This window comes from Chiloscyllium plagiosum, unplaced genomic scaffold, assembly GCF_037043375.1.
Source record: "Chiloscyllium plagiosum isolate Xiang-an unplaced genomic scaffold, Cpla_swu_hap1 HiC_scaffold_26, whole genome shotgun sequence".
Taxonomy (NCBI): domain Eukaryota; kingdom Metazoa; phylum Chordata; class Chondrichthyes; order Orectolobiformes; family Hemiscylliidae; genus Chiloscyllium; species Chiloscyllium plagiosum.
In genome coordinates this window covers 12,729,829-12,987,998 of record NW_028270164.1, presented here as the reverse complement: position 1 = coordinate 12,987,998, position 258,170 = coordinate 12,729,829, and the positions used below count along the sequence as shown (strand labels likewise).

Below are 258,170 nucleotides of genomic sequence, written 5' to 3'. Positions count from 1 at the left end.
AGTCTCAGAGGGCTGGTGCACACTTGATGGGGGAAATAATGAACCTCACCTCTTGTGGTACCAACCTCTCTCTGAAGATAATAGACAGATGGTTTTTTTTGTCACCATCAAATCACCTGTGATTTTAGTTAAGAGAACAATTTACAAGCATAGCCTGTCAGGAGCAGTGCAACAAAAAAAATGAGAGTGAGAGAGAGTGAGTGTGAGAGAGAGGGAAAGGCCCACATTAAAATGGAGTTGGACGAGGAATGAATAACTGTTGGGTCCTGGATATTTTTACTCAATCTGTTTAGACATGCTATAATACAGTTCTGGAGCAGGTGAGATTTGACTCCAGATGGACACTGCCACTGAACATAAGTTTCAAAACATTTCTTCTAATCAAGCTATTTATGATGCTATGACACACCTCTGGAGCAGGTGGGCCTTATTGCTCAGAGGTAATGACACTACCACTGCACCAAAGGAAGCCAGCTCTTGACCTTTTTAAAACACAGAATCCCTACGGTGTGGAGAGAGGCCCTTCGACTCAACAAGTCCACACTGACCCATTCCCTTACCCTATATTTACCCCTGACTAATGCATGTAACCTGCACATCTCTGAACACTATAGACAATTTAGCTTGGCCAATTCACTTAACCTGCGCATCTTTGGATTGTGGGAGGAAACCAGAGCACTCAGAGGAAACCTACACAGACATGGGGAGAATATGCAAACTCCACACAGACAGTCATCCGAGGTTGGAATCGAGTCTGGGTCCCTGGCATTGTGAGGCAGCAGTGCTAACCACTGAGTCACCGTGCCGCCCCAAATCAGCCAATACATTATGAGAGTCCAATCAGCATCACTTGCATTCAATCAAAGGTTACAGGGAGAAGCAGGAGAATGAGGTTGTGGAACATGTGGACATGATCAAATGGTGAGCAGATTCAATGGGTCAAATGGCCTAATTTTGATCCTATATCTTATGGTATTACGGTCAAAGTCTAGAGCTGTTCTCTGACACAGTGGTATAACTAACCTTTAATTGGCTAAGATGACAGTAGCAAAATTCCTAAGGAGTTCCTCCCTTCAACAAAAAACTACAAGTTACCACTGGATTCGCTGCATTATGAATTATAGTAGACAGTGGTCCTCGGTATAATGTCATTCCAGTGATTCAGGCTAATGTTAGGGATATGTGAGTTCAAGTCTAAGCACAACTGTTGGCAAAATTTGAAGCTAGTCTCAAAAGTAATACTGCGAAATTATTGTCGATTGTAATAAAAACCTACATGGATCACTCAAGTCCTTTATGAAAGAAAATCTGCCATCATTATTTGGTTTGGCCTCCATGTGATTACAGAGATATATCAACGTGGTTGACTTTTAACTGTTCTCTCAAATGGCATAGCAAGCCAAGAGGTTGAACAGTTCATCAACTTCACCAACACATTCCGCCCTGACCTTAACTGCACCTGGACCATCTCTGACACCTCCCTCCTCTTCCTGGACCTCTCCATCTCCATCTCCATCAATGACAACCAACTTGAGCCTTCCACATTCATCAAAGTTTCACCTGCACATCCACCAATGTTATTTATTGTATCCGTTGCTCCCGATGTGGTCTCCTTTACACTGGGGAGACTGGATGCCTCCTAGCAGAGCGCTTTAAGGATCATCTCCAGGACACCCGCACCAATCAACCACACCGCCCCGTGGCCCAACATTTCAACTTCCCCCTCCCACTCTGCCGAGGACATGCAGGTCCTGGACCTCCTCCACCACCACTCATTCACTACCCGACGCCTGGAGGAAGAATGCCTCATCTTCCACATTGGAACACTTCAACCCCAGGGCATCAATGTCGACTTCACCAGTTTCCCCATTTCCCCTCCCCCCACCTTACCCCAGCTCCAATCTGCCAGCTCAGCACCATCCTCATGACCTGTCCTACCTGCCAATCTCCCTTCCCACCTATCCGCTCCAACCTCCTCTCTGACCTATCATCTTCATCCCCACCCCCATTCGCCTATTGTACTCTTGGCTACCTTCTCCCCAGCCCCAACCCCCTCCCATTTATCTCTCCACCCCAGAGGCTCCCTGCCTTCATTCCTGATGAAGGGCTTTTGCCCGAAACGTCGATTTTCCTTCTCCTCGGATGCTGCCTGACCTGCTGTGCTTTTCCAGCCCCACTCTAATCTAGACTCTGATCTCAAGCATCTGCAGTCCTCACTTATGCCTAGTAGTTAAGGAGCAACAGATGTTTGCATGGCCAAGTGACACACATATCACATGAAAGAATAGAGAAACTAAATTTAACTTTGTTTCTATTCTGCTGTCTTAGATTAATAATGATTTTCATTTTTTTAAAATGCTCAGAAATAATCACAAATCTATTGTTCTTACGTTAATTTTTCTCTGTCCAATGTGTGACTTAAATGGTACAAATCAGGAGAATTGCGAAATGTATTCACCTAGTCAAATCCAGATAATGAAACTGGATAAAATCCATAAATATTCAGTCAATCCATGGAAGGGAAGTAATACAAAATAGTGTTGGGATTTCTGGTGGCAAATAAATTATCACTCCAGAAACTGTTATTTCTACTAGCTCCAGGACTTTTCACTGAAAACTGCAGTACTCACATTCCACATGCTTTCAAAGTATCTGTGAAAATTTATATAATTTCTAATGTCACACAGTGCCAAAACAATCTTTCTGGTAAGAGATAAGGGGTGCTGTTCCATTAAGGATAGTATTTGTAAGTACGTATGTGGAATATATTGATAAAAGAGCAGTAGAAAAAGAAATTATAATCCTGAGAGTGAACTTGCAAAACGTGTTGGCTATAAAGCAAATACAAAACTTTAAGTGCTATTTTTAATGCGTGATTTTTATATAGCGCCAGGTTGCACAAGAACGCAACAATCATGTTATAGAAGAAATGGCTATTAAAGTGAGTGGGGGAGAAGCCAATCAGTGTCCAAGTAGATATAAAGGAATATTAGGAATAAAGCCAGGCCAGTCAGCCAGACAGATCATGGTAATTCTGTACCTCAACTCTAACAAGAAGCAGCTGGCATTACAACTACTTTCTTAGCTATCATGACAGAATCATAAAACCAGCAAAATGTTCCTGCTCAGCACATGAAAAAGGGGATGAGTTTAAGGTGGATGCGAGGGATCCCCAAATACTTTCCAATCCAATTTTGCCTTCATACATTTATGTAAATCAGTAATTATTCAGGTGTAGGATATATTGCTCTAAAATTGGAAAGGTGAGATCTATTTGTAGCTGTTGTGTTGGCTTCAAGAATTGTCACATGTTGAAGTTCCCCATTGGCCATGTGCTCTTATGCTTCAGAAAATGGTTGCAGATGTGGCATGTTAGCAACTAGGGTCATAAATTAAAAATTGTCAGCCTCAGGTTGAGGAGAAACATCTTTCCTCAAAGAATTGTTAGGATTTGGAATGCCCTGCCTGGGAGAGTGGAGGAGACAGATTCCATAGGAGGTTCCAAAGGAGAGTTGGATATATATTTGAAAGTGATTAACTCAGAGGGTTAAGGAAAGACAACAATCTCCCCATCAATGTCAGCAAAATGAAGGAGCTGATCATGGACCTGAGGAAGCAGAGTAGAGAGTTTGCATCAATGGTGCTGAGGTGGAGATGGTCGAGAGTTTCAAGTTCCTGGGAGTGATGATCACCAATAATCTGTGCTGGTCCACCCATATTGTCACTTTCAAGAAAGCACAACAACGCCTCTACTTCCTCAGGTGGCTAAGGAAATTTGACATGTGCTCAAAGACTCTAATCAAAGTTTATAGATGCACCATAGAAAGCATTCTATCTGGATACATCCCAGCATGGTTTGGCAACTGCTCTTCCCAAGATGGAAGAAACTACAGAGACTTGTGAACACAGCCCAGTCCATCATGCAAACCAGCCTCCCATCCATCTACTCTATCTACGCTTCCCGCTGCTTTGGGAAACCAGTCAACATAATCAAAGACCCCTCCCACAATGGTTATAGTCTCTTCCATCGGGCATAATATATAAAAGTTTGAATGCACATACAAATAGATTCTTCCCTGCTGTTATCAAACTTTTGAACAGACCTCTCAAATGCTAATTCAGATGTCTCTCTCTCTCTTTCTGGCACCTTCTCTGTGGTTGTAACACTGTATTCTGCACTCTGTTCTGCTCCCCTGGTGCACTTTGTTTGGTACAATCTGCCTGTATAGCATGTAAGACAATATTTTTCACTCTATCTCAGTACATGTGACAATACATCAAACACAAACTCAAATACGTTTGGTGAATGGAACCAGCTAGGTAGCTCTTTCAGAAGCTGGCACAGACACAATGTGTCAAATAGCCTCCTTCTGTACAGTAAAATTCTATGATTCTATTCCCTGGATTTTCCTCAATTCTCTCTATGCGGGAATGAGAAATAAGATCAGAGATCTTTGGTTCTTCTGCTATTAGATTAGATTAGATTCCCTACAGTGTGAAACAGGCCCTTTGGCCCAACAAGTCCACACTGACCCTCCGATGAGTAACCCACCTAGACCCATTCACCTGCTCCCTACTAATGCACCTCTCACTACGGGCAATTTAGCATGGCCAATTCACCTGACCCGCACATCTTTGGACTGTGGGAGGAAACTGGAGCACCCAGAGGAAACCCACGCAGACAGTCGCCTGAGGCTGGAATTGAACCCGGGTCCCTAGCACTGCAAGGCAGCAGTGATAACCACTGAGCCACTGTGCCGCCACTGTGATAATTTTGCCTTGTCAGATCCCTCGAGAATATCTCATTGCACTTTGGAAAATTTTGGACAGAAGGAGGAAAACATGTGTTAATATTGTACAAATATTCCCCATGAGTTCAGCCACATGCATGGATTTAAAACAATTATAAAACAACATTTTTAAACTTTTATGGATTGATTATAATATCATTGGAACCCATCTGAGATTATTAATTATTCAATGAATCATAATTTAAGAAACCAGCTTTCAGCTCACCAACCTTGTCACGGTAGACGCTGCAAGATATGTCAGAGTGTTGACACGGATACCACCATTATGCATGGGGACACTTCCCACCATGTACATGGCAGGTACTCATGTGACTCAGCCAGCATTGTCTATCTCATAGGCTGCAGGCAAGGATGCCCTGAGGAATGGTACATTGGTGAGACCGAGCAGAGGCTATGGCAATGGATGAATGGACACTGCACAACAATCAACAGACGGCGTGTTCCCTCCCAGTTGGAGAACACGTCAGCAGTCCGGGACATTCGACCTCGGACCTTTGGGTGACTGTCCTCCAAGGCAGACTTTGGGAGAGGCAACAATGAAAAGTGGCTGACCAGAGGCTGATTGCCAAGTTCAGTACCCATGTGGATTGCCTCAACCGGGACCTTGGGTTCACGTCATACTACAGGTGACCCCATTGCACTATAAACACACACAGACAGACGGACACACACAGACAGATACACAGACACTCCAACACACACACACCCCTACACAAACACACACACACTCCTACAGACACTTACACACTCCTAAAGACCCGCACACTGATGCATACCCTCTCTCATACGCTCACACATACACTCCCACACTCACACACGCACCCTCTCACAGACTTATACCCTCTTAAACTCAAACTCACACATACTAACACTATCTCACAGACAATCATAACGCCCCCTCCCCACACACACACATATAGGTTTATGGGGTGAATTTTACCAAAACTGCTGAAATCCATGTTGGATTCTGTAAATCTGTTTTTTAGATTAGAATCAGTCTGAACATGTTGGCACAGGGCACCTCACACCTTAAATGCATTATCTGGGCTGACATGACACCAATTGTTAAAGTTCACTTGAGAATGCAACTTTAAAAAAGTTCTGTGACTTACGTATGAAAGAACTTAAACCAACATGTTCATTCCAAAAGATGAGAGACTTAACAAACAATCCAGGTCTTTTTCAATATAGAATTTCAGTTACATCACACTGTAAACATTTGCTATAAATATTGTCTTACGATTTTATACTCCACAACCACCTGATGAAGGAGCAGTGCTCCGAAAGCCAGTGCTTCCAATTAAACCTGTTGGACTATAACCTGGTGTTGTGTGATTTTTAACTTTGTACACCCCAGTCCAACACCAGTATCTCCAAACCAGTTTCTGTTCTGGAATCTAGAAGATTTTCTGACTGCGATACTTACATCATTTAATAGGGGGAGCCATTGGATTAAAGTACAGCAAACTTGATTAACTGGCAAAAACTATATCCCTCAAATACCGGAAAGTTTACTGTATTGTTCTGTCCAATTTATTTATAATTTTAATTCATTTATTTATGTAAATATACTTGTTGTTCATTCGAATGAGCACACAAAACATTAACAGATAATTCAATTTTGATTCAATTTCTGCCACGATGTTTGAGTAGTCAGTTGAGGGTGCAAATGAGAAGGCTGTCTGCCAGTAAGTTTTATCGAAGGCAAGATTTGGAGATGCCGGTGTTGGACTGGGGTGTACAAAGTTAAAAATCACACAACACTAGGTCATAGTCCAACAGGTTTAATTGGAAGCACACTAGCTTTCGGAGCGACGCTCCTTCATCAGGTGGTTGTGACAGGCGGCGCTCCGAAAGCTAGTGTGCTTCCAATTAAACCTGTTGGACTATAACCTGGTGTTGTGTGATTTTTAACTTTATCTAAGGCAAGGTTGCATTATTATTTAAATGATTACTGCTGTAAATAAAGTATGACAGTGATGTGTATACCTCTTGCATTGCGTTTCTATTATTCACTGTGTGTGTTTACATTGATTATGTGGACCTCTTGATCAACCAGCACACTCCTGGTCCCATAGGTGCCAGTTAATAAAATGTTTGCTGTACAGGGCGACCCCGGTATCCACAGAATCATTTGCCATGTTTCAGTTATCCGCGGTTTACTGCGACCCGAATATATTGTAAGTAATCTACACTGTAAGTAATCTAATCTAATTATCTAATCTAATCTAATTTAATCTAATATTATAGGGAACCTTCCAGAACCAAGTACAAGGAGGTTGGGGGGGGTGCCAGGAAGATAAATTTCCCATTTAAATGAATGGGTTTGATCCTATGCGTGGTAGGTTCCACGGTAGGTCTTGGAATGTATCCCCCCATGTACTGTATAATCATTTTAAGTTTGTGCTGTCACTACTCTCTCAAATCTTCTTCACTCAAACGCTGAATCTCAAGTTACTCGACAGTGCTCACAAATTTAGGACTTCCTTGTGAAGCATAAATTCTTTTTGTCACAATACATATCAGGTAAGAATTCCTCCAGGTCTTCAACACTCTCTGCATATGCAACTCCTGAAGTTCTGCAAGCTGACACAAATCATGAATTCCTTCAGTTGGGGTCTTTCTACTTGTTCATTGGTGACCACATGTTCAGTTCTCAAAGCCCCTAAGTTTTGGAATTCTCTTACTCAATGGTTCTACCTCCCTCTCTTCCTAAAGGATCAGCCTCTTTGACAACGATATTGGTCGTGTAACCTAATAAATCCTTCTTCAACTTAGTGTCAACTTAATTTGATTACACTCTTAGAAGAGCCTTGCAACTATATTAAAAGAATTGTACAAATGCAAGTTGCTGATGTGTAAATTCTCAATCTTACAATTTAAATTCAAATCTCAATATTAATTTGTTCATTTTATACTTTAACCAACAAGGCACCAGGTAGCAATCTCATACAAGAGATCAGAAAGATATTATGACTAGTGCATTCTTGATTGTGTCACCTCTGTTGATCAGAGTTCACTTGCAAACACTCCGTGTTCTTTCCCAACATATAGATTAATTTTGCTTTCCTGTTACATTGACAATTCTTGCTAATTGTCCTGATGAGTGCAAATGCAAAAGCTGCACATCAATGTATTTTTAACAATACTCAAATTCTGTACTACAAAATGACTATTTATAAACTTTGTTTGAGTTGATGGTCAATAAAGTTGCTGAGGAATCCTCAATAGGTAGGTTTTAAACCTATTTGGCTTACTTTGTTAAAGGGGCACTTTAACATGCATTAATCCCTTAATGATAGGCATCTGCCTAGGCACCTTTAGCGAACCTATCAGCTCAGGCCATATTACTCCCACATTGGTCCTTTAGATGTATAAAGCATGATGCATGATGGTTAAACCAAATTTTGTCAGTCTCATGAAGAGAGCTGTTGAATACAAAGTGTTGCAGATTGGTACACTCTAAGATCATAAATTATTGTCAAGGGTCATACTGAAACTGGAAGATAACCATCTAGCATCCCAAGTGGAAAAAGCCACGATCTACAGCCACGATCCCTAGAATATTTTTCAAACCCCTCAGCCTTCTGCATGACAGAATGTTTGACATAAAATGTAAATATGTATTGAAACTTACAAGCTGTTCTGACAAATGAAGTGAGGCACCTCGTGCTGTAGTGAAAGAAACTAATATGTGTTACACATTATATAACACGTCAGATTTGATATTACGTAGTATAAATTCACAACTTTTCTGAAGAAGGTTTGCTTTATGGGAAAAATGTGCTTAATTGATGTCTTCTTTTACTTATTTCAAGAGAATTTGAAAACAATGATCTTTTTGACTCCATTTTCTCAGTCGGCTATTCACCTGGCATTAAGAGAAACCAATTGGAAAATTCAGAATTCATTCTAAACTGTAAAATTAATCTCATTTATACGGTTAATCAATCAGGTGTGTAGCTGTTTCTTCAAGCTGAGATACTGTTGAGATGCAATCAGGACTGACTTTCTTTCAATGACAGCCACAGAGGGAAGCTCTCTGTTGCTCTGACTTCTGGGGAGAGAAAAATGTGTTGACAGCAGATGCCACCACTGCTGGCTGTCTTTTTCCACTGACACTGATAATAGTGCCTCAGCACTCATATCAGCAAGGCACTAATACTAAACAACAGAAAACCCAAGGACAAACATGAGCTACAACATAGATTTTACTGCTGCATGCTGGTTGTGTCTGTCTTTACATGCGCAATCATATGAAAATTCACCGAAAATAATACATTTCTTCAGTTTGAACATTAAATTGAAATCGCAAACTCCACATTATTTTGTTTAAATTTTCCATTCATGGGATGTTGTCATTGTTGAATGGGTCAGCATTTAGTGCCCTTCCCAAGTTGTTCTTGAGAGGATGGTGGTTAGCTGCTTTCTTAAACAGCTGCAGCTAATTGCTGCAGATAGACCCACAATGTCATTATGATGGGAGTTGCAGGAGTTCGACCTACCGACACTGAAGGAACAGCATTGTATTTCCAAATCAGAATGGTGAGTGGCATGGAGGGAACTTGCTGGTGGTGATTTTCCTATGACTTTGTACTTTGCAGAATAAATAATTTAATAATTAAGTGCAGCTTTTCAATAAAAACAGAACATGATTCATGCTTTTTACTACCTCTTGTTAACATTAAGTGAAAAGTGGGACAGTAAAACATAACATGCCAAGACTTCAAAAAGAGATTTAACAAAATTTTACATCAAAAGACATGGACATTCATTTAATGTAAAAACTCTTAATTTATTAATATTATTCAAAGAATGTTTTAGATATATATCCAATTTTAAATGTCGTTAAGGTGCTTTTACTGTCCTTGATAGTCCTTGTTTTTCAAGTTTCATTGCATAACAAAACTACTGTCAAACTATTAAAGGCTACAGCAATGCCATAAGCTTTTAGACGCAACTGTTTTTCCTCCATTTCTCTGCACCTTCGTAGCACTGCAGCAACAGTGTCAATAAAACCTCCTGTGACTAGGCCTATGGGACACACTTTTACAACCCTCTTTGGAAAATATAAGAAACAGAATGTGTCCTTAGTAATGTGAGCATTCAGCATTCACATCATTCACAAAGTGTGGTTTAGTTTAATCCTCCATGCAGTGGAACATGGAGAACTCTGATAAGGAGGGTCATGGAATGCCTCCACTGATGGCATAGGGAAATTTTACTGAAAAGAGCAGCACAAGCCTTGGCATGCAAATAGAGTACACACAGACACATGCAGGCTGGTGAATACTTACCGTTTCAGGTGAGAGGAAATCAGTTCCATGCCCATGTGGAGCCTATAAGATCTTGATTTATCTTAAGGATTGCTGACTTCAGGTGCTACTTTTAAGTTTGAAACATAGAAACATAGAAGTTGCCTCGATTACTCCTGCTTCCAAAGGTGGCTATCTTCAATCCACGATGATGTGATCAAGATTGCTTGTGACTAGCATTTGCATCCCACCCAGTCAGATAGTGCATGCATCTCACGTGCATAATGATATGAATACAGCTGAGTTCAACCTGTTCTGTGAAAGCACCTGATCAATGTAAGGCACCTTAAAGAGTCTCATGTCACTCATAAATAGGCTCCCCCATCCCCCATTCTTACCATGCTCAGACGGAAAAAATACACTATGGGTGTAGTCACAACCATTTTGGATTTCCAGTGTACATTTTAAGTTGCATGCATATGGAAGACAACATAGTTCTGGCTTGACATAGTACCCTGCAGGCTTACTGTGATAATCAAGAGACAGGCCCCCAAACCTCTCTGCTCCTTTCTCCCTGGCATGCCTTATCGAGCCAGTCAACACTGATACTCCAAACATTTCAATGGTCCACTTTAAATTACTATTTTATCTCTCAACATTACCCTGAAGCCCATCATTGAATATTTTCAGGGCAGTGACAGACTCTTGTTGGTCATGATTGTCAGGGCAGGTGGAATTCGAGACATAAACAGATCAGCCAGAATCGTTTTGAATGGTGGAGGAAGCTTAAAGAGCCATATGGCCTCTTTCTGCTCCAAATTCATACCTTAACAGAGCCATGAACATATTTCATTCAAAACTGCAAACAATCTATTCTACATTATCAATAACAGGGAGCTTTATTTTCCAAATGGTTAAATAGCGGACATATACAAAAAATGAAGACCTTGATGAATAGAAATCAGTACCAAATTAACCAGGAAAGTCTGAGGAAATGCTTGCAAATTTAAAAGCTGATTCAGCTTCCCTATATTTTGTTTGCATATTTGATATAATGTTCATTTGTGTATGTTTTAACTCCACTATAAAAAACTTCAAATTTTAGGGGTTAAAAAGAATTGGGAGAGACTATATTTCAATGAAATCTTTATTCACTACATTCATACAATTTATTCTCTGACCTAGACGTTACCAGAGAGCAGTGGCATGTCACGTATTTTACTTATGCCACTCAGAGATCAGTTCTTAGAATGGAATGCCTACAATGTGAAAGCAGGCTATTCAGCCCACGGTGACCCTCCAAAGAGCTTCCCATCCTATCTCTGCATTTCCCATGGCTAATCCACATAGCCTGGACACCACAGGCAATTTAGCATGGCCAATCCAGCTAACCTGCACATCTTTGGACTGTGGGAGGAAACCAGATAACCCGGAGGGGATGCATGCTGACTCAGGGAGAATACACAAGCTCCACACAGTCACCCAACGGTGGAATCAAACCCTCGTCCCTGCTGCTGCGAGGCAGCAATGCTAACCACTGAAGCCACCATGCCGCCCCAATCATTAGGATAGAAACTCAGAATTTTGTTCCCTTTTTTTTTACAATGTTGACACCTTTTTCAATTGCACTATCCCTTTTCTTGGGTCTGCTGGAAAGAAAAAAAGATACAATTCAATAAGAGGTCATCAAAATGTCAGCATTTCTCAAAGTGCTTTCAAAATTAGGCGTCACTTTTTGCAGTGTTGTCACCACTTCACATAGAGTTTTAGAACACAAAGTTCTACAAATATGCATGGAAAAAAGGCTTGTATTAATAATTCACAACTTCAAGCACTTGTCAATAAGAATTTTTGTAGAGTTATCACAATTGCAATGTGGTAGTCAATTTGTGCACTGCAAGACACACAAACAGCAATTTGATAATGTCCAGATTATCTACTTTGATAATGATTTTAGTTGAGGGATAAATATCGGCAAAAGCAATTGTTTGATATCTTAATATAAGAAAATAGAAGGTTTGCTGCTTAGCCTGTTGCCTAGTAGGTGCTAAGCATGATGATTTTTCTGAAACAGGTGTAGGAAGTTAATTTGGAGACTGTGATTGCAGTACTGCTGCAGAGCTAATTATGTCCTTTTTGGGATCTGTTGCTTTTATTCAAACTGAGGCAGAAATTTGAGTCATTTCAGCAGATGTTAATTAAAATGATGTGCAAAACTAATGGTTGCAGTTAGAACTAATAATGGGGGCAAACATAGAAAATAGAATGCCAAATGACACAGGAGGTTATATACAAATAATTAATAGAGAAAAGGAGAGTATATTTTCCATGCAGAAAGCCCACTCGGTTATAATGAGTCAGAGCTCAATGTCATGGGAAGTGTAAATGCAAATTCCTCAAGTATGCAGTGACTTTTTAATAACTGTCACAAGAGGATCAATAACCTTAAACTTCATTGTACATATGACATCATAACTACAGTATCTGCCACTCTGGGCATTGATGACCCATAACTATTCCTCATTTGAAATCTGACAAGTGACAACAGTTTTCTAAACATTTGCAATTCTTAATAAAGCAGAAGTTGCAAAATCTACACATTAAATGTTTGTAAGCTTATATAGTTTACTATTTGAATATTTCAAATCAATAATTTGCACAATTGTTTTCCATCCCTTTTAATTTTGTGACTATATATGCAGAGATTCGACAGTGTTAAGAGTTAATACTATAATCCAAATTTAAATCTTCAAAGATTAATCCACCACTGGATTCAATTTCAGAGACTAATTCCATTGTTTGAAGATAATGAAGGGAAGCTCATTAATGCAGTGATTTAAGCATTAGACTCTTATATCTAGGTTCAAATCCAAACAAGATTGATGGAATGATAATTTATCATATAGACATTTCAATCCAGTGTTTAAACAGCAACTTGCATTTATATAGTACCTTTAACATTAAAGATATATGCCCCAAACATTTCACTTGTCACGAGACAACCATCCGCTTCAGGCCAAACAAGGGGAGATTAGAAGAAACTGAAACCTTAGTCTGAGAGATGGATTTTAAAGAAAATATTAAAGGAAGAATGTTGGTGTGATGAAATATGCCTTTAAGAGTAATTTGTTCTGTCCTGTTTCTCTTGAAGAGGAGGGTTGTAATCCTGGTGTAGAACCATCTGCTCCGTGGAAAGCAAAGTCAATAACTTTAGATGCTTTTTTTAGAAGTTAGACAGAAGAAGCATGAGAGGGTGGAGTCTGGCTCACACAGATCCAGGGTTTTACTTTTGTTTTTTAGTTGCTGAAGTTGAAGTTGTTAGATACAGCTCTCTCTCGCTGCTGCTGGAAAAAAGCTTGAGTGCTCATCTCTGCTGCTAGACTCATTCTGTTGCTGTTGGAGGAGAGAGAACAAGTGAGGGAAATCAGTTTTGCTGAATTTGCCTTTGTCAAAGGTGTGTTCATGGGATGCTGCTAACATTTGGAACAGCTGATGAGTAGTAGTTTAATAATACATTATTTTGTTCAGTATTTTTAAAGAATTAAAGTTATACTAATTTTTCTTTTTTTTTGTTTGTGCTTCAACTGTGGTGTAAGAATAAAGTGTTTCTTTGCTTAAAGCCTAGTAGTTTGACCAATTGAATCTCATCTGGAACACAGTGCCTTACACTTGCCTTTAAATAAGATAAATTTGGGGCCTCGGTTATCTCCTTAATATGTTTTGAGCGGATTTGTTCAAGTCCATAATAGATTTCGGGTGAGAATTTCAAGCTCAGGGCATAGACCAATGCTTCACAAACTTTTACTCACATTGATTTAATCTTGAGGTTTGAAAATTATCGCAACTCTCCTCTGGCAGAACTTTGAGAGTTGGTGGGTGGAGGGGGGGGAAGTGGGAGTGCCGTTAGAGTGTCAATGCAGCTGATGGGACTTGCATAGGATAAGAACTGAAAGTAGCATCTGTGAACCAGCACAAACCAGGAGCTGTCTTGAGTGGCCTGATTCAGGAATCAACAATGCTGTATTTAAGAGGTATACGTATTAATGACAGCACTGTCATCTCAACTGTTTTAATGTAGTTCGAGGTGAACATTGCTGCCTCAGAGCATGCAACACCAAAATAGCAGCTGACAACCTCACCTGGGGTCCTAAACCTCATTTTGGGAAACCATGAACTATACAGCAAAAGGCATGGCCAGCAATGATGGGCCAAAGGTAGAAGAACAAAGATTTCTTTGAGAGTGATATAGTTAAAGAATATTAGAGATAAAGGTAAGGCCATGAAGGAACTTGAACAGAAGGATGAAAATTCACAATTTGAGCTGCTGGGTGACTAGTACTTAGTAGGCAGCACAATGAGTGATGGGAGGTAATGGGTACAGTCAGTTCTTCCATAATGCAATGGTTGCATTCTTGTGCAAAGCTGCGTTATAAAAAAATCACACTTTAGAAACAGCACTTAAAGTGTTGACAATGTAATCACCTTACAGCCAACACGCACTTTAAAAGTTCATGCTCTAGAAATAGTGTCCCGATTTATCTATCACGTTACAGCGAATTCGCGTTGATGAACTGCACGTTATAACAGAATGACCTGGATGTGGAATTTGAGGTTGGATAAATACAGGGATCGGAGTCAGAGTGAGCTGAGGTTAACAGAGGTTGAAGGATGGAGAATGTGAAACTGACCAGGAGAACTTGAAAATAGTTCAAGAAAGCTTTCCTAACCTCAGCTTGCATATAATTCTGAATGCTTTCTGAGATGTCAGCAGCAAAACCAGCACTGGTTTCCCATCTTCAGAAAGATTTTGTGAAACTTGAAAAAGTTCAGAAAAGATTTACAAGGATGTTGCCAAGGTTGGAGGATTGAATAGGCTAGGGTTGTTTTCCCAGGAGCGTTGGAGATTGAGGGGTGACCTTATATAGCGTTATAAGATCATGAGGGGCATGGATAAGATAAATAGACAAAGTATTTTCCCTGGGGTGGTGGAGTCCAGAACTAAAGGGCATAGGTTTAGGGTGAGAGGGGAAAGATACAAGAGAGCTAAGGGGCAACTTTTTCACGCAGAAGGTGGTATATGTATGGAATGAGCTGCCAGAGGAAGTGATGGAGGATGGTACAATTGCAACATTTAAAAGGCATCTGGATGGGTATATGAATAGGAAGGGTTTGGAGAGACATGGGCCAGGTGCTGGCAGGTGGGACTAGATTGGGTTGGAATATCTAGTCGGCATGGATCGAAGGGTCTGTTTCCATTCTGTACATCTTGATGACTCTATAATTGTCCTTGAGAAAGTGATGGTGAACTGACTTCTTGAGCCATTGTCATCCATTAGGTGTATATAGAGCTACAGGGAGTTCTAGGAATTTGACTCAGCAACAGTGAAGGATAGATATTTACAAGTCAAAATGGAATTAAAACAGAAGTTGGAGCAGTACACTGTTATTCTAGCCCCATTATTGCACAGGTCACAAAATAATAATACTTTTTTCAGCTACCAAAATGCCAATTTCGTAATTGTCGGTATCAGATTTCAAACAACAAGGTTTCTTAATAGACAGTTATTGCACTGTTGTCAAAAGAAAACTTATTCAATAAAGATACAATGAATGACTAGCGTACACAGTCATAGAATCATAGAGATTTACAGCACAGAAACAGACCCTACGCTCCAGCTCATTCATGCCAACCAGATATCCTAAATTAATCAGTCCCATTTGCCAGCACTTGGCCCATGTCCTTCTAAACCCTTCTTATTCATATACCAGATGCCTTTTAAGTGTTGTAATCGTGTCAGCCTCCACCACTTCCTCTGGCAGCACATTCCATAATCGCACCACCTTTTGTGTGAAAAACGTCCCCCCAGATACATTTTAAATCTTTCCCATCTCACCCTAAACCTATGCCCTTTATTTTTGGACTCCCACAACCCAGGAAAATGACACAATCTATTTACCATATCTATGCCCCGCATGATCTTATAAACCTTTATAAGGTCACCCTCCAGCCACCAATGCTCCAGTAATACAGAAATACAAATACATGAAATGTCCAAAAAATCCATGTTTGGGGGCAATGCCAGTGTAATATTGTTACACTGTTAATCCAGCGATCCCAGTAATTTTATGGAGATCTGAGGTTTGAATCCAGCCATGGCAGTTGTGAAACATGAATTTATTAAAATCTGAAATTAAGAGTCTAATGTTGACCATGAAACCATTGTTGATTGTCAGTAAAAACCTATGTGATTCACTAATGTCCTTTGTGGGGGGGGAACTGCCATTCTCAACTGGTCAAGCCAACGTTTGAATCCAGACCCACAACAATGTAATAAACTTTCAACTATTCTCTGAGCAGTTATGGATGGGCAATAAATGCTGACCTGGCTAGCGACACCATCCTGTGAATGAATTTTTAAAAATGGAAACACACATACACTTTCTTGCTCTTCAGGAAGAGACTTTTAAAAAGATTTCTGTGCAGCGTTTCTGAACAAAAAATGCTTTGGTCATTTCTTGAAAGCAAAAACGTAAACCATGCAATGCTCCATAGCGTCTGATATTCTGACACATGTGGCCAAGTTATTAATGATGCACAATTGTCTCTGGAGTCTTACAGACAGAGTTGCTCATTAAATCCAACCTTGAGATGTTCTTTCAATTACTCTTTCAAAAGAAAAATAAGTTTAACCTTGAACTCAACAGGTGGTTTTCTTTTAAAGATTGGAATATCTGCCACCAACAGGATATTGATGGTGTAAAGATCAACAATAATAATGTTATTAAATATCAAGGTGAGTTTGTTAAATTCTCAATTTGTTAAATTGATGGCAAAGTACATTGTGTGGTGAGAATGCTATTTGCTACATTTCTGTCCAAATTGTAATTGTATAATGTTGGACAGATCTTGCTGCATATGAGCAGATACTGCTTCAATGTCTGTCGAATCATGAATAGTACTAAACTGTGCAATCATCAGCAGTTCTAGCCTTATGCTAGACTGAAGTTCATCAATTAAGCAAATTAATATAGTACGATCTAAGTCATTACACTGAGGAACTTTTGCAATTAGTACGGTCACTACAAGAGACTGACTAAGACAAACACAACTAAGGGAAAATATTTTTACTTTGCTAAGTGTTTGTCTTTACTCCCTGGGGTGCTAATTAGGCAGAATGAATCATCCATCCATTATATAACATATAATTTCAATTTCATTGATTTCATTTCTCTCTCTAAAAGTGCTCTTTCAGATGGCAGTGACAAAATAAATAGCGACACAAATCTCAATGGATACCAGGTGTGCTTGGTCTGAAATTCTGCAACTGAGTTGCTATGCTTCTAGTTGATGTTATTACTGGAAAAGTCAAATCCAAGATAAGAACATGGCTTGATGGATCATATTTGTATTTGATTCAATTTTAACAAAGTGGTTTTTCACTTAAACATAAGCCCATAAGCCCATAATGCTACAGATTTTGATTTAAAAACGGATGGAAGTTTATTTTAAAAGGAACGTTCTCATATAATACACATGGAAGAATGCCTGTAACTAACACTTTGGTGGGTTTAAAGCAATTGCAACTTCAATGGAAGATAACTTCTTCCTGGAAGTGGCACACACCTGAGTGGCACTGAACTCAGTGTAACCTTTTCAGGGCTTTTATCACAATATTTCTGGTCTGAGACTAATGACAACTCTTCATTCCAAGATAATCTAATTCACAGTCTACCATTGTCTTCCCAGGATCTTGGCTCTATACAGCGATCATGTTCCAACATCTTCACTGGACTAACACAACCTAAAATTAAAAGTGAAACTAAAAGTCTCTTTGCCTCAGCTATGGGCATTTGTTTCCATTAAGGTTAACTTACATCACTAACAAACTTTTGGCTCCCCATTATTTAACATGCTACATTATGAACAAGCTAAAATAAACACAAGTCCATTCGTGCACAAAATTCATTCACTCCGTAGCCAGATTTCAAAAACTCTCTTTCAAGGAAAGTGCCATGACTATAAAAATACCAACAAGTGAATTATTATTCAGATGCAAAAAAACCACACTGATGGGTATATGAATAGGAAGGGTTTGGAGGGATATGGGCCGGGTGCTGGCAGGTGGGACTAGATTGGGTTGGGATATCTGGTCGGCATGGACAGGTTGGACCGAAGGGTCTGTTTCCATGCTGTACATCTCTATGACTCTATGACTCTAATATCAGCTCAAAACCAGAAATCTAAACTTACAGCAACTAACATTTAAAATTATTCAATTATACAGCACAGAATGAGTATACATAGCAATATGGCTTCTAAGCTTGCACAGGCATGGCCTAAACTGGCTATCATAGGAGATAGGGTGCAGTAAGTGCCTGTGCATGTGCCAATGATGGCCCTGTGTTCCATATACAGTGGCATCCTTATCAATGTTCGCACTGCTGATGAGGGATTGGAGAGGCTAGAGAAGGGGTGGGTGAGAGACAGAACATTGTGAGGGGTTGGGAGTTGTGCCCTTCTAAGGGGCAATATGGGGTGGCTCAGTGATTAGCACCGCTGCCTCACAGCACCAGGGACACAGGTTCAATTCCACCCTCAGGCAACTGTCTGTGTTGAGTTTGCACATTCTCCCTATGTCTGTGTGGGTTTCCTCGGGGTGCTCCGGTTTCCTCCTACAGTCCAAAAATGTGCAGATTAGGTGAATTGGCCATGCTAAATTGCCCAAAGCGTTCAGGAATGTGTGGGTTAGATGCCTTAGTCAGGGGAAATGTAGGCGATTTGGATTGGGTGGGATACTCTTCCAAGGGTCCGTATGGACTTGTTGGATCAAATGGCCTGTTTCCACACTGTAGGGATTCTATGATTCTCTAGCCACTGCAGCCTTTTCAATCACCTAGGTGGGTGGGGTGTTTGATTTGTGCCTATTCACATTGAGTATGACCTTCTCTCCCTCCCTACTCCCCCTCCATTATTCACATTTCTGGCAACATCATTTTCTTCCAATGCTTCAATGACTTTGAGTCTCGATAGAGTGGCATTCACAACAAATGAAGCCATTCTGTAAACACTTAGCAGGTCTTATGAGAAGAAAAAAAATGTTTAATTTCCTCAAATGCTGCTTTTATTTCAGATTTCTAGCATTTTATTTTTATTTTTCTTGATATGTGCATGGTTGTGTGTGTATATTTATATTAGTACCTGCATGTTGACTTAAACCTTTAATGGTGGCATGACAGGTTGAGAGAGTGGTTAATAAAAAATACAGTCCTCTAGACTGTTTTAATGGGGGCATAGAGTACAAGATTAAGGTGAACTTGTATAAGATACTGATTCTCTCTCAGCTGGAATACTGCACACATGTTGCATTGTGCTAGGCAATGGGGTTAGCACTGCTGCCTCACAGCACTAGGGAGTCAGGTTCAATTCCTGCCTCAGATGACTGTCTATGTAGAGTTTACACATTTTCCCTATGTCTGCGTGGTCCAAAACTAGAGGGCATAGGTTTAAGGTAAGAGGGGAAAGGTTTAAAAGGAACCTAAGGGATAACATTTTCGTGCCAAGGGTTGGGCATGTATAGAATGAACGCCAGAGGAAATGGTAGAGGCTGGTACACTTACAACATTTAAAAGACATCTGGATGAGTATATGAATAGGAAGGGTTTGGAGGGATATAGGTGAGTAGATAAATTTAGGATATCTGGTCAGCATGGATGAGTTAGATCAAAGGCTGTACAGCTCCATGATAAGCGAGTTTTTTGATTTGTAGCTCAGGTTGAAGATCCAAGACATAAATACCAAACACCACCAACTTCATCAGCAAGGACAGTATCGTCAAGCTACTGGACCTATGCCTTACTACCGACTTCACCTTCAACAAGAAAACCTACAGACAAACCAACGGAACACCCGTGGGATGTCCGATATCAGGGTTCTCAGCTGAGACAGTAATGCAGAGACTCAAGCAAACAGCTCTGCCAACCAACCTTTGGGTCCGCCACATTGTTAACACATTTGTCATCATTAAATGAAACAAATTAGAGGAAACCTTCAAGACCATCAATAATACCCTTACTGGCGTAAAATTCACTAAAAAAGGAGGAAAACAGCAACAAACTGCCGTTCCTAGATGTCATAGTAGAGTGAACAGCCAACCGGGAACTTCAACAGGAAAACAACACATACGGACTAAATATTGAACTACAGAAGCAATTATCCTAACATTCACAAACGAAGCTGCATCAGAACATTATTTCAATGAGCCACCACACACTGCAGCACAGAGGAACTACGCAGAGCAGAGGAAAATCACCTAGGTAGCATATTCAAAAAGAATGGGTACCCAATGAACACAGACAGCCGATTTCTCAGCAACAAACCCAAACAAGCAGACAAAACGCATCCAGACACCCTAGCCACTCTCTCCTACATCAAAGACATTTCGGACGTGACTACCAGACTACTCAGACCCCTTGGCATCATGGTAGCCCACAAACCCACCCAACACACTAAAACAGCAGGTAATGAACTTGAAAGACCCTATACCAACAACAAGCATAACTAATGTCATTTACAAAACACCTCACAAGAACTGTAACAACACTACATTGGACAAACAGGCAGAAAACTACCCACCAGGATACATGAACATTAACTAGCCACAAAACGACATGACCCTCTCTCACTAGTATCCTTACATACAGATAAGGAAGGACACCACTTCGACTGGGATAACACATCCACCATAGGTCAAGCCAAACAGAGACATGCATGAGAATTCCTCGAAGCATAGCATGCCAAATGAAACTCTATCAACAAACACATTGACCTGGATCCCATTTACCACCCTCTGAGAAAAATAACAGGAAATTACATCACCATAGGAAATGATGCCACCACAGGAAATGACAACACCAACCAAAGGAAACCCAAACATATAAATAGAAAGCAGAAAACACCAGCAGTGCTTCATCCAGAGGTTCATGAAAGATGTTACCTAGTATGGTGATGAAATGTCTGTAAATGAACCTTCTAGCTCAGTGAGCAAACCTACATCCAGCTCTATGATTCTAAAACTCATGTTTCTTCTCCGCAATGTCCCGAACTCCCGGCCTCAGAGTGGACCTGGCAATGTGTCCTCTTAGCCTGGTGTGGTGATCTACTGGCTGGCGTGGAGGTCTCCCAGCCTGGTGTGGTGGTCTTTCAGCAGCCTGTGGATATCATTTGACCCAGTGTGGCCTCAGCATGGACTTCCAGCCTTGAGGTGATTCTAGAGTGGTTTCCCATCTTCAAGGTGAAGCCCAGTGCAGACTGGAGTCAATGGTCAGTGCAGACTGCACGCTAGGTGGCAGTGTGGACTGGGTTGGAAGGACAGTTGTTCTGAATGTTTTATTTCTCTATTTTCTAATTACTCTTACAATGTATAATGCTGAAGATTTTATTTCTTTATTTTTCTAATTTTTTTTTCTGAGAACTTATACTGAAGAATCTTTACCTAGGTACCTTGTACCTAAGATGGCCCTGTAAATGACGACTTGTAAGCTTTTCATTATACTCATCTGAGTACATGTGACAACAAAGCTAATTCTTCATTCATTCATTCAAGTTAGAGAAGCTGGGCTGGTTTTCCTGGAGGAGAAGGCTGAAAGGAGATTTGAAAGCCAAATTCAAAATTATGAAGGGTCTGAACAGAGGAAATGTGGGTAAACGTTCCCACTTGTGAAAAGATCAAGAAGGAGGCACTGATTTAAGATAATTGATAAAAGAAGCTAAATATTTTTCATAGAGGGGGTGTTAAAGGTCTGGAATACACTGCCAAGAATTGTGATGGAGGCAGACTCAAACATGACACTCAGAAGGGAACTAGACTATTATTTGAAACTGAATGATGTGCAGGGTTACAGGGAGGAGGCTGGAATAGTATTAGGTGAGATGCTGACTCCGAGAGCTTTCACAATGGACCAAATAATCTCCTTCTGTACTATAATAATTGTGATTTTGAAAGAATTAGTGCAATTATCAAGGATTAAGAGCTCTGATGTGAATGAGCATGTAATACTCTTAAATGTAATATGTTAGGGCGAGGGTTTCCTTTTCTTTTCGTTTGTGTGTCAACTTTGGGAGAAGAATACAAACTAATAATTAAATGTCATTTTTCAGATATTGATATTTCAGGTATTGATATCTTTATATAAGTCCATTTGAATTCAGGTATCTAAGAAAAGGCAGTTATTATCTTGACGATGAGGATCGGTGTCGGTTGAGAAATGAATTGTTATCAATGAGTGGAACACCGTTCCAGGCTGCTTTAATTGGAAGATGTTGCAAAATACAGTTTGGTTGAGCTGGAACTAACATTAATAGCTTTTGTTTTTGCCCACTCCAACTTATCCAAACATTTGGTCACTTGTCTAGCACCTTTCCCACCTTGGCACCCTGACCTCACAGTCACCTTATGTTATAACCCTTTCACAGGAGCAGTCAAAGTGGCTGTGTTGCTCCACAGTTAAGTTACAGAATACAAAAAGGTTTGCTTTCCCCGATCAATTTTGTGTTATTCTGTTGGATTTAGAACATGCACATTTTCAGGAATCATAACCCCTGCCAACAAAATGGAGCTCTTCCTCGACATGAAAAGTTAGGAGCTGAAAAGGGTCACACTGGAAAAGCACAACAGGTCAGGCAGCATCTGAAAAGCAGGAGAGTCGCCATTTTGGGTAAAAGCCCACAGTTAGGAGTGAAGTGGCAATCAAACTCAGATAATCTGATAATAATAAGAGAATCTGTTTTAGTGGTATTGGTATCGAGATAAAAATTGGTCAGGGCACATGGACCCTACCCCGCTTTTCTTCAAAATACTGCCACGGGATCGTTCATGCCCACCTAAAAGTGGTTAACATCCAAAAGTGCTCCCTCAATGTTGCAATGAAGTGTCAGCATGGGTTACATGCTCACATGTTGGGTGTTCTGCTTGAATACATGACTTGGAGTATTGTGTATAGTTTTGGTCTGCTCACATAAAGAAGGATACACCTTCAATAGAGAGGGCAACAGAGGTTCACCAAACTAATCCCCGGATAGTGCAATTCCCTTATGAGGAAAATTGATGAATTCTCCAGAGTTTTGAAGATTTTTTTTTAAATGTAATCATTCATGGGATGATGTCATCACTGGCCAGCATTATTGCCCATCCTTAATTGTTGTGGGCCTAGAGTCACATGTAAGCCAGACCAGGTAAGGATGGTAGTTTCCTTCTCTAAAAGACATGTGTGAACTAGGTGGGTTTTTACAACGATTGCAATGGATTCATGGCTATCATTAGACTAATTGAATTCAATGGCAAGATTTGAACCCAAGTCCCCAGGACATTAATTGTGTCTCTGGATTAATTGAGGAGAAAGTGAGGTCTGCAGATGCTGGAGATCAAAGTTGAAACTTTATTGCTGGAACAGCACAGCAGGTCAGGCAGCATCCAGGGAACAGGAGATTCGACGTTTCGGGCACAGGCCCTTCTTCAGGAATGAGCAGAGAGTGTTCAGCAGGAGAAGATAAAAGGTAGGGAGGAGGGACTTGGAGGAGGGGCGTTGGAAATGTGATAGGTGGAAAGAGGTCAAGGTGAGGGTGATAGGTCGGAGTAGGATGGAGGTGGAGAGGTCAAGAAGAAGACTGCAGGTCAGGAAGGCGGTGCCGGGCTGGAGGGATTCGGCTGAGACAAGGTGGGGGGAGGGGGGATGAAGAAACTGGTGAAGTCCAAGTTCATCCCCTGTGGTTGGAGGGTTACTACAAACAAACCAACCAAACCATCTACTACAAACCAACCGACTCCCACAGCTACCTGGACTACACCTCCTCCCATCCTGCCCCCTGTAAAAACGCCATCCCATTCTCCCAATTCCTTCGTCTCCGCCGCATCTGCTCCCAGGAGGACCAGTTCAAAATACGTACAACACAGATGGCCTCCTTCTTCAAGGACCGCAATTTCCCCCCCGACGTGGTCGACGGTGCCCTCCACCGCATCTCCTCCACTTCCCGCTCCTCCGCCCTTGAGCCCCGCCCCTCCAACCGCCACCAGGACAGAACCCCACTGGTCCTCACCTACCACCCCACCAATCTCCATGTACAGCGCATCATCCGCCGTCACTTCCGCCACCTCCAAACAGACCCCAGCACCAAGGATATATTTCCCTCCCCTCCCCTATCAGCTTTCCGTAGAGACCACTCCCTCCGCGACTCCCTTGTCAGATCCACACCCCCCACCGATCCAACCTCCACTCCCGGCACCTTCCCTTGCAACCGCAGGAGGTGCAACACTTGCGCCCACACCTCCCCCCTCACTTCTCTCCAAGGCCCCAAAGGAAACTTCCATATCCGCCACAGATTCACCTGCACCTCCACCCACATCATCTACTGCATCCGCTGCAGCCGGTGTGGCCTCCTCTATATCGGGGAGACAGGCCGCCTACTTGCGGAGCGATTCAGAGAGCACCTCTGGGCCACCCGGACGAACCAACCCAACCACCCTGTAGCACAGCATTTCAACTCCCCCTCCCACTCCACCGAGGATATGCAGGTCATTGGACTCATCCACCGCCAAACCACAACAACGCGACGGTCGGAGGAGGAGCGTTTTATCTTCCGACTGGGAACCCTCCAACCACAGGGGATGAACTTGGACTTCACCAGTTTCTTCATCCCCCCTCCCCCCACCTTGTCTCAGCCGAATCCCTCCAGCCCGGCACCGCCTTCCTGACCTGCAGTCTTCTTCTTGACCTCTCCACCTCCATCCTACTCCGACCTATCACCCTCACCTTGACCTCTTTCCACCTATCACATTTCCAACGCCCCTCCTCCAAGTCCCTCCTCCCTACCTTTTATCTTCTCCTGCTGAACACTCTCTGCTCATTCCTGAAGAAGGGCCTGTGCCCGAAACGTCGAATCTCCTGTTCCCTGGATGCTGCCTGACCTGCTGTGCTGTTCCAGCAATAAAGTTTCATCTCTGGATTAATTGTCTAGGCCATTGCTTCCCTATGATGAGGTGATCTCATTCAAATTTTCAAAATTCGTACAGGTCCATCAGGGTCAAATAATCACCAAAAGAACTGTGGATGCTGTAAATGAGAAACAAACACAGAGGTTGCTGGAAAAGCTCTGCAGGTATGGCAGCATCTGCGAAGAGAAATCAGAGTTGACATTTCAGGTCCATTGACCATTCCTCAGAATGTGTTCTGAGGACGGGTCACTGGACCCGAAACATCAACTCTGATTTTTCTTCACAAATGCTGCCAGACCTGCTGAGCTTTTCCAGCAACCTCTGTGTTTGTTAGGGTCAAATAATAATCCAACTTACTTGTGAGCCTAGAACCAGGGGATGTAATCTCAGAACGAAGGTAAGTTATTTAAAACTGAGATAAGAAGGAATTTCTTCATTCAGAGGGTTGTACTTCTTTGGAATCTTCTGCCCAACAGGTCTGTAGGAGCTCAATCATTGTATGTTCAAGACTAAAATAATTAGATTTCTGGAGATTAATGAAATCAGAGTGTATGGAGATAGTGTAAGGAAGTGGCATTGAGGTAGATGAGCAGCCATAATAAAAACAGCTGAGTGCCAGAGAAACTCAGCAGGTCTGGCAGCATCTGTGGACAGAGAAAGAGTTAATATTTCGTCCAAATAATCATATTGGACTCAAAATATTATCTTTGTTTCTTTTTCCACAGATGGAGCCAGATTGCTGAGTTTCTCCTGCATTCGCTGTTTTTATTATGATTGCTCATCTACCTCAATGCCACTTTCTTCCACTAACTCATATACTCTGATGACATCAACTTTACTTCAGATTTTAATTTTATTTCAGATCCCCGGCATCAACAGTACTTTGCTTTAATTAGATGACCAGCCATGATCTGTTAGAACCTGGATGGGTTGAAAGGCCATTTTTCTTCCTATATTCTGTCTCAGAGGAGTATTACCACTCAAACTGACATTTAATCTGCATCAGCATTTTAACCGAAAAGTCACAAGTTTCATTTATCCTCCTACCACCTCTACCTCACAGAACAACAGTGAAATACAATGAAACAAAACAAATAACTGGATGCTGGAGATAGGAAATAAAAATAAAATCAAAAATTGCTATAGAAACTCAGCATCTCTAACAGCATCTGGGGAAAGAAAAACAGAATTAACATTTTGAGTCCAGTGACCTTTCAACACAACTGAAAGCAACTGAGAAATGATCATTTTTACAGGAGAGTGGGGAGGACAGGGAGAAAGGAACAAGTCAAAAGGTTGCCCAGAGAAAGAAAGATAGAGGGGGAAAAAAAGAAAGCCAGACAAAGAAGATAACTAAATGCTAAATGGGTACTAATGGGAAGTGTGAACAGTTGAAAATATGTTGGCTGTGCTGGGTGCAGCCCATGCAGAACAGTGTCTTGGAGTAGCTCACAAACATGGACGAATTCTATTCATTTTAAAATAGTGATGGAAAAGGATAGACCAGATCTAAAAGTTGAAGTTCTAAATTGGAGAAAGGCCAATTTTGACGGTATTAGGCAAGAACTTTCAAAAGCTGATTGGAGGCAGATGTTCGCAGGTAAAAGGACAGCTGGAAAATGGGAAGCCTTCAGAAATGAGATAACAAGAATCCAGAGAAAGTATGTTCCTGTCAGGGTGAAAGGGAAGGCTGGTAGGTTTAGGGAATGCTGGGTAATTAAAGAAATTGAGGGTTTGGTTAAGAAAAAGAAGGAAACATATGTGAGGTACAGACAGGATAGATTGAGTGAATACTAAGGAGAGTATAAAGGCAGTAGGAGTATACTTAAGAGGGAAATCAGGAGGCCAAAAAGGGGACATGAGATAGCTTTGGCAAATAAAGGAGAATCCAAAGAGTTTTTACAAATATAATAAGGACAAAACGGTAACTAGAGAGAGAATAGGGCCCCTCAAAGATCAGCAAGGCGGCCTTTGTGTGGAGCCACAGAAAATGGGGGAGATACTAAATGAATATTTTGCATCAGTATTTACTGTGGAAAAGGATATGGAATATATAGACTGTAGGGAAATAGATGGTGACATCTTGCAAATTGTCCAGATTACAAAGGAGGAAGTACTGGATGTCTTGAAACGGTTAAAGGTGGATAAATCCCCAGGACCTGATCAGGTGTACCTGAGAACTCTGTGGGAAGCTAGAGAAGTGATTGCTGGGCCTCTTGCTGAGATATTTGTATCTTCGATAGTCACAGGTGAGGTGCCAGAAGACTGGAGGTTGGCAAATGTGGTGCCAATGTTTAAGAAGGGTGGTAAAGACAAGCCAGGGAACTGTAGACCGGTGAGCCTGACCTCAGTGGTGGGCAAGTTGTTGGAGGGAATCTTGAGGGACAGGATGTACATGTATTTGGAAAGGCAAGGTCTGATTAGGGATTGTCAACATGGCTTTGTGCGTGAGAAATCATGTCTCACAGACTTGATTGAGTTTTTTGAAGAAGTAACAAAGAAGATTGATGAGAGCAGAGCAGTAGATGTGATCTATATGGACTTCAGTAAGGCGTTGGACAAGGTTCCCCATGGGAGACTGATTAGCAAGGTTAGATCTCATGAAATACAGGGAGAACTAGCCATTTGGATACAGAACTGGCTGAAAGGTAGAAGTCATAGGGTGGTGGTGGAGGATTGTTTTTCAGACTGGAGGCCTGTGACCAGTGGAGTGCCACAAGGATATGTGCTGGGTCCTCTACTTTTTGTCATTTACATAAATGATTTGGGTGCAAGCATAAGCGGTACTGTTAGTAAGTTTGCAGATGACACCAAAATTGGAGGTGTAGTGGACAGTGAAGAGGGTTACCTCAGATTACAACAGGATCCTGACCAGATGGGCCAATGGGCTGAGAAGGGGCAGATGGAGTTTAATTCAGATAAATGCGAGGTGCTGCATTTTGAGAAAGCAAATCTTAGCAGAACCTATACACTTAATGGTAAGGTCATAGGGAGTGTTGCTGAACAAAGAGACCTTGGAGTGCAGGTTCATAGTTCCTTGAAAGTGGAGTCGCAGGTAGATAGGATAGTGAAGAAGGCATTTGGTATGCTTTCCTTTATTGGCCAGAGTATTGAGTACAGGAGTTGGGAGGTCATCTTGCGGCTATACAGGACATTGATTAGGCCACAGTTGGAATATTGCGTGCAATTCTGGTCTCCTTCAAATTGGAAAGGTGTTGTGAAACTTGAAAGGGTTCAGAAAAGATTTACAAGGATGTTGCCAGGGTTGGAGGATCTGAGCTATAGGGAGAGGCTGAACAGGCTGGCGCTGTTTTCCCTGGAGTGTCGGAGGCTGAGGGGTGACCTTATAGAAGTTTACAAAATTATGAGGGGTATGGTTAGGATAAATAGACAAAGTCTTTTCCCTGGTGTCGGAGAGTCCAGAACTAGAGGGCATAGGTTTAGGGTGAGAGGGGAAAGATATAAAAGAGACCTAAGGGGCAACTTTTTCACACAGAGGGTGGTACGTGTATGGAATGAGCTGCCAGAGGATGTGGTGGAGGCTGGTACAATTGCAACATTTAAGAGGCTTTTGGATGGGTATATGAATAGGAAGGGTTTGGAGGGATATGTCCCGGTGCTGGCATATGGGACTAGATTGGGTTGGGATATCTGGTCGACATGGACAGGTTGGACCGAAGGGTCTGTTTCCATGCTGTACATCTCTATGACTCTAAGATAGTCACATTCTGACACTGTTAAACTCAAAGTCAGGTACCTAGGCAGAAGATGAGGTGTTAACCCTCCAGTTTGCATTGAGCTTCACCAGTGTACTGCCACCAATCCGAGGGAGAAATGCTAGCATGGGAACACGGTTGTGTTTTGAAGTGGCATGCAACTGGAAGTTCAAGATCATTTTTACAGATAGAAGGTAGGTATCCCTCAAAGCAGTCACCCAGTCTGTGTTGCATCATTCCAGTGTAGAAGAGACCATATTATAAGCAGCGAGTACAGTAAACTAGAATGAATGATTTACACAGGAACCTCAAGAATCCAAAAGACAGGGCCGGCAGTATTTCATTCGATTAATTGAATTCCAGACAATTAAATGCTGGGTAACATAGTTTAGCCAAGAATAGGGAACTTGCGTTCTTGCTGCATAATCCGATATTTGGATAATCGAATGCGGATAATCGAGGTTCCTCTGTACATTTGGATTGACACTTCGCTTGGAAAGTATGGAGGTATGAGGTAAATAGGTGAGTGTTGCACCTTCTGCAACTGCATGGAAAGGTGCTGTGGTGTGTGGGGAGCTGTTGGGAGCTGATGAGGAATGAACAGAGTGCCCCAAAGGGAATGTTCCCTATAGAAGGCTGACAAGGGAGGGGAAAGGAATATGCATCTGGTAATAGCATATATGGTGGTTTCTGATCCTTTGGTGTTTGAGGTGCATGGGATGGAAAGTGAGGAAAAGGGAACCTTCTTGCTTTTTTGGGAAGGAGATGAGAGCAGAAGTGTGGAAAATGGGTTGAACAATGTTGAGGGCCCTGTAACCCACGGTAATGGGGAATCCTCGGTTGAGGAATAAAGGTGGCCAAGTCTGAGCCTCCCCTGTGAAAGGTGGCATTGTCAGAATGGATTCAATGGGGACAGAGGAACTGGGAGAATGGAATGGAGTTCTTACAGGAAGCAGCATGAAATGCTATATTGTTGAAGTAATTGTGGGAGTCAGTGTGGGTTTGCTGTGGATATCAGTGGCCAGTTTATCCCCAGTAATGAAAATAGCAATGTCAAAGAAGGGAAGGGAGAAGTCAGAGATGGACCAGGTGAAGGTGAGATGTGAAGTATGCCTGAGAAGAAGCTGTCAATCAGTCTCCACACCCAGAAACTCCAAAAACACCACCACCCCCTCAATAGGCTGGGGTTATTTGAGGTCAAGAAACTCTTCCAAGATTATGGTCAAGGCAGCAAAGATTAAAATTTATAATACTACCGAGTTAATTTCTTCACAGCTAAGCTAATTTATCTCATTTAGTAATTAGACTTGATATGTGGCAGCCACAACAATATGTGCCTGAACTGCTCAAACCTAAAGTGGCACAGACTGAACAAGCAGGGAGTTGAAGTGGTTACTTATAATTGCCCACCATGACAAAAGACAGATTGTTTGCCAATGGCAGTTCTAGCTACAAATTAGCAACGGGGATTCTGTAGAAGCATACAAGACCCACAGTAAAAAAAGACAAGACTGACTAATCACAGCTCAATGCATATCAATATGTATACTTTTCTTATCTTGTGAATTGTGATAGAATGCCTAATTCTCACATGGTGTCTTTATTAGCTGATTCATGCTTCCAACATAACTGAACATCTGCTGGCTGTTCAGCAGTTGAAAATGTAGTAATAAATTGGGGAGGAAGGAAATAGCCTAGTAGTATTATTTACCGAATTGTTACTCCTGAGACCCCGGTAATGTTCCAGCGTTCTGGACTCAATAAAAATCTGGAATTAAGAGTCCAATGATGACCATGAATCTATTGCTGATCATTGTAAAAACCCATCTCATTTGTTAATGTCCTTTAGAGAGGGGAAACTGCCATCCTTACCTGGTTTGGCCTACATGTAACTCCAGTCCCACAGCAATGTATGCAATCAGGGATGGGCAACAAATGCTGGTCTGGCCAGCAATGCCCACATTCTGTGAATGAATAAGAAAAAAACATTGAGATCAAGTGAAAAGAGGTTCAAGGGTTCCCTTTCTTTAAACCCTGCAGCTTTGTTTGAAACGGAAGCCTTAAATTCATAAAGGATGCATTTGCCAATTCAGTGAATTGTTATCTGTTTATGTGTGAATGATAAAGAACTAACCAGGTAGAATTTCTTGACTTAAACAGTAATATTTAGTTTTATCATGCTACATTCCATGAGTTCTATAGAAAAGTCATTCCTGACTCAGTGATTAGTACTGCTGCCTCATAACGATGGGACTGGGTTTAATTCTATCCTCTGACAACTGTCTGTCTAGAGTTTGTACATTCTCCCTGCGTCTGCATGAGTTTCCGCCAGGTTCTTTGGCTCCTCCCATAATCTAAAGGTATGTAAATTAGCTGGATTGGCATGTTAAATTGCCCATAGTGTTCAGAGACGTGTAGGTTAGGTGCATTAGCCATGGTAAATGCAGGGTTACAGGGAAAGGGTAGGGGAATGGGTCTGGGAGGGATACTCTTCAGAGGGTTGGTTTGGACTCGTTGGGCTGAATGGCTGTAGAGATTCTATATTTTAAAAATGTTAACTTTGCTTTTCTCTATCCACGGAAACTGCCAAGCTGAGTTTCTCCAACACTCTGGTTTTATTTCAGATTTCTAGCATCTCCAATTGTTTGTTTTTACATAAGCAAGAGTGTACTGGATGTAATTGTCTGTCTGGCCTTACTGCAACCAGCTTTGGTCAACAGGTGACGGTTGTAAAGTTATATTTTTTCCTTAGAGTTCTGGCTGGATATATTCCAGGAGACATTGATGACAGTGTGAGCAGTCTCGAAGGTGAAACAGGGCTTCATTATTCACCGGGTCGGAAGTCTGCTTCAACACTTTGAAGTCTCTGCCACATCTTGCCCATGCTCCCATCCAGCACCCAGTTCCCACCTCCACCTTGCTACTGCACCACCACCCCCACCAACATCCAAATTTCTGCAATGAGAATCACTAATGCAGCCTATCATAGCCAAAGTGTTCACATAGAACTTTTAACTGACATTGAAAAGCATAAAGGATTATTCATTTGCTAAGTTTATGCATTATATTGGAAAAGCTTATTTAAAATTTTGATTGACCTCTTGATGGAGGAATTTTGAAAGTTGAGTGCTTGACACATAGTAGGCATAGAAAATGTGAAAGCTTTTTTCGAAAGCAATTTGAAAGAATTATTGGAACGTGGCAGTCAGATGTCACAATCAGAGTGAAACAGTACATACGCACTTCCCATGATAAATGCATACTTAAAAGTTTAGAATGGAAACTGTTGACACACAATATGATAAAAAGTCACATGATGCAGACAAAATATGCACATCGCAGTTACATTTTATTTTTCACATTACATAGAGATTCCATTAGGAAAATATGTAAATTGCAATTTATTTTAATTGCTACAGCTCAACATCTGCGCCCCAACCTACTCCTGACTGGTAAAGAAATTGATCGCTGTGTTTCTTTGTCACTTTGAAGTGACAAAACTTCAAAAGTGCTTAAGTGACAATAAAATATTTGAAGACATCCTGGTTACATGAAAGATATTACATAAATGCAAGCCTCTCATTTTATGATGTTTTATATATTCAAGTTGTTAACTCTGCAAGTCAATGTAGTGGTAATACTATGATCTGTGGTGGTTTGGGTTTCAAAAGTGCCTTTTTTCAAACTTCTTAAAATAATGTTGAAGTGTGACTAAAATGGAGTTTGGAGAAGTTTGCTAAAAGATGTGTTTTTTGTTGGTTTTCATTTGCTGACCAATGTGGAAATAAACATTACAACCAGAAAGTTTCCCAAACTAGTGGAATATAAATGCAATTAATGATTCTGGAGTTGAAAGTTAGTTGCTACCATTAATTGTCATAAAATCCCATCGGGTCACTAACACCCTTTAGAGAAGGAAATCTGCCATCCTTACAGGTGACTCCAAACTCGCAGCAATATAGTTAATGCTTAACTGCCCCCTGAACTGACCTAGAAAGCCACACAGTTCACGGGCTATCAGGGATGGACAACAAATGCTGGCCTTGTCGGTGACATCCAGATCACATGAAAAATTGAACAAAAGAAATGAAAATTCACTCATGTTGGAAAACTGCTTATGGTTTGATATTGGCTAAGGTTAGGGTTGAACGTTATTTGTGACTTTCTCCATGGTTACCACTCAAGTTTTTAAGTTTATACCTGATTAGAGGCTCTTTCATGAAGTGCCTTTAAAAATAAATCCCGAGTACGTTTTTGTGACTATTAAAAAATAAATTAGACATCCAATGAACAACAAAGTCTAAAGGCTTTTAACGTAAAATAAAGAAGCATCTTCCTAACAGTATGTAAACTGATATATTAAATTATGTCCATCATAAAGCAATATTAGAATTGGTGATTCAACACCACTTGTTCCAGGGAAATGGGCAGTGAATTGCCTTGTCCCTGACCCTCACATCCCAGGAACAAACAAAATCTTGGTGAATGCCAAAGTTTTCCAACTTGCATCAGGACAAAAGCAGGAAAGCCAAATGCATAGTCCAAACTGTTGGGTCATTTGAAATTTGGCTTTCTTACAATCGTCCCGCTAAGTGTAAGAAGCAACACTTCAGCAACATTTCTTTCTTTTGAACAAAGTTCTACACCTCCTCAAACAAATATAGAAGGGAAGGGGGTAATATGTCTCTATAGAAAGATGATTTGGAGGTGCTGGTGTTGGACTGGGGGTGTACAAAGTTAAAAATCATACAACACCAGGTTATAGTCCAACAGGCTTATTTGGAAGCACTACTTCTTCATCAGCTGGTTGTCCACCTAAGGAAGGAGCAGAGCTCCAAAAGCTAGTGCTTCCAAGTAAACCTGTTGGACTATAACCTGGTGTTGCATGACTTTTAACTATATATAGAAAGATGGACATAAAATGTTTGAAGAGAAAATGAGGTCTGCAGATGCTGGAGATCAGAGATGGAAATGTGTTGCTGGAGAAGCGCAGCAGGTCAGGCAGCATCTAGGGAACAGGAGAATCGACGTTTCGGGCATTAGCCCTTCTTCAGGAATGTTTGCCCTCAGATGACTCTTTGTGGGGGTAGGAGAACTTTAAATTCTCTCATACCTCACTGTTGGCAATCACTCACTATTGAATATGATTTTCGACCTTCGAAATTCCATATCACTTGTCATGAGTTCTGTTGATCCTTCTGTAATGATGAGACTGATGCTAAAGTCACTTTTCCAACCATACATTTGGCAGGTAGGTGAAAATGGTCCCAGGCCTTAGAATGTGAGTAATCCTTTCTCCAGTTCATTTTCTGCACGTCCTCTTGATAACAGGTGTTCTCAAACATTGTACACCTCCACACAGGACATCCCTCCAGGTCAGTTTCTTCTGAAATCTATGTTGCATTTCTTGAGTTAAAAATCACACAACACCAGGTTATAGTCCAACAGGTTTAATTGGAAGCACACTAGCTTTTGGAGCGACGCTCCTTCATCAGGTGATAGTGGAAGGCTCAATCCTAACACAGAACTTACATCACACTGTAAATTTTTGCTATAACTGAAATTATACATTGAAAAATTGATTATCTGTTAAGCCTTTCATCTGTTAGAATACAGTGATAGTTTCACTTCTTTCATGTGTAAATCACAAAACCCTTTTTTTAAAAAGTTGCATTCTCGGGTTAGCTGTTAACAATGGTGATAGCTAGACATTTCTTGAGGGAAGCCTTCAGGGAGGCTTTGCAAGGCTCCCTTTGTTCTCCTTTCGTTCAAGTATCCTCCTTGAGCAGCAGGGAGAATAGGAACTAAAGAAAGGCACGAGCTGTTCTTCTAATACTGCCAACCACATCTCTACCCTCCCACTGCTTGTACCTAGGAGTGTCAGCAGCTGAACTACAACTCCCATGATGCCTTAAGTGGCGGCGGTCTTCCTGTGGCTTGCGCCCAGGTGTACCGGCAAGCGAACTACAACTCCCGCCGTGCTTGGTGCGGCGACGGTTTCCGGTTGGGCGGGTTTCCGGTTTCTCAGTCTAACCGTCGCGGCTCGCGCCGGCCGCCCTCGAGCGATCGTGGCTTTTGAATTGTTAACGGTCCCTGGTTAAAACTTTACTTTCATTTGATCTTCTCCCTTTTCGGAGCGTTTACGCACACATTTCTTTCCGTCTCTGTGAACGAATTAACCTTTGTCAAAGAAGAAAGGAAATATATAAATTCCCTCACCGTCTGCGAAGGGAGTTTGTGCTTTTTTTTCCGCGGCCTTCCCCCCCCCCCCCGGTGTTGAGGAGATTTTCCTAAAGTCTCCTCCTCCTCCTTCTTCCCTCCTTTCGGCCCCGGATTCCGGGTCCCCTGTCCGGCTGCCGAGATGGGCTGCACCATGAGCGCCGAGGACAAGGCGGCGATGGCCAGGAGCAAAATGATCGACCGCAACCTGAAGGAAGACGGCGAGAAGTCATCCCGGGAGGTCAAACTTCTGCTGCTGGGTAATCAATCATTGTCAAAGAACGGCACTGACGGCAACAGCAAAGCGATTTTTAACAATTGTATAGCTGTAGGTTTCACTGGGGTCACCAGGGGCTGGCTTTGACTCTTTAAACCTCAGCCCAACAGCCAACCCTGGCAAAAGAAAGGATTGGAGTTTTTAGAAGAAGGGCAAGGCATATATGGTTTGGCTTTGGGCTTTGAGATTTGATTTGGATGTGAACCCGTAGCTGCGAGGGTCTGCAGGGGGTTTTGCCCACCCTCCTGAGGCGAGGGTCTGCAGGGGGTTTTGCCCACCCTCCTGAGGCGAGGGTCTACAGGGGGTTTTGCCCACCCTCCTGAGGCGAGGGTCTGCAGGGGGTTTTGCCCACCCTCCTGAGGTGAGGGTCTGCAGGGAGTGGGATTATTTATTCCTTGCCCACTGAGATGGGGTTGAGATAATTCACCAACCTTGATGTATGGTTGGGGATGGCTGATATTACTCATCCACTATCTGTGGTCAGGTCATTTACCCACCCGCTGTCTTGGGATGGTACTTCCACCCTGGTGTGGGAGATTGGCTGGTGAGGAAGTTTTAATGGTTGCTGATTGGGGAAGTGCCAATATGTTGCAGACTTGTGATTTCAGGGATGTGAGCTGGCAACGACTATAAAATGTGGTTAGGCAATGCTGTGGCTGGAATATGTTTCAAGGGCATTTGGGTGGATGTTAGTGTGTTTGTTTAATATCACAAGCAAGAATTCTAAGATTTAACTTAACCCTTGTAAGCCCACTGAATACATAAGCTTCCATCCCACCGTACTGAGACAAATGGAATGTTGTCCTTCATTGCTAGAGGATGGAGTTTAAAAATAGGGAGGTTATGCTGCAGTTGTATAGGGTATTGGTGAGGCCACGCCTGGAGTACAGGGTACAGTTTTGGTCGTCTTACTTGAGAAAGGATGTACTGGCACTGGAGGGGGTGCAGAGAAAAGTTCACTGCGTTGATTCCAGAATTAAAAAGGTTGGCTTATGAGGAAAGATTGAGTAGACTGGGGCTATACTCCTTGGAATTTAGAAGAGTGAGGGGAGATGTTACAGAAGCATATTATCAAGGAAATCGATAAAATAGAAGCAGAGACTTTGTTTCCACTGTTGGATGAAACTAGAACTGGAGGTATGGTCCAAAATCTGGTGCCTCCTTATTTTGAGGCTGAGTTAGGAAGAACTTCACCTAAAGGGTTGTGAATCTGTGGAATTCCATGCTTAGTGAAGCAGTTGAGGCTACCTCATTGAATGTTTTAAGGCAAAGATGGTTTTTGAACAGCAAAGGAATTAAGGGTTACAGTGAGTGAAGGGGGCTGGAGCTGTGTCCACAAAAAACTCAGCCATGATTTTACTGAATGGTAGAATAGGTTAGATGAGCCTGATGGTTTACTCCTCCAGTTGTTATGCTCTTTGAGACCAGGAGAAAGTGAGGTCTGCAGATGCTGGAGATCAGAGCTGAAAATGTGTTGCTGGAACAGCGCAGCAAGTCAGGCAGCATCCAGGGGACAGGAGAATTGACGTTTCGGGCATGAGCCCTTCTTCAGGAATGAGGAAAGTGTCCAGCAGGCTAAGATAAAAGGTAGGGAGGAGGGACTTAGGGGAGGGGCGTTGGAAATGCGATAGGTGGAAAAAGGTCGAGGTGAGGGTGATAGGTCAGACTGGGGTGGGGGCGGAGAGGTCAGGAAGAAGATTGCAGATTAGGAAGGCGGTGCTGAGTTCGATGGATTTGACTGAGACAAGGTGGGTGGAGGGGAAATGAGGCAACTGGTGAAATCCGAGTTCATCCCTTGTGATTGGAGGGCTCCTAGGCAGAAGATGAGGCGCTCTTCCTCCAACCGTCGTGTTGTTGTGGTCTGGCGATGGAGGAGTCCAAAGACCTGCATATCCTTGGTGGAGTGGGAGTGGGAGGGGGAGTTGAAGTGTTGAGCCATAGGATGGTTGGGTTGGATGGTCCGGGTGTCCCAGAGGTGTTCTCTGAAACGCTCCGCAAGTAGGCCAGGTCCAGGTCCAGCTGCAAATTATAGGTGCCACTGTTACCTACCCAACTTGGCAGTCTTTGCCAGTTAACATTAGAAGTATAGATGAAATTTTAAAAACTGGATAAAATTAGTAAGTTTCAGTAACAAGGAAATTCATGGGTCAGGGCACTGACTTAAGTGGATGTCTTGCTGAGAAAATTTTAAATTAGGAGTTGGAGTAACAGAGCTATTTTAAAAACTGGAAGCAGCAACTAGCGTTGGTTTTTGTGTGACATGTTTGAACCAGTCCTAATGTATGATGCTTTGTGACTAAAATAAAAATTGCCTAACCATTTCTGTTTCTAGAACCATTTATAGATAGCTCTTAATTTTTGATTTTGATATGCATCGTAACTTGAGGGGTAAGGAGGCAAAACAGTTGAAGTTCCATCTGATCATCCAGATGACAAGTCTAGAAGATTTTTGTCCTTGGCCTCAATTGAATACCACAGAATTGATTCCCACCCAAAGTTAGTTGAAATTACATCACTGTTAGTGGGTGGGGGTGAAACATTGTCTTGGGATATTTTCTCATTGCTGAGGACCCACTGAAATGGTGTCTAGCAAAGTAGGTGAAAGTAAAAATCTTTTGCTGTGGTAGAAGCTGGGGATGTTAAAATCTAACTATCCTTTTAACAGAGAATGGCCACTCTTCTTGACCAATAAGGATTCTACATAAAAGTTTTATTTTCAAATTTGTTGTTATGGGCTACTCAAATGCAAAAGTTAAAATACCTCAGTAGCCTTCACGACATCAGTCCGTGACTTCAAGATTTGAAATGGCCGTCTGGTGGTAGCAAGAATCTTTCAAATTAATATTTGTTGTAGGTGAGTGTCACAGGTTGTGGAGGATGATCTCATGTCAGTATGTGGATTTGGATAATTTTTCACCTAATGCACTCTGCTGTTCCAAGTGCAAGTACAGTAGATTTGATCTCAACTAAGCACTCCTTAGTGTACAATGTGAACGTTAACACTGTGTGACATAGGGTCCACTACCATCTAGACAGTGTGTGTTAAACTCATGAAGTCAAGTTTGCAATTGTTTGAGTAATTTTGTTGCAAGATTTGCTCAAAAGCTAATTGTGCATAATTGCATACGAACTAATTTTTCTAAAAAGAATTTTCAAGTGGCACCTGAGCAGTAAAGAAGATATGTTATAGCAAAACCACAAGTTCTAAAATATTTTAGAAATATGCAGATCTGCTGGCATGAAAAAGAGGACAATTTATGTTTTGACTAGAGACTGGAGGAAGAATACCTCTTCCGTCTCGGGAGCTTACAACCATATGCCCTTAGTTGAGAATACATCAGCTTACAAATCTCCCCAAACCCCATGTCACCCCAGGCCCAGCCCTCCCTCTCCACCCTACTCCCTTAACCTGACCCTAGCTGTCTCTCTTCCTTCCCACCTATCCACACCAACCCTTCCTACTAACCAATCGCAGGACCTCCTATCGACATCCACCTTTCGCCATCCCACCCCTCCCTCTATTTATTTTTCAGACCCCTGCCCTGTTCAGATGAAAGATTCCAACCCAAAACGTCGAGTTCCCTTCTACTCTGCTGCTTGACCTGCTGTGCTTTTTCCAGCTCCGCTCTTTATCTACTCTGACTCTTCAGCACCTACAGTTCTTAGTAGCTCTTACTACAGACTCTCTTCATGATTGGGCTATGCCTGCCTCAAGTTATTTATCATCTTTAGGTTTGGCTGAGCAGATGTTTATTTCTCCTATCTACCCATATGTTTTTCATGTAATGGGTCCCATTATGTATTGTAGAGTTGCAGACAACGGTTGGATTATGTGGATTTGAATGAATGCAATACACTTAGGACTCAGCATGGGGTCTGACATTTTGGATCCTTGTGTACATCTATGTAGTCTTAATGCTTATAATGATAGTCGCAGATATAAAAATTGCCCATGCGTTTAATAGTGAAAGAGGCAAAGAATTACATTCTCCAGGAGGATATCACTTGGCTGCACACAACTGGAAGAAAGTTGCAATTTTAAATCAATTTGGTCAAATTTGAAGTCTGTATTTGGAGAAGTAAACTAAGACAAGGCAATACACAAGAAGTAAATGGCACAATAAGGGGAATTGTAGAGGAGCAGAGGAATCAGTATATCCACAGATTCATTCCAATTAAACCTGTTGGACTATCACCTGGTGGTGTGATTTTTAACTTTGTACACCTCAGTCCAACACTGGCATCTCCAATTCAGATTCATGTTAGCTTTAGTTCAAAAAGATAAGAAAGCACTTTATTAGCTGCGGCATTCCAACCTCTGGCAACTGTCTGTGTGGAGTTTGCACGCTGTCGCTGTGTCTGCATGGATTTCCTCTGGGTGCTCCGGTTTCCTCAAACAATCCAAAATTGTGCAGGCTAGGTGAATTGGCCATGCTAAACTGCCCACAGTGTTCGGAGATGTGTGGGTGAGGTGCATTAGTCAGGGGGAAATATAGGATAATAGGGTAGGGGAATCCATCTCTGTGGGCTACTCTTCAGAGGGTCGGTGTAGATTTGTGGGGCCAGTGGGCCTGTTTCCACAGTATAAGGAGTCTATGATTCATAAAGTGGGGGCGCTACTGTCGAACGGTCTAAAACACAACTTGGGCTAAAGCTTGACTACTGCAGCTCTGCTCACTGCATTACTGGAGAGGTATGATCATACTAGAGAGGATACAGTAGGATATTTATGAGCATATTTCTAGAAGTGGCACAGAAAAGCTTGGATGAGCTGGTCCTTTGGAGCAGAAGTGTCAGAAGGGAAAATTAATTTGAGGCGTATAATACTTTGGACATGCATGGAGTGAAAAGAAAGAGCATATTTTGCTTAGTAACTAGGAGACAGATTTAAATTAATTGACAAGAATTTAAATTCATTGTCAGAAGGATCAGACGGAGCAGGGTGGGGAGAGAAGGAGTTAAGTAATATTTTCACCCAGAAGTTAACAGATGTCTGGAGTTCACTGCCTGAAAACATGGGAGCACTGGAAAAAATGTTTCGAAATGTACTTAGAAAGATGTGATCAAGAGGGCTATAGACCAAGAGTCAGAAAGTGAGGTTTGCTCAGACATGATGGCCAAATAGTCACCATCTGTACTGTCATTTTCTGATTTTCAAGGTGCCACGGTGTAAATATTTGTTATTAGTCCCCTCTGTTTAGAAATGTTGTAGGAGTCTGACTGGTTTATCACTAAGGGCACACTGGTTACTTGAAACTTTTGAATATTGCTGAAAGAGAGAGACATCACTGAAATTTTTCATCAAATTTCAAATTATCACAATATTCTACATGAAGAAAGATTGCTAATGAAGGATTAAGCCCAAAACATCAACTCTCTTTCTCCTCCTGCTCTCTTGCTTGATCTGCTGTGCTTTTTCCAGCGCCACATTTTATCAACTCTGTTGGTAAATTGATTCTGGCTAGGACATTACCATAGAAAAAGCAGTTGGAAATTCTGTGCTTCCCAGGATACACAAGGTTGGCAGCAACTCTCTCTTTCCAACAATATTTAAATTTTTGATTAAAATAACTAGCTTCCGTTGATTTAATCTTTGTAACATGTTGACCTTTTGAATAAAATTAAACTTTGCCAAAGATGTCATTAATGCCTGAGAATTCTAGTGCTACTACTGTATTCTGAAACCTAGCTTGTCTTACTATTTTGAATTGGCAAAGGAAATTAATTATGTAGGTTTTACCTTTCTTTCAGGTTAAGTACTGATTATGAAGGTTTAGGATAGAATGCTGAGTGTTGCACCAATACTTTTTGTGACCAAATTTCCTTACTGAAATGGCCTTGCTGAAAGATTAAATTGCAGAGACTGTTATAAATAGACTCTGCTGTCCAATGTAATATCGTCTCTGCTTAATCATATTTATTTTGCATTCTTTGTTCACTTTTTGTTATTGGTATGTTGAAAACAGCATCAGCTTACTGATCCTACTTTTTAGATCATAGCAAAAAGCTAGTGTTTCAATGTAAAAATATGTTACAACCTGTTTCACTGTTTACAACCATTTTAAGCCACTGTATATACAAGGCTTCCATTCGGTGATTGCAACATGTTTAGATTGTTCTCCTTTCTACTGTCCGAAAGTGCAATGATCAATCACACAGGCAAGTTCATATGCTGAGGAATAAATTTCCCAATAGAAACAAAGTATTTATTTATTTATTTATTTTTTCATGTCCCCTTGCCCAACATAAACAGGTGGAAATTAATTCTTTGTAAGCTGTCTGATTTTTGACTGACACATCAATGTGTCTCTGCTCCATATTCTATGTAAAAAAACTTAAATATGTGACGCATTGTGAAAGTGCTTACATCTATGTAACCACCCACTTTTGAGGCTAGCACTTTTGGTTCTCTAGTTACACAACACTATTCCGGTGAGCTATAATATGGGCTGGACTTGAAGTAACAATATAAAAGTTCAGTTTGGGCAGCCCTAAATGCAAAATGAAATACTTTAAGGAGTGTATTTTACCAGATAATAGTCAGGAGAATAGGCTTTTGTAAAAATGTATCAAACATGTTTAGTGGAAAATTACACATACCTGTATTTTTACCTAGTTGCTTTTTAATATGGTTTGCTGATTAATGATGGGAATGGTTTTGTCTCTGTATGAGAGTTGATTGAGAGTAGATGTTTACTCTAAATATCAAGTTTGATTCCCCTAATATGTTGCATATTATTGTGATTAGTTGTCTGATGATAAGCTCATGAGGGAAAACTAATTTCATTCGGCAGTATATCCAATCAGTGAATTTTATTCTGTCTGTGTTGAATTAGCTTGCCTCAGCCAGGATAGTGTTTGGCAGTATCATGGTTAGAATCCAAGTCATAAATACTTAAGTTATTTGTGAAATGTACGTTTAACCGCGTAACTGCTGATTTCCTGCAAGAAAACTGAAAGTGTACAGAAACATGCAGTTCACTCCCTAACAAGCAACTTTTGGGGTACCTTCACAATCTGCAATAGTACAAGAGGCATACTTTTTGAAGTGCAATGGATGGATAGTGAGTGAATAGATAAAAATGTTCCGTGAGTGAATAGATAAAAATGGGTGCTATTAGGACTAATTGGATGTGGTTTCATCACAACGGTCAGTTGGAGAGACCACATCACAGGTGGGAAAATGTTGCTCATCTGCGCTAAAGCTTCCAGGCTGGGAAACATCTTAGCAAAGGATTCACATGTAAATGTTACTTTATAATTGCCATTGGTAGGTATCTTAGAGAGGGTGACTACCTCCATATCAGCTGATACTTATCAAATAGTTGGAAGCTTATTATGTTATTGCAGGGCATGATTTTTAAATTCTGAAGTCATCTTTCTAGCCTTCCCTCCAGTTTTTGTGGAATTAAAGCTCCAAAATTGTATGACATGAGGCAGCCTTCCAATGATTACTTTCTATATTATTGGTTTAACTTTCCAACTTTGGACACTGAAATACATTTTTGTTATGTGGTATCACTGCTGGTAACTAAAACTCCCTTCAGATATTTAATAATCTGGATTCAAAACTTAAGTATATCCGCATTGAAATGCAAATCATATTAGAAAGTTATACTGACCCCTCAACAATTGTTAATTTGGTATTGCATTCCAAATATTAATGGGGAAGCTCTGGGACCCGCAGCGCCCAATTATCCATTACCTTTAGAGATGAATGAATTTGTCTGCTCAGCAAGTTACTGAGGAAGGTAATGAGTGAAATGCTGAATGTCATAATATTTTTACAGGCTCAATGTGCTAATAATCTATGTGGTAATAAACCAAATTCTTTTCCAAACTTATAAGTTAAACTGACTGATGGATGAACAACTATACAGTTCATGAGCTGTAGAGTCATATAGCATGGAAGCAGACCCTCTGGCTCAAGCAGTCCACACTGACTATAACCCCAAACTAATCTAGTCCCACCTGCCTGCACTTGGCCCACATCCCTCTAAACATTTCTTATTCATGTACTTACTCGATGTCTTTTAACTATTGCAACTGTATCCACCACCTCTTCAGGAAGTTCATTCCATGCATGAAACACTGTCAAAAAGAGTTGCCCCTCCTGTTTTTTTAATCTTTCTCTTACTTTAAAAATGTGCCCCCTACTCTTTAAATCCCCTACCTGAGGAAAAGACTCCTGCCATCCAACTTATCTATACCCTTCATGATTTAATAAACCTCTATAAGCTCACCCCTCAACCTCCTACACTGCTCCCAGCCTCTTTATAACTCAAATCTTATATTCCTGGCAACATCCAGTAAGTCTTTTCTGATCCTTTTCCAGCTTAATAATATCCTTCCTATAACAGGGCAGCCAGAACTGGGTTCAGTACTCCAGAACAGGCTTCACCAATATCCTGTACAATCTCAACATGTCATCCCAACTCCTGTACTCATAGGTCTGAACAATGTAGACAAGCATGTTAAATGCTGCCTTAACCATCCTGTCTGTATGCAAACTTTAAAGAATTATGTACCTGTACCCCTAGGTCTCTCCGTTCTATAATGCTGCCCAGGACTCTACTTTTTAAATGTATAGGTCCTGCCCTGCTTTGTTTTACCAAAATGCAATGCCTTGCATTTATCCAAATTAAACTTTGTCTGTCACTGTTCAGTCCATTGACCTATTTGATCAAGATCCTTTGATAATCTTAGATAACCTTCACAGACTACTATACCATCAATTTTGGTGTCATTTGCAAACCTATATGCCTTCTATATTCTTATCTAAATCATTTATATAAATGACAAACAAAAGTAGAACTAGCATCAATCCCCGTGGAATGTGGCTGGTAACAGGTCTCCCGTACAAAAAACAACCTTCCGTCATTACACTGTCTCCTGCCTTTAAAGTCAATTCCAGTTGGAAGCCATTTTTATAGAGCTTGTTACAAGTCATATGTGATAGTATCTGTGACAGTAATATTAACTCCTGAGTTCTGTCTCATTCTGCCAGCTATAGTCTGAAAATAATTTAGTATGATCTACTAATACCCAATTAAAATTTTTTCCTGTTATTTAAGATTTAAGACTGACTGTGTGGAGTTTGCACTTTCTCCCTGTGTCTGCGTGGGTTTCCTCCGGGTGCTCCGGTTTCCTCCCACAGTCCAAAGATGTGCAAGTCAGGTGAATTGGCTATGCTAAATTGCCCGTAGTGTTAGGTAAGGGGTAAATGTAGGGGTATGGCTGGGTTACGCTTCGGCGGGTCGGTGTGGACTTGTTGGGCCGAAGGGTCTGTTTCCACACTGTAATGTAATCTAATCTAATTTACGTTCATGTTACAGCTAGCTTTGCAAGACCAAAGTATCAGGAGTCAGCACTACTAAATCAGGTCTTACTGCAATGTAAAAGTAGCTTCAGACAGTTGCAAAATAACTGTTAAAATGTTTTGATAAATCTTGATAACAAGGAGTTGTGCTTTATTATTTGTTCGTTGTGACTTCATCTGTGGGAGATATCAGTGATTTGGCCTGAGTGAAGATGGTGGTGGTGGTGTGGCGGCAACGTTTACTGTGTTCACAGCTAGCATTTGTCCGACAAAGTTTTGAGATTTGCTAAATCTCTTGGGTGCAGTATGACTAACTTGACCAGCTTCTAACCCTTGGAACATATAAATTATTTAACTTATAACAGAGTACTGCAACTGTCCTCCAGACATTCCTGTCCACTAGTCAACGTGCACCTATCTACTCTCATTCTATTTTATGGCAAAAAACAAAGAACCATGGATGATGGGAATCTAAAAAATAATTAGAAATTGCTGGAGAAGCTCAGGTCTGGTATCATCTGCAGGGAGAAAGCAGAGTCAATTTTTTGCATCCCTTAAGTAAAGAAGGGTCACTGGACCCAAAATGTTGAATCTGCTTCCCCTTCATTTCCCAGCACTCATCCCACAGCTTTGTATGCTATGGCATTTGAAGTATACATCTAACAACTTCTGACATTTTATAATGGTTCCTGCCTCTACAACTCTATCAGGCAGTTGAATTCTAAATACCCACAACATCTATGGTAATAAAAAGTTCTCCTTAATTCCTCGAGACCATCTGCATGTTAGCTTAAATCTATATCCCTGCTAATTGACCCTTCTACTAAAAGGAAAAGTTTATTCCCAAAAACCCTGTCTAGCCCTTGATTATTTATTGACCTCTCTATTGTAACGTAAACCCTCACCTATCTAGTGTCTCTTCATAAGCGAAATGCTGTCTGGGCAACATTTATGGAAATCTCCAGTGCAATCATGTCCTTCCAATAGTGTGACTAGAATTGCATCCAGTATTCAATGTGGCCTTTACAGCTCCATTATAACTCTACAAATTTTAAATTGCCTAGACTAGTAAAAGATAAGTATCTAGTATGCCACCACAAATATCCTGTCCACCTGTACTGTTGCCTTCAAGAATCTAGGTATGTGAAAACTGAGGGTCCCCTAATCCTCATTGCTTTTATTATTGCCTAGTTAGTCTTACCAAATGCATTATTTCATACTTTTCAGGATTAAGCTCCATCTGCCATCGTTCTGCCTATCTGACCAGATTTTCTCTAACTTCCTGTATTCTACAACTTTCCTTCTTGCTATTTACCATATGACCACTTTTTTGTCATCTGCAAACTTACCAATCAAGCCCCCTATATTTGTGTTCAAATTATTAACGTATGCTGCAAACAGCAAGGGACCCAGTACCAAATCCTGTGTTTTGCCACAGTACACCAGTTTCTAGTAACGCAAGCAACTTATAACCAGCACCCTCACCTAAGCCAATTTTGGATCCAATTTACAAAATAACCCTGGATCAAAAGGTATTTTACTTTCTTGACCACCCTCCCATGTGACTCCTTGTCAAAAATCTTGAAGTCTATGTCAACTGCAGTACCTTCAACCACATACTCAGTCACCACCTAATGAAAATTCAATGAAATTTAAGCGTGATCTCCTCTGACAAAACCATGCTGATTTTCCTTGTCTCTCCAAGTGACGATAAATTCTGTCCCTCAAGTGTTTCAAGAAAATTCCTTACTACTGATATTAGACTTGCTGACCTATAGTTTCCTTCTTTGTCCCTATTTTCCTTGAATACTATACCACATGACTCTTCCAATCCTTAACACCTCTCCAGTGTTCAGAGTGGATTTTAAATGATGGTTTAGGCCTCTGTAATTTCTAATGTTACCCTCTCACAACAGCCCAGGATACATCCTCATCTGAGACTGAGGATTTATCCAATTTTAAGCTCACTAATGAGTCGTCCCTTCAATGTTAATTTGTTCTGCTTTATCACAGTTGCCCTCCCTGATTTTTATACCTAAATAATTCTTGTCAATAGTGAATTCAGGCACATGATAATCATTTAAAAGCTCACTTGTGTTTTCCAGTTTCACTCACACACAGAACTAATGGACTGTACTGTCCCTGATTATCATCTTGCCTCTGACATACTTGTTAGAGTCCTTTAGATTATTCTTTATTTTACCACCAATGTTCCTTTATTCATAACCCCTCATTACTCTGCTAACTTTTTAAAAAGGTAACCCCCTGTATTCTTTCTTCTATTCCGTGGCTATTGTTGTTTTTAGTCTTTGGTGTTGCTCATAAGCTTTTTTCTCCATTTCCTCCCCATTACCTATACAGGAATGTGTACTTTTTGAATGACTCCCAGTGCCCTGTAGATTTTCTTGCAAGTAGCTGCTCCCACTCCATTTGGGCCAGATTCTGTTAACGTAGTGAAATAAGTTGTTTGTTTTTGTCTAAACTTGAAATGAGATCGCGTGTTGCTTACCATGGATTTATGGTGCAGTTGCAATTTCATTAACCAGATAAATAAGATTATCATCATGGAAAGAATTTTGAACTCTACCTAGATTCAAGGCTAATGAAAAGAACTTTTGGAAGATTGAGATTTAGGTCTCATATATGGAAATGGTCTAAAATATGGTAACATAATCAGTTGGGAATGAAACAAACAAGGTAATTGTTTATTATGAAAACTGAGACAAATGTTTGTTTTGGATCCAATTCTGTTTCGATTTTGCAAAACAGCTTTGCAATTTGTTAACAGGCAGCATTGTGAGCTGTGGAAGTGGGTTGGTGACAATTTTTATTTCATGCATTAATCTTCAGAAACTGCCCATAGGAACATGAATTCTATGCCTGGAGTATAACAACAAAAATAAATACATACATGGGCTGGTCAGTGAGTTCTGAAAATTAATGTTTACAGCCCCAAGTTTTGAAGGTGAAAAAGTTACAGTACACAGAATGTAGTTATAGACTTTGGGATTTGACATAGTAATAGAGCAGGTTACAGGCTCAGTAGGACTGGTAAGGCTGTGATTGTTTTCCAGTTTTGCCAACAATGTCGGGACAGCCTAGATATTCTGCCTATTAGATGTCATTTTGCAATTAACAATAGCTGAAATGTGTAACAAACTGGTAATGTAAATGATGCAGCATTGACTAGCAATTGTTGGTTCTGACTATACCTCAAGAAAGTACAACAATGTAGTGCTTTTGTAGCAATAACATGTCCCAACATACTTCTGAGCATTATCAAACAAAATTTGACAGCCAACTGTGTAAAGAGATATTGAAGTATTGGCCAAATGTTTGGTCAAGGTTGTATATTTTAAGAGAAAGGCAACTTCATCAATCAGCTGTTCCTAAAGCCAAAGCAATACTTTAGATGTTTACTGACTGTATAAATTTTGCTGCTATATTTGCATGACAAAGCAAAGTTCCACAAACAGCACAAAAATATCCTGATAATATTTTTAAGGAGTTTTGAAGGAGGGGATAATTGTGATGTCGGTCACTAGGATGAACTCTCCTTTTTTAAAATCAAATAATGTCTTGGGACCTCTTGTGTCCTGAGAGAGTAGTCTAGGATAAAACCAGAAAATTCTGAAAAAATGCAGATGTGAACCAAAATAAGCAATTCATTTGTATATCTCTGAACTCTTTCCATAATCTGTCTTATTACTTGTTTTGGGATCTTTAAAAACCTCTGCTGAGTCCTCCCCACCTTTTTCATTATTTTCCATGCAACTAAATTTGTTCCCCCATTATTTAGTTTAAAGCCCTTTGCTGTTTGTCAGGACTCTGGTCTCAGCATGATTCAGGTGAAGTCTATCCCATCAGAACAGCTTCCTCCTTCCCCAGTACTTGTGCCAAGGTCCCCTGAATTTGTGCCCTTTTCTCTCACGCCAGTCTTTGAGCTACTTATAACTCCTCAGTTATGGCCAAGTTACTACATTTCTCTGTCGCTGAAAGCTAACTGAAGTGTTGAGTGCATTCCTTTATATTATAATTGGAGCTTTTGATATGTCATTCGTTGCTCTTTATCCAGCCTTCCTTTTCGATCATGATTTAGCTTTCTTTACCTTATTTGATATTGTATGATTTAATTTAAATGACAGTTCCAGTTTGATACTCATGCTACTCATTAATGTCCGTCATTGTAGTTGAGGTGTACTTGCCTTGTCCAAGCATCCCAAATGTCCTGTTAGCTGAAACACTTCCCAAAGCACAAGCCTGTAAGAAATAACCGGTGCCCTTTATTCTGTTTTCTATATTAGTTACAACAATATACTATGTATCACAGGCTACAACAGCTTTGAGGCAAAGTATGACTTTTCATTGACAGTTACATGTCTTTGATCAACCAACATTCAAATACATGTCAAATGCTATGTATTTAAATATTGTTTCTTGATTTTGCATGTTGCGTGCACCACTAATGTTATATTGATATTTGATTTTTTTAAACTGTTAATTGCTTCCACTGTTTCTGCTTTTGATAGATTCCCAGCATGTTCATAGAACCAGTAGGAATACAATATTTGGAAATAGTTTTCACATTTGTGGTTAATATTGCACAATAGTCAGGGTTGTATGTTTAGTTGTGACTATTAAGTATGTTTGTTGCAATGTAAGGTTATGTGGAGGTGCTTAGATGTGACAGTTATATTTTTCTTTTGCAGGTGCAGGAGAATCTGGGAAAAGTACGATTGTAAAACAAATGAAGTGAGTCTGAAACAGTTTATACATCTTTGATAATTTATTGAATTTTATGTTTCAAAAGTTTTAAAATCAAGTGCACACTTCAGTGTAGATCTTTGAAATACCAGTATGAATAGTACAGTGTATATTTAGATTAAGTAGAACTGTAGTAACTTCAGTCAGCTATGCCTAATGCTTTCCTTCATGTTATATTAGGAAGCTTCGTGTTCTCTACATTTTTTCATATCTCAAACTGGAAGAGAGTGGTATTGAATCTAGTTACACAATGTGCACAGATGCATTATTCTCAATGCGTAAACTTAACAGAATACAGTAACATCTGTTTATTATTTGTAACGTTTCATGCTACTAATCAATTTTTAATAGTTGTAATTGTAAGTTGCTCATTGTGTATAAAGGGTAAGGGACACTGATTGCAGTGTTAATGTATTGCCTTTTGGCCTCACAGACGTCATCAGACATCAATACAAGGTGACCCTTAACAAAATTTGAAATTAGCTTTTTACTTATCACTGTTGATAAGCTGAAAAAAAATTACTCCTCCAAGCTTCAAGAAGACTTTCAGATTTGATGACCAGTGTAGTTACTATCAACAAAGATACACAATAATCCATAAAATCTTATTTGTTTCTGATCCTGTTAACTGGTTTTGCCTGCTTTTGTGTGTGTAATTAGATTTCTGGACCAACATCTTGGCCATTTCTCTTGGTTTAAAAGGCATTGATAAGTAACTAGATTTGATTGAGCAAAGTGCATCTTTCCGTTGTAAATGCTGTCCCCTAAAGTTGCAACAAGTTTGATATTTGAAAACCTAGTTTGGTACTTGAAAGAAACTTTGGGTTTAACTATTGAATGACAATGTCAACCTCTTCAACTTTGATCAAAAAGCTGCTCCTTGAGAGAGGGAGGTTACTTTGATTGGGATTAGGATCTTTTCAGAGACCAGCTACTTCATAATTTCTAGCTACAGATGAAATCCTTGTAGATATTATTGATTTTACATGAAAGATCCAATAGAATTTCATTTACTCTCACCAGTGCAGTGCATGTTTATACCTGTCACTACTGAGTTGTCAAGGAAGTCAATTCAGTGCTTTGTTTGGTGGAAATATTTGCTGATATTGTTGGAGCCGACATTATTGAGTGAGGAGACTCAAGATAGCTGCTCATTGTGGAAAGTAACCATGTTTTCACATTACTCACTAGAAATAGTTCTTGATATTGAAAGCACTTTTTTGCTTCTGATAAACTTAAAAGAACCTTCAATAATGATGAGCTAATTCTTTTTTTAAAAAAAATGAAAGTTTAACAGTACATTTTCTTTTGAGTTTCTCATTTGACAGTTTTTATATGGTGGTAGTTCATGGTTTCACATTAATTGCGTTGTCTTTAGTCCTAAACTTGCGTTTATTTCAAATTTGCGTTCTGCAAATCAACTTTAATTTTTTTTGCATTTACCCTTGTAGAATCATTCATGAGGATGGGTACTCTGAGGAGGAGTGCAAACAATATAAAGCAGTGGTTTATAGCAATACAATTCAGTCTATCATTGCTATAATCAGGGCCATGGGACGTTTGAAGGTTGATTTTGGAGACCCAACAAGAGCAGTGAGTACACATCATTGATATTTAAATATACAGATGCAATCCTTTGGTTACGGTTGAGCTGAAATCTTACAGAAGAGGGTTGAGTAGAAGAGACTCTTAGGAAACAGCAGATAATATTTATTTCTATTCATTAGCAGTTCAGAGTTGAGTTGGAAAATCTATTTTCTGATTGGCCATTATTTTAAAGAGCAATTAATTTGTTTAATTTTAAGTTTGCATTATGATTTGAGATTTCTCTTCAGACATTTTAAAGAAATGACAAGATTTTTTAAAAATGTCTGTGTTGAGGGTACGGGGGAGAATGAGACCCCAATTAATCTGCTTTGTTCTTGTACTTATAATTGCTAGAAATGTTCTACTGCCTAATGTTGGGTATCACTGACTTTAGAAAACAAAATTAATTTTGTGGTTGAGGTCATAGCAAAATTAAAGGCCTTTTTTTTCCTTTTTGAAGTTTTGATCAGATTTAAATTTTGAAGTTGAATATTAAAAATGAATGAAAGTTAAAAGTAATGGAATTAACAGGCACATTAAAATATTGGAGCAATGTTGTATTGGATTATGTTTATTGTAGTTTCTGTTGCTGAATTTTTAATTTCAAATCTATTTTTTAATTCTTGACTTGTAGCTATTCTTCATTTCAATTTAGAAACAATATTTTTCTAGGCAGTTGTAATATATGAAACATTTGTGTTAATTGTGCAAAGTAAAGCCTCTTCTTCACTCGTTTAAATGCACAGTACCATACTGTTTAAGGTAGTTTATGACCTTTAAAGTACTCTGTTTGTATGTAGGATGATGCCCGCCAGTTGTTTGTCCTAGCAGGAACTACAGAGGAAGGGATCATGACAACAGAACTTGCAGGAGTTATCAAACGATTGTGGCAAGATGGTGGTGTTCAGGCTTGTTTTGGTAGATCCAGAGAATATCAGCTGAATGACTCTGCATCATAGTAAGTATTTTTTTTAGTACCAAAGTTATTTTATTAATGCAAATAAAGAACACCTGTTTATGCCAGGAAGTTTCATGGTCATAGTGTATCTGACTAAGGTCCATGCAACGAACGGTAGTAAACAACAAAAGTGAATTCACCATATCTAAATGCAAAAAGTTTCCTCAAAACAATTAATGAACTGATGCACAAATAGTTACATGGTTTATATCTAATTTCCTTCACAGAGACATGTTCGCTAGGTTTTGAAATAAATAGTCTATGGTTACATAACATTTCTAAAAGAAAGGCAAATAAGGGGTATCGCCATGATAAAAGCTGACATAAGGATGTTTGTGAGGAAGGATCTTGGTTTGGAAAATCAGAATTTTAAAATCATGAGATAGAGATTAGGAATACCAAGGGTATATAAGTGTTGGTGGGGAATACTTTGTTGTTCCCCCTAATGACACTTATAACATTGAACAAGACATTATTATAGCTTGTAACAAAGACAATTTAACAATGTGTCTTCATATAGATAGGACCAATAAAATTAGCAGAGGTGATCTAGCAGGTGAGTTTTATTTGTGCCAAGTACTTAACCTTTATTGATTATCTTCAACCCTAAAGGAAGATAGTCAGCCACAGAGGTGGACATGATCATAATTTTAATTATAAAAGTTCTGATATTTATTTACTGTCGTATAAGTAGAACAGACACAGCCAGGACAGATCTATTTTTATCAAAAATAGCTTTACGTAAAACACTGTCATTGTGAGTCTTTTGTTTTCATGGATTGATGATACTTTGACAAAGATGGTATGGCATCATGCATTTTGTTTTCTTTTCCTGATCAACATGGTGATTGCTTACCAGATAATCATTAGCTTACCAGACTATCATTATCATTAACTGCATAAAATGTTATCCAAACTAGATGTTGACTAACACGGTTTCTCCTGTAACCCAGCCCCCCCGCCTGCATTTTTACATTGACTGTACCAAACAACTGAGCATTCTCCCCAAAATGGAAAATTAATAGCATGCACCTACTTTTGTGTAGAAATGCACTGGTGCTCAAATATTAGAAACTGTCACTACACCAAAAAACTAGGGTAAAGCTTGCAAGATATTATGCATGAAATTGTTTTATGACCGAAATGTAAAATCACTTCCTAAAAGTTGAAGTACATGAATAGCCTAGAGATGCACAATAGTAGCATAGCGGTACCAGATGGATAATTTGCATCTTGAGGTGTCGGATCTCTAATCAAAGACGTGTGTACCTTAAGTGATTTATGTAATTTTCACAAAAACTAACACATTGATTTGCTCTGACAAGTCAGTGTGAAATTGGAGCTTGAGCTCTAGCTCATCTAACCCATTCTCATTAGATTCTATCAGTTACTCTTCAGTCAACAATACTTAAATTATTACATGTAGTGATTAAAAGTAGTGACCATTGGCCTATCTCTTGGAAAATTAATTGGGTTAGATTTAATAGTATATTTTCACTAAATTTGTCAATTGTAAATCATTTTCTTTAGTTATTTGAATGATTTGGATAGAATTTCCTTACAAGGCTACATCCCAACTCAACAAGATGTTTTGAGGACCAGAGTGAAAACTACAGGCATAGTGGAGACGCACTTCACCTTCAAAGATTTGTATTTTAAGTAAGTAGTAATTCTGTTTCACCCAAGTATGTACTGTTTGTAATTTATCATTTCATAATATAAATAAACATCTCTGCCAGAAACACAAGTTCTGGAAAATTGTGATCATTTTTGGATTAAATGTCAGTTTTGAAAAACTTTAATCTCTATAATGTAAAATGATCATAAATTGTTGCAATGACATAACTCAAGCAAATGAGATTAATCAGTTGCATGTATTTGTTGTGTATGTTGCTGAAGTGGTCATCTGACTCCATACATGAATGCACAATGACCCATCTTAACTAATTAAGGCAATGGGTTGACAGAAAAAAAATCTTGATTTGATACAGAAGGAAATAAGCTGAATTTATTAGAAACATATTAAAGGGCAGAAAGATAGCATTTAAGGAAAAGTAAATAAAAATGAAGTACTGGGGAAAAGCCAGCAGGTCTAGAGGCACCAATGGAGAGAGAGGTGATATTGGATTCAAATCTGTTTTTTTTTCAGTTCAATATTTTGTCTGTTTCAGGTTCCCCAACATCTGCAGTATTTTTGTTTGTTAAAGGAAAAGCTTAAAAGAAGTATTGGTGAAAACAATGAGCATCAGGAGGGAAGTCAGTGACATAATGTCACTTGACGAGTAATCTAGAAACCCAAGCTAATATTCTGGGTCATAGGATCAAGCTCCACTATGGCAGATGTTGAATCGAAATTTCACTAAAATCTGGAGAGAAAAAAATCAACCTCATGGTGCGCATGTAACCATAGTCTATTATCCTAAAAAAGCAAACTGCTTCAGTAATGTCCTTTGAGGGAAGGAGACCTGTCATTTTTATCTGTTTTCGTCTAAATATGAATCGACCCACAGCAGTTGAGACAGCCAAGCGAGCCATTCAGTTGTATCAAACCACTACAAAGCCTAAAAATGGAAAGAAATGAAATGGGATAAGTCAACTGTCATCGACTAGGCACTGGAAATTACCATGGAAAACTCAGTCCTATTAACCTTCCAAAATTCTCCATGCTAAAATGAAGAACTGTCCCACAGCTTAGCCAACAGCCTGAAATAGTCATACGTTCAATATTTTGTTACAATGTGCCACACACTACCATCACCTGGCTATATACTACCACCTTGGCAAGAAGACCACTGAAGGTGTTGCCACAGTTGAAGACCAGATCCTGCAAAATGTCATGGCATTAGAGAATAAGAAAACCTACTGATTGTCACCTATTGTTCCCCATTACCTCCATCTTGGCTGCTGACTCAGTCCTGCATGTTGAATCCCACTTAAAGGAAACACTGAAGATGGCAGGGCACAAAATGTATCTCCATTGAAGGACTTCAGTTTCATCAACAGTGTGACTCGGTAGCACCTATATGATTGAGTCTTAAAGGACATAGTTGCTATGCTCTAATTGTATTGCAAGTGAACCAATAGAAGAGAAAAATCTACTTGACTTCATTCTTGCCAGTGCACCTGCTGCAGTTGTCCAGCCATGATGATTCTGGTAGAAGTCTTTGTGAAACTGAAATTGTGTCATGTACATTGAGGATATCATCCAATATGTGGTGTATTACCATTGGGCTAAATGGGGCACAGAACAAATCTAGCAACCCAAAACTGGGCATCTGTGAGGTGATGTGGGCAACCAGCAATAACAGGATTGTCTTTGTCACAATCAGTAACCTAATGATCCACTCTTGCCATCATGTTTGGGCAGTTAACTCCAGTTTAATACAGTGCCAGAAGGCATGCCAGAACAGAAATAAGCCTAACTAAAAGTTAGCTGTCAACTTGGGAAAACGACAACATAATGCTTTTGTGTCAAACAGCAAAAGCAACGTGCTATAGATGAGGCTAAGTGATCTCATAGTTAATGGATCAGATCTAAGCTGTACAGTATACCCACATAGTGGTGAATGGTAGTTGATAATTAAACAACTGAAGATGAAACTCCATAAGTATTCCCATCCTCAATGGGCAAAGCCAGTAGATCAATGTAAAAGACCCGGCTGAAATTCTTATTTCCACCTTCAACCAGAAGTGCCAAGTGAATGATCAGTGTCTGCTGCCTCCTTCATCACCAGCATTTCAGGTGCCAGTCTTCACCAATTCAAAGTCACTGCAAAGCCTCTGAACCCTGACATACAACCTGGCCAGAAAAAAAAAACTGTAGACTTGTGCTGCAACACACTAGTTGCATTTTGACCAAGTTATTTCAGTACAGCTGCAATACGGGAATCTCTGGACAAGTTGGGAAATTGCCCAACTGGGTCCTGTGCACGTAGAAGGTAAATCCAACCTGACCAGTCGCCACCTTAGCTGCGTTGCCTCAATTGTCAGCAAAGTAATGGCTGGAGTTGCTGACCTTGACTTTGAAGAGGTACTTGCAAAGGAATAACCTGCTCTTGCTGTTCAGTTTGGCTTCCATCAGAATCAGTCAACTCCTGAGTTCATTCTGTCCCCTTTCACATAGTCACTGCCTGGCATTAACTTTATTTGGCATTAACTTTACCTGTGATTTATCAACCCAAGCCTAGATGTTGTCCAAGTCTTGCTGCAAATGGCACTTATATTGCTTCAGTCAATGGAGTGTTGCAATGATACTGGGAATTGTGCAATTATCAGTGGTGATTGTCTAAAGCTGATGAAAAATGCTGAACTCAAAGGGAGATAAGAATGATTGCCTCCAAGGTGGCATTCAACCACATAGAGCATCAATGAGCCCCAACAAAATGAAAGGATGGGAATAAGGAAAAATTCTATGTTGGTTGGAGTCCTACCTTTTCTAAGAAAGATGGTTGAGACTGTTGAGGGTCAACCATGTTAGCCGCAGTCCATCGCTTAAGGAGTTCCTCTGGATAGTGTCCTAGGCCTGTCCATGTTCAGCGCCATTTGCAACATTTTAATCACTGAGGCAATCTGTGCCGTTTGTAGCAAGACTTGGACAACATCCAGGCTCAGGCTGATAAGTTGCAAATAAAAGTCATGCTAAATAATTACCAGATGATACCACATACAACCGGACAGAATCTAACCGTAGCCCCTTGATATTTAATGACAATAACATAATGTTAATAGTGTGGAGAATTCAATTATGGAATCCGTATTAACCAGAAACTGAACTGGACCAACCATTTAAATGCTACGGTTATGTCAGCAAGTTGCATACTAGGAATTCTCCGTGATTAACCTATCTCCTGTCTCCCCAATTACCTGTTCACCACCATCTACAAGACAAAACTCAGCAGTGTGATGGAATCTGCTCCAGTTGCCTGGATAAGTATAATTCCAACAACATTGAAGCTCCACGCTATTCAGACCAAAGGATCTTCTATTGATCCTTCAAAATGTACTTCCCTCACCACTACACAGTGACAGCTATGTGTTCCATCTATATAATGTGCTGTAGTTATTCACCAAGGCTTCTGTGAAGGCATCTACCAAACTTAGGACCTCTTGCACTCAGAAGGATGGGAGCAGCATTTGAATGGGCGCACTGCCACCTGCAACAATTTCTTCTGGTCTCTCACTATCCATTCAGAGTGATAGAGATGTACAGCATCTCGGTTCAACCCATCTATGCCGACTAGATATCCCAACCCAATCTAGTCCCACCTGCCAGCACCCAGCCCATATCCCTCCAAACCCTTCTTATTCACATACCATTCCAAATGCCTCTTAAATGTTGCAATTGTACCAGCCTCCAGCACATTCTCTGGCAGCTCATTCCATATCCGTACCACCCTCTGTGCCCCTTAGGTCTCTTTTATATCTTCCCCTCTCACTCTAAATCTATGCCCTCTAATTCTGGACTCCCTGGCCCCAGGGAAAAAGACTTTGTCTCTTTACCCTATCCATGCCCCTCATAATTTTGTAAACCTCTATAAGGTCACCCCTCAGGCTCCGTCGCTCCAGCGAAAACAGCCCCAGCCTGTTTAGCCTCTCCGTATAGCTCAAATCCTAACCTTAGCAACATCCTTGTAAATCTTGTCTGAACCCTTTCAAGTTTCACAACACCTTTCCGATAAGGAGGAGACCAGAATTGTATGCAATATTCCAACAGTGGCGTAGCCAATGTCCTGTACAGCCGCAACATAACCTCCCAACTCCTGTATTCAATACTCTGACCAATAAAGGAAAGCATACCAAACGCCGCCTTCACTATCTACCTGCGACTCCACTTTCAAGGAGCTATGAACTGCACTCCAAGGTCTCTTTGTTCAGCAACATTCCCTAGGACCTTACCATTAAGTGAATAAGTCCTGATAAGATTTGCTTCCCAAAATGCAGCACCTCGCATTTATCTGAATTAAACTCCATATGCCACTTCTCAGCCCATTGGCCCATCTGGTTGTAATCTGAGGTAACCCTCTTCACTGTCCACTACACCTCCAGTTTTGGTGTCACCTGCAAACTTAGTAACTGTACCTCTTATGCTTGCATCCAAATCATTTATGTAAATGACAAAAAGTAGAGGACCCAGCACCAATCCTTGTGGCACTCCACTGGTCACAGGCCTCTGATCACTGGTCAGGTAGTAAATACTGGCCTAACCTGTGTTGCTCATATCCTAGACAATTTTACAAGGGTATTGTAACCATGTTGCCTTTCGTAGTAGTTCTCCGTTCTCAAGCTAAATGACTGAATGGTAAGGCACCTCCTTGTGGACTATCAAAGCAGCTGCCATATCTGTCATTCTAAGGAACAGTAGAACCACTTTCATTGAAGCAAAAGAATTGTAATGCAGCACAAAACCAGAACTGTTCTCACTTCCTGCCACCTAGTTTAAAAAAACGATACAGTGATAATAGTTATTATTCATAGCAGCATCTCAACTAGTCTACAGCATACATGAGGAAAAAACCCAATACCTGGAGAGCTACAGAAACCATAAGTCACCCCTTTTTTTATAAATATTGAGTATAATTTTAAATCTACCAAATCTAAAGTCGCGCAATCTCAGAATAATTTTCTGAATTAAATCTGATTTGCATTTATATCGAAACAGTTTTTGCTATCTGAAAACTGTTGATTTCCAGCACTAACCAGATTGAGCCTGTTCAGGTTTATTTGGAATTCACAATGGAGAACAGCTGTTTTCATTCTTAAATGTTGCTTCATATGTTTACATCCAGTTTTAAGGCTTTATGTCAACTTTGAAACATTTTCATGTTTAGTAAACTTTTTATGTATAGAAAGCCGAGTTGGCACCTGGCATACTTGTGTATAAATTGAGAAGAAAGGTGTGTTAATTAAGGACTAGGATCTGCTTTGAATTCTGTCTGCCAGCATTTTGTCTGTGAAGTTGCATTTATAACTCTGAACAGCAAGATGGATGGCTGAGTCATTCCCTGATAATGTACTTGGATTTGGATGAATGTGGAAAGAAGTGTAATATTGCTTTTGCACCAAGCAATATGAAATCATTTCATTATTCTCCAGGTTAGTTCATTAATTATTTAATTTTTACAGGTATACAATTTGAAATATTAACTCTTTCTCTTTCTCTTTTGGGCGGCAAGGTGGCACAGTGGTTAGCACTACTGCCTCATAGCGCCAGAGACCCGGGTTCAATTCCCGCCTCAGGCGACTGACTCTGTGGAGTTTGCACGTTCTCCCCGTGTCTGCGTGGGTTTCCTCCGGGTGCTCCGGTTTCCTCCCACAGTCCAAAGATGTGCGGATTAGGTGAATTGGCTATGCTAAATTGCCCGTAGTGTTAGGTAAGGGGTAAATGTAGGGGTATGGGTGGGTTACGCTTCGGCGGGTCGGTGTGGACTTGTTGGGCCGAAGGGCCTGTTTCCACACTGTAATGTAATCTAATCTAATCTGCATATCCTGGCAGATTGGCTGAGTATTTTTAGCGTCTTTGTTTGGTTTGGAAAGTATTCCCTTTGTCTAATATTTTAGAGTTCTCTTTTTAAAACCAAATTTATTTGATGTGTTGAAAAAAGTCTAATTATACTATACAATATGTTGAGATGAAAGATGTGCGATTTTTATGTTAAAAGTTTAGGATTTAAATTTTAAAATGGTGGCATATGGGTGTTGGTTACTTCCAATGACTCATTCCTTAAAAATGTTCCTTAGTTCATTCAATTCTGAATGCATCAGACAACAAGGAGCCCCTTGAGTGTTATGAATATATTTATACTAAGGTAGCATAAAACACATAAAGATAAGATGGTTGATGCACAGCTTATTTGTTTTTTTTTCAGAATAGTCAAAGATTGGTTTTAGGTAATCTAGAGACTGAAAGTTTGTTATGACTGTAAAAACTGAGTTCAGAAGCAAGTAGTCTCATACAGAAAGCAGTTAAAGAAATTTTCCAGCTCAGTTAAATAGCTTAATTATCTCGGCATGCAGTTTGTGTATCCTCCAGACTAGGAGTGTTTAGTTAGAAATCTGCTGGTCAGTAGAAACTGAGAAAGTCTAGGTATTCAGTTTGTGAATATTTGCATAAGACTTTAGTTCGTAGGACAAAAAACTGGGGGAGTCAGTTTATTCTAATTAACACGTTTGATAGAGGTGTAATTTCTCTGCATTTGTCACTGAGAAGTGGTGTCATTGGAGGTCAATTGAAACTTTGTTTTGCTGGGTGTTTTAAGATTTTCTTAAAGTGTTCTATATTTAGCTTGTTTGGTTTGCCTTTGTCTTTGGTGTACTAAACTTGTATTTTGTTGTTGAAGAATCTCTGAAGCTACTTGTGGCTCTGTTTCTACGAACGACCATCGCATTAACTATATTTTTTTTAATGATATGTCAAGCCGGGTTTCATTGGAGATTTGATTTATCCAGTAGTACCACCAGTTGGAATCGTCATAATATGCCAGATATACTTTAATACCATTTTAATACAAATGATAAATGTACACTTCCATTATGTAAGTAGTTACAGTAAAAAAGATTTCAAAAGTTGATCAATGAGCCCGACCCATAAAACATGCTCTTGGAATCCTACCAGAAATCTTTAGGCTATATTCCTTTGTGGCTGTATTGCATTCAATATTACTGTAACTTGTCGATAGTATGTTGGATAGAAATTTGATTATCTGTAGAAGCTTGTGTATAGAACTTTAAAAATTCAGTGCACAGATTCTACATGATAATACATATATCTGTATAAAATAATTTATCGTGAAATCTATGCAGGATGTTACTGTATCACACTTTGCATGTATCTAATTATGCAGAAGACTGTTAATGGTTTGCAATTAATTTATTTGGCTTTAAGTGTTGTTTTTTAAATTTTAGGATGTTTGATGTAGGCGGTCAGAGATCAGAGCGGAAGAAGTGGATACATTGCTTTGAAGGTGTAACTGCAATAATTTTCTGTGTGGCTCTGAGTGATTACGATCTTGTGCTTGCTGAAGATGAGGAAATGGTGTGTACATTTCATCATACAGTCCACATTCATCTGGCGAGTAAATGGGCCAATTGATGACTTTACAGCATTTCATAAACTGCCTGTTGAAATGATGATCATTGTTGCAGTTTCACAATTTGTTTTGCAAGAGTTGTCATATTTCAAGAGGAATAAAATTGATCATAATTTATAAATAATGAGATTTAAAACCACAGTGTCAAAAAAGTTTATATTTTATTTTTGTATTTACTCCAGCTGATGAGTAGGAGTAAATGCAAAAATAGTAAATATAAAACAGCCAAACTGGAACAGTTACCAACTCAATACTAAACGTAAAACGTAATTTATATCAGCGACCAATGGAACTATACCTTGTTTAAAAATGTATTTTAAAGATCAATTGTGTAATGTTGCAAAACTTTGAAAACATTTTATTGGAACTGTACATAATATAACTGGAAAATCTAGATTAAACTGGAATACAACTTTGTAGGTCAGGAAAGAAAATGTTTAATTTCTTCTAAGGCATAGACCGATTCAACCAACAATAAATTGAGTTGAAAGATTCTGTAAGGAGCTATTCTATTTGCAGGCTGTTTCTGTGTCTCAAATCAGCAATATATATGGAAGAGAAATGTTCTTTGGTTGAAGGAGAAGTTCAAATGTGAGGGGTACAGTCAGGATTTAGTAGGATTACTTCAGCTTTTACACAAGTGTTGTAAGTAAATTTCTGATGTAGTTAACAGGATAGGTATGCTTGAGTTTCACTCTGATCCAAACTGCAAACTAAGTGAATTTTTCATATGTTACATTACTAGTTTAGCCATTATACTTTATTTGCAAGTGTTTACATGAGCAACATGTAATTAGGAGCAGAAATAGGCTACTCAGCCCTTTTGAGCCTGCTCTTCCATTTAATACCATATGCGGGGTTTGTGTTTTGAATACTACATTCCCATCTACCCAATAACCTCTGCAACTGCCTAACAAAAATCTACATCTACAAGAGAAACATCTTGATCCCTCTTCCATTGTCTTCTATAAAAAAAAGAGAAATTCAAAATAAATATTCTGCAGAAAACATTTATAGGAAACACACATTTAGGATTTGTTGTTTCTTATAAATACTGCATGTAGTTACGGGGAAATTATCAATATGTACATATTGGTTTTAAGAGCATTTCATACTAGGTGAAGTGTGCAGAATTAAATTATAATAATTTTGGAATTATTTAAATTGTCTGCTCAGTCAGTGGTAAGAACTGAACTCGCAATAAACATGGTGATTTGTGTTTTGACAATTGTATTTAAAAGAAGAAAATAATCTTTTTAGATCATCTTTTATAATTTTGTTTCAGGCTTGGAGATGCATGTCATTAATGGCATTGTGGCTGAATAATTTAATCAAGCATTTATGGCAACTCTTTAGATAATGTATATGTTTTCTTCTTTCTCCCCCTCTCCACCCTTTCTCTGGCCCGTCTTCCTTCTGGGACCTTAGCCCTGCCCTCTTTCTGCCCACTCTCTGCCCACCTCTTTGACCCCACTCCCCCTCGCGTTCTCACTCACTTGCTCGCTCTCTCATGTGCTGTCTTTCTGCCCCCCAATATCTATCTGGCCCCACCCACATCTTCTTTCTCTGTATCACCTCTTCTCAGACCCCTCTGCCATCTCCTCCCATTGGTGCATAACCTTAGATTTATAAGAAGACCTCTCTAATCTTGAGCTAGAATTCAGATTTAAAAAGTTAAAAATCACACAACGCCAGGTTGTGGTCCAACAGGCTTATTTGGAAGCACTAGCTTTTTGAGCCCTGCTCTTTCATCAGGTGGTTGAATCTGCACAACCATCTGATGAAGGCGAAGCGCTTCAACAGCTAGTGCTTCCAAATAAACTTGCTGGCCTGCAACCTGATGTTGTAATTTTTAAATTTGTCCACCCAAGTCCAACACTGCCACCTCCAAATGGTGATTTTAAAAAACTCCCTAAAGTTATAGAGTATGATGGTCATGACACATGCAATGTGAAATAGCACTTGCTGTAGCTTTACAATGTGACTTTTTATGTAAAGTCTTCTGACGAGGTGGCAGAGGGGGTCAGAGAAGGGGGATTGCAGAGAGAGAAGTGGGTCGGACCAGAGAGCTGGTCAGAAAGAGAGTGGGGCTAAGGCCCCAGATGGAAGATGGGCCAAAGAGCAGGGTGGCACCAAAAAGATCTAAACGTTGAAGTTCTAAATTGGAGGAAGGTCAATTTTGACAGTATTAGGGAAATGATTGGTGGGCCTCTTACTGAGATATTTGTATCATCAATAGTCACAGGTGAGGTGCCGCAAGACTTGAGGTTGGCTAACGTGGTGGCACTGTTTAAGAAAGGTGGTAAGGACAAGCCAGGGAACTATAGAACAGTGATACTGACATCTGTGGTGGGCAAGTTGTTGGACGGAATCCTGAGGGACAATGTACATGTATTTGGAAAGGCAAGGATTGATTAGGGATCGTCAACATGGCTTTGTGCTTGGGAAATCATGTCTCACAAACTTGATTCAGTTTTTTGAAGAAGTAACAAAGAGCATTGATGAGGGCAATGTGGTGGGCGTGATCTATGTGGACTTCAGTAAGTCATTCAACAAGGTTTGCCATCGGAGACTGGTTAGTAAGTTTAGATCTAATGGGATAGAGGGAGAACTAGCCATTTGGATACAGAACTGGCTCAAAGGCAGAAGACAGAAGGTGGTGGCGGACAATTTGTTTTTTAGACTGGGGGCCTGTGACCAGTGGTGTGCCACAAGGATCTGTGCTGGTCCACTATTTTTCATCATTTATATAAATGATTTGGATGTGAACATAATAGTTAGTAAGTTTGCAGATGACACCAAAATTGGAAGTGTAGTGGACAGCGAAGAAGATTACCTCGGATTGCAACAGGATCTTGATCAGATAGGCCAATGGACTGAGGAGTCACAGATGGAGTTTAATTTAGATAAATGTGAGGTGTTAGCAAATCTTAGCAGGACTTATACACTTAATGGTAAGGTCCTAGCGAGTGTTGCTGAACAAAGAGACTTTGGAGTGCAGGTTCATAGCTCCTTGAAAGTGGAGTCGCAGGTAGATAGGATAGTGAAGAAGGCGTTTGGTATGCTTTCCTTTATTGGTCAGAGTATTGATTACAGGAGTTGGGAAGTCATGTTGTGGACATTGGTTCGGCCACTGTTGGAATATTGCGTGCAGTTCTGGTCTCCTTCCTATCGGAATGATGTTGTGAAACTTGAAAGGGTTCAGAAAAGATTTACAAGGATGTTGCCAGGGTTGGAGGATTTGTACTGTAGGGCGAGGTTGAATAGGTTGGGGCTGTTTTCCCTGGAGTGTCGGAGGCTGAGGGTGACCTTATGGAGGTTTATAAAATCATGAGGGGCATGGATAGGATAAATAGACAAAGTATTTTCCCTGGTGTGGGGGAGTCCATAACTAGAGGGCATAGCTTTAGGGTGAGAAGGGAAAAATATAAAAGAGACCTAAGGGGCAACTTTTTCACGGAGAGGGTGGTGCATGTCTGGACTGAGCTGCCACAGGAAGTAGTGGAGGCTAGTATAATTGCAGGATTTAAAAGGCATCTGGATAGGTATATGAATAGGAAGGGTTTGGAGGAATATGGGCCTAGGTACTGACAGGTGGGACTAGATTGGGTTAGGATATCTGGTCGGAATGGACGAGTTGGCCCAAAGGGTCTGTTTCCACCTCTATGGCTTTATGTATTAACATTTCCTAATAGTTGTTTGGTGATTTTCCTTTGCTGCACAAGCAGGTTGCGTGGTTATTTGAGACAAGAATTAAGCTGGTAATCTTGTTTCACAAGTATGGTCAAATCTTGTCTTCCCAGAACCGAATGCATGAAAGTATGAAACTTTTTGATAGCATTTGCAACAACAAGTGGTTTACAGACACATCCATTATTCTGTTCCTAAATAAAAAAGATCTGTTTGAAGAGAAGATTAAGAGAAGTCCTCTAACAATTTGTTACCCAGAATATACAGGTAATGATTTGCTCCATGTCGTGGAATTTTTGCACTTTTAACATGAAATCATTTAACAATAATTGGATTTAGTGATCTGCGTTCTTAATTTTTCAGAAGTATCAAATAGCAGTGAATGTATTACATTACTAATTCAAGCAATTGTATTGCACCTAAGCTGCATAAAATGGTGAGAGATGTATTACAGACTTGAAGCACTCAAAACAGCAATGCTATAAATACAGCTTCTTTTAACATTGTAGACCTTCAGAAATTTTGGAATTTTGAATTCATTATATCTAGTAGTACTGTAGTTCCATATATTCTATAGAAATGTTTACCACTTTGTCAAGTCAGTTGCAGAACTAAGTTCTGTTGTCAGTATTTGCTAATGCTGTCACCTTTGTAAAATGATACAGGATTTTATGTGCAGTATGGTTCCTTGTCCCATCTTGTCTTATCCAAATTAATTTTGCTTTTGACCAGGATCCAACACATATGAGGAAGCCGCAGCATATATTCAGTGTCACTTTGAAGATCTGAATAGACGAAAAGAAACCAAAGAAATCTACACTCATTTCACGTGTGCCACAGATACCAAGAATGTGCAGTTTGTTTTTGATGCAGTGACAGATGTCATCATCAAAAATAACTTGAAGGAATGTGGATTATACTGAGGCTTGTTATCGAGAGCAGACCCAGGTGAGGGATTGCAAGCTAACTACAGACTTGTTATAGTACATATTATATGTTTTCTTCGCACCCTGTAATACTGTGCTGTCTTTGCAGAGGTTGTGGGGATGTAAAGAATTGAAAGTTACTAGATGTTAATAAAACTTCCACTAACAAAGCAGACATTAAGCATGGAATTTTTAGGATTATTGTAACTTGCTGAATTGAAACTTGCTTTTTTATAAGCTGTATTTTCCTTAATGCAGTTTTTGAAAACATCTAAATTTACTTTTCTTTTAGGTTTGATTTTGTGAATAAAAAGAAGCCTGTAGGTGGACCATTGTATTCCCTGGTTATGCTGCCTGGCAGAAGTTAGAAACAAAATGACTGACGTCATGAGGGAGGCTGCATGCAAGATATTCAATACTAACTATGTATTATGAACACATTTTTTAAAATTGTGCTTTAGTGTGAAATGAGTAATGTACATAATGTACTGTTACTGATTCAGCATTGTGTTTGAAAAAAACATTTTGCTGCTTTTGTTTCCAGTTCTTTTTGTCTTTGATATGTTAATATGCAATTGTATTGAATGGTCAAAAGGTGACACAATCTATGATCGAGGTTACTTTTTGGATGGTGTTTCATTTGTTTTTGATCCGTATTGCAAAATATAGCTAAATTTTGTAGAGAGAATTATTGGAAGTTTTGTTATAACTGATCATCAGTGCTTTCATTCATTCTAAATGACATTTGGACCAATATGAAATTCAAGGATTGTATTAAATTGTATTTCTTTTTAACATGTACAAAATTATGCTCTGTGACATTGATAGTAGTACTGATTAGTCCAGCAAGAAGAGAACGTAACATATTTCTGTAGACCAAAACCAGTGCAAATTATTTCAAGTGTATTTGTCCATTTAGAAAGCAATATAAAGATCCACAGAACATAGTGACTTGTAAACTGATGATTTAGCAATTTAGTATTACCCTCCAGCTGTCGTAAAAACTGTGCTGCCATTGAAATTTCAAGTGCCATCTATTGTTCAACGTTTGCCAAATATAAAAACAATACATGACTTAAAATTAGTAAATTAAAATCAAACCAAACCTTTTTTCTAACGAATCACCCACTGTTTGCTGTATTTTACCTACTTTTATTTCTGACCCGAAATCTGTTGATTTTGTTTTAAACTCAGTAATTTTGGTCTGGTACTCGATTAAACTGAGTTCGTACTTCCTGTTCATATCAGAATGTTAATAGAAATAACCATGACTTAAAAAGAATTTTGGATATCATAGTTATGAACTGTGAAGTAGGATTGTACTTCTCTCACTAGATTATTTTTATAATATAGCACTGCCATATAGACTACAAGAAATAAAACAATAATTAAAAACCTAACCAGTATATATTTTAAAAACGTGATAGTTCTGTCGGAACTCTTTATCCTCTGAAAAAAAGCTATGTACCCCAAGCATACAAACAGCCTCCGCCACAGTTGTTCATAACATCATGGTTGGTTTGCTTACCATGGTACTGTTAAATATTGCCATGTTTATAACAAGGAAATGCTGGGAACCCTGTTTGAAAGTGCAGGTTATGTTGTTCCCTTACCACTGCACATTTCACACAGTTGTCACGTTTGAGTTACATTGAAGATGACGAGTCCCTTTTTTTTTTGAAAGATAGCTCTGAAAGTTCATCAAGCAAGTACATTTTCCATTCCAATCCATTTTTATGATCATTAGATTATATATATTTATTGTCAAGAATTGGTATCTTTGTTAACAGATTTTTTTCCTACATGAATTGCTAGTGTTCTTGCTCTAGGGCCTCAAACCTATGTTATGCAAAGACAGTTCTAGAGAAATGATGGTTGTGAATGATGGAACGAATTACGATTTTTAAATTGGCATTTTAAGTGACTCAATTAAAACGAAGTTGAAACCTTGCTGTTCGTGAAGCCTGGCTTTAAGTCCCATGGTGATTGCATTTCTAAATGGTCATGTTGTACATTATTGTTGTATTAAAGATATACTTTTAGCATGGCAAGTTTTCTACATTTTTTTTCATTCGTTGCCCCTCCTGAATGAACAATTTTTTGTTTTTCTATTATTCTTATATCTGAGACCAGGGTGGACTTCCTTCTGTGACCTGTCACTCTGCTGGGATCGGCATTGTACTTTGAAGAATTTTCTGTACATAACCTGTGATGTCACATTCATTATTATTTACAAGGGACTTTGATGCATATTTGGTAACAAAATTTTAAGGGAATGGGAAGTTGGACGCTTGGACCTAAATAGACATGTCGAATAATGGCTTCTTCTGTTCAGTTTTGATTTGTGCATCTGGACAGCAGTCCTTTTCACAGGCATTGATTTGTGGCTCATGGAATCTCATGTGGGAGGATGGGAAGGAGATTACTTTAAAAAATTTAAGTGGACAGTTGATGAGTTGCATGTAGTACAAGCTAAACAAAAACTTGGTGACCTTCATTATCCTTTTCCATGATTGCAGATTTCATCTCTGAGATATCTTTGGAGAAAAATTACCCAATATGTATTTATTCATGATTAAATGTTAAATAAAACAATTCAGTGGGAAAAGTAATCAATGCATTCTCTAAGACAGTGTTGATCTCTGTAGATATTGCCATGCATTTTAAGAATAAAGGCAGTTGCCTGTTGTACTTTTGAATCTAGACTGCTTTGATTTTCTTTCACTTCAAAGTGATTGGTGTTTGTCTTCAACCTTTTAGCTATACAAGTTTTCTTCATTTCAAAGTATTCACAGCCTTTTAATTGGTAATCAGGAAAGTAATCTAATTTACAGCAAAGAAAATCCAGGTAACTTCACGGTGTAGGATTTCTGATTTCACCTGGGCTTTGAACATGTAGAAGTTAGTGATGGACTACAGGAGGAATAATATAAAACACAGCTAATTAAGTTGAGTCTGAAGATAGAGCATTAAAGGAGAGCATGGTTTGTCTGCAACAGGAATATGTGCATGTTTAAAAGTCCCCTTTAAAACACTCAAAACATTAACTCTGTTTCTCTCTTCACAGAAGCTACCACACATGGAGTTTCTCCAGCATTTGTGGCCTCCTCCTCATTGCCAGGAGTCACATTCATTGCTTAAACATTCTCCATGACTGCCTTAAAAATATATCCAAAGGCCCAAAAAGATGTAATCTGGGATTGTAAACATTTCTGGAGCCTGTAAAGAGAGAAATACATACAAATCCACTTCACACCTGCGTAGCAATATGTATATATTATATCCCAAGAGGAAATTGATATTTTCACTAGGAACGTCCTGATTAGATTACATTACATTACATTACAGTGTGGAAACAGGCCCTTCGGCCCAACAAGTCCACACCGACCCGCCGAAGCGTAACCGACCCATACCCCTACATTTACCCCTTACCTAACACTACGGGCAATTTAGCATAGCCAATTCACCTAATCCGCACATCTTTGGACTGTGGGAGGAAACCGGAGCACCCGGAGGAAACCCACGCAGACACGGGGAGAACGTGCAAACTCCACAGAGTCAGTCGCCTGAGGAGGGAATTGAGCCCGGGTCTCTGGTGCTGTGAGGCAGCAGTGCTAACCACTGTGCCACCATGCCGCCCGAAAGAGAAAGAGTTAATATTTCAAATTGTATACCTGTAAAAATTAAATAATTAATGAACTAACCTGGAGAATAACGAAATGATTTCATATTGCTTGGTGCAAAAGCAATATTACACTTCTTTCCACATTCATTCAAATCCAAGTACATTATCAGGGAATGACTCAGCCATCCACTGTGCCACCGTGCCGCCCACAAACTGCTGGAATGAAACTAGTAATTTCCATGTCCAATGAAATTAGTTCATGCACGAAAAATAAAAACTGATAAAGATATAAATGTACTCTATTCTTCTATAATGTGTATTTCTTCAACGTGAATTGGCTTTAGCACAATTGAAGCATTTATTTGTTGAATGAGAACTTTCCTTGCCCATATTAGTTATAATGTGATTCCTGCCCCATTAGTTTAAACTGCACAGTTACTGCGTGATTTTCTTAACACAAGATTGCACAAGAACAGAACTATCATGTTGTATCAGAACTGATTGTAATCCAAACTAGTTATACCCGCTATTAAATCAGATCAATTGTTTTAGAAATGGAAGCTTATTTTGTCTTTACCTTACATTGTTTGACAAAAGTCTTTGAACTTATTTTTAAACAAAAAGAGTGGTGCATTTTTGAAGTAAAGCTTCACAAGAATTTTCTCAAAATCACAAGCATTGGAAGATTAGTCACCAGTTTAGGTCAACTATCCCTCTCAATTTAGTGTTGCTTTTATTAATGAAATGTTTGAGACCTGGAAAGCAATACAGTAGGCATGACACATCATACCACATTTATTTTTCTGCTTATCTTGCTGGTGAGAATAATGAAGTCAATTAAACATGGACTTGGAGAAGCTGGTCATGTCAATTCAATCTTGGTAATGGAACACACTTCATGCGAAAGCTGGAAAGACTAGAGCCAGAAGGGCCTGAGGGCAGAAAAAGGTTTCAAGACTATTAAATTAATAGGAAGATGTGCCATCTAAAGTAGGCACTTTGTTAATAGTATCTCAAGTTGTCCAATTTCCTAAAATAGCCTATGCATTCCAATTATTAGCCCAGTAAACCTCTGAATTGCTTCCATTTATTTGCATCCTTGCATAAATAAGGAATCGACATCCACAGTCCTCCCAGATGTGATCTCACCAATGCACCATGTATCTGAAGCATAACCTCTTTTTTTTTCAATTTAATTTCCCTCAAACAGTATTTTATTCATATATGAAACAACTACCAATCTTTAAGATCTGAAAGAAACATTGTAGAGAAATTCAAGTTGTTCAGAGTGTAATGGACGTGAAATGTTGACTCTGCTTTCTCTCCACAGATGCTGCCAGATCTACTGAGTTTCTCCAGCAATCTGTTGTTTCTAATCATTTCTAATGTTTGGTGTACTTGCATTGTCTAGGAGTTTCTCTGCGATCTGTCTCACTTTAAATATTATGATTTCCATACACTTCCTGCCACAAAGGATCATTTTGCATTTTCTCTCATACTACATTTCCCAGATCTTTTCCCACTTGCCTAACCTGTCTTTATCCCATTGTACCCATTTGTCATCTTTACAACTTTCCACATTTGTGACTCTTGGAATTTTTCATTTTACACTATCATAGAGAAGGGCTGCAGCAGCTCAAGGTGATGAGATGGAACAATAAGATTTGATGTTTATGTGTCTGAAATATGATAGCTTATGTTTGTATGGAATGGTGGGGGGGGGGGTGTCATGGGGGCTGAGATAAATACGAGTGGAGTTCGGGGGGGGGGGGGGGGCTAGGCCTTGGGGACAACCTAGAATGCAATGAGAGAGACATTCGCTGAGATCCTTGTGGAGGGAGTAGGCATCCTTGGAAGAGGCTTCACAGTAAGGTTGTAACGATTAGGAGAAAGTGAGGACTGAAGATGCTTGAGATAAGAGTCAAGGAATGTGTTGGAAAAGAATAGCAAGTCAGGCAGCATCTGAAGAGCAGTATAAGTCAGGGCTTATGATGAAGGGTTTATGCCCGAATGTTGACTACCCTGCTCCTCAGATGCTGCCTGACCTGCTGTGCTTTTTTTCCAGCTTTTGACTGACTCTGCAGTCCTGACTTTTTCATATATTGAGTAATAGGTTTACACAATGTTTTTTATAGTTCACAGGACTTCAAGTGCTGCATCTGGTTAGGAAGATAAGCGATTGGAGGACTGGAATCAATGCAGAGATACAGGGTGGTTGTGAGGATGAACTTTTACAATACAATTAGTGATAATGACTTGAAACTAGCTGCCTGCAAGGGTGATGGAAACAGAAGTGATTAATGACTTTTAAAAGTAAGTTGGATTGCCTCTTGAAGGGTAGGAACTCCAAATCCTCAGTGCTGTAGGTGTGGGTGATAGGGGCAGACAGATGGAACTGGCTGCACTATTCAACAAGCAATTAACATAAGCTTGAAACCAAATGGTGACTTTCTGTAATGTTATGATTCTGATTCCACAAACATCAATATTTATCATGAAAGTGATTACAAACAAGTACTTTTACAATAAGTTCTTCAATACCTGATAAAGACTGTAGCCTAAATGTTCAGAAAAGACCACAGTCTTTGAGATTTTCTTTAATGATTATGTCTTTCACGGCATCAAACACAAACTTGACGTTTTGTGTGTCAGTAGCACATGTCATGTGTGCATAGATTTCCTTGACATCTTTTCGCATGTTGAGATCCAGGAATTGGCTCTTGATGTAATTGCTAGCATCGTCATATGTGTTGGGACCTAAAGATAGAACCCAAAGCAGTTGGTCATCCTGTTCAAATGAATGTTTTGTTATATGGTCTGAGTAATCATACATTCCTGATGTAATGAATAAAGGAGTCATTGAACTCGGAAATCAACTGCCATCAGAAAAACCATTATTATTTTCCTCAATAAATAAGATAAAGCATTCTCATCTATCCTTAGATTCACTGGAACAATCCTTGGGATGATGGCTTATAAGGAGAGAGAGAGGAAATACGGCCTATATTTCTTACAGTTTCTAACATTGAGAGATGGTCCTATTGAAACTTATAGAATTCTTACTGGGTGTGACAGTTGAAATAGAATGAATCCTCTGGCCAGTGAGTTTAGAACCAACTAATCTAGGCATAGTGAGTAAGCCCTCTCCACTCAGAGGGTGTTGAATCTTTATAATTCTCTATCTCAGAGGATTATAGAAGCTTAATCAGCAAACACATTCAAGACCAAAGTCAATAGATTTCTGAAGACTAATGTCAACAATGGCGGTAAAAGTAGTGCAGGAAAATGGCATTGAGATAAGTGATCAGATGTCAAAGTGGGCTTATCTGACTGAATGGCTGACTCCTAAGTTCGTAAAGTATTCCAATATAGCACTGACAGCTGATTCAGCCTAATAAAGGATTAGCAACAACTCATGTTGCTAACAATATATTTGATAATACTGTTATGGGTCAGACTGGGCCACCTCAAACCATGTCAAGAAAATAGCCTGGACCCTACCTTTGCTAGTAGTTTTAAGCATGTGTACAGTGGATATTCCAGGAGTGATATAGCTGGCCCAACTACATAGTTTTAAACAAAATGGAGTTTTTTTGCAAGATTAACAAGTGAAACACAAACAAAAGAGAACAGAATATAGAATAAGTTAACCTATCCAAAAACCCCAACAGATTATCCCAACTCAATAATGCTGTTCCAAGTTATTGCAACAAATCCCATAAACACCCTTTGGCACAAAAGGTAACATCAAACACAGGGTCTTATAGGAGAGAGAGAGAGATTCAGCTTGGAACACCTTCTTCCATGTAGCTGTTTCTTGCACCAGCAGCCTCAAAACTGGCTGACTGCTTTCAGTCAAGAGTGCGGTGCTGGAAAAGCATAGCAGGTCAGGCAGCATTGGAGGAGCAGGAAAATCGGCGTTTTGGGCAAAATCCTTCCATCAGGAATGAGCCTTGTGAGCCAAGGAGATGGACAGATAAATGGGAGGAGATGGGGCTGGGGGGAAGGTAGCTGAGAGTGCGATAGGGAAATGAAGGTGGGGGTCAGGGTGATAGGTCAGAGGGGAGGGTGGAGCAGATGGGTGGGAAGGAAGATGGATATGTAGGACAAGTCATAAGGGCGGTGCCGAGTTGGAAGGTTGGATCTGGGATTAGATAGGGGGACGGGAGATGAAACTGGTGAAATCTACATTGATCCCGTGTGGTTGGAGGGTCCCAAAGCAGAAGGTTAGGGTTTGGTGATGGAGGAGGCCCAGGACCTGCACGTCCTTGGTGGAGTGGGGAAGTTGAAGTGTTTTGCCATGGGGCGGTGGGGTTGGTTGGTGTGGGTATCCTGTTACGGAGCACGGTGACCTACACAACACAGATATCTTCTATAAACCCACCGACTCCCACAACTACCTGGACTACACCTCTTACCCTGCCTTCTCTAAAAATGTGATCCCTTATTCCCAATTCCTCTGCCTCCGCCACATCTGCGCCTAGGAGGACCTGTTCCACCAAAAAACACACCAGATAGCCTCCTTCTTCAAAGACCGCAATTTCCCCTCTTATGTGGTTGATGATGCCCTCCAGCGCATCTGATCCACTTCCTGCGCCTTCGCCTTCGAACCCCATCCCTCCAACCGCAACAAGGACTGAATCCCACCGCCACACCCCTCCCCCAGTCCTTTGCTTCCACCATATACATCGCATCATCCTCTGCCATTTCCACCACCTACAAACAGATCTCACCAGCAGAGATATATTTCCTTCCTCACCCCTATCTGTGTTCCATAAAGACCATTTCTTCCATGAGTCTTGTCAGGTCCACACACCACCACCAACCCACTCTCCCCTCCTGGCACCTTCCTCTGCCACTGCAAGAATTGCAAAACCTGTGCCCACACCTCACCATCCCCCCACCTTTGTCCAAGGCCCCAAAAGAGCCTTCCACATCCATCAGATATCATTTACTGTATTCATTGCTCCCAATGCAGTCGCCTCTATACTGGGGAGATAGGACGGCAACTTGCAGAACGCTTCATAGAACATTTCTGGGAAACCCGCACCAACCCCCCACCGTCCTGTGGCTGAACACTTCAACCCCCCCTCCCACTCTTCCAAGGACATACAGGTCCTAGGCCGCCTCCATCGCCAAACCCTAACTACCAAACACCTGGAGGAAGAGTGCCTCATCTTCCATCTTAGGACCCTCCAACCACACAGGATCAATGTGGATTTCACCAGTTTCCTCATCCCCAACCACCCCCCCCCCCCAACCTTATCTCAGATCCAACCTTCCAACTTGGCACCGCCCTCATGACCTGTCCTACCTGTCCATCTTCCTTCCTACTTATCCGCTCCACCCACTTCTCTGACCTATCACCATTATCCCCACCTTCATCTCCCTATCACACTTTCAGTTACTTTCTTCCCAGCCCCAACCCCTACCCCCACCCCCACCCCTCCCGTTTTTCTCTCCACCCCCTTGGCTCACAAGCCTCATTCCTCATGAAGGGCTTTTACCTGAAATGTCAATTCTCCTCCTCCTCGGATGCTGCCTGACCTGCTGTGCTTTTCCAGCACCACACTCTTGACTTTGATCTCTAGCATCTCCATCCCTTACTTTCTCCTGCTTTCAATGAACAGTTCGACTGCTAAAAGCAAACCAGAGTAAAGATGAACTGGGAAAACTGGCCACTCCTCTTTCATTGTACATTGAAAGGATTCTCAAGTATAGTTTTCAGAATCACTGGTTTTACGTCCTCTCTGAAGCAAAAGCCAAGAACAGCATAACCTTGTTAAAGGAGCAGTATTGTCACAGTCCATCTGAATTTGGAATTTCAGTAACAAATTCAATCAGTAACTGACAGCACAATAGTCAAATGACCTCACCACAAAAGTAACATTTTAAAAATAACGGAGGACATTTGAAGGTCAGATAATAAATAATTTGAACTGAGTGGTAAATAGTCGATGTTATCTATCTGAACCTACTAATCATACTTTTCTCCAAGAATTGGGAGGAAAAAAAATCAAAAGTACCATCATAATCCGGGAAACAGATGCTCAGATGAACTTTTTTGATTTTTTCTTCAAAAAGATCCTTCTTATTCAGAAACAGCACAATGGAGGTGGCTGCAAAGTACCTGTGGTTGCAAATACTGTTGAAGAGATGGAGACTCTCATGCATTCGGTTCTGGTGGGAATAAGAGACAGACAGAAATCATGTTATTGTTTTACTGTACTGGGGAAGGAAAATGTAAATGAGAAAATCGGGAATTCTGGAGAAAATTCTTGATGCAGAGAATGGTTATAATGCAATAATCTTGGTTTCATGCAGCTAAAGAATACTGACAGAGTCCGTTGAGGTAAGATAACTTTATTTAAGAAACATCTTCTTGTGGCTTTATCTTGCTATGGGACTGCAAGAAAGAGCAAACTTATTTGTCATTGCATTCCTCCCAGTGATGATGTACACTGTGTCTCATTTGTATATCACGCAGACTTAACCCCCCTATTCTGTAGATATCACAAGAAGTTAGACTAGAGGTGTTTAAGGAGCTGCTAAATAAATAGATGCCGGTATTGGACTGGGAAGTCAGAAGTCTCACAACACCAGGTTGTAGTCAACCAGGTTGACTTGAAATCACAAGCTTTCAGAACTTTTCTTTAGGTGAAATAAGTAGATTAGGGAGAAAGGACTAGAAGAGTATATTAGTAGATAGAGTAGGTTTTGACCAATTAGCTGTTTTTGTGTTGTATATTTTATATGAAATAAAAGTCCATATTTTGTCCCACAATGTTTTCAGTCCACCATCTTTCTAACTTGTCTGAATGATTTTGGTTGATTTCTCTACATAGAGTCGTGGAGAGGTAAAGCATGGAAACAAACCCTTCGGTCCAACCCGTCCATGCCGACCAGATATCCCAACCCAATCTAGTCCCACCTGCCAGCACCCGGCCCATATCCCTCCAAACCCTTCCTATTTATATACCCATCCAAATGCCTCTTAAATGTTGCAATTGTACCAGCCTCCAGCACATCCTCTGGCAGCTCATTCCATACACGTACCACCCTCTGCATGAAAAACTTGCCCCTTAGGTCTCTTTTATATCTTTCCCCTCTCACTCTAAACCTATGCCCTCTAGTTCTGGACTCCCCGACCCCAGGGAAAAGACTTTGTCTATTTATCCTATCCATGCCCCTCATAATTTTGTAAACCTCTATAAGGTCACCCCTCAGCCTCTGATGCTCCAGGGAAAACAGCCTCAGCCTATTCAACCTCTCCCTATAGCTCAAATTCTCCAACCTTGGCAATATCGTTGTAAATCTTTTCTGAACTCTTTCAAGTTTCACAACATCTTGCTAATCAGTCTCCCATGGGGAACCTTGTCGAACGCCTTACTGAAGTCCTTATAGATCACATCTACTGCTCTGCCCTCATCAATCCTCTTTGTTACTTCTTCAAAAAACTCAATCAAGTTTGTGAGACATGATTTCCCACACATAAAGCCATGTTGACTATCCCTAATCAGTCCTTGCCTTTCCAAGATTCTGTCCCTCAAGATTTTCTCCAACAACTTGCCCACCACTGAGGTCAGGCTCACCAGTCTATAGTTCCCTGGCTTGTCTTTACCGCCCTTCTTAAACATTGGCACCACGTTTGCCAACCTCCAGTCTTCCGTCACCTCACCTGTGACTATCGAAGATACAAATATCTCAGCAAGAGGCCCAGCAATCACTTCTCTAGCTTCCCACAGTGTTCTCAGGTGCACCTGATCAGGTCCTGGGGATTTATCCACCTTTAACCATTTCAAGACATCCAGTACTTCCTCCTTTGTAATCTGGACATTTTGCAAGATGTCACCATCTATTTCCCTACAGTCTATATATTCCATATCCTTTTCCACAATAAATACTGATGCAAAATATTCATTTAGTATCTCCCCCATTTTCTGTGGCTCCACATAAAGGCCGCCTTGCTGATCTTTGAAGAGCCCTATCCTCTCCCTAGTTACCCTTTTGTCCTTAATATATTTGTAAATACCCTTTGGATTCTCCTTAATTCTATTTGCCAAAGCAATCTCATGTACCCTTTTTGCCCTCCTGATTTCCCTCTTAAGTATACTCCTACTTCCTTTATACTCTTCTAAGGATTCACTCGATCTATTCTGTCTATACCTGACATATGTTTCCTTCTTTTTCTTAACCAAACCCTCAATTTCTTTAGTCATCCAGCATTCCCAATAGCTATCAGCCTTCCCTTTCACCCTAACAGGAATATACTTTCTCTGGATTCTTGTTATCTCATTTCTCAAGGCTTCCCATTTTACATCTTCCACAATTAAGCATTTTCTGATCTGTTTTTGGGAAAGAATTTGTTCAACTTTAAAGGTAGTAACTGGAGTCATTGACTATCAAGTAGCAAGCAATTTGGTCTGCCGTGCTTAAGAGAAATTCTTGAAAAAGCTATTGACTTAGATTGATTTCATAGCTTTATCCACACAGTAGATATTTAAATATACAAACAAAGTTCATATTCAAATCTCTTATAAAGGTTATTAATGAATTTGTTTCCATCATCTCTTCAGGAAGCGAATGTATTCCAGGTCATAATTCATGGCATTTAAAAACAACATTATTTCCAAGCTGCCTTGCCAGTCAATGTGGGCGGCATGGTGGCACAGTGGTTAGCACTGCTGCCTCACAGTGCCTGAGACCCGGGTTCAATTCCCGCCTCAGGCGACTGACTGTGTGGAGTTTGCACGTTCTCCCCGTGTCTGCGTGGGTTTCCTCCGGGTGCTCCGGTTTCCTCCCACAGTCCAAAAGATGTGCAGGGTCAGGTGAATTGGCCATGCTAAATTGCCCGTAGTGTTAGGTAAGGGGTAAATGTAGGGGTATGGGTGGGTTTCGCTTCGGCGGGTCGGTGTGGACTTGTTGGGCCGAAGGGCCTGTTTCTACACTGTAATGTAATCTAATCTAATCTAAAAAAAAAAATTATAAGCTGGTGATTGGATATTTCTGACAGGAAATGGTTTCTCTTTGGAACTCTCTTCTTCAAAAGTTGGTGGAACAGGTTGTGATTCTGCATTCACTTTGTTTGTTTGTGATATCCAGCATCTGCAGTATTTTGTTTTCATTAGATTGATCCTTGATTTAAAAAGAAAGGGTTAAACATTATCAAGAGTAGGTGGACATGTGGAATTATCAGATCAGCTGTTATCTTATTGAATGGAGAAGCAGACATGAGGGGATGACTGACCTACTGCTGCCACAACCCATATGTTTATATGTCCTGCATTTTAAATCTATATTAGCAAGTTTGAGAAGATTTGTGGCTCAGGTTGAGGTTCTGGATGTAGGAATATCCAGATGAGGAAAGACACCACTTCGACTGGGACAACACATCTATCCTAGGACAAGCCAAACTGAGACACACACGAGAATTCTTGGAAGCATGGCATTCCAACTGGAACTCTATCAACAAATACATTGACTTGGACCTGATTTACCACCCACTAAGAAAAAGAATAGGAAATGACATCACCACAGGAAATGACATCACCAACCCAAAGAAACCCAAACATATAAATAGAAAGCAGGAATCATCAGCAATGCTTCGTCCAGAGGCCCACTGAAATGTTACCTAGTAGAGTGACGAAACGTCTGAACATGAACCTTCCAGCTCAGCGAGCAAACCTACATCCTTAAATCTATGTATTTCATCACTGGTAAGGAAATCCAACTCTTTGATAGAGTTCAATACATTTAATTCTGTTACATGTCCTCTTCTCTGCTTTCAGGTAACAATCCCACATTCCCAAGTCACTGCACACAATTGTCCATCTGTCCTATTAGCATTCTAATAATCCTGCACATTTTCCAATATACCCTTTTCTCCTGAAAGTGTGGAGCCCAGAATTGTACACAATTTTCCAACTGAGGCCCACCCACTGACATATAAATGATTACTTTTAATTAATTTGTGGGACGTGGGTATCACTGCTTGGTCAGCATTTATTGTCTATACCTAATTACCATTGAAGGTCATGGTGAGCTGCTTTATTGAATTGTGGCAGTACATAAGATCATAAGTTATGGGAGCAGAAATTAGGCCATTTGATCCATCAATTCTGCTCCACCATTCAATCATGCCTGATAGGTTTTTCAATTCCATTTTCCCGCTTTCTCCACGTAACCTTTGATCCTTTTGGCAATCAAGAGCTTATATATCTCATTTTTAAATATACTCAATGACCTGGCCTCCATAGCCCTCTGTGGCAATGAATTCTATAGATTCACCATTGTCTGGCTGAAGAGGTTTCTCTTTATTTCCTTTCTGAAGAGTCTTCCTGTTACTCTAAGTCTGTGCCCTCAGTTCCTAGTTTCTCCTTCCAATAGAAACATCTTCCCAACATCTACACTGCCAGGCCATTCAATGTTCTGTATATTTCAATCAGATCCCCCTTCATCCTTCTAAACTCCATCAAGTATAGACCCAGAGTCCTCAAAAGATCCTCATATGTTAAGCTTTTCATTCCTGAGGCCATTCTCGTGAATCTTCTCTGAACATGCTCCAGGCCAGTACACCCGTCCTGAGATAAGGGGCCCAAAACTGCACACAATACTCCAAATATGGTCTGACTAGAGCCTTATAGAGCCTCAGAAGTACATCCCTGCTTTTATATTCAAGTCCTCTCAAAATAAATGCCAGCATTGCATTTGCTTTCCTAACTACTGACTCAACCTGCAAGTTTACCTTGAGAGAATCCTAGACTTGAACTCCCAAGTCTCTTTGTACTTCAGACTTCTGAATTTTCTCCCCATTTAGAAAATAGTTTATGCCTTGATTCTTCCTACCAAAGTGCATGACCTCACACTTTCCTACATTGTACTCCATCTGACACGTCTTCTCCCATTCTCTTAACCTGTCCAAACCCTTCTGTAGGTTGCCTCACAATGCTAATAGTGAGGGAATTCAGGGATTTTCACAGCAACAGTGAAGGAACACCGAAACACTTCCAAATCAGGATGGTGAGAAGTTTGAAGGGGACCTTGTAGGTGGTGGTGTCGTCATGTATCTGCTGTCCTTGTCCTTGTAGATGGAAGTGGTCATAGGTTTGGAAGATGCTGTCTAAGGATCTTTGGTGAATTTCCAAGTTGATCATTTGATGGTAAACACTGCTGCTACTGAGTATCAATGGTGGACGAAGTGAATGTTTCTGTGTGTGGAACCTATCAAGTGGGCTGTTTTGTCCTGGATGATGTCAAGCTTCTGGAGTGTTGTTGGAACCGTGCTTATCTAGATAAGTGGGAGTAGTTCATCACACCCCTGACTTGTGCCTTGTAAGTAGTGGACAGTCTTTGCGGAGTCAGGAGGTCAGTTACTTGCTGCAGTATTCTGAGCCTCTGACCTGCTCTTGTAGCCACTGTGTGTGTGTGTATGTGTGTTTTTTACATATATTGCAGTTGAGTTTCTAGTCAATGATAATGCCCCTGGACATTGATAGTGGGGGATTTAATGATGATAACACCATTGAATGTCAAGGGGTGGTTATTTTGTCTCTTTTTGGAGATGGATATTGTCTGGCATTTACATGGTGCAAACTTTACTTTCCATTTGTCAGCCCAAACCTGGATATTGCCCAGGTGTTGTTGCATTCGAATATGGACTGCTTCAGTATCTGAGGAGTCACAAATGGTGCAGAACATTCTGTGAACATCGGTGAGCATCCCCACTTCTGACTTTATAATGGACAGAATGTCATTGATGAAGCAGCTGAAGATGGTTGGATCTAGGACTCTACCCTGAGCCACTCCTGAAGAAATATCCTGGAGCTGAGATGACTGAACTCCAACAATCACAACCATCTCCCTGTGTGCCAGATATCATTCAAAGCAAGGGACAATTTGCCCACTGATTCCAGTTTTACTAAGGCTCCTTAATGCCACACTTAGTCGAATGCAGCCTTGATGTAAAGGGCTTTTACTCTCACCTTCCCACTGAAATTCAAATCTTTTGTCCATGTTTGAACCAAGGCTGTAATGGGAGCAGGAGCTGAGTGGTCCTGGTGGAACCCAAAAAGTGCATCAGTGAGCAGGTTATTGCTCTGCAGGTGCTGCTTGATAGCACTGTTGATGAATACTTTTCATCACTTTATTGATGGTCAAGAGTAGACTGGGAAATTTTCCTGGACAGTTTTCTGTATCGTCAGGTAAATGCCTGTGCTATAGCTGTGCTGAAACAAGGTTTGGAGCACAAGTCTTCAATATTATTGCCGGAATGTGGCATAGCCTTTGCAGTTTCCAGTGCCTCCAACAGTTTCTTGATATCACATGGAGTGAATCAAATTGGCATCTTTGATGCTGGGGATCACTGGATGAAGTTTAGCCAAGTTCCTTGCTGACTCCTGTATGAAATCAAGAATTCTTCAGGACCTTTGCCATGAGATAGGGTTTGGAATTCAGGAGTCAAAACACATGATAGGTCAAATGATAAGAACATAAGAGGTACAGTTAGTAAATTTGCAGATGACACCAAAATTGGAGGTGTAGTGGACAGCGAAGAATGTTACCTCAGAGTACAACAGGATCTTGGTCAGATGGACCAGTAGTCTGACGAGTGCAGATGAAGTTTAATTTAGTTAAATGTGAGGTGCTGCATTTTGGGAAGCAAATGTTAGCAGGACTTATACACTTAATGGTAAGGTCCTAGGAAGTGTTGCTGAACAAAGAGGCCTCGGAGTACAGGTTCAGAGTTCCTTGACAGTAGAATCGCAGGTAGATAGGATAGTGAAGAAGGCGTTGGTATGCTTTCCTTTACTGGTCAGAGTATTGAGTACAGGAGTTGGGATGGCATGTTGCAGCTGTATAGGATGCTGGTTTGGTCAGTTTTGGCAGATTGCATGCAATTCTGGTCTCCTTCCTATTGGAAGGATGTTGAGAAACTTGAAAGGGTTCATGAAAGATCTACAAGGGTGTTGCCAGGGTTGGAGGATTTGAGCTATAAGGAGAGACTCAATAAGATGGGTCTGTTTTCATGAGGAGCATGGATAGGATAAACAGACAAGGTATTTTCCCTGGGTTGGGGAGTCCAGAACTAAAGGGCATAGGTTCAGGGTGAGAGGAGAATCATATAAAAGGGACCTAAGAGGCAACTTTTTCATGCAGAGGGTGGTGCATGTATGGAATGAGTTGCCAAGAAAGTGGTGGAAGCTGGTACAATTACAGCATTTAAAAGGCATCTGGATGGGTATATGAATAGGATGGGTTTAGAGGGATATGGGGCAAGTGCTGGCAAATGGACTAGACTAGGTTAGGACATCTGATCGGCATGGACGAGTTGGATTGAAGTGTCTGTTTCTGTACTGTATATCTCTATGACTCTATGATTCTATTAAGAATTAATAGGCAGGGAAACTCGAGGTGAGGGAGTTTAAAATAGATATCATTTGGATTAATTTTTGCTTAGGATATTGAAGGAAGACAGTTCTTTCTGCAATGTAAAAGTATTGAGTATTATCTACTTGACAGTCAATGACATTACCATTGTTGAGTCCTCGCAGTATTAACATCCTGAGAATTACCATTGACCAGAAACAGAACTGGACCAGCCATGAAAGTGCTGTAGCTATAAGAGATGCCAGAGGTTAAGAGCTCTTAAGCTCAGTAACTCACCTTCCATCTCCCCACGTGCCTGGGTGCATGCAGCTTTGAATTCATTCACAAAACAGCATGTTTGAATGGGACGACATTCATTTCCTTCAACACTCACTCCCTTCATCACTGACACATGTTGGCAGCAGTTTGCACCCATTTACAAGGTGCACTAAAACAAGCTACTGAGGCTTCTTTGAGAGCCCCTGCAAAACCTATGACCTCTGTGGTGGAGAAGAACAAAGGCAGCAGACGCATAGGAGCACCACTCCTTGCAAGTATCCCCCCAAGTCACAACAACCTGACTTAGACCTTTATTGCCATTCCTTCTTTCTCACTGCCTCATTCACGTCGAGCTCTCTACCTAACAGCACTGTGGGTACCCTTACACCAAATGGACAGCAGTAGTTCAAATGGCAGCCCTGCACCACTTCCTCAAGAGCAATTAGGAGTGTCCTGGCTTAGCCAATAACACCCACATCCCGTGACACTTTCAAAAGATACTCCCCAGACATCAGAGAAGGTAGAGTCTGAATCATAACAGGAAATTCAGTTCCCCATTAATCACACAATTTCTCCTCCATTTCAGCATTAGGTACTCTGTGGTTTTAATTCTCATGGATTTGCTGCTAATTATTAAACGTATCTTCTTTGAGTTGAATGCACCTGCAATCCAACGTAAAGATGTCTTCTACGTGTGATTTGACTTTGACATCAACAACTTTACTGGGACCCAATTTGTCTCAAATTAGATGAAGTCTCCAAATGACAGAGAGGTGCAGCAACAACAACTTGCATTTGTATCATGTCTTTAAAGTCCTTTGGGGAAAAGTAAATTGAACAAAATGAAACATGAGCCATATAAGGAGATATACAACAGGTGAAAACAGCTCAATCAACTTTAAAGAAATGTCTTGGGGAGGAGGCAGAGAAATGGGAGGTTTGGGAATGAGAGAGGTTTTGAATTGCTGAATGTGGGACCCAGGCAACTGAAAGCTGTGCAGCCAACAATAAAATAATAAAAATAATTGGGGATTGAGAGCTAGTTTGGGAGCTTCGCCACCAGGAGGGAAGGGAATTCTGAACATATGTGTGAGTCAGTTCTCTGAAGATAAGTCAAATAAAAGCAAAATTTGCTGGAGAAATTCTGGCAGCATCGGTGGAGAGAGAAACAGAGTTAACGTTTGGAGTCCAGTGACTCTTTTTCCGAACTCAAAGAAGAAGGATGAGTGGACTTGAACAGTTAACTCTATTTTCTCTCCACCGATGCTGCCAGACCAGCTGAATCTCTCCAACAATCTTTGTGTTTGTTTCTTTCAGTGGTTTGCATTTCATCGTTCTTCAATTTATTCCCCTAATATGAGATTCATTATTCACCAGGAAATTCCTCAGAATGTTAATTATTCATCAGTGATGTAGGTCATGAACTGAGATGAAGCTTTCCACAGATGTTTAATCAAAATTCAAATAATACATGTTGGACCAGCTTTTAATAGAACATTCATTTGCAATTTGACATGAAAGCAATTTCTGCCAAGCCAAAAAAGTACAGATACTAAATGCCTGAATGCATGTTGAATATTCCCCATGCTTTGTTTTTATGCCTGTCATATTTATTTTGAGTAAGTTTTCTTAATGACTGCTCAGTAATCAGCAGGGCCAATTTTATGAGACATCTGTCCTTGGTACATCAGATCCTACAGTGGCTTTTACCTATACTGAAATTTAGCACAGTGACAGAGTGATTATTATTTGATTGAATGTCTGATGGAGTAAAATAAACTCTGAATTCATCCTTGCACATTCTACTCACAGTTCTTCCAGATGAAGCTCAAACAATTAACACAGCAATGATTGTACCTGAGACATAGATGCTTCATGACATTGCACCGAATGAACCTGAGATATAGCCATTTATTTGACATTGCATTACATTAAATTCAGCACATTTCAGTCATAGGCAGAAAGGCACTAATGAAAATAGCTCAGGACCCGCTTTGAACTGACACCACTCAATTGGTATCCACTTTGGTCTCACTGAACCTCATCTCATTCAATTACTGTCTATACTCGAGTAATAGTCGATCTCATCTAAAAGTCTGGATTAGAGTAGTGCTGGAAAAGCACAGCAGGTCAGGCAGCATCCAAGGAGCAGGGAGCTGCCTGACCTGCTGTGCTTTTCCAGCACCACTCTAATCCAGACTCGGGTTTCCAGCATCTGCAGTCCTTGTTTTTACCTAGCTGATCTCATGTAAAAGTCAGCCACCCTCCCCCCCCCCCCCCCAATTTTTGGCCAAAAAATCTGGAATTTTCCATATATCTCATGTAAAAGTCGACCCTAGGTCTTCACAGATAACAGGTCAACATTTGTGAGTCAAGGTATTATCCTGTACATAAATGTTACAATGACGAAATGAAGTTTTTTTTGTGCTATTATGTGGTTTGATTCCAATTCACACCAATTCAATACAAAAGAGTCAGGTGAGGTTTTGAAAGTTTTTCATCATTTTGTGTAAAAATGCCCTCCAGAAAAAAACAAAGAATATATAGCAATGTTTAAACTGAAAGGTATTGAAGTTGCAGAGAAGACAAATAACTTTGTAGCAGCAAAAGAATTTTGTGTTTCGGAGAAACCTTTGAGAGACTGGAGAAAGATATGGAACCAACTTTAGACAATGCCAAAACGAAAGTCTGCCAACAGAGATAAACCGAGCAAGTGGCCACAATTGAAAATAACAGTTAAAAATTCTCACCATGGAAAATGTGTTAGTCATGAAGCCATCTGAGTCCATGCGCAAAAAGAATCAAAGAAGGATGGAATTTCGGGTTTTAAGACGTGCTGGATGGGGCACAAGTTTCATGAGAAGTTTCATAAAACTTCTTAGTACTTTGGCAGAGAACTCAGATTACACAAAAGCTGCCTGCTCAAACAGAAGATAAGATATTACAGTTTCACCAGTTTGTAATCAAAAATCAGCAGAAGGAAGGCTACAAGTTACCTTGCACTGGAAACATGGACGAAATGCTTATTACTCTAGACATACCAGAGAATCCAACTGTGAACCAAAAGGCAAAAAAAACAGTATTGGTGAGAACCACTGGCCATGAGAAAAGTAGGTTTGCTTTAGTTCTTTCTTGCATGGCTGATGGCACTAAGTTAAAATCAATGGCTGGTTTTAAGAGAAAAGCTTTGCCAAAGGAGAAATTTCAAAAGGAATTGTTGTCCATATACATCCACAAAGCTGGATGGGTGAAGGTGGGTGTAGAAAATGGATAAAGGAAGTTTGGAACTTACGACTTGGAGGACTACACAAGGAAAAGTTTGCTCGTCTGGAACAAGTTTGGATCACATCGAGTGAAGAATGTTATTGCTAACATCCGATCAAATAACAGCAGCGTAGCTGTAATTCCCTGCAGAATTCCAAGTGTTTTGCAACCAACAGATGTTGGTATTGATAAACCATTTAAGGATATGATGAGAATGAAGTGGAACAACTGGATGCATGATGGAGAAAAAAACATAACAAATGGAGGCAGTATGTGAGTTCCATCACTGCCATGGTCTGTGAATGGATCGTTAATTCATGAAAGGAAATAGAAGCTGACACTATTTTCAAACTATTCGTGAAATGTGGAATTTCAAATGCATTGGACGGTACAGAAGACGATTATCTATGGATAACATAGATGAAGAAGAAGAAGTGGATGATGTGCTATGTCTAACTACAGGCAGTGAAGATGAAGAGGATCCATATGAAGATATCATTCTTCCTGATGATTATGAAGCTTTGTCCAGTGCTGAAGATATTGAACAGTGTGATTTTGCAGGAGTTGAATGAACTTTTGTTTAATTTAATGATGTTTAATTTAAGATCTAACATATACTAGTAATTCTGATTTAAAGCCATATTATACTTGTATTTCACTTTTTGCATATATAAATAGAAGCTTACCATTGTTTTTTTTGTTTCTGTTGTCTTTATCTTGTGATTACCATAATTTGTTGTGTTTTTTTTTTCTTTATTTGTTTAGAGATCAATTGGGCTTCTGCGAATTTTATCAGGCATGAATTTCAGCCCCTCAAAAGTAGGATCCATGTAATAGTTGACCCCATAAATTTAACCTTAAAAAGTAGTCTGAAAAATTGGACTGCTACTCGAGTATTATGTGGTACATTCTCTAGAAAATGCATGTCCTTGCAAATATATCCATTCTTGTGCTTCAATATGCTGTCATTTGTTAAAAGGATCTGAATTTTAGAATCTTATAGCACAGAAAGTGGCTATAGCCTTTGTATTCTCTTGCGAGATGTGGACGTTGCTGGCTGACAGAATTTATTGCCTGTCCCCAGTTGCCCTTGAGAAGGTGGTTTTGAGAGGCCTTCTTGAACCGCTGCAGTTCATGTGCTGTAGGTTGACATACAATGCCCTTAGGGAAGGAATTCCAGGATTTTGACCCAGTGACAGTGAAGGAACAGTGATATATTTCCAAGTCAGGATGGGGAGTGGCTTGGAGAGGAACCTGCAAGTCGTGGTGTTCCCATGTCCTTCAGGGTGGAGGTTCTCGTGGATTTGGAAGTCCTGTCTAAGGAACATTGGTGAATTTCCACAGTGCATCTTATAGATAGTACACACTGCTGCTACCGAGCATTGGTGATGGAGGGAGTGGATGCTTGTGGATGTTGTGGCAGTCAAGTGGGCTTCTTTGTCCTGGATTGTGTCAAGCTTCTGAATATTGTTGGAGCTGCACCCATCCAGGCAAGTGGGGAGTATTCCCGACTTGTAGATTTTGGATGGTGGCCAGATTTTGGGGTAAGGAAGTGAGTTATTCACTGCAATATTCCTCGCCTCTGGCTGGTTGTCATTATATTTATACAGCAAGTCCAGGTCAGTTTCTGCTGAATCATAGCCACGAATGTTCATAGTGGGGGGATTCAATTATGATAACACCATTGAATGTCAAAGGATGGTGTTTAGATTGTCTTTAATTGGAGATGCCTTGCAATTGTGTGATGCGAATGTTACTTATTACTTGTCAGTCCAAGTCTGAGTATTATCCAGGTCTTGATCCAGGTCTTTGAGCATAGACTACATCAGTATCTGAGGAGTCATGAATGGTGCTGAGCATTGTAATATCTTGGCAAACGTCCTCATTTCTGATCTTCTGATGGAAGAAAGATATTTTGCCAGTTCTTTTGCCCAATAAATCCACCTGAGACTTCTCGGCTTCTCTTATGAGGATTTCAAAATGTTAGGGTACTACACGAGAGATTTTAAATCCTCCTATTTTTGTTTTAAACTATCCCATGGGATTGATTTTGTGAATACACAATTAAATTACATACCACTTCATCGTCCTCGACCAGCACCATGTCATATGCACTAAGAGCACCACAGAAAATAATGCAGGTAACTCCTTCAAAACAGTGGATCCATTTCTTCCGCTCTGACCTCTGTCCACCAACATCGAACATTCTGAGGTTTGAGCAGAAATTAATACATTAGCTGCTTCACCGTTTTAAGAACCTAAGAAGGAATGTCACTTCATAATTGTTCCAGCTGCAGATACATTTCAATTCTCTGGCACTAACACCCTTCAACTTGATGAAAATGAATTGTTTTTAAAGTGTACATCTTGTACAGCTATGCAGACAATGAACCCCGTAGGCTTTCAAGATTCACACCATCCAAAAATATTTTATAAAGTGTAAATCTAACTTTGTGTTGAAATTAAATACACAGAGCAAGGAGAGTTATGCAAATAATTCTAATTTCTGAAATTTTTTACAAAATTCTGCAAATTTAGGAAGCCATAAGACATGAAACAATGAGCCACGGTAGAACGCTTACTCAATAAAGGTCTCAGTTGATTCATTGAGTCTGGGCAACATTGCTAGGTGGGCGTGGTACTACAACTCACAATTGTAATCACATTACAGGAGATGTAGGCTAAATTCTAAAACAATGCAGCTGTTTACCTGAAGTGCAGGTCCTGACAGGAAAACTGTTCTTCAATAATACCTGTGGTCTTAACTCTGGATCTCAAGACATCTTGCTCATTTGGAATGTAACCAGCAGCAGTGATTCTGTCCAGGTTATTCAAGTAGCTGACAGAGAGAACAGAATCACATTCCTATACAATCTCGATTCATAACTGCTCACTGTATAGTTAAAACCAAATGCCGTAATAATAATCAAATAAAGGCAAAATACAGCAGACGTTGGAAAACTGAAACAAACACAAACAACGTTGGAGAAACTCAACAGGTCTGGCAGCATGTACGGAGCGAAAACAGAGTTAATATTTCAAACTGGTATGACTTCTTCAGAGATGCTGTTAGGCCTGCTGAGACCCTATGTTTGCTCTAACAATACCACTCCTGATTCTGAAGGTGTAACAACTGGTGCAAAACCTGTTGAGAAATATCGTCATCTTCAAATGCGATGGGGACTCAGTGTGATAGATTTCTGCTGATTTCAGCACATCATGTCCTGTAAACTGGTGGGCATGGGATATAACTAACAGAAGAGTTGGTTGTATTGCCTTACTCTTCTACATCCTATGCTTTTATGTCACTTTTTCGTGAACGTTGACTGATGCTCAAAGGTCAACTGCATTGCAGTGTCAGTATTCTTATCCGGAATCAGAAATCTGAACTTCAGTGGCTGGAGCACCAGCTGTAGACTGACACTCCAGTATTGCAGTGAAGCAGTACAGCTGCCAGCACTGCCTTCTGGGTGAGAATTCAAGTGTTATTCCATCTTTACAGGTTGATGTAAAATATACCTAACAAGGGGTTGGTCGTTCTCCTAGCATTCCTGCTAATGTCTATCCCTCAACTAGCATCAGGAAAGAAAAAGATTATCTGACTATTTATCTCACATTGCTGTTTGTGGAACCATATTGTGAACAAATTCACTGCAATATTTTCCTGTATCAGAGCAGTTACGCTGTTCAGAAATACTTAAGTGGCTGTAAAGTGCTTTGGGACATCTTAAGGTTTATTTTAATTTACTTGTGGGAGATGGAGATTACTGGCTGGGCCAGCATTTATTGCCTGTCCCTTGTTGCCCTTGAGAAGGTGTGATGAGGTACCTACTTAAACGACTGAAGTCCACATGTTTCAGGTAAGCCCCACAATATCCTGATGGAGGGAATTCCAGGATTTTCACCCAGCGACAGCACAGGAACAGAGGAACAGGATGGTGAGTGGTTTGGAAAGGAACTTAGAGTTGGTGATGTTCCCATGCATCTGCAGCCCTTGTCCCTCTAAATGGAAGTAGTTGTGTGTTTGAAAGGTGCTGTCTAAAGACTTTCAGTGAATTTCTGCACTGTACCTTGTAGATTGTACACACTGCTGCTGAGTGTCAATGGTGGAGGGAGTGGATGTTTGTGCCAATCAAGCTGGCTGCTTTGTCCTGGATGATGTCAAGCTGCTGGAGTATTGCTGGAGCCGCCCACATTCAGACAAGTGGGAGTATTCTATCACATTTCTGACTTGTGCCCTATAGATGATGGACATACTTTAGGTTATGAAACATAGTATGGAAATCAATGTTCTTTCTTGATGCACAATAACCTATTTTAATTCTCTGACAGAATGAATTTTCCCAAAGCACAGAAATGTAAAACACCTCCAGATTGGGAATTGAAACTAATTATCTTTTAAGTTAACATCATTCAAAAGTGATTATATTATTACTACCAGCACGTGAGTGAACTATTGTGAAAGAAAATTGTTAAAATTTAAAAAGGTGAACAATTAGAAGTAATTTAAAGGAAGTGATTAAACCTCAGCTCATTAGAGTAGATACATTATCCTCTAGTGAGTTATATCATCGCAAGAGGATGATTCCAGATATGAGATATAGGGGAGAGCATGATTAGTTGAACCAAGATCAGGAGGATACTTCAATGTAAAAACAAAAATGTTTTTAAAGTTAAGAGGAACATTGACAAAATTAATCTAAATTTGTAACTATGTTGAATGTTTCCAAAACCATGTGACGTATATTAAAATAAGAAAGTAAGAATTAGATACAGCAGTCAAAAAGAATGTTTTCAAAGAAGAAAGTAGTTGTAAACTCAGTTTCCAGGAAGTCAATTGAAGGAGATAGTTTTAATTATGTTCATGAATAATCAGATATATTGAAGAATCAGAAGGGATTGAAAGATTGAAGGAGGTGGCTAATACCACTCTTTAATGAAAAAGGGCCTGGTGCTTTTGTGCTGAATATCATTTTCCAGATCATGAAGTAAATGTATTCGTCAAACTTCTCAAAGGCAATTAGAGCTGGGCAATAATTGAAGCTTAACCAGTGATGTCCACATCTCATGAGCGAGCAATAAAAACTTATGATTCCACAGTTAAACGTAATAACAGGTGCTAAAAACAAAGGGAATCATTCCACTTAAGAAAAGATCTTATAACTTTAAGACATAAATTTGAGAGAAAAGGTTAAATTCACAAGAAAAAGGCACATTGCGTACAATAACACTAACTGGCAGTCTATTTCCTACTCTGACGTGAGAACATCCTCAATACTGTTACAGTGTAAAAAGGAAACCACATGGGTTCCGACTATGAAAAGATGTTTACACAACTCATGCTTAATTAAACCTTATGTACTTACAGCATCGTCCCTTGGGTGCTATGCATTTGGGTTCACTTGCTTAAGTAAGCAACGCCTAAGTGCACATTACAGCTAACCACTATTAGGAGAGGTGTTGCACTTCACACATTCAGCTGTGCTACTATCAAAAGTCATTATGATCAGTGACCTGATCCTGCCACTATGGAATAAAAAACTTAGTCTGAAAAGAATTTCCAAAACAATGCCAATCAACTTTCAAAAGCTGATTGGAGGCAGATGTTCGCAGGTAAAGGGACGGCTGGAAAATGGGAAGCCTTCAGAAATGAGATAACAAGAATCTAGGGAAAGTATATTCCTGTCAGGGTGAAAGGGAAGGCTGGTAACTAGAGGGAATGCTGGATGACTAAAGAAATTGAGGGTTTGGTTAAGAAAAAGAAGGAAGCATATGTCAGGTATAGACAGGATAGATCGAGTGAATCCTTAGAAGAGTATAAAGAAAGTAGGAGTATACTTAAGAGGGAAATCAGAATGGCAAAAAGGGGACATGAGATAGCTTTGGCAAATAAAATTAAGGAGAATCCAAAGGGTTTTTACAAATATATTAAGAACAAAAGGGTAATTAGGGAGAGAATAGGGCCCCTCAAAGATCAGCAAGGTGGCCTTTGTGTGGAGCCACAGAAAATGGGGGAGATACTAAATGAATATTTTGCATCAGTATTTACTGTGGAAAAGGATATGGAAGATATAGACTGTAAGGAAATAAATGGTGACATCTTGCAAAATGTCCAGATTACAGAGGAGGAAGTGCTGGATGTCTTGAAACGGTTAAAGGTGGATAAATCCCCAGGACCTGATCAGGTGTACCTGAGAACTCTGTGGGAAGCTAGAGAAGTGATTGCTGGGCCTCTTGCTGAGATATTTGTATCATCGATAGTCACAGGTGAGGTGCCGGAAGACTGGAGGTTGGCAAACATGGTGGCACTGTTTAAGTAGGGTGGTAAGGACAAGCCAGGGAACTATAGACCAGTGAGCCTGACCTTGGTGGTGGGCAAGTTGTTGGAGGGAATCCTGAGGGACAGGACGTACATGTATTTGGAAAGGCAAGGACTGATTCAGGATAGTCAGCATGGCTTTGTGCGTGGGAATACATGTCTCACAAACTTGATTAAGTTTTTTGATGAAGTAACAAAGAAGATTGATGAGGGCAGAACAGCAGATGTGATCTATATGGACTTCAGTAAGGCGTTCGACAAGGTTCCCCATGGGAGACTGATTAGCAAGGTTAAATCGCATGGAATACAGCCAGAACTAGCCATTTGGATACAGAACTGGCTCAAAGGTAGAAAACATAGGGTGGTGGTGGAGGGTTGTTTTTCAGACTGGAGGCCTGTGACCAGTGGAGTGCCACAAGAATCGGTGCTGGGTCCTCTACTTTTTGTCATTTGCATAAATGGTTTGGATGCAAGCATAAGCGGTTCTGTTAGTAAGTTTGCAGATGACACTAAAATTGGAGGTGTAGTGGACAGTGAAGAGGGTTACCTCAGATTACAACAGGATCTTGACCAGATGGGTCAATAGGCTGAGAAGTGGCAGATGGAGTTTAATTCAGATAAATGCGAGATGCTGCATTTTGGGAAAGCAAATCTTAGCAGGACTTATACACTTAATGGTAAGATCTTAGGGAGTGTGGCTGAAAAATGGGACCTTGGAGTGCAGGTTCATAGCTCCTTGAAAGTGGAGTTGCAGGTAGATAGGATAGTGAAGAAGGCGTTTGGTATGCTTTTCTTTATTGGTCAGAGTATTGAGTACAGGAGTTGGGAGGTCATGTTGCAGCTGTACAGGACACTGGTTAGGCCACTGTTGGAGTATTGCGTGCAATTCTGGTCTCCTTCCTATAGGAAAGATGTTGTGAAACTTGAAAGGGTTCAGAAAAGATTTACAAGGATGTTGCCAGGGTTGGAGGATCCAAGCTACAGGGAGAGGCTGAACAGGCTGGGGCTGTTTTCCCTGGAGCATCGGAGGCTGAGGGGTGAACTTTATAGAGGTTTACAAAATTATGAGGGGCATGGATAGGATAAATAGGCAAAGTCTTTTCCCTGAGGTTGGGGAGTCCAGGATTCGAGGGCATAGGTTTAGGGTGAGAGGGGAAAGATATAAAAGAGACCTAAGGGGCAAGTTTTTCATGCAGAGGGTGGTACGTGTATGGAATGAGCTGCCAGAGGATGTAGTGGAGGCTGGTACAATTGCAACACTTAAGAGGCATTTGGAAGGGTATATGAATAGGAAGGGTTTGGAGGGATATGGGCCGGGTGCTGGCAGGTGGGACTAGATTGTGTTGGGATATCTGGTTGGCATGGACAGGTTGGACTGAAGAGTCTGTTTCCATGCTGTACATCTCTATGACTCTATGACTCTATTTATGAAACGATGAATGAATACATTCTGCTGTCCTTCAGACATCTGACATGCTTTACATTTATGTCTCAAATATAGATTTAGAAATGTTAAGTGTAATGTGGCTAATCAAAATGGTTCAGTCAGGTTGGATTCAACTTATTCCATACTATCCTGGCAAATCCAATGTATCTCCCAAAGTTAGGATCAGCTATGCCTTCCCAAGCAATTGGGTTGGTTTATAAGGCTGAGCTCTACCTCTTGCACAATCAGATAAAACGTACGATGTGAGAGTCCTCACAAACAAGGAGTAGGCCATTCAGCCCCTCAAGCCTACTCCAACATTCTGTAACTCTACGGCTGATCTGATTCTAACCTCAAATCCGCATTCCTGGTGTAGTGATTGAAATGAAGTCAGCCAGGTGGATCTCAGTGAGTATTAGTTCCCTGACTGGGGCTGTTAACTTTGGCCAATCAGGGAGCCTTGGCTGACAGATATAAACAGGATTCTCCTCACTCTAGGGACTGGCTCTCAGCTAGCTGGTCACAGTCCACGTGTAAATAAACAGCGATTTGGTGATGCGATATTGGTCTCTGTGCCACCTGGCCACCCCAATTCAAGTATCTTGCTTAACAAGAACTCTGTGGGAAGTTAGGCAAGAGGATTGCTGGGTCCCTTGCTGAAATATTTGTATCATCGATAGTCACAGGTGAAGTGCAGGAAGACTGGAGGTTGGCTAACATGGTGCCTCTATTTAAGAAAGGTGGCAAGGAAAAGCCAGGGAACTATAGACCAGTGAGCCTGACATTGGTGGTGGGCAAGTTGTTGGAGGGAATCCTGAGGGACAGGATTTACATGTATTTGGAAAGGCAAGAACTGATTATGGATAGTCACAGTGGCTTTGTGCTTGGTGAAACATGTCTCAGGAATTTGATTCAGTTTTTCGAAGAAGTAACCAAGAGGATTGATGAGGGCAGCAAGGTAGACGTGATCTATATGGACTTCAGTAAGGTGTACAAAAAGGTTCCACATGGGAGATTGGATAGCAAGGTTAGATCTCAAGGGATACAGGGACAACTATCCATATGGATACAGAACTGGCTAAAAGGTAGAAGACGGAGGGTGGTGGTGGAGGGTTGCTTTTCAGACTGGAGGCCTGTGACCAGTGGTGTACCACAAGGATTTGTGCTGGGTCCACTGCTTTTCATTATTTATATAAATTCTTTGGATATGAACGTAGGAGGTATTGTTAGTGAGTTTGCAGATGATACTAAATTTGGAGATGTAGTGGACAGCAAAGAAGGTTACCTCAGAGTACAATGAGATCTTGATCAGATGGGCCAATGGGCTGAGGAGTGGCAGATGGAGTTTAATTTAGATAGATGTGAGATGCTGTATTTTGGAAAAGCAAACCAGAGCAGGACTTCTACACTTAATGGTAAGGTCCTAGGGAGTGTTGCTGAACAAAGAGACCTTGGAGTTGGGAGGTCATGTTGCAGCTGTACAGGACATTGATTTTGCCGCTTTTGGAATATTGCATGCAATTCTGGTTTCCTTCCTTGAAACAGTTCAGAAAAGGTTTACAAGGATGTTGTCAGAGTTGGAGGGTTTGAGCTATAGGGAGAAGCTGAATAAGCTGGGGCAGTTTTCCCTGGAGCATTGGAGGCTAAGGAGTGACGTTATAGAGGTTTATAAAATCATGAGGGGCACGGATAGGATAAGTAAACATGGTCCAGAATTAGAAGGCATAGGTTTAGGTGAGAGGTGAAAGATATAAAAGGGACATGAGGGGCAACTTTTTTAAGCAGAGGGTAGTGCGTGAATAGAATGAGCTGCCAGAGGAAGTGGTGGACATGGTACAATTACAGCATTTATAAGGCATCTGGATGGGTATATGAATAGGAAGGGTTTAAAGGAATTTGAGCCAAGTGCAGGCAAATGCGACTAGATTAGGTTAGGATATCTGGTCGGCATGGACGAGTTGGACTGAAGGGTCTGTTTTCGTTCTGTACATCTCTATGACTCTATGAGTCTAAGAACCTATCCACCTCTGACTTTAAAAATATTCAAATACTCTCCTTCCACTCCCTTTGCACAAATAGTTTTGAAGTTTAGTTCCCTCTGATAGAGAAAGAAACTACATAATCTTTGTTTTCAATGTGTGGCCCTGATACTTAAACAGTAACCCTTAGTTCTACATTCTCCCATAACAGGAAACAGCCTCTCTACGTCTGTTACTACTTGTCATGGAAAAGCAAAAGCCAATTTTGAGTTGTGTACAGCTGGGGTACTGGGCCATTAGCTGTTCCAGTAATAACGGAAGGGTAAGGCATCGCCAATTGCTTCCTGATGAATTCACAGTTATCCATTCTGAGTAAATTCCTGTTACAATGTAAGAAAAAGAAAACATTTGCCAGACATTGCCATTGTGTTGGGACATACTAGGAGGCCGAGTCATTGAGCTGATACTCAGCTGCCCTCTCGAAACAGGCCTGAACTCCAGAGTCTGTCCACAACTTCTTTATAACATCCACCAGTTCCTTCGGCATGGTTCCCTCTTCAACAGAATCCACAAGATTAAAAAGCTGCCTCCCAGCTTCCTGGCAACAAAAACGAGAACAACATCATGAGTTAGAAAATTGGAGAATGTAAATGACCATTCCCAGCTCAAGAGTCACAGTGGTAATGTCCCTATCTCTGAGCCAGGAGACCGGGGTTCAAGTCCATGCTGCTCCAGAAATGTGTAATTACATCTCTAAACAGGTTCATTCAAAACAAAAATGCATCATTCCCAGCGCTGTTGATATCCAGAAGGATCATTTATAGTAAGATGGTCCTTTCCAACCTGAAGTCATTAACATGCCTTTTAGTTATGCAAACAAAACACAGGCCACTTCACTGTCTAAACTGGCCCTTGCGACCAGAGGAATTCACCACTGACTACTTGAGAAAATATAGCCAGAGGCTTTTCCAGCACTGTAGTTGCTAAGAATCCTCAATCTTATTTGAACTCTCAAATTGAAGACATGCCCTTTGGGGTCTGTGCTCAGTTCAATTGTGTGAAGTGTTTCTTAATTCTTTGGAGTTTCTTATAACTAGGACTAGTCAATATGAATGTGGAATAGAATCATAGAACTTTACAGTATACATTCAGCCCATCGTGTCTGTACCGGCTCCAGAAAGAGTTACAAATTCAATATGTGTCAACATTATAAGAAAGTGGTTGCATGCTAATTGTCACTATTGATCTATTAGGATCATGTGTACTTGGACCATATTCAGCATTATCCAGTCAGACATTAAGCTTAAGTGCTGTGGTAACATTCCAAAGCTAGCACCTGCATGAAATTTAAGTGTATCCTGTCCAGTGCTAAGATATTCAGAAACAGATTGGAAAGGTAGAGCCAGAATGTGCATTTTCTTCCACACAATGCGGAAAGGAGTGACTGGGGAAATCAGAGCAGTGTACTTTCTGACTGTGAGAGTTGAGGCACGAACACACAGACTGGGATTTTTCCCTTCCTGAAAAGCACTGGGAAAATAATGGGAAATACGATAAGTGGGATACCCACCCTTTTCCCATCACCTTAGCAATTAATGTCTGGATGGAAAGGCCCATAGTTGGCTAAGACACCCTGGCACAGGTTAATGACTATTTAGGGCCTCATCAGACTTGCACTGCATTTAGTTCAGGTCCAGGCAAGGTGAGGAATAGCTAAATGAGAAACATGTGTGGGTAGGCGGTCTGTTTATAGTTAGGGAGTCCCTCAATTTGTACCAATTTAAGAGAAGTAGTTAGCATTGTAGTAATGTCACTGGACTAATAACCAGAATCTCAGACTAATGCACTAGGAATGTAAGATCAGATCCCACCGTGCTAGATGGTGAAACTTGTATTTAATAAAATTCTGGAATTAAACACTAGCTTAATGCAGACCACTGCTGATTGCCGTAAAAACCAATCTAACTAATGTCCTATTCTGCTGAGTTTACCTGGTCTAACCTACATGTGATTCCAGAATGTATTTGACTCTTAAATGCCCTCTGAAGTGGCCTGTTAAGCCTTTCAGTTCCCGGGTAATAAATGCTATTAAAGTGAATTAAAGAAAAAAACAGCAACACTGTCCAGGGGAGGTTGGAGAGCCATCCGTACGCCCTTGCTTTGGACGCCTACACCAACCTTAACTTGAAACCCAAAATTACTCCCAAACCAAGCTTTCACATCTCTGGTCCCCCATCTGAGGCTCCAGAGGGTCATGTCCCAGTTGCATACAGACATTAATGTGCTGACGTCTGGATGTGTCAAACTATGATTGGTCAGCAGTTCCAGACAGGATGTGACTTCTCATTCCAGCTTCATAATTCTGGCAAAAAAACCTAATGACAGCCAATCAGCTGTCTGGTTTAGTCCAGTGGGTTCCCTGAGAAAGGGAAGCTAGGGGTGGGGGAGGGAGGTGATAGTTGTTCCCACCCTCAAACTCTCTGGCTTTCAGATGTGGTCCAAAAGGAGAAACATCATGACCACAATGTTCAACGTTCATGTGCATCATAAAGGCCTGTATTTATATAAAGCTACATCATGCGTTCTGTAAATTTTGTAAAAATGCTATATGATGTTCAATATATTGGACAATTCTTGCCCACTTACATTAGAACATTACTTAGGGCACTGTAGTCTTCAAGGTTCTTCTCTATAAAATATTTGAATGAGAATATATACTCACCGCATTTGCAGAGTCCCCATAATCGATTCCAATGGTGGACATGGCACGAATGATAGCCAGGATAGACTGCAGAATGTTGCCATTGATGATGGAAATAAAAGCTAAACATTCTTCCTTAGTATAACCATCCTGATGAATGATTCTACAAGAAAAGCCAACATGCTCTGTAAATTTATTGAGCAAAGGTATGGTTGTTTCAGCTTCCTGTTTTGAGCTCCTCGTGCTAAGCTTATGTTCTAATGAGCTCTGATTGATCAATGGTTCTGTCTATGTGAATTCTCATCAATATAACTAATGCTTCTCCACAGACAATATGTTTTGGAACTATGATACTTCCTTTGGAACGGAGACCCTGCATCATAATCTATGTTGATTTCACAATCTGCCTTCTTACTTGCAGCCTGCATTCTTTCTCCCCTTATACAGCACCTAAGAACATAATAATTAGGCCTTCGAGCATGCTCCACCATTCAATGACTGATCTCCCACCTCAACCTAGGTCCCTCAATCCCCTTGGTTTTCAGAAATCTATCAAACCAGCTTTTGAATATAACCAACATGGTTATGTTGGGTATTGGACTCGAAGCATTAGCTCTGTTCCTCTCTCCACTGTTGGGTTTCTGCTATCAGACCTGCTGAGTTTCTCCAGCACTCTCTGCACTTGTTTCAGATATAAAGCATTAAAGCATTTTGCTTTTATTTGAGAAATTTGCTTCATTCTCTATATCGACCTGAATTGTGTTTCTTTTATTGTTTTTTCTGTAAACATAGCCTTGGCTAAAGAAGGATTGTAGTTTGGACCTCTTAACTTTATTTTGTATTTACTACTTTATACTGGCAAAAACTGTAATGTTGAACTTTTAACTTATTTCCTTGTTTTTCTATGCTTTACCTAAGATTTTGTAGCTAGGTTCCTTGTATCTCAGATAACGCCGTGAATGGCCACATTGCAAACTTTTTACTGACTTCCTGTACTCTTTTACTTGAGTACACGTGACAATAAAACATAATTCAACTTCTAAAAATAATTCTAATGGTATTTTAGTTCAAAGATGATTGATGCATAGACCCAGGAAATAAAGAAGTTATACAAATTAGCGCTGTCATTTATTATCTTTGTTTTTCCATTTGTCTCTCATTCCTAATTGCCCCTGAACTGAATGACCTTGCAGGCCATGTTAGAGGGCAGTTAAAATTAAACTACATTGATGTTGATCTGGAATCACATGTAGGGCAGACCAGGTGAGAATGGCACATATGCTTGCCCAAAGAACACTAGTGGAGCAGGTGGGTTTTTCACGACAATCTATGTTAGCTTCATGGCATCACTACTGAGACTAGCTTTATCTTCCTGATTTATTGACTGAATTTAAACTCCACCCGTTGCCTTGGTGGTTTTTGCATCTGTGTCCCAAGAGCCTAGCTCACTGGATTACTAGTCCAATGATTTTATCAATACATCACCACCTCCCTGAATCCTAAGGCCTAAGTCTTAACATTCCACATTAATTTGACAACACAGTTATTCATCTGCAAGCAAAGTTGAAACTCTCATGAACAGAGATATTCCATTAATAATTTTCACTGCAAAGCAATTATTAAATGTACTTTTATCCCACCATTGCCAAGCCTATCTATCAATATTTGTATCAGGATATATCTTGGACTGAAATGATTTTTATGTACAGAGATGCTTGTGTGTATTCTTACTTATATTCTCTACAGCTTCAAAGAATGAGTGGCGCATTCATTGAACTTTTAAATATTCTTTAAAGGTGGATCCAAAATGGATGTTTCTCCTGATGCATTTTGGGAAGGCCACTGGAAACATCTATGGAATGAAGGCAGGCCATCAAGCGAAGATGAGGAGACTAATAGTTACATTTAAGTGGCACCTGGATGGGTATATGAATAGGAAGGGTTCAGAGGGATATGGGCCAAATGCTGGCAAATGGGACTAGATTAATTTACCTGGTCAGCATGGATGAGTTGGACTGAAGGGTCTGTTTCTGTACTGTACATCTCTGTGACTCTATGGTTGTAATAGTGAATCTTTGGAATTCTCTAGCACTGTAGAATCTTAGTAACTTGGCATATTCAAGCAAGAGGTTGATAGATTTCTGAATACTAATGGCATTAAAGTATGTGTGATAACACAGGAAAAGGGCATTGATGTAGATAGATCAGTCATGATCTAGAACAATAGAGCAAGCTTGAGGACTGAATAGACCAATCGTACCTACATTTCTATGTTCTATGTTTCAATAACATTTTTAACTGATAGTTCAAATCTCTGTGCAGTTAATAGTTAAATCTAACTGAGAGTGAAGCTGTATGAGACTCTGTGTAACTGTGAATTAGTAATTTGAATTCTGTACATGTGGGAGGAAATGTGCACTTACAGTTCACTGCAAATCAAGTATGAATGTGTTGGTAGTGTGGATGGGAATGCTGTCTCTGCAGCAAATAGAAATCAATGGTACACGCTTATGCCAGACTGGAATGCCTGTGAGTCATTTTAATATTGAAGTGCAGTTTTGCAATGAACAGGCTTGCAGAAGTGCAGTGTATCTTCTCAAACAAAAAACTGAAAAGCAGAAGTAGTTAAAACTTACTTCATTTGTTTAACAATGGTGCTTTTGCCTGATTCTCCAGCACCTGAAACATGGAAAAGCAACAGTTAATCACAAAAAGAGGAAATGTGGGTTAATGTGGGAAAGATATACAGATTACACATGGGGTGTAAGAGTTTAAGGGAACTTAAAGTGCTGTAGTTTTGACATTGGCCCTTTAGCTCTCAATCCTGAAGAATGTGACAAAATCTATTCAGTTTGCTGACTATTGGAGTCCAATGTGAATTTAGTTTATTCAGTGTTAATTGGATCTCCTCCCACAGCAAGAAACTATAAGCTTAACTTTTGTTCAAAAGGGAAAGTTGACTCAGGCTGTGTGCTGAAAGATGTGGAAAGGAGAGTCACGCTGATTCAGAAGTGGGGGGGTGGGTGTCTCTTAAGACAATTGCAAAACGTTGCAGGTGACAGAAACACCAGGAGCAATATATCATTAATGCAGTGGGAAAATACCTGAGAAGGAGATCCCTTCCAAGCCACCAGCCATCCTGACCTGGAACTATTTTTCCAATTTTACTGGGTCAAAATTCTGGAACTTGTTTCTTAACAGCATTGTGGGTGTCTCTACACTTCAAGGACTGCAGTGGTTCAAAAAGGCAGCTTTTTAAAATTTACTCACAGAACGTGGGCATTGTTGGCTGGACCAGGGAGGTTGTCAGGGAAGGGAATTCGAGGATCTGGACTCAGTTCACCCTCATGACCTTTTCAAGGGCATTTAGTGATGGGCAATAAATACAGGTCTAGTCAGCTTTGCTCACGTCTGTAAATAGACTTTAAAAAAAGGACTGGGAGGACAGATGTCAGAGGTAGTTTCTTTACTCAGAGAAGCAGGGACGTGGAATGCCCTACCTGCAACAGTAGTAGACTCGCCAACTTTAAGGGCATTTAAATGGTCATTGATAAACATATGGATGAAAATAGAATAGTGTAGGATAGATGGGCTTCAGATTGATTTCACAGTTCAGAGCAACATCGAAGGCTGAAGGGCCTGTATTGCACTATAATGTTCTATGTTCTTAATAAATGTTCCTCATTCTTTGAGGTTGATGCTAAGAGGCACTTTATTGGGGAACAGAAAGAGGATGTTTGATTCTACAGCTAGCTATTATATGTCTGAGATGACACTGAATTCCAATGACTACCACTACTCCTGCTGTTGTGTTGCAGGAGGCTGCTTGGCTGTGCAGGATGGACCGAAGTGTGGGAGCAAGGCACACGGGGAGGAAGTGGTTGATGGTATTCAGAAGCTGCATAATGTCAGGATTGGATCAATGGGGCAGTTTCTCTTCGATTACCCTTCTTTTATTGATGCCCCTTATGAATCCAAGTACAAGCTCCATGTGCCAATTTCAAAACTTTACTAACAAAATTTGGATTGTTATGGGGGCATTGCAGGTCTGATCAGAGGAGCATTTTCTGTTCACCAAAGGGAGAAGTAGCTGATATTTCGTGTAAACCTATCTGGCGCTGCATGAATAGCTGGTGTTTTTCATACATTTCAATACCCTGCATCCCTTGAATCTGTAATTTCCTCCATCCTACATTCCTCCAAGGAGCCTGCACACCTCCAGTTATAATTTAAGGATTGGCTGCCTGCTCGCTAACCTCCGGAATATTCTCCTTAAGTTTCTTCACCTCTCTACATTTCCACCACTCCTTTAACAATTATCCCAGCTTGTTTCACATTGATTTAACTGTTTGAAATGTAGGTGAAATTTGGGTAAACACAGCAGTCAATTTTCAAACTGCAGGGAAGTTTCTTTAAAGGAAACCTGATCTCCTCACCACCTATCCAAACTGAGATGGAAGACATTCTTACTCATATACAGGCCATTTCAGTAAAACAATAATCGGATATTTCCCTTTTTGGTGAAGAAAGCTGATTCATGAACCTTGGCACGCAATTGTGAGATTCCATTTCTTGTTGTTCAAGTTGTGGAACAGAACTAAAGTATAATGACAATGAAAGATTTTGTTTGTTAGTGATTAAATGCACAAGGTTTACTGTGCGTTCCTGACAGTCTGCAGTCTACTTGAAAGGGAGAAGTTTGGAGACAGATATTATTGCAGAAGCAATAGCTGGTGTACTTGGTGTTTATGATCAGTTCACACTCTTAATAGTCAGAATACCACTTTGTAATATAGTTTAGTGAACAAAAATATTACTGAGGGATAGATGTTGGGAGTAAAATATTGCTCGGGTGCCTTGGGCACATCAGTGAGACCTTCCACAAACATGAGCTCTTGTACGTGCAGTGCTGTATATATTTCCGTAGCATATAAAAACTCCAAAACTCTGATGCTTCTATAATAACATTTTAGCTGTTGTTCATCCAGCAACCCCATGCTCACACGCCAACATTGGCTTCTGTGCCAGTCCCAACCCGATTTTAAAACTTTCATCGATCTTATCAAATCCCTCCATGGCCTTGTCTCTCCCATCTCTGTAAACTCCTCCTGTGCTTCATCCTGTGTTCCTCTAATTAATGTAATAGCATTTAATTTCACTTCATTGTCCACATGGAAATTTATTTCATTCATTTAAAAAAATTATATAGCAATGAAAAAAACAATAAAATTAAGAAACCATCCTATAAAGATCTAACTTTAACTTAAATGTATTAAAAACTATTGCAATGCACTAAAATAGCCAGTCGGTAACTCCCATCATGACGGCATATCTAGACTTGAAATCCTGCAATCCTATCCCCAAATTTCTTTGCCCTTTCAGGTTGTATGTTGTTTCAATGTACCTTCTGAATCATTGGTGTGCTCAACAATAACACTTTATTATATATTAAGGAACTATATACAGCTCTACACGACCAAGTCTTTCAGTGCTGGCACAAGAGTCATTCTCCCACCAGGTCACCCAGTCATGTGCTCTCTGATATAATTATGGGAGGTGCCATTTACACAGTCCCAGATATTACCCTTATAAACGTCAAAGCACTACTCATTTATTGCCCTATTCATCCCATATTTACATACCACGATCTGCATCTGAATAACTACTTTAGAAAGTAATGGCATTGAGGAATATATGGGGTTTCTGGAAAGGTCTTGATTTTTTTATGATTATCCTGCTTCATTGGAGATGCTGCACTACATTTGCAAACTATGTTTTTTTTTATTGGATCTATGATTTAACAAAATTCCTTCAAGTTAATCAAACCTCTTTGATGTCTTCTGTTTGGCCAAAGATTTCTATTATCTTCGTGCCCAATGTCAGCGTACATGTTCTGAATGTACAATGTAACACATTCTAACTCATGTGGATTGTGTTTGGGTACCATTGTCATTTAATCTGTTCACCAAAGCATGCAGAATGAGCAAACTGGCTTCCCCTGTGCTTACATTTCTATTATTTCACAATCAATGCCTATTTAGACATGAAATTATTCTTATCACAAGAAATGGCTTGGAGATATGAGTATTATTTTTAAATGACAGGATATGCATGGAATATTGCATGCAATTCTGGTCTCCTTCCTATCGGAAGGATGTTGTGGAACTTGAAAGGGTTCAGAAACGATTTACAAGGATGTTGCCAGTGTTGGAGGATTTGAGATATAGGGAGAGGCTGAACAGGCTGGGGCTGTTTTTCCTGGACCATTGGAGGCTGAGGGGTGACCTTATATGAGGTTTATAAAATCATGAGGGACATGGATAGGATAAACAGACAAAATCTTTTCCCTGGGGTAGGGGAGTCCAGAACTAGAGAGCATAGGTTTAGGGTGAGAGGGTAAAGATGTAAAACAGACCTAAGGGGCAACTTTTTCACGCAGAGGGTGATACATGTATGGAATGAGCTGCCAAAGGAAGTGGTGGAGGCTGGTACAATTGCAATATTTAAAAGGCATCTGAATGGGTATATGAATAGGAGGGATTTGGAGGGATATGGGCCGGGTGCTGGCAAGTGGGACTGGATTAGGTTGGGATATCTGGTCAACATGTAGAGTTGGACCAAAGGGTCTGTACATCTCTATGACTCAATGACTCTATGAGCATCACTGGTTAAGTTTGCCAGCTCAATGCAGACACAATAGACCCAGTGGCCTCTTTTTATACCATAGGTGATCTATAATTCGATGATTTATTTTCTATCCTTGACTGCACTTGAAAGATAGTGATGTGTCTCCTTTGTGAAAACTGCAGGGCATCACAAATTTGTCTCGTGCTGGTTTATTATTTCAATGAAACTTTTAATCTATTGGCAATGAACTCATTTAGATAAGAGGAGTGTCATCTAAACATTCCCCTTGAAACCAACAGTAATTTCAAAGCTCTAAGTAACTGTGATCCCTATCAATCTAACTATAGCAACCTGGCTGAGACTTTGGACAGGCTAGGTGTAATCTAACACCTTTCCTTTAGAAATTAAACTGAACAGATACCGTGGATAGAGTTTTGAGATAACAAAGAGTCGAGAGCGGGCATGAAAGAGGAGTTTAAGGACTATGGCAGATCAGCCATAACCTTGAAGAATGACAGGGCAAGCTTGAGGGGCAGAGTAGCTTACTTCTCCTCCTCTTACCTTCTAAGTGGTGGATACAAATCACATGCTGGGCAAGCGAAGAGGAGAGAGACTGAAGCCCTGGTGATCCAATTGCAGATTGGCCTGTTGAGAGGTGTTTAATCACGGGACAGATTCTATTCCTAATTCTTGGTGGTCCTGGACAGGAAGTGTCTGTTTTCTTTAACAACATAACTGGGGGTGGGGGTAGAAGTGAATTTGAGAGAGAGACAAACTACAAATTATGCGAGAGTGCAAAATCCCCCTTCTTTAGGCTGCTGTGGATTCCTGCTGTAAGTGCTGATTAAATGTTTACTTCAGTTCTGAGCTTCCAGGTTAATCCCTTCATTCTGAGCAGTAATCCATTGAGTGGATAAAATGCTAATCTAGCAAAGTCATGATGCCAACACCAGCTCTCCCGGTATAGCTCTTGTCATTTCCAAATAACCTGAGACATCGTTTACTGCCTCTGGGAAAATCGTCTTCAGTTGAGATCAACTATCATAAAATGGCACAATTACACATTACTAATTGGGATGACTTGTCAGGCCACTTGAAGTGAGCTAGTTACACGTGTTAGTATTACTGAGATCTCACTTGCTTCTCAGGATACTCAAACAACAGGAATGTTTTGTCAGTTGTTACATAAGAAGCAAATAACTCCTAAATAATGTACATTAATTTCGATGACACAGTCAGTTGTTGCTTTTATCCTTTGTTGCTGTATCAAGCCTAAATAACAACAATTTATCATTGCTTGACGAGGACCTCTAATGTAATAAAACATCTTTCACAGAAACACAAGCAAAATATGCACTGAGCCACATGAGAAGATGCTAGGTCAGAAGACTAAACACTTAATTAACGAAGTAGGTTTTAAGGAGTGCCTAAAGGGAGAAAACATGGTAGAAAGACTGAGAGGTGTAGATCAGGTATTCCAGAATGTGGAGACCTGGGCCACTGAATATACAGCTGGCAATAAAGGAGTGATTAAAACTGGAGTTACACAAGAGGCCAGATTGAGAGGAGTACAGAGATCTCTGAGGGTTGTGGGATTGGAGGAGAAAAGAGAGGTGAGAGGTGAGGTTTGTGGTGGTGGGGGAGGTGCGGGTTATTAGTGGTGTTTGGGAGAGAGTAGGGGAAAGTGAGGACCGCAGATGCTGGAGATCAGAGTCGAGAAGTGTGGTGCTGGAAAAGCGCAGCAGGTCAGGCAGCATCTGACGTGCACGAGAATTTATGTTTCGGGCATAAGCCTTTCATGAGAAATGACAAATGAAGGGCTTTTGCCCGAAACATTGATTCTTCTGCTCCGCAGATGCTGCCTGACCTGCTGGGCTTTTCTAGCACCACACTCTTGAGAGTGTAGAGGAAGGGCATGGAGGGATTTAAAAATAAGGATAACAATTTTAAAATCAGAATATTGCTTGACCTGGTGCCAATGTAAGTCAGTGAGAGGCGATGATGGATCTGATGCATATTCATATGAGAAACTGAGTTTTGTCTGACATCAACTTTATGTAAGGTAGAATGGTGGAGACCAGTCAGGAGTGGGTTGCTAGGAGCTTTGTCTCGATGTAACAAGGACCTGCATGAGAGTGTCAGTGACGGGTGAACTAAGACAAGATCTTTTTTTAAGAAGTTTTTTTTCTTCCTTCAGGGCATGTATTGCTGTTGTACCTGTTATCTGTTGCAAATATAAATGCTGTTTTTTTTCAAAAACACTGGGAATATCAAATCCAAAATCCATCTCCTTTGTTTACAGAAACAGAAATTACTGGACAAACACAGCAGGTATGGCTGCATCTGGGGAGAGAAAGCAGAGTTATCATTTCAGGTCCAGTGACCCTTCCTCAGAACTGATGGTAGCGAGGAAAAAGTTGGTATTTATGCAGCAGAGGGGGTGGGAGGAGGGGAGAGGTGTAAACCATAGGAGGAGGTAGAACTCAAAGAAAGAGAAAAACAATTGGATAGACAAAGGAGTGAGTAAACGTCAGCCTGGGAGAATGAATAGCTGCTAATGGGAACTATTAGTAGCTGACAATGGGTGTGTTTGGTAGCAGCCCATGTGATGATAAGGTCTGCGGTAAAGACATGGGAGAAAGTGCTCAGGCCCTAAAATTATTGAACTCGATATTGAGTCTAAAACACTGCAGATTTCCGAGTGGAAAATGAAGTGCTGTTCTTCCAGCTTACACTGTGCTTCACTGGAGCACTACAGCAAGCCAGAGACACAGATGTTGGCCAGGGAACCGGGTGGCATGTTAAAGTGGCAGGCAACTGAAAGCTCAGGATCATTCTTCTGGACAGAACGTAGGTGTTCTGCAACATCTCCTTTGTTTAGTTCTACTAAAACACCTTTTACCAAACAGAATCTCGAACAGTCATATCAGTGTAGACTCTGTGAAAATGTATTTAACATTTATTGTTCATTCCAAAAACTTTAATTCCCAACTTCACAATACCTTCACATAACAATAATGAATTTATGATGGGATAATCAAAATTACTGCTGCATGACCTCTTTTACCACAACTGTTCTCATAGAATCCTACAGTGTGGAGCAGGCCGTACATCCCATCAGGTCCAGACCAATCCTCCAAAGAACATCCCACCCAGACCCATCCCCATTCCCCTTAATCTGTCCCTGTGACCCTGCATTTCCTATGGCTAATCGACCTAACCTGCATACCCTAAGGCACTTTGGGCAATTTAGCATGGCCAATTCATCTAATCTGCACATCTTCAAACTGTGGGAGAATTCCCACACAGACATGGGGAGAACATACAAAGTCCACACAGACAGTCACCAAGGCTGGAATTGAACTCGGGTTCCTGGCGTTGTGAGCCACTGTGCCACCCGTAAGGTAGAGTTCCATTTTAATTAGAACATAGAACATAGAAGAATACAGCGCAGTACAGGCCCTTTGGCCCTCGATGTTGCGCCGATCCAAGCCCACCTAACCTATACTAACCCACTATCCTCCATATACCTATCCAATGCCCGCTTAAATGCCCATAAAGAGGGAGAGTCCACCACTGCTACTGGCAGGGCATTCCATGAACTTACGACTCGCTGAGTGAAGAACCTACCCCTAACTTCAGTCCTATATCTACCCCCCCCTTAATTTAAAGCTATGCCCCCTTGTAATACCCGACTCCATACGCGGGAAAAGGTTCACACTGTCAACCCTATCTAACCCCCTAATCATCTTGTACACCTCAATCAAGTCACCCCTAAACCTTCTTTTCTCTAATGAAAACAGCCCCAAGTGTCTCAATCTTTCCTCATACGATCTTCCTTCCATACCAGGCAACATCCTGGTAAACCTCCTCTGCACCCGTTCCAGTGCCTCCACATCCTTCCTATAGTATGGCGACCAAAACTGCACACAATATTCCAGATGCGGCCGCACCAGAGTCTTATACAACTGCATCATGACCTCAGGACTCCGGAACCAAATTCCTCTACCAATAAAAGCCAGTACGCCATATGCCTTCCTCACTGCACTATTTACCTGGGTGGCAACTTTCAGAGATCTGTGTACATGGACACCAAGATCCCTCTGCTCATCCACACTACCAAGTATCCGACCATTAGCCCAGTACCCCATCTTTTTGTTATTCTTCCCAAAGTGAATCACCTCACACTTAGCTACATTGAATTCCATTTGCCACCTTTCTGCCCAGCTCTGCAGCTTCTCTATATCCTGCTGTAACCTGCCACATCCTTCCTCACTGTCAACAACTCCTCCGAGTTGAAGGAAATTATATGGCCAAGAGTATCAATAGGTTAAGGTGGAGTTATCATTGCTGTGGTTCTGTTCGCCGAGCTGGAAGTTTTTGTTGCAAACGTTTCGTCCCCTGTCTAGGTGACATCCTCAATGCTTGGGAGCCTCCTGTGAAGCGCTTCTGTAGTGTTTCCTCCGGCATTTATAGTGGCCTGTCCCTGCCGCTTCCGGTTGTCAGTTTCAGCTGTCCGCTGTAGTGGCCGGTATATTGGGTCCAGGTCGATATGTTTGTTGATGGAGTTTGTGGATGAGTGCCATGCTTCTAGGAATTCCCTGGCTGTTCTTTGTTTGGCTTGCCCTATAATGGTAGTATTGTCCCAGTCAAATTCATGTTGCTTGTCGTCTGCGTGTGTGGCTACTAGGGATAGCTGGTCGTGTCATTTCGTGGCTAGTTGATGTTCGTGGATGCGGTTATAGGGCAAGCCAAACAAAGAACAGCCAGGGAATTCCTAGAAGCCTGGAACTCATCCACAAACTCCATCAACAAACACATCGACCTGGACCCAATATACCGGCCACTACAGCGGACAGCTGAAACTGACAACCGGAAGCGGCAGGGACAGGCCACTATAAATGCCGGAGGAAACACCACAGAAGCACTTCACAGGAGGCTCCCAAGCACTGAGGATGTCACCTAGACAGGGGACGAAACGTTTGCAACAAAAACTTCCAGCTCGGCGAACAGAACCACAACAATGAGCACCCGAGCTACAAATCTTCTCACAAACAGTGGAGTTATCATTGCTAGAAGTGGAAACCTTTAGTTAAATAAGTCTAATAAATGCATTTAAATAAATTGTGTTTTTCAAGGTTATTGTTAGCCCCTTTGGAGATTATGGGTGTGATCCAGGAGTTAAACTAATTATATTAATTATCAGATAACAAATGGAGTTGAGTTCCTATAGTTGTCTTTTGACTGGTTTTGGTCTTTATGGTTTTTGTGAAACAATGGGACTGGAAGACAATCAGTTGGTGAGACTGATGGTAAGGCTTGCTGGACTGCTGATGTCCTAAAGTTGGCAAGGATGGTTCAGGAGGAAATCTCTGTCAGAGCCCTGGTAGCTCCCAGGTACTAGTGAGCAACTCTACATCCATTGCCCAGGTGGTTGTAACATCAGGCAAAGGACAAAAACTCATGATGCCGATGATATGGACCATCCTGCATAGATAGCTAAACACTACTGCAATGTGCTGCCGAACTCATCCTGACAGTGGAAGCATTATTTGAGAAAACCAATGTCTGCCTGACAAGGTTTATTTGATGGTGGAATGTCTGCCGTTACAGACCTGGAGTTGTATCAAGTTCTGAAGAAATATTATAAGCCTTAAAGAGATAGCCATCATCACCAAATTATTGGAACAAAGCTTGCAGAAAGGATGATGGATGAGCAAACTGATCATGGGACCATGGTCAAAGAAGTGATGCAAACAGGGAAGATTAAACTGGAATGTGGGAGCAATAAGGGACAGTACAGTCAGTGGGGTAGGCACAGCTCTCTGCAGATAAGAAGGAGAACCCAGAAGACTTTGTTGCTTGCCCAGTGCCCAGAGCTATCTCCTCAGGGCCAGAGAGGAGCATGCAGTTGCAGGGACTAAATGCAAATATTATAGTCCACATAGAGTATAATGATGTAGGTAGGTTGAGAAAAAAAGATTGTGCACTGGGAGTATGAGCAATGAAGAGCTAAATTGAGGGCCTGTGAGAAAGTAATCACATGTGGTTTAATCTACATATAAATTGAATGAATCAGGTTAACAAAGGTAGCCTAGAAAATGAGATTATATATTGCTTCCAGGGCAGTTCCCTAGAACAGCACATTATAGAGTTAACCAGATTGTATTTTCTAATAAACTTGTTCAGAGATAGAGCAGCTGGGATTTGAATCCAGGCCCCCTGGCCCTGACGTAGAGACACTACCACTGCATTACGTGACTGCTCAGACAGCACACTATTCTAGTTCCAAAAATAATCAATCATGCAGGACTAACTAATGATCGCCTAGTAAGGGTTCCCAAGGTGTGATCATAACATAATTGAAATTTTCATCCAGTGTTAGGCAAAGATGGATGGGGGCTTGACTAATGTTTTAAACTTAAATAAAGGCAATTAAAAAATATGAGGATGGAGCTGGCCAAAATGAACTGAAAAATAGATTATTTAATGGATCAGTAGAAATGCATTTGCAGACATTTCAGCATAAAATCATTGCAAAAGGGGGGAGAAGATAGAATATAAGAGTAAGCTAGATAGTAATATAAAAGAAGATTGCAAGAATCTTTTAGATATCTAAAAGGTAAGAGAGAAGCAAGAGTGGGCATAGGACCGCTGGAAAATGAGGTTGGAGAAGTAGAAATAGAGAGCAAAGAAATGGCAGAGGAATTGAACAGATACTTTGTATCTGTGTTCACAGTGGAAGACACCAGCAGCATGCCAGAACTTCAAGCAAGTCAGGGTCAAAGGTGAATGTAGTGGCCATCACTTAGGTGAAGGTGCTGGGGAAGGTGAAACGTCTAAATGTGGGTAAATCACTCAGACTTCACCCCAGGGTTCTTTAGGATAGAGCTGAGGAGATTGTGGAGGCATTGACAGTGATCATTCAGGAATCACTGGAGTCAGGGAGGGAGCCAGAAGACTGGAAACTGGCTCATGTAACACCTGTGCTTAAGAAGAAAGGATGGTTTAAAACAGGGAATTATAAGCCAGCTAATCTGGTAAGATTTTAGAGTCCGTTATTAAAGATGAGATTGTGGACCACTTGGAAGTGCATGGTAAAATCGGGCTGAATCAGCATGGCTTTGTCAAGGGGAGATCATGGCTGACAAATCTGTTAGAGATCTTTGAGGAGGTAACGAGTAAGTTCAACAAAGGAGAGCCAGTGGATGTAATCTATTTGGATTTCTAGAAGGCCTTTGACAAGGTGCTGTACATGAGGCTGCTAAATATGATAAGAGCCTATGGTGTTAAGAGCAAGATACTGGCATGGATAGAGGAGTGACAGACTGGTAGATGGCAGAGTGTAGAGACAGAGATGGCAGTCAGTGACTAGTGGAGTTTTGCAGGTGTCCATGTTGGGACTACAAGTATTCACGTTATACATTGATGATGTGGACTAAGGAAATGGAGGCTTTGTTGCTAAGTTCGCAGATGACACAAAGATAGGTGGAGGGGTATGTAGTGTTGTGGAAGTGAGGAGGCTGCAGAAGTTCTTGGTCAGGATAGGGATATGGGCAAAGTACTTTGGATTATCGATGTTTCAGTGTGAAATTTATTTGAAAATATGTCCGTGAAGGGTTTGGGACATTTTACTGTTTTAAAGATGTTTTATAAGTCTGGGATGGTGTCTTGTGGCAAGGTGGAGAGCTTCCCTGCCTCTGAAACAGAGGCACTGGGTTCAAGTCCCACCCCAGAAATTGATGGCCATGGAAGGTACACTCATAACATGACCAAACAGAGTCAATATTAATTTGTAAGTCCTTCCAACATATACCAATGAAAGACAATAAGAGTGGGAGAGATCTTGATCAGCCATGTTATAGTTCCAGATTACAATGTACTAGTGTGTAAGTGGCCACAGTAAATGGGACTCTTTAGGGAATTAGTCAGCTAGATGGCAGGCACAGATCAAATTGGCATCAACAACATGGAATTCCATTTTTTTTCAGTTGGAGTCATTTGGGACCTGCCTCTGTTCACCACCCATAGTGGAGTTTACAGCTCAATGGGTTGAGATGCCTTCAGCACAGAACTAAAGAAGAAGAATATAATTCTGTTAGTACAATGGACCTGCAATTGCTCCATTGCTGTTACATACGTCCGATAATCGACTGTGTAAAACTGCACACCAAACTTCAAATGTCACCTTGTGATGGCCTTGAATGCTAAAATAACTCTACGGAGTCTATTATCCTGTCACCAAGTCACCCCTTATTTACACGTGGAGTGTCCTTGACACTGATCTAACTCCCTCAGAATCTACTCTCAGAGTGAACAGGGTGTTGGGATATTCTTATTCTTAACCATCAGCCAGGGCTCCCTCACTAAACCAGGTTAACAGCCCCAATCAGGGAACTCATATTCTATGAGGTCTCTCCAGGTGACCTCAACATGTCTGGGTCTCCTTCACTGCCTAAACTAGGCCACCAGCAAACTAGAAGAGGAACCTTCTGCCTCGGGAGCCCACAACAACACGGCCTCAACATTGAACTCTCCAGTTTCCAAATCTCCTCTTCTCGCCTCCCCCTCCATCCCAGATCCAACTCTCTGACTCGACTCTGCCCTCTTGACCTGACCTACCTGTCCATCTTCCTTCCCACCTATCTGCTCCACACTTTCCACTGACCAATCACAATCACCTCTGCCCATGTATCGCCATCCCAACTACCTTTACCCCAACCCCACCCATCTATTTCTCAGCCCCTTTCCCCCTCCCCAGACCTGTTGAAGGGTTAAACCTGAAGCGTTGACTCTCTTGCTCCGCAGATGCTACCTGGCCCGCTGTGCTTTTTCCAGCATCACAATTCATTGACACTGACCTCGGTATAATCACTGAACATGCATCAATATTACTTCTTCGCCTTTGTATTCCAGAAAAGTGACAAAATATATTAATCGTTCTTTAAGATAATTGATGAAAGACGCAGAGAGGAGAATGTTTTCTTTTACAGAGACAGATACAAAGATAATGGAAGTATATTCAATACTTTTCTTCCAAGGAATATTTAAGAACATTAGACCAAGGAGCAGAAATAGACAATTCAGTCCCTTAAGCCTGTTCCACATATATATTTGAAAATGAAAAACATATAGTGATGTAGAATAGGATTGGGGTGTGAGTCCAAATATTTTGCTCTTTTCATACATTTGATGGGCTGAATGATCTTATTTCAACCAAATTATTAATTTTGAGTGTAAATAGGTGTAATAGCAGGCTTATAGAAGGCTTGTTGTAACTTGCAATTCTGAGAAATCCCTTATCCATTAATCCTCCATCGTGAACCTTCTGTCAATCTTCCATGTCATGACATCTACAATAAGACTCCGACACAACATCTTATCAGATGCTTCTTGGAAATCCAGATATAAGTAGTGGATATCTTTTATCTAATGTCATGATAGAATTATCTAAAGTGATAATCCAACTTTGTTCAAAAATATCCTCGCTTTCTGAAATCTGTGTTGACAGGTTCTGATTAATCACCTGGGAAACAAAATTATGCAGACTGAAACAAAACACATTCCAAAAACTTTTCACAGCTCAATCGGTCAGCATAGAACTGACAGATGAACATTCAAGATACAGGCCGTACCTACATTCAGGAATTTGGGAGTTGAACCCAGACTTCCTGGCCCCAAGGTAGTACCACTGCGTCACAAGATACAAGCATGTACTCATGAGTGATATGATGTGATTGACAATCTCGGCTATGTAATATGTTGGTGTGTTAAGGGATTAGAGGTAAAGAGAGTATAATTAGCAAAGTAAATTGAAAGTTTATTTCTGATGTTTGTTCCCCAGCAACATTTCATCGAAACAGAACAGATAAACCAACTGTCCATCAACTCCTCCCAACAGTTCCAGGCCAACATCACAAATCTCTTCAGATTTGTTTCCAATTACTTTGCTATTCAAGCCTCCTTTGCTTTTTGTAATGTCATAATTTTCTAATCATTTGTTCAATTACATTGACATTGATACATTATTACTATATATTTGTATTCATCCTTGAATTTGTGTGTGTATCCAGATATATTGATATCATCATTGATAATGATATTAATAACTGTATAATTAGTAACTCATTATTGATATGCCTGACCATCTTATGTTTCAGCCTTGATTTTGCCGCACTCAAAATGTTAACTAGCCTGAGTCTAAAAATTCCTGTTGTTTTCTGTTTTTGATCAATTCCTGTCGATCCAACTGTTTTGACTTTTTCCCCCTGTATTATCGATAATAGTATGCTACCAACAATTGAAACACTGGCCTGTAATTTACTGACATGCCACTGTCTATTATTTCGCAAGAGGAAAGGGTGTTCTGGAGGATGAAACTGTACATTAAACCATTTAAAATTTTCTTAAATACTATTTCCCAGGGTCAAGTAACCATTATCCCTGTACACTTCTCATCTCTGTCTGTTTCTAATCAATGTGCTCAAAATACTTAAATGTTAGTTTTGGCCTTTAAATTTTTCTTTTTTTTTATGATGTATTCTACTTAAAGTAAAATGAATTCCATTTTTAAAGGATATTGCTATTCAAATATTTAAAATAACTATTCCATTGAACAACAAGATAGCTTCAATTATTGTTTTACCAATATTTAATCGAGGCATTAAAAAAGGTATTGGATGGTTATTTGGATTAAATAATGTGTAAAGGTATGGGGGGAAAAGAGCAGAAGCTTAGCAATAGGGTTGTGGATAGGGCTTAAATATATATATATATATATATATATATATATATATATAGTGGGATATTGTGTTTAGATGCAAGGAAAATTATAAAATCAAAGGTAAAGGTGAAGGTTAATAATGAGGTTGATTGTTACCAAAAAAAAACAAGAAAGGGACAGAATATATGAATGTCATATTGTGCCAAGGAACCAATAATAAAACAAATATCAAAGCTTTTTTACTTTAATGCATGAAGCTTTCAGAGTAAGATAGATAAAGTGATGGTGCAAATTGAAGTAAATTAAGGTGCAATCCTTGTGCTGTAGGTAGACCCACAATTCTGTTAGATAGAGCATTCCAGGATTTTGACCTAGTGGCTGTGACTTCCAAGTCAGGATGGTGAATGGCTTGGAAGGGATCTTGCAGTTGCTGGTATTCCCATGTATCTACTTGGCCTTACATTGCTTGATTGAAATGATTATAGTTTTGGAAGTTGCTGTCTAAGGATCTTTGGTGAATGTATGTAGTAAATGTACATTGTATATGGTACATACTGCTGTCATTGAGTGTGGGTGCTGAAATGAGTGGATGTTTGTGGATGCGGTGCTGAAAGAAGCATGGTGCCAATCGAGCAAGCTGTTTTGTCCTGGATGGTGTCAAGCTTCTCGAGAGCTGTTGGAGCTGCACTGTCCCTGGCAAGTTGGAAGTATTCTATCACACTCCTGACTTGTGTCTTGTTAATGGTGAGCAGCCTTTGGGTAGTTAAGAGGTGAGTTAGTTGCCACAGATTCCTAGCCTCTGACCTGCTGTTGTAGTCACAGAACTTACATAAAGTCATATAGCACAGAAGAGACACTTTGGCCTATTGAATCTGCACCGATCTACCTGCACTTATCTCACTTTCCAGCACTTGAGACATTAGCTTGAATGCTGTGACATTTCAAGTACTCATCACATATCTTTCAAAGGTTGTGAGGATTCCCATCCCTACTAACCTCCAAGGCAGTGTATTCCAGATTGTCACTACCCTCTGGATGAAAAGATTTTCCCTCAAATCCTATTGCCAATCAATTTCAGTTTCTGGTCAATGGTATTCCCAGGATGTTCATAGTGGTGGTGGTGGAGGTGTTGGGAGGAGGCGAGGGGAGTGGATTCAATCATTCAATGATGGTAATTCCATTCAATTTCAAGGGGCAATAGTTAGATCCTTTCTTGTTGGAGATGGTCATTACCTAGCATTTTTGTGTTTTGACCGCTACTTGCCATTTGTCAGCCCAAGCCTGAATATTGTCCAGACCTTGTTGCATTTGAACATGGACTACTTCAGCATCTGAGAAGGTCACAAAGTAGTTCTGAATATTGGGCAGTTATCGATGAAAATCCCCACTTCTGACCTTATGATGGAAAGAAGGTCATTGATGAAGCAGCTGGTGATATTTGGGCTGAGAATATGATCCTGAGGATATCCTGCAAAATGACCTGGATTTGAGATGATTGACTTCCAACAACCACAAATATCTTCCTTTGTGCCAGGTATGTTTCCAACCAGCAGGGAAGCTCCCCTAATTGCAATTGACTCTACACTTGCTTGGGGTCCTTGATACTACATTTGGTCAAATGAAGCCTAATGTCGAGTATGGACACTCTCAACACACCTCTAGAATTCAGCTTTTTTGTCCATGTTTGAACTAAGGTCATAATGAGGTCAGGAGCTGAATGGCTCGAGTAGAGCCTCAACGAAGTATCAATGAGGAGGTTATTGCTAAGCAAGTGCTGCTTGACCTTCCAACACTTTACTGATGATCAAGAGTAGACAGATGGGGCAGTAATTGGCCAGAGTGGATTGGTCCTGCATTTTGTGTACAGTATAGTGTCATGGCAGGCATAATCTACTTCAATGTATTTACAACATAATTAATGCAAAGTAACCAAAAATAGTGACCATTTTGAATACTATACACTCCTTATCATTTGTTTTCTCCTTATAATTCTAATTTGTTTGGTTCTTTCTATTCCATTATTCCAAAAATAAGGTTATTTTGCATCGGCCCATAATTATTCACTGTACTTTGAGTCTGTTATTCTTTTTCGTTTTCAGTTGTTTGATAATACAGAAGTTGAATTTTGCTGAAAAGAAAGAGATATAACTGAAGTGTGTCCCTATGCCTTTATCAGCACAATGCAGAAAAGCTAAATTTCAAATAATCATAATATCTAGTACAATAATGTCCCTCTTTTATTTATATTTTAGCACACTCCTCAAAGTCCATTCGTAACTCCACACAGTTTCTGAATGACCAGTAAACATTTTAGTGTGTTAAAATATAAATAAAAGAGGGACATTATTGCACAAACTGTTGTGATTATTTGAAAGTTAGCTTTCCTGCATTTGTGCTGATGAAGGCACAGGGGCAAGCTTCAGTTATATATATCCCTCTTTTTTACGAAAAAAAGGTAACTCTTCCTTTGAATCTTTATTCAACACATGCCCCTACTTCCTTCTCAAGCATGGAAAGAATTACAACTTTAACTAATTAGTAGCACTGTAGGTGTACATACACCCACATGAACTGCAACATTTCAAAAAGATGGCTCTCACCACTTTGAATACACAGTTTTCATTTCCATGCATATCTATGTATATTATTCAACCTTTTACGCCTGCAGCACTTAATTGACTAAGAATGAGGCAAAAATAGCACAGTGACACAATAACTTCTTGTGGAAGTACTTGAACTGAACCAGATCCACTTAGTTCCTCCTTGAATCTCCTCCTATGCCACTTCAGGCTGTTTCCTGTCACACTTGTGAAAAGGCTTCATGAAATTACTGTTTTAGTGTCAGGTACTGGGACTTAATTCATTATGATAGGGTTACGGTTAGGGCTTGCCCATGTGGCTAGATGTAATCCACTTAATCCTGTATTCGATCTACAATCCAAGAATTGAATAGAAACATCAAAGGCAACATAAATAAACATTCATCAGTCATAATTTCACTCATATAGGCATAGCAGCCTGAATTAGAATAAATATACATAATATTTTGAAGACAGTTTATATTATAGACCTTTAGAGAAATAAATATCCATTTCCATATACCTTATAAGATCATATGATCATAAGAAAGAAGACAATGAGGAGTCCATCTGGCCCCTCAACTCTGCTGCACCATTTAAATGAATAAGGGCTAATCTGACATTCCTTCGGTCCACTTTCCTGCATTTTCCCCATTGATTCCCTTACTGGTCAAGAATCAAGAATTATAGAGACAGAAAAATCTCATTCAAATTGTAGTATCAAATTTCTGTATTTTTGTGCCCTTCTAGGTGTAAGGCAAATACTAAAGGTCACTAGTGTATTACTCATATGATTACACTACACCCATTCATTGATGCCTTAACCAGAACACAACCATATGCTTTCTGACGGGCCAAGAGTAGTATAATGATAAATCTTTAAAGGTATATTCTAAAAGCTACAATATAAATGATTACAGGTTAGGATGGCTTCTGTGAGTCAGCAGACATCTTTTATGCTTAAAAATACTATCACATCTCTAAGGAGAACAGGAAGGACTTTATTTCTGATGTAATTCTCTGTAGCTCAGACCAATATGCCAGTTTGCCTTTTAAACACAAAAGCTAGGATGTTGCTGGGGTTGGAGGATTTGAGCTATAAGGAGAGGCTGAATAGGCTGGGGCTGTTTTCCTTGGAGTGTCGGAGTCTGAGGGGTGACCTTATAGAGGCATGGATAGGATAAATAGACAAGGTTGTTTCCCTGGGGTGGGGGAGTCCAGAACTAGAGGGCATAGGTTTAGGGTGAGAGGGGAAAGATATAAAAGGGATGTAAGGGGCAACTTTAAGAATGTTAAGAGTTTCTGAGTCCATTCAGTATTCTAACAACAGTAGGGTAGAAACTGTTTCGAAACCGGCTGGCGCATGTGTTCAGGCTTCTGTACCATCTCCCCGATGGTAAAGGTTATAGAAAAACATTGCCAGGGTGGAATGGATCTTTGAGAATGGTGGCGGCCTTTCCTTGGCGGGCCTGGTAGATGGATTTTATAGATGGGGGGTTAGTCATTGTGATTGTCCAGGCCAAGTTCACCACTCTCTGTACTCATGTCTGATCTTGAATGGTATAGTTCCATACCAGGTAGTGATACATCCAGACAGAATGCTCTCGATGGCGCACCTCTAAAGATTGGCTAGGGTATTTGCCATCATGCCAAATTTACTCAGTTACCTGAGGAAGAAGAGATATTGTTGGGCCTTTGTAACCAGTGCATCCACATGAAGAGTCCAAGAAAGCTTGTTGTGGATGACCACTCTCAGGAGTTTTACAGTCTCCATTCATTCCACCTCTATGCTGTTAATGTGTAGGGGGGCACGAGTAACATTCCGCTGAAAGTCAATAATGAGTTGCTTGGTTTTGCCAGCATTGACAGCTAGATTGTTCTCAGTGCACCATTTTTCCAGGTCTTCCAACTTCTGTCTGTAGTCTGTTTCGTCACCATCTGAGATTCGACTGACTGTGAAGGTGTCATCAGCGAAATTGTAAATGACATTAGTCTGGTATTTGGTGACGCAGTCATGGGTACACAGTGAGTACTGTAGGGTGCTGAGTATACACCCCTGGGGGCTCCAATGTTGAGTGTTAGTGAGAATGAAATATTGTCCCCAATCTTCACTGATTGTGGCCTATGGGTCAGGAAACCGAGGATCCAGTTGCAGAGAGGGGAACTTAGTGCGAGATCACTAGGTTTAATAATCAGTCTCGAGGGGATGATAATGTTGAAGGCTGAACTGTAGTCAATGAGTAGGATTATTGCGTAGCTGTTCTTTGTGTCAAGATGTTCTAGAGAAGAGTGAAGGGCAAGTGATATGGCATCTGACGTGGATCTGTTGGTCCGATAGGCAAATTGGAGTGGGTCAAGAGTCGTGGGGAAGCTAGAGTTGATTAATGCTATGACCAGCCTTTCAAAGCACTTCATGACCACCGAAGTTAGGCCACTGGGCAGTAGTCATTGAGACATGCTGCATGAGCCTTCAGCACAGGGGTGATGTTGGCCTGCTTGAAGCAGGCAGGGACAGTGGCCTGCTGCAGAGAGAGGTTGAAGATATCTGAGAAGACCTCTGCCAGTTGATCTGCGCATGCTCTGAGTGCATGGCCTGGTACTCCGTCTGGTCCAATCGCTTTCCTTGGATTCACACGAAGGAAAACTGATCTGATCTCTGATGCAGTGACTGTTGGAATAGGTTCCATCAGGACTTGTCGGAATAGGTGTTACCTATCCGCCAAAATTCTGCTCAAAGTGGGCATAGAAGGAGTTGAGGTGATCTGGGAGGGATGTGTCATTGTCTGCTATCTTGCACTGTCTCTTTTTAGAACCTGTGGTATCATTCAATCCTTGCCATGGTCGCCAGATGTCTGTCGGAGTCTGAATCAGTATTGGTCCTTGGCTGTCTTAATGGCTTTGTGAAGGTCATACTTAGATTCCTTATATTTGAGTGGGTCGCCTGATCTGAAGGCCTCACGCCTGGTTTTTAGCAGGTTTAACAGGTTCATTTAACGGGCAATTTATAATGTTTGACTATAGTTTTCTGTTTTATTCATATATAACTCATGATAATTCTGGGTGTTGAAGAAAGGATAGACAGTATATGTTTGCTTTGTTGACACTTGGTGCAATAAAAATTCTTCAGTTTTTTTCTGGTTTTTAAAAACCATGGAATCTTGTGGCATTAACTTCTTTGAAAAGATCTGGAAATTTCAGATTATCTACATTAACTTAAGAGTAACTATTCCCTAACCAAGTCATAACAGTAGATAAAATGCTGCAGAGTCCAATTGTAAACTGTAAACAGACTAACATTGTAATCATTGTGACATACAATATATGGATGTTACAGTATCTACTCAAAGGTTTTCATCCTTTTGTCTTGGCTCTGCAATACTGAAGGAGTGCTACGATATTGGAGGCCTTTCAGATGAGATGTTAAACCAAGCTCTATTGTGTTCGCTCAGTTGATAAGATCCCAAGTCACCATTCAAAGAAAAGAGACCTTCCACTATTCAGGATAATGTTGTCCCTTAACCAACATTATCAAAATTATCAGTAATTTATTTCAGCTTTATTTGTGGGGCTATGGTGCATACACATTGACTGCCACATCATTCTACATCCCAACATTTCAGAAAAATATGCTTCTTTGACTGTGAAGTGTTTTGGAACATCCTGTGAACATGAAAGATTTATTTCTTATAACGGGAGGCACTAGTTGTGAATGCCACTTAAACTACTGTGAGATACAATATGTACCTGATACTGTACTAACTGGAAGGGGACTTTGAGATAATGTAGCCTGATAACCTTAAAGTAGTTGTAAGATATTCTTGTCTGCAAATGACAACTATCATTAGCAGGCAGCATATGTTTCAACTGCATTCCATATCATTAACCCTTTTTATGTCCATCTGAAGAAGACTTTAACATCTTAGGTAAAGGATAGCACTTCCTACAATGCAGCACTTGATTGGTATTTCATTTGTTAGCTTATTAGGTTCCCAAGTCTAGGCATGAACTGTGAACACACAACCTCCTGACTCATCTGAGAGACCGCCATTACAAAAAAGTACCAGGTCACATTGTACTGCTTGGAAACATTCTGCTCTAGATAATGCTAACCAAATATATACAGCTTTCAATAACAAAGAATCTACTGGGCTATCGCAGCATAGTCAGCACATTACATATTTAGGGACACTGTAATCCAGACAATGCTTGACATTCCAATGACTAATGATACAGATGATCAGTCATTTCCATTTTAGGTTAATACATTCTAAGTAAAAGCAACAAAAGTTGCTGGAAAATCTCAGCAGCTCTGGCAGCATCTGTGAAGAGATATCAAAGTTAATGTTTTGGGTCTGGTGATCCTTCCTCAGAACTGGTTCAGATTTTACTTAGTAGTAGCAAATTCAGAAGATGTGGCATCAGGAACTCAGCATTGGGCAGCCTTCGGGTGATACTAAAGATAGCCAGCATAGTCATTTAAAAGAAATCTTAGGATATGAGCAAGGCCAGCATTTATGCCATACCTAATTACCCTCAATAATTGAAGAACTTGCTATTTCATCCACATTTAATTTGGTATGGGGCAGAAGTCAAATAATGGTCAGACTTAGTAAGGATAGTGTGTTTCCTTCACTCAAGGGCGCTAGTACACCATTTTTTAAAGATGACAATGCCAGTAATCCATGGTAACCTCCACTGATCCAAGCTCCTTCCTGCCAGATTTTATTTCTGAATTTTATTCATTTTTTCAAACATCTTGCTGGGAATTGAATTCATGCTGTCTGGTGATGCCATACGTTTAACTACTTTTAACATCTTCTTTCTAGTTCAGGAACATGTTTGCTGCATCTCTCCCATAATGGCTGGGAATAGATTTAGTATTAACAGCGGATCATCTTACTGTGCCAGCCCCCTGTCGAGTCTTTACAGTTTTAGTGGAGATTATTTTCTCATTCTTCACGCTATTAAGTAGTGTTTGGCTTAGGGTTTGTGACTTCTTGATGTAAAAACAGATGTGGATGTGTTAAAGCATAAGAAAATATAAAGCAACAACAATAATTCAGCCTGAAAGTCACAGTCAAAAATTACAACATTGTAATCAGCATGAACTAATGTTTAAATGCTATTTAATTGAGGTATTTATTTTCCAAAATGGTCTTTTTTTCTACTTTTCTGAAAGGCTTTTGTTTTGAAATGCCAGCAATTAAGTACATTTTGATCCTTGCTATGAAGGCTGAAGAGTTTATCCTAGCCTTACAGAGGGAGTACTGCCTTGCTAGAGGTGATATTTCTGATCAAGCATTAACTCTAGGTCCAGTCTCTCTGTTTAAGTGAAAAATAAAGCTCCTAAGGCACTAAAGATAAAATACCAAAAGAACTGTAGATGCTGGAAATGGGAAACAAAATCAAAAAATTACTGGAAATACGTAGTTCTGAACAAGGGTCACTGGACCCAAAACATTACTTTTGCTTTCTCTCCACAGATGCTGCCAGACCTGCTGAGTTTTCCAGCAATTCCTGATTTTGTTCCGAAGGCACTGCTTGATAAAGTGCAGGGTGCTTGGACCAATATTCCTCTACCAAACACCACCAACAACAGACTAGTTACTGGCATCTTATTACAGGCTGTGGGATTATTGTAATTATAATTACTCTATTATATAATGTGACCAATTTAAGATGGAGACGAGAAAGAATTTCTTCTCTCAGAGTTTTGAGTCTTTGGAACTCCTTGCCACAGACAGCTGTTAGGGCAGAGTTGTATACATTTAACGTTGAGAGAGAGAGATTCTTGATCAGTCGGGGAAATCAAGAGTTTTGAGGAAATGGCAAGAAGGTGGACATGAGGAATGCTGGATCCACCATGATCCTACTGAATGATGGAACAGGCCTGACAGCCAAATGGGCTCCTGTTTCCATTTCTTATGGTCTGTATTATTATATCATGAACAAAATACCTGCCGTGTTCATCAATATTACAACAGTCAATAATACAACATTCTTTCCAAGGTTATTGTAATTGGACATGAAATGCTTGGAGATGTTTTTAGAAAGGCACAACATATACAAGGTGTCATTGAATGTCAGGACAGGCTTAAAGGACTGAATGGCCTGTTAATGATTATCTATCCTATAACATGCATCCGTGTGTAATTGTACAAAATTATGAATTATGTACAAGTCTTAACATATTTGAACCTTTATGGAAATTGTATGCAAATAAATGCAGGACGGTTAGTTGGCTCAAATTTGTTAATGAGATCTAAAATTAGGTGAATCATAAGTGAAAAATTCAATTAAGAAATGGGAAGTCAATTATGAAATTCTCGCATTTATGCATATTAATTTTATTTACTGCCTCTCAGGCCATTTCACTTACAATTGTTCTGGACCAGAGCAAAACCTCAAAATAAATTAAGAAGATAACCTAGGCTCTGCCTTTTCTTATTTTAAAGGCAAATCCTGGCATTTTTTTAATTGCAATTCGAACAGTCAGTTTACCTGTCATGAAGCCAAACACACTTCATTCATACACTATAGTTAAAAGACAACAAAAGAAAGAATTTGGAATAACCTAACTCTACTGCAAAACTTAAAAGAGTAATAGATTATTTAACTACCAAACAGTAGCACTTTCCAATTTAGTAATGTCCCATAAACACATCCTTCATCAAAATTGCAACAACCCAATAGCAGTTATGTTCTCTCATTCTGTCATGCATATAATTTTCAAAATGATTGTCTGCAGTAATAAGCTCCATCTAAACAGTATGGAATTTTTATCCTTCATTTTTTCCAGAAGCTTTAAGTGATTATGATCAGTATATACAATTGTTCCAGACACATTACGGGCAATATAAATATTGTAACACCCACACCAAGCTCAAGGTCTCCTTCTCAATCGTGGAATTTTTCTGTTGACGAATATTTAATTATCTGGAGAAATTCCCAGTAGGTCTTTCTATCTCCTCACCATCTCCTTGCAAAAGTACAGCACTGACATCCACATCACTTGCATTGATAGTCACCTTGAATGGCTGTGCGTAATTAGGTATGGCTCACTGGGACAGTGGTTAACACAGATTTCAGGCTGTCAAATGCCTTCTGTTGGAACTCAGCTCTTTCCTCTGAACTAAAAATATCTATTTTGTCCTCCACCTGTTCTTGTTTTCTTTTTCTGAACTATTTGATCAAGAATAGTCTCTGATAGTTGAACTTCAACTTCCTTATCTTTATTCTTTGATTTCTCCTCTTACTTCAACCTGTGGCTTTGTGACCTTGTTAGCACACAGTCAGGAAAAATCCTAGGATATACTTCCTGTAATACCTCAGTTGCCTGATTTTCCACAGACTTTACAGCCACAGTGGGCATCACTCCTACCTGTGATCCAGCTTTATCATTACCAAGGATGAACTGTTTTTCTGGAACTGAAAATTTCTCTATTACTCCCATAACCACTTCACCCCTTTATTTCTCCAACCTCACTTTATATAATGGAAAACTGCCCTTCTCACTAGGAATTCCACATATTAACACCTTCTCTGACAATACTCCTTCTAAATTATATATCTCCTCATTTCTCACTGTCAAATATTGACTTACTCCAGTATTCTCTTAAAATCTTAATTTCTTTACCTACCCCTCCTGGCATACATGAGTACACCTGACCCACACAAGTAAATTATTTGAAGATATCCAACGCCTTCTTCTCAACCAACCCCTGACCAGGTTTTACATTGTTTTGCAGCTTTTTAGCTTCCACTGTGCCTTCCTTTATCACTTCAACAAAACTCACTGTCTTATCCTGGGGTGGCACGGTGGCTCAGTGGTTAGCACTGCTGCCTGAGAGCACCAGGGTCCCAGGTTTGATTCCAGCCTTGGGTGACTGTCTGGGTGAGTTTGCACATTCTCCCCCCGTGTCTGCGTGGGTTTCCTCTGGTTTCCTCCCACAGTCCAAAGATGTGCAGATCAGGTGAGTTGGCCATGCTAAATTGCCCCATAGTGTTAGGTGCATTAGTCAGAGGGAAATGGGTCTGGGTGGGTTGCTCTTTGGAGGGTCTGATTGGGCCAAAGGGCCTGTTTCCACACTGTAGGGAATCTAAAAGAAAATCTAATTTTCCTCCATCCGTCTTCCCAATACTTTTTCTAAACCACTAATACTACGACTTCATTTGGTCTTATTGCAGTGAGCTTTTTTATTTCTCTTTCCCCCTCAAGTTTCCTTTTTACCCTGTGGTAAATTGCCTTTGCTATCATTTCCATGAGATCTCCTTTTTCCTTACCACCTGAGGATTTCTCTTTTCCCCAATTTCTATCCCTCATGGATTGAAATTGAAGTCGAAAGTCAATTTTTGATTTATGAACCAACCAGACATCGACCAATCATCAACCAGTTTTGCTGCTAATCTTGTAACCTTACCTCTCTCCGCTTCTACAGAAATTCTCACTACTTCAGGAAGTGAATTTTTGAATGCCTCCAAAATAATCATCTAAGAGTGACACATGTCTCATCTATTTTCAATCCCCTTATCCATCGATCAAAATTACTTTGTTTGAACCTTTCAAACTCAATGTATGTTTGACCATGTTCCCTCCTTATATTCCTAAAACGTCTCTGGGCTTCCAGCATCAGCTCATATGCACTTACGATGGCATTTTCACTCCCCAGATACCTCCTCTGATAGTCATGCAAATACCCTAACTGGCTCTACTTACCGGCTTCATTTTGATCAACAATACCCACATGGTCACCGGCCATTTCATTTATTTAGCCACTTTCTTAAATGAAATTTTAAAAAATCTTTGATCTTCCTCTCACTGTACTATGGCAATGCTAGGACATATTTAAACAGGTCCCCACTAGGCCTTTGGCTACGAAGGGATTGTTCTCCATCAGTGTCTTCATCACTACTCCTACCTTTCACCTCTACCTCTGCCATTTTAAATCGAGTTTGAGTTTTCGGTTCCAACCTCTGAAGTTCAAAAACTCTCTTATTTTCCCTTACTTCTGCTAAGGCCTTCCTCTCCTTTTTCTTTTCTTTCTCTCTGATTGAAGTCGCAATTCAAACTTTCTTTTCCTTTTGCTTCTAATTCAAGCTGGTTCATTTTCAATTGAATTGAAATTGTAGCCATTTCCAAAGGTGGCATTCCAGGCAATTGTAAATGCCACAATTATCTCCCCTTTCCTCACAGACACAAGTAACCCCAACTCCAGTGTGTTTTCCAATTCCAAAAGCTTTGCCTTGCTGACTTTCTATAAAACTCCTGAAGTGACTTCTTCCGCCCCAGGAAACTCTTAGTGACTGAAAGAGCCATTAGTACACAAGCACACCCAACTTAGACCATTAGACACGGGAGCAGCCCATCGAGTCTGTTCCACCATTCAATCCTGGCTGATAAGTTTCTCAACCCCATTCTTCCATTTTCTCCCCATAACTCTTGATCCCCTTGATACTCAAGAGCCTATCCATCTCAGTCTTAAATATACTCAATGACCTGGCCTCCAAAGCCTTCTGTGGCAATGAGTTCCATAGATTCACCACTCTCTGGCTGAAGAAGTTTCTCTTTATCTCCATGCTAAAAAATCTTCACTTTACTCTAAGTCTGTGCTCTCGGGTCCCAGTCTTCCCACAAATGGAAACATCTTCCCAACATCCACTCTGTCCAGGCCATTCAGTTTCAATTACATCCCCCTTCATCCTTCTAAACTCCATCAAGTTATAGACCCAGAGTCCTCAAACGTTCCTCATATATTAGGCTGTTCATTGCTGGGACCATTCTTGTGAATCTCCTCTGAACATGCTCCAGGGCCAGTACATCCTTCCTGAGATATGGGGCCCAAAACTGCACACAATACCCTAAATGTGGTCTGACTAGAGCCTTATATAGCTTCAGAAGTATATCCTTGCTTTTATATTCAAGTCCTCTCGAAATAAATGCCATCATTGCATTTGCCTTCCTAACTATTGACTCAACTTGCAAGTTTACCTTGAGATAATTCTGGACTAGAACTCCCAAGTCTCTTTGCACTACAGACTTCTGAATTTTCTCCCCATTTAGAAAATAGTCCATGCCTCTATTCTTCCTACCAAGGCGCATGGCCACTCACTTTCCCATGTTGTCCTCCATCTGCCAATTCTTTGGCCACTCTCTGAACCTGTCCAAATCTTTCTGCAGCCTCCCCACCTCCTCAATGCTACCTGTCCCTCTGAAAAAAGAACACCAACACTGCCTTTGAGGCCAGTAATCCTAAACCCCAACCTGGAATTAGAGATTTTGATCCGGTATAGAGACCCCAGTTTGTTATGGACCAGAACAAACCCCCTCAAGAAGATAGCTTAGATCCTATCTTTTTCTTGTTTTAAAGGCAAGTGCCAAGCATTGCGTTTCAGATGCAATTTGATTGGTCAAACTACCAGCCTTGAAACCAAACAAACACTCTTTAATTATAAACTATAGTTAAAAGACAACAAAAGAAAGAATTTGGAATAATTTAACTCTATTGGAAAACTTGACAGAATATTGGATTTTTTAGCTACCAGAGAGTAGCAGTTTCCAATGTAGCAACATCCCATAAACACACTCTTGGCAAAGGCAATTTCAGTAAAATAGATTGTCTCACATTCAAGTCTAACAGCAGGAAGGGAACTCCAGCTTTTAGCTGTAACAGACAGAGGGATAACAGCTTCCACACTCAGCTTCAACACTGTAGCAGCAACTAAAACTAACAGTCCTGGTTTTGTGGGAGCTTCTTACCACCCGTTCAGGCTGCTTTTAAAAGAAAACAAGGCCTCAAAAACTGTTTACTTTATTGGCTTGGAGTAGCACTTCTCTCTCAACCTTTCTTAAAGAAAAAGACAAAATAAACCATAAGAATTGTCACACTATACATCATGTCTCATACACTATCTCAAAATGCTAGCTTCTAATTTGGAATTGAATTAAACTGTAATGGGTTCTGCTAGTCAGAGCCAATGCATGAGCATAGGACAACAGTATCAAAATGGCATGCTCTGTCTTTGTCTCATGATTACCCTGACCTTTTGGAGTTGATGCAAATCCATAATGAAAGAAAGCAGGTCCCTCCCTTGTAATAAAACCACAAAGTAAAGACAAAGGAAGTTAGTGTCCACAAAGACCACAGAGCAGAAACTGCCTGCACTTAGGTACTTAGAAAAACAATATCACCCTTGGATATAACAGAATGGATGTTATCTGTCATGGGAGAAACACAATTTGGTTGCCAACAGTTCAATAACTACAACTGAGGTTGCTAATAACTAGCAGTCACACTTACTGATCCGAGAGCCTTTGGCTGGATACTGTCAAAAAAGTTAGTGGCAAATAAAAGACAGAATTTAATGTAAACATATTAACTAAAAGTAGTGACTAGAAAGAACGTATGTTTATATAGCACCTAACCAACATAGGGTCTTAAACCACAATGTTTTGATGCTCAGCCAAGTCTCAGTTGTCTTTATCTCATTTGAAACAACAGGTTGTGCAGTTTCAGGTCCCATTTCAGCACCTTGAGAACAAAATCTAAAATAGCACTCCAGTGCAGTGCTGAGGTAGTGCTGTATTTCAAGGCTTAGCCAGTCCTCTTTGGTGAATATAAAATGTCCTGTGGCCTTTTTCTAAAGATTACTAACATGTATTGCCCAACGGTAAAAATCACACAACTTCAGGTTTATTTGGAAGTACACGCTTTCAGAGCTCTGCTCCGTTGTCAGCTGGCTACCTGATGAAGGAGCTGTGCTCTGAAAGTTAGTACTTCCAAATAAACCTATTGGACTATAACCTGGTGTTGTGTGAATTTTAACTTTATCCACACTGGCACCTCTACATTGTATTTAGTGCCCAGCCAGCTGAGTATATTATAAACTGGGAATCTGGTTATTATCTCCTTGCTATTTGGGGTGTGTGCCGTATACGAAAGCACACTCGATTTCTAAGATTACAACAATAACAACACTCCAAAAGGACTTATTTGAGTGTAGGGCACTTTGTACATGCTGAGGTCATGAAGGATATTAATGCTCAGAATATTAATTTAAAAATCACACAACACCAGGTTATAGTCCAATAGGTATAATTGGAAGCACTAGCTTTCGGAGCACCGCACCTTCATCCACAACCACCTGATGAAGGAGTGGCGCTCCGAAAGCTAGTGCTTCCAATTAAACCTGTTGGACTATAACCTGGTGTTGTGTGATTTTTAACTTTGTACACCCCAGTCCAACACCGGCATCTCCGAATCAGAATATTAATAACTGTCACTCAGAAGTGACAGTTTCATTTTTGAGTTTAATTCTTATTTCCAATACTTGGATGGTTCTACAACGTACATTAATAAACCAAGCACTTTCACGATTGGGGTATATTGAGTTGCAGGTGATTGTTATGTATATGTTATGTATAGTATATGTTATCAGATGCCCTTTTATAAGAATAAACAGGATAGCCAACTGGTAAAATGTGCTGCTAGAATTGCTACTTGGATGTTGACACAAATGCTGACATATACGTGATTTCCTCCATCACATATTTGTTCAGCTTCCTTTAAAAGTTCAATTTAAGCATTTACCTGGTGATATCTTAATTTCAAACTTGCTAACAGAAAGTTTAGAAAACTAACTTACCATTATATAATTAAAGTGAACTATCTACAGAAATGGAAAGGTTTAACCTTTATCTTTGTTTCCCCTTTTAAATCTGTATCCCAGCTGCATTACCGAGAAGCAACAGCTTTACAGTTCTGGCCTCCTTCTCCGCATCTTCCTGTAGTTTCTTTTCCAGTTGTTTTGACCTTTTCGCTAATTCCTTGTCTTCTGCACTCGCTCCACTCCCCATCCGTGAACCTGCTGCTATTGTTGCTGCAGTTGTAGGCGAATAAAGAAAGTTAATTTGCTGTGAATGATTGTGCTGGAATTGGCCTTCAGGGCAAAGAGACAATGAGTCACCAAATCCCCAGGCACAGTTGGAGCTTTCCTGTTCACTCTTCTGTCCTAATCATCCTTCCTCTAACCTAATCTCTTCATTGAGATTATAGAATTTGATCAGCCGCATAAATGAAAAAAATCCAATTACAACAAAGGACACAGAAAGGTTACACACGTGATGTGGTCAAATTTTTAAATTCACTGTGAACAATAAGTATTTGCAAGATAAACATGCATAAGGAAGTTAAAAATCACACAACACCAGGTCATAGACCAACAGGTTTAATTGGAAGCACACTAGTTTTCGGAGCGTCGCTTCTTCATCAGATCATTGTGGAGGGCTCAAATAGGATTGAGCTCTCCACTACCACCTGATGAAGGACCAGCGCTCTGAAAGCTAGTGTGTTTCCAATTAAACCTGTTGGACTATAACCTGGTGTTGTGTGCTTTTTAACTTTGTACACCCCAGTCCAACACCGGCATCTCCAAATCTTGCGTAAGGAAAGCCACTTAACTTTCTCCATCACTTTCCCCAGTGTAGCATCAGTGATTCCAGGATTTATCTGTTCTGTATAATCGTTATCTTTTGTGTGAAGACACTTCGATCAATTTCGATATGAACTTGCATCAGTATGTGGCTGTGGTTCCCCTCACCCCCCATGGTTTCATTTAAATTACTTGTTCAGGACTTGATGAACAATCTGTGTGGCCATACTAATAGCTGCAAGAACAAACAATTTAACATAATTAGTTGAGCTCATTTATTCTGACTACCAGTGACGTACATACATACAGAGGGACCTGTCCTCTGCAAACAAAAGGAACGTGTTCGAGCCTACTGCCTTTTTCTGAAGGGTCCTCCACTAGGTGGCACTGTGACTAGCATGCTCAAAGTATGCGCATAGTTGGTGAGCTCAAAGATGGATGTAAAGTCATGAGGAGTTAGGGTAAGGATTGAGGTAAGGCTGGGTTTGGGGGAGGCAAAGGTAAAGGTTGAGATAGGGCTGGGTTTAGAGGGGGCAAAGGTAAGGATGAAGGTAGGGCTGGGTGTAGTATTAGGGGTAGGGATAAAGGTAGGGTAGGTGGAAGGGTTGGGATAGGCTTAGCATTACATGTAGGGGGTAGAGATAGAAGTAAGGGCATGTGTGGAGACAATGGTAGGTATGGGTTTGGAGGTAGGGTAGGGGCGTAAAAATATAAGTAGGGATAGGAGTGAGGTTTAGTCTGGGGGTTGGGTGTGGCCAGCAGTGAGAGGTGGGAGTGAGGGATGGGAATACAGACACAGAAAGGGGGTAGGGTTGGAATGTGGTCAGCCATCAGGAGAGGTGCAGCATCCTGTGAAATGATCAATGGGGAAGGGGGGGGGGGCAGCCAGAATTCTCTGCTGTGGTGATGTGACATGTGCTGGCAGCCCCCCTAACCTCCCCATCACCCTCCATTTATAGTACACTCCAAAACAACCCAGCACAAATGTGTTAATCACAAAGTGCTTGGGCCAGGTTTCACAGATGTTCTAGGCTACTCAATGTGAATGCAGAACCTCTACTGAATGTGGGTGGCACGGTGGCACAGTGGTTAACACTGCTGCCTCACAGCGCCAGAGACCAGGGTTCAATTCCCGCCTCAGGCGACTGACTGTGTGGAGTTTGCACATTCTCCCCGTGTCTGCATAGGTTTCCTCCGGGTGCTCCGGTTTCCTCCCACAGTCCAAAAATGTGCAGGTTAGGTGAATTGTCCACGCTAAATTGCCCATAGTGTTATGTGCAGGGGCTAAATGTAGGGGAATGGGTCTGGGTGGGTGCGCTTCGGCGGGTCGGTGTGGACTTGTTGGGCCGAAGGGCCTGTTTCCACACTGTAAGTAATCTAATCTAATCTAATTGCCCTTGAGGTCGGCCAATGGATTTTATTGTTCTCAAGTCTCCTTTCTGAGAAGAAGCAGATAGAACATTTAAGTAATCCAGATGATCTTCCTTTCCAATCCCATTGTTATTTGCTTGCTGCTGTCATAGTAGTGGTAAAACATAGATTATCAATTAACGTGTTTTGAGAAGATTGGTAGCCAGGTTGAGGTTCTGGATGTAAGTTTGCTCGCTGAGCTGGAAAGTTCATTTTCAGATGTTTCGTCACTGTACTAGGTAACATCATCGGCTGCTCATGCCGCCTCCACGACCATCAGCCAGACAACAGCCACCACAAACCTGGACAACCAACCACTGCCGTGATTGCTACCAAATCCACCGCCACTGAGACCGATGCAAGGCCCAACCGAAAACATACTTCCGCACACCCCCGTTGCTGCCGCCACAGCCACTTCTGCCCCCTCTGACATCACCCATGCCATGCGTCCTGCGACTTCTGTCCCCTTCGCGGCCGCTGCTGCAGCTACTTCCACCCCTTGCGTCATCGCCTACACCACAGGTTCCGCCACTTCTGCTCCCTACGTCATCACTATGACTTCTGCCCCCGTATCTGCCGTTATCGCTGCCACTTCTGTCCCCACTGAGACCACACACCTGCAAACTGCCAACACGCACCCCCCCCACTGATCCCACTGTCACCATCCCCGCCCCCCCCAGAACCCCGTGGTGAGCATCACTTCCACAAATGTGTGGGCGGCACGGTGGCACAGTGGTTAGCACTGCTGCCTCGCAGCGCCAGAGACCCGGGTTCAATTCCCGACTCAGGCGACTGACTGTGTGGAGTTTGCACGTTCTCCCCGTGTCTGCGTGGGTTTCCTCCGGGTGCTCCGGTTTTCTCCCACAGTCCAAAGATGTGCAGGTCAGGTGAATTGGCCATGCTAAATTGCCCGTAGTGTTAGGTATAGGGGTAAATGTAGGGGTATGGGTGGGTTGCGCTTCGGCGGGTCGGTGTGGACTTGTTGGGCCGAAGGGCCTGTTTCCACACTGTAATGTAATCTAATCTAATCTAAATGACGTCACGTCCCCCAGTCCTGCCACTACCACGCTCACTCCTGTTACAGTCTCCACCCCCACTCCTAGCTATACCAGGTCCTAGCTCCCAGGCCTGCTGTGTTTTCACTATCCCCCCAGACCTCCCCCTCACTGAGGACGAATGATCAGTCCTCAGCAAAGGTCTTACCTTCATCTCCCTCCGTCCACACATCAATGAGTTCAATACGCATCATGATGTCGAACACTTCTTCCACCGTCTCTGCCTCCAAATTTACTTTTTTCATCAAGACTCCGGTACACCTTCCAAGGACCCCTTCCCAACACACCCTATCCACCTGGACATCCCGTGACTATTACCTGCCCTTGACCTCTTTATTTCCAACTGCCACTGAGACATTAACCACCTCAACCTGTCTACCCCCCTCCCCCACTCCCACCTCTCACCCTCACAACGCACAACCCTCCTCCACTCTCTCTGCTCAACCCTAACTTCACCATCAAACCAGCGGATAAAGGGCATGCAGTGGTAGTTTGGCACACTCAGCCTGCTCCCACCCCATCGAATTCATCTCCACCTACCTCATTACTGTCCTATCCCCCCTGTCCAGGAACTCCCCACATACATTTGGGACACCACCCACGCACTCCAACTCCTCCAAGACTTCCGTTTCCCCAGCCCCCAACTTCTCATCTTCACCATGGATATCCAGTTCCTGTACACCTCCATCCGCTATGACCAGGGCCTCCAAGCCCTCTGTTTCTTCCTCTCCCAACGTCCCCACCTTGCACTGATACACTTATTCATTTGGCTGAACTGGTCCTCAACCTCAACAATTTCTCCATCCAATCCTCACACTTCCTCCAGACGAAAGAGGTAGCCATGAACACCCGCATGGGCCCCAGCTATGCCTGTCTCTTTGTCAGCTACATAGAACAGTCCATCTTCCAGAGCTACACTGGCACCACTTCCCACCTTTTCCTCCACTACATTGATGACTGCATCGGTGCCACCTCGTGCTCCCACGTGGAGGTTGAACACCTCATCAACTTCACCAACACATTCCACCCAGACCTTAAATTCACCTGGATCATCTCTGACACCTCCCTCCCCTTCCTGGAACTCTCCATCTTTATCAACAATGACTGACTCAACACCAACATTTTCTACAAATCCACCGACTCCCACAGCTACCTAGATTATAACTCCTCCCACCCTACCTCCTGGAAAAATACTATCCCATATTCCCAATTCCTCCACCTCTGCTGCATCTGCTCCCTGGAGGACTAGTTCCACCACAGAACACACCAGATGGCTGTTTAGGGTCTTTCAAGTTCATTAGCTGCTGTTTTAGTGTGCTGGTGGGTTTGTGGGCTACCATGATAATAAGAGGTCTGAGTAGTCTAGCAGTCATTTCTGAGATGTATTTGATGTAGGGGAAAGTCGCTAGGGTTTTTGGACGTGTTTTGTCTGCTTGTTTGGGTTTGGTGCTGAGAAATCAGCAGACTGTCTTCATTGGGTATCCATTTTTTTGAATACACTGTATTGGTGATTTTCCTCTGCTTTACATAGTTTCTCTGTGCTGCAGTGTATGGTAGCTCATTGAATTAATGTTCTAATGCAGCTCTGTTTGTGGATGCTGGGATGATTGCTTCTGTAGTTCAGTATTTGTTCCGTATGTGCTCTTTTCCTGTAGACGCTGGTTTGAAGTTCCCCATTAGCTGTTCACTCTAGTGACATCTAGGAATGGCAGTTTGTACCGCAGCTTTTTACAATATATGTTAATGATATAGAAGATGGTATCAGCAATAACATTAGCAAATTTGCTGATGATACAAAGCTGGGTGGCAGGGTGAAATGTGATGAGGATGTTAGGAGATTACAGGGTGACCTAGACAAGTTAGGTGAGTGGGCAGATGCATGGGAGATGCAATTTAATGTGGATAAATGTATGGTTATCCACTTTGGTCACAAGACAGGAAGGCAGATTACTGCCTCAATGGAATCAATTTAGGTAAAGGGGCAGTACAGAGAGATCTAGGTGTTCTTGTACACCAGTCAATGAAGGCAAGCATGCAGGTACAGCAGGTAGTGAAGAAGGCTAATAGCATGCTGGCCTTCATAACAAGAAGAATTGAGTATAGAAGCAAAGAGGTGCTTCTGCAGCTGTACAGGGCCCTGGTGAGACCACACCTGGAGTACTGTGTGCAGTTCTGTTCTCCAAATTTGAGGAAAGACATTCTGGCTATTGAGGGAGTGCAGCGTAGGTTCACGAGGTCAATCCCTGGAATGGCGGGATTACCTTACACTGAAAGACTGAAGTGACTGGGCTTGTATACCCTTGAGTTTAGAAGACTGAGAGAGGATCTGATTGAGACATATAAGATTATGAAAGGATTGGACACTCTGGCAACAGGAAACATGTTTCCGCTGATGGGTGAGTGCCGAACCTGAGGACACAGCTTAAAAATACTGGGTAGACCATTTAAGACAGAGATGAGGAGAAACCTCTTCATCCAGAGAGTGGTGGCTGTGTGGAATGCTCTGCCCCAGAGGGCAGTGGAGGCCCAGTCTCTGGATTCATTTAAGAAAGAGTTGGATAGAGCACTTAAAGATAGTGGAATCAAGGGTTATGGAGATAAGGCAGGAAGAGGATACTGATTAGGAATGATCAGCCATGATCATATTGAATGGCGGTGCAGGCTCGAAGGGCTGAATAGCCTACTCCTGCACCTATTGTCTATTGTCTATCGTCTTTAGTGAATTTTATGCCAGTAAGGGTATTATTGATGGTCTTGAAGGTTTCCAACAAAATACGTCAAGAAACCCTAGCCACTCTCCCCTACATCAAAGACATCTCCGAAATAACTGCCAGACTACTCAGACCCCTTGACATTGTGGTAGCCCACAAACCCACCAACACACTAAAACAGCAGTTAATGAACATGAAAGACCCTATGCGGACAACAAGCAAAACTAATGTCATTTACAAAATACCTTACAAGAACTGTAACAAACACTACATTGGACAAACAGGCAGAAAACTAGCCACCAGGATACATGAACATCAACTAGCCACAAAAAGACATGACCCACTTTCACTAGTATCTTTACATACAGATGAGGAAGGACACTACTTCAACTGGGACAACACATTCATCCTAGGACAAGCCTAGAAGCATGGCATTCCACCCAGAACTCTATCAACAAACACATTGACTTGGATCCCATTTACCATGCCCAGAGAAAAAGAACAGGAAATGACATCACCAACCCAAGGAAACCGAAACACATAAATAAAAAGCAGGCCATACCACCAGTGCTTCACTGGAGGCTCACTGAAGATGTTACCTAGTATTGTGACAAAACATCTGAAAACGAACCTTCCAGCTCATCCAGCAAACTTACATCCATAGACTATCAATTTTCAACTTCCATCATCTGATGTTAATATCAAGACTTCCATGACTAAAATGGTTACAAGAAGGAAGAAACATAAACCTAAAATAACTGCCATTGATCACCTAAGGCAGGGTCAGGAAACCAAATTGGAATAAACAAAATTGTTTGAGCTGAAATTATCATTTTACCTCTAGATGTTAGTAACAGTCACCTCCATCAGGTATTAGGGAACTTGCATAAATTGTTACAATTTGCACTTCTATGAGAGTTCCAAATGAAAGTGTTGCCTGCAAATATCCAGCTTGGAAAAACAATGGAGCCAGACTCAGAGATACACAATTGAACCATAATCCTCAGCAGAGTGAGGATTGGTAACAGCACGGTCGAAAAGACCTTCCCTCTCCTTGCAATTCCTCTTGGTTTCATTGAGAACCCAAAAAGGTCTACTACTGTGCATTTTGCCTCTTTACCTGATCAGAGTCTTGTGGGCTCAAGACCCATTCCACGCCTTACATAATGTCGAATGATTGGCACAGCTAAGTACAGAGGGGACGCTTAACATTTTTGGAGATATTGGTTTTGGATGAGATAATTTGTTCAGGTGAATTTAAATGCCCTTGGAAAAGGAACCGAAGAGTTCTCCCATGTCTTAGTCAACACCAATCCTAGAACCAGAACCACCACTGCAGTTTCTGGACTGTGCACAAATTGTTTGGCTACCAACTGAAAGATGTTAATTGCCTTTGGGTCGTTCTGGAGGGTGTTAAATAAATTCAAGTCTATTCTTTCTGGAATGATGAAGAAGTGGGCAAGGGGAAAGTGATACACTCCATCAATAAACACATCGATTTTGATCCTATCTATCTTACCTTGAAAAAAAACTGGAAAGGACATCACCTTAAGAAACCAAGACCTATAAATAGAGAGGTGGGACATACCACCAGCACTTCAACAGAGACTCTCACTGATAATGTTACCTAATATGGTGACAAAACATCTGAAAACAAAACTTCCAACTTAGCCAGCTAACTTACATATTTATGATCAACCTTAAAAATCACACAACACCAGGTTATAGTCCAACAGGGTTAATTGGAAGCACTAGCTTTCGGAGCGCCACTCCTTCATCAGGTGGTTGTGGATGAAGGTGCGGTGCTCCGAAAGCTAGTGCTTCCAATTAAACCTGTTGGACTATAACCTGGTGTTGTGTGATTTTTAACTTTGTACACCCCAATCCAACACCGGCATCTCCAAATCATATCATCAACCTGAGCTACAAGTCTTCTCAAAAAATCGCTAGTACGTCGACCGTTACTTGAGTCCTTTTTAATTATTTGTGGTCAAGCCAACCATAAAACTGAGCAAAACCCGAAAAAAAAATCTCTAGATGCTGTAAATCAGCAACAAAAACAGAAATTGCTGGAAAAGCTCAGCAGGTCTGGCAGGATCTGTGAAGAGAAATCAAGAGTTAACGTTTTGAGTCCGGTGACCCTGCCTGAGAACTGAGCACCTCAGCTTTGACCCAGATCACTGACCAGTGACTGTACACGAGCAGCAATAGTTAGTTAGGTGAGAGGTCAGGGAAGCCTCCAAAGAAGCCTTTCCAACAGGCTACCAAAATGAACTAAGATTCCTGATTCTGCATTTGGTGCCCCCACACCCAACCTCTCATTCTTACACCTTTCAGCAAGCACAATCACTGCATGCATGACTGCCCCAGGTAAGATCGAAGACCCAGTTTCTTCAAGGTAATCTTGTAAGGAGCTCAGTCTCTGGAGTAGATTAGTGTGCCAGGAAAAGCAAAGCCAAGTCAATAAAACTGAACGAGCTTTAACTGGCTAATGGAGGGAACCTGATTACAGAGTTACATTCTTTTGAAAGCTTTAGGGGATTCTGTGCTCTCAGCAGCTGTCAAATGCAATCATTGGTTTGTTCAATATTGGCTGGCGGCTGTCAAAGCTGTTTTCAGTCAAATGGCATTCTTCTCTTCCCCACAAGTCAATCCTCCCGAAAACCTGTCCCAGCTGAACTTTGATATTTAGACAGGAACGGTGGAGCCTCGATTCCTCATTAGGTGGTTTATTATGGAAAAACCATCTCTATCTAACAATTGCTCAACAGGAAGGTCGATACCTCAGAGGGCCAGACCATCAAAGGATTTGAAAATATAGTGGACAACTTTCAAATTGAAGCATTACTTAATTAGAAGCGAGGTAAAGTCCAGGTAGATTGCGGATAATACTACCAGTGCATCCATCATCTCTGTAGCCAATTCCTTTAAAATCCTAGGATTTTAATTTGGAATTAATAAAAATTTGCAAGCCTACGTGGCCAGTCAAAGGCTCCCATCTCAGATCTGGGCTAAAGGGATTTGAAATCCCTCTGGCCCCTTCCTGTCCATCAGGGGCACCTGGGAGAATCACAACCACTGAGGCGTAGGTGCTTCCCTTTGCTCTTGTTCAGTCACCATGAAGGCACAGAGTCAAGCTTAGTGATAGAATTCCCACCTCTGAATCAGAAAGTGAAGGGGTTCAGACAGTGCAGCAGTTTGAGAAGGAAGGGGGAGGAAATCAACGTGAGAAAAAGTACTGGGGAAACCAGCGAGGCTAAAGATCAATAAGTCCTTGAACCTAGGGTGTTTCCTCCAAGGGTTTTAAAGGAAGTGGCCACTGGTAATAATGTTCCAAGAATCCTTAGATTCTGGATAAGTCTCAGTGGATTAGAAAACTGTTGATGTAATGCTTTTAAATTTTTTTTTTACAAAGGAGACAAAAAATTTAGCTGGGTGAGTTGGCTTAACATCTGTTACTGGGAAAACGTTACAGTTTATTTGTTAGCATCATTATAATTGGTGATCATTCACTATCGAGTATGATTATCTACCCTGAAAATTCCATGTCACTGCTCATGGGTTCTGTTGGCCATTATGTGGCTGATGAGTCTGATCCGAGAGCCCCATTTCCAACAATACATTTGGCAGATATATCCAAGGTCCCTGCAGCCTACAGGCCTCAATAGCAAGGTCAATAATTTTACAGGTTGAACACGTTCTATGTCCTCTACCTGCCCAACACCATAGCTATTTTCATGAAATGGGCTGCTTTCAGCACAGCCAAACCATTTTCACCAGCTCATCATCTCCATTATTAACTTTTCTCTCTACCTGGCATATTATCTTCCAAAACTTTGTCTGCCTATCATTCTCTGTCTCTGGGCTCCACCTCTATTCTTTCCCCCACCAACTTCAACATAAATATCACCTTTTATCAGCTACCATCAGTTCAGAAGAAGAGTCACTGGAGTTGAAATATTGACTCTGCTTTCTCCCCCAAAGTTGCTGCCAGAGCTGCTGAGTTTCTCCAGCAGTTTCTGCTTTTGTAGGAAGGTTGATGCCTCAGACTATGAATCCTTCTATTATTATGTAAGGTTACCAAATGCATAGTAAAACTCAATGCATAGATAAGAGGTTACAGCACGTAGCAGTATGGTCCAACCCTTCTGTGCTGGTGTTCATTGTGTACACAAACGGATATTTTCAATCACATTTCTCACCTTGAGCCCATGAGTCTATCTTTTTTTCCTCCAAGCTCCTATCCAATTTGATCATGAATGCTGGCATAGTATCTGCTTCAACCAGTAACTCTGGGTGGTTGTATCTGACCATTACCAATGCAATGGGCTGAAGGGTCTCTTTCTTGTTGTATGACTCTGTATGATTGCAAAACAAATGGATACAGTTTGAAGTACTTTGACTTCAGAGTTTACAGTGGATAGAGTCAAACGTGGAGAGGTTATAAGTGTCTGAGAGCTGCAATAGACTTTAAGACATGTTTTCATTCAATTCCTTCATTTCTCACAATCTTATACTCCACTACTACCTGATGAAAGAACAGCGCACTGAAAGCTAGTGCTTCCAAATATACCTGATGGACTATAAACTGATGTTGTGTGATTTTTAACTTCCTAAATCCAATAACCCCCTCCACTCCATCCCTATAGTAACACCTGTGTAGTAACTGTATCGTAATAGGTGTCACTATTGCTGTAGAAATATACAAACATTGACAGTTTACCATCATAACATTTACGAGTATTTAGATATGCAGTTGCAATGCCAAAGCATATAAGGCTATAAGCTAAATGCTGGAAAATTAGATTGACTAGTTAGGTGGTGGTATCTGACCAGTACAGACTAATGGGCTGAAGGATCTCTTTCTTGCTATATGACTTTATATGATTGCAAAACAAATGGATACAGTTTGAAGTTCTTTGCCTTCAGAGTTTAGAGTGGATAGAGTCAAAGGTGGAGAGGTTATAAGCGACTGAGAGCTGCATCAGACCTTAAGACATGTTTTCATTCAATTCCTTCATTTCATACAAACTGCAACAGGTTAACCAGCATTTTTAATTGACCAGCACCACGCAAGTTGGTGTCGGGGTGGGGCATTTGGTATTTGGAAAGTTACCAAATACATAATAGGAAAACATAATCTCTGCTCAAATGGAAAACATTGAAAACAAAGATATTAATATACTCCTCCCATCAATATATAAATCGATTTAATCCAATCTCAAAGAATCAAAGGGAATATCTCCACATCACTGTCTAGAAAAGGAACCATAAATAACAATGATTACCCACAAGGGGGCGACAGATCCTTTAAAATAATAATTTTCATACAATATCATAGATAAACAAAAGGATATAGTGAATCAGAACAATGAAGATGGATAGATAAACAAAGGATGAAAATCTATATACAATTTCAGAAACTAAAATAACATTTTTATACACAGCTAGTATAAACCAGTAGGCAATTTACAGGGCACATGAAATCAGAAGATTGCAGAGAAACAACAGCAAAGCAGCAGACATCCATCCAAAACAGTCCAAACAGCCCTAGACCCACCCTCCTCTCAACCAGCATAGCCCTCCATTCCCTTCTCCCTTACTTGCTCCTTTAGTCAACTCCTTAAATGCATCTAAATGATACAACTCAATTGCTTCCTCTGGTAAAGAGTTTCACTCTCTGAATAAAGAAGTTCTTTATAATTTTTTAATCTTTCTGCAACAATTGATATTTTGTTCAGCATCAGAGTCCGTGCAAGTCGAAGTCTAACAGCTGTGGGTGTGGAGTTGAATTTTTTATGGAACTCATATCTTTCAAAGTATCTGTGTTGGAGGGGCTGAGTCTCCTCCCAGTGGGGAGCACTGAGAGCCTGGATGTTCAGAAGCTCTCTCTCATGTAGAATTCCATCAGCTTGGGATAATAAAGGTTGAGAATCCAAAACAAGCAGCCTGGGCTACATGTAGCTGCATTACTTTGGTCACTGGAAAATTGGGCAGCACGAATAGCATTGCTGCCTCATAGCACTAGGGACCTGAGTTCAATCCCTGTCTCGGGTGACTGTCTGTGTGGAGTTTGCACGTTCACTCTGCGTTTGCATGGGCTTCCTCTCACACTCCAAAGAATCTGCAGGTTAGGAACTGGCCATGCTAAATTGTTCAGTGATGTGTAGGCGAGGTGCATTAGTCAGGGGTAAATGTAGGATCAAAGGGTTGGGGAATGGGTCTGGTTGGGTTACTCTTTGGAGGGTCAGTATGGACTCGTTGGGCCAAAGGGCCTGCTGCCACACTGAAGGGACTCTAAGTTCACCCCAGAACTTCAACAATTAGCACACATCTCTTCATTGCATCCCTCCCACTGCTTCCCCCATTGAACTTCTTGGAGGCAGTTTTACACTAATGGTTTCTAGTTATGATCTTCCCATAACATTTTCTCCCCATCTAAACAATCAAAATCTTCCATAATATTAAAGAGTTTTAATAGGACATCCCCTTGCCTTCCTTTCTCAAGAAGAAAGACAAGTTGTCAATCTGGCATCCTCCTTATAAATTTATTTTACACCCTCTGTGTTTTGATATGTTTCTTTGTAATAATACGGTGTCCAGGATTGTGTACAGTGTTCCAGGTACCGGCTAATCAACACTCTCTACTTTTCAATTCTCTCCCATCAGAAATAAACCCAAGTGCTTTGTTTACTGTTTAGTGACCTGGTTATTGTGAGCCACGTCTTGAGATGTGGAACATGGTTAGCTGATACAGATTCAAGACTGAGTACATAATCTTTTCTGATAAAAGTCTCTTTCTCTCCACAGAAGCTGCCGATTGGTGTTTTTTTTTTAAATTTCAGGTCTCCGGCATCTGTGGTATTCTGCTTTTTGTTAAAGCTCAGTCCCATTCAAAAGCAACATTGAAATGCTGGAAGGGTGACCACTGGGATGAGACATTAAACCAAGGCACCAGCTGCCTGTTCTGATGGACACGTAACTTTCATCACTCTCTTTCTGCAGGGAGCTCCCCCAGTATCCTGACAAACAACCGCCTTGCAGTTATGACAAAATTAACTGGAACCACACTCTATGTGGGATCTTCCTGAGCACAAGATGGTTACCGCATTTGTCCACTCAGTTAACAGGTTTCATTAGCTGCAAAGTCCCCAGAAACAAGCTCTCTCTTTAAATCGATTTGCTTGCCTTTTGTGACCACATGCAAATTTACAGAATTTTTGTCACTGAGATTGGTCAAAGTCCATGATAGCACAGACTGTACATCATCAATTGCTTCAGATGTCTGTATGTGTCAGCCTGTGATTAGCCAGCCTCCGGTCCACAAGCATTCATAAACATTTGTGTTTCAGTGATTGATCTTCAATGGTTTCAAGAAGATGGAGAGGACTGCATATACTAGAGACCTGGGGTCAATAAAGTGTGGAGAAAGCAAGGCAGGTCAGGCAGCATCTGAGCAGCAGGCAAGTCGATGTTTTGGCAGGACCCTCTTCTGCCTATGGATATTGGCCACATCCCAACTGACTGCTTAAGAGGGAAAGATTGAAGATTATTGCTGCAAAGTGGGATCTGCCCACTTCCATGCATTAACATGATATCACCAGGGAGTTTTTCCTGATCTGCTCCTCCTCCGTTTGACATGAACCTTTGGCGAGTAACTCACAAGAGAGCAGCTCTTTATGGAGAACACTCAATATGTCCAAGGAGCTCATCATTCCTGTAAAACAGGCAGGGAAAGTTGTTATTAACAGGCCGAATCGGATTATCGCTCTCTTTTATAACATCTCACTGTTGTGATTCCTTACCATGTCCCACATTGTAACAGGAGTCCAAAGTGCTCATTAAGATCTTCCCCAATGACCGTCTGGAAATGTTCTGTGATCAAGCAGAATATAAATTGAGGATGGATAGGAATGCAAGAAAAAGGAAGAGTTAGAATCTGAAAAACATCAAAAACTGGTCCATTCAACAACTCAGGAACATGGTGTCCACTTAAAACAGACGCCTCCTGTATTCTGTTATTCAGTCTACTTGATACCTGGTGAGGATACCAGTGACAAAATAACGTCATTAAGTGTTTGCATGGATTTCTGGACAGTTAAGGCCTGTAGGCAAGTATTCACAAGACCCTCACACTGTAAACCCAATTCAAAATCATTGTCAAAACATTCAATCCATCTTTGGCAGAGGCAGGCTGACAGGACTGTAGGTGGGTCAGTGTGGACTTGTTGGGCCAAATAGCCTGTTTCCACACTGTAGGGATTCCATGATGCTAAATCTTTAAAATAAAGGGCAACACGGTGACTCAGTGGTTAGCACTGCTGTCTCACAGCACCAGTGACCCAGGTTCAATTTCCACCTCGGATGATTCTCTGCATGGAGTTTGCACATTCTCCCCGTATCTATGTGGGTTTCTTCCAGGTGCTCCGGTTTCTTCCCATAATCTCCAAGATGTGGGGGTTAAGTGAATTGGCTGTGCTAAATTGCCCACAGTGTTCAGGGATGTGTGAGGTGAGGTGCATTAGTCAGGGGTTAATGTCAGATCCTAGGATTGGGGAATGGGTCTGGATAGGTTACTCTTCGGATGGATCAGTGTGGACTTGTTGGGCCAAATGACCTGTTTCCACACTGGAGGGATTAAATGATTCAATGAACACAGTGTAATCTGGCTGCACATCAGATTCAATCACTGCTGCTCTCAGAAGCTGCTCATTTACTTCTTTGTGTTGTCCCACCCATACCCAAGCCTCTGGTGGGAGAATCCAGGCCAACAATACTGTCCATACTGGCTGTAAGGTCATCGCCATGCCATGACTAGGTGACACCTCATCCACGACAGACACACAAATAAAGCAAATACAGAGAATACTGGACAAACTCAGCAGATCTGGCAATATCTGTGCAGAGAGAAACAGCTATTGTTGAGGTGCAACTCTTCTTCAGAAAGATGAGGGTTGGCCCATTTAAGCAGGAGGTGAGGAGCATTTCCTTTCTCACAAAGGGTTGTGAGTCTTTGAAACTCTCTTCCTCAAAAGGTGGCCTTTGAATTTAGTTTTTAAAGGCAGTGGTAGATGAATTCTTGATGAGTAACAGAGTGAAAGTTTATCACAGAGAGGTGGGAATGTGCAGCAGTCAGATCAGCTATGATCTTATTGGGAGAAAGTGAGGACTGTAGATGCTGAGATCAGAGTCGAGAGAGTTGGAAAAGCACAGCAGGTCAGGCAGCAGCCGAGGGGCAAGACAGTCGATGTTTGAGCGTAAGCCCTTGATCAGGAATGTGGGCTTTCCTGATGAAGAGCTTACACTTGAAACGTCAACTCTCCAGCTCCTCGGATGCTGCCTGACCTGCTGTGCTTTCCAGCACCACACTTTTGACCATAATCTTGTTGGTGCAACAGGGTGAGTGACCTGTTGATCCATACTCTCATACAGTAAATGGATGAGGATAAAAGGAAATTAGTGTCATTTTAGGGGAAATATTCAGAGGATTATGGGGAAGGAGCAAGCAAATGGGATTAATTACAGAGTTCCTGCAAAGAGATAGCAAAGGTATGATGGGCCAAATGGTTGCTGAATTTTTGAGGTTTCCACAAAATTTGTTTGTTTTTCATTCATTCATATTAGTGTCTCTAGCATATCAGAATACAAGTTCTGAACAAAACTCATATGGGTCTCAAAATGTTAACTCTATTTCCCTTTCCACAGATGTATCAGATCTGCCAAGTTTCTCCAGTGTTACCTGTTTGTTTCAGATTTCCAACATCTGCAATGTTTTACTTTTATTCATGAATAAAGCAGTTATGAAGATGGATGTCAATCTGAGATAAAGAAATACTGTAGTGTACAATATCCAATTTGAAACTTGTGAAAAGGGAGGCCATGGTCTACTGGTAATATCATTAGACTATTAATCCAGAGACCCAGGTAATTTCTGGGGAACTGGGTTCAAATCCCACCATGGCAGTTTGTGGAATTTGAATTGAATAAAAATTCAAAATTAAAAGTCTAATGATGACCATGAAGTCCCATCTAGTTCACTAATGCTCTTTAGGGGAAGACTTTAGTGGCCTGGTCTGGCCTACATGTGGGCAATTAAGGATAGGTCAAGAACACTGGCCTAGCCAAAGGTACTCATATTTATGAATAAAAAAAACACAATCCGTGCTCCAGTTTCTCAATATCTCCTTGAAATGACTGCCCTCCAAAGTGAAACAAACATGCCTCAAGTGTCGCACGGTGGTTCAGTGGTTAGCACTGCTGCCTCACAGCGCCAGGGACCTGGGTTCAATTCCAACCTCAGGTGACTGTCTGTGTGGAGTTTGCATGTTCTCCCTGTGTCTGCATGGCTTTCCTCCAGGTGTTTCTGTTTCCTCCCAATGTTCAAAGATGTGCAGGTTTGATGGACTGGCAGGTTAAATTGCCCATAGTGTCCAGGTCTGTGTAGATTAGATGGATCAGCCATGGGAAATGCAGGCTAGAGGGACAGGATAAGGGAGGTTGGTCTGGGTGGAATGCTGTTCAGAGGGTCGGTGTGAACTTGATGGGCCGAATAGCCTGTTTCCACATTGTAGGGATTCTATAATTCTAACTTTGCCACACGCCTAGTGAGAGAAGGGCTACCTGCACAATCTAATGAATACACTGGTGAATGCTCCAGAGGGATTCCAGAAACCTGGAATGTCGACTCAACAACAAACTTCGGTTCCCCATAAAAAGTGTGCCCTAATGGGAGTTACAATTCCACAAATTCTAGGCCTGAAACTAACATGTGAAGTCGAATCGGAGAGCCAGTGCAGACACTGTGGGCCGAATGGTCTCCTTCTGCAAAGTAATAATTGTGTGACTCAATGAATACCCACATACCCACCCAGCTCCTCACTCCCCCACAACCAACATGGTGAATCGAGCCTGAATTAGCAGCCTGAATGCCAGCCACGCTACTTAATACCACTGATTGAGCTATTGCTGCAGGAAGCTGTGTCTGAACAGAAGGCTAATCCTAACACGTTGTTCACCCAGTGTGAAATCATATTTACATGCTGCGAGTCAGACTATTGCCTGTTCCTTACAAGCAGAACTCTTTGGTGTTTGTGATCAGACATAAAGTAAACTGCTGTGAACTTGCCAAGCAACTGGTTCAAACATTCCCTGACCGGGATGTGAGCAGCATTGGCGTGTTATGAATGTTCCGATGGGATCTGGCATCTAAGTTATCGATGCTGACCTCCTTTCCGAAACACACACCTAACCTCTCACACTAGAACCTCTAACAATGAGCTATAACAATATATTATTTTAGTTGCATGACACTGTGATCTTTTGCTATAAATTCTGTTTCTTATGATACTGCCCCACTAGTTACCGGATGAAGGAGCAGCGCTCTAAAAGCTAGTTCTTCCAAATAAAGCTGTTGGACTACAACCTGGTGTTGTGTGATTTTTAACTTTGTCCACCCAGGTCCAACACCAGCTCCTCCACATAATGAACTTCACAATAGACTACTTTCTTTTCAATCGTCGGGGTAATTACCAGCGTTCGCAGTTGTTGCAGAAGCTGCAGTACATCCGTCAGTTTCTCCTCAATCAGCGAGAGTCTAACCCGATCAGTTTCAACCATCTGCAGTTCCATCCTCAGCATCTCCACCTCCTCCCCTTTCAGCTGGAGTTCCTTGGTCATTGCACATGTCAACTGGAAAACAAGACAGCATTCACATGGAAGCTACAGTAGCCCAACAAAGACATGCATTTTTATAGCCACTCTTATACATAGATAGCTTTATAAAAAATTGGAGCAGGTTATTCAGCCCTTCAAAATCTGCTCCGCCATTCAAAATGATCATGCTGATCAGCCAGTTCAGTACTCTATTCCAATTTCTCCCCCACAACTTTTGATTCCCATAGCCTCAAAAACTATATCTGGCTCCTTCTTGAAAACACTGGGGTAGCACAATTGCTCAGTGGTTAGCACTGTTGCCTCACAGTGCCAAGGACGCGGGTTTGATTCCCACCTCAGGCGACTGTCTGTGTGGAGTTTGCATGTTCTCCCCTGTGTCTGCGTGGGTTTCCTTTGGGTTTGCTCTGGTTTCCTCCCACAGTCCAAAGATGGGCAGGTTAGGTGAACTGGCCATGCTAAATTGCCCATAGCGTTCAATTTTTTATAAAGCTATCTATATATAAGTGTGGGTTAGGCACATTAGTCTGGGATAAATGTAGAGTGATAGGGAATTGGTCTGGGAAGGTTACTCTTCGCAGGGTCAGTGTGGACATGTTGGGCCAAAAAACCTGTTTCCACACTGTAGGGATTCTATGACATTCAATATTGTGGCCTTAATCCCTTTCTATGGCAGAGAATTCCCTAGACTCATCACTCTGTGGTGCAGAAATTTCTCCTCATCTCACCCCTAAAAGGCCTAGGCTTCACGCTTAGACGGTGACTCCTAGTTCTGGACTCCCCAGTCATCAGGAACATCCTTCCTGTGTTTGCCCTGTCTTGTCCCATTTCTACGAGATTGCCCCCTCATTCTTCTACACTCGAGTGAATATAATCCAAACCGATCCAGTCTCTCTTCATACGTCATGATCATCAACTTGAGATGAACCTAACCCTTTCACAGCCATGGCTTTTGAAGTGTAGACACTGTGGAAATGTAGGAAATGTGGCAGTTAGTTAACAAACTGCAAGCTGCCACATATAGCTATACCATACTAGTAAGATCATCAGTTTTTAAAAGTGAGGTTTGTGGATTAAATATTGCTTTGAATGTCAAAGAAATCTTCCCTGCCTTTCTTTGAAATTGTCCTGCTCTACTTCAGGGGGCAGAAGGTTAATCTTTTGTGGGAAAGACAAAATCCATTACAAGAACAAACTGTGTCCTAAATGTCCTTTCCCCAATTCTGTACTTCCCTGTGGCATGTTTATCCAACTCACTTCTCATTTAATTTTTCCAACATTACACAACAGATTCATACAAAACTTTGACAACTACCGTCTCTTACAACCGGACCATTTTTACATTGTGGGAACACTGGTCTTGAAATAAAATTTGTCTCTAAGTATAACTAGTTCAAGGACATGTCAAACCATCTGGGAGGAAACACCAGGGTCCGCAGCTGTCCAGACCAGCCGGGTACATCTCCTCGTAGAAGGTTACGGAGTCACAATAATTTAAGTGCAAAATAGGCCTTTCCTTCCACTTTACTCAGGAAGCAGACTGAGCTAACAGACAATTGGAGTGTCAGGACAGACGAGATAGGAAGCTCAGGCAGGATGGGAAACTCCAGCATTGAGCAAGCAGAAAGGGGAAAGTACATTTAATGGCATTTTCCTTCATCACAGGTTCCCATTCCCATAGGAATTGTGTCCCAGTGCAGGCTACGCACCATGAACTATGACTGGGTTTGAATCTGATGTCTGTAGTTTCGAGGAGTTGAATGTGAGGGACAAAGCTGTTTTTTTCTGTATACAGGCAGTGGTTCATGTGTGGAATGAACTTTCAGAAGAATTTTTTTTTCTTAATTCATTCACAGGATGAGGGCATCACTGGCCAGACTGACATTTATCGCCCATCCCTAATTGCCCAGAGGGCAGTTAAGAGTCAACCATATTGTTGGAGGACCTGGAGTCACATGTAGGCCAGATCCTGAAGGACATTCATGAACCAGGTGGATTTTTCCGACAATCGATAACAGATTCATGGTCACCATTAGATTCTTGATTCCAGATCTTAACTGAATTCAAATTCCAGCATCTGTTGTGGCAGGATTCAAACCCGGGTCCCTAGAACATCACCTGGGTTAACCATCTTGCGATAATACCACTCCTTCTCCTTGGTGGATGCTGTACAGTTACAATGTTTAAAATTTGGATGAGTACATGAATAGGAAATGCTTGGAGGGATATGGGCCAAGTGCAGGCAGGTGGGACTAGTTTAGTTTGGGATAATGGTTGGTATGGACTGGTTGGACCAAAGGGTCTATTTCTGTGCTATATGACTCTATGACCCGAGACATTGTTTTTAAATCATCCTGTTCAGAGATGTTATTACATACCTCTGGAGCAGATGGGATTTGAACCTGGGCTACCTGGTTCAGAGGTTGGGACACCAGGAACTCCCCACATACATTTGAGACACCACCCACGCCCTCCACCTCCTCCAAGACTTCTGTTTCCCTGCCCCCCAATGCCTCATCTTCACCATGGACACCCAATCCCTCTACACCTCCATCCGCCATGACCAGGGCCTCCAAGCCCTCCGTTTTTTCTTCTTCCGACGTCCCCAACAGTACCCTTCCACCGATACTCACATTTGTTTGGCCGAACTGGTCCTCACCCTTAACAATATCTCCTTCGAATCCTCCCACTTCCTCCAGACCAAAGGGGCAGCCATGGGCACACGTATGGACCCCAGCTATGCCTGTCTCTTTGTTGGCTATGTAGAACAGTTGATCTACCGTAATTACACCGGCACCACTCCCCACCTCTTCCTCCGCTACATTGATGACTGCATTGGCGCCACCTCGTGCTCCCGCGAGGAGGTTGAGCAATTCATCAACTTCACCAACACATTCCACCCTGACCTTAAATTTACCTGGACCATCTCTGACACCTCCCTCCCCTTCCTGACGACCGACTTGACACTGACATTTTTTACAAACCCACCGACTCCCACAGCTACCTGGATTACACCACTTCCCACCCTACCTCTTGCAAAAATGCCATCCCGTACTCCCAATTCCTCAGCCTCCGCCGTATCTGCTCCCAGGAGGACCAGTTCCACCACAGAACACACCAGATGGCCTCCTTCTTTAGAGACCGCAATTTCCTTTCCCACGTGGTTAAAGATGCCCTACAACGCATCTTGTCCACATCCCACACCTCCGCCGTCAGACCCCACCCCTCCAACCGTAAAAAGGACAGAATGCCCCTGGTGCTCACCTTCCACCCTACCAACCTTCGCATCAACCAAATCATCTGCCGACATTTCTGCCACATCCAAAGAGACCCCACCACCAGGGATATATTTCCCTCCCCACTCTTTTCCGTCTACCGCAAAGACCGTTCCCTCCGTGACTACCTGGTCAGGTCCACGCCCCCCTACAACCCACCCTCCCATCCTGGCACCTTCCCCTGCCACCGCAGGAACTGCAGAACCTGCACCCACACCTACCCCCTCACCTCCATCCAAGGCCCTAAAGGAGCTTTCCACATCCATCAAAGTTTTATCTGCAAATCCACCAATATCATTTATTGTACCCGTTGCTCCCGATGTGGTCTCCTCTACATTGGGGAGACTGGACGCCTCCTAGCAGAGCGCTTTAGGGAACATCTCTGGGACACCCGCACCAATCAATCACACCGCCCTGTTGCCCAACATTTCAACTCTCCCTCCCACTCTGCCCAGGACATGGAGGTGTTGGGCCTCCTTCACCGCCGCTCCCTCACCGCCTGACGCCTGGAGGAAGAACGCCTCATCTTCCGCCTTGGAACACTTCAACCCCAGGGCATCAATGTGGATTTCAACAGTTTCCTCATTTCCCCTTCCCCCACCTCACCCTAGTTCCAAACTTCCAGCTCAGCACTGTCCCCATGACTTGTCCATCTTCTTTTCCACCTATCCACTCCACCCTCCTCCCTGACCTATCACCTTCATCTCCTCCCCCACTCACCTATTGTACTCGATGTTACTTTCTCCCTACCCCCACCCTCCTCTAGCTTATCTCTCCACGCTTCAGGCTCTCTGCCTTTATTCCTGATGACGGGCTTTTGCCCGAAACATCGATTTTACTGCTCCTTGGATGCTGCCTGAACTGCTGTGCTCTTCCAGCACCACCACTACACTACAAGCGTCCTTGAATGCAATATATTGAGGACCAGACACAACCTATAGCAGCTGTACTTTGTGAGGCTGGATCATGGATAGCTGGAGGGTAATGTAATGGGAGACCACTCTGAAACTCACTCACTATGTATTTTTAAGTAAACCTCAATAGTTAATGGTGTTCACTTAAGCAAATAGGGCAGGAATTCAGGCGCGTCAAACTTGTTCAGGGTCTGCTGAGTCCTGTCTGAACAGGAACTGCCTAAACAACAATAACAACTTGCACTTAACATAAAAACATCCGAACATTTTTCACCGATGCATGATTAAACTGGAAACACTGAGCCAAAGGAGAAGGGTGACCCACTTTGAGAAACGTGGACAGTGAAGTGACAGGGTTTTAAGAACAGAATTGCCCAGGTGGAGCCAATGGTGGTGGGGGCAGTGGTGACAAGAACCCTCTTCTGAATTTTAAAGGGGGATTCTTCCCCTTCCCTTCAGGCCAATGTCTCTGTTTTTGGTATCCTTGAATTGAGAAGAGGCATTTGTGAAATGTAAGACCTCTGTCCCATTCAGTATGATGCGTCTATTCTCATTTTCTGATAGCCCATAGTAGCACACAACATGTCTTCCTCGCCGACAGCAATGGTTGTCCTGTCTTTTGGCAAGGGACCAACCCAATAATGAGTCTCCTCACAGCTTGGGTTAGGACCACAGCCTGTGGCAATAGACCATGTTCCATCTATCCTTCGGAGCGATGCCATGGTGTTGGACTGGGATGGACAAAGTTAAAAATTGCACAACACCAGATTATTTTCCGAAAGGTTTTATTTGGAAGTACAAGCTTACAGAGTACTGCTCCTGCATCAGTGCTCTGAAAGCTTGTACTTCCAGATAAACCTGTTGAACTATAGCCTGGTGTGGAGTGAATTTTCACTTCAGAGGGATGAGCAGCCCTGTAGTAATATTCAGCGTTCAGTCCTTTTTCAGCACTTTTTGATCCCGTACACAATCTCATTGTTCTTTGTTCCACTCACAGCATTGGGATGTTCTTTTTGTAGTGAGTAAACTGGACAAGCAAATGAAGATGTGAAGATGAGCAAGTCTTTCCTCAGCGTCCGACTGTAATGACACATACTAAGCTTTCAAACCATCACATTCAGCCTAAGAATATTCTAGATGTGTCTTCTAAACCCTTTAACCTACACTCCATTTGAGAGCTTACCATACCACTTGACTGTTCACCACATTATAGGAAGGATATGGAAACATTGGAAAGGTTGCAGCAGAGATTTACCAGAGTGTTGCCTGGTATGGAGGGAAGGTCTTATGAGGAAAGGCTGAGGGACTTGAGGCAGTATTCATTAGAGAGAAGAAGGTTGAGAGGTGACTTAATAGAGACATACAAGATGAGAAACGTATTAGATAGGACAGTGAGAGCCTCCTTCCTTGGATGGTGATGGCTAGCACAAGGGGGCATAGCTTTAAATTGAGGGGTGATAGGTATAGGTTAGATGTCAGAGGTAGTTATTTTACTCAGAGAGTAGTAAGGACGTAGAATTCCCTGCCTGCAACAGGAGTAAACTTGCTAACATTAAGGGCATTTTGATGGTTATTGGATAAACATATGGATGATAATGGAATAGAGTAGGTTAGATGGGCTTTATATTGGTTTCACAGGTCGGCGCAACATCGAGGGCCGAAGGGCCTGTACTGCACTGTAATGTTCTCTGTTCTAAGCGCCCAGGAACTGCAAAACAAGCTTTTACTGGATCAAATTTAATAAAACTTACTCTCTAGATCCATAGGAACAGCCAAGTTTATTCCCCACAATTCCCCTCGGTGTAAACATTGTTTTAACGATGTAGGAATCTGGAAATTACTTTGACTCTTGTGGAAGAGAGAAATAAGGCACCAAGGTAAGTGCACTTAATTAACCAGCAACATGTTACACAATTTGGGATTTCCAGCGTTTGGAAGAATTTCTTGATCATAATTCATACCTTCTCAGTCTCAGTCTGGAGCTCTGTCACTTGTTCCTCCTTGTTCTTTAACTGAGTCATGAGTTCCTTTTCTCTTTCCATCCATGGTGAAATGACCATGATCCCACAGCTGCAGTTGTGAGATAGCAGTCGTTGTAATGTGCTGCTGTGGCAACGAAAAGAATTTAAAACAAATTCAAAATTTAAGTTAAATACCTCAAACTCTGTTAAATCACAAGCTTCCATACACAGATATTGTTTGTCTAAAAGAGTGTAGCTATTATAACTTCAGATACCAGACGCAATGCAAAGAGTTAGGTGGACTCAGTGGATTTAAAGAACTTGCATATATTTAGGCACTTGCACAACTTCACAGTCTCTCAAACTGCCTTAGGGTTAGTACATATCAGATTGCAGCTGTTGTTAACATGTGTGATAATTGGCAGCCAAATTGTTCACAGCAAATGTCCCAGAGACAAGATAAATTGCCTGATAATTTATTTTTACTGAAATTGGTTGGAACATGTATTGAAAAAAGCAGGGGGACACCTCTAGTTTTCTTTGAAACAGTCCCAAAGGAACTTCAACAACCCAAGGAAAAAAACTGGGATTCAACTTGTCACCAAACTGTTGACAGACATTGGCTGGGATTGCAAAATATAAAATGGTGAGGAATAAATTAAGCGGTTTCACCACCATCAAGGGTATAGCTATAATTTTCTCTTAAGTCAGAGGTATTTGCCTTCCATTTAAAGAATGTTTTGAGACATATAGCAATTGTGGTGTGACAGAGAGTTAGGAGAAAGTGCCCGAGGATGGAAATGGTTTAATGTAACATGATAAACTGTTTACAAAGCAATTTCATAACCTATGGCAGAAACTGTAATCCAGTGTTTACTGCAAAGTGTGTTGCTTCTAAAACCCAGGAGAAACAACAGCAGCAGAGTAACGGTGGGATTATAGTACCATGAGGGGAGACTGAGGATGCATTTACCCAACAACTATAGAGCTACATTTAATGATTTCACTCAGCACTTATTAAAATTATTTATTCAGGGGGTGTGGACATCGCTGGCTGGGCCAAAATTCATTATTGTCCATCATTATTTGCCCTTTACAAGGGCATTGGAGCTGCCTTTTCGACCCATGCCAATCGGTGGGTTATAAGGACACCCATAGTACAGTTCAAGGATTTTGATCCAGTGACTGTGAGGGATTAGCAATGCAATTCCAAGTCATGGCAACGTAAAAGACTACATTTTGTTTTTTTTTAAAACAACTATAAACTGAATTGCACGCTGGCCTGCTATAATTGGAATACAAGGAAAGTGGTTTGCAACTTGAAATCAAGTGTTACATATTCTTGAGCTTTGCAATACAACGTTGCTTTTCTGAAGCAGTAAGTGGGGGAACTTGAGATTGAACGGCACTGACAATCTTTCAAGTTAAGAAAATTCTACCTGACAATAGCCCTCTGATTGACTGAGCTGCAGAATGTTAAAATGTTGCACAAGGCAACAGCAGTAGAAGGTGACAAACATCTAGAGTCTGCAGACCAAGAGCAACCTTCGCTTCCCCTTCTCGTGGGGGAAGAGACAGACGAACCAAGGAAGTTTTAAAAAACAGAATCCACACAGGGAAGACCCAAGTTCAACTGATCAGCCATCAAATCGAAGGATGACTGTCACTGTACAGATAACAGCATATCATCATTGCAAAAATCAATATGCCTGTGGGGAAAGCAACTTTCCACCTTGCAGTGTAGACTTTCAATTGCTGGAATTTTGTTTACGCTTCCCAAAAGAGAGAGAGAGAGAGAGAGGGACAGATACAGAGACAGAGACAGAGAAAGATTTGTTTTCAGATGCTAGGTAACATCATCAGAAAGAGTTGCGATCGAGCGGTGGTGGTATGTCCCGCCTCTCTATCTATAGGTCTTGGTTTCTTAAGGTGGGTGATGTCATTTCCGGTTCCTTTTTTCAAGGGAAGGTAGATAGGGTCTAAATCGATACGTCTATTGATGGAGTTCTGGTAAGAATACCATGCTTCTAAGAATTCTCATGCGTATTTTTGTTTCGCCTGACTTAGGATGTGTATGTTATCCCAGTCAAAGTTGTGTCCTTCTTTGTCTGTATGTGCAGAAACTAGAGAGAGTGGGTCATGTCTTTTGGTGGCCAGTAGGTGTTCACGTATCCTGGTGGCAAGTTTCCTGCTAGTTTGTCCAATGTAGTGTTTTTTTATACAGTTCTTGCATGGCATTTTGTGAATGCCGTTAGGTTCATTAGTCACTGTCTAGGTGTGTTAGGTTGGTGGGCTACCATGATGCCAAGGGGTCTGAGTAGTCTGGAAGTCATTTCTGATATGTCTTCAATGTAAGATAACGTAGCTATAGCTTTTGGTTGCGTTGTGTCTGCTTGTTTGGAGAAAAAGAGGAACAGACAGTCTGTGTGTGTGCGCGCATGTGCGCATGACAGAGAGAGAGATTAATCTTTTGTCTGTCTTAATCGTGATTCAGTTTGATCATTGAAGTTGATGTTTGGGGATTTGAAGCAGTTTTGTTTAAGTGGACTGCAAGGTGGGCCAGCACTGTTGCCTTGCAGCACCAGAGACCCGGGTTCGATTCCTTCCTTTGGCGGCTGTTTGCAGAGTCTGCATGTTCTTTCCATGTCTGAGTGGATTTCCTCCCACAGTCCACAGATGTGCAGGCTAGGTGAATTGGCCCTGCTCAAAATTGCCCAGTTGTGTCCAGGGATGAGCAGGTTTGGTGGGTTAGATATGGTACAAACCACATGTGGAGGAGAAGGGATGGGATGCTCTATGGAGGGTCAGTGCAGACTCGATGGGCTGAATGTCCTCTATACTGTAGGCCATTTTACAAAGTTGCATAAATTAGAAATTCTCTGTTTTCACTGTTCTTGTTAAAGTTAAGTGCACCACGATAAAGAATGCTTTTTTCGGACACAAATTGCTTTTGCCCTGAGTAGCAGTCAGTCATTTAGATGGTCTTATTAGGATTTTATGCATGCATACACTTTGTGAAGGTTTGTGGCACAATTATCGGTGCACACCTTTGAGTTAAGTCGCGACAATGGAGCAGGAGCTCGGAAGGGAACCTGCTGCTGTATCGTTCTATGTGAACGCAAACCATGTGGTTCTTTTCAAGAATAATAAAACTATTTTCAATCCAAATGCACTGGAACATCAAGAATTCTGATACCACTGGAGAAACCATTCTGGTCGAAACAATTTTTCAAACTTAGGCTGACACCAGGCAGAGTGCAGTGAAAATCTTTAGAGAAAGCAGCATTGTGTTCCTTCACCGGTTTATGTCTTAAGATCCTGTGTAGATTACTCATGTTGGTTAATGCAACAAGAGCTGGACAATATCCAGGCTCGAGTTGAAAAGTGACAAGTTAATATTTGCACCACATAGTACTCAGCTATGACCAGCTCCAATAGAAACAATCTAATCATTGCCCCTTACATTCAATGGTGTTACCATCGCTGAACTATCAACATCTTGGGGGTTACCCTTGAACAGAAACTGAACTAGATTTGTCACATAAACACAGTGGCTACAAGAGCAAGTCTGAGGTTAGCAATACTACAGCGGGGCGAAAGTGAGGACTACAGATGCTGGAGATTAGAGTCGAGAACGTGGTGCTGTAAAAGCACAGCAGGTCAAGCAGCATCCGAAGAGCAGGAAAATCGACGTTTTGGGCAAAAGCCCTTCATCAGGAATACTACCTCGTCTAACTCACATCCAGAGTCTCCAAAGCTTTTCACCACCTACAAGGCACAAGTCAGGAGTGTGATGGAATACTCCCAATTACCTAAATGGGTGCAGCTCCAGCAACATTCAAAGCTTGACACCATCCAAGACAAGAGCTGAAAATGTGTTGCTGGAACAGCGCAGCAGATCAGGCAGCATCCAAGGAACAGGAGAATCGACGTTTCGGGCATAAGCCCTTCTTCAGGAAGGGCACCATCCAAGACAAAACAGCCCACTGGATTGGCACCACATCTACAAGTATCCAGTGCCAACACTCCATACATGCTGCTGCTGCTCTTATTAACAAGATGATAAATTCACCAAAGTTCATGAGACAGCATCTTCCATGACCACTTCCATATAGATGACCAAAGGCAGCAGATACATGGGAACACCAGGCCCTGCAAGTTCCCTTCCAAGCCACTCACCATCCGGACTTGGAAATATATTGTCATCCCTTCACTGTCACTGGGACAAAATCCTAGAATTTCTTCCTAATGGGCAGCCGTTCAAGAACACAGCTCACCACCACCTTAACAAAGGGCATATGGGGAGGGGCTATGAAAGCTGGCCAGCTAGTGGTTCCCATGTCCCATGAATGAACTAAGAAAAGAGTCAACCTAAGAACTCAAGATTTGTAGACTCCATTTGTTCTCCTCTATGCTTCCATTTTCTTTCTAATTGATGGAAAACACTTAACTGGAACAAACGGGAAATAGGAGTCATGACTCGAGGGTGTTCCCTTCACATGTTTGCAAGAAACTTACCCTTCACTACTGCAGCCATCTTTATTCTGTTCCATCATCTGACACTGTTGACCCTCTGAACCTCTCTCTTCCTCCTCCTCATCAGAAGCAGCACACCCCTCGACTGCTCTGAGTAAATGTCCCTCATCTGTGGAAAAAACAGGATAGAGCAGGTAGTCTCTAAAGACAGACGGGCGTAGACATTGCAAAGTTTCAGAAAGTACCGAATTTACTGTAATAATGGCAAAAATCAGCACAGTGACAGCAGCAATATATTTTTTGCTGTGCTGATTGTACAAATAGGGACATTAAAGATTTTATGCAGCCTGTCTTGGTTTGAAAGCCCAGAGCTAGGTTTTTAGACTTTACATTGACACCTTGAAAAGCTTTTTACCTTCATTACAGGAAGGATCTCCAATCTGCAAGCTGGAACATTCCCTGCTTTCCGAGGTTGAATCTGCTTTTCCTGTGGGAGGACTCCGTGTTTGTTGGAATGAGGGACTCCAGTTATTCTGCCTATAGCTGCAATATTTGTGCAAGTGTTGGGAGTGGTTCAGCAGAGCTGGGTCCCTTCTGCCTTGACCTTCTTGTGACCTTGATAAAGAACAAGTTATAGCATTTATCAGTAATGGCAGGTCAGTCTCCTCAGTTTGAATGGGTGGGTGGGCGAGATGTTCCTTTGCAGCAAATCCTTAGTTTCAGATCATCTCGTGTTAACTTCAAAGCTATTCTGACAACTCAGAACTCATTGTCATAACTGCAGCAGTTTTACTCCTTTTTCTTGTGGTATGGGCAGCGTTAACAAGACCACGTTTTGTGGGTTAGACGGTGGCTCAGTGATTAGCACCACTGCCTCACAGCGCCAGGAAACCGGGTTAGACTCTCGGGTGACTTGTGTGGAGTTTGCACATTCTCCCCGTGTCTGCGTGAGTTTCCTCCCACTGTCCAAAGATGTACAGGTTAGGTGGATTGACCACGCTAAATTGCCTATCGTGTCCAGGATGTACAGGCTAGGTGGATTAGCCATAGGAAATGCAGGGTTATGGGGCTGGGGTAGAGGATGGGTCTGGGTGTAATGCCCTTCAGATGGTTGGTATAGACTCACTGGGCCGAATGACCTGCTTCCACACTGCAGGGATTTTATGACTCCATGTTTAGGGGCTATTTCTAGTTACCGTCGGGTGGTGAGCTGTCTTCTTGAATTCCTACCCGAGAGGTAAAACACCAGCAACAAAACAGTAATATTTGGAAATGTTCTGATGATATTGACCAGCTGTACACTGCAGTCTGAAGGTTGATTCTCAAGTATATAAAAGGAAGAATGCCTTGTAGTGCAGTGATAATGCCCTGAACTTAGGTGTGGGTTCAAAATCTAACTGCTCCAGAGGTTTGTCATTATGTGCCCAAACAAGTTGAATAAGAAAAAAAAGAGAATGGTGGAGAAACTTTGCATGTCTGGCAATAGCTGTGGAGAGAGAGAAACATTTTTAGCCCAATAAGAATCTTCTTCAGAGCTGGTTCTGAAGTTCTCTTATTCTGAAAAGTCATAAGAACACAAGATCTAGGAGCATGAGCAGCTCAGGTCCTTGAGTGAATCTGATATTTAACACAATCATGGCTGATCTCATCTCAGCTTCAACTTCACTTCCCTGCCTGATCTCCACAACCCTTCAAATTTATTACTAATTACCAGACTACACCTCAAGACTTGAAACATTAACTGTTTTTCTCTCTCCACAGATGCTGCCAGGCCTGCTGAATTTCTTGAGCATTTGTTTCAGGTTTCCAGAATCTGCAGTATTTTCCCTTTGTTTGAGACTGAATAAAAATATCTAGGACATAAGGTGGACTATTGAATCAAATTTGCCATTCCACTGTTGTTTTCCTTCTCAGCGATATCCTTTAACTACTGAAATGATTATTACAGGTGTTTTTTTTCAGATTTATTCATACAAGAGTTAAATTGTTGTGGTATGTAGGTTCACATAAGTGAGTTCCTTCCCCTGCAGGAAATCAGTGAACCTGTCAAATCCTTCTCAGCAATCTAGTTTTCTTTTTGCTGCAGTCAGTTAGTTCACAAATTATCAAAAGGGCTCAGAAACAAAAACAGAAACTGCTGGAAAAGCTCAGCAGGTCTGGCAGCATCTGTGGAGAGAAATCGGAGTTAATATTTCGGGTCCAGTGACCATTCCTCAGTTCGGATTTGTTTCTGATTTCCAATGTCTGCCGTACTTCCAGTTAATCAAAAGTATTCAATTCAACTCCAAAGTTAGCCACCAGGATACATGAACGCCAGCTAGCCACAAAAAGACATGACCCTCTCTCCCTCGTAGCCCTACACACGGATGAAAAAAAACACCATTTCGACTGGGACAACACATCTATCCTGGGTCAGGCTAAGCAAAGACATGCCAGAGAATTCCTAGAGGCCTGGCACTCCAACCACAACGCCATAAACAAACGCATAGATCTAGATGCCATCTATGAACCCCTCAGAAAACGAACAGGAAATGATATCACCACAAACCCCAGGAACCCCAAGCAGGAGAAAAATATAAATAGAAAGTAGGAGACAACAGCTTCGCTTCACTTGGAGGTCGCCACTGATGATGTTACCTCGCCAGGTAATGAAACGTCTGGATATCAAACCTACAGCTCAGCGAGCAAACCTACACCCTACCCCTCAACTCCCAAGCTTGCTACCGTTGGATTTGAACTCCTTACAACAGTTTAGAAAACTATTTCTAGACCTTTCTTGCCTGCTTAGACTCCATGATGTTAGGCATGATTGCTCTGCTTTCTCTTTCGTGACAGTTCCCATCTGCAACACCAATGAAGTTCCCAAAGGGAACTATCATTTGTGAACTTTTGCAAAGAGTGAACTAGAGAAAAAGAATCAAGAGAGAAACTGCCAGATAAACTCAACAGGTCTGATAGCATGTGTGAAGAAAAAAATAGATTTAATGCTTCGAGTCCAGTGATCCTCATTCTTTGAGTTGTGTGTTTCTCCAGGAATTTCTGGTTTTATTTGTTTCAGATCTCCAGCATCCATGGTTCTTTGTTTTCTGGAAAGGCCATCAGGCCACAGTCCATCCTGTGAGCCCCGCAGTGCCCTTTCATCGGTATCTATGAGCACTGATGCTTGTGTCATTGAAGATTAATGTACAGAGACAGTCCAATCCAGAGGCTGCAAGTTAATACCTAATTATATGGATATGGTGTGACAAGTATCACTCTGACACAGCTGTGGAAGCACTCCATTCACTGGTATGTCATGTTTTCAATGATACCATATCTCTAACTCGTGTCAGCCTGGTTCAATAGAACATATTCATCCAGACACAGTGGCACTTGGCCCCTGTGGCATCAACTGGGGGGAAATGGTCTTTACAGCTGCTGAGTTGGCACAACCAGAATTCTATCATCTATTTCAAGGAAAGCTACAGCAAGGTGTGAAGCAGCCAGTAAAATCTGTATTTGCCTTAAAACAATGTTGTTCTTTCAAGAGCACAATGTGGTTAGCATGTTTATAACTTCATGATGTCCAAACTCTTTTGGTTCTCTTGTGTGTTAGGTGTCTCCACTCGTACTAAAGAGCAAAAGAACAATACAGCACAGGAATGGGTCCTTCAGCCCTCCAAGCCTGCGCCAACACATTTTGCCCTTCTATACTAAAACTGTCTTCACTTACAGGATCCATAAATCTCTATTTCCTTCCCATTCATGGATTCATCCAGGTGTTTCTTGAATGCTGCTATTGTGTCTGCTTCCACCACCTCCTCTGGTAGCGTATTCCAGGCACTCACCACCACTCTTACAGGTTCCTACTGTCCCTTGTAACCTTTATTCATCCTAAAGTAAGGCTCTCTCACTCTCTTCTGCACTCAAAATTCATTATTTACAGCTGAATGCACATCTTACTGAATATAGCTTTCTTAAGAGGAGTGTTTCACTTCTGCTTCATCATGTACTTCTCTCTCATACTCTCCACTACTGTCCATGCGGTGATATAATCTCCATTATCAACATTAGCACATTCACATTCCGGTTTAACACAACACCTTGAGGAACATAGGCATTGCCCTTACCTCTGAGCCAGGTGGTCCAGCTTCAAGTCCCACTTGCCCAGGAGGTACGGCATACAATTGTCTAATCAGGTTGACTACAATTACTATACTGCAGTATTCGCTGACTGGCTTCCACCTCTTCCCAGACATACTACAATACTGATCTTTGAGGATGGGGAGAATGATATCACTTCCACTTCAGTGATCCCCAACAGGAACTGAGAGCTAGGCTGACTCATCAATTGCCTTCAAATCCAAACCTAGATGTAATGTTTCCTTTCGCAGTCCTTTTCCATGCTATCTTCTTTCAGTTATCAGTGGTTTGAGAGGCCCTTTTATCCCTCCTCATTTTAACTGTATATATCATTGAATTTCTGCATCTGCCACAATTTTCTGTTCCCTGCACAAGTACAAATCAGCACCTGAGACTTTGAGAAATTATGCCAATGAACTGATCCGAGAAAGCTACAAATTCTCTTCCCATCACCATGATCTCATAACCTTCATAAAATGAACTGCATCAGAAGATACATGTCAGGTCATTTGGAATGTGCGATGTAAACTCAGCATCACTGAGTCCCATACCACTTTGTTGTAACTAAAGTAACATGGGCTGGGTTTGAAAAAATTTAATTTTGGTTAAAGAAATCACTTTGCCCCCAGTGGACTCCACCTTTCAAATACAAAGTTCACTGTCTTTCTACGAATTCATTTTGTTCTTTTTTTTTCGAAAATGAGTCCTCTATCCTGATCGGAACCATTCTTCAGACAACCTGTTCCAAGTGTTGACTGCCTTCGGTGTCAAGAAATTCAGTGGATTAGAGAAGTAATTTGTGAGTGCATAGGACAGAATTAAACAACAATAACACTAAGGTCGGTGGAGTTGTGGAAAGTGACGAAGGATGTTGCAGGTTACAGAAGGACATAGATAAGCTGCAGAGCTGGGCTGAGAGGTGGCAAATGGAGTTTAATGTGGAAAAGCGCGAGGTGATTCACTTTGGAAGTAGCAACAGAAATAAAGAGCACTGGGCTAATGGTAAGATTCTTGGCTGTGCAGATGAGCAGAGAGACCTCAGTGTCCATGTACATAGATCCCTGGAAGTTGCCAACCAGGTTGATAGGTTTGTTAAGAAGGCATACAGTGTGTAGATGGATTGAGCTTCAGAGCCATGAGGTTATGTTGCAGCTGTACAAAACTCTGGTGCGGCCGCAGTTGGAGTATTGCATACAGATCTGGCCACTACATTATAAGAAGGATGTGGAAGCTTTGGAAAGGGTTCAGAGGAGATTTACTCAGATGTTGCCTGGTATGGAGGGAAAGTCTAATGAGGGATTTGAGGCTGGTTTCGTTAGAGCGAAGGTTGACAGGTGACTTAATTGAGACATATAAAATAATCAGAGGGTTAGATAGGGTGGACAGTGAGAGCCTTTTCCCTTGATAGTGATGGCTAACCCGAGGGGATGTAGCTTTAAATTGAGGGGTGATAGATATAGGACAGATGTCAGAGCTAGTTTATTTACTCAGAGAGTAGTAGGGGTGTGGAATGCACTGTCTGCAACAGGAGTAGACTCACCAACTTTAAGGACATTTAAATGGTCATTGGATAAACATATGGATGAAAATGGAATAGTGTAGGTTACATAGAATTCAGGTTATTTCCACAGTTCAGTGCAATATCAAGGGCCGAAGGGCCTATACTGCACTGTAATGTTCTAGTATTCTAAAAGGAGAATTTCCTCATGGAGGGAATGAATGTCAAACATATAGACAAAAGATGTGACTGAAAACTCATTGTGTTTCCATACAACAAAGATTCTGATTTCTGCTGTTACATATTCTCATCTCACACTTCTTTGTGCGGACACTGGAGAATCTTTCATTTTGCCTTGTGAGGTGAGTAGTACATTTGCTGCATTCTCTATTGTGTAACTCAGTTGTTCAGTTGTGCTGACATTAGCAGACAATCTATGCCTCCTAATAGAATGTTACAAGTTGCTGTGGTTTCATGCAAATAAAGACCATTTTACAGACAGCTGATGGCAGCAGAAATCTCTTGCAAAACACTCAACAAGCCCAGACCATTTCACTCATCTTTAAAGTTGTGTACAATAGCACACTGCAGGTACTGTAATTGGTTGTGAAGAAATTGTGACTGTTTTATCAGCTGCCTTTTCCAAAGATGGATCACAATACGGACTGATTGCCAATTAGCCCCTTTCTGTTAGGGACAGGCTTCCAACATCAACTTATTACATTATTTCAGTTCCATTCTATTCAGCTACACTTCATGTTGGCCCATTCAATTTGATGCAGGTTGATTTGCTTCGCTCCATTTAATATTATCAGCACAACATATATTTGGTCATTAATCTGTTTGTGAGAAGTTACTGTGTGCGATTTAGCTGATACATATCCTACATTATATCAGCGAAGTATTTAATTGGGTGTAAAATGTTTGGGACATTCTTTGATATTACATAGATTTACTGTTTCCTCATCTTTCATACACCTCACTCCATTCCATAAGATATAGGAGCTGAGTTAGGCCATACAGCCCATCGAGTTTACTCTGCCGTTCAATCATAGCTGATATGTTTCTCAAACCCATTTTCCTGCATTCTCCACATAACTCTTGATCCCCTTACTAATGAAGAAGCTCTTGATCTCTGACTTAAATACACTCAATGACTTGGTCTTCTCAGCCTTCTGAGGCCATGAGTTCCACAGATTCACCAACCTCTGGCAAATAAATTCTTCGTCTCGGTTTGAAAGGGGCATTACAGTATTTCACTGTGAGGCTGTGCCCTAGGGTCGTAGTCTTACCTACTCTTGAAAACATTTTCTCCATGTCCACTCGATGCAGGTCCCTCAGTCTTCTGTCAGTTTCAATGAGGGTTCCTTTCTCATCCTTCTAAACTCCAACAAGCGCAGTCCCAAAGAACATGGCATACTACTCCCTCACAGACAATCCAAACCAAACCACAGGATTGAACTTCTTGGTTGGTTGGTGGGGGGGGTGGGGAGGGTTGGAGGAGGTGGGGGAAGTATTCTCTCACTTTCCCATCAAATCTTCAGGAGAGTCTAAGAGAAAGTGAGGACTGCAGACGCTGGAGATCAGAATCGAGAGTATGTTGCTGGAAAACCACAGCAGGTCAGGCAACATCAGAGGAGCAGGAGAATCAGGGCTTATGCTCGAAACGTCGGTTCTCCTGCTCCTCTGATGCTGCCTGACCTTCAGGAGAGTCTGTAAACATTGCACATTCCTTCAGACCGGGATCTCCAACAATCAACTGTTTGGCTAACCAAATGGCAGCTAGCAAATTCCGGTAACCACAGGACACTTGAATACAGTAAACCAGGTTTTGCTGCACTCCAATCTTTATCATTTCCAAAGCTGCAAACTGTGCTTTTAATTTGATAGAAACATCAACACCTACTTTCTGGCTGCTCCTTTTGGGACCTGCTAATGATTCCACCGAAGATGTCCATTGATCCATTGGTGTTACCACAAAGCACACAAGTCACACCTGTCAATGGTCGTAAGTCCTCCAAGATTGATCACAGCTCTCTAGAGCCAATATGGTCAGAGCTGCATGTGCCGGGGAACTCCATCCCTTAGAAGTAGCCCAGGCCACTCACCATCCTGGCCTGGAAATACACAGTTGCTGAGTCAAAATCCTGGAGCTTCTTCTCTAATGTCACTGTGGATGTACCTACACATTAAGGAATGTAGCTATTCAATCTGGCAGCTCAACACCAACTTCACATGGGCAATTAGGAAGGGCATTTACTGGCCGAGTCTGTGAAGCACCCGTATCATCAATGAGTTGTAAAAAAGTCTCTCTCAGTAAATCGCTTTTGGTTTTAAAGTCATTATTCGTTTATAATTCAATATGAACAATTCGAATTGGAACTCTCTCTCTCTCTCTGTCTGACTTTATGGGTGTACCCACAAGCCCAGGACTGCAACAATTTGAGAAGGCAACTTGCCATCACCATGTCAGGAGCAACCAGGGATGGCTTGGCCAATGACGCGCACATGCCATGAACAAATAAAACAAAATTAAGTGGCTCCTTTTGGAAGGCAATGTTTAGATTTGGAGTCAAATGGATAAGGAACATATATATGAGACATGATTTGGAGGTGCCGGTGTTGGACTGGGGTGTACAAAGTTAAAAAGTTTGAATACCATGATAGTTTCATGATATTCAAACAGATGAAAGACTCAACAGACAATCAAGGTATTTTTCAATGTATAATTTCAGTTACATCACACTATAAATTTTTGCTATAAATTCCGTGTATTAGGATTGAGCCCTCCACTATCACCTGATGAAGGAGCAACGCTCCGAAAGCTAGTGTGCTTCCAATTAAACCTGTTGGACTATAACCAGGTGTTGTGTGATTTTTAACTACATATATGAGACGTATTGTTTTTGAAATGATTTGGTTGAAATATTAGCAGACATTGATGTGGTAGTCTATGGTGTATTCATCATTGTTCATATGCCACATTATATTCACTACTGCAGGTCAAGTAAAAGGAAATGCAGAACTCCAGGACATGGATACTGGTCAATGAACTCATTTAATTAGCTGGAGGCAATGGCCTCCTCTTGTGCCGTAACCCTTCTGTGATTCTGAGAAGTTACACAATCTCTTTACGAGGCGATCAACAAACACTGTCTTTTATATTGACAACCACAACCTGACAATGAATTCCGAAAGGGGACACTTTCTCCAGGTAATTTCCAAAAAATACAATGACAAACCTGTTACAAACTCCAAAACATTTCCACAATTACAATGGGTAACATAAGAAGTCTTCACTCTCATACCTTCTATGTTACGGGGGCAAAGTGGAACTGGAGGCTGTGGCCCCCGGCTCTTGTCTGTCATTAGAGCCGAGAGCAGATGATTCAAACTGAGTGCATCTTTGGTAAGTGTACAGTACACATCTGAGCAGGCAACAGAAATAACTTGTATCTGAATGGTCTGAGGTGGTTTTCAAACAAGCTACCCCCCCCGCCCACCCCCCCACCATCCTCACACAAAAAATAAGTTGAAGTCAATTAAATAAAAGCAAAATACTGCTGCAAATCTGAAATAAACGGAGAAAGTGCTGAAGAAACTCAGCAAGTCTGCCAGTATCTGTGGAGTGAGAGACGTAGTTAATGTTTCAGCTCTAATATGACTGATCTTTTGAACTGGTTCATTGGTCATTCACTTGCTGCAAGAGGTTGATCAGCTCATGGCTGATTTTGTGATGCAGAGTGGCACCAACAGTGTGGGCTTGATTCCTGCATTGGCTGAGTTTACCACAAAGGACTCTCCTCAATCTCTCCCCTCACCTGAGGTTTGAGACCCTCAGGTTAAACCGCCACCACACTCTCTGATGACAGATCAGCATTATGGTCAAGTAGAACTAGAATGACTTTACTTGTTCCAAAATCCAAGGGGCTCTGCTGTCAATTAGAAATGGAGTGTAAAGAATTCACTATGGACAGGATGCTGTTTCTCTTAATGTCTGATAAGAGGTATATTTTTAAAATCAACCTGTTCAGCTGTATTGTGACATTAGGATGGGGATTTGAGACTTTTAGTTCAGAGACAAGGAAACTACCACCATGCATAAGAATACCTTTGAGTGTGAAAAATACATTGATTTAAAAACAATGTGTTCAGATTTATTATGACATGTGGATGTAAACCTGGGGTTTCTGACTCAGAGGCAAGGACACAACCACTGTGCACTGCAGCAGTTCAGGATATAGAGTCATAGAGATGTACAGCATGGAAACAGACCCTTCGGTCCAACCCGTCCATGCCGACCAGATATCCCAACCCAATCTAGTCCCACCTGCCAGCACCCGGCCCATATCCCTCCAAACCCTTCCTATTTATATACCCGTCCAGATGCCTTTTAAATGTTGCAATTGTATCAGCTCCCACCACTTCGTCTGGCAGCTTATTCCATACAAGTACCATCCTCTGTGTGAAAACGTTGCCCCTTAGGTCTCTTTTATATCTTTTGATGTATTATGACACTGGGATGGTAAAATGGCTCTTCTGGCTCACAGGCAGGGACATTACCAGTGTGTACTGGAGCAGTTTGAGGTGTGATGTTGGAATGAATTAGGATGGGAACCTTAGTCTTGTGGCTCACAGGCAGGGACATTACCACTGCATTAGAACAGTCCCTGGGAATGAGAGAGAGTGTGCACTGACCTGTCCAGCTGTAGTTGGTCTTCCAGCTCCTGGAGCCGGCTCTCTAACAGAGGCAGCTGCCGGACTCTCCTCTCCAGCTCCTTCACGTTGCTCAGGGCGGCCCGGAGAGCGGAGGTCACCCTCTCGGCTTGAGCCCGGAGCCGGCCGTGCTCGGCTCGGAGGGCGGCGAGCCGGTGCTCCCGGTGCCCGAGGCGGCAGTGAGCGTCCCGCAGCTCCTGCTCCAGCTGCCGGTTCAGGCGCCTCGCCTCGTCCAGCTGACCGTCCCGGGACGAGCGGATCAGCTCCAGCTCCCGGAGCAGGTGGCGGGAGCCCGGGCAGCTCAGTCCGGGCGGCCGGGGCTCCTGGAGCTGCCGCCTCTGGTGCCTCGGAGCCCCGGGGAGGCCAGTGATGGCTTTGTGGAGGCCGACTTCCAGAGCCAGGCAGCGGGCATCGCTGCTCTGCAAGGCGCCCCGGAGATCCTCCACCAACTCCCGCAGGCTGGCATTCTCCAGCTCCCTCGCACTGGGATCTTGCTGTGCCCCGGGGCTCCCCTCCTCCTCCTCCTCCTCCTCCTGTGCGCCTCCCTGCCGGGGTAGCTGGAAGGACACGCTCCTCTTTCTCCTCCTCCGGCGAGGACACCGCAGCTGGATCTGCCTCTCTATGTGCTCTGTCTCTTTACTGACGGGCAGCCGCAGCCCTGGCTCCCCCCGACCCAAGAGGCCGTGGAAAGGTTCGCACAGGAGGGCGTGGAAGTGCCGGAAGGTGACCGCCTCGGGCGGCCCTTCCACCCCATCCTCCAGCCCCAGCACAAAGCACAGAGCCCGAAAGTCCTCGCCCGACACCAGCCCGTCCCCCTCGTAGTCCAAGTGGTGGAAGATCTCCTGCAGGTACTGGTCAAGGCCGGTGGCCAACACCACAATCTCGTTGTCCACTTGGCCGCCCTCGGGGCCGAAGTGATGGGACAAGGCGCTGACCAACCACGAGGTCCTCCGGCCAGGGCCAGAGTCACTGCTACCCAGCATGGTCAGGCAGCGAGTGAGGAAGGGAAATCTTCCAATTCACTTTTTAGCACCAAACTCCAAAAGACTAACGCAAAAAATTCATTGATAAAACCTAACTCCAAAAGATTACTGGAATAAAATTAAAAATGTAACTTCAAAAAAGACGCAGTGGAGAGGCCATCCGCAACATGTAAAAAAAAAGTTAAAAAAAAGTTTTAGAAAATGTAATTTCAAAAGATAAATGTAAAAAAAGTTTATAAAAATGTAACTCAGAAAGATTAAGGTAAAAACATTAAAATGTAACTTTAAACGACAAAGCTGAAAGTATCTTTTTAAAACGTAACTCCAAATATAAATGTCAAAGATATCATTTCAAAATGTAACTCCAAAAGACTAATGTAAAAAAAGACTTTTAAAAATATAACTCCTAAAATAAATGTAAAAATAACTTTAAAATGTAACTCCAAAAAACTAATTTAAATTTTTAAAAAATATTACTCCAAAAGACCGATTTAAAAATATCATTTAAAACATGTAGCTCCAAAGATAAATGTTTAAAGAAATCTTAAAACGTAACTCCAAAAGATCAATATAAAAATATTGTTAAAAATATAACTCCAAAGAACTAATGTAAAAATATATATTTTTTAAAAATGTAACTCCAAAAGATTTATATAAAAAGTATCGTTCAAAAATGTAACTCCAACAGAAAAATGCACAAAAAATTAAAATATAACCCCAAAAGACAAGTAAAGCAAAATCTTTACAAAATGTAATTCCCAAAAGACAAATGCAAATATAAAATTCCCAGGAACTTTTCAAAGAAGATGTTGCACTCGCCACCATTGACACCATAAGATGGTATCTTCCGAAATATTGTCAGAAACGAATCGATGTTGATTGGAAACAGATTAAATCTCGGAGTAAATCTTCAAGTTTCTTCTTTGGAAGAAATGAGTATAAAGACTCTTCAAAACTTCGCCTATAGTCCAAGGTCTGTGAGCTGCTCTCCCGATGATTTTCCCGCTGCTGGTTCTGCAAATATTCGCGGGGAAGTTTTTAATTAAAGTTCAATTTCCCTGCAATTCTCATGGGACGCGCTCGCCGAGTGATGCTGAACTGAAGGGTGTCGGCGAGATGGTGAGAAGTGGTTTCCCCTGGGGTCCTAGCGCTGGAAATATTCAGTACAGTATCTATATGTGTGTGAGAGGCTCTGGCACGGAACCAATATGCGGTGCAAAAGCTTTGTAATCAGTGCAGAACAAAACAGATCTTGTCAGTGCCTCGCTTTGCTGAGTTTCCAACTTTACTAGAGCTTCCACTAATTACACGACAAATGAATTTGGAAAGTAGTCAGTGTGTGCACAAGGACAAATAGATTATAACCACAGTTGTGACCTTTAACCTCACAGAATAATCGTAATATTTACATAAAATGGTTTTGCATGAAGGACGACTTGCCTTCATGTAGCACTTTCGGTAGCCACTTATGATTTTGGACTGGGGTGTACAAAATTAAAAATCACACAACACCAGGTTATAATCCAACAGCGCTCTGAAAGCTAGTGCTTCCAAATAAATCTGTTGGACTATAACCTGGTGCTCTGTGATTTTATTTTAACATAGCCACTTAGGATATCTGGTCAGCATGGACGAGTTGGATCAAAGGGTATGTTTCCATGCTGTACATCTCTACAAATCCATGACATCCCAAAGCACTCTTCACTCAATGAAGGGTGGTCATTGTTGTAGGAAACACAGGAGCCAATTTGCACACAGCATGCTCCCACAAACAGCAATGTGATAGTTACCAGAGAAGTCATTCTGTGAAAAATGCGAGAGGCAAAATACACTGGATGCTGGAAAATTAAAACAGACAAAGAGAATGCTGGAGAAACTCAGCAGGTCTGGATGCACCTGTGGAGAGAGAAACAGAGTTAACTTTTCAAGTCTGGAATGACTTCTGGGATACCTCTTTCTGCTGTTGATTGAATGATACATATTGGCTGGAATACTTTTAGAAATAGAGTAATACCTTTTTAATGTCACTTGAGGGGGCAGATAGAGTCTCAGTTTAACAACCATCTAAAAGTTAGCACTTCCAACACTGTAGCAGTCCCTCAGTACTGCACAAGAATGTCAGCCTTAATATTGTGCTCAAATTCTACAGTAAGGCTTGAAACTGCAACCTTTTATTCATTTCTAAGAGCCATGGATTAGGTGGGCTTAACTAAATGGTTCACAACAGGGAAGGAACTGTGTTTGAAATGTTTACCCAGATGGACTTCATGCAGTTTTACATCTGAATAACAAGTATACTCATTCCTGAGATGGAGGGATTATTTTATAAAAAGAGATGAAATAGATTGGGCCTTTATTCTCTGGAATGTAGGCGAATGAGAAGTGATCTTGTTTAAACATACGAAGACTTACAAACTTGACAGGCTAAATATAGGAATGGGCGTCTCCCCTGACTTATTGATCTAGACTCAGGGGTGCAGGTATGGGCACTGTCAAAATAAAGAGTTTATTCTTTAGCGCCTAGATTAAGGCTTCATTATTTAGATTTTATGACTCTGTGACCGGGATGAGGAAGAATTTCTTCATTAAGAGGTTGGTGAATCCCTGGAGTCCTCTACTTAAGATAGCTGTGAAGGCTATCATTGAGTTTATTCAGGACAGAGTTTGAAAGATTTCTATGTATCAAATTCATCATGGAATATGGGGATAATGCAGGAAAATGATTTGAGTAGAATATCAACCTTGATCTCATTGAGTGGTAGAACAGGTCAAAGTACTAATTGACCACTTCATGCAATTAGATTAGATTAGATTACAGTGTGGAAACAGGCCCTTCGGCCCAACAAGTCCACACCGACCCGCCGAAGCGAAACCCACCCATACCCCTACATTTACCCCTTACCTAACACTACGGGCAATTTAGCATGGCCAATTCACCTGACCCTGCACATCTTTTGTGATGTGGGAGGAAACCGGAGCACCCGGAGGAAACCCACGCAGACACGGGGAGAACGTGCAAACTCCACACAGTCAGTCGCCTGAGGCGGGAATTGAACCCGGGTCTCTGGCGCTGTGAGGCAGCAGTGCTAACCACTGTGCCACCGTGCCGCCCACACTCCACCCCTACATTCCCCCCACCACCACCACATCCCACCATTGCTCGCCATGTCTCCTGTTGTCTAGTCCCAAGGCTCAGAAACTCCCTGCCTGAACTTCTCCATTATTTCTCATGTTGTTAATATCTAAGGTTTGAACAACATTCCTTTCCAATGAAATGACAAATGAAGAAGAGGTCTTGCTTAATCTTAATGTAGTCCCTTTGGACTTGAGGTCACCTATGATCTAGATTGACAACATGAACCAATGCTTCAGCTTTTTGTTTTGATTGATTGATTGAGTTCTTGGGTTTTCAAAGTAAATCATAGAGTGCTCATGATGATTAGGTAAATTTATTATTGAATAACAAAGCAAGATGTTTCCTATGTATCACTCCTTAACTTCATAAAACATCTTAAGGTGTTTTGTAAGAACATAATGAGATGAACATTGATACCAAAGTCAGTGAAAGAGGCATTGACATCAATATCTTGGTCAAAGGAGTTAGTTTTAGGCAACATTATTTTTAAAAAGGGAGAGGTGGAGAAGTTTAGGCAGGGAGTTTCTGAGCCTTGGGACTAGACAACAGGAGACATGGCGAGCAATGGTGGGACGTGGTGGTGGTGGGGGGAATGTATGTGTGTAGTGGGGGCAAAGGAAACTGGAGTTACAAGCACGGAAGAATGTAGATCTCTGATTTGATTGTAAGGTTGGAGAAACAAAGGAAGAGGCCAAGGAGGGATTCAAGACATAGATAAGAATTTCAAATTTAGGGCATTGGATGAAGAGTCCAATATAGATTAGTCAGCACAGGTTGATAGATGTAAAGGACTTGAGGTAAGGAAGGATACAGATAGGAGAGTTTTAGATTAGATTAGATTCCCTCCAGAGTGGAAAAGGCCATTCAGCCCAACAAGTGCACACCAACCCTCTGAGCAGTAATCCACTCAGAGCTATTTCTCTCTGACTAACACTAGGAGCAATTTAGCATGGTCAATCCACCTGACCTGCACAACTTTGGATTGTAGGAGGAAACTGGAGCACCCAGAGAAAACCCACACAGACAATGTACAAACTGTACACAGACAGTTACCCAAGGCTAGAATTGAACGCGGGTCCCCAGCACTGTGAGACTGCATTGCTAACCATTGAGCCATCATGCCACCTTTAAACAAGCTTTAGTTAATAGAGTGTGGAAGATGTGGGTAGGTGGCCAGGAAAGGTTTAGAGTATTGTGTCTAGAGGGGAAAGAAAAAGGCAGTAGTGAGAGGAGAGAGACTTTAAAAAGTCATGAGGGGCAAATCTTTTACACAAAAGGTCTTTCATGTGTGGAGTGAACTTCCTGAGGAAGTAACGGATGCAGGCACAGTTACAATTTTTAAAAGACATTTAGATGAGTACATAAATAGGAAATGTTTGGAGGGATATGAGTAAGGGGTGGGGCTAGTTTTGTTTGGGATTATGTTCAGCATGGATTGGTTGGACCAAAGGGTCCGTTTGCATGCTGTATGACTCTGAAGGTTTACACAGCAGATAGATGAGAACAAGTGATACCACAGTCATAGAAATAGGTTGTCTTAGTGATCAAGCATTTGTGGATACAGAAGGTCCGCTGAGAGCCAAACAAGAATGTGCAAACTCTGTGTGGAGTTTGCACACTCTCCCTGTGTCTGTGTGGGTTTCCTCCGGGTGCTCCGGTTTCCTCCCACAGTCCAAAGATGTGCAGGTCAGGTGGATTGGCCGTGCCAAATTGCTCGTAGTGTTAGGTGAAGGGGTAAATGTAGGGGAATGGGTCTGGGTGAGTTGCTCTTCGGAGGATCGGTGTGGACCTGTTGGGCCGAAGAGCCTGTTTCCACACTGTAATGTAATCTAATCTAAAGATGTAAAGGTTGAACAACTTAATCTTATCCCCCAAATTTTAACAAAAGGTTGACCAGAGCACTATGAATCAAAGTTCGTGAAAGTTCATATTTCTGGTGTATGAAATCATATATAACGGATCATCAGAGGTCTAAACAAGTTTTATACATGCATGTGATTTGATAAAATGGAATTAGAAAAATGTCTTTGTTTCAGTCAGAGACCAGTCTTCATAAAGGGGAAGAAACTTATTTACCTCCGCAGTTTTCAGCAAAAGTAGGATGTAAGGATTACTCCCAGAAATTGCAATAGCTACACTTAATACAATTTGTCAACGTATTGATATGTAGAAAGACGGTAAACTATTTCATAAGAGTAAAAGGTTTCACCTTTATATGGCATCTTACATGGCCTCAGCATGACTTCCACAACGAACAAAGGTTTTCTGACATCTTGTTCCAGTTGTAAAGTAAGGAAAAACAGCAACCAATGCAAGCACAGTCAAAACCCAATAAACACTGACCATCTCATTGACTAGAAAATCTTTCTTATTCATTGAGGTATAAATACCAACACAAACTAGCAAAATATCTATGGTCAATGTGCATAGCGTCAAATGATTGTTGTCCACCTCATGTAATCGATAATGCGGTTTGTATTGGGAAATTACATGGCTTGTAAGGTAGAAGACATGAAATGTGCATTTATTGTAACATACATTGTTTTTGACAATTTTGTACAGTATGGAATATTATATATAGGACACAATGGATGTTAGAACATAGAACATAGAACATAGAACATAGAACAATACAGCACAGAACAGGCCCTTCGGCCCACGATGTTGTGCCGAACTTCTAACCTAGATTAAGTACCCATCCATGTACCTATCCAAATGCCGCTTAAAGGTCGCCAATGATTCTGACTCTACCACTCCCACGGGCAGCGCATTCCATGCCCCCACCACTCTCTGGGTAAAGAACCCACCCCTGACATCTCCCCTATACCTTCCACCCTTCACCTTAAATTTATGTCCCCTTGTAATACTCTGTTGTACCCGGGGAAAAAGTTTCTGACTGTCCACTCTATCTATTCCTCTGATCATCTTATAAACCTCTATCAAGTCACCCCTCATCCTTCGCCGTTCCAACGAGAAAAGGCCGAGAACTCTCAACCTATCCTCATACGACTTCCTCTTCATTCCAGGCAACATCCTGGTAAATCTTCTCTGCACCCTCTCCAAAGCTTCCACATCTTTCCTAAAGTGAGGCGACCAGAACTGCACACAGTACTCCAACTGTGGCCTAACCAAAGTCCTGTACAGCTGCAACATCACTTCACGACTCTTGAATTCAATCCCTCTGCTAATGAACGATAATACTCCATAGGCCTTCTTACAAACTCTATCCACCTGAGTGGCAACCTTCAAAGATCTATGTACATAGACCCCAAGATCCCTCTGTTCCTCCACCTGACTAAGAACCCTACCATTAACCCTGTATTCCGCATTCTTATTTGTTCTTCCAAAATGGACAACCTCACACTTGGCAGGGTTGAACTCCATCTGCCACTCCTCAGCCCAGCTCTGCATCATATCTAAGTCCCTCTGCAGCCGACAACAGCCCTCCTCACTGTCCACAACTCCACCTATCTTCGTATCATCTGCAAATTTACTGACCCACCCTTCGACTCCCTCATCTAAGTCATTAATAAAAATAACAAACAGCAGAGGACCCAGAACTGATCCCTGCGGAACTCCACTTGTAACTGGGCTCCAGGCTGAATATTTACCATCTACCACCACTCTCTGCCTTCGACCGGTTAGCCAGTTTTCTATCCAATTGGCCAAATTTCCCTCTATCCCATGCCTCCTGACTTTCCGCATAAGCCTACCATGGGGAACCTTATCAAATGCCTTACTAAAATCCATGTACACTACATCCACTGCTCTACCCTCATCCACATGCTTGGTCACCTCCTCGAAGAATTCAATAAGACTTGTAAGGCAAGACCTACCCTTCACAAATCCGTGCTGGCTGTCCCTAATCAAGCAGTGTCTTTCCAGATACTCGTAAATCCTATCCCTCAGTACCCTTTCCATTACTTTGCCTACCACAGAAGTAAGACTAACAGGACTGTAATTCCCGGGATTATCCCTATTCCCTTTTTTGAACAGGGGCACAACATTCGCTACTCTCCAGTCCCCTGGTACCACCCCCGTTGCCAGTGAAGACGAGAAGATCATTGCCAACGGTACTGCAATTTCCTCTCTTGCTTCCCACATAATCCTAGGATATATCCCGTCAGGCCCGGGGGACTTGCCTATCCTCAAGTTGTTCAAAATGTCCAACACATCTTCCTTCCTAACAGGTATCTCTTCTAGCTTACCAGTCCATTTCACACTCTCCTCTTCTACAATACGGTCCCTCTCGTTCGTAAATACTGAAGAGAAGTACTTGTTCAAGACCTCTCCTATCTCTTCCGACTCAATACACAGTCTCCCACTACTGTCCTTGATCGGACCTACCCTCGTTCTCGTCATTCTCAGGTTTCTCACATACGCATAAAATGCCTTGGGTTATCCTTAATCCTATCCGCCAAGGATTTTTCATGCCCTCTCTTAGCTCTCCTAATCCCTTTCTTCAGGTCCCTTCTGGCTATCCTGTATCCCTCCACTGCTCTGTCTGAATCTTGTTTCCTCAACCTTATGTAAGCCTCCTTCTTCCTCTTTACCAGACATTCAACCTCTCTCGTCAACCAAGGCTCCCTCACTCGACCATTTCTTTCCTGCCTAATAGGTACATACATATCATGGACACGTCGTATCTGCTCTTTGAAAAAGTTCCACATTTCCACCACATCCTTCCCTGACAGCCTATGCTCCCAACGTATGCTCCTCAAATCCTGCCTTACAGCATCGTAATTTCCCTTCCCCCAATTATAAAATCTACCTTGTTGTGCGCACCTATCTCTCTCCATAACCAAGGTGAAAGTCACAGAATTGTGGTCACCATCACCAAAATGTTCACCCACTAACAAGCCCACCACTTGTCCCGGTTCATTACCGAGTACCAAATCCAATATGGCCTCCCCTCTGGTTGGACAATCTACATACTGCGTTAGAAAAGCTTCCTGGACACACTGCACAAACACCGCCCCATCCAATCTACTTGATCTAAAGAGCTTCCAATCAATATTTGGGAAGTTGAAGTCGCCCATGACTACAACCCTGTGGCTTCTGCACCTTTCCAAAATCTGTTTCCCAATCTGTTTCTCCACATCTCTGCTGCTATTGGGGGGCCTATAGTAAATACCCAACAAGGTGACTGCACCTTTCCTATTTCTGATTCAGCCCATACTACCTCCAGAGGCAGATCCCCCTCAAACTTCCTTTCTGCAGCCGTTATACCATTTCTAATTAGCAATGCCACCCCCCCTCCTTTTTTCCCACCCTCCCTAATCTTACTGAAATACCTGTAACCAGGAACCTCCAACAGCCATTCCTGTCCCTCATCTATCCACGTTTCCGTGATGGCCACAACATCGTAGTCCCAGGTACCGATCCACGCTTTAAGTTCACCCACCTTATTTCTGATACTCCTTGCGTTGAAGTATACGCACTTGAGCCCATCTCTGTGTCCGCAAGTAGTCCCTGTCAGTGCTACCTTCTCCACAGCCTCCCTACAGTCTTTGGCATCCTGACACACAGCTAGCTTACTTGCTGGACTACAAGTCCGGATCCCATCCCCCTGCCAAATTATATATGTAAAATGTAGAATATCTTCTAAGTGATCAAATGATTAGCATTGTACAGTCTCACTAATTTCAGTAACTTTAAAAAATGACTCAATTATATCAGTTGTATGAAGATATGCAAAACAACAAAAAGTTGTATTTATGTACTGCCTTTAGTATGGCCAAACTTTCCAAGCTGCTTCTTAATAGTTTAATCAGACAAAAAATGACCCCCAAATGAAATAAATTATTTGGACAAATGGATAATAACTTAGGCAAGGAAGTATGCTTTAAGGAATATCTCAAAGAAAGTGATTGAGGTTGAGAGTCAAAGAGATTTTTGGGTAGAAATTCCAATAATTTAAGGGAGAGTTGGTTAACGGTATGACTGTCAATGTTGGGCAAAGGCACTGGGGGATGCCACAGGGGGTCAGAGTTGGAAAGCACAGAGATGTTGAAAGGTTGGAGGAGGTTAGAGAGATCGTAAGGGTAAGGCCTTAGATGAAGATTTAAAAATGGAGATAAGAGTGGACTGGAAGACAATTGAGCTTAGCCAGCTAGGTCAGTGGAATTGCATATTCATTGATTTTAATTAATGTCAAACATATCATTCATAGCCCATGCATACACTTATAGAATATAACAAAAAATGTTCTGAATATTACCATATTTTGGTGAAGTGTCAATTCCTTTAAGTTTCGTGGAGAGTTTTTTCTTCTGGAGGCCTAACAAAATCTGTCACAGTATCATCCCAATCCACCTGATGAACTTCCTAACATGCCCCTGTGGCATGCAACTCATCCTATGCCAATCAAATTCTACCACTCACTATATCCAGAACAATTTGCCAACAGTGGGATGTCTCAGAATAGACTGGACATCCGAGGCACCAATGCCGTAGTGCACCACCCAGACAGGCACAGTCAGTCCGGAGCTACCCTGCAAGGTTCCTGACTTTTTCCCTGGTCATGGCAGAGAAGCGGAATTTGGGGTCCCCTTTGCAGACAAAGCCCTAATGGAGGGGGTGGTAAGAGAAGGGATGTCCTTATCCCCCATCTCTGCCAGAGGAGGCCACATTACTAATGACAGCCTGGTCTGAGGTTGACGCCCAGTCAGTGCAGTTGCAGCTGTCTAGAGTAATACTCAGCAGTATGGGAAAAAGGTCAATGACCTTCTCTGCTCCACCAGGGTCAGTGCCACCATTATCTCTCTAATACCTCATACATGATCTATCACTGTTACTCTACCCACCTTGCATCAAGGCTCATACTCTATCACTGTTGCCTACAATATGTTCCCTCACTTACTCTCACTCACACAATTCTGCCACTTTCTCTTGAAACACCTGACCATCTATAATTCAACAGTAATTGTTGTGCCAGCCCCTTTCACCTCTCCCTTCCATTTGAGCTGGAAGCAGCTCACATCATGGCAAAAAGAGCCAAGCTGAGTGGTGGGCTGCCTATCATTCAGTTCCTATCCCCTTACGAGGAAATGGACTTGATTCTGACCATGCCAAGTGGCTGACTGGCCAATATCAAGTCCCTAGATCAGCATTGGAGGCTGAATTTGACTTATTATGTTAGGGCCCTTAGTGGAAAGCTGGCTCCTTTGATAACTGAGGACTCACGACTACCACAACAAGCTTCCTAGCTCTGCAGCTGCACCAAATGACAAGGCAATGCAGGAGCCAGGTAGGTCTGGCTGAGGGGGTGTTCTGCAAAAGGGCAGGGTAAGGCAAGACATGGATGTGGTAGCCCTAACCCTGTCACAGGTAGGCTCAAAGTGAGTAAGCTAAAGTACCAAGTGAGCCAGCCCAGAGTTACAGCCCACTCCAATCAGTGAGCTGAGTGCCTAGTCCAGCATATATAGTATCTTTGTTGGAGCATCACAATGATGGTTACCAGAATGCCCTGAGGTGCAGCAGGCAGTTCAGAAGCTGATTGTAAGTGGATTAGGATGTGGCATGATGGACAGGCTGACATAGAGCAGATGTTGGCATTGATGGACATAGGATACATGTGGCTGGTGCCCCAGAGATATGCCCTGAGATGTTGACTGGGTTTCCAAGATGGCAGTCCAGAGGAATAAGCAGTGAACTGAAGTCATCAAGTGTCTGCTTTGACTTTTTTGTCAGGAAGAAATCTCCTTTGTCTTTTTCACTATTGGTTCATGTCCAGTAGGTAGGTCTCAATCTATTTCTCTCTATCTCTCCTGGTCTTCTTCTCTCACCAACTTTTGCCAGTTGGGGTAGATGAGGCACAATCATAGTTGCTCTAACCTAACAGAATCTTTCTGCTGGAGTACAATTGGCTAGAATTTATTTGGGGAGAAAGTGAGGTCTGCAGATGCTGGAGATCAAAGTTGAAACTTTATTGCTGGAACAGCACAGCAGGTCAGGCAGCATCCAGGGAACAGGAGATTCGACGTTTCGGGCACAGGCCCTTCTTCAGGAATGAGCAGAGAGTGTTCAGCAGGAGAAGATAAAAGGTAGGGAGGAGGGACTTGGAGGAGGGGAGTTGGAAATGTGATAGGTGGAAAGAGGTCAAGGTGAGGGTGATAGGTCGGAGTAGGGTGGAGGCGGAGAGGTCAAGAAGAAGACTGCAGGTCAGGAAGGCGGTGCCGGGCTGGAAGGATCCGGCTGAGACAAGGTGGGGGGAGGGGGGATGAAGAAACTGGTGAAGTCCAAGTTCATCCCCTGCGGTTGGAGGGTTCCCAGTCGGAAGATAAGACGCTCCTCCTCCGACCGTCGGGTTGTTGTGGTTTGGCGGTGGATGAGTCCAATGACCTGCATATCCTCGGTGGAGTGGGAGGGGGAGTTGAAATGCTGTGCCACAGGTTGGTTGGGTTGGTTCGTCCGGGTGGCCCAGAGGTGCTCCCTGAATCGCTCCGCAAGTAGGCGGCCTGTCTCCCCAATATAGAGGAGGCCACACCGGCTGCAGCGGATGCAGTAGATGATGTGGGTGGAGGTGCAGGTGAATCTGTGGCGGATATGGAAGTTTCCCTTGGGGCCTTGGAGAGAAGTGAGGGGGGAGGTGTGGGCGCAAGTGTTGCACCTCCTGCGGTTGCAAGGGAAGGTGCCGGGAGTGGTGGTTGGGTCGGTGGGGGGTGTGGATCTGACAAGGGAGTCGCGGAGGGAGTGGTCTCTACGGAAAGCTGATAGGGGAGGGGAGGGAAATATATCCTTGGTGCTGGGGTCTGTTTGGAGGTGGCGGAAGTGACGGTGGATGATGCGCTGTACATGGAGATTGGTGGGGTGGTAGGTGAGGACCAGTGGGGTTCTGTCCTGGTGGCGGTTGGAGGGGCGGGGCTCAAGGGCGGAGGAGCGGGAAGTGGAGGAGATGCGGTGGAGGGCACCGTCGACCACGTCGGGGGGGAAATTGCGGTCCTTGAAGAAGGAGGCCATCTGTGTTGTACGTATTTTGAACTGGTCCTCCTGGGAGCAGATGCGGCGGAGACGAAGGAATTGGGAGAATGGGATGGCGTTTTTACAGGGGGCAGGATGGGAGGAGGTGTAGTCCAGGTAGCTGTGGGAGTCGGTAGGTTTGTAGTAGATGTCCGTGTTGATTCGGTCGCCTGAGATAGAATTTATTTGACAGGAGATCATTGAGAATAAAATCAAAATCGAGTAAAAGATTTGACGCAGTGTGATTTATAAAGTACAGCAAAGTAGAAAAAAGAAAAGTAGATTTATACAGTCAAACAGTAAGAGAACTGAAAGTAGACTGATCCCACAGTCAGAAACCAGGCAATGGAAATGAAAAAAGTGATGATTACAGCAAGGTGAAGAATTGTTAGATTATCACTGTCCATCATTATATTAATCTTGTATTATCTTCGTTCACTTTGTAAGTATTTATAAAGCCAAAATAAAATGAGTCCAGCAAAACCTATTAAAGGGTTAGATCAGGTACGTCTGACTAATAAAAAGATTAAAATGTAAGGATTAGTAAGCCAAAGGTTTAATCTTCAAATCAAATTGGTTATTTTGTCTGTAAAGAAAGGTGGTAAATACAACGCACATTCCTTCACAATGAATTACAGAATGACTCCTAGTTCCTAAATTGACTCTCAGACAGCTACCTCCTCTTCAATACAATCACACTGGCGCGACTTCCCACTGACTAATCATTAGGCAGAAATCTAATCCGCCGGGAGAAAAGCACACACCTGCATCGCAGATAAAGTTTCTCCTCTGCACTATGCATCATTTAACTTCTGCGCTTTTTAGACAATGGCTGTGGCAGGAAGTACAGTAGCAGAAATATTTGGTGTCCCTTTTATTTCTTTGAGGGAATAGTTGTAGCATTTTGTCATTGTGACAGTTCATTATTTCAATCGATCCTCTCAATCTCCAGTGTGCAAAGAACCCACATCCTGTGTACACCACCATAAAGAAGAATACTCACGCTGCACACAGGAATTCTACATACACGGTCATACATGGGAACCAATATCCTGGAAAGAGATAAAAACAATGACTGCAGATGCTGGAAACCAGATTCTGGATTAGTGGTGTTGGAAGAGCACAGCAATTCAGGCAGCATCCGAGGACAGGCCTGTCCTCGGATTAGGCCTGTCCTCGGATTTTGCCTGTCCTCGGATGCTGTCTGAATTGCTGTGCTCTTCCAGCACCACTAATCCTGGAAAGAGATGCAAAGGCAACATGTAGTTAGCCCAGAAAGCCAGCACGTAACGAATTGCATTGACACAGGGGCCAAAAATAAGAAGCATTGAGAATGGATGGAAACTTTAGTAAATGAACTTCAACAGAAGTGTGTGTGAGAATGTGTGCATTCCCTGAAGTTTTTTTCCCTAACATAATATTAATTGTAATTGTAATAAAAATAACATAAAATCAAATATTCTCTTTAACTCTTCCAGGATTAAAGAGGTTTTTTAAATGCAAAAACAAAGTTTAAATTGCAGACTGGATAGTGCAGAAACAGTGTTCAGCCCAATAGTCAGCACTGGTGTTTACGTGTATCCTTCCCGCCATCTCCCCGTCCCCAGCACAAGCCTATTACTATCACTACGTATTTAACCGTTTTCTGCTTTTCCTCCTTTCCTTTCAGTCGCTTAGCTTTATTCCACAGATGTGCATCTATGCTAGTTGGCTCAGGGGCACTTACATGGTACCAAGCTTCACATCTTGCTACTTGTTGAGCAAAGACCTTTCTGCTCAATTCTCCAGTGGATTTATTGATGACGATCTTATTATAGCCCTTAGTGATGGTCTTCCCTGTAAGTGGAAAACTATCCTGTTCATCGCTTCACCAGGACTTTCCAAAGTAAGAGTTGGGACCCTAAGTGGGGTTGTGAGCTGGGATTGTGGGGTCACAAGCTCTGCAGCAGTAATGGCCACCATGGAACTCTTATCGAGTTATAATAGCTGCCCTCCCATTCCACCAGGACCCTGCTGTCACAGCCTTCAAACACCACACTCAGTTCGCACTGAATCAATTTTCAAGCCTTGAAATGGATTTACAGCATGGAAAGGTTTGTAAAGCACTATACTACACTGGGACCATCTTAATCTGAACCAAGTTGGTATTGTGCAGAGACTTACCAAGACAAAACAATGGGAGAATTGAGTATTGAGAATACCCACATTGCTTAATTGCTCTGCCCTTTTGGGCTCAAGTGATGGTATTTGGAGGAGGTTTGAAATAATAAGTAGGAAACTAGTTCATGCAATTGGTTGTTAAAAAAAATTAAGATCAACTTACATGTTCTATTAACATGGAATCTATTAACACTGACATGAAAGCTATAGGTTCATGGATATGCTAAGGTGTGGTCAACCATAAGTTTGATTTCCTATCTTGTTACCTCCACATTGCTATGCAAATGCAGAGGCCATTCATCTCACCACAAATGAAGAAAAAAATTCAGAGGGACATTTTGATATCCCCTTTGAGGATTGAGTTTTGAACTTTATTGTCAAAGCAATGACACCTGTCACCTGTGGGCATAGCAGGTATAATGCCAGATAAAGACAAAAGATTTAGTTGTTTGCTGAACAGACTGGGCATGTGTCCAACTATCTCCTGCACTAGTAAACTTCTTTCCTTAATTGTATCAAATTGATGGAAGCTTTATCATTCTGTGCCCATATACTGAAAAATTGATTGAAGCTCCATAACCTCATTTCAGAAGAGAGACTTTTGGATTATCAGTCTGGACTCATTTTGAACTCAGATGCCAGAGGTGGAAGCTTGCTGTATAAACTATGGCACTAACCAGTTTCATGATGCACATATCACGATCAAATGGAATAGAAATCTATTCCATCGCCCTCTTTTATTCCAATGCCGTAATTTGCTGGCTAAATTTATGATCAGACTTCTGATTTCATTTTTCTGGTGCAATGTTATCCTATCTCATTGACAGGTATAAACTGATACAGCAACAGGAGCATTTAAGGGATTGAGAATAACCAGCATTTTTGAAAAGAGACTACAGTCTACTTTGTTGTCCCACTACTAATGCCTTGTGGCAAAGTATAAGTATGCATTCCAACTTTATCAGCAAAGCTGAAACAAATCTTTGTATCTCACATTTCCTGTTGGCAATCTTATAACTGGTCCTCTCAAGCATATTAATTTGGACAAAGAACTGACTATACAATGAATCCTTCCAGGAACTTTGATACTGAACTCTGAATGAATGACTTGCATTCGTACAAATGTTGACAACTATAATTATGTGATACTGGAAAATCCAGGCATAAGGCTAGAAACAAAAGTTAATCAAAGTGTGGACTTTGGTAACTGTTAAATTTAACAAGGACATTTTGTCATTGCTAAGGTCAATAAATTATTCAATGGTTTCATTCTAACCACTCACGTCAAACTAGTTTCCTCCTCAATATTGATTCTATTTTCTTGCCCCAGTTTTCTCCTCCTGTCTTCTAGACGCAGGTAAAATTCCTGTTGCTGAGGGTGGGAGTTGGCCACAGAACTTTTTATTATTCATTCCTGAGATGTTGTCATCACTATCTGGGCCAGCCCTTGAGAAGCTGGTTGAGCTGCCTTCTTGAACTGCGGCAGTCCAGTTGATGGGGGTAGAGAGGTCCAAGAATTTGACGCAGCAAACTGAAGGAAGTGATGTCAAGGTGGTGAGTGGTTTAGAGGAGAACCTAGAGATGGTGATTATCACTTGTATGGACTGCACTTGTATTTGTAGATGGTAGCTGTCATGAGTTTGGAAGGTGCACGCTAAGGACCCTTGCTGAATTTCTGCAGTGCATTTTAGTAGATGTTACACACTACTGCTACTGATTGTTGATGATGCTATGAAGAGAGGCTGAGTAGGTTAGGATTGTTTTCATTAGTAAAAAGGAGATTGAGGGGGGACCTGATTGAAGTCTACAAAATCATGAAGGGTATAGGCAGGGTGATAGGGGTAAGCTCTTTCCAAGTGTAAGGGATTCAATAACGAGAGGTCACGCTTTCAAGGTGAGAGGTGAAAGGTTTAAGGGGGATACACACGGCAAGTACTTTACACAGAGGGTGGTAGGTGCCTGGAACACATTGCCAGCAGAGGTAGTAGAGGCAGAGGTAGATTCATTTAAGGTGAGTCTGGCCAGATGCATGAGTAGGTGGGGAGCAGAGGGGTACAGATCCTTGGGAATTGGGCAATAGGTTTAGACAGTGGACTTGGATCGGCTCAGGCTTGGAGGGCCGAAGGGCCTGTTCCCAGGCTGTAAGTTTTCTTTGTTCTTTCTTTATTCTTTGTGAGGAATGAATGTTTGTGGATGTGGTGCCAATAAGCAGGCTGCATTGTCCTGGATGCTGCCAAGCTTTTTGTGTGTTGTTGGAGTTATATTCATCCAGGCAAGTGGGTGATATTCCGTCATACTCCTGACTTGTAAATAGTGATCAAGCATTGGAGAATCAGGAGGTGAGTTACTCACTGCGAGATTCCTAGCCTCCAACTTTCTCTTGTAGCCTCAGTTTTTAAATGGCTAGTCCAGTATAGATTTTTAGTCAATGGCAGTTTCTCCCAGATGTTGATCGTGAGCATTGCAGTAATGGTAATACCATTCAATGTCAAGAGGCAATGGTCAGATTCTCTTTTGTTTGAAATTATCGTTCCTTGGCTCTTGTGTGGCACTAATACTACTTGCCACTTGACAGCCCAAATCTGCATATTGTCTGGGTCTGCGTGTATTTATGCATAGACTGCCTCAGTATCAGAAGCCTCACGAATTGTGCTGATCATTGTGCAGTCATTTGACTTTATGTTGGAGGGAAGGCTATTGGTGAAGCAATTGCAGATGGTTGAGTCTAGGACACTACCCTGAAGAACTCCTGCAGAGATGTTCTGGAGCTCAGATGGCTAACTTTGAACAACCACGATCATCTTCCTTTGTGCCAGGTATGAATCTGACTAGAAGAGCTTTTGATGAGGTGAACTCCGATCATGAGGAAGATTAGAGAGTGATCGGGGAAAAGTTAGCAGTTCTGGGAAAGGTTGGAGAACGAGGTGGGCGTGCTGGTTGGTGATTGCATTGTCTGAAGGACGAATCAGTGATTGTAACGGAGTAGGAAATAGGTTAGCCTGGGAGTATAGCCAAAGCCCCACAGCTTCTCCAGCTAAACAGTCAAGGTAAGAAATCATTCAGACCCCTCTCCTTCTGGCTGACCAGATTCTCAACATGCGACTTGCAGCCATTGAAATACATTATTGAGTGACCTGCCTGCTGATTAGTTACCTTCTCTACCCTTTCAGTTCGCTAGACAGCTGGTTTGCAATGAAGATTCATGCCAATTGCATGGGTTCAATTCCTGCACCTGTTACCATGAAAGACATTCCTTCTCAATATTTCCCTACACCTGAGATATGGTGACTCCCAGGCTAAACCAGTCCTAGTTGTCTCTGTCTGATGAGACAGCAGCTCTATGTCCTGTAGGACCAAGGCAACATTACTTATACTCACAGTTTGCTGCCCTATCTCCATTAAATCTTGAAGTGAACCTATTTAATATTCGATTGCCCACAATGGGTTTTGCTTGTAAATACTTGATTGGCGGTAGCTATCAAGGAAAAGCAAACAAAAATATCACGGTGATTTTGGTGGTGACAAAGTCATTCAGTAGTGTGTGATAACACTACTGGGTATATAAAAAAAAGCTAATATTTGGGATTGAGCTATGGGAACCTAATGTAGAATGAGGATTTTTTGATTTCAAACTATTGAGGGAAAGCAAGAGGAAATTGTTAGTTTCTAATTATGCGAGTATTTCAGAAATCTCGGATCTAGTCTCGAAATGAACTGCCTGGGATATGTAGGTGTTGGCTTCAAGATATTCCCTACCATTTGATATCTCTTCATTCAAGAAGAGCAGTAAATGTTTCCCAGGTTTGTTGGTTCCGATTGGGCAGAGTATTACATAGGTGCAGACGAGAGACGACCAGTTCACATTTGTCAGCTGTCCATAAGTTGAGTCGAGATTTGCGTGATCTTCCTCAACCAACAGAGAAACAAACTGGTCCTGATGTTAAAAGATCATGTCCTAACGTTAAAACCCAGTGGTTTTCAAGTGAAACAGACACTTCAAGTTTCTCTGCACCCCCACTTTGAATTTCAGCCCAGGTAAATTTCAGACCCACTGAAATTTACTGAATAGAAGGAGACCAATTCTTTAGAAATCTAACCATGTTATGTTTATCACTGGTTCCTTGGGAAAAAGCATTTATATTTCTACAAATTTATTGACATCTTTCTGAATTTGGTTTTCAAAAATTTATTGAATCTATCTGTGCAGTTAGTGAATTTTTCAACTATTCTCATGGAATTAATCAAGCATGAATTTCTTTCTATATATTTGTGCCTGCTCTCCTTGATTATCCCCTGCTGTTATACATGCGGATCATTGCTGCTGTGTTATGAATGTAAGAAGTTCCTTATAACTGACTTCAGACTAACTGGTCCATACTTGTTACTCTCCCAATTTGAACAGGTGTGTCACAGTCAGTTGGCTGCCAACCCCATGAAATGGATAAGAGGGATTGAAAGATTGTGGTCAGTATTCGCATTAATTCCTCTTTCATACCTTATTGCCTAGAGGGCAACCATCAAGAGTCCGATGACTAATCTACCTTCAGTTCTGCTAAATTGTTAACACGTTAACTCCTAAAACTATCTCCCATATCTTCCTCTAGTTCACTTACTTTCTCAATGCTTCTGCTGCTTTTAAAGAAGAATTGTGAAATATTTATTCAATGGCTTGGTGTGGACTGAATGGCCTGCTTCCACATTGTAGGGTTTCTATGATTCTATGATCTCCTCCACAACTTCCCCCTTCAGCGCCTTATTCTTTTAACTGTCTTATTCTTTTGACATGATTATAATTTGTCTCTGCATCCATCTTGTTTCATATTATATGATAGTTTCTTCTTTGTCAGTCTTTTAAAAATCCCAAATCACCTCCAACTGCACTTGCTATGCTCTTTATCTTTATCTTAATTTTCATTTTCTTTTCATACTCAGAACTTCATTTTGTTATGGGCCTCCTTATACAAAAAAATTCTTTGGAAATCTAACCATGTCATAAATAAAGATTTTGCATTATTAGTCTATTATACTATGTGCCAACTTTCCTTCCTAATTAATTAATTTGGGTCAGATTATTGAAACTAACCTTTTCCACAAAGCAGGAAGATTTTTAAGCCCCATCCAATTTGGTTCACATTGGAGAGTGATTGGATGGGTGATCATTACTGGTGATCCACTTGATCCTGTGGGATTCTCAACCAAATCTCCTATCTCACTAAACTTTGCCTTATTTGTGACTCTTCAGTGTCCTTCATCATTGTGACTGACTATGTTGTAGTTGCTATTTTTATAAGGCATCTGGATGGCTACATGAATAGGAAGGGTTTAGAGAGCTATGGGCCAAATACTGGCAAATAGGAGTAGATTAATTTATTAAAGCTGATCGGCATGGACAGGATGGGCTGAAGAGCCTCTTTCCATGCTGTACACCTCTATAACTCTATTTCCCTATTGTCCCATTATTAATTTGTTCCATTTCATCAAATGAGTTCAATCAAACAAGCTCTTTTTCATTGTATTCAAATAGACTGACCCAGGAAGCAGTACGGAATGTGTTTGAAAAAGCATCCCTCCTTTACCACCTCCACCTTCTACATCTTATTCTAACAAAAGTAAAATACTGCAAATTTTGGAAGTCTGAAATTAAAAAAAAAACAGCAAGTGTGGGAGAAACTCTGCAGGTTTGACAGCATCTGTGGAGAGAGAAACAGAGTTAATGTTTCAAGTCTGCTCGGACTCTTCGTCAGCACTGTCCTATTTTATATTGGGCGTGTTGAAATCTACTTTTATTCTGTCTTACACCAGCCCCCTCAAATCTATTAAAAGCTTTCCAACAGACTTAAATTTCTTCTGCATTCCCATAAACATTTATGAATTTTTCTTTAAAATCCTCCTTCTCAGCCAATTGTCATAGATGTGTGGTGTGGCAGACATGTGCTTAGCTGACCAGAGAACAACTTAAAATGGGTTGGGTTTATATGAATAATCAATTGGGCGTGGCATGAACACTGCTGCCTTTCAGTCTACACAAGAAACCAGAGTGTTCTTTGATCCTGCAAATTTTAATAATTAACTTTTGGTCAAACCTTAACCAATGTTGTCAGCATCGTTGCTATTGTATCACATCACAGGTTGCTGTGCAGCACCAGAACACAAACCAGTCATCTGATCAATAAATTACACTGCCATTCAAGTGTTTGACATTTATGGGCCGTTTTAAAGGGTTTTTTTTGTGTCTGTTTGCATTTTAGTTTGGTATTAAATCGCTTGTTAAATGCTAAAGGCTGAAAAGTGACATGAGAGCCTTCTTTAGAATGAGGTTAAAAATCACACCACCAGGTTAGAGTCCAACAGGTTTATTTGGAAGTACATTACGAGCTTTCAGAGCACTGCTCCTTCATCAGCTAGAGTCATAGAGATGTACAGCATGGGAACAGACCCTTCGGTCCAGTTCATCCATGCCGACCAGATATCCCAACCCAATCTAGTCCCACCTGCCAGCACCCAGCCCATATCCCGCCAAACCCTTCCTATTCATATATCCATCCAGATGCCTTTTAAATGTTACAATTGTACCAGCCTCCACAACTTTGTCTGGCAGCTCATTCCACACATGTGCCACCCTCTGTGTGAAAACGTTGCCCCTTAGGTCTCTTTTATATCTTTCCCCCTCTTACCCTAAACCTATGCCCTCTAGTTCTAGACTCCCCGAACCCAGGGGAGAGACTTTGTCTATTTACCCTATCCATGCTCCTCATGATTTTATAAATGTCCAAAAGGTCACCCTTCAGCCTCCAACGCTCCAGGGAAAACAGCCCCAGCCTATTCAACCTCTCCCTATACCTCAAATCCTCCAACCCTGGCAACATTCTTGTAAATATTTTCTGAACCCTTTCAAGTTTCACAACATCTCTTCGATAGGAAGGAGACCAGTATTGCACACAATATTCCAACAGTGGTCTAACCAATGTCCTATACAGCCGCAACATGACCTCCCAACTTTTGTACTCAATACTCTAACCAAGAAAGGAAAGCATACCAAACACCTTCTTCACTATCCTAGCTACCTCGACTCCACTTTCAAGGAGCTATGAACCTGCACTCCAAGGTCTCTTTGTTCAGCAACACTTCCAAGGACTTTACCATCAAGTGTATAAGTCCTGCTAAAATTTGCTTTCCCAAATGCAGCACTTCACATTTATCTAAATTAAACTCCATCTGCCACTTCTCAGCCCATTGGCCCATCTGGTCAAGATCCAGTTGTAATCTGAGGTAACCCTCTTCGCTGTCCACTACACCTCCAATTTTGGTGTCATCTGCAAACTTACAAACTATACCTCCTATGTTCACATCCAAACCATTTATATAAATGACAAAAAGTAGTGAACTCAGCAACCATTCTTGTGGCACTCTACTGGTCACAGGCCTCTGGTCTGAAAAACAACCCTCCACCACCACCCTCTGTCTTCTACCTTTGAGCCAATTCTATATTCAAATGGCTAGTTCTCCCTGTATTCCATGAATCTAACCTTACTAACCAGTCTCCCATGGGGAACCTTGTTGAACATGCTGCCTGACCTGCTCGAGGGTAATCAGCTGGTCAAGTTTTAATTGCCCAAGGGGTGTTAGAGAGGAATGTCTGAGATTTTTGTGGGTAATTTTTCACTTCTCCTGCCTGGAGAAAAATTATGTTTGAGTTGAGTGGGGAGTGTATCTATTGTGTTTCAGGCATTGTTCCTGATGAAGGGCTTATGTCCAAAAAATCAATTCTCCTGCTCCTCAGATGCTGACTGACCTGCTGTGCTTTTCCATCACTGCATTCTCGACTCTGAGCTCCAGCATCTGCAGTCCTCACTTTCTCCCAGATAGATAGGTAGATCAATTGATAAATAGCATTACACATAGAGTCACGGAGATGTACAGCAGGGAAACAGGTCCTTTGGTCCAAGTCATCCATGCCAACCAGATATCCTAAATTAATCTAGTCCCATTTGCCAGCACTTGGCCCATATCCCTCCAAACCCTTCCTGTTCTTACACCTATCCAGATGCCTTTTAAATATTTTAATTGTACCAGACTCCACCACTTCCTCATTCCATAAGCACACCACCCTCTGCGTGAAAAAGTTGCCCCTTAGGTCCTTTTAAATCTTTCACCTCTCACCCTAAGCCTATGCCTTCTAATTTTGGACTCACCTACTCTGGGAAAAGACATTGACTATTCACTCTAACCATGCCATTCATAATTTTATAAATTTCTGTAAGGTCACTCCACAGCCTCTGACGCTCCAGAGAAAACAGCCCTGGTCTATTCAGCCTTTCCCTATAGCTCAAATTCTCCAATGCTGGCAACATCCTTGTAACTCTTTTCTGCATCCTTTCAAATTGCATAACATCCTTCCGATAAGAGGGAGACTGGAACTGAACACAGCATTCCAAAAGTGGCCTAACCAACCTCCTGTATAGCCGCAACATGACCTCCCAACCCCTATTTCTCTGCAATGACCAATAAAGGCAAGCATACTAAACACCTTCTTCACTCTCCTGTCTATTTGTGACTTTGGTTTTATGGAACTATGAACCTGCACCCCAAGGTCCCTTTGTTTAGCAACACTCCCAGGACTCTACCATTAAGTGTATAAGTCCTGCCCTGATTTGCCATGCATCTGTCGCTGGATGGATTCCTTTCATGTGCGTCATGGTTCCTGCTTTGGTATGACTCCACAATTAACCTATGCTTGACTCTGGCCAGTTCAACTATGGGCTAGCTGACTACACCCCATTATTTTCCTCACTGTCTTTGTGTTAGACTGCACCTTATCAAGTGAAATGGAGTGCTGGGAGCCAAGCAGCCAATTCAATGGAGGTGTAGTCTTAAGTTCTTAACTGCAGCTACCAATGTCACAGACAGAAAGGTTTGTGATGTATTGCAAAGCAGAATCTATCCCACCCATTGAAATATAGCTGGTCAAGAATGATAAAACTATTCTTCACCTTGAGAGATGCTGCCAGTGATTACAATCAAATTTTGCGGCAATGCCTTGATATTGTACACCTGAAACTAAGTGAACATTGAGCCCCTTCTTCTACTGAGCACAATTAGACCTTCACGTGGCTGGATCAGATGCAAGGGCTGGTTCTCAGAATCATAAATGCAGAAGGAGGCCATTCAGCCCATTTTCTTGGGCTGAGTTTTTTTTAGAAGAACTACCCAGTTAGACCCATTTCCCTGTTCTTCCCCTATAATCCTTTCCTTAAAAACCTGGCCTGATCTGGGAAAGTGAGTGGGCTTTGACTGAGTTGTAATCAAGTCCAATTTACTGTCAAATGAAGCACATTGCCTCTCCTGCTACTAACATTACAACGTCAGGAATCTACCTAGGCTAAGATCAGTAAAGTGATCAGCATTCTCAAGCTGTCTACTGCCATTAAGATCTGGCAACGATCTGGATTTGTATTAACAAAATACCAAAAAGAAAATAATGACAAATTGTAGCTAGTTCAAACTTGCGTGTAGTGAGTGTGCCAAGAACTGTGATCGTTAGAGTCACCTTTTGAATGCCAACCAAACATTCCAGTGTAGCTACATCAGACAGGTTATGTGTAATTACAGGTTCTGAGGTATACTTCAGTATTTAGAATGTAAAATGACATAATACAACTGAAAGGAATATATTAGGCTTTTATTGTACCTCAATGCAGAAAATACAGTTCCAGAAGGTTGCTCTCTGTGCACAATTCTGCCCCCTGCAGTTCATCAAGTATATGCCTAAGAGAACACATTTAATTAACAGCTGTCCTTTTGCAGTCCTCAGTGTTAAAGAATATATTCTGAAAAGAAGCTTTCTTAGAAATAGTTCAGCCCCAATGCCATTGTGGGAAGGAATTGGGATATTTTCTTTCTGTCAGATCCTGTTTTATTGCATGTAACAGGTTGCACAGCACTTATAGACATATACACTAATGTTCCTACACAGCAGTACATGGGCATGTAGCTCTACAGAGGTAATTTGTTTTGGAGAAAAAACTTAGGACTAAAAATAGAGGGTGAGCAAACATTTTCTGGACATTAGAATCAGGCAATATTGAGGCAGAATTTAATACTTGGACAGGGCAAGGTAGCTGTGGTGTAGTGGTCATTATTATTGGACTATGATTAATGTTCTGGGGACCTGTGTTCAAATCCCAGTATAGCAAATAATGAAATTTGATTTGATTTTTAAAAAAAAAAGACTAGCCCAGTTGCAATCACATTCAATTGTTGTAAACATCCATCTGGTACACAAATGTCTTTGCAGAAAAGAAATCTGCTGTCACTATCTGGTCTGGTCTGCACGAGACTCCAAATCCACAGCAATATGGTTGACTCTGAACTGCCCTCTGCACTATTAGGGATGGACTTGATGTGGAAGTGCCTGTGTTGGACTGGGGTGCACAAAGTCAGAATTCGCATGACGCCAGGTTATAATCCAACAGGTTTATTTGAAATCACAAGCGTTCAGAGCACTGCACATTTCACCTGATAAAGGATCAACACTCCGTAAACTTGTGATTTCAAATAAAGCTGTTGGATTATAACCTGGTGTCATGTGACTTCTGACTTTACCTTAGGGTTGGGGAGTAAATGGTGGCACAACCACTGATGCCCTCATCTCATGAGTAAATTTTATTTTTTATTTCCAGACTGAGAACGATAGACTTTTCATAGAATCATAGATTCCCTACTGTGTGGAAACAGGCCATTCAGTCCAACAAGTTCACACCGACCCTCTGAACAGTAATTTTTGTTAGATCAGACAATCAAGGGATATGGAGAAAAGGCAGGCAAGTGCTGAGATACAGATCATTCACAATCCAGCTGAGTAATAGACCAGGTTCAAACGTTTGCATGGCCTTTGCCTATTCCACAGGGTGCATTTCAATTAAGTAACAGTTCCCTTTGCCAGTGGTGTTATCATAGCTATGGAATAGCGTGGGGCAAGAGAAGATTGAATATAGGATAAAAAGCAGATTCATGAGTCCTGCAGCTTTCCTAAACCTAGTTTAAGATTTGTTACTTTGCATGAAGAAGCATTATTGGTGATAGATAATTAAATGTATTCCAGTTCAGCAGTCATGCTTCAGTTTATGAAAAAGAAATCATTTTTCTTTAAAGCTTTCCAGTCGGAGATATTGGCTCTAACAAGTTCAGTGAATTGGGAACAATCCAATTAAGTTAAATTAAATCAGCATTAGAGTGGAAAAGGCCATTTGGCCTTATCAGGCCTGGTCTTTCAATCATTCACATGTGGTTAACTCAAAGCTGATCGGTAAAGGAATCAAGGATTATGGCAATAAGGCAAGAAGGTGGACTTGAGGATGTTCAGATCAATCATGATCTCACTGAATGGCAGAGCAGATGGGCTGAATGGCCTTCTTCTCCCGCTTTGTTTTATGGCCTGAATCCCATTCAGCGTGTTTCACAATCTCACATGACTTGCCTCAATTAATTTGAGTCATTTGGGCTGACAGAATACACATGTAAAACTTGCTGTTCATCCTAAATTAGTTTGTGGTTACTCCAAATCTAGTGACAGTATTGGAATCCAGACAGGATTTATCCTAGAACAGAGCCACAAGGCCACAGCACTGCAGAGTTCCAATAAGTAGAAACTATTCATCATAAAAAGAAGCAGTGGCACCTTAAATCATGGTAAGGTCCATCATTGGTAAGTTTCAATGGCATAATCATAGCAATTCACTTTAGAGTTTAAGTACTGTTCACTTGCTTTCATCTGTGTACCATGCCCATGCCAGAACACATACTTTGAATAGTAAGTTAAAAATCTGACAACACCAGTTTATAGTCCAACAGGTTTAATTGGAAGCACTCTAGCTTTCGGAGCGTCGCTCCTTCATCAGGTGATTGTGGAGGGCTCGATCGTAACACAGAATTTATAGCAAAAATTTGCAGTGTGATGTAACTGAAATTATACATTGAAAAATTGATTGTCTGTTAAGCCTTTCATCTGTTAGAATACAGTGATAGTTTCACTTCTTTCATGTGTAAATCACAAAACCCTTTCTTTTAAAGTTGCATTCTCAGGTTAGCTGTTAACAATGGTGATAGCTAGACAATATGTTGAAGGTGTTAGCCCCCTGTGTTCTCTGTCTATGACCTGATGTTTAGATTGATTCTAATCTAAAAAGTGAGATAACAGAGTTTTACATAAATTCATGCAGTTTTTGAGCTCAGAGTTCTATATGAATGTATGCAGTTTTTGAGCAAAGTGCAATGTAACTCTGCAAGTACAAATTCACCACACAAAATATATGTGTACATCTGGGTCTTTGTCTGTCTGTGTGTGTCTGTCTGTCTGGGGTGGGGGTTGTGAGTGTGAGAAAGTGTGTGTGTGTGTGTGTAGTGAGTGCAGAGTGTCTTAAGTCTGTGAGGGGGTGCATGTATGGGAGTGTGTGTGTCCATAAGGGTGTGTGTGGGTGTCTGTGCACGTCTGTATGTACCTGTGTCCATGTGTATGTGAGAGTATGTGTGTGTAGAAATATCTGTGTGTGTGTGTAGTGTAATGGTGATCACCTGTAATGTGACATGAACCCAAGGTCCCGGTTGAGGCCCTCTCTATGGGTACCGAACTTAGCTATCAGCCTCTGCTCGGCCACTTTCTGTGTTACGATCGAGCCCTCCACTATCACCTGATGAAGGAGCGTCGCTCCGAAAGCTAGTGTGCTTCCAATTAAACCTGTTGGACTATAACCTGGTGTTGTGTGATTTTTAACTTTGTACACCCCAGTCCAACACCGGCATCTCCAAATTTTGAATAGTAATGCAGCCAATTCATATCAGGACAGATCTCTCCCACAGCAGCCAGTGAAGTGCCTCCTGCTGCAGGTTCTTCTAAGTTTTCTTCATCTAGCACCAAATCATGAATATATTTTGTCTTCCATTGTCTTCCATTATTTCCTTTTGTGTTGCTAGGACACAAGAAAATGCTGCAAGGTACAAAACATTTGGGTGACTTCTGGGGATTACATTGTCACTGCCAATCCTCTCAGGCATTGAAATTACTAGCCCAAGGGCTCCTTGGAATACAACAGTGTTCCCCGAGTGATTGTACATATAAAAGTGAATTGACTTTCAACCACAATTATGATTCTGTTGAAGTTAAAAATCACACAATACCAGATTATAATCCAACAAGTTTATTTGAAACCACTAGCTTTCAGAGCATTGCTTCTTCAACAAGGGGTTGTGGAGCATAAGACCATAAGACACAGAATTTATAGCAAAAGATTATTACTGAACTGATATATTAACCAAATCTGGGTCATTGTTAGGTCTTTTATCTTTGAGAATGGGTTGCAGGTTTCGGTTCATTAATATATAAATCCCAGAACTTCTTTTAAGTCACCTTCTCGAGATAACTTAAGGTTTTATAACAAAATGTGCCATCTCAGCTCAGACAGTACATTAAAGGTGTGAGGTTAGAGTCTGTCTGTGTCCCAATCTTCAGTCAGACTGGTTCTATTTCTAAAGTGGAATTTATAAAATATTACATGCATTGACTGCCTGCAGATTGTGCATTTTTTGAGCAAAATAGAATCTATTTGCAAATATAATTCTGCAAATACAAATTCAACCCATAGACTTATATGTGCATGTGCATGCATGAGAGAGAGTGAGTGTGTGCGTGTGAGTGCACATGAGAGAGTGTGTTTGCACGTGTGAAAGTTAGGTAAAGTGTGTGTGTGGGTGTGATGGAGTATAAGCCTGTGAGAGGATGTGTGCATGGTTTCGAGTAATGGGAGGTGTAGGTGTGTGTGCATGAGAGAGAGCGTGTGTATGAGAGAGGGTCTGCATGAGTGTGTGAGTATGTAAGTGTGTGTGAGAGAGAGAATGTGTGTATGTGTGTGCGTGTGTGTGTATAGTGCAGTGCAGTCACCTGTGGTGTGACATGAACCCAAGGTCCTGGTTGAGGCCATCCTCATGAATACCGAACTTGGCTATCAGCCTCTGCTCGGCTGGAAAAGCACAGCAGATCAGGCAGCATCTCAGGAGCAGGAGAATCAATATTTTGGGCATAAGCCCTTCATCAGGAATGCACCTGATGAAGGTCTTATGTCTGGAACGTTGACTCACCTGCTCCTAGGATGTTGCTTGACCTGCTGTGCTTTTCCAGTGCCACACCTTTCACCTCAGATCTCCAGTCCTCACTTTCTTCTGATGTCATGTTCAGTGCATTAGTCACCTCCTGAATCCAGACATCATCTATTCATGATTATGAGTCAATTCATTTCCCTAACATCAACTTATAATTATTACATAAAGATCAATTTTACTCATAGGACCAATGGCAGTGGAGGTGAAGAGTGACTATTGGAAAATCATGAGCATATCCTCATTAATTCCTGCTGGGTATTTCCCATAGTGATGTAATTAATTTTCCTACTCCTCGGATGCTGCCTGAACTGCTGTGCTTTTCCAGCATCACTCTAATCCAGAATCTGGTTTCCAGCATCTGCAGTCATTGTTTTTACCTGTAATTAATAAAAGTTAACTTATCAGGACACTACCAGTATCATCTTGTGGACGGCACAGTGGCACAGTGGTTAGCGCTGCTGCCTCACAGCGCCAGAGACCTGGGTTCAATTCCCGCCTCAGACGACTGACTGTGTGGAGTTTGAACATTCTCCCTGTGTCTGCGTGGGTTTCCTCCGGGTGCTCCGGTTTCCTCCGACAGTCCAAAGATGTGCAGGTCAGGTGAATTGGCCATGCTAAATTGTCCGTAGTGTTAGGTAAGGGGTAAATGTAGAGGTATAGGTGGTTTGCGCTTCTGCAGGTCGGTGTGGACTTGTTGGGCCGAAGGGCCTGTTTCCACACTGTAAAGTAATCTAATCTAATCTTGCTATATTTTTATGGTATAGCCTCTTCTCCTCTCAATTAGTGGATGGCTGTAGGGATTGCAACAAAGTCAGCCAGCCAAACCTCATGTAATATGAGTTCCCTGATTGGGGGCTGTTAATCTGGTCCAATCAGGGAGCCCTGACTGACAGATAAAAAAGAGGAGTGAGGGGTTTGTTCACTCTGAGAGCTGGCTCTGAGGGAGCTGGATCAGTGTCAAGGACTCTCCATGTGTAAATAAAGGGTGACCTGGTGATGGGGAAAAAAAAGGAATGTTAGAAATTCTGGCACTCTGAGAGCTAACTCTGAAGAGGCAGTACTACAGTCAAGGACTTTTTCCTGTGTAAATAAGGGAATTATGTAAGTAATTGGTAACAGGATACATACCTCTGTGGAGTTATTTCAATGGTGAATATATTTGTTTTACTGAAAAACTGACGATTACTTATACTCTTTTATGGTTACCCATTCCCTTCTATTCAAACAGTTACTCCAGGATTTTCACCTTTGTGACTGCAGTTTTCATAGCTTTAATTAATTTGTGTTTGCTGATATGAGTCTGGTAACTGATCTAATGTTCATGTACTTGATTTATTAAATCTGAGTCAAACATTGCCTCAGAGACAAGTAATCAGGCAACAAAGGTGAGCTGTGTGAATGCAGACATGTTGTTATTGCAGAGTTAGTTTAAAACTCTTTAAAAGAAATTGTTGCATACATGGAGAGCCGTGTTGACTCTGCATTTTTCTGAGTTATAGAAAATATGAAACAGTGACCATTGTTAGCTTTGACTCATTGAGTATTATTTCTGTTTCTTGGTTGGAGAGTTGAGGCAGAGAATTGTGCATAAAATTCAGACTGACATTCCAGTGGAGGAATTGGGAGAGTGATTATTCTGCCTGTGCTGTCTTTCTGCAGAAACATTATATTGAGGCCCTGCTTTGCCTTCTTAATTGGTTGTAGAAGGCCCCATGAATTCTCCCCAGTGCCCTGGTCAATATTTATCCCTTGAGCAACATCCCTAAAGCACTTAGTTATTACTGTACCGCTGTTTAAATGAGCTTGCTGTGTGCAAGTTAGTTCCTGTGTTTCCTCCATCATATCACTAAAATTTCAAAAGTTATCCATAAGTTACACATATGTTGGGACTTTTGAGATCAGGAAATGTACTGTCTAACTGCAAGCTTTTCTTATTTATTCATATTACACCTTGCAGCTTTGTGATCTGCACTGAAAGGTTAAATGATTTTTGATGCCATGGTTTTGAGATGTTCGGTCACAGATTGTAATACATCTGTTTCAGGGTTCACACAAAGAGAGATTAAGACAGAGATCAAAACTTCAAACTTCCAAATCTCCTGCCCACTAAAACTCAAGTAGGTGGAACCCGATAATTACCAATGATTTGAAAAAATTTGGTTTCTTGGGTCTTATAAACTCTGCCATTATTCTTTGAGAAAATATGATTCCAGTAGTTCACCATAGAGATGGCAGTGTCACTGGTGTCTTACAGAGAGCTGGTGCAAGTATGATGGGCTGAATAGCCTCCTTCTGTATGGTAATGACTCAAAGCCATTACAGCCTTTCTCCCAGCAGGGGGCTCATTTCGCATCATTGTTGATGATTTATAAACTGAGTGAGTACCTCACAATTTTCTGTGTACAGTAGACTGTGATCTTTTTGAAAAACAGCAATGGTCCATTGATAATGTAGAACCATGCGGCACGGAAACAGACCCTTTGGTCCAACCAGTCCATACTGAACATCATCCCAAACTAAACTAGACCTACCTGCCTGCTGCTGGCCCATATCCATCCAAACATTTCCTATTCGTGTACTTATCCAAATGTCTTTTTAAAGTTGTAACTGTACCCACACCCACCGCTTCCTCAGAAAGTTCATTCCACACACGAACCACCCTCTGTGTAAAATAAAAATACCCCTCGTGTCTTTTTTTAAATCTTGTCTCCACTCGCTTTAAAGGTATGACCCTCCGTCTTGAAATCCCCCACCCGAGTGAAAAGACACCTACCATTAACCCTGGCCCATGCAAACATGCATCCATCAGAGCTCATTTTGATTCCTTTCCAATAAGTGTACATACAGAATGCAGAATGGCTAGGCTTTAACATGTTTGATGCCAGCTAGGCTTTAACATGTTTGATGCCACAATGATCTTAAAATCAAAGTAGTCGATTGTAATCGACACTTATGCCTCATTTGAAGGTACAGAAGCCTGAACACATGCACCAGCCGGTTTTGAAACATTTTCTATCGAACTGTTGTTAGAATACCGAATGGACTCTCAAACTCTTAACATTCGCCTGTACCTGCCTGTGTTTTTGTTTTGCCGCTGTTTGCCTATTATTTACTATCTATGCGACTTAACTCTGTGATCTGCCTGTATTGTTCACAAGACAAAGCTTTTTACTGTGCCTCGGTACACGTGACAATAAATTCAATTCAATTCAATTCAATCCAGGTCATACCATTTACCAAAAATTGTTCAAGATCACAATAACTTAATAATTTACCAAACAGAATCCATTTTGACTGTGATTTATTTGAATGTAAGCTGTTTTGATTTTCTTCCTTACTGGGACCACATGCAGTTCTTCATTCCTAATCGTGGTTGATGAACAGAATCACTGAATGCCCGAGCAGGTGATATGACACTGGCACTCAGTCAACTGGATCGTAATTTCTTTCTGCGTTGGCCTCTCACAAAATTTCTACAGTTTGCTCTCTTATTGTGTGATTTGATGACATACTACATGTTTGGGTTTGTGACTGGTTGAGCCGGAAGAAAATTTAAGGACTGTCTTCAGGCTTAGACTTCAAAATAAACACTATTTAATATACATTAAAAGCTCAATTCTGTACATGGTAATCATAGGTACACCAACCTCTGATCTTATAGTTACATTAGGAAAGGACTAGTCTACCGATTTAGTGCATTCACCTTCATGGGCACTCATGGCAAAATTGCTTGAGACCCCCAATGCCCTTAATCAACATATGCATCTTCGCTTAAGTCATATCCCTGTACCCCCTAAAATACCAAATTAACAATTTGTTGCTATCACATTTTTTTTTGTAATGAGCAAGGATATTATTAAGCTAGAGAAGGTTCAGAAGAGACCTACCAGGATGTTGCTGGGTATGGAAGGTTTGAGTTACAAAGAAAGGCGAGATAGGCTGGGACTTCTTACACTGGGGCAAAGGAGGTTGAGAGGTGACCTTATAAAGGTTATTAAAATAATGAGGTGCATAGATAAGTTTAATGGTAGATGACTCCCCTAGGATGGGGGATCTCAAGACTTGGGGCATAATTTTAAGGTGAGACGCAAAAGGTTTTAAAAAGACAAAAGGGGCAATTTTTTTACAAGAAAGTGGTTCACGTACCAAATGACCTTCCTGAGGAAGTGGTGGATATGGGTACATTCACAACATTTAAAAGACACTTGGCTAAGTACCTAAATAGGAAAGGTTTGGATATGGGCCAGAAGCAGGCAGTTTAGTTTGGAATTAGTTTCAGCATGGACTGGTTGGACCGAAGAATCTGTTTCCGTGCTGTATGACTCTAAGACGACCTCCAATTATTTAAACAAAGCTAAAACTGTACCTGTAGCTCACTAGCAATTTGTACAAAATATGTTCAGATAATTTACAGCTTTTTTTTTAACCAAATGTACAGCAGAGTTTAAGTCATTGAACAATAACACAGACCAGATTTGATACTTGCATGATGTTGGATCTGATTTATCATTTGTGCAAACAACCAGGGTGATGATGGAGCAACCACTATGTAAATACAAGCTGTTGTTGTTGTAATTAAAGACGTTTCTCAGGGATGGTGAGGGGTAAATTCAGTCAGGATTACCACTGCTGATTATGCAGCGAACCTTGTGCTGGAAAGTCATGCTACAATCTCAGTGTTGGACAAATCACTCTTTGAATTTCCAATTGATCCTATATTGGTACTGATAGTAGCGACAGAGCATTTCAAAATTATATTACTGAGATAATTTGGTTTTAATATCAATATTCAGTCAAACAAATAGTTGCATAATGAGGTTTATATATCATTTGATGTTGATGATGCAACAATTCTACTGTGACACCTTCATCACATTTTGGGAGTTGAACTTTTGGCCCCACTCTCCTCTCCACTCTGCTGCACTGAGAAACCTTCCAATCTGCGTTCTGAGACACTGTTAGCTTGACTGAAGCAGAACAGGCCTTATGTTTGTTTGCCTTTGGATGAAACAGTTGCATTTACTGTATTTAGCACCTTTCATGCCCCCAGGATGTCGCAAAGTGCTTTACAGATAACGATGAACTTCTGGAATGCAACCCTGTTGTAATCTAGCAAACCCCAGCAGCTGCATTGTGCACGCCAAACTTCCACAATGAGGGAAGTTGATAGCGTTCTCACTGGCAGATGTTTCCTCAGTCTCAGGATAAGAAGATGCTCACTGAGGACTGAGTCAAGGACAAAGGACTTCACTCACACGGTCGTGAGTTGTTGCAATTCATCACCCCAGAGGATTTTGGATGCTCATTGTTAAATATGTTTAAGGCAGAGAGAGATCAGTCTTTCAGGAATCGAGGGATTTAAGGGGACAAGGTGGGAAAGTGGAGTTGAAGTCTAAGATGAGCCATGATCATAGCACAGCATTCTCTCACACAGGGGCACAATCACTTTTCAGTCAATTGTTTGAGGATTCACATCTCGCGCTGTGTTATAACTCGAGTTTAGGATAAAGTTTTAGACCAAGAAGATGCACTTCAAAAAATAATCTTTCATGGGATGTTGCAGATGTCATCTTTCAAATGAGTTGTTAAACAGAATCCCTATCTACCTGCTCAGGGGCATGTTGAAGATTAACAAGTAGCATTTCTGTACTGGGCCACAGCAACATAACTGCACTCATTTTAAAATGTGTATTCCTCCCCAGCTTCCTGCTCAAACTCATTTGCATTTCCCCGAACACTCAGTCTGCTGCAAATCATGCAATAATGCAGCATTTTAAATGTATATTATTGAAGAAAGTGCTTTAAAGTTATTACTTAATAGTGGCAATTCAGTAAAGTTTGGTGTTGTTTTCAGTAAAATTAAATAGATTCATCAGAAAAAAATTATTTCATATCACATTGTCAACCCATAAGTAATCCAGTGCTGAATTACTGAAAATGAACTTTAACAATTTTAAAAATCTATTTGCTAGTTGTTAATCTTAACTCTGGCCATAGACCTGCTGGGTTTTTGCAGCAATTTTTGTTTTTGTTGTAGTATTTGCTTGTTAGACTGGAGTAGAACAGTCAATCTCTTAAATCTAAACAAAATTCAAAATTTATCATAACATACTTATTTGTGTTCTTCCCCGAAGCCAAAATAATAAAAAAATCTGTACAATTATCAAAACCTCCCAATGGTCTTGGATACATTTTATGTCAGAGTCCAAATTGGTGACTAAGGCCGAATGCGTGAATAGTCTTTTGAGTAAGGTTAGATTACATGGGATCCAGGGAGAACTAGCCATTGGAAATAACATTGGCTTGATGGTAAGAGACAAAGAGTGGTGATAGAGGATCTGTTTTCAGAGTGGAGGCCTGTGACCAGCGGTGTGCTGTAATGATTGGTGCTGGGTCCCTTGCTTTCATCAATTACATAACTGATTCAGATATAAATATAGGACATATGGTCAGCAAGTTTGCGGATAACATCAATATTAGTGGTGTAATGGACAGTGAAGAAAGTCATCTAAGAATACAATGGGATCTTTATCAACTGGGCCAGTGGGCCAAGGAATAGTAGATGGAGTTTAATTTGCATAAATTTTAAGTGATGCATTTTGATAAGATAACCCAGGGAAGAATTTGCTCACTTGATAGTAGGGCCTTGGGGAGTGTTCTCAAACAGAGAGACCTAGGGGTGCAGATACATAGTTCCTTGAACATGGTGTCACAGGTAGACAGGGTGGTGAAGAAGGCATTTGGCACACTTGCCTTCATCGGTCAGAGCATTGAGTACAGTAGTTAGAATGTCATGTTATGGCTGTACAAGGCATTGGCAAGGCCACGTTTGGAGTACTGCTTACAATTGTTGTCACCCTGCTACAGGAAGTATGTTATTAAAATGGAAAGGGTGCAAAAATGATTTACAAGGATGTAACAGAGACTGGAGGTTTTGAGTTATAAGGAGAGGCTGGATAGGACTCTTTTCCCTGGAGCATAGAATGTTGAAGGGGTGACCTTATAGAGGTTTATAAAACCATGAGGGGCATAGGTAAGGTGAAGAGCCAAGGTCTTTTCCCCAGGGTGGGAGAGTCTAAAACTAGAGGGCATAGGTTTAAGGTGAGAGGGGAAAGATTTAAAAGAGATCTGAGAGGCAACGTTTTCGCACAGAGTGTGGCGCATATATGGAATGAGCTGCCAGAGGAAGTGCTAGAGGCGAAACATTTAAAAGACATTTGGACAAGTATATGGATAGGAAAGGTTCAGAGGAAACAAATTACTTCTGATGCTGGAATCTGTACTGAAAACAAAAAAATAAAAAATGCTGGAGATCACAACAGATCAGGCAGATCTGATGAGGAATTGTCTACCCTCGAAACATTGGCTTGCTCTCTCTCCGTGGATGCTGCCTGACCAGCTGTGCTCTCCAGCATCTGTCGTTTTCAGGTTTCGAGGGGCAAAACATAGGCAAATGGGACTCGTTCAGTGTAAGAAACCTGGTCAGCATGGACATGTTGGGCTGAAGGGTCTGTTTCTGTGCTGCACGACCCCAAGCTCAAGTTGCACTGGACTCAACTCTGACCTAAATTTCTGCGGTCTTTCATACTAGTCATGTCAATTTTGAGTGAATTGTGCTGAAATAAAACAACCCAGTGCAGCTGAGCTGTAACATCAGGTTCCCATGTTTCACAGTTGGAATGTCTTCCCAGAGACCTGATCTTTCAACTGGCACATACTTACCATTATTCATTTCTTGCTGTTTATGCAAACCTCATTGTCACAATTTATCGTAAGGATGGGAAAATTGCAATATGAATGCAATTTTGAGTTTTTCCTTTACTCAAAATACAATTAGCTGCTGAGATTTTACATACGGGTGCATGCCTTGTATAGGTAGCCATATTGAAATTGAATCTAAATCAATGTCAGAAACTACACTAGCATAAATGAAACAGCACCTTTTTTTCTAAATATAGCTACTGAGCATGTTTGAAAGAAGTTAGGTCGTGGTGATATCAGATCACATGGAACAGAAACCTGGGTTTCGGGAGTTCCAAATAAGGTGCCCGCTTTCCCTATCTCCGTGTATAGTTATGCTCAAAAATACATGTAGTTGCTCACTAACAAGAGGATAGATGTCATATTACTATGTAATATCTCATATTACAACTGCCTCTTCACTCAGTGACAGAAACCTATCTATCAATCAGGTTGCTCAAAGGCAACAGGAACAGGGATAGACTTGCAATCACCAGTCATTTCCCTATATAATATACACTCTAGGTATTCTGCAAACACTCCCAAACTATTTTCTATTATAATTGTTAATTACCAGGCCAGTTCTTTTTCAATAATTCAAAGAAACTCTTCATATATTTCAATAGTTAGCACTTAGTTTATTTATTTGTTGAACATTTATGTCTCAATTTTCAGTTGCACATCTTTCAACTGCTTTGTATGTTCCGAATCCCTCCTTAATCGACCTAAAAGACTAATAGGAGCACATGAGCTGAGTGAAGTGTTGAGCTGTAGCCAGTAATGTTTCACACAGTGCTTTTCTTTTCTTTACACATAATCTGGCAACTGTGAAAATGAAAGACGCATTATTTTTGTGACCATTATTGCAGTGTTTACTGGAAATTACATTCCTTCAAGGAAGGCATTTGTTTCACTCCAGGAACCAAGTAAATAAACAATTTTACCATTATAGATGTAAACTTCAGATCCTATCAGTAAAAATAATTCAAGTTTCCTTTTCAGAGCACATCAGTTGCTCAGATCTGAGGTTAAAGTGAAGTTAAATCAAGATGTAGAAGCAATGGGTTTTAATTTCAGTCTCAGTCAAAATCAATCCTTTCTTGGTTTGTATGCTTTTCCACTTTCAGTTTTAGATTAGGTTAGATTCCTTACAGTGTGGAAACAGGCCCTTCAGCCCAACAAGTCCACACTGACCCTCCGAAGAGTTACCCAACCAGACCCATTCCCCTACTAATGCACCTATCACTATGGGCAATATAGCATGGTCAATTCACACAATCTGCACATCTTTGGACTGTGGAAGGAAACTGGAGCACCCGGAGGTAACACACGCAGACACGGGGCAAATGTGCAAACTCCACACAGACAGTCGCCCGAGGCTGGAATCCAACCCGGGTTCCTGCAAGGCAGCAGTGCTAACCACTGAGCCACCGTGCCGCAGTGGGATAATTGCAGGTACATTTTTTGTTGATACCAATCACTGAAGATTGTAATGGGACTACGTAATGAATGGACGGAACCTGTGATAAGGCGGAATGGATTTGGTAATATTGGTAAAGAAAATGATCATCAGGTGTTCCATTCCATCGTACATTTGATGTGGGGGTTGGTTAGATCAGTTGGCTGGACAGCTGGTTTGTGAGACAAAATGATACCAAGAATGTGGGTTCAATTATTACATTGGCTGAGGTTACCACAAAGGACACTCCTTCGCAAACTCTCTCCTTGCCTGAGGTGTGGTAACCCTCAGGTTAAACCATTTAATGGAGAGCAGTCCTATGATCTGGTAAGATTATAGTGACTTTAGCTTTTACAATTGATTCACACTCTTGCACACGTGCACACTCTCAATCTCTCTCACATGTGCATATTCTCTTTCTCACTCGCTCACACTCTGTCTCTCATGTGCACACTCTCTCTCACATACAATCCATAAATTGTGTATGTCTAATAGAATGTAGAACATAGAAAAGTACAGCACAGAACAGGCCCTTTGGCCCATGATATTGTGTCGAGATTTAATCCTAATGTAAAATATAGTAACTTAACCTACGCACCCCTCAACTCACTGCTATCCATGTGCATGTCCAGCAGTCATCTTAGATGTCCACAGTGACTCTGCTTCCACACCACAGCTGGCATCGCATTCCAAACATTCAATACTCTCTGCATAAAGAACCTACCTCTGATGTCTCCTTTATACCTTCCTCCTAATATCTTCAAACTATGACTTCTCGTTCCAGTCTATCCTGGCCTGGGGAAAAGTCTCTGGCTATTGACTCTATCTATTCCTCTCATTATTATGCCAGGGCATTTGGATTACTAAAAAGTGACATTGGAGCTGAAAATGTGTTGCTGGAAAAGCGCAGCAGGTCAGGCAGCTTTCAAGGAGCAGGAGAATCGACGTTTCGGGCATGAGCCCTTCTTCAGGAATGAGGAAAGTGTGTCCAGCAGGCTAAGATAAAAGGTAGGGAGGAGGGACTTGGGGGAGGGGTGTTGGAAATGCGATAGGTGGAAGGAGGTTAAGGTGAGGGTGATAGGCCGGAGTGGGGGTGGGGGCGGAGAGGTCAGGAAGAAGATTGCAGGTTAGGAAGGTGGTGATGAGTTCAAGGGTTGGGACTGAGACAAGGTGGGGGGAGGGGAAATGAGGAAACTGGAGAAATCTGAGTTCATCCCTTGTGGTTGGAGGGTTCCTAGGCAGAAGATGAGGTGCTCTTCCTCCAGCCGTCGTGTTGCTATGGTCTGGCGATGGAGGAGACAAAGGACCTGCATGTCCTTGGTGGAATGGGAGGGGGAGTTGAAGTGTTGAGCCACGGGGTGGTTGGGTTGGTTGGTCCGGGTGTCCCGGAGGTGTTCTCTAAAACGTTCTGCAAGTAGGTGGCTTGTCTCCCCAATATAGAGGACGCCACATCGGGTGCAGCGGATGCAATAGATGATGTGTGTGGAGGTGCAGGTAAATTTGTGGCGGATATGGAAGGATCCCTTGGGGCCTTGGAGGGAAGTAAGGGGGGAGGTGTGGGCGCAAGTTTTGCATTTCTTGCGGTTGCAGGGGAAGGTGCCGGGAGTGGAGGTTGGGTTGGTGGGGGGTGTGGACCTGACGAGGGAGTCACGGAGGGAGTGGTCTTTTCGGAACATTATTTTTAATAACATGGCTCAGACATACCTCCAGGGCAGGTCAGATTCGAATTTAGGCTTTCTATCCCTGAGGTGAGGCCACTACCATTTCTCCGTAAGAATCTGGAAGAAATGGTAGAGGATCCAGTACTTGTACTTGTTAGGATGATGCTGGTGTTTATTTTCTGACCATTTCAGTTATAAAACACCATATATACATCTAAGAAAACAGCTTGTAAAATGACACACACTTCTGCAGTTCTGTGGTACCTAATTGATACTCTTCTTAGGAGAATGGGATATTGTAGAATAAATACAGAAAATGTTGAAGAAACTCAGCCAGTTTGGCAACATCCGTGTATTGAGAAAAACAAAGTTAAGATTCCAATCATGCTTCCTTGGTGCTTCTGTCAGTATTGTATCTCTCTCCTCAAATTTTCCAGACCTGCTGAGTTTCTCCAGCATTTTCTGCTTTGACTTACGACCTCCAGCATCTGCGAAATTTTTGTTTCCATTTGAGAGCTACTCGAGAAGATGCATCTTCCATACATACACAGGGCTGAATTTAATAGCTGCAGGCAGGAGGACAGAGCGATCTTGCTATGGCCATTTTTGGAAGCCCTGAATAAATGTCAAAACAACTCATCACCTCAAATTGCGACTTGCATGCCTTTACTGGCGAACATCATATCTCAGGTATCTGCTGGCCAATCCAATAACTGGCTGCCCTTTGATCCCAACAGTGCCACCAGAAGCAGAGGACACAGCTGGTACTGCAGGTCATCCACAGCATCAGTGGAGAGCAGGATGTGGAACTAGGTTGGATTTGAAGGATGAATCCTTGCTGTGGCTCATTATATAGGGTAAAGACCATTCAGTAGATTTACTGCCACCATTCTCTTTCCTGGGAGGGATCTACAGAAGCTGATTGGTCTAAGAACAGAGAACATAAGAGCTAGGAGCAGGAATAGGCAGTTCAGACTCTTGACCCTGCCCTACAATTTGATATGAGTGTGGTAGAGGAAAACTATCAGGTAGTCTGACGCTTTTGCTTTAAACAAGACGAAATTTATTTCAGGATAGTAACTATGTATGAGTCACATCCAATAGACGTTGTTGCTCAGACTCTGAGGGAGGCTGAAATTCAAGGTCCAGAACTGACCCCTCACCTGAGTCCATTTAACGTCACTGTATTAGGAAGTGCTTAAAGCAATCCTTTCAGAATGTTATATCCTTATACAAACAGTATGGACCTTTCAGTCAGGCCCTGAAAGATTGTTCGTGAGGACAAGATGGTTCCTTCAGCAAGGCATGCCTTTACCTCTGAGTGCAGAAGGGAAAACATGTCCCTTAGGCTATAGAGCATCATATCAGCCTCTGCTCTGAGACTGAAAGTGAGGTCTGCAGATGCTGGAGATCAGAGCTGAAAATGTGTTGCTGGAAAAGCGCAGCAGGTCAGGCAGCATCCAGGGAACAGGAGAATCGACATTTCGGGCATAAGCCCAAGCCCTTCCTGAAGAAGGGCTTATGCCCGAAACGTCGATTCTCCTGTTCCCTGGATGCTGCCTGACCTGCTGCGCTTTTCCAGCAACACATTTTCAGCTCTGCCCTGAGACTGCAAACAAACCATCAGCTTTTACTGAGTGGCCTCCTCATTTATCATGAAGCATCACTGGCACTGGTAGAACAACACTGACGGTGGGATAAGGCCCTTAAATGGCCATTAATTGGTTACTAAGGGCTTCAATTGGTTCAGAGTGGAAAATTAGAAAAATAAAAATATATTACAAATAAACTTTTCTGGCATGATTATATTAAGAATGTGACTTTTTTATTGTAATGGTAACATTTGATTGTCAGCAAATATTTCAGGAACATCAAATCTATCTAGCAATACTAATGGGCAGACCTACCAATGATAGCTCACCACCACCGTCTCAAGGGAATGGCAAGAAATGCTGGCCCAGTCACCAATACCCACATCCCACAAGTGAACAAATAAAAGTGAAAATATTTGTTGCAGGATCAACAGAGTTAGGACTCTGCAGAAATCCCAATGCAGCGGAGGCCGTGGAAATTTTCCACAAGCTAAAGCTTCCAATGAGCAATTCTCACATTATTATTCAATCATTACATCATACTAACATAACCTTGCTACTTGTTTTTCTAGATTAGAATGGTGCTGTAAAAGCACTGCAGGTCAGGCAGCGTCCAAGGAGCAAGAAAATCAACGTTTCGTGCAAAAGCCTTTCATCATTTCCTGATAAAGGGCTTTTGCCTGAAAAGTCGATTTTTCTGCTCCTTGGATGCTGCCTGACTTGCTGTGCTTTTCCAGCACCACTCTAATCTTGACTCTGATCTCCAGAATCTGCAGTATTCACTTTCACCTGCTTGTTTTTCTTGTCTATAACTGTAGGATTGAATCTCAGTCTTTTACTGCTCTACTTTATTTTATAGCTTTATTAACTGGTGTTTCTCATCGAATAGAATCCCTACAGTGTGGAAGCAGACCTTTCAGCCCAATAAGTCCACACTGAACTTCCAAAGAGCATCGCACGCAGACCCATGCCCCCCACCCAATTCCTGTAACCCTGCATTTCCCATGGCTAATTCACCTAGCGTGTACACCCTTGGACACTATGGGCAGTGTATATTTATACTTCACAATTGCACTCTGTGTTCCAAAGCAAATTGTCTTCCTCTCACTCTGCCTTCCAAAATGTACCAGTTTCCTGTGTGAAACTACTATCTAATTCCATTCTGTTTGCAGAAGAGAAGGGTTCGAAATGAGCAGGTAAAAGGTGGGAGATGATTCTAAACATGCCCTTTCAAATCCCTGCACCTGACCATCTTGAGACCTTGTGATGTTAATCATTGCAGAAATGGTCACTCTGTTCCCTCTTAATCAAGTCCCACAGCCATGAGCCACTGGTTTATCCTGGCCTCAGAAGAGTTGCATTAGAGGAACAGCAACTTGATCCTGCCTCTTCTGATCATTGTGCCAGTAACAGGCTGTTTGCACATTAAATTCCTGAATGTAAGCAACAAATTCATCACTTAATTAAACCAAGCTGTGCCTAGATCAGAAAACTGCACCACAAGAGCCATGAGTTTATTTGGCCTCACAAATGCCCTTCTGGATGTCACTTTTGTATGCAAAGGGAATGATGTCTGTTATCCATTACACTTGGTGCAGTATTTAATTGAATTGTAATAAATTGTTGACTCCCTCTTAAGTTAGAAAGGAAGAATGCCAGAACGTTGCTCTGCTTCTGATTAATATACATCAACATCTAGACTTTAAGCTGCAAATAAAAGAGAATAAATGTACATTTATATAACTCCTTTCATGAACGTTACAAACTACTTTTCAGCCACTAAGTACTTTTGAAATGTGGCCACTACTACAATGTAGGAGATAATAGGTGTTATCCATAAAGCATTTATGATGATCTAAACAGGGTCATGTGGCTAGTTTTGTGTATTAATTCATGGGATATAGTGTTGCTGGCGAGACCAGCCTCTATTGTCCATCCCTAATTACCCTTTAGGGATGGCTGATTTTGCATGCACTGTGGGTAACTGGGGTTCTGATGTGTTAAATGGTGAGTGAACAATCTTCCAGCAAGAATTCTAACGAGCTAAGAATCATGCTTGATGTTTTCCAATAAACCACTTCCATCTTACAGTCACTAGAGGGGGCATGCACTGTGTTTTAAATACAAATTGTACTCAGATCCTTTAAGGTAGGTAAAAACAATGACTGCAGATGCTGGAAACCAGAGTCTAGATTAGAGTGGTGCTGGAAAAGCACAGCAGTTCAGGCAGCATCCGAGGAGCAGTAAAATCGACATTTTGGGCAAAAGCCCTTCATCAGGAATACAGGGACCCCATTGCTTTATTAAGTTATATACAAAAAGAGCTTTGGGTAGGGTATTATTTTGTCAAATTAAATTAAAACACTCTTTCTTAGCTAAAGCTGAATAATTAAATAAATATTGTCTTGGCAATGACTTTAACATCATTGCAGAAACTTCCATCAACTTCAGGGGTTTGCCGAATAGTGCTAAAGTCCAATGATACTACACTCCTCCAGAGAATGCAATTATTGAATTGATAAAATATCACTTTACACTGTTACTCAGTATAACAGCCTGGAAAAGTTATTCATCATTGAACAACACATAACTCAGTTTTCACCGTAGTACTAAGAACATTCCTATGATTAAACATTCTTAGTGACAGTGTAATTTGAAATTTCTCCATTACGATAATAAAAGCTCTGAATTTTCTTTCATTTTGAAGTTTGTTTCTGATAATTTAGTTTCTGTCTTAATTCAATCATCATTCGCTATCTGAAAATTTGAATTAAAGATAAACAGCTTTTAATTTCCTGTTTATCTGTCTGTCAGAATAGTTCAAAATGATTGGCTGTTCATTCTGCTTGCTGATGGCACTATCGGGGGAAATTTGGAAATCCTGTGGCAACAAGTGTAAACCGGAAAGGGGAAACCACACAATGGGTACACAGCTTTGTTGTCAAGTTCAAAATTGAATCCACTGGATTGAATTTTCACTTGTGAGTCCCAGTCTCACTATTTGTATGAAATATAGGACCCACACATGGGGGCGTGGGGAATTTTTGAGGGGTACTCAATTAAATGCCTACTTCCAGGAACCCTCTTTAATTCAGGGTGGAAGATGAACTTCCAAGGTTGGAGGGGCAGCAAGAGGGTCTTCAGCTTGGAAATACAGCCTCAGAGGCTGGAGGTGGGAGCTGCTGAAGTGGGGTAGGTAAAAGAGAAGATCTGTCAGGATGGAGGCACCCTCTGGTGACTTCCTGAGGACTGGAATACTATAAGGAGACCACAGCTGCCAGACCAGACCAGGAAGTGAATCCCTCAATAGGAAAATCTATGGGCTGTGTAGGGGAACCTTCATATGTCCCATTGGAAGAGAAGGGTTCACAACAGAGTTAGAGTGTGGGCACCAATGTACTGCTGGACCTCAGCTGCTACTGCCTGGAAAGTTGTAACAGGCCATTGGTTTTAAAAAGACCCTTAAGCTGCCACTGTAGGCTCCCACTCTTGCTGTAGAAACACAGAAAATAGATGTAGGGGTCTGTCATCCAGCCTGTTGAAGCCTGATCCACTATTTATTATGATCAGTATCCTGTTCATATTTGCCCCATACCTTTTGATATTTTTAGCCCTAAGAACTACATCTAGCTCCTTTTTGGAAAACCTCAATGTTTTGACCTCAACCCTTTTCTGTGGCAGAGAATTTCACAGGCTTCCCACTCTCTGATGAAGAAAAGTCTCGTCATCTCAGCCCTTAAATGGCCTACCCCTTATTCTTAGACTGTAACCTCTGACTCTAGACTCCCCAGTTATCAGAAACATCCTTGCTGCATTTACTGTCTGGTCCTGTTAGAATTTTATAGGCTTCAATGAGACCCTCCATCATTCTGCTAAACTCAATTGAGTATTGTCCTAACTGATTCAGTCTTTCTCCATACGTTAGTCCAGTTGTCCCAGAAATCCATTTGCTGCACTCTCTCCATAGCCAGAGCATCCTTCCTCTGGTCCTTTTGATCCTGGTTGATCAGACATCTGAATCTGTAGGTTTTTGTGATTTCATGGTATGATTCATTATATACCAAGAAGCAATGCACATTGGTTAATTTGGTCAAAGTAAACTCTTGCTGAACATGAAAGTTTTACTGGAATCTGTTAAAGCTGACAGGAATGCTGAGGTTGGGGAACTACTGACCTTTGTCTGTCAGACTTGAAAAGAAATATTCCTGCATGCAGAGCAAGCATGAACAGGAGCAGAAAATCGGCACATATCTTACCGAGGAAGAGATAAGAGATCAGTTAAAAATGTGCTCTTTGAGATTCTTAAGAAAGACAATAAAACCAGGAGACATCTCCATCAGTTAGACCTTGAGATGTATGTAAGCTAATGAAGTAGGGCCCTGGATCATATTGTAGAACAGAAAGATGTATGGGTTTAGGTACATAATCCTTTGAAATTTGCGTCACAGGTAGACAGGATGGTTAAAAAGGCATTTGGCATGCTTGCTTTAGTTGCTCATACCTTTGAGTATGGGAGTTGGGACGTCATGCTGAGGTTGTACAGGGTATTAGTGAGGCCTCTTCTGGAGTGCTGTGTGCAAGTCTGATCATCCTGCTTTAGGACTGATATTATTAAAATTAGAAAAGAATTACCAGTATGTTACCGGGAATGGAGAGTTTGCATTATAAAACCAGCCTTGATAGGCTCAAACCTCTTTCACTGAGGTTTCACTGTCGGAGGTTAAGGAGTCGTAAAATCTTGAGGAAAATTGATAAGGTGATGACAAGGGTCTTTTCCTAGGGTGGGTAGTCAAAAAGGAGGGGGCATATTTTTTAAGGATAGAGGAGAAAGATTTAAAAAGGACATGAGGAGCAATTTTGTGTGTGTGTGTGGAATGAACTGTGAGAGAAAGTGGTGGATCTATGTACAGTTATAATGTTTAAAAGACTTTTGGATAACTTCATGAATAGGGATGATTTGGAAGGCTATGGGTTAAGTGCAGGCAGGTGGAATTAGTTTAGTTTGGGATTGCAGTTGGCAGGGACTGGTTTGATTCAAGAGTTCGTTTCCATGCTGTATGACTCTTGAACTCCAAGAGGTCATGGATAAACAGGAAACTAATTACAAGTATAGACATGTTCAATTATTTTATAGTTTAATCACATTAAAATGCCTTCATCACATAAGTGATTATGTCAGATAATCTAATATGATATTGTACCTAATTATACTTAATGTAGAACACTGATACATACAGAATTCGTGTGGTGGTATTTCCCTACTTCTGAACCAAAAATCAGGGGTTCAACTCCCCCCTTATTTCAGCGATATGGCGTAACATATTAAAATATGTAGATTATTACACTTTCAGGTAATTTGACTGCAGAGACATTCTCACATGAGGGTTGAAGTACATTAGGGTGATACAAGGGTGGTACAAAGGTAGACTTTTGTTTTATTTTCAAAAACAAAGTAACTTCTAGCTTTCAAAATGTTTAAATATCTTCTTCACTTCTAAGTGCTAAGAGTTTCAAGAACTGAGTTCTGCAATCCGTTTTGTAGCCATACAGTTATTTGAGAAATGAGGGAACATCAAAAGATAGCCACCATCCTTAAGAAGTTGGTTGGAAACAGATTATACATAACCTAATCAATCAGATTCTGACCTTAATTTCTCAATTTTTCTAATTAGTGATCAAGTATCAATTGAATGAATTTTATAAATGTATTTTGTGACCTGAACTTTACCACATTGATTGTTCTTTGGTAATGGTTTTGCAAGAATTTTGTACAGGTTTTTGGAATGAAGTAATTTTGTAATCTCTGAATTGGGTTCAGTCTGTGTGTCATGTTACATGTTTTTAATTAGCTTTGTTCCAAGTTCTAGTAGTCAATCAACATCCTGGGGTTACCACTGACCAGAAAATGACCAGCATTAGCCACATAAACATAGTAGCTACAAGAATTGGTCAGAGCCTAGGATTCCTACTGGGATTAACTCAACTCCTGACTCCCTAGAGCTTGTCCAAAATCAACACAGCACAAGTCAGGATTGTGATGGAATACAGTGCATTTGCCTGGTTACGTGCAGCTCCAACAACACTCAAAAACCTAAACATTACCCAGAAGAAAGTAGCCCACTAATTGTCACCACATCCACAAGCATCCACTCCCTTCACCACCTAAGTTCAGTAGCAGCAGTGTGTACCATCTACAACATGCACTAATGAAATTCACCAAGGCTGCTTAGACAGCACCTTCTACACCCACAAACATGGCCATCTAGAAGGAATAGGGTAGCAGACAGATATACCACCATCTGCAAATTCACCGACAAGCCACACATCATCCTAACTTGGAAAAAAATCACCATTCCTTCAGTGTTGCTGGGTCAAAATCCTGGCGCTCCCTTCATACGGCATTGTGCATGTACCTACATCAAATGGTCTACTGTAGTTCAAGAAGGCAGCTCGCCACTATGTTCCCCAGGGCAACTAGGGATGGACATTAAATGATTGCCCAGCCAGAAAGATCCATATCCCATGAATTAATTTTCAAAAAGTCACTATGAATCATATACTGGCAGTAACACCAATCCTCATGGAAATTCTACAGGACACCTATATATATATTGGCATTTGGGGCAATAAGCTGATAAGTTAATCATTAAACCAGACATTCAAAACATTCTTGCCTCAAATAAGTAGATACTAAAAATACCTTGAGGCCGCAAGAAAACCAGACGATTTAATGAAATAACAGGAGTATCAAAAAATGATAATGAGAGGGGTGATTCCACAGGTGACTGACACTTCAGTGGAACCAGTTGGGGGTACGAGTTAACATCAAGAGATGACCATCATCCTTAAGAAGTCAATTGGAAACAGATCGAATCAGTCAGAAATCAACCTTACATTTCTCAAAGACAAAAGCCAGAGCACCAGCTTTCAGCATCAGAGTGCAATACTGACAGAAGAAGACCAAAAGACTAGGAGCAGAAGTAGACAATTCAATCGATCATGGGCAGGAAGGCAGTAGACTCTCATAAACAAAACACACCAAGAGTCAACACCACAGTCAACCAGGGGGTTTGAATTGTTTATTCAGAATGAAGTGAAGTCACGGTGTATATCACTACCTTTGTAAAGCATCACGTTTTTCTGCTTCTTGTGGCTCAGATACAAAATTCTGAGAAGTTTGCAATCGCATACACACAAGCAGCATACCCAGCAGCATCTGCAGCTCATCTGAACTAAGGATTAGGAACTGATTTCAACGGGTAAAACTTCTAATGTTGAAAGTTACACAACAAAAATTGTTCATTTTTTTATTGTGACCTGTTTACAAAATTTCCACAGACGTGTTTGATGAAAACTTCTTTACCAGTGTCACGTGCTAGCCAGGGTAGAAATGAAAGAACAGGCAGGATGAATACATGGCTTGAGGGATGGTATAGGAAGGAGGGGCTCAGATTTGTGGGTCATTGGTACCGGTTCTGGAGAAGGTGGACGGTCTACACCTGAACCAGACTCGAACTAATGTCCTGGGGGAATTTTTGCTACTGCTGTTGGGGAGGTTTTAAACTAATCTGGCAGGGGGCTGGGAACCAGAAGAGAAGACTGGTAGACAGTGAGATGGAAACTAGAGACTCTAAGGATCACAAAGTTAGCATTATCAATGGGAAGATTAACATAGAACATAGAAGAATACAGCGCAGTACAGGCCCTTGGGCCCTCGATGTTGCGCCGATCCAAGCCCACCTAAACTACACTAACCCACTATCCTCCATATACCTATCCAATGCCCTCTTAAATGCCCATAAAGAGGGAGAGTCCACCACTGTTAATGGCAGGGCATTCCATGAACTAACGACTCGCTGAGTGAAGAACCTACCCCTAACATCAGTCCTATATCTACCCCCCCTTAGTTTAAAGCTATGCCCCCTTGTAATACCCGACTCAATACGCGGGAAAAGGTTCATACTGTCGACCCTATCTAACCCCCTAATCATCTTGTACACCTCAATCAAGTCACCCCTAAACCTTCTTTTCTCTAGTGAAAACAGCCCCAAGTGCCTCAGTCTTTCCTCATACGATTTTCCTTCCATACCAGGCAACATCCTGGTAAACCTCCTCTGCACCCGTTCCAATGCCTCCACATCCTTCCTATAGTATGGCGACCAAAACTGCACACAATATTCCAGATGCGGCCGTACCAGAGTCTTATACAACTGCATCATGACCTCAGGACTCCGGAACTCAATTCCTCTACCAATAAAAGCCAGTACGCCATATGCCTTCCTCACCGCACTATTTACCTGGGTGGCAACTTTCAGAGATCTGTGTACATGGACACCAAGATCCCTCTGCTCATCCACACTACCAAGTATCCGACCATTAGCCCAGTACCCCATCTTTTTGTTATTCTTCCCAAAGTGAATCACCTCGCACTTAGCTACATTGAATTCCATCTGCCACCTTTCTGCCCAGCTCTGCAGCTTCTCTATATCCTGCTGTAACCTGCTACATGCTTCCTCACTGTCAACAACTCCTCCGACTTTCGTATCATCCGCAAACTTGCTCACCCAACCTTCTAACCCCTCTTCCAGGTCATTTATAAAAATGACAAACAGCAATGGTCCCAAAACAGATCCTTGCGGAACACCGCTAGTGACGGCACTCCATGAAGAAACTTTGCCATCAACTACTACCCTCTGTCTTCTTCCATCCAGCCAATTCCTAATCCAAACCTCCAACTCACCCTCAATGCCATATCTCCGTATTTTCTGCAGTAGCCTACCATGGGGAACCTTATCAAACGCCTTACTAAAATCCATATATACCACATCTACCGCTTTCCCCTCATCAACCTCCTTCGTCACCTTTTCAAAGAATTCAATAAGGTTTGTGAGGCACGACTTGCCCTTCACAAAACCATGCTGACTATCCTTGATCACATTATTCCTATCCAGATGTACATAAATCCTATCCCTTACAATTCTCTCTAAGACTTTGCCCACAACAGAAGTGAGACTCACCGGCCTATAGTTACTAGGGCTATCCCTACTCCCCTTTTTGAACAAGGGAACCACATTTGCTATCCTCCAGTCTTCTGGGACTACTCCTGTAGACAAAGAGGACATAAAAATCAAGGCCAATGGCTCTGCAATCTCCTCCCTTGCTTCCCAGAGAATCCTAGGATAAATGCCATCAGGCCCAGGGGACTTATCTATTTTCACCTTTTCCAGGATTTCCAACACCTCTTCTCTACATACCTCAAAGCCATCCATTCTACTTATTTGTGACTCAGTATTCTCATCGACAACAATGCCCTGTTCCTGAGTAAATACTGAAGAAAAGTATTCATTCAGTGTCTCCCCAATCTCTTCCGCCTCCACACGCAACTTCCCACTACTATCCTTGACTGGACCTATTCCTACCCTAGTCATTCTTTTATTCCTAACATACCTATAGAAAGCCTTAGGGTTTTCCCTAATCCTATCGACTAAGGACCTTTCATGTCCCCTCCTTGCTGCTTTTAGCTCTCTCTTCAGGTCCTTCCTGGCTACCCTATAACTCGCAATCGCCCCAATTGAACCTTCACGTCTCATCTTGAGATAGGCCGCCCTCTTCCATTTAACAAGGGATTCCAATTCCTTATTAAACCACGGCTCCCTCGCACGACCCTTTCCTTCCTGCCTGACAGGTACATAATTATCAAGGACACTCAATAGTTGCCCCTTGAACAAGTTCCACATATCATTTACACTCTTGCCTTGGAGTCTACTTTTCCAAGCCACACATCCTAAGTCATGCCTCACCGCATCATAATTTCCCTTACCCCAGCTATAATTCTTGCCCTGTAGTACACACTTATCCCTCTCCATCACGAGTGTAAAAATCACCGAATTATGGTCACTATCCCCAAAGTGCTCACCTACCTCTAATTCTAACACCTGGCCTGGTTCGTTACCCAGAACCAAATCCAGTATGGCCTCACCTCTTGTTGGCCTGTCTACATATTGTGTCAGGAAACTCTCCTGCACACATTGAACAAACACTGACCCATCTAACGAACTTGAGCTATAGCTTTCCCAATCAATATCAGGAAAGTTAAAGTCCCCCATAACAACCACCCTATTACTGTCACTCATCTCCTGAATCACCTTCCCAATCCTTTCTTCAATGATTCTAGGACTATTAGGAGGCCTGTAAAAGACTCCTAACAGGGTGACCTCACCTTTCCTATTCCTAACCTCAGCCCAAACTACCTCAGATGGCAAGTCCTCATCCATCGTCCTTTCCACCGCTGTAATACTATCTTTGACAAGCAATGCCACACCTCCCCCTCTTTTACCCCCACCTCTGACCCTACTAAAACATTTAAATCCCGGAACCTGCAACAGCCAATCCTGTCCCTGTTCTAGCCATGTCTCCGTAATAGCCACAACATCGAAGTCCCAGGTACCAACCCACGCTGCAAGTTCACCTACCTTATTTCGTATACTTCTTGCATTGAAGTATACACACTACAAGCCACTTCCCTGTTTACAGGCACCCTCCTTGGAAATTGATGCCATGTTCCTCACCTCCCTACACTCCAGGCCCTGCACCCTGAAGCTACAATCTGGGTTCCCATGCCCCTGCCGAGTTAGTTTAAACCCCCCCCAAGAGCACTAGCAAACCTCCCCCCAAGGATACTGGTTCCCCTCAGGTTCAGGTGTAGACCATCCTGTTTATAGAGGTCCCACCGTCCCCAGAAAGAACCCCAGTTATCCAAAAACTGGAACCCCTCCCTCCTGCACCATCCCTGAAGCCACGCATTTAATTGTTCTCTCTCCCTATTCCTCGAATCTCTATCACGTGGCACGGGTAACAAACCAGAGACAACAACTCTGTTTGTTCTAACTCCGAGCTTCCAACCTAGCTCCCTGAAAGCCTGTCTAACATCCTCAGCACTCCTCCTACCTATGTCGTTGGTGCCAATGTGGACCACGACTTCGGGTTGCTCCCCCTCCCCCTCCAGGACCCGGAAAACACGATCAGAGACATCACGTACCCTTGCACCTGGGAGGCAACATACCAAACGTGAGTCTCTCTCGTTCCCACAAAACCGCCTATCTGTGCCACGAACTATCGAGTCCCCAATTACTACTGCTCTGCTCTTCTTCACCCTTCCCTTCTGAGTAACGGGGACAGGCTCCGTGCCAGAGACCTGAGCCCCGTTACTTACCCCTGGTAAGTCATCCCCCCCACAAGTATCCAAAACGGTATACTTGTTCTTGAGGGGAATGGCCGCAGGAGGTCCCTGCACTGGCTGCTTCCTCCCAGTCCCCCTCACTGTAACCCATCTATCTGCCATCTTTGGAGTTACTACTTCCCTATAACTCTGATCTATGACCCCCTCTGCCTCCCGAATGATCCGAAGTTCATCCAACTCCAGCTCCAGTTCCCTAACACGGTCTTGGAGGAGCTGGAGATGGGTGCACTTCCTGCAAGTGTAATTAAGCAGAGAGCAGATGAACGCAAAAGAACTGGCGGCCTGAAGTGCATCTACTTTAATACAAGGAGCATAGTGGGTAAGGCAGATGAACTTAGGGCTTGGATTGGTGCTGGGAATATGACATTATTGCGATCACAGAGACTTGATTGAAGGAAGGGCATGATTGGCAACTAAATGTCCCAGGATATAGATGCTTCAGACAGGACAGGGAGGGAAGTAAAAGGGGGAGGAGGGGGAAGAGTTGCACTGCTGATCAGGGATGATATCACGGTTGTGCTAAAGGAGGACACGATGGAGGGCTTGACCAGTCAGGTGTTATGGGTGGAGCTGAGAAATAAAAAGGATGCAGATATGTTGTTGGGACTGTATTACAAGCCTCCCAACAGTGAACATGAGGTAGAAGAACAAATAGGTAAAGAGATTATGGAAAGATGTAGAGGCAACAGGGTGGTGATGTTGGAAGATTTTAATTTTCCCAACATTGACTGGGATACACTTAGTGTCGGTGGTCTGGATGGGCCAGAATTTGTAAGGAGCCTCTAGGAAAGATTTCTGGAGCAGTATGTCAATAGTCCGACAAGGGAAGGGGCCATATTGGACCTGGTATTGGGGAATGAGCCAGGTGAGGTGGTAGAAGTTGCAGTGGGGGATTTCTTTGGGAATAGTGACCACAATTCTGTATGTTTTAGAATACTCGTAGATAAAAATGAGAATGGTCCTAAGGGAAGAGTTGTAAACTGGGCCAAGGCCAATTATATCAAAATTAGGCAGGAACTGGGAAATGTGGATTGCACACAGCTATTTGAAGGAAAGGCCACATTTGATATGTGGGAGGCTTTCAAAGATAGGTTGAAGATAATGCAGGATCGGCATGTCCCTTTGAAAACAAGGGATAGGAAGGGCAAGATTCATGAATCATGGATGACAGGAGAAATTGTGCGACTAGCCAAGAGGAAAAGGGAAGCGTACATAAGGTCCAGGCAGCTATGAACAGAACAGGCCTTGGAGGAATATCGGGAGAGTAGGACCAACCTTAAGCGAGGAATCAAGCGGGCTAAAAGGGGTTGTGAAATAAGTTTAGCGAGCTGAATTAAGGAGAATCCCAAGGTCTATTATTCTTATATAAGAAGTAAAAGGGTAACTAGAGAAAGGGTTGGTCCAATAAAGGATAAGGAAAGAAGGTTGTATGTCGAACCTGAGAAAATGGGTGAGATTCACAATGATTACTTTGCATCAGTGTTCACTGAGGAACGGGAGGTGATGAATGCTGAGATTAGAGATAGAAATTTGTTTACTCTGGATCACGTTAACATAAGGAGGGAAAATATGTCGAGTAGGCTAAAAGATATTAAGGTGGACAAATCCCCAGGACCGGATAGGATCTATCCCAGTTTGCTGAGGGAGGTGAGAGAGGAAATAATTGGGGCCCTGAGACATATCTTTGTAGCATTCTTAAACACAGGTGAGGTGCCGGAGCACTGGAGGGTTGCTCATGTTGTCCCCCTGTACAAGAAAGGTAGTAATGATATTCGAGGCAACTACAGACCAGTAAGTCTGATGTCAGTGGTGGGAAGGTTGCTGGAGAAGGTACTGAGGAATAAAATCTATTTATATTTGGAAAAATACGGGCTTGTCAGTGTGTGTGGGGCAGATCGTGCCTTACCAACTTAATAGAGTTCTTTGAGAAAGTGACCAAGTTGATAGATGAAGGAAGGGGTATAGATGTCATATACATGGACTTTAGTAAGGTGTTTGATAAGGTTCCCCATGGTAAACTAATAGAGAAAGTGAAGTCACATGGTGTGCAGGGTGTTCTAGCTAAGTGGATAAAGAACTGGTTGAGCATCAGGAGACAGAGAGTAGTAGTTGAAGGTAGTTTCTCGAAATGGAGAAAGGTGACCAATGGTGTTCCACAGAGATCAGTGTTGGGGCCACTGTTGTTTGTGATATACATAAATGATCTGGAAGAGGGCATTGTTGGTCTGATCAGCACATTTGCAGATGACACGAAGATTGGTGGAGTAGTAGAAAGCATGGGGAATATCAAAGAATACAGGAGAATGTAGATAGAGTGGAGAGTTGGACGGAGAAGTGGCAGATGGAGTTCAATCCTGGCAAGTGTGAGATGATGCATTTTGGGAAGTCTAATTCTAGACCGAACTATACTGTAAATGAAAGAGTTTTGGGAAAAAGTGATGAGCAGAGAGATCTGGGAGTTCAGGTCCATTGTACCCTGAAGGTGATTGCACAGATGGATAGAGCAATCAAGAAGGCATATGGTATGCTTGCCTTCATCAGATGGAGTATTGAGTATAAGAGCTGGCAGGTCATGCTAAAATTGTACAAGACATTGGTTCGGCTGCATTTAGAATATTGTGTACAGTTCTAGTCACCACATTACCAAAAGGATGTAGACACTATGGAGAGGGTGCCGAGAAGGTTTATGAGGTTGCCTGGTATGGAAGGTGCTAGCTATGAAGAGAGGTTGAGTAGGTTGGGATTGTTTTCATTAGAAAAAAGGAGATTGGGCGGGGACCTGACTGAGGTCTACAAAATCATGAAGGGTATAGACAGGGTGGATAGAGATAAGTTTTTTCCCAGGAGGAGGGATTCAGTAATGAAAGGTCACACATTCAAGATGAGAGGTGAAAGGTTTAAGGGGGATACACGCAGCAAGTACTTTACACAGAGGGTGGTAGATGCCTGGAATGGTAGATTCATTTAAGGTGCGTCTGGACAGATGCATGAGTAGGTGGGGAGTGGAGGGATACAGATGCTTAGGATCTGGGCGATAAGTTTAGACAGTGGACTTGGATCAACTCAGGCTTGGAGGGCCAAAGGGCCTGTCCCTGGGCTGTAAATTTTCTTTGTTCTTTCTTTGTTTTTTTGTTCTCTTCCCTACATATCAGTAAGAGGCATATTTCACTTTTTGTAAAGCTGTGTCAACGGCCTACAGTTCATCATCAATTGTAAGGTTGTACAGTTCCTTCACTGAAGTAGGGACTTAAGAAATTGAAGAAATAGACCAAATGCTTCCTGAAATCTGGTAACTTTCAATAATGTGCCACAAGGATTGATGCTGGATCCACTGCTTTTTGTCACTTATATAAATGATTTAGATGTGAACATATGAATTATGATTAGTAAGTTTGCAGGTGACACCAAAATTGGAGGGGTAGGGGACAGTGAACAAAGTGACCTCAGAGTACAGGATCTTGATCAGATGGTTCAATGGGCCTAGGAGTGGCAGATGGAGTTTAATTTAGATAAATGTGAAGTGCTGCACTTTGGAAAGGCAAATCAGGGCAGAACTTCTACACTTAATGGTAAGGTCCTAGGGAGTATTGCTGAACAGAGACCTTGGAGTGCAGGTTCATCGTTCCTTGAAAGTGGAGTCTCAGGTAGATAGGATAGTGAAGAAGGTGTTTGGTATGCTTGCTTTCATTTGTCAGAGTATGGAATATAGGAGTTGGGAGGCCATGTTGTGGCTTTACAGTGTATTGGTTAAGCCACTTTTGGAATAGTGTGTGCAATTCTGGTTTCCCTGCTATAGGAAGGATGTTGTGAAACTTGAAAGGCTTCAGAACAGATCTACAACAATGTTGCCAGGGTGGATGGATTTGAGCTATAGGGAGAGGCTGAATAGACCGGGGCTGTTTTCCCTGGAGCATCGGATGCTGAGGGGTGACCATATGGAGGTCTATAAAATCGTGAGGGACATGGATAGGATAAATAGACAAGGCTTTTTTCCTTGGGTTGGGGGAGTCCAAAACTAGAGTGCATAGTTTTAAAGTGAGAGGGGAAAGATTTAAAAGGGACCAAAGGGGCAACTTTTTCATGAAAAGTGTTGTGCATGTATGGAATGAACTGCCAAAGGAAGTGATACAATTACAACATTTAAAAGGCATCTGAATGGCTACACGAATAGGAAGGGTTTAGAGGGATAAGGGCCAAGTGCTGGCAAATGGGACTAGATTAGGTTTGGATATCTGGTCAGTATGGATGAGTTGGACTAAAGCGTCTGTTTCCATGCTGTATATTTCTATGACTATAATGTTGTTATTGATCCAGCTCAAATTAATTTTCCTTGCCCTAATTTAGTTATAGGGAAAAAGATGCAGAGATATTAGGATGCTGGATCACATAAGGATGCTCTGTGGAACATCTAGAGAGGAAGAAACATGCAGGAATGCAATTCTAAGCTACTTAGAATTACAGAAATGTCTCTGTCAGTACTCTATAGGAGCTACTAGTAAGTTGAAGGAAGGAGTTATATGAACACAAAGGCAGAGTTAGCCAGCTAGGGAGGTTGGTGGTGGAATTATTACAGAGTTGAAGAAAGTTACAAATGTTATGAAGAGATCTCTGCTCAAAATTGTAACTAGAACTAAAGCACTAGCAAACCAGAAAGGAGGAGTTGCAGGTACACAAAACCATAGTGGAGTGGTTACAGAACTGAAGAAAGTCACAAAAACAAAAAAGAGATCTATGCACAAAATTGTAGTTTTAGACTTGAGACATAACCAAAAGCAAGAGCTAATGTAAATCAGTTGAGAATTACTTTTTTGAGTGTTGGAATGAATTACAACATTGTTTGAATGTTTAGTTAAATGATAAATATTGGTCGTCGTGGCATAACAGAAAACCCTTCTGTTCTTCTTCCAATAACTTTGTGGTATTTTTTCATCTTCATTTGAGAAAGTAAGCAGTGCCTCAGTTTCAAATCTCATCCCAAAGAGAGAATTTAACTGTGTCGTAAAATAAATTGAAACGATGCCCAGAATGTAATTTACACCGCTGCGTTTCCAATAATTGTTACGCGGATTTGTTCCCTGCCAGAAAGTCAAATTTGCAAGTATTACCTGATTGCGACAGATTTATATTCTTGACATTTTTGCACAAGGCTCTTGATTTGATTCCGTAGATGAAGTTTCCCTTGGCTGGACAATCTACAACCAGGATGACCTTCACTCAGGATCGGTGTCAGCTATTACAAGAAGGGGAAACCTCTTTTCAGAAAGGGTTATAAATCTTTGAAATCTCTATCCTAGGGAGCGAGAGTCAGTCCTTGAGTCTATTTGAAGCTGACACCAAAAGGTTATTGGACACCAAGGAAAGCAAAGAACAGTGGGATAAATGAAGTTGAGGCGAAATATCAACCATGGTGTAACAATAACAACAAAGATACTTACGGTCAAAGAGCATCATAGTGTACAGCTGACCATCACAGCAGATTGGGAGGGGAAAGGATTCTTCCAGACTTAGACAACCACATGCAGGGACTTTTTCCTTTACACTATCATGGGATTGGGCATCCCAACTGCAGTCTTTACCCATCCCTAATTGTTCTTGGACTGAATAGCTTGCTAGACCATTTCGGCAGTTACAGGTCAACCACATGGTTGATGATTTTGAGGCACATATCGGCCAGACCAGGTAATGGTAGAACTCCTTCCCTGAAGGACATTAGCAAACCTGATCGGTTTTTACAATCAGCAGCAATAGTTTCTTCACTTCCAGTCTTCTATTAATTGAATTTAACTCCCACCAGCATCATTACCAAAATGCCATCATCTCCCTTACACCAATCTCCAGAAAGCAGGGGACAGGCAGTAACATTTCTGTGAAGATTTTCTGTAGGTTATGCAATTAGTGTAAGGGCATGATTGGAATATACGATGTTGATTGCAAATAAAGCAGGTCTGTCAAATCTGACATGGTTAACCCATATGGTTACTAACCTGATGCAAAGATTATTGGAAAAATGCAAACTGAACTCATTGCAAAACAACCGATTCATGTAATAGCTGTCATATCTGGCTAATAGGAGACAATACAGATAGAAAACACTGATGGAGTCACAGGGAGTCACAGCAATCATTCACAATGAGCTTCTACTGCAATGAACTTGAAGAAATGGCTAGAGAGTAGACAAAATGACAGGCTAGTAGGAGGACTGTGCAGGGAGAGCGGAGAGTTGCAGCAATTTGGTCAGAAGTGATTTGAAAAAATACAGAAGGGAAGTCAGGAGGAAAACTTGTCACATCTTTTCATTGGAGGGATCATTACAGTATACTTATTGGAAATGGAATTTTGTAGCCAGCTTAACAGAAAATTATGACAGAAAGATTTGCAGAACTTTCTCGGGGATAATGTTGATATGAAGGTTTTGCTTTAATGTATTCATGTTGACTGAAATAATAATCAATGCGGCATTGATATCGAGTTTCTGCAACTTGTTGTAATTTTTTTTAACTGTATAATGAGGTGATTTTAATAATGGTTGTTCTGTCTTTGGACCATTGTTTTTTTTTGGCTTGAGTACAAAATCTGTTTTAATTTGAATAAACAAACTTTAGTGTCTTGTTTAAGCATTTGAGCTGACGATAAAATTCACAAAACAAGGTTTTTATTTATTTCTGTATTAGTAAGAATTAATTAATAAAACCACTTTTTGTGACCGCATTAGTTCTCTCAGAAACATGACATTAATAATCATGACACTTTTAAGGATTAAGTGAAATTTGTGCTCCTGATATATGCCAAGCCAACAATAGCACCAAACATCTAACAAGTTAGGATGCTGCAAAATAATAAAGTAACACTGTCTGACTAAAGTGAAGCAGTGGCATTTCCTTCTGAAGCTGATGATTGACCATAAGAAATATAAAAAGGAGTAGACATTGCAGAGAAGTTGAAGCTATTGAGCCATTCAAAAAGATCACAGCTGATCCTTTACATCAACTCCATTTCACTACCGAGCCGCCATATTGCTTGATTTACTTAATGTCCAAAATCTATTACTGTCATTCTTCATAAGCTCACCACAGTCTAAAATAAACCTGGTCAATATCCTGTTCTCCCACAATGACTGAGATGACCGCTTATAGAATTATGGAGTCATACAGCACAGAAGCAGATCCTTCGATCCAATCAGTCCACACCAACCATGTTTGCAAACAAGTCTCACTTGCCTGGATTTGGTGCGAATGCATCCAAACCTCTCCTATTCATGAACTTATCCAAACACCTTTTATATGTTGTAGCTGTACCTGCATCCACCACTTCCCCCGGTGGTTCATTCCATACATGAACCACTCTCCATGTAAATGATGTACGGTCAAGTTACTAGAGATGCTGGTAGCTGAACTGCCAGTAAAAAACGCTGGAGATCACAGTGGGCCAGGATGAAGAGTCACCTAGACTCGAAACGTTAGCTTGCTTTCTCTCCATGGATACTGCCTGACCCGCTGTGATCACCAGCATTTTTTTCCTTTCAGTCTGTGTAAAAGAAGCTGCCCCCAATGTCCTTTATAAATATTTTTCCTCTCGCCTTAAAAATCCCCCATCCTAGGGAAAAGATCGTTATCATTCACCTTATCTATGCCCCTCGTGATTTTATAAATCAAAAATCAACCTCAATGCTTGACAATGGTGGTTTGGCCTCTCCACCAATTTTGTGCCAATTCCAGTCCATTCCATTCCTCCTCCATGTTGAGACACCTCCAGCATTTCTGTTCACCACAGCGTAAATTTGAGAAACAGAACTGGAAAAATTACTCACGGTTACAGGCCAAACTTCTGCTGTGAGTTAGACTCAGGATAAGGTGGGGGTGGGGAAGAAAACCTCCATCCTGATGGTGCTTACAATCTACCCTCAGAAAGATGAGAAAATTGTACAGATTGGCACTCTGGTGCTGTGCCAATGGTAGGTCCTTGTTGGTGATGACCCACATCTGGGAAGATCACCTGGAAATGGGAGCAGGCCAATCTGTTCACTTGATGGTTTATGATGGAAATGTCCCAACCACTGAAGGAGGTGAGCGTTGGAAGGAAAGTTGGGAATATCCCATGAGATTGCCAGTGAGAACCTTCTTGATGGCGAGAGCAAAAAGTCCCATTATCCAATCGTGTTGACTGGTGAGACTCACCAGTAAGCAGCATCAGGCCTATTAGCACGTGTTGGTCTACACATTGGTTGTCATCTCGCCTCACTAGTATCTGGCTTCCCATTCTCCCACTAGTTGAATTAAAATGAGAAGGTGACAATTCCCAACACAAAAGTCAGAGGGGGTATCTGGTGACTCCACTTGATCATCTAATTCTCCTTCAGTTATCAACATTGAAGGACTAGCTTCAGGGGCAGAAACTGCATATAACCTGTGCACCCTCCCCCCCCTTCCCCCCATCCAGCAAGACTTCCAGATCCACATCATCAAAGCAGGGCACCAATTACCCTCTGTCCAACATGTTGGGAGCAATTGAAGGCAGCTGCAGACTGACAGTGCTTAACCGGGTCCATGGTTCCCAGTTTAAAACTCAGAAGTTGGAGGGTCAGGAATGCCAGGAGATCCCAACAGCAACCAGTATTTCCAACCATGGGAGAATGGGAATGTGTAGGGTACCATGGGAGTCCGGTGTCTAGGTAGTGAGGTACGTTTGGGAGCATTGCCTGAGGAAATTTCCTAGGCCTCATGCAGAGAAAATGTCCATAAAGCTTGCTGAAAGTTACACTGAGCTGATTGGGCCTTATGTTTACCACGTTCCACCCAGACTTGGCGTGCAAGCTACCCCACAAGATCAAGAAAGTTCCACAGATGATCTCTTTGATCATCATCTCTCTAAAGGTTTAAAAAAAACATAAACCCAGGAGTGGCATGGTAGCTCTGTGGTCAGCACTGCTGCCTCAAAACACCAGGGATCCAAGTTCGATTCCAGCCTCAGGTGACTGTCTGTGTAGAGATAGCACATTCTCCCTATGTCTGTGTAGGTTTCCTCCAGATGCTCCAGTTTCCTCCCACAGTCCAAAGATATGCAGTTAGCAATAGTAAATGTGGGGTTCTGGGGTTACGGAGTGGGAAGCTGTTAGGAGGGGCAGACTGGATGGGCTGAATGGCCTCGAACTCCACTGTAGGGATTCTATAATTCTGCTGTGGTTCTGTTTGCCGAGCTGGAAGTTTTTGTTGCAAACGTTTCATCCCCTGGCTAGGCGACATCATCAGTGCTTGGGAGCCTCCTGCGAAGCGCTTCTTTGATGTTTCCTCCGGTGTTTATAGTGGTCTGTCCCTGCCGCTTCCGGTTGTCAGTTTCAGCTGTCCGCTGTAGTGGTTGGTATATTGGGTCCAAGTCGATGTGTTTGTTGATGGAGTTTGTGGATGAATGCCATGCCTCTAGGAATTCCCTGGCTGTTCTCTGTCTGGCTTGCCCTATGATAGTAGTGTTGTCCCAGTCGAATTCATGTTGCTTGTTGTCTGCGTGTGTGGCTACTAAGGATAGCTGGTCGTGTCGTTTCGTGGCTAGTTGATGTTCATGTATGCAGATTGTTAGCTGTCTTCCTGTTTGTCCTATATAGTGTTTTGTGCAGTCCTTGCATGGTATTTTGTACACTACATTCGTTTTGCTCATGTTGGATATCGGGTCCTTCGTTCTGGTGAGTTGTCTGAGCGTGGCTGTTGGTTTGTGTGCCGTTATGAGTCCTAGGGGTCGCAGTAGTCTGGCTGTCAGTTCCGAGATGCTCCTGATGTATGGTAGTGTGGCTAGTCCTTTTGGTTGTGGTATGTCCTCGTTCTGTGGTCTTTCTCTTAGGCATCTGTTGATGAAGTTGCGCGGGTATCCATTTTTGGCGAATACCTTGTATAGGTGTTCCTCTTCTTTTTGCAGTTCTGGTGTACTGCAGTGTGTTGTGGCCCTTCTGAATAGTGTCCTGATGCAGCTTCGTTTGTGTGTGTTGGGGTGGTTACTTTCATAGTTTAGGACTTGGTCTGTGTGTGTGGCTTTCCTGTATACGCTTGTAGTGAATTCTTCTAGAGGCATGGCATTCATCCACAAACTCCATCAACAAACACATCGACCTGGACCCAATATACCAACCACTACAGCGGACAGCTGAAACTGACAACCGGAAGCGGCAGGGACAGACCACTATAAAACCGGAGGAAACATCAAAGAAGCGCTTCGCAGGAGGCTCCCAAGCACTGATGATGTCGCCTAGCCAGGGGACGAAACGTTTGCAACAAAAACTTCCAGCTCGGCGAACAGAACCACAGCAACGAGCACCCGAGCTACAAATCTTCGCACAAATTCTATAATTCTATGGAAGCACAAATTAAAATATAAAAAAGAGTACATTCTTAATGAAGGCATTGTAGTTAGGTAACAAGAAAAACTGGTATTTTCTATGTATACCTAGAAGACAAGGGCAGTTGATATGTAGGAACACTTCCAGCAGCAAGTTCCCCTCCAAGCCACTCACCATCCTATATAGCTGTTCCTGCAGTGTCACTGGGACAAAAGCCTGGAAATCCCTCCCTAACAACAATATATGTGTTCCCATACCAAATGGACTGCAGTGATTCAAGACAGTGACTCATCAGTACCTTCTCAATGACAACGAGACGAGTGGGAAATAAATGCTGACCCAACCAATGAAACCCACATCCGTGAATGAATAATGAAATAAAAAGAAAACCTATATTGCCCCTTATTGATCTAGAATTCTTAAAATTGTTCATGGGATCTGAGCATCGCTGATTGGCCAGCATTTATTGCCCCTCTCTAATTGCTTGAGGGCAGTTAAGGGTTAACCCACGCTGCTGTGGGTCTGGAGTCACATGTAGGCCAGACCAGGTAAACACAGCAGTGCAGTGATTGGAATAAGGTCAGCCAGGTGAACCTCATAGAATATGATTGGGAATGTTAACCTGGTTCAATCAGGGAGCCAGATATAAACAGGAGTGTTGGCATCGCAAGGAGTGGAGTGCATTATTTCCTTGTCCAATTCTATTTTGGTTTAATCCCTGCCCTCCCTTTCACTGTTTGATCATGCAGCATTGCCCTTTGATGTGTCACTGGCCACTCGGGTATTTCCTTTCTTCCTGGTGGTGGAAATTTGAATAAAGATTCGTGCACCTTGTGTCTTTCACTGTGTCTCACACTTGTACACACACAAGTGGTGGTGGGGTAAAAAATAAGGTGGTAATTTGAAAAACAATCACTCTAGAAAGGCAGCTATGAGCTAGCTGGGTCAATGATATGTAGTATGGACGTGCATATAAAGGGTGATTTGATGATGGGATACCGACCTTCATGGAGTTAATTCAGGCAGATTTCCATCCTTAAATGACACCAGTGAACCAGATGGATTTTTGCAGCTATTGACAGTGATCGCCATTATGCCAGTTTTAAACTGCAATAGAATGCAGGCTGGGTGTATTGGAGGCAAAGAAATATGAAATGTCGCACGTGACATTTCTTTATTAAAACAAAATCTAAACTGGTGTACTTGCTAAAATATCGCTCCTCATAGAATTGTGCATGGTTTCCTGAAATGGGTTTTTCAAAGAACAAAACAAGTTATTATCCACGAACCCCATGAAACCTTTTTATTCCTCTGTGGGCAAGAAATCCAGCAAAATCAATATAAAATGTTGCCTTTGGTCTCAGTCGCTGGCAGTCGGTTTGTTTTGATTTCATTGTGTGCACTTTTATGCCGGTTAGATCACTGCTTAAGTATTGAAGTGCTTATTTCCAGCTTCTTTATGCAAAAGCTGAGGTTATGAGACCTGATATGAACTTGGCTGTTAACTTTCCTGGAAGCCTGGAAGTTTCCTTTCAAACCATTTGTGATCACAGTCACCAATGAAAACAAACATGTTAAGCAGCAAGAATCACAGGAAGGTATCCATTCCATCTTTCTTATATACAGAATGAGGAATCAAAGTTATGGCAGAACAGCAGGCCATTTGACACATTAATACTGCGCAGGTATTCTAGCTCCTTAACATGATTTATTTACTGCATGCCTTTTTCTGCGTTCTTTTTCTGTTTTTCTTTTTTCAGGTGCTTACATAATCACATTCTCCATGATGTTGTCACCTCTGCCATAGTAACCACAAGTGGGAAAGGAGTTCCTGTTCTGACAAGGCTCTGATAAATAGCATTTGGAACCTTAATCTTTGCTTAGAGACTTGAGGGTACTTGCACGTGAAACATTGATAGCTAGCACACAGGTGGAGCAGGAAATCAGGAATGCTTGCCCTTATTTCAAGAGGGTTGGAGTAGGGAAGTCTGGTTGCAACTGTACAAGGTGCTGGTGAGACTACACTGAGAAAATTGTGAGCAGTGTTGGTACCCTTATTTAAGGAAAGGCATAATTTCATTGGAGATAGTACAGTGAAGGTTCTCCAGGATGATCCCAGATTTGGAAAGGTTGTCTTATGAGCAAAGGCTAAACAGGTTGTGCCTCTTCTCACTGGAGTTTAGAAGAATGAGAGATGATCTCATTAAAACATATAAGATTCTTAAGGGACTTGACAGCAATAAATGCTGAGGGGATATTTCCCCTCATGGGAGAGTCTGGGACCAGACAATACAGTCTCAGAATAAATGGGCACCAAATTAAAATGAGGAAGAACTTCTTCGATCGGAAAGTAATAAGTCTTTGAAACACCTTGCCACAGTGAGTTGGCAAGGTCTCGTGTATATTTAAGGCTGAGATGGACAGATTTCTGATCAGTAAAGAAATCATGGGTTGTAGGGAAAAGGCAGGCAAGCAAACATGGGGAATGTCAGATCATGCACAATCCTATTGAATGGCAGAGCTGGCTAGATGGGTCAAAGAGCCGACACCTGCTCCTATTCCATATGAGCTTACATGGAGCTTAGAGGGAAAATTACATCTTGGTTTGACAATGATGCACTGAAGTGTTAATATGGATAATGTACTCAAGTCAGACTGATGGGCTGAAGGGCCTTTTCTATGATTGGATCTCAATAGAATGGGACTTCAAACCACAACCTTTTAGTGATTAATATGTGTATTGATCTCTTTGTTGCACTGTTCAGCTGGACTTGAACTTCCCAAGTAATTAGTGACTGTCCTTTCTGTCCTGGCAAAATTGAATATCCAACTCTTATTTGTTATGAACTTAACTTGTTAATTATTTGCCCATTATGCATGCTTGTTCATGTCTCCTTATGCAGTTGCCCTCACTATTCCACCCAACCCCTAACCCCGGTCCCCCAAAACAAATTTGGTTTCATTTACAAATTTAGAAATTGAATTTTTGAATTCAAAGTTCCAAACTGTTAAGACAAGTTGTTGTGAGAAGCAACAGCCTCAGCACTGAACCCAATCGAACACCATTTCCTACCTTCTGCCATTTCGTATAATTACCCTTTACTTGCACTTGACCCCATTTCCAAATTATCTCACTTTATATAATCATCAATTATGGGGCATGATTTTGAAAACCCAGATGAAATACATCTATTACTTTACCATTATGTACCCTCTCTGTTAGCTCCTCAAAAATTCTTTTCAGTTATCACAGTGTCATCATATAATTTTGTTTTTCTAATTCTTCCCTTTATTCCACCCAATCTCACTGTGCCCCCCTTGCAAAAATATGTTTAAATATTTCTTATGAAATTGAATCAAATAGACTTTATTGTCACTCGAATGAGTGCAGTGAAACTTTGTAATTTCACCTCTTTGACGCCATCTTATGTACAGAGTACTTAAATACAGATAATTTAAGTATTACAGAATAGGCTAACATAGACTAACAAAGTTTTTAAAAGGACTTGAAATACTCAAAGTCCAGATTAAAAATTAAGTGTAATTTTAAAAGTACTCAAATTGTAATCCTTTTCACTGAGTCCGTGCCCGTTGGGATTCAGAACACAAGATCATGCTTCTTCCACGCGCTGGCCTCCCACCTGGGACCTGCCTCCGAGACTCACCTCTGGGACTCACCTCTGGGACCTGCCTCCTAGGCCGGCCTGGGCTCGGACCTAAACTGATTCCTCTGTGGTCCAAGTAAATGCTAATTCGTGGGAATGGTAGAAAACCACTTAACGGTGGCACACCCATAATTACACAGTTTCTGCATTTGTTAAGCTGCTAAATTACTAACCAGCCAGTGGGAATTACATAATGTGGTAATCCAACCACTGAGTGTTAAATACCTGAACAGAAAGGTTCACCAAATGTGGAAAACAAATAAATTTCATGGTAAAGTCTTTGTTCCTTGGCACAGCCACTGATTAAAAATGTAATTGGAAACTAGTATTCTATTTATGAGGCTCCTCCAGGAAATAGCAGGGTGCCAGGACAAAGTCTGAATACAGCTCAGCAAGACTGTCCTGGTATCATTCCATCAGCAAATAATCAATGTTTTAATACGGCAATCTATTCACTAATTCCCTGCTTGCAAATAGACCCCAATACAAAGAGCACCTGGAGCAGATCTAAGTGTTTCCTTTCTTGTCAATAATGTCAGGCTGTATTCCAATGTAGTATTTTAGTCAGCTTGTCAAAAGATAATTTGACTGCTGACATTTTCAATATATCATTTTGTCACATTGTAAAATCACATCTAGCTTTTACAAAACAAATGTATTGGAGAGGAGATCTGTCTCAGGCCATGTCTGCTACTTATTTCTCTGCACCTTTTGCCCTGCCCTTTCCTCTTCAGTCACTCACAATAGCCTCCCATTTTTAACTTCAATGAATGAATGAACATTTTTAAGTCAGAGGTAGGTAGGTTCTTGTTTACCAAGGAGATGGAAGATTATCGGGGATGTGCAGGAATGTAAAGTCTTAGAGACATAGAGATGTGCATTACCGAAACAGGCCCTTTGGCCCAACCCGTCCATGCCGACCAGATATTCTACATGAATCTAGTCCCATTTGCCAGCATTTAGCCCACATCCCTCTAAATCCCTCCTATTCATGTACCTATCATGATGCCTTTAAAATGTTATAATTCTACCAGCCGCCACCACTTCCTCTGACAGCTCATTCCATACACACACCACCCTCTCCTCTGGAGATTTCTTTTAAATCTTTCCTGTCTCACCTTAAACCCTTATGCTCTCTAGTTCTGATCTCCCCTACCCTGGGGAGAAAAGACCTTCACTATTTATCCTATCCATGCCCCTCATGATTTTATAAACCTCTATAAGGTCACCTCTCAATCTCCGATGTTCCAGGGAAATAGCCCTAGTCTATTCAGCCTCTCCCTATAGCTCAAACCCTCCAACCCTGGCAACATCCTTGTAAATCTCTCCTGAACCCTTTCAAGTTTTACAACATTTTATCTTATAGCTGGGAGACCAGAATTGAATGCAGTATTCCAAAAGTGGCCTAATGACTGTTCTGTACAGCCACAACATGACCTCCCAACTTCTATACACAATGCACTGCATTTGAGTTTCAAACCAGATCAGCCATAATCTTATTGAATGGTGGGGCAGACTCGAAGGGCTAAGTTGCCTTCTCCTGTTCCTGGATCGTATGTGCGTATGTAACCAGGGGAAAGAATAGATGAGATGCTTTTCCATTGCCTTCCGCACGTGTGCTTAAAGGAGACACAAATTGACTTTCTGAAGGAGCTTCTATTCAAGTTGACCTCCAAATAAGTTCAGCCATGTTTTTATCAAATAGCTGGGCAGCCTCAAAGTGCTGAAAGGCCTACACCTGCTCCTAGCTCTTACATAGCCACCATTGACCCTCCAGTTTCTTGTGCTTCCATTATTGATTCCACCTTTGCCCACTTCTCTAGCCTTTAGCATGCAACCCTGACCTGGGCAGATTGCGACTCATGCACGGGCAAGGATGACTGCCTCTCCTCGCAACCGCCAACCCCATCTCCCACTGCTCCCACCCCACCCATCCCCCAACATTCAGTTCCCCCCAAAACCATGACAAGTGAGCTTGTTATTCTAACAGAATTCTATAGCAAATGTTAAATATTAGATTGCATAAGTAATTATACAGATTAAAGATTTGGAGCTTTTTTAGCTCAGTTTGAAGTTAGATATCATGCAAAAGCCCAGTTGATGTTCTTTCCCGCACAAAGAGCTTTCTTGAGTTTTAATTATTTTCTAATCTGCAACTCAGAAGTGAGATTAATTATATTTTGACATAAAATCCCTACAATATAGAAACAGGTCCTTCAGCTTAGCAAGTCCATACCAACCCTCCAAAGAGCATCCCATCCAAAACCATTCCCCTACATCTACCCCTAATTAACACATCCCAGAATATTATGGCAAATTCACCTCACCTGCACATTTTTTAGACTGTGGGAGGAAACCGGAGCAAACCCACACAGACACAGGGAGAAAGTGCAAACTCCACACAGACAGTTGCCCAAGGCTAGAATTGAACTCAGTCCCTGGTGCTGTGAGGTAGCAGTGCTAACCACTGAGTCACCATTCCATACACAACTAGTTGTCAAGGAAAATTAATTCTAGCAGTGATAATCATAACCGGCTTTGTCTACTTAAACCAACAAAAATAACCGTAATTGTATAGTGTCTTTAATAATAAAACATCCCAAGGCATTTCACAGATTCAGTTGTGAAGCCAAATACTGCACTGAGCCATATAAGGAGTTATTAGGTCAGAAGACCAGCAGCTTGATCAAGAAAGTCCGTTTTTAGGAGTAGAGACAAAAATTGCTGAAAAAGCTCAGCAAGTCTGGCAGCAACTGTGGAGAGAAATCAGAGTTAGTGTTTCTGGTCTAGTGACCCTTCATCAGAACTGTTTTCAAGAGTGACTGAAAGGAGGAAAGGAGTGCAGTGAGGAGGAGAGATTTACAGAGGGAATTTCAAAGCCTGAACAACTGAAAGCATAATCGCCAATAGTGAATTGATTAAAACTTGATATGCTCAAGAATTAGAAGAGAGCTGATAATTTGGGGGATTATGCACATGGATAAGTTTATAAAGATAGGGAAGGGCCTGAAGGATTTGGAAGGCAAAAGTGAATTTTAAAATTCAGGTGTTAATCCTGACCAAGAAGCTCAGCAGCGATTGCTGAGCATATTTACTGTGAGTTAGGACACCAGGAGCTGAGCTCTGGATGACCTCCAGCTAATGGAGAGTGGAATGTGGGAGGGCAGCCACGGGTGTGTTAGAATAGTCAATCTGAAGATAATAAAGGCATGAATAAGCAGCAAGGCTAATAACAAGAGGGAATAATTTTAAAGTGAAAGACAGGCAGTTTAATGATTATTTGAGGGAAAACAATTTCATCCACAGGATGGTGGGAACCTGGAATGTGTTGCCTGGGAGGGTAACAGAGGCAGGTAACCTCACAACCTTTAAAAAGTGCTTGGTTGAGCATTTGAAATGTTCTAACATTCAAGGCTATGGGCCTAATGATAGAAGGTGGGACTAGTGTAGATTTAGTGTAGCTTTTGTATCACAGGCATTATGAGCCTCCTCTGTGATTGTATGATTCTAAGGGCTGAGGTCCAGGTATTGTTAAAAACAGGGAAAAAGCAAAATAGGAGGAAATAGATGGAACAACAAATAAGATCTAAATTGCACTTTCTTTTTTCCTCCTGCAGAACACTCCTTAAACTCTACTTTGACGATGCTTTCTAACATTTCCCATAATATCACCTTTTCTGGCTCAGTGTCATATTTTGTTTTATATTTACCTCTTGTCTTTTGCATGTTTTTTGTGCTAATACATCAGCTCAGCAATACTCCTCTTAATGTAGATGTCATGCCTTCAATTGTCATGTCAATAGTTGGCAATGGTGTTATTTTATGGAGATAAATATTGACGTACTCTTTGCTGGACTTGTTTTGAACTGCAAAAGGAACTCTTTATAAACAACCTGTATCAATGAACACTATGGCCACAAAGATGGTAGTGCAATTATAATGGATTTTAACTTAAAAGCTGATGCTTGTTACATGGATTTACAATTGCCTTTTTAAATGCATGTGCTCTGCAAAATCAAAATACACTTGTTTGCTAACTTTATTTTTGCATTCACTGCTTATAATATGGTCTTCATTACATTTTTAATTTCAAAAAGCTACTTTATTCATTAAAAACATCTTTATATCTAGATATACATAGTCACAAACGCACAAATTGCATAACCATTTTGCAGACGACCTCCACTTGGTCTGTAGGAATGGCCCTGACCCCCCAGATGTTTGCCATTTCAGTAAGACACCTTGCTTTCACGCTAACATTTCCATAACTTCAGAAACTGACCGCATTCTGTGTGTTCTCCATTTTTCTTATATTCTCCAACTGCACCCCAATACCCCAACAACTTGGCCTTGTTTGTACCTTGTTTACTTTGATCTCTGTGATGAGGAGATGCAGGTGTTGGGTTGGGGTGGACAAGGTCAGAAGTCACATGACACCAGGTTACAGTCCAACAGGTTTATTTGAAATTACAAGCTTTCTGGGCATTTCCGCGCATCACCTGACAAAGGGGCAGCGTTCCGAAAGCTTGTGATTTCAAATAAACCTGCTGGACTATACTTTGATCTCACTAGAGATGACCCAATCCCTTCCCTTTGCACCTTGATTCACACCCATTTTACATCAATTTTTCTTGGATCTCTACACCATCTGTTTCCATTACCTCTCTCTGTCAAAAGTATTTTTAAAAATATTCCAATACTTTTCAGTTCTGCGGAAGTCATACCAGACTCGAAACATTAACTCTGCTTCTCTCTGTGCAGGTGATGCCAGATCTGCTGAGTTTCTCCAGCATTCTCTGTGCTTGTCCCACATTCTGGAAAATTTCAGGGAATTCCCAACCCAGCCATTTCCTCAACAGCTGCCTGTTTAAAGAGGCAATGGCTTTTTTAAAAAAACATGATTTACTTAATGAAGAGCAAACACATTATTTCAGTGCGATGTGGTGAGCAATTGATCCAACGGTCATTTTACCATGGACATAGTGCTGCTATAGCTGTCATGAAAGATTTAAGAAAATAATAAACTAAAGAGTTTCTTTTGCAGTTCAAAACAAGTCCAAAGAGTACTGTCAATACTTATCTCCATAAAAAAAACATTGCCAACTATTGACATGACAATTGAAGGCATGACATGTAAATTAAGAGGAGAATTGCTGAGCTGTTTTATTAGCACAAAGGAACATGCAAAAGAAAAATACAGGGTGTATTTTCAAAGATGTGTTGAAGCATTGACACCCAGTTTTGAACCAGACAGTCTGTTTTTTTAGTGCCTGGGAAGTTAGACAATAAAAATCCAGACTTTCTTCATTAAGTGCTCTCTTTCCAGCACTGTACCTTTATGTTGTGAAGACTTTGACATTACAGTGCCTAATAAATTTATGAGCTGCAAATATATTCAACAGCTTGAATCTTGCCACATTCACTACCCTCCACCCCCTCCTTTATATCCTGCTTCCGCCTCAGTCCTGGATTTGGCAAAAGACACCAATAGTTCATGTGACTTTGAAAGCAAGACAAATTGATGGTCAAAAGATTTTATGAAGCAGCTTTGTACTTTGCCTTGCAAATCAACATTAGCTGCATTGCAAATGTAACAGCACCTTGTGTCGTGATTGAGAGAAGTTCAGATAGCTGGACCTCATAGAATATGAGTTGCTTGATTGGGGACTGTTAATCTAGTCCAATTAGGGAGCCCTGGCTGATATATAAAAAGGGTGAACATCAGTGATAACGATACCCTGGTGCCTGAGTCTGTATGAGGCAGCACTACAGTCAAGGACTACTCATGTGTAAATAAACAATGACTTGGTATGTGATGGGATACTGGCTTCCGTGAAATTATTTCGCCTTGCTCCACACTAAAACCTGCACTTAGAAAAATCTTTAAATCAGAAGAAGGTAAACCAATAGCCAACAGGCTTCTTATCACCAGAAGCATCATTCATACAGACAATATTACCCCTTTATTTAACTAAAGGAAGAAGTCTAAAGCCAGGCAACTAAAGGTGAGTTAGCTTAACATCTGTTATTGAGAAATTGTTAAAATCTGTTACAAAGGATGTAATAGCAGAGCACTTAGAAATACCTCATATGATCAAGTAGAGTTATCATGGCTTCGTGAAGGGGAAATCAGGTCTGAGAGATTTACTAGAATTCTTTGAGGAGATAACAAGCAAGAGAGATAAAGGTGTAGAGGTGGATGTAACATATTTGGATTTTCAGAAGATATTTGTAACGTAGCACACATTAAGCTACTTAACAAAATAAGAGCCTATGGTGTTGGAGAGAACACATTATCACTGACAGAGGATTGATTAACTGATAGAAGATAAAGAGTTAAGATAAGGGAGGGGGGAGGCACTTTCAGGATGGTAACTGGTGGTGTGCCTCAGGAATCAGTACTGGGGTTACAATTATTTACAATATATTTATATATTAGTAACTTGGATGAGGAAGGTGAATGTACTATAGCCGAGTTTGCAGATGACACAAAATTACATGGGAGAGCAAATAGCAAAGATAACACAAAGATTCTGCACAGGGATATAAACAGGTTAAGCAAGAGGGCGATAGCTAGGCAATTGGAATATAGTATGGGGAAATGTGAGGTAATGCACTGAGGCAGGAGGAATAAAGGACCTGGATATCATTTAAATGGAGAAAGCTTGCAGAAAGCTACAGACACAGGGGTTTAGGAATCTGTGCCCACGAATCACACAAAGCTAGTATCCAAGTTCAACAGCTAATAGGTGATGGCAAATGGAATGTTGGCCTTTATTTCAAAAGAAATGGAGCAAAAGGTGGGGAGGCTTAGCTAAAAATATACAAGGCACCAGTCAGTCCCCAGCTAGAATACTGTGAATAGTTTGGGACCCGAATATAAGGAAAGATAAATCGGTATTGGAGGCATTTCAGAGAAGGTTCACTTGGCTGAAAGAAGGTATGGAGGGACTGTCTAATGAAGAGAGATTGAGGAGTTTGGGGCTGTACACATGGAATTCAGAAAAATGAGAGGCAATCTTATTGAAATCTATAAGATTGTTTGGGTCTTTGATGGGGAAAATATGACGATCTGGTATCCCCTTTGTGGAAGAGTCTATGACCAGAGGGCATAATTTCAGAATAAAGAGGGACATATTTAACACAGAGACGAAGAGAAATTTCTTCTCTCAGAGGGTTGTGTGTCTGTTGAATTATTTCCTGCAGAGGGTTGTTGGAGATGCATCATTAAGTATATTCAAAGTTGAGGTAGACAGGTTTTTAATCAGTAAGTGAATCAAGGGTTAAGGCAGGAGAGCGGAGTTGAGGATAATCAGATCAGCTGCAATCTCATTGAATAGTTACTCTATGGACTCGATGGACTGAATGGCCTACTCCTGCTTCTACATCTTGTGATCTTACAGTCTCATGATCTTATCTGTTTAGAGTTGAGGGCAAGCCAGGCATGGGTTTTATTCTCTCAACAATATTCATTTAGTTTGTACTCAGCGACTGTTTTAATTCAATGCAGCTCTCAGAGTGGTTTTTTGGTTTGGACCCTGCTCATTGGTAAGTATTTATTACAAAATGGATTTGAACACTGAAAAGAACTCACTAAACACAAATGCCCTGACTATTCTGCACTGGGGATCCAGCAGTCCTCCCTAACGGGAACGTTCTGTGTTTGAGCATTCAATAAAGCAAATCAACACAAACCTAGACTTCAAACTGGTGTCCAAGCATTGAAAAATTCCTCCTTGTGAGGTTAGATAATAGATCCGCTGTTATCTTCTCCATGCTTTGGATCAGCCACTTGTTTAGCAACAGGATTTCCTGTCTTGCTGAAACTTTTAATGACACCAGGCTGGCGCGTGGCTCTGGATTGAAATGAGATCAACAGGTTTCCATTTCAAGTCTGTCTCTGACCGATAAATGACAAGGGGCCTTCTGTAATCTTATTAAACTTGAACTGCTTCTTATCAACTAAGCTCTGCTTGAATTTCTGATGTTACTCCCATCTCAAATAATTCTCAAATGGAAAGCCTGACGCATTAAGACATGTTTAGACAAATCCAACAGGAATTGGAAATCACCCATGTTCAACCTACAAAGGAATGTGTTGATCTTTGCAATTGTTTTGAGCCAAAAAGCACCTATTTCTCTGTATAATGAGCCTCCAAAAATACTTTATTGCATAAACCACTCTGATGCCTTACTATGATAAAATATGATATCAGTTTAAGCATTTATTTTGAAAAGGAAAGATAGTGCAGACTGAATGAGGCAAAGGACTTCTTCTGTACTGTCTGATTCTGTAACATAGGTGAAGGAAAGTTCAATTTCTCAAATTTGCTCAACTCCCCAATTGTGCAGAATAATTCTAAATGCCAGTTATCAGGTGGATCCTGATGTCTCCTCTGTCTTTTCTCATCAAGGATCTTAGTGTCCACACTTAAAACGCATCGGTATCTTTCTGGGAATAAAATATTGCCAATGTGTAGTGGATGGCAAGCAATGATCGGCTTCAAGAAGGATTATCAAATACATGTCTAGAAAGGTCGTTTTTAAAGGTCCCCTCAAACCATAAGAGGGAACTCTTCCGGCTGGGGGGGACTTTTGTCATCAAGATGGTGGTGGAGTCAGTCACCTGAGCCAGGGCTTGTCTGCTCCGACTACTTTCCTTTCTCTTTTTCTTTTCACTTACCTCTTGTCCTGAGCTCGAAAAGCATCACCAATGCTGAGGAACCCCAATGTAAACTCAAGTGGGCCCAGGGCTGATTCGAGTGGGCCCGGAGCTGACACAAAAGTGGGCCCATTGCAGACTCGAGTGGGCCCACTGCGGACTCGAGTGGGCCCAGTGCGGACTCGAGTGGGCCCAGTGCAGACTCGAGTGGGCCCAGTGCGGACTCGAGTGGGCCAAGTGCGGACTCGAGTGGGCCCAGTGCGGACTCGAGTGGGCCCAGTGCAGACTCGAGTGGGCCCAGTGCAGACTCGAGTGGGCCCAGTGCGGACTCAAGTGGGTCCAGTGCGGACTCGAGTGGGCCCAGTGCAGACTGCAGTGGGCCCAGTGCGGACTTGAGTGGGCCCAGTGCAGACTCGAGTGGGTCCAGTGCGGACTCAAGTGGACCCAGTGCAGACTGCAGTGGGCCCAGTGCAGACTCGAGTGGGCCCAGTCCAGACTCGAGTGGGCCCAGTGCGGACTCGAGTGGGCCCAGTGCAGACTCGAGTGGGCCCAGTGTGGACTCAAGTGGGCCCAGTGTGGACTCAAGTGGGCTCAGTGCAGACTCGAGTGGGCCCAGTGCAGACTCGACTGAGCCCAGTGCGGACTTGAGTGGGCCCAGTGCAGACTCAAGTGGGCTCAGTGTGGATTCGAGTGGGCCCAGTGCAGACTTGAGTGGGCCCAGTGCAGACTCGAGTGGGCTCAGTGCAGACCTGAGTGGGCCCAGTGCAGACTCGAGTGAGCTCCGTGCAGACTCGAGTGGGCTCAGTGCAGACTCAAGTGAGCTCCGTGCAGACTCGAGTGGGCTCAGTGCAGACTCTAGTGAGCTCCGTGCAGACTCGAGTGGGCTCAGGACTGACTTGAGTGAGCCCAGTGCAGACTCGAGTGGGCCCCCACTTACTTTTCTAGGATGAGCATGGCACCTGGCATCAGAATCAGTGGCTGCTACATCAGCCGAGGTGACATCAGCGAAGTAGGCCTAGCAGCGAAAGGTGGTGCTTGAGGATGGGCGACTTTGTCATTGGTTGGGTCTGATGCTGGCAGTGGCAAGACGGTGGTGGGTGGGCTTCACAGCAACATCGGCGAGGTGGAAAGAGGTGGCATAGGCGGTGGGGAGGCAGTGATGGAGGAAATCGGCCCAGCAGCAGAAGATCATGCCTGCAGACATTTAACATTGGCTGGTGTAGGCAGTGGCGAGGAAGTGGAGGAGGGATGGCAGCGAAGGCATCATTGATGATGAGCTCGCTAAGGACTGATGGATTTCACTCCCGCAGCTATTAGTTTTCTTATTCTTAAAATTATTCAATACGCATGACAAAAAACAAATCATTCATAAGGAACAAGTTGCAGAGCTTAATGTTCAGATAGTTCAATATTTTACCAGCGGGCTGATCAGAAAGGGATGCGTGGGGGTGGCGAGTTTCAGAAAAAGACAGGACATTGGTAGGAAGGTGGGGCTAGAGCAGTCACAGCGTTGGGGAGTATCAAGACCATGAAGAAATATCTTAAAGAACGATGAGGTTTTTGAAAAAATAACAAAGAACTATGAATGCTGGAAATCAGGAACATGGACAGAAATTGCTGGAAAAACTCAGCAAGTCTGGTAGCATCTGTGGCGGGAATACAGAATTAGCGTTCCAGGTTTCAAAAGAAAGATTACTGGAGTCGAAACATTAACAATAAGGTTTTTGAATTTGGTGTGTGGGGTAACATGGAGTTAATGGGGTTTGATAGGGCTGATTTCTGAGTTGGATTTGCAGACTGTGTGTCAACATATAGCTTTACATACGTGGCATTTTGAAGTATTAATCTCAAAACTTGTCAGATGTCATGAAAATACATCAGAATCTTGAAGTATTAATGAAAATACTTTGCTTTTAATTCCAACAAGTATTTTTATAAAATGGACTGTAACAGCCAAAGGATGTCTACAGGTGTTAATTCTACACCTGGTAGAATCTTGTGTGGACCCACTTGCTACAGACATGTTTGTGTTTATCTTTCCAAGACAGACAAAGAAAAAGGTTCAAAATCAACTGCAGAGCCTGGTTTGTGTATACTATTAGCCTGATGTCCCAGTGTGGGTTACTGGCTGTGAAGGTCACAGTATCAGGACAACCATTAAATACCCTTGCACTGCAGGAGGCTCCCAAGCACTGATGATGTCGCCTAGCCAGGGGACGAAACGTTTGCAACAAAAACTTCCAGCTCGGCGAACAGAACCACAACAACGAGCACCCGAGCTACAAATCTTCGCACAAACTTTGAGTAAAGATTTTAGCAGCATTAGCAGTAAGATATACACACATAAAAGCACATAGAACATAGGATATTACAGTGCAGTACAGGCCCTTTGGCCCTCATTGTTGTGCTGAGCTGTGGAATCAATCCGAAGCCCATCTATCCGACACTATTCCATTTTCATCCAAATGTATATCCAATGGCCATTTAAATGCCCCTAAATTTGGCGAGTCTGCCGTTGTTGCAGCCAGTCTGTTCATGCCCTTGCTACTCTCTGAGTACACATTTTTAATGGCACTCAGTTGAGTCTTATTTTTGTGGCTAAGTGTGAGTTGAGTCTTTTTTTTAAGGGGCATTCACACCATGAAGCCCAGTTGAGATTTCTCCCTGTATGATAGCAAATGCACCTCATTAACTAACTACCCTGCCCCCTCTGGTGTCTCTCACCCTCCCAGAAAAACTCACCACTCACTGGTTACCCATTGTTATGGACCAGACCAAACCCCCTCAAAATATTCAAAAGATAGCCTAGACCCTAACCTTTTCTTATTTTAAAGGTAAATGTAAGGTGTTGCATTCCAGATGCAATTTGAATGGTCAAGCCAGTGTACAGGATTTAAAGCGAGACATACTTTATTCATCCACTTCAGTTAAAACACAAGAAAAGAAAGAAGGAAAAACAGAATTTGCTGGAAATGCTCAGAACTTCTGAGGAAGTAGCCGCAAAGCAAAGCTGCCCAGGACACATAGTGACATGGTTGGCAAACCCTTGAATATACAGTCCCACTCAGGCCACACAGTTTACCATCTAAACATGCTCTTCACATCACTGCTGCTCAATGCCTGCTGTAGAGCTACATCTTATCATTGTCCAATGGGGAACATCACATTCAGGAAGCAATTGGGCAATTTCAAACAGGAGCTTTTATTTGCAGATAACGAGCAAAACAAACAGAGGCTGCAGTTCTTCCCCACAATATGAACCAAATGCAGGTTTGGTGATCAGTGACTAATGTACAGTCCATGTTAGTCTGCTGCAGTCAGCCCTCACCTGGTGCCAGTCAGCTCCTGCCTGGCTTGTAGCACCCAAAGCCGCAGAGCACTGTCATGAACAGGGAGAGCTTCCTCCTCTCCTCGCGTCCTTATTCCCTTCCTCCTTATAAGTTTGCTCCTGCTCCCTTAGTTCCTCAGCATCCTATACATCGCCTCATTGCCTCGTGCAGAGCACAGCACACCAGGGTGAAGTGGCACCCTCGTTGTCCAGCCACAATGGTACAAACAACAGACCATATCTGCAGCAGTGCCAGCATCTACTCCACCATGACCCTGGTCACAACACGCTCTTTATGTCAGTGAGGGATTGCACAAAAGGGACCATAAACCGGGGTCATAGTAGGTAGCTGTCTGATCCTGCATGCAAAGTGACCATGCTACTGCCTTGTCAATGCTAGTTGCTGGTGCACCCTGCAAAACAAGTCTGTGCTTCCTGAGCAGGCTTAGCAGCAACACTTCTCCAGGCCAGGTTTGTAAGCTCACCCTGTCGCAATTTATGTTTAATATATTTAGAGATCAGAAATGTTGGACAATGTCAGGGGTACTGAAGGAAATCATTACTGCCAAATATTTGCACACAATTGTAGACTTCTGAAGAATTGAATGATAAACTGCCCCATTGGACTGACCATGGGCTCTGTACTTGCTCCCCTGGGGTTGCTAAAGGAAACTGAAATCTCCAGCCAATATCAGTTTGCAGTTTGGAACATTTTATTCCAACAGTAATTAATTGCCATCACAGGAAACAACAAATTACAAAGCAAATGCCTTCAAAGGCAATTAACCAAGAGTTGGTAAAGAAAGGATGATGGGGTTCACAAAGAATTTAATGCATTTATTGCTTTAAAATATTGTCCAGCTTCAGTCAATGGATGAAGATATCATACTGCCTGCTAATATGTGTCAGCAGATACAAAGCAAGGAATAGAAATGTATTATATCAGAGTATGATGTTCAACTCACTTGCATACATTGTTTGATTTTGTCACGTTGTTCATTTTTAGTTAAAGAGTTTGGCATCGCCATAAAATAACAGAATAAAACAGATTTTTACAGGGTTATGCTTTTCACAGCACAACTGTCCAATGACCATATTTACCCTCAAATTCCACTTGACAGCAAGCAAGTGGGCGTTGCGATCCAGTGAAATCCTGTTCATTTGTCTATTACAGCAACAATTATTCTGTGCACACAACAGACTCCATTATCAGTTGTCACGCAACACTGCGCTAGCACATTGGAAATCAACCCCACAATTCTCAGAGTTGTCAAGAAAGTTAAAAATTGTATCAAAGTACAGGAACGTTGCCCAATTCAGCTGTCTGTTCAGACCTAAGTGGTTAGAAAACAAGGACCAGGTTTTTATACCTAACAGGACTTGCTAGTGCTTATAAATAAATCTATTCTAACTACATAAACAGCTATGAACTGTTTACATGTACTGTCTACTGTTTAAAACTCTACTCTCTTATAAAACTCCCCCAATACACACACATAAAGACAAAACAATTAGTATTATGGATAGAGGGGAAAGAGTACTGAGAAGACAGTTCAATGGCCCATGTGCATGGTTTATCAAGCAGATCCTTTTGCTTACCGGAACTTAAGAATCATAGTCATACAGCATGGAGACAGGTCCTTTGGTCCAAACAGTTAACACTTACCATGTTCCCAAATAAACTAGTTCCACCTGCCTGCATTTGGCCTCATACCCCTCCAAACCTTTCCTAATCATGAACTTATCCAAATATCTTTTAAACATTGCAACTGTACCCGCATCCACCAATTCCTTTGGCAGTTCTTTCCACACACAAACCATTCTCTCTGTAAAAAGCCCCTCTTGTCTGATTAAATCATTCTCCCCTCAGCCTTAAAAATATGCATCCTACTTTTGAACTCCCCCAACTTAGGGAAAAGACATTTGCTATTCACCTTATCTATGTCCCTCATGATTTTATAGACCTCAATAAGGTCACGCCTCAACTTCCTACTCTCCAGTGTAAAAGGTCCCAGCCTATCCAGCCTATTTTTATATCTCCAATCCTCCAGTCCTAGTAACATCTTGGTAAATCTTTTCTTAACCCTCTCCAATTTAATAATCTCCTTCCTGTAACAGGGGGATCAGAACTGCAGTATTCCAGAAGAGGTCTCAGCAACATCCTGTACAAACTCAACATGACATTAACCACCTTTTTACCGGTGTTACAAATTTCAAAGAATTGTGTATCTGAATCCCTAGGTCTATCTGTTCTACAATGTTACCCAAGACCCTGCCATTAATTGTATAAGTCCTGTCCTTGTTTGTATTTTCCAAACTGCAGTCCCTCAGATTTGTCCAAATTAAACACCATCTGCTCCTCCTCAGCCCATTGACTCAATTGATCAAGATCCCTTTATAATCTTTGATAACCTTCTTCACTATACCATCAGTTTTGGTGTCACCTGAAAACTTACTGATTATGCCTCCTTTATTCTCATCCAAACCATTTAGATAAATGACAAACAAAAGTGGACGCAGTACCAATCCCTGTGAAACACCGCTGGTCACAGGCCTCCAGTCTGAAAAACAACCCTCCGTCACCACCCTCCATCTCCTACCATAAAGCCCAGGAGACTCTATGACTGTATAAGTGTTGGAGGAAATTTTAGTATTTCTAGTGATTGGTTGCATTTGTTCAAAGTGGTAAATGATTATTCTAGAAGAATGGATGAACCTAACTCTCTTCTTGTGTAGCGAATGAACCTAGGTTGAGGTCAGAAACTAAACAGTCCTAGTCACGTCACGTTGTTTGGAAACTACCATGTTTCTTTCAAAAGAAATTCCTGATTCATCCTCACAGCGTTTGTCAAGATTACAAAAAGCTTTGGGAACCATGGAAACCAGTAAGGAGTTGAGCCAAATTAAAATCTTTTTTCAGCATGGACGTCTGCCAAATCCACCCCCAGGGTTTGAGAGTCTGATTGAATGAATTTCAGCCATAAGCAATGCTTTTGAATTTACAATACATTGTTTACTTCAGCCAGAGAGGTCCAACAGCAATAAGCAGGCATATGTAGTTTCAGAGGTCGTTGACCCCTTCCCGGTTCTGCATGATGACAATTTTGTAAGTTATGAGCTGCAAGATTTTTGTTTGGTTCAGTTTTATAAGGAAGATTTGCATTTGTACAATGCCTTCCATAGTCTCAGTATAGCATAACTTGTCCTGCAGCTCCTGCGGTACTTTTGAAGTGCAGTCATTGCTGACATGTGGAAACAATTTGAATGCATTACATCCAACAAATAATATAATGTTACAGCCAGAAATCCAGATGAGCATTCCTGCATCAGGGATGCGGCTTGTGCATAGGGACGCTGTGGAATCTCCAGGAAATCCAGAGGAATTGCCCAAGAGATTGAAAATTCCACTGGGAAATTCCGTTGTGCCTGGCAACTTCTGGATACAGGAGCAAGTGAGGACTGCAGATGCTGGAGATCAGAGTCAAGAGTGGGTGGTGCTGGAAAGGCGTGGCAGGTCTGGCAGCATCTGAGAAGCAGAAGAATCAACGTTTCGAGCATAAGCCTGTCATCATTCCTGATGGAGAGCTTATGCCTGAAACATCGACTCTCCTTCTCCTCGGCTGCTGCCTCACCAGCTGTGCTTTTCCAGCACCACACTTTTTGACCCTCTGCATATATCCATTCATATCAGAGAATTCAAAGGGTTCTACTGAAATTTAGTAAATACTTACTCAGAAAGGGTTAGTTTATCAAGCACCTGGTCTAACTCTGGACGCAATAATTTGTTTTGCACTATCCCCAGAGTGGACCTGACCCCCCCCCCCCCATCATGCTTGCCTATGCTAAACAGCACTGCCCTGCCACTGCACCTGATTACTCGAACCTCTAAGCTCGACACCTCTGCCCCACCATAGACTTGAACAATCCCTGCTCTCACTCTGAATCCAACCCTACCCACCACTGCTGTACCTAAACCTCACTTTGCCCACTCTGACCTTGACCCCCACACCAGATCCAACCACCCCAATACTATCCTTCACCAGGATATGACACATCCCTTTACCCCACTGGGCCCGATATCTCCGTCATGCCCTGGCCTATCCGAAACATTCCTTCCCTTACCTGGTCACCTTGCACATATTGCCCTATATACCTGGGAGCCCAACCCCTACACGCTTGGCACCTCATGCACCTGGAACCCTATCCACCTGCTCTCTCTGTATGAACTGACAGTTACTTCATGCACTTACAGATTCACAGGAATTGTCAACATAGCTGTGGTGTCATGCCAGATGAATACAGCAGCTGGTCCTGGGTGGCATGGTGGCTCAGTGGTTAGCACAGCTGCCTTACAGCACCAGGCCACTGGGTTCAATTCCAGCCTTGAGCAATTGGCTCTGCGGAGATTGCATGTTCTCAACACACCTGCATGGGTTTCTGCCAGCTGCTATGGTTTCCTCCCACAGTCCAATGCCGTGCTGGTTAAGTGGATTGGCCAGATTTCCAGCATCTGCAGCATTTTAGATTTGTTTCATGAGTTCAATTAATCTCACACCCTTCCTCTTTCCCATACCCCTTCATTTCATTTTTCTGGGCTTGGAGTATGGAATGTTAACCCTTTATAAACTGAGCCTAACGTTATAAGGGAGATGGTACCAGAGTGGTAATGTGGCTGGACCAGACCTTAGATTTACATCACAAGAGTGTAAATATAAATCCCACGACAGCTACTCGGCATAACTTCGACAGTAAATCATAGAACATACATTCAATATTTAAGGCATATAAAAAGGATGATTTTTCTTGCCTTGGTCTCCCAAAACCTATAAGTTTCTGCTTTACATCTACTCAATGATTGAGCTTTTACCGCTGTCTGTGGTAAAGAATACCAAAGATTTATCATCCACTGAGTATAGAAATTTTTTTCACCTCAGTTTTAAATAACAGCACACAGTTAAAATCCAGCCTTTGTTGCCGGGCCTGATAGCCACTCCTGTATTTATTGTTTTCCACTGTCGTCTATGTAAGACAAGTTAGCCCCATAATTTAGTCATGAACGGCAATAAACGTGGATATGGTCCCATGTTTCATAGAGCTAATCATTACCAAACAAACTGTCTCCTTTTCACAAGCATTTATCAACTATAAACTCCGCCCGATAGCTTCTCCTTTAGCTACTGGTGTGCCTGTTTTTTACCAAACCACTGTCTCCAAAAAGAACACAATCATTCACAAAACATAACATTTCCAGCACTTTTTAGCCTGGCTTTTAATCTGAAGTGTAGTTTGGAAGTGGGCACAGTGGTGCCATAATACCTCCCAGTCCAACACTGACATTGTGAAGCCAGTGTGGGTTCATAAACGTCCACCTTTTGCCTACATAATTCCAGGCAACTACCTGTTCAGAGTGAGCAGGATGGGGCAGTGAGCAGAAGCTGTCTTTCTGGCATTAAGCAATCAGGTTATTGAGTCTTGTGTTGGGAAGGTCTCACACATGGAGAAAGTCAATGGGGGAGCCCAAGGCAGGTCTGACACACTGGTAACAAACATGGAGCATGCTGCAAAGAGAAACAGAGTTAACATCTCAAGTCCAGTACGTTTCTACTTTCGAACTGACATACTGGTTCATGGCAGATGGTCCCCAGGATTCACTTTCCATCACAGGAAAGCCATCAGACACTCAGAGTATTTAAATTACATTCAGCGCCAATTGCATGACTGGCCTTTGATCCACATCCTTAAAGAAAAATCATACAGGCTTTAGATAGGTATTCCTGCCACCTGCTCAATATCACAGAATTAGGGTCGTAGAGTCATGGAGCCATAGAGATGTACAGTACGGAAACAGACCCTTTTGTCCAACTCGTCCATGCTGACCAGATGTCCCAACCTAATCTAGTCTCATTTGCCAACATTTGGCCCATATCCCTCTAAACCTTCCCTATTCATATACCCATCCAGATGCCAGTATTTGTACCAGCCTTCACCAGTTCCTCTGGCAGTTCATTCCATACAGGGACCATCCTCAGCATGAAAATGTTGCCTCTTAGGTCTCTTTTATATCTTTCCCCTCTCATCCTGAACCTATGCCCTCTAGTTCTGTACTCCCCGATCCAGGGAAAAGACCTTGCCTGTTTATCCTATCCACGACCCTCATGGTTTTATCAACCTCTATAAGATCACCCTGCAGCCTATGATGCTCCAGGGAAAACAGCCCCGGCCTATTCAGCCTCTCCCTATAGCTCAAACCCTCCAACCCTGGCAACATCCTTGTAAACAGATTCTGAACCCTTCACAACATCCTTCCAATAGGAAGGAGACCAGAATTGCATGTGTAAGAGGAGACCATTCAATCCAGCATGCCTGCACTGGCTCTTCACACAAGCAAAAGAACAGATTAAATTGAAGTCAATGGTGCAATATTAACAGGCACCCCAAGAGTTCCAATAATCTCTGCCGCCCACCATGGGCCATTTTCACAAATGACCACTACTGGCAACTAGTGGTGTTTGCCACCTCTTATTAATATTTGGAGCTGGGTAAGAGATATTTGAGGAAGATTGCTATTACTCTTCTCTCTATTGCTTGTGCTTTATCTTGGACCTTTCTAGTGAGTAGTGGCAGGATGGTGCACCACCATAGAGTATCTACAGAAGAGGCACTGTTCTATCAGGGAATAAATTAGAATTAGAACCCCACCAGTGTGGAAACAGGCCCTTCAACCCAACAAGTCCACACCAACCCTCCAAAGAGTAACCCACCCAGATCCGTTTCCCTCCCCTATTATCTTATATTCACCCCTGACCAATGCGCCTAACCTATACATCCAGGAACACTATGGCAACTTAGCATGAACTATCAACCTAACCTGCACATCTTTGGATTGTGGGAGGATACTGGAGCACCCAAAGGAAGCTCAGGCAGACATGGGGAGAACAGGCAAACTCCAGACAGACAGTCGCCCAAGGCTAGAATCAAACTCAGGTCCCTGGTGCTATGAAGCAGCAGTGCTAACCACTTAGCCACCATGCCACCCAATTTCTTTCTAATATTTGTCTGTTCTCTTGACCTACTGAAGCCTTTTTATAGACTCATTTTAGAATTAGAATAGCTGTACGTTCCACTCCAAGTCACTCATATCCAGGATTGATGAAAATCTCATTTACAGCCTCTTCAAATCCTCTCATCCTGATTTCACTGGCAAGTTCCACAAAATCCAGGATATGCAAATGCAGTTTAACTTGAAATCCACAATTAAACCTGTTGCTAATGACTTATTCTGTAGGAAGATGGTAAAGTGGTGCATTTTCATTGTACCAGTAATCCAAATAGCCAGTGTAATGTTCTGAGGAACTTATGTTCAAATCTCATGATGGTAACTCGTGGAATTTAAATTCATTGAATAAATCTAGAATTCAAGGCTAGTCTCAATAATAGTGATCATGACACGGTCAAAGATTATTGCGTAATCAATGTCCTTTGATGGATGCTTGTCATCTTTATGTGGCCTCTGTGCGACTTGAAACCTACAGAACTCTTGACTTCCTTCAAACATTGGTGTCAAAAGTTACTCAATTCAAAGACAGTTAGGGATGGACAACAATGTCATTGATGCCTACATCTTATGAAACCTTGAGAAAAATAACATCTTATTATTTACAACCTGTGACTGGTTCCCATTTCTAGAACTTAAAAGAGTGATTCCTGTTAGCTTTTTGTTGCAGCATCAATTTCACATTTTTCTGGTTAAAGTTCATGCTGAAAACCATGATATACATGATAAACTCACATCAATAGTACTTCTTGTCGTAGGAATTTGTTCAAATGTAGCTGAAACAAAATAAAACATGACCCCTATAGAGTTAAGATATTAGCTATGTTTGTGAGCCAGACGGTTCCAGCCGGAGAAGTGACCAGACTCCATAAAATGAATTGTCATTGTCTGGTTACCATGACAACTGTCAAGTGAGGCGAGCTACAGAATAGGATACGAGCTTAGTTATTGCCACACTTAATTTTACATCATGCAGGCGTACCCAAAGGCGTTTACTAGAATTTTCAAAGTGGTTAGGCATGTTGCCTTAGTTGCATTGTGAATCTTCGCAAGACTAAGGCTGCACAGTGGCTCAGTGGTTAGTGCTGCTACCTCACAGCTCCAGGGACCAGGGTTCAATCTCATCCTTATGACTGTCTGCATGGGTTTCCTCCAGGTGCTTTGGTTTCCTTCCACAGTCCAAAGATGTACAGGCTAGGTGGATTAGCCAGGAAAAATGTAGGGTCATCGGGATAAGATAGGGGATTGGGTCTGCGTGGGATGCTCTTCAGCGGGTGAGTGTAGACCCGATGGGCTGTATAGCCTGCTTCCACATTGTAGGGATTCTATGAAGCTGCTTGAATGGGTTTGGCAGGGATGAGATGGGGGGATCTGAATCAAAAGAGGTAAGGACCAATAGAAATTGGTCTTTGGGGTTCACCTGCCTATTCAGAGAGAGCAGCCAGTGTAGATTACACCATCCCAGACCATTCCCTGACTTCTACCTCAGGAAAGCAGTTGAGGCCAAAACATTGCATGAATTCAAGAAGCAGAAAGATCTAGCACTTGGGATGAAAGGAATCGAAGGATATAGGGGAAAAGCATAAACAGGCTATTGAATTTTTTGATCAGTCATGACCATGGTGAAAGGCAGAGCAGGCTCAAATCTCAAATGAAAAGCCTAAACTGCTCCTATTATCAATGTTTCTCATTTTTGCTTCAGTTTGAGTAAATTCTGGAAGTGGGGTTTGGACAATGGGGAATTACACGAGATCATTCAGGCAGAGAATTGGGTGGGGGAGGTGAGCATCACTGCTCCTTCTAGTGTGATAGAATTTAAAGAATATCTGAAAAAGACTTACCACAGAAAGATGTTGGAACCTGATTATTAAGGGGTCTTTCCATGAGTAAAAGACTCAATAATAGCACAGTTATGTCCCAGTTGGGCATCTGTTCAATATCTACTATGGCGGGCTGCTAGAGTTACTCATTTTGCATAGAGTGAGAGCACATGAACTAATATGAGTTTGTCAAAGAGAGCTAAGTTAGAGTTGAAGGGGGTACATTATGCCTTGTTAATTAAGTTGAACTTTTGATCATGGAGTGTCCATGGATCCTTTCTATATGAACTTCTGGAACGCCTTAAAAGGTGACATGAAACTATTTGCAATAGAAAGAGGATTTGAGGTAGCTTTTTGACTTTTTTATTTCTATTCATTCTTGGGACCTTGGTATCATTAGCTGGTCAGCATTTATTGCCTGCCTCAAGCTGCCCTTGAACTGAGTGGCTTGGTAGGCCATTTTGGAGGGCAGGTAAGAGTCAACCACATTGCTGTGTGTCTGGAGTCACATGTAGGCCAG

At 41.6% G+C, this 258,170-nt stretch overlaps 3 protein-coding genes across 6 annotated transcripts; 1 reads left to right on the top strand and 2 right to left on the bottom strand.

Moving 5' to 3' along the window:
- The first annotated feature begins 34,795 nt into the window (after positions 1-34,795).
- On the top strand, positions 34,796-68,294 carry LOC122563056 (guanine nucleotide-binding protein G(i) subunit alpha-3). The gene is made up of 9 exons (XM_043716407.2): positions 34,796-35,248; positions 49,294-49,336; positions 50,800-50,941; positions 51,736-51,893; positions 53,424-53,552; positions 60,795-60,924; positions 64,783-64,936; positions 65,402-65,617; positions 65,888-68,294. The coding sequence occupies exons 1-8, from the start codon at positions 35,131-35,133 to the stop codon at positions 65,590-65,592; spliced, it is 1,065 nt and encodes a 354-aa protein (XP_043572342.1). The 5' UTR covers positions 34,796-35,130; the 3' UTR covers positions 65,593-65,617; positions 65,888-68,294.
- Positions 68,295-70,000: 1,706 nt separating this feature from the next.
- LOC122563057 (guanine nucleotide-binding protein G(t) subunit alpha-2) lies at positions 70,001-131,418 on the bottom strand. 2 transcript variants are annotated; one of them, XM_043716408.2, is made up of 9 exons: positions 131,218-131,418; positions 101,190-101,232; positions 98,575-98,716; positions 96,293-96,450; positions 88,839-88,967; positions 88,206-88,335; positions 75,247-75,400; positions 71,762-71,977; positions 70,001-70,152 (listed from the first exon to the last, which is right to left on the bottom strand). In XM_043716408.2, exons 1-8 carry the CDS (start codon positions 131,333-131,335, stop codon positions 71,787-71,789), a joined length of 1,065 nt encoding a protein of 354 aa, XP_043572343.1. In that variant the 5' UTR covers positions 131,336-131,418; the 3' UTR covers positions 70,001-70,152; positions 71,762-71,786. The 2 variants fall into 2 exon arrangements, with proteins under 2 accessions (XP_043572343.1, XP_087829615.1); XM_087973489.1 differs by lacking the exon at positions 131,218-131,418 and adding an exon at positions 131,125-131,188.
- A 10,861-nt stretch (positions 131,419-142,279) lies between these two features.
- LOC122563058 (EF-hand and coiled-coil domain-containing protein 1-like) lies at positions 142,280-171,839 on the bottom strand. Of its 3 annotated transcripts, none has more exons than XM_043716411.2 (7): positions 169,701-171,837; positions 159,798-159,997; positions 159,425-159,551; positions 154,907-155,048; positions 148,616-148,774; positions 144,892-144,961; positions 142,280-144,803 (listed from the first exon to the last, which is right to left on the bottom strand). In XM_043716411.2, the coding sequence occupies exons 1-7, from the start codon at positions 170,699-170,701 to the stop codon at positions 144,673-144,675; spliced, it is 1,830 nt and encodes a 609-aa protein (XP_043572346.2). In that variant the 5' UTR covers positions 170,702-171,837; the 3' UTR covers positions 142,280-144,672. The 3 variants fall into 3 exon arrangements, with proteins under 3 accessions (XP_043572346.2, XP_043572345.2, XP_043572347.2); XM_043716410.2 differs by having other exon boundaries at positions 154,907-155,051; positions 169,701-171,835; XM_043716412.2 differs by lacking the exons at positions 159,425-159,551; positions 159,798-159,997 and having other exon boundaries at positions 154,907-155,051; positions 169,701-171,839.
- Positions 171,840-258,170: the final 86,331 nt, after the last annotated feature.

Bases quoted from the DNA above. Each gene is read 5' to 3' on its own strand.
- LOC122563056 (XM_043716407.2), top strand. From the start codon at position 35,131: ATGGGCTGCACCATGAGCGCCGAGGACAAGGCGGCGATGGCCAGGAGC. The intron at 35,249-49,293 runs GTAATCAATCAT...TTTCTTTTGCAG, and splicing joins GGTCAAACTTCTGCTGCTGG to GTGCAGGAGAATCTGGGAAA. The intron at 49,337-50,799 runs GTGAGTCTGAAA...TTACCCTTGTAG, and splicing joins ACGATTGTAAAACAAATGAA to AATCATTCATGAGGATGGGT.
- LOC122563057 (XM_043716408.2), bottom strand. From the start codon at position 131,335: ATGGGGAGTGGAGCGAGTGCAGAAGACAAGGAATTAGCGAAAAGGTCA. The intron at 75,401-88,205 runs GTATGTAATTTA...TATTCCCACCAG, and splicing joins TGGTCGAGGACGATGAAGTG to AACCGAATGCATGAGAGTCT. The intron at 71,978-75,246 runs GTACTTTTGATT...TTCTATCTTTAG, and splicing joins CTGTTTCCCGGATTATGATG to GTCCCAACACATATGACGAT.
- LOC122563058 (XM_043716410.2), bottom strand. From the start codon at position 170,701: ATGCTGGGTAGCAGTGACTCTGGCCCTGGCCGGAGGACCTCGTGGTTG. The intron at 159,998-169,700 runs GTCAGTGCACAC...TTCTTTATCAAG, and splicing joins GACCAACTACAGCTGGACAG to GTCACAAGAAGGTCAAGGCA. The intron at 144,804-144,891 runs GTAAGGAATCAC...CCTGTTTTACAG, and splicing joins CTGTTACAATGTGGGACATG to GAATGATGAGCTCCTTGGAC.